We start from the raw sequence: 263,320 nt of genomic DNA, 5'->3' as shown, positions 1-263,320 counted from the left end.
TGGTAGTATAGTTCAACCCCAGAAACAGGCTTATGAGGTTTTTTTCGCGAAAAAAAAAATCAAAAATCGAAATTTTTTTTGGATTTTTTTTTAGGTTTTAGTTAAAAAACATAATTTTTCGATAATATGGCAACATAGGTATTAGATTAAATTTACAAGAAAGAAAATCCAGAAAAGATCTAGCGGTTCTCAAAATTTTAGTAAAAAATCATTTTTTGGAAATTTTCAAAGTAAAATAACTCCGTTATTTTGGGCTTATTTGAAAAACGATAAAGAGAAATGTTTCTCTTATCGAGATCTACCACCCCTTAAAATCCTTGCACTTATTTCTGGGACACTCTGTATAGTTAAATGATTAATTATTTTATTAACGTAAGTAATAATATTATTATTAATAACCACCTCTGGCGGTTTGAGAGACAAATAATATTCGAATTATGAAATTTTTTCACCAAAAATGATCTCGCGTTTCAGCACTGACATGCATGTCATTGGTTCACCATCTCTACTCTAGTTTAGAATTTAAATTACCTAGTTCAACTTTGATTACGCTCAGTGATGTGTAAATTTTTAAAATTTAAGACAATGCCAGTCTAAAAAGATATTTTATTTCAAATGTTTTTATAAATCATATAATTAAATTAATATTTTAAATAAAATTATTAATAATATTCCATAAGAATTTTGTACTAAATATCGTACATTAAATTAATAGAAACAACGCCAGGTCGAGCGGCGACAGGCAGCGCCTCCTGCATAGCAGGAATTAACTAGCTAGTTCTTTCACATTCGCACGCAGAGATTCTTATATCTGTCGGTCTTTGTCTTTACGCAGGAACAGGCGACTGCTTCGAATTCACTTGTCTACTCGCCAGAGGTGGTTCGAAAATGTTTAATTTATCAATAATATAAAAAAAAACGTTTGATGAGTTTGATGTAATATTTTATTTGGCTGTTTTTCTGTCCTAATTGAAAATATGTTGGTTAGTTTTGTTGTTATACGTGTATTTATTGGCTGCATACTTTTTAGTTTCTGATATGTAATAAGGTAAGTATTTGTAACGTTTTTTTAAATAGATTTATTTCACGTTTTAGATATTATTATTTTAGGCGATTTCAAAAATATTTTGATTATGTTTTTGATATTTTTTTAAAACGTCATATCTCAATTTCAACTACATAATTTCTTGTTAAATTTTAATGCAGTAGGTACCTATTAAATATAGTTACATGATTTTATTCACAATGTTATTTGTTTATATATTAATTTTATCTCTTTATCTATCATGACTACTTCAAGCTTCAAAATATAATATATGTAATGGCTGTACATGAACTTGAATATGATCGAAAAAAAATTGGCGTCGAGTTACTATCAAAAAACGTCAACATTATAAACGTGTCTATACATACTATTAAATAAATTATGTATGTGCTCTCAAAATAATTAGATTTAGATTAATTTTTTTTTGCTGCTGGCGACAGAATGAGATAAACCACTGAAACCATAGTTTAAGTTTGGTTTAAGTATTTTTCTTGATTTACAGGTAAAAAGACACTGAGAGTTTAAAAAAGACAATGGCACTTTACCTAAAATAATTTTTTTGATTTTTTAGATTTCTGTTTCAGTGGTGAAATACCCAGCTTTTTTCCAAAAATGAACTACATAAATAATAATTATAGACAATATTTTTTTATTTTTAAATATAAAATATTTTTTTATTAATAAGAAATTGTAGTGTTATATATTTTTGGTCAATCTATCAGCTTTTAAATTATAAACATACTGTATTCTTTAAATTAGTGGGATTATTATTAATTATCTCATATAATAATCATTCCAAGTTTGGACAATATCTTGACAAAAAATATTTTTACTATCTGTTTATATGGTAATCACAACCTATTCATTAGACAGCCAGTCGAATTCGCTAGTTTTTGAATATCCGCGCTTTTCTACTGTATGATTGAAAAAAAAGCATCAAAGACGGCTGGGGAATGACAATAGATGATACTTTTGGCGAGGTCATTCTCTAGACGTCATATACTAAAAATGGACATAAAACTGGTCAAAATTAACGCTAATTATAAAAAAAAGAATAGAATGTGTTAAGACACTCAAATCTATTTCCAAACAAAAATTAAACAACATCATTTAAAAATCATTTTTACTCAATATAAAAATACATTACAACCTCTTTAAGGCCAACTGGCTGTAAGCGCCATTAAAAAGTTAAGAAGACTACGGGCCAAATAATGACGTCTTGAGTAAGACTTGACCTCGCCAAAATTATCATTGATTGTCATTCCGCAGCCTTCTTTGATGCTGTTTTTTTTTTCTTGTAACATGAGATAAGCGAATATTCTAACACTTGATCAAACACACACAATTTCTACAAAATACCAATTAATATATTTTTTTAAATTACCGTTTGATCAAAAAGTTTCTCAATCAAATGAGCTGTGATTTTTACAGTTTCTAATCTAGTTTTCCATAAGAATATAATAATTACAAAAGTTTTTAGTTTTTCAAGATTTTTGTTTCGTTACGCCACTGTCAATGTTGGCAAGGAAACTAAACAAATTTGCTCTAGTTTCAAGCGCGCCGGTGGAAATCTTAAATTCGCTCTTTTTCGGCGATATTTTAGTGATCGAAAGAGTAAAGAAGCGTTTACTCTTTTTTATTCTTATTTCAGATTTCAACTCTGATACCCTGAGGCTATCGAATCGAAGAAAATGAAGAAAAAATCTACCATCGCAACCTGTTCCGGACATACATACATGGTGCTAAATTCAAACTTGCGGCAGCAACAGTCAGGACTAATGATAAGCGAAAATATCGATATATCAAAAGATCGATTGTGTACTATCGAAATATTTTATTTCTAATTTAAATATCAAAAAATATATCAATGACATGGTATTTTTGGAAGTGGAAGCACGTGCGCTGACTGAATTTTTAGTCGGCCGACTGTTTAGTTGCAGGTTTGTAACCAATGTATTCTTATTGAGTCTCGCATAAGAATACATTGGTTACAAACTTGCAGCTAAATAGTCGGCCGACTAAAAATTATGTCAGCGCACGAGCAAATATTATGACTAATCCAAGGAGCAAGAAAGACAGGTTAGATAAATACAAATATTTTCAGTCGTTCACCCCTATAACTTTTTTATTTTTTCAGATAAAACAACGAGATTTGGTACGTTAGTATATGACATAAATTAGGATTGATTGACAAATTCAATTGTTTTCGGTCACTTCCGGTTTCACCGGAAATGACTACAACTTTTGAATTTTAAATGGCACCCTCGGTATTTTTTTACTTTACTGACACTTACTGAAAATGACACTCTGAATAGACTGATATATCATATGTCCACTTTTGACATTTTCGCATATGGTTTATTTGAAACTGTAACATGCGGTTCATAACGACAATTTGACTCGAAGTACCAAGTGTGTGGTATCAAATTATTGGTAAAAAAAATCTTTTTCGAAATATGCTAATGAGCCACCCTCGTTCCATTTGAAAAAAATTGAGATATGATCAAAAATACGATTGGGCATCTTTTAACCGGCCAGGACAAGACACTAAAAACATTAGACGATCAAATCTATTTTTCCAAGGCTCCTTGATTAAAAATTAGTGTTTTTAACACAGCCATGGCACTCTAGATTGAAATTTAAAATACAATTTGTTTTTGAGCGAATATGTCAAAAGTTGACATATTATGATATGTCGTTCTATTTAGAATGTTTTTTTCTATTGAATAAAGTAAAAAAATACCGAGGGTGTCATCATTTAAAAATCAAAAATTGTAGTCATTTCCGGTGAAACAGGAAGTGACAGAAAACAACTGAATATGTCAATCAATCCTAATTTATGTCATATACTAACATACCAAATCTCATTTTTTTATCTAAAAAAATAAAAAAGTTATAGGGGTGAGCCACTTTTGAGACGCACCCGATATATACGGCATCGTATAAATTTGCTACCTGCAATGTATGTAGAAAATTCGCTCGGCTTTTTATCGAGTATGTCACATTAAAATCGGATTTCAATTTATTTCATTCTAGGATCGCTTGCGTTTTTCGCTTAGTACTTGTCACTTGCATCGCTCGTTCATAATCGAGCGATGGTTATTTCAATAATCGAGTACTCGAGTTTCAAGCGATTGCAATAATCGAGCGATCGCTCGAGCGAAATATCGCTCGTATTTAAAAATACGGGTTTTCGACCTCACTTGTTGTAAGTACTCGTTAACGCCAAGCGCCAAGCAGTAAGTTGCTTGCGCAGGAGACATATTCTTTCGGTGATGAATGGCAAGTAGCAAGCGATTCGCTTAATCGCTTCATTCAGTTTATATCAAAGCATTGTCGATGTAGGCTGTAAAATGTTGTCCCTCAGATACGCAACGGATAACGTCGTATAATTTTGCTACCTGCAATGTATGTAAAAAATTCGCTCGGCTTTTTATCGAGTATGTCACATTAAAATCGGATTTCAATTTATTTCATTTTAGGATCGCTTGCGTTCGTCGCTCGTAACTCGTCACTTGCATGGCTCGTTCATAATCGAGCGATGTCGGTTATTTCAATAATCGAGTACTCGAGCAAATTTTCGCTTGAGTTATCCCATCACTACTAACGTAGATAGATATTCTGTGCTACTAGTTATCATCCTGTATGTCGATATTATTTTGAACTAAAGTACATCTCTAGTAAAAACCGCATCGACTATACGTAGTTCCCGACCGTTCTGGCCACCATCGGTGGCAACGCCGCGCGGAATGTTAAAACACCAAGGTTGAGATAAAAATAGAAAATCTTTATTATAAATAAAACGATTTTTTCGTAACGATTTACAAATAGAGAGACGTGAAAAGCTGTGGTGCGGCGCGTTTCGAGGCTGGGCGAATGTGTGGCAGGTTGAGTTTTGGTCTTTTTCCGTTTGGGCCCAGTGTACGGCCCTAAATAGAATCCGCCAGTTTAAAATTAGACTCTATTCTCGACACAGGTTCCCCGGTATAAAAATAGCGCGGGACTTTGTCGCTCCACGGTTCATCTGTTGCGTCGCAGCGATGTGCGAATGCGCTTGGACCGCAGGACGCAATCGAAATTTACTCGAAATTTACTAATTCTTGATCAGAATTTCCTTGTATAAATAACCATCTTTCTCTGCGAGTATGATAGCAGACATTGGCGTAACTACAGTGGTGCCCGGGGGTGACGGGTCCCCCCAGGTACTGCTGGGCACCCCCCAGAGAAATCCTGAATTATGACTCTTGGCTATGTATTAATTTTTATTTGCTTGTGATGCAGTAAAAATGACGTTTTCTAGTTTTGTTTACTTAATATTATTTTGTTGTGTTCAAAAAACGTGTTAATTTTTATTTTTTAGAAAATTTGTAGGTATTTAAGCAATCTACGGGACCACGGTTTGATAACCAAGTCTATGAAATTTATTGATAGAAAATTTATGTCAACGTTTTATTCAAAAAATGTGTTTTTTTTAAATTATTTTTCATTTTTAAAAAAACAAAAGCCATAGGCCTCCCCTGGGCTCAACAACAGGCCCCCCCAGGCCCACCCCAGGACAAATTGCTAGTTACGCTAATGCCGAGTCTCATCTTTAAAATGAAGAAACGATTAATTTTTTTATCTAGCTTTTCATTTAATAACAATTATCAAATTATAATAATATAAAATTATTAACTAAATGAGAAAATTAACATAAACACAAACATGAACACAAATGAACAGAAGCCAAGAAAAAACGTAGGTAATTTAAAATTTGACGGGTCCAGGGGGAAAACTTGATAAGCGCCAATTTCTAATTTTTAGGATTTTACAATATTATAGAAGGTCTAAATGGTGCCTACAAAATGTATAAAATTGGAGAACAATAAATTGTTAAATCCCAGGATATATGCCTAGTAAAAATTAATATAGAATACACGGCAAAAACCTGATAACTTCCAGCCGTCTAGTGCTCCTGTAAAATCAGTGAAATGACAGTTATCATGTTTTTCCCCTGGACCGTTCATTATTACATTAAACAACATAAATCAACTTAACTAAACTTGAAAAAAAACACACATTTTCAGTTAAAAACGCAAATGCCTACAAAACATAACATAAAAAAATACAACTAATACATTTAGCAACAATTTGCCTGATTGCAATCAATGGACTTCAATCGCAAAAATATTTTTTTTAATTATTGTTACCGAGTCCCGAAAGTACCGAAAAAACGGGAATTAATAATTTCGAGTCCCGGTTCTTTAATGTCTCAGAAAAGCCCCACTCAAAACGTAGCGAAGTCGACTGGCTGTGTAGGAAACAGGCTGTGCTAATATCACAGATAACTCGTTACCTGTGCTAATAATATGCTTACACAAGAACTGAGAAAGGCTATAATTTAACAGTATTAAAATTTAATTTTTAATACATACCTGCAAGTTTCTTGTAGTGTTTACTAATTTCTGTAAATATATATTTTGTACTATTATTTTTAAATAATGAATGGTATGATGAAGTTTTGTTTCTGTATCTATTCTAGAGTTATGAGGCATATAGAGAATTTATTGCAATTTATATAGTTGTGATTGTTTAGAAATCTGTGTCAGCTGCCTCTAAATTTGCTGCACTGTAAAAGTTGTTTAATACATAGGTAGTCAGACATAGATTTTTCTAGTATTTTTACACAATTTTAGGCACAAAATTATGTATTTATTTAATATATTATAATAAATGAGGTAATGTACTGTTTAGAATTTTATTTTACTTATACCGATTTATTGTTCTTTTTAGACTTGGCTTACTAACAAAGAATCTATGACAAAAAGCATCTACAATTGGTAAGTTCTGTATTTTATGCTACTTAGCATGCACCCAGTAAAGAAATATCAAGAAAACAGCGTCCCGTCTATTCAAATTTTTCCTTTGGCGCGTTTAATTGATTACAGCGCCATTTTTATTAAGTGTGAATCTTTGGAACAATCTTCTAAACGATTATGGCGCCACCATACGGAAATCTATAAAAGTATGTAAATACAGGTTTCTGCTTTTACTATGTACGAATGGCGCCACCGTGGGATAAATATTTGAATTAATCATTTATAGATTTCTATAAGAAAAACACAGCTAATGCCACCTAACGTCAGGTAGTTGAACTTCAGTTAAAATTTTCTTAGAATTTTAAAGAAATCTATAATTTTTAATTTCCAAAAAGTGTTGAGTGGGGGCCATCTATGAATAAAATTTTATACTAATTTCAAATTTGAATTCTAACCTTAGAAAATTATTTTTTGTGATGTTTTTTTTGTATCTGCAGTTCTGTGCTGCAGTTTTATGTGGTTTTATGAAAGTATAGAACGTATGGAAAATCTGCTAGTTAAATTAAAATGTATGATCTATATAATATACTTTATAACTAATTTTTAATAGGTATTATCACAGATAACACTGTGGTATTATTTAGCTAACATTCGTATTTTTTAGTGCAATCTGTAAAGACAATAAAAAGTATATAGATGTAACATTTTTTATTGCAGATACAGATAAATGGAATAATACAGTCATAAAAGCTTCCTATGGAGATAAGAAAGGAGAATACACCAAGAAAAATGGAAAGAAATGAGATGAGATTTCCATTTGGGAAGATGTTTTCTTGCATAGAATTTCATAAGAAAACGTACCGGCGTGAAGATAGCCACGGTTTTCCATCCACGGTTTCAGAAAAGGCCCAACCATAGTAAACATATGGCAACGACGCTTTTCGTCTGATTTCAGCCACATCCACGGTTATCGGTGTCGAAACGCCTCAATTAAAATATATCTACAGCGACACTTTTCTGTTGTTACAAATATTATTAAAGATTTAGAAGAATTATATAATAAGTTAATAGAAATGGTCGAGTTTATATTTATATATAATGAACAATTATTTATGAGAGATATAGATTTAACTTTAAAAATCCTCTTAAAAATTTAAATTCTATCTAGTTTTAGCAAAATTCGATACTAATTTATTAAAGGTTGTGCCACAGCGAGACCCTTTGGAAAAGATGTATAGGTAACTAGGGTACACTACCCTATACTCAAAACCATTTGCCGGTCTTTAGGGAAAGGGCCAGATTCAAAAAATCGATATTTTACATAAAATTAGACTGCAAAAAAATCGCCACCAATTTGTTAAGGGTTTTGCCACAACGAGGCCATCTGGAAACGATGTACAGATGACAAGGGTACACCACCCCGTATTCAAAATCATTTGCCGGTCCGTAGGAAAAGGGCCAAGTTCAAAAAACCGCTGTTTCTCTTGAAAATTAACAGAAAAAAAATTGTAGCTCATTTATTAAGGGTTGTGCCGCAACGAGACCACCTGGAAACGATGTACAGATGACAAGGGTACACCACCCCATATTCAAAACCATTTGCCGGTCCGTAGGGAAAGGGCCAGAATCAAAAAACTGTCATTTTACCTAAAATTAGACAGAAAAAAAATTGCCAAAAAAAAAGGGTACACCACCCAGTATTCAAAATCATTTGCCGGCCCGTAGAAACAATATGTCTGGCTCAGATTTTGAATAAAAAGCGATTTTTCAATAGAATTCTGATCAAGATGGCTTGTGTCGCCATTGCAATTTTATAGTGACACTTAGTAGATATTTTCAAAATCGACATTAGTTTATTAGACTTATTTAAATTTATAACAGGTTATTTTTATTTAATTTATCTATAATAAGGTTAATAAGTAAGTGTTTATTATATTATCAAGAAAAATGAAGCAGTATCTGCTCTCGAAAGGAATGGATATGTTACTAGTGATTTTATTTTGTGAGGACAATTGCTTGTTGGCCTGAAGGATTTATGCTCAAAGATATCCAAATAGGGATTTTCCTCATAAGCGTTCCTTTCAAGTTCCTAACTACTTTTCCTATTTCGCAGAGGTGATAGTGTGGTTTATGAAAAACAGGCAGAAACCTGTCGTTGGAAGTAAAAAAAAATAAATAAATTTGCCTTCATTGGTTCTTTTATAGAAAATTCAATATATCTAAAAGTCATCATAATATATAAAAATATAAATCAAACAACTACTTCTTCATTTTTCGTGATAAAATAATAAATACTTACTTATTAAACTATTGTAGGTAAGTTAAATAAAAGTAAACTGTTATAAAGTTAAATAAACTAATGTCGATTTTGAAAAGAGCTACTAACTGTCACTAGTAAGTTGCCATGGCGACACCAGCCATCTTGATTCCCATTTTATTGAAAAATCGCTTTTTATTCAAAATCTGAGCTAGATAGGTATAGGAAACCCTAATATAGTTTGAAATAGCATTTAAATCTGCTCCGACTTATTTTAAAAAATACATAGTGTTGTATTTGAAATAACGAAGTTTTTATGTAAAATAAATATTTAAAATGGACCAGCAATTTTTGAGACCCCTGTATACATTTAAGGAACCAATAAAAAAAATTAGTTTGGTTTGGGTGTGACAATATTTTTTATTCTAGCATGCATATTTAAGTATCTCAAAAACCAAAGCATTTAAACATATTGAACCCTTTTAATAAATATCTTATTTCATGCCCACGAATCCAAAAATGAAATAAATTACCGGGTGTTTCATAAGAAAAAATATAACTTTGGTATGGATCTTAGTTCTGACACACCCTGTACATTTGAAAATAATTTTAAATTATGCACATTGCCTCTCTACATATACCCAAAAAAAATTGTTTCTACATCTTTTCGTTTTCGTATAATCAACCGAGGCGACTGAGGTGCGCCACCCTGTATTTATTTTTAAATTATAGGGAGATAGTTTAAATGTAACAATATTAATGAGATGTTATTTCTAAAATACTTTACATTATTGTTCTAATTTATTTACTTGTATGTCCCACTAAATACATATTAAAAATAGCTGCTAACCCTCATTATCGAAGATGATGCACTTAAAAATTCTTGTTTTAACAATTTTTTTACCTCGCGTAGACCACAGCTGGGAATACGCGAGGTAAAAGAAATTCGATTTGCAACCCTGATTTATAGGATTGCGGCTAGAGACATTGAAATATTTTGGGTTTTCTTTAAGATTAAAACAGCATGAGTAAAAATGTGTATATATTAAGTGTAACAGTAAAATAGCAAAATACAGATTATAAACAAATTGAGAAATGCCAACACTCGAGCATACAGAAGAGTACTTGTAAGATTAATTTGACCATCGCTGACTTTGTTTTCAACTATTATGACTTGGAGACTATCTTCAGAACTGACCGTTAACCCCGTATACTATCGACCTACCCGCGCTCTCTTCTGTATACTCTTTTTATTCAGTTTTCTCGCCTCTTGCTGGTCATCGTTAAACAGTTTACAATATTGTTATGTTAGGTATATTTTAATTAATACTGTTTATTTAAAACATTTATCTAGGTTATTCCCTGCAACCAACTGCTATACCTTGGGTTTACATCAAACTGGCTTACTGAAATTATATTTACAAACAGAAATGAAGAAATTACATGTTGGTCTTCCAAATTGATATAAACCCAAGTCGACTTAAATTGTAGTCTCGACACTTCCCCCTGAGCTGGTGATAAAAAAATCTATAGATAAAGGTAAGAAATCTATATGGAAAAAAGTATAAATATATCTAGTAAAAAATAGAAAATTAATTTGTATCAATAGATTCTAAAGTAACAAAATAAAATAATAGTTCACAATATCACAGTACACTTAACTTTTAAACACTGGACGCGTGTTTTATTAACCATGTTAGAATCATCAGCATATAATTAAAACTAAACTAACTTCTACAAATTGAGTGTTTATATAGGCGCTCGATTGGTACTGACCAAGCGTGACAAAATTAGCGAAGCGAGTCAAAACCAATTCAGCGTAACAATTAGTTACCGAGACTGGAGCAATCGGAACAAAGAACTGGAAGGAACTGGACCATTATCTTCGTTCATATTATCTTTACATTTGTTTATTTTGACGCTATCATAATCTAATAATTTATAAAAATGTTTGGAAACAGGTATATGTATAAACAATATATAATATTAACAGACATACAACATACTAAAAGTTATTTAAAGTTAACAATTATTTTGATCGTTTTCTAAAATAATTTGTAAGTATGTTTTGAAATAGATATATTTATAAACAATATATAATGTTGTTTATATGTATGATTCTAAAATATTATTCAAAATTAACAATTATTTTAATCGTTTCCTAAAATAATTTATAAGTACATATGTTTAGAACTAGGTATACCTATGTATAAACAATATACAATGTTGATTATATGTGAATAAATGTTAATACAGTAATTGAAGTAAAAATTAATGTAATACTATAAAACTAATAGAAAATCATATGATTTCGTCATTTACTCTTTAATCCTGTACAAAATTTTTTAAACGATACCAGCTCCATTATATAGACGTGCGTCGTCTTCGGTGCGTTGCGTCCATTTGATCCATTTCAAACAGCATAAATTTCAACCACTGCTCATATCAGTAAAGTAATGCACACGCTACCTTTATCTGCCTTATTATCCACTGCAATTTTTTGAAGTATTGCTTCGTGTAACTTCTATCCTTGTTTCTATTTTGCTGCCGCACTCGATGCCGATATTGCTTGGTCGATGGCCTTTTGAAATTGATGGATTAGAAGAACTTACTTTCGAACAAAACGTACTTTCGTAATTTTAGCATTTTATTAAAAGCGTTTTAGTTGTGATGTCGGTTTTCATTCGGGCCAAACCGGAAAATATTGTGATAACACTTCTACGTATTTTGACTTCTTTGATGAGTTTAGTGACTTGTTACTTTAATCATCCAAATACGTTTTTGCTCCAGGCTTTCCATTTATTTTGCTTTCCGTATTCACACATTTTTCATTATTGCTTTCCATATTCACACATTTTCATTCCATTATAATTCGAGGTAAAAAGGCGAGCGGCGTGTTTAACATTGACTCAGCTGAACAGAGCTTTCGATACTGGAAAGTTTGAACTCACTGGATGTAGTTGGTACGTGTTTCCAGATGGACAGCATCTGATTTCTTCCCAACTTCTTAATGTTATTTTGGTATCGGCAGATGTGATACAATAAATAATTATTAAAATTGATGAGGAATTAAAGAGTAAGTATTATAATTTTTATTTATACTTATATGTATATTTATTGCAAAAAAAACTCAAAATTTAAGTGAGTATGCAGTCAATAATCACCACACAGGCTAATAAAAGTACTTTTCAAATTTCTCAAGCTTTCGAGAATTTTATTCCCATCATCAGGGCAGTTTGACTGAGTCAATTAACAAAAAAAAACATCCTCTGAGCAAAAAAAAATTGAGCTTTTTTCTTAACTTAGTCAGTCACGACTAACCTGCTATATTTATTGTATGTATATCTATTTTTGGTTGTCTTAGGCTCCCTAATAATAATACTATTAATTAATTAATTATAAATTAATAATATTAATACTGTAACACAGAACTATTATATAGCGCCCCTCTTGAACCCGACCGCTTGGACGCACAGTGGAAAGACACAATATAAAATGTTGGACATTGACTTAAAAATAAAATTTTAAATTAAATACTTTTGGTAGAAGATTTTAATTACTTAAAGTCCAGACCGTTATATTTTATCCAACTCAAAAAAATATTTTTAATTATATGTCTGTTTGAAAAGTTTCAAATGAAGATATTACACTGACTTAATTATGGTATTCATTTCTTGTGAAACAACCTAGTTTTATAAAAAGTGGCAAAGACATTAATAATTTTTTTAACCATACATATATTAGTGCAAACGATTGTTTTCACTTTAAAATAAAAGATATATATATAGTCACAAAAGTTTGGGAGAACAATTATTGTATATAAGAGACACATAAACATTTTTTTGCTACTAAATACTAGATTTAGTAGCAAAAAAATATGTATGTAGAAAAATAAAAAAATGGCCAAAGTTGGCCAATACTTTATATATGTCACAAGGTAGATTAAGCCTTTCTAATAACGAAACTAATTTAATATCTTGCCCCAGCTTGCCCCCCTCTAAAAATTTCCATTTAATATATTACTAATACATGCTATACTAAAATCAAAAACCTTTTCAATTCCAATAAATCAAATTATCTTTATCAAGAGTCAAATTATCTTTATTTTCTTATAAATTTATTAATATTTAATTATTAATTGGATAAATACAAAATGACGCTTAAATCAAAAACAGATACAGGGTGCTACAAATATATGGAAAACTTATAAACTATTGGAAAAAGAAAAAGGGTTAAAGTGCAGCGTTGAGCTTTTTTGTTTGTGTTAAAAATATTCTAGTGCGTAGATTTACTGTTATATTCTTTGCTTATAATAAAGTTAGTGTACAGGGTGTCCCACTAAGAATAGCTCTCGGCTATATCTCGGAAAGTATTAGCCGTGAGGCCTGCGGAAAAAAATATTCATAACTAAAGAGGCTATGAGAAATTGCTGGAAATTATTTTCAAGTTTGTAGAATGGCCGCTAGAGGGTGCAACTGCTATAGAAAAATAAGAAAATGGAGTTTTTACACAATTTTGCCTAGATAAGTGGTACTATAAATAATAGCTTCATAATCTTCAGTAAATTCTGAATATTATTTGTTAGAACCATTTTCCCCTACCTACCAAAATAAAGTGGTGGGGGAAGGTTAGATCTGTTTTTATTTAAATATTAATAACTCCGGACTGAATGGACAGAATCCAACTAACGGGGGCTCGTTTAAAAGAGCGTTTCTTACTCTATATTATACCATATAAACAATAATAGTAAGCTTTTGAACGTAGACGCTAGGGGGCGCTGTCTTACAATTTAACAAACATTGCGCGTTTTTTCAAAAAAATTAAATGCGATGGTATATGTAATTTTAGCTGACAGTAAAGAGTAACGAAAGCTTAAAATCAGTGAAAACCGCATCTTGATATCTTCTTTCAAACCGAAGATATTAGCAAAATTATATTAAATAGGAAAATATAAGCAGTGTACCATATACACATAAATATACACATAAATATATGCGTCATATTTTTATAATACGGTATCAGTAGTCCTAGATTTCAGTGGTAAAATCTTAAGATATTTCTTTAAAAAGAATCAAAACTAAAACATTTCACGACAGTTTGGCAAAGTTTATTAGCATTTAAAAATTCTAAGATTTTTCCAAAACATACTATATTTTTAGGTCACCCTGTAGATGGTTTGTAATGAGTCAACCACTTTCTTTCATTAAAATTTAAAATTGTTCTGTTTATACATTATTACGGTATATAAAAATCATTTTTTCGTCCTTTGGATTAAAAGTGTTGAGAAGAAAACCTCATGTCCAACCGCTCCCATAAGCTCGTTCCACTGTGGGACGAGTCCATTATCAAGAGAGCAAGGGACAGTAGGAAGAAGAATAACATATGATTAGTATCTTAATTAGTTGTGAAAGTATTGTCACGTAAAGTTTATTAATAAAAGTGTTTGTTAAATTCTTCGAGTTTTGTCACAAAATTTATGGGTCGACACCCCACAAAATAATTGTAACGGAACCCCGTCACAATACTAAATTACTTGATATAAGGAATTTTCATTCCTATTAACATTTAAAATTAACTTTAAACTACATATTTATATGCTTTCCATACTCCCGTTCTCAAATTTACTTGCAAACCCGTACGAGGGTAGCTATAGGGTTGAATTTAAAAAATCTAATTACGTATTCTGACTTTAATTGAAAAGTGCAAACTCTAAATTTTGTAATATTTAAAGGGATTCGTGTGATTTTTAAAAACCCGTTTCCAATATACTTGCAAACCCTATATACTGGAGGGGTGAATTAGTATTATTTGATTCATCAAGTCCAGTAGTAAAAAATTCTTCGTTCTACAGATTCTTCAGGAAATATTACACCTATGATATTAGTATTATTTGATTCATTATATATCGATATGAAATATTTATTTTTTTATTCCAATTTGAAGAGGTGAAAAATCCTGGTACCTAAAATAGTTAAACAATAATTTTAATAAAGACAACATTGTTAAGTTTTAAAATAAATTAAGTATGCACATCTTTTATGTAAATATACTAAAAAATTGTTTTCAATTCGTACACAAATAAGAGAAGGGAGTGCACCTAAATGCATAACCATTTATATGTGTATAAAGTAATGTAATTAGTTTAAAAAATATTTTTGTTAAAAATTTGGACACCGAGCGATGCGTTATTATTTAATTATAGAATAGGACGGGTTTTGCTCGTTAAAAAGGAGCTTTTTTATTACTATGGTTTAGAAAAACCCAAAATCACGAAATTTTCAATTGTGCCACTCTTGACGGAAAGCAGCAAATTACAACAGTAGAAATAACACAAAATTAACAAATGACAAAAGAAATGTCACGTCTCCCACGCTAGATAAATCCGAACAAGCAAATAGTCGATATGTTTATATTAATACCATCCGCGCTATAGTCGTATGTTTGAAAAACAAGATTATTCAAAAAAAATGGCACCGGGAGGCATGTATAGCCGCCCATACTTGATATTTTTTTTATCTCAAAAACTGCGACTTTGACTGATTTTGATGTTATTACAAATTTTGTTGCAAATATTATTCCTAATCTTAAATAGAGAACCGCGTTTCGCTAGCTACTGTAATTTTGGAGTTACGATTTTTTATTTAATTTTTAAATTTTTAACCCCCGATGGTAATTTGATTGATTGGTAAGGGGGTATTCCCATACCCCCTTACCAACCCCCACCCCCACCAAAAACTAATGGCTAGATTCTCGGGTGCCACAGTATTTTTGTGCCAAATTTAGTTAAAATCGGTTTAGCCGTTTTCGAGTTATCGTGTTACAGACGGACAGACAGACACCATGAAAATATTTTGTATTTAGATCATTTGTGACCCAAATAACTCATTTTGAGTGAAATTAAAAAAACTTTTTTTGCCGATCTGATAATAGCCTACATACCTGTTGGTATGGTCGACTAAAAATAATAACATTAATTACTTAATAATTACTTATGTTATTTTAATTTTATTAATTTGCCAGTTTTTGCATTTATTTTCCAGTTTACCCTACAATATCCTGCTTTAAATTGCACTCACGCCACTGAAACTGATGTAACGTAGCACCACAAAATATTTGAAAATAAATAAAGTATTTACGGCTATTTATTTCTATTTTTGATATACATATTTAATTTTAATACATTTCACACAATTTACATTTGTCTTCGAACTTGTAACATTTTGTATGAAAATGTCTTTTACAAAGTTTACAATTGACCGAATCAGTAAAACTGCAATTATTGCCACAAATTAAACATTCCCGTTCCACTTTTTCTAAAGATTCCAGTAATCTGCATTCTTAATTATATCTGTACTGGTTAATATCTAGTTCTTCAGAAATTGATTCTTTTGCGAGTATCTTTTCAGCAAAATAAATTATATATACTCCACAGTTAAAAGTGTCTTTTTGTGTAATATGCTTTAAGACAACACTACTCCAATTTTTAAAATCAAGAGACGCCTCAGTAACTTTTATATATTTTTCTAAAAACCTTAAGAATCTCTTTTTATAATCCTCAGTTTTATTTAGACTACTAAACGATGGATCCAAATAAACAAATGTCTTTTCCTTGAAATTAGCTATCGCCAGGCACCAATGGTTTCGATTTGGATTTAGTGGTATGAATAAAATCGTGGAAGGTATTATTTTAGGGAAATCAAGGAAAAAATCTTTGTGAAGGTCTTCAAACATATAAAAAGCTGCATGTGCAGTAGAACAGGATAATGCAGATATGTTACCGGTGTTGTTTTTATTTACGTATAATAAACCTATATCTATCAAAGTGTCATTAACTCAATTTTTACATTGAAGAGATTGTAAGTCGTCAAAATGCACTTCTTTTCCGGGTCAAGTTTCGTTTAGCCGAAATCTGTTAAAAAAGAAAAAAACATTTTTTTGTCATTTAGGTACCTCAGGGAGTATATTACTGGAAAAAATTTGCAGCGGAAATACGTCACCATTTTTTGAATGCGGTTTAAAAGTAACGAAATGACATACATGAAAAATTAATGTTATTCCATATTTTAGACGTCTTTGTAAATACGAATACGAAAATGAACTTCCGCGGAAATGCGATGTTGCCATTTTTTGAATAGGGTTTAGAAGTAACGAAATGAGATATATATAAAAATTAATATTATTTTATAATGTAGACTTATTTTTAAGCACCGATACAAAAATGAAAATCCGCGGAAATGCCTTTTTTCACCACTATGCAGTGATCTTCTTCCCGACCTTTGACACAGATCAATGAATAATATCTATTCTTATCAACTTAATATCGCTATGGTCAATAAATGCAAAAATTTAAAAAAAATTGTCAATAAAGCAAAAAAACGACAACTAAACCAAACCAAATCCAATAAAAAAAACCAAATCAAACCAAGCCAACTAAACCCACTACAACCAAATCCAATAAAAACAACCAAACCAAACCAAACCGACAACTAAACCAAACCAAATCCAATAAAAAAAAACCAAATCAAACCAAGCCAACTAAACCCACTACAACCAAATCCAATAAAAACAACCAAACCAAACCAACTTCCCAATTATATAATTTTTATCTATAGACTTATAATAATTATTGGAACGTACAATTCCATTAGGAAAAAAATATAATATATTATCAATTTTAGGTAAGGAACTTCCTTTGAAATAACTGTAATTTACTTTTTGTTTTTTATTCCATTCCTCTGTTTCAGAAATGTAATCGGGTTCATGATCTTTGCTTATAAGGGCTTTTTCAGTCGCGCAACGTTCTTTGGAAATTTTTAATTGTTCTTCTTTTGCAATCATTAATACACGTCTTCTAATTTTTCTTACTACGCGGCTACATTTCTGCGGCCTAGATCCCTCTAAAACAATAGCTTTTATAAACGCAAACCAATTTTCTAACGGAGCGTTGCTAACTCGTTTTTGATTAGTCTCCATGATTATACAACTCCATAAAGGCAAAATTGCCATATACTTTTTTAGTATCAATTGTATAAAGTCAGCATTAAAATAATCATTATTTGGCATATTGTTGTTAACATTTTTGTCGATTTGGTGCTGAATTTCTTTCATTAATACGCTGAAATGTTGAAAAAACGGGCTTTTTTGATAGTTGGAGCCTTCAGTTATAAGTGAGCCTTCTAATTGATATCTACTAGAGTTGCTAAAATCAAAATCTTTTTCAATATCTTCGCTAAATTTGTTATTTAAGCATATTTTAGTTAATCCTGTTATTGCGTTTTCAGTTTGTACATTTACTTTTTCAGAACAAAGAATAACTGCGATGTATATGAACCATTTTGAAAATATATCTATATTGCTAAAATTTATTGATGCTGCCATGCATTCTTTTAAAAAAAGTTTTACAGTGTTATTATTATTCAGTTTTTTTATGTCATTGCACACAATTTTAAAAAAATGCGAACAGCAAATATTTAATTTGGTTATTCCGTTGTTTTGGAATATAGCGGAATCGTCATTACACGAATACTTATATGCATGGAACAAATAATAATTCAGTGTAATGTGGTTCCAAAACAGCATTGTAGCATGAATTAGCGCAAGACTATAATCTGTCACAACACGATCAAATAATGGCCATTTTTTGCCTTTAGATATGGCATACTGTTTAAAATAAGCCATCCAAGTACCTATTGAAATTGTGTCTTGTTTACAATTATACATCTCAAATATAAGGCATATTCGCGAATTAAATGAGGTAGAGATAACGGCAGCGTAGTAAAATATTCTTGTTCTAACATATGATGGTTTTCGTATGATATTACCTGTAGCATCTAAATGTATTGTTGGCTTTAGTTTGTTCATTATTAAACTCAATTGCTCTTCGCTAAAAATATAGACATGAAATGGCTCGCCTACACCCTTAAGATAACTGTTATTATTTCGCATCATCAGGCACATATCGTAAAAATCATCAGAGTGACGGTCATTTTTTCCGAAATGTTCCGATCTCATCTTTCGAAATGCAGTATCCGATTTAATTGATTGTAAATTACCTTCTTTTATTATTTTATGATTTGCGGTTAAAATTTTTTTTTCGCGAATTTTAGAGGCCTTTTGATTTTGTCTTTCAAAAGATTTATTTAACGATGCCGAGCTACACTGATTATTATTGAAACTTTCACAGCGAGGTTGAATTAAAGGTGGGTTGTTAATATTTTGTTCCGATTTATCATGAGTAGGAGATAATCTAACATTATTAGTGTCTGCATTTATATCAAAAATGTTTTTTGTTTGTATAGAGAGTTCGATTTTTTTCCATTTTCTATTTACAGAGATCCGCATTTTTTTGGAATTCTTTGAAGATTTCTTTAATTGAAATTCATCACATATTTTATAAAACATATTACTCCATTGTAGATTTAAATCATTTATTGTGAAGTCATTTTTTTTTAAATAATTAATAACATGTAATGTAATATCTGCAGTGTTATCTTCTGGGTCTTTGGCCAGTTTTGAGATTTTAGAAAATTTAGTCTTAATGTTTTTTGAATTCCGTCTTATGTTTCTAAGAATACCGTAACACGATTTTTCATTAGCATAACCAAATAAAATTATTGAGGCTTTTTTTAAAATATCACTACTTGCTGTAAGGCTACAAATCTCCTGATAACATAAATTTTTCGAATTGAAATATCCAACCAAGTCCAATATATTAGATTTTGCTTTTCGTCCCATTTTAAAGATAACTCGTCCTTATTTTTTAACTAAATAAAATTAACTTACCCCAAACTAAATTAGTATATCTTAGTGCATAAGATATAGAATTTAAAAACTAAATTACATACTAGTAAAATTTTGTAAAGGTAAAATCTATTTTTTATGATAAAATAAAACTTAAACTAAAACTTAAACCAAAAAAGTAAGCTTTAAACTATTTTCTTTAGAATTCGAACTAATTTTGAGCTTTTGACACAAGCACACAAAATACATCTAGGCATCGATCTATGCATAAGCAATACCAAAATCAAACTAAAAATATCAACTTACAATTGCAGTTTGCTTATATTAAAAAAAACAGAGAACCGACAAGTTTTTGTGCACACAAAAAAGAATATTCTTATTTCAAACATTTAATACTCAAATAGAATAAATCTTAACTTTGTATATACGCAAAGAAATATATATTTATACTAAGTATTTAGAATGATAAATTTAATGCTACAATATTCTCCTAATGAATGATTTATTTTTTAAAACAAGAATAAAAATTTTAGATTTAAATATTTATTATTACTATATCTAAGACACAAACGATTGTTGTTTTAAGATATCAAATCTTTTAAAGCGAAAATAAACTAATTCTACAATTGAAATTGCATTTACTCTGTTTGAAATGCCTCGAATTTGAAGTTATATAACGGTTTTCTTGATCAAAGTATATTCAATCTCCATTTGAGTAACTTATTTCTCAAAATGAATATTAGTAAAAGTTTGGTTTAAGATACGAACGAATTGAAGCAACAAAAGTTTTTACTTAGTCTGAATAAATATATTTTTAAATTTGAGACTTTTCAATTCTCCGAACAATTTTCTTTTTGTTTCATTTGAGTAAAATAAAATTCTTGAAGTAAGGCAAAAATATCTCTGTTAAAAGTTTATTTTTAGTATGTACAGCATAAACATTGGAAAATTTATAAACAGTATAAATCTTAAACTTTATATTATCAAAAGGGGTGAATACCAAAAAGTTTTGTTATGCTTATATGGCTTATCGAGGTTTTAATTTAAAATGTCATTATCTGCAAAACAATTAAAACCAAAGCCACTTACCAAGACTTTTTGCTTACACGTCTATTTAAACAAATGCTTAAAACAAACTAAGTTTCCCAAGTAGTAACAAAAAACATTTATAGCTAGGTATTATCCTACAAACATTAACAATTAATTAGAGAGCCAGACCAAAAAGTCTTTATACAATTTAACTGACTATGTAAATATGGCTAAATATGGCCCTAAGTAGTCACATACTGTTTGGAGACTTTTTGGTTTGAAAGTACAGGGTGTCCCACATTCATGAATTTTATAGGGTTTCTCGCTCACGAGTAGAGATAGAATTGCGGTTTTTACAATAGTTGCTAAATTTTTAGAAAAAAAAGATGCCATCATTGGATTAAGCATAGCTCTCTTAATTTTTAAGCTACAGAGTGATTTTGAAAACATGACATGTTTGGAAACCTACCTACTTCTTGTAATATAGAATTAACCCGTTTTAACCATTTTAATAAGATAGCTGAGTTACAAGAAGTACCTGAACATGTCAAATTTTTAAAATTACCCTGTAGTTCAGAAATTAAAAGAGTTATGCCTATTCCAATGATATAATTTTTCATAAAAAAGTAACATTCTATTGTTTAAACTACAACTTTGTGTCTATATTCGTAAGCGAAAAACCTTACAAGAAAATTAGACACCCTATATACATCTCACTTTTTTATGTAAGCCTAAGCCTAAAAACAAGTTAAATTTTAATAACATAACGTAACAGTCATAAATTCTCATGTACCAAATAAAAACAGATATCTCATAATACTTTTCGGTGTACCTTCTTATAAAATAGGTTTTTATAAAACAAGTTTTATATGCTGACGGTGCTGACGGTCGATGGTAAATGTTTGTGGAAAACATGACATTAAATTATTTTTAAAATCAGGCCACTAATAATTGCTTATTGTATAACCATTTAAAATAATTTCAGTGCTACTTACACCGTCGCCACTTTTATTTCCATATTTTAATGCATGTTTGGATTTTGCGTTTCACATATTTTTACTTTTTGTGCAAATCAAACGTGCACTAAAATATAGAATGTTTATTAGGGTAAAAAGAGTAATTATATCCATGTCTTGTTTTCCGTAAATGTATAAGGTGTGCTATCGACAATGACATACTCTAGGTAACAAAAAAACAACACTTATAAGTAAAAAAAAATCAGGTTTTAGATAATTCTGACTTACTAAATAACATTATCACTAAATAATTATTTGTGAATCATTTTTACCCAGCAATGCCTTTTAGAACTCTTCAGAAATAAATATGTGTCCCTGTATTTTACGAAAAATTGTTGGAACATTAAATTAAAAAATACTTGCCACACAGTTTACATTTCATTTTGATGTTATTAGGTAAAAAAAACTTTTTTAAAAATCAAAATTCGGGAACAAAGGCATTGCTGTATAAAAAGTCTAGCCTCTGTATAAAAACTTCTAGCCTCCATAATCATGGGCTAGACACTTCAGGCTATCTTCACGCCGGTAGAAAACGTCACCGATTGTACTCTGCTTTTCAGCCAAGTGTGTGCCAAAAAATAGTAAATCTGGAGCAACAAGTTTCGAATCCTATTGAAAAAACATATCCCTGAGATGGTTTCCGCTTTTAATTATTGCATTCAAATTAGTCCTGCAGTCCTCTTCAGAAAATTATACTGGCAAACATTCAAAACCATGGTCTCGATGCTGTACCTTCCAAATCTGCTTTTTTCTTCAATTTAAAACTTCATGGTTGTTCTACACTGTTAGAAATGTATTATTGTTATGAAGAGATGCTGTGTATAAGGTAAACAATTTTCTATAAAGTTAAAAGTGAAAAGACGTAAATGAAATACCCCCCTAATATGGTAGAAAAAACATATATCTTTTTGATCTTTTACCACAGTCTCTATATATTTTGTTATGAGATTTCAGTATAATAATAAAATTGTTACTTCATAATATTTTATAGAAAAATATTTTAACCTATATGTATTTTTTTGCATTTTTTTTAACTGACGTGTTTCTTTTTTTTTTAAATTATCATATTTTAGGTTTTCTATTGATGTCTTCACTCACATTATTTTATAAAACATGGAGACAATAACAGCATACATTTTAAAAATATTTTTAGAAACAGAAGGACCAGGTGAGTTAAATATATTTTACTTTAAAATTGTAGTTTTTAAATTGAATTCTGTATTTTTATGGAGGTGTCCTTTACTTTGCTTTAGAACAATAAATAAATTAAAACATCTTTTCTTTGTTAACTATCACAACATAATATACGGTCCCATAATTAAATTTGCACTTGAAATTGTTACAAAGAAGTTTTTAGTTTATACTGTGTTTTAAGCTTTTGGTTCAGAATCAATTTCAAGTGCAAATTTAAGGAGTCGGAGTAGAGGAATGGTGGAGTTTGCTGCTTTTCATATTAGACCCTTGCTTGATATATATTGTAAAAAATATTTGAGTTAAAATATCAAACTAAAATGAGGCGCTCTTTCGGAGCACTGGATTACCCTGTATAAATATAGTTTTATTTGTTTCAGAAATAAGTTCCTGGAAATATGAACATCCTGTATCCATCAGAAAGAAAATTCTATAGAAATATCAATGAGCAATCCAAGGACTTACTTATTATGCTACACAAGATTGCTATTTTCGCTGTATATGTCTAACAATAAATTTGTAATTAATTGTGTTAATAGTATTTATAAGGCTAATATTTTCCTAATAAATTTTATTAAAGTTTTAATCACAGGTTTTAATGTAGTTTCCTTTGAATCCTTTGGGTAGTCTTTAAATTTAAAACAACCAACATTAAATATTGGTGTATTACTGGTTGCCAAAACAAAACATCAAAATATTAAAATCTAATTTAAATATAAATCCATAGAGATAAATTCAATAAATATTAAAAGGATATTTATTGTTAATTTGATTTCTTTTACCTCAAGTCAAAACGGCCATATCTAGCACCAAAAATGTGCATTTTTAATTTTTTTTCTCCTGAATTAAATTTTGAAATCGTTGGCCAACGAGCTCGAACAGTTAGACTCGTTTAGAAAAACGTTAATTACGTAAGAACTAATTAACATATCGAAGCGCCCTTTATACCAATCGATAGGGAATTCAACCCTCTATCTGTACACAAATTTTCAACCCTCTAGGACAAACTTTATTTTTTGGAGCAAAAATGAGCAAAGGGGTGTTAACCTTTGAAAATTTTTGGCTCAAAAAATAAAGGGTGTCGTACGGGGTTGTAATTTTGTGTACAGATAGAGGGTTGAATTCCCTATCGATTGGCGCTAAGCGCGCCCCGATATCTCTTTTAATTACGGAGTTATTAGCGTTTTAATTTTGAAAACGAGGTCAAAGTCTTAGAGTCAACAAAATTCGGCATTTCTCTGTAGTGCGAAAAATCTGTTTGAGGTGTTGAAAAATTTCGCTCAGGGCAAACAAATCTTGAGCATTTTTGTCATCAAAAATTTAATTTTGAACAGAATGAAATATATTTTTCAGAATCATATTTCTTAACGTGTACAAGTATTTTATATAGCGATTATATTTTTAGTTTGCCATTATATATTTTAGGTTGCTATTTTATTTTGTAAAACGTTATGTGAAGACGGGACTTAACAAAGTAGAATATTAAAACAATATTCTATGCCGCTTTGTATTATATTGTTTGTGTTTATTATTCTTTAGAACTACTTATATCTTTGTTTTGATATAGGTTTTATACCCATTTTAATTTTTTCTTTTATTAACTTTCTTTAATAAAAAATGTCCTATGCTATATCCTACTGAGTAAACAGTCTGTCCAACGGGAGAATTCGACAGACGACATCCAAAAATTGACAGAAAAAACAATTCACCTCTGAATTAAAATGACAGATAACAACTATCACTGTCAGAATTCTATCGTTGGACTGACCACAACAAGGTATCAAATAAAAAGACAATAGATATTTGCTTAATAACTTTATTATTCTCACATACACGATCATCATTCATTTCATTAATCGGATGTCCGAAAAAAAGACAAAAAAATTACAACATAACTTAAATTCAAGGTGCTAAGATATTTCTCTCCAGTTTGATGCATAAAACTTACGCATTATTTGTGTGTGTTTAAAATCGATTCGATTGTTCGACGTCCAATTAAATTATTGTTAAAATAATCGAAAAGAAGTAACCAGTCATGGATGATTTGTACGTGTATAGATATTTACAGCGACTAGAAAAAACTTGGCTTTAAATTTGGTAGGATGTATTTTCACTGTCTTTTTTTTTAATCATACTCCTAATTAGATTTAAAAGTATAGAGATTCGTGGCACATTATTGAGTATTTTCTAGCTAACAAACTCCTACAATCATAAAGAGAAATTATACAGGGTGGCCCAGCGTTCAAAAAAAGCCTGGTATCACATTTCTGATTTGAGATTTTCAGTCCAATCGTTTTTAAAAATACGCGGGTAACGGTTAAAATAAACAGGGTGATTCAAGTATACGTCGCATATTTTTAAATGTAATGTTATACAGGGTGTCTTACACAAGTGCGAATATTTTTTGGACTCGTAGATCTCGATATATTTTCTCTTTTTTAGCGTCTTTCAAATAAGTCCAAAGTAACCGAGTTATTTTAATTTAAAAATTAAAAAAATATATATTTTTTGCTTAAATTTTGAGAACCACGTACTGGATCATTTCTGGGTTTTATTTCTTGTAAATATAATTTAGCTATGTTGCCATATTATCAAGGTATTATGTTTTTAACTAAAAACTGAGAATTTAAAGGCAAGTTCACTGATCTAAAAAAATATAACATTCCAGTTAATATTCTTGAATCACCTTTTATACTGACAAAAATATTTTTAAATTGCCTGAATATTTTCTAAAAATATTAGAGCTAAAATATTAAACCAAAAACATGATATCGAGGTTTTTCGAAATGCCGGGTCGCCCTGTATTAGAGAGCTTAACATTACTGAAATATGGAAATACATCCTAGAGATTAACTAAAGAAACTTCGTAAAATAAAATATACATTAATTAATCCAGATATATAATAGCTAATTATAAGAGAGAACATCCTCGATATGTTATGCAGGCATAATGTAGTTGCCTAAGAATCAACACAAGAGTATCAAAATATATAATTTAACAAAGGAATTACAGTTTCCATTGCACTTATAGATCAAAATGCATTTCAATATTGTTGATCCATATGATATACTATCAATATACAACTATCTCTCATAGCGACAACAAACATCGTGGATGGCCCACTTTACTTTAAAACAGTTAAAATTTTATTGTGGTGAAGCTAACAGTCACCTTCAAAATATTTTTCAAAACAATTTTTCCGCAATCATACCAATTTTGTCATAGTAGGAAAAAGCTTCTAAAAATTCGGAAATTTGAATCCCAAGTTTCTGTTTCACTAAAAGAGTTAGTTGACTATATTGAAGTATACTGTGATAAAAATAATATCAATCACATTAAAACATATTTCCTGTGATTATTGCTATTTAATTTATACATTTCTATCTGCTTTGTCACATTTACAAATTAATCTGTCAAAGAACAATATGTATACCTCTACAAAAAATTGAAAATTACATACTTATATATAAAGTAATTTCTAGCAGTCATAAAATGATATCATTTATCTTACAAGCTAAATTACTTAACTATTATGGGGAGAAGACACAAACCCACTACAAAATAAAAAGAAAAAATAACCAAAAAATAAATATTTACAACATTAAAGGATAAACCATAGAGAGATAATCGATTACAGAGAGCGTGTTCATTGTTAACACTGTAACAATATAAAAATTGCATTTCTTAGTAAATTTCTGAGTTGAAAATTTGACACAATCAAATTATATACACTAAAAATCGATTTTGTGGTTATCACAATAAGTATTTTCGTTAGAGAGACCAATTACAAAAACAAACTATAAAATTGTAAATTAATCTAACATCCTTTTTATACAGTAGTGTGTAAAAATAAAAAAAAACATATCACATAATATACCAGTTTCATAATTGTTACAATGCAACTTTACGTATTATAAAAAGATATTTTAAGAAAATTACAATTTACATGTTAATATCCTGAATAGAAATGGAAACAATATTTTAATCTGGCAAAAATAATAAATAAAAATTAAATCAACAAGAGAAAAAATAATATAAAATAAGAAAATAATGAAAATTAAGAAATAAATAACACACTGATCAACTGAAAATGTATAACGGAAAATAAAAAATCAAACATAATGAATAAAATGTGTATGTGTTGTGTATTTACAAATATTTTGTCACCTTACACATGACTGAACACGGTAAAATAAACTGTCTTTTATATTTGATGATTGTTCAGGATATTCTCAGTAAATAAACAATTACCTAAATCTATTGGGTGTCTCAATAATCCTGTTCCAATGAAATACCGATGCATCATTAAGCTTGAATTTCTGTGAAGATAGCAAATATACATAAAAATAAATTGTGGTGGTACAAAAACAAAACGCCTTACTTGTTCCTTACTTGTGGTATTAATACAACAACACGCTGTATATTTTATGGTATATTAATAAGCTTCTAAATCTTTCATTATTAAAATTGATTTTTTCATTTATTGATATATTATTACCAGAGGTACAAATGGTTCAAAAGACGGGGAAAAATTCCTAGGTATAGACTGATAAAATTGATAAAAAATATTTCACAAACTGTATGGTTGTATAAAATAAAAGGTTTTTAAATATTTTTGCTACCCGAAGACATTCAACATTCTAAATTTGTATTCAAATATGTTATTCCATTGGAACTTTGGTACTGAAACACTCAGTATTATAATATAACGAGTGATGCTTTTATAAGTGAATGGAAACGACATACTTAAAACATAACCTAACTAAGTTAGAGAGCTGGGTTAGATGAGCTATCACAAGGGCTTACATTAGTGTGAGTTACAGCTCTTTGGCTCCTGGTTTCTTCCTCATTTTTGTGCTTCTTTGTGCTACGTACACAAAAAACAAAGAACAATATTTTTTAAGTTGAGTATTTTTACGTTATTTTTTGTTGGTTTCTGTTCGGTAGGCCTTACGGAGCTGCGGATATGTTCAGTAGGGCGCAAAACGATTGTAACCGCTACGATAAACAGCTGCCTGAAAATTTACAAAAAAAATAGGGGTTAGTAAACTTATAATGCGGAAATAGGTACATATATCAACAACAAAAAATAACAAAAAATTAGATAGAGGTACTTGATACCTATTCTTCAAATAAATTGGGGTCAAAAGAGTCAATTAGTTTTAGCAGTATGTCCATGTCAATTTTGTTTGGAATATTCGAATTTTCACTCTGAAATTCATTTAAAAGTTTGATGTTATAGAAACGAAATAAAAATATAAAAAATAAAATAACACTCATTGAGTTGTGTTGGTAGAGAGGTTATACTGTATTTCTGAAACAATTATGAACTTTTCTGCTTTAAACCTTCAGAAAATTTGGAAAAAAAATGTACGCTCATGCGAGCTGGTGTTTTATTTTCGTGAATAACGCCAGTATCATCCAAAAGTATCCGTGATCAAGTGTGTACACTACAGACTAAAGCTTTTTAGGGCATAAATAGACATTTAACTTTTTTACTCATTTTTATCTATAGAATATGCCACCGAAGTCTCCCGAATACAATTCGGACCACCCGGTACAGGGTGTTTCAAAAACATGTGCCATCTCTCGTGGGGAAATTCCTCATGTAAAAATAAGATTCATTTTTCATATCAACATAGGTCCGATTCTTCTTTGTGTGGTAGCTACAGAGTGTTAAAGTGTTAATAATCTTTCAATTTATTAAAATTTGAGGGTAAAAGTTACTATAAGTGCTACATATTTTAATGCTAAAAAAGTGTCGATAAATTCATCAGGGACGTGCTGGAAGGGTTATCACTGAAATTTATCAAGAATAAAAACACGTGCGCCACTGACTTTTTTCTTTTTGATATTTATAAGAGACAACTTTTAATCGGCATTAAACTGCTTACACTATTTCGCTAACAAGAGAAAAAAAGTCAGTGGCGTGCATGCTTTTTTTAGAAAAATATTCTAGTGATAACCAATATGCACGTCCCTGGTGAATATGACTTTTTTAGCTTTAAAATATGTCGCATTTATAGTAACTTTTACCCTCAAAATTTCACTCAAAACGCTAAAAGCACTTTATTACACAAGAAAATTATAATAAATCGAAAAAATATTAATATTTTAAAACCCTGTAGCTACGAAACAAAGCAGAATCGGACCTATGTTGATAAGAAAAATAAATCTTATTTTACGTGAGGAATATACCCTGTATAATAATTACATATATACTATCTTCATTAATATTTTTTTATTAATAATATAGTGGCAACCTCGCACTTTCTGTTTACCTTTGGTTTGCATATCATGAGAACATTCGGTTTGTACGGTATTTGTCTGAGGTGTACAAGACTTTATAAATTTGTTTACGGTGTTGTGTAATACAGAGAGTAACACTAATCATCTTTAAAACTATTACAATCAATGAAGCTAGTCTCTCTCGAGGCCCAGCTCCTATACCTACCCCGTATCCGGCCATCGGTCCTATCCCGTGTCCCAGGTAGGGGTCCGCGTAGTCCCGGCCGTAGCCCGCCATCGTCGCATAGCCGGCCACTGGCTGCGCCGCCGCCGCCGCTGCGTTGTACCGCGCCGCCACTGCGGTGTAGGTGGCCGCCGCTGCGTAGCTGGCCTGCGGGGCAGTGGACAGTGGCGTTTTTAGTAAAGGCGAGGAGGCGGCTGCTGCTGCTGCTGCGGCCGCGGCCTAAAACAAGACAGGCCATGCACAGCCATGCACACATCGAAAGCATCGCAGCGCTAGGTTGTGTAGCGTTTGACGACCAGATATCGAGCGGTGTCATATGGTGCTAGTAAATTGTCATTGCGTCGGTAAAATATAGTAGTAGTTCAGTAGTTTTCACTACGGAGGATTATAATAATGATTCTAGTTTAGTAGAGAGAAATAATATACCTACTAATAAGTGACATTGAAAGTGCATCACCCAGACTAACTTATCACATCTTCTGCTTATTCAATCATTTCCAATAATGTTGTTAGGCTTCCGGAAAAACAAATAAATATCCCATATTTATGTTAACTCCTGTCGCAATGCTTAAACTTAAATGTGTATATTACAACGTACACAAATAAATACAGCTTGAAATAATTTATTTTATATTATACAGTATGATTTTATAAAAACCGACGTCATTGTAGGCATAGAAATATGTCTACCTTGACGTTATGTTATATTTATTTGATCACATAGGGTTTGGAAAGTAACACATCTAAAAGAAGTGACATCTATAACTTTGAATGTAGTGTTACGATGACATCTATTGAGTAATGGAGGTAATTAGAGATTAAAAATATTGAAACCATCAATGAGAAGTGTGATACTATGTACCATAATACATACAAGTTAAAACTAAACGGCAAGCGATAGTATTCTTCATCGCTACCGATCATTATTTAGTTACATTAGCCCACCCCTGGGATACATCCCAAGAAGAGATTAACCACTCTATCCATCGATACTTTTGAGTGTGTATCAGAGGTGCATCATCATATTAACATTAATGTAGAATATCTCAATTAAGTGATAGGCCAACAAGCTGTCAAACTATAGTGAACATTGAAGCACTCTCCATAGGCCATAGGTGTAGCATTTGCATTTTCAACGTCACTTAATATATATTAAATTTGTTTATAACATCGTTTTTTAGTAATTTTTGTACAATTTACTAGTACCGTATAACGCCACCTATAATATGAGAACAAGGCTGTGCGATTATGGGGTCGAAAAATAGGATGTTGTGATGATGTGTAGTTTTTGAGTTAATTAATACCTTTTAGTGTGTTTTCGATGATGCATTGTAGAATTAAAACTAAGACGGCATCAGATACAATTATTGTGGTTTTTGAATACAGAATTATTAAAAAACTTTTAAAATTTAAGTATTTTAAACATTTTTATGACAAAATTAATCAATATGCAATAATTAAACCCTTATAAATATACAAAAATGTATTTTTACGTACAGATTCATTAAAAAAGCTTTAGAAACAATATTTTTCATATTCATATTCCTTCTTATTTATATAAAAATTATGTATATATTTCCAAGACAGCAATTTTGTATAAAGGTAAAAAGAAAATATGGAACGGCATAGGCTCAAAACGTACGAGCGTTCCCTCTTTTCATTAATTCACAATAAGGCATCATGGAAAGGACACAAAAAGGCACTAAAAAACAAAGAAAAAAGAAAAAGGTAATAAACATGAACCCCTAAAGAAACATGAATAGAAAATAACGTTATCTGACAGTTCCATTTTCTTTTATAAAATATAAATTCAAAATTTTAAGAAAAATATATTTAGGGGGGAAATAATATGTTTCAAAAAGGTTTTCATCTCTAGATATTTGAAAAATAATGTCTCGTTGTTTATAAATATGTCTAACTGCTTGTTTATATCAACAAGAAACCAGATATGTGATGATTCGGAACTGATACTTCAATACAAATAATTTAAAACTGCTATTGTTAAAAAAGGGTAATACTCACTCCTGTAAAAATCTATATCTGACAGTGTTAAAATTCAATATAGAATAAATATGTATATTTATTATTATAATTACTGATTTCTACTAAGTTTAGTTTTATTAAAATTACTCTAGCAATGTTAATTTGCATCGAAGTATATTCTGCCTATTTACACCAAAAAATCAGATGATATGACATGTATATATAGAAAAAAGTGTAAATAGTGTTTCCTAGTACTATAAATAATACTAAAAACTACATAAAATGAGTTTTAATGAATAATCTAAGAAATTAGAACTAACAGCATAAATTTATTAAAACTCATTTTGTATAATTTCTGGAAAAGATGTAACAGATCATAGTTTAAAGTACTAAATAAAAACCAAAATTTTAAAAGTCTTTAAAAATACTTTAACGTATAAAAGTATTAAGGTTTGTAAATACTTGTTTCTTTATAGAAAACACAACAGTGCATAATAATAAATACCAGTGACATAATTTTATGATACCACGGTACTATGTGAACTATTACATCTTGCAATGTGGGAATAGAAAAATATTTACACTAGGAGAAAAACAAGTAAATATCCTCAACTCCTATCTCCATGCTTAAACTTAAATGTGTATATTACAACGTACACAAATAAATACAGCTTGAAATAAGTTATTTTATATTATACAGTATGATTGTATAAAAACCGACATCACTGTAGGCATAGAAATATGTCTACCTTGACGTTATTTTATATTTATTTGATCATACGCGGTTTGGATAGTAACACATCGAAAGAGAAGTGACATCTATAACTATGAATGTAGTGTTACGATGACATCTACTGAGTAATGGAGGTAATTAGAGATTAAAAATATTGAAAACATCAATGAGAAGTGTAATACTATGTACAATAATACATAAAAACAGGTATACATATAAGAAAGACATAAGATAGTAAGGGGAAAGAGATATTTACAGAAATATATTGGATAATTTGAAGGAAAAAAACGCCAATTTTAGTCTTATTAATAATAGAGCCACTGTTTAACAATAAATTTAAAGTCTAATAAAATAAAATTGCAAGAAACATCATGTGTGTACTCCAGATTGACACTAAATGTAACAAGACAGCAAAATCAAATTGCATTTTCCTTATAATATTTATTTTTACGATTTTTAATAATAATGTATTGCGTTTTGTATTTATTTTATTTTCTTGTGTTTTTGCTTTTTTTAATTATTAAATTAACCTGTAAAAAATAAATAGATAAAGAAAAAAAAATTAAAAAAACAATGTGAAATGTTAAATTAAAAAATAAAGTGGTGTAAGGAATTTCTAGTGTTTAAAAACTAATATTAGGAAACAACAATGAACTATATATAAAGTGGAACAAAGTTTGAGAATTAAAAATTAAAAACAACAAATAATGAACAAAATAAAGCATCAAAACACAATAAAAAAAATAATTAAGATTGTTTTATTACTTTATTTTATTTTAAGATTATCTAATTTGTTAAAAAAAAATTGGTAGTATCAAATAAGCGTTTTCAAGTATATTTGATACAGTCCCATTAAACAAACGAATAGAAGACGAATCTTAAGCGATGTTATATTATAATTCAATTAATTCAATAAAAGATAACAAAGAAATATATAATTTTTTTTATGGCAAACGAAAATTCCTTCAATCTGTCTTTAAGCTCAAATGTGGATCAAACAGCCTAATGAGTAATCGTTTGCGTTTTTTTCCTTCATACTAATTATCCTCTAACTCAACAAATAATTATACTTTAGTCATGGTTTCTTTTTCTGTGCTCGGGCATTAAGTTAGTTGCTCTAGCTCACGCCAGATGGCTCTGGCGGTAGTGAATTTAATACGCGCCAGCCCGATCGACTGGTTTAAACAGAAATCCCCTCCAAGCTTACCTGCAGCCTCGTGTAGTTGGGGTCGGCAGCATGGGCCGCCAGGAAAGGATCGTAGTAAACTCCGCCGTCTACTGGGAGAGTATTCAGGACAGGTGTGTAACCGTGCAAAGCTCCTTTAAAACAAAGAAAAATGTTAGTAGGTATTTTAAAATGTGAGGTTAATTACTAGTCCGTCAAAATGGAGAAGGTCCGACTTCGAAAGACGATTACCAAAAAATGATAAAAAATAACCTACAGGGTGGTCCGAACTGTATTCCGGAAACTTCGACAGCATATTCTGCAGATAAAAACATGTGAAAAAGTTCGTATAAATGTACGTCCGAAAATACTTAGTTTCGGAGATACAGGGTGTGCCAATATTTGATCGTTACGTCAATATTTTGATGAAAGTTGGTGTCTGGGAGTTTTTTGACATGAGAAATTTGATTTTGATGTCAATATGACTCATATTTGTAGGGGGCGCCAGTTTTATACAGGTTCGAACCAAAAGTTATTACTCTTCAAACCGGTTAAAAAATATGTAGGTGGCGCCCTCTACAAGTAGGAGTCATATTGACATCAAAATCCCAAATTTTTCATGTCAAAAAACTCCCATACACCAATTTTTATCAAAATATTTGTTACTTGAGAAATTATTTGGAAAAAATCGAAATAAAAATGAAACTTTTACACTCTGTATATCAGAAACTAAGCATTTTAACTTGTTTCTAGCACCAGCAGGCAACTATTAAGCCCGACCAATCACGTTAGAGTTTTTGACCAAACACAAATAAATTAACGCCCTCCAAATAACCACGCTAACCAACCTGATTGGTTAAGCTTAATAGTTGCCTGTTGGGGCTAGACACTTCTGCATTTTAGGACATACATTTATAAGAACTTTTTTACTTATTCTATCTGCAGAATATGCTGCCGAAGCTTCCGGAATACAGTTCGGACCACCCTGTATTTTAAAATAAATTTGACAGAACAGGGTTAGTATTTTTCAACAAAACATGTCTACTTATGGTTTAAAACAGTTTTTATTGATTTAAACATGATTTTAACTCCAAAGTTGGTATTATGTTTAAAATTTCTTTGAACCACTTGTTTTAAACTACAAAGTGTAGACGGCATTCAAAATTAAGAAGTAGGTTGGGTAATGATAAAGAGTCAAAACTTATTGATTTTTTAGATAGCTTAATGGTACTCCTCCGAGTTGTAGCTCAGAATAAGAGGTTGAAAGTAATTAAGTACAATGTTTTTATTAGTTCTCCTATCAAGTATTTTTTCTATTATAATGAGTAACGATTTTTTTCTAGAAAATATTAGACTAAGGTGATTACTTCTTTTGATCCCCTTTATATCAGTATCATAATATGAATCTCTTTTCATTGCAGGGTTGATCATTAATAAATGCCTCATTAAATAAATTTCCCTAGATGTTATAATCCCTAGATGTTATAATATTATTGGATATGATTCTCTATTTCTTCTAATTTTTACTATAACGTGTTTTTGAATATCATTTGTGGAATTCTTATTACAATACTTTTTATTACTAATTTGAAAGACAAAGTTTTTAAATATTAAAAATAAAACCTCCATGTCATCAACTATTGTAACATGTAAATAAGTGCTGGTTATAACACTACGGTACATGATTTTCTTCTTTTTTAACGTTTATTGTAATTTGTTTTTCCAAATATCAGTTAATAGTAAACGACTCTGTCTTGTTCCTACCGACGAAGTCCATTTTATACAAATTTTAATGTAATCAACTTAATCTGTAGAGAATATCAAGTGCCAAAAACATGTTAAATTGTAATTGAATATAAAAAACGATGTCCAAGTAATAATGTATACTGTAATAAATAACTTTTTAACATGATATTTGGCAACATTAAATCAATATTGTCTATAAGTCAGTTTTTCCCTTCCCCTTCATATTTCCTAACTCATATTTACGTAAAAAATCAATGAGATAAAACGCAGTCTACATTAAATTTTGATAAGGGATCATAAACTTGGCATTGGCAATTTCGCTGATGCGGTGTTTTCTTACCTGCCAAGGGTGTCGGATGCCTGGCGAAAGCTGCAGCGGCTGCGGCTGCAGCAGGATACGCTGCCCTCGCGCGCCCCCTCTGGATAGCTGCCACACCTGCACGGAGCGTCGCCGCGTCTGCTGGCCATTGGATTACCGGAACTAAAGAAAAAATCAATTGAAATTTAAATATATACATAGAAATGGTCATAAAACAGACATGAGATTGGTTAAATTGAAGCAAAGTTGCCCAATTTGGTGCTGATCAAAACGTCAACTTAAAAGTTTAAAAACTTCCGAAGATTTGTGGGAAAAAAGAAAATTCGCGATTTCATTTTTATGACTTTAATTGAATAGATAGAAGAAAATAAATTTCAGGTTGTTATTGCTATTTTTTGTTCTGCAATATACAGGGTGGTCCGAACTGTATTCCAGAAACATCGGCAGCACATCTTTAGAGTAAAAATAAGTAAAAAAGTTCGTATAAATATATGTCCTAAAATGCTTAGTTTCGGAGATACAGGTTGTAGAAATTTCATTTTTATTTCGATTTTTTCTAAATAATTTCAGAAGTAACGTCAATAATTGGATGAAAATTGGTGTTTGGTAGTTTTTTGACATCAGAAATTTGATTTTGATTCGAAGAATCGAACTCTATCGACAACAAAGTGTCTTGTCTCTGCGAAATAGGACAGAAACAGGACACTCAAAGATGGAAAATTCTATCGGGGGACCTCTACTCCAAATGAGATCGGACCAAATGACCCCTCTTTATCACTACCACAAACCATTCGAGCTGAACAAAATGGATCGAGGAATGTGGACAGATATAACATTCCTTCAGGATGCACTAACCTGGTATACAGACGGGTCAAAGACCGCTGAAGGAACAGGAGCTGGAGTATTTAGGGAAAACCAAGGGTAAGTTTATACTTTTCCTTGGGTAAACACTCAACTGTATAACAGACAGAAATCTTCGCCATTCCACAATGTGCAAGAGAAAACAATAGAAGAGCTTATTCAGATAAGCTCATCAATATATATGCTCAGACAGTCAGGCGGCACTTGGGGCGCTTATGAGCCCAAAGGTATCGTCGAGACTCGTCTGGGAATGCCTAAGTGAACTGGGAGCTCTGGCTCGAAGGAACAGAATTAAATTATTCCGGGAGCCGGGCCACAGCGGCATCCAAGGCAACGAAAAAGCCGATGAGCTAGCTAGGCAAGGATCATCGGCATCCTATCTTGGTTCAGAGCCAGTACTGGGAATACCCAAATGTACGGCCCGTAGTGCACTAAAACTCTGGATCAGGGACAAGCAGAATGTCCACTGGAGAAACAGACAGGGGCACAGGCACAGCAAGGCTTTTATCCAAGGACCTAGCTCTAAAACCGCAAAGGAACTGCTAATGCTTAGCAGGAATAAATTGCGGATTACAACAGGCCTCTTGACAGGACACATGGCTGTCAAGTGTTACATGAACAAGCTCAACCTGTATCAAGGAAGTCTTTGCGGCAGACTCTGCGATAAAGATCCTGAAACAGCGGAGCACATAATATATCACTGCGAGGCTCAGGATCGCAAGCAACACTTTTTATTTGGGAAAGCTATGCTAGAACCGGAGGAACTATGCTCCCATCCTATCAAGGACCTGCATAAGTTAGTGCAGGGCACAGAGATAGGATAGGGTGCAGATATAGAAAGGGGACAAACACAATAGGCCTCACAGATCGCAGTGTTTCCGGCAGAGGACGGCCCCTTATTGTGAAAAAAAAACTTCCAGACACCAATTTTCATCCAAATATTGACGTTACTAGAAATTATTTGGAAAAAAATCGAAATAAAAATGACACAACTTTTACACCCTGTATTTCCGAAACTAAGCATTTTAGGACATACATTTATACGAACTTTTTTACATATTTTAATCTGCAGAATATGCTGCCGAAGTTCCTCGAATACATTTCGGACCATCCTGCAGAATAACCTTATACAGAGTGAGCCTTAAATAAGTGCAAATATTTTCAGGACTGGCAGATCTCGATATTTCTCGAATATTTTCTCTTTACCGTTTTTCAAATAATTTCAAAATAAGGTAGATATTTTACTTTGATAATTAAAAAAAGAGAGAGATCACTGGATTTTTTCAGGGGTTTCTTTCTTGCAAATTTAATCTACTACCTATGTTACTATAATATGAAAATATTATGTTTTTAAGTAAAAATTTAAAAAAATCTAAAAAAGTTTTTAAAAAATTCCATATTTTCAAAAAATGTATTTCGCAAAAAAAATCTCATAATAACGTGTTTCTGGGGTCGAAATTTACTACCCCTAAAATATTTGCACTTATTTAAGACTCACCCTGTATAAACGTATTCTTAAACAGTATTAATGTAAAGTAATACTTATTAAACAAATAAAAAATACAAAGACAAATATACAAAAATAAAATAAAGATAATAAAAATGAACGAAACGATTCAACTCACCTGTTGGAAGTGCTGGTGGTTTCTTTGTTTGTACTCTAGCTGTTGCATTGTTTACCTAGACGACAGGAAAACGCAAACGATTAGTAATGGTACGCCGCTAATCTAATACAACCACTTGTTTCGAAAGCGTGTCTCGCGTTTTATGCGATTTTCGAAAGGCGTTCGCGCCAAAACAAGTGCTTGCATTAGACGACAAGCCTGTTTACACTTCACAGAAGCCAACAGGACCTGTCACTTGTCACTAAGGTTAATACAGAACGTCTAGTTGGATAGGCCTCGAAATCAGACAAGCTATTTGCATAAATAATGTTTCGTAAATGAGGAATTGATGGTTCTTTAAAGGAAGCATTGTAATTATAATAATGCTTATGACGTAACATCCACAATTTTTATTTTTATATGGAAGTTTTAATTTTAAATTAGAAGTACATTTACAGAAATATACAAAAGAGAGACTAACCGCATATATTCGATATCAATTAAACTTTTAGTTACGTAATAGAGGGCGCAATTTTTAAATTTATTGTTACCAACCATGGAGATATTCGGCGCCGGGTAGACTAACTGAAATTTAAATTTCCCGCTGGGGATTCAGGTGGTAACTCTGCTGTAAAAAATGCCAAGTTGCTACATATTTATTTATTTCCTGACACTGGCATTTGTTTTGACACTTTAGTTTTGTATTACGAGTTTTTGGTTTAAAAAAATTGTGTAATGCTACTTTAAGCTTAAAAGTTTTTTACCAGCAGATCTTGCAGTCGAACACTGTTCTTCTTAGAACCTCTTTTAGGGTGAAGTATACAAGATAGCTTAATAGCCGTAAAAAACTCATCGCAACTTTATTAAAATATTTTGAACGGAAAAGCGGTAGTAATGGCCCTTTATGTCCCTTAAGTGCTGTTAAGAAGGTGAGTTTTGTTGATGTACATAATAACTATTTATATATTTATAATTAATTTATTTTCGTTTAGAGAGAAATTAAACAAAATTAATTTTTAAATACCAAGCGATACAGATTTTGAATGTCTGCCAACTGGCTTTCACGAAACATTTCAATATTTTTTTCACACACTGAAAGATCAAAATACAAAACAAAAATGACTTTTAAATTGAACTGCACGACTTGTCTGATTTTAGTTCACAATAAATTATCTTAATCTAGTTTTTTTTCAAAATAAAATAACATTTCTTAATATATATGTAGCATATATCATCTGTTTAGAATTATTGTTAAGACACTAAATCAACATCTGTCAAGTAGAAAATCATAATTTATGTTCCTGCATTAAGAAATGTTTTTTTTTAATCCAAGCAGCATTCTAAAGAAAAATGGACATTAGTAGTTTACTAAACTATGTCAAATGGTAGATTTATCACATTGAAAATGTATTGACCCAGAATAACGAAGAAAGTGAGGCGAAAATATAAGATGAAAACGAAAGATATTGGCAGAGAGAAATTAATTTTAGTTAAGAAAATTATAGCAAAATATAAATTAAAATCAGCAAACTGAATATTGTTAAGTATAAAAAGTTTAAACGTAGATTTTTTAGCATTTATTCATTTACACCCTGTATATTATAACATTTTTAAATTATACATTAAATTCAAGACATATTTTATGTATGTCAGTAAATTCTATAATTAAATTTATCGATTTTCGAAATATTTTCAAATTAATGTAGAAAAATTTCATTTGTAACGATAGTTTTCAGTGACAATACATTTTCAATGAATTTATGTTGACAGTATTTCAAAAAAGATCTTAATTTACATTAAGTCTTGTAAAGCTTTGATAAATAATAACAGTGTTCTCAAAAAATGTGACCAAAAATTTGAAAATTAACCAGCTGTCGTTGATTTAAGAACTATGGTAAAATTATAATAAAAATAAAATTTCATATCATGAAAAAAATTGAGTTTTTCACCACTAAAAAAAATCTACAACATAAAAAAGTTATTTTTTCTAAACACCAAGGCGCTGATCCAACGGAAACAAACTTGACAATGATATTTTACTAGTAAAACAAATTTGCCTAACCGAAAAAAAAGCTTAACGTTTCAGGAGGTACATATATCTCATCCCATCATCAGAAGCAAAAAAAAAAACAAAGAACAAAGAAAAACTATTTAAAATATCTTATATTATGAAGCCAAACCTTAAACTAAAAACTAAAAATTACTTAGTGAAATAAAGCCAAAAAGCTTCAAAGTTTCTGTAGTTTTTCTGTTCGTCTTTTAGATTTTCTTTTAATGGCGAAAACCCTTTTCAAAAAATGAAATTGCCACATAGATATAGATAATATTTAAAATATTGGATATTCTTTCTTAACACAATTAAACCGATTTTTCAAAATAAAAAAATCGTTTCTGTCATTCTGTAAATGCAAGAATATATAAAAAACAACTTGACTGACGGATGCCATATACCATTACATCGATACGGCACCCTTAACATTTTATTGGAGACATTAAATCTTTAGAATGCTGCCTCTAAGGAACGTTCCAACAAACGGCATTCCATATATAGAAGGTAAAGCAATCGGAATTAGTATTTTACGAGCGTTCGTTGGCCAATTTAAGGAAAACCACCCGGTAAATTTTATTGGTTCGACTCTTTAGAAGGACCAGATACTGTATATACATTATAGATAATGAGAATTGCATAAAGAAGCTGGTAGTACTGTTACAGAATCAATTTGTATCAAAATAAAACGGGTCTTACTTCACTGAGAGAAGTGTCGTAATAATATATTGAGTGACAACAAAATTGTTGTGTAAACCTCTATTCGATTGATTTTTATCGAATAAATTGTTAACTTAGATAATACAGTTCGTCAAAGTTCATATAGATATCTCATTAAAAAAATAATTTATTATCAATTCAGTTTTTTTTAGAAGTGAATCTAAAATACGAAACCCAAAATTTTATGACACCCTGTACCCTTTTTTCATTGAATAAAAAAAAAACAAGCAAGGAGCCGACGAAATGGAATCAACGTCATGATACGCCATTTTTTGACAGTTTTGTTTGACGTTTCACCTGACATAAATTTGATGTTAATTTGTGCGAATTGATATTATTTTATTTTGTTTCTTGATTATTTTACAGTTCATCTTAAGCAATGTATACAAATTTGGAAAAGCATTGTGTCAAGACAGAGAGACAAAAAAAACATGAAAACTAATCCTGACACAATGTCTTTCAAGATTTGTACACTTTATAGAAAATAAATTAAAACATAAAATAACCTCAAAACAACCCAACAAAGACTCAAAAATTCAAATGTGACAAGTGGAACGTCAAACGAGGCTGTCAAAAATAGGCCTCTCATGACGTTGTTTCCCTCTCTAATGCATGAATAAAAAAATAAATCATTAGAATCCTTAAAATACTAGAAGCTAAATATTTTTAATTCCATAGAAAAACGATAAAAATTGGTAACAATACTAATTTTGCTAACAAACTAGGATTTTTAAAGCTAACTAAGATAGTCATGTATAATATTCTTAGAAGTACCAAAAAAATATAAAATTAATTTTTAAATTACAAAGAAAACACATCAAAACAATACAAAATGAAAATGTAAATTTGGGTAAACCAATGTATGATATTCTTAGAAGTACCAAAAAAATATAAAAATTTTTAAATTACAAAAAAAAATACATCAAAACAATACAAAATGAAAATGTAAATTTGGGTAAACCATAATTAGTAGAAGTTCTTTCGATATAAAGTTAACAAATCGTGGTTTGTACAACGATTTTGTTGTCACACAAATAATAAATAATACATTTTTAAAGACACAAAGAAAATAATGAATATCAAATTTATTTCAAATAATATAGCAGGAATCTAATATTTCAACAACATATATGCCGTTTGTTGTAACATTTCCTTTCTTAAAAACTACTTAAAACTGAAAAAACTAACTTAAAAAACCACGGAGTTTCGGAATAGCAATCAGTCGTCAAGCAGGCCCAACATTTTTAACAAAACCAGGAAAAAATCCGAAAATAACCATATTTCTTTGTTTAAAAAATCCTCTAATGTAATTACATATTGTAAAATAATATTTTAGAACATTAAAAACGCTTGAATGACTCTCAAAGCAGTAAAAGTATTAAAAAGAACAGCACTAAACTAACTGAGCAATATTTCAAAGTATTAAAACTTTTTCCAAATGTTTTTGAAATCGATCCAAAACAACAAATATATTTTATCGATGCTTCGTAGAATCTAGGAAGCACAATTTATTTTCACTATAACTTGCCGAAATATATATTAAAATATTTATAGATGTTTTTTTTTAAATTTCCTTCCAAAAAACTTTTTAATTTTTTTTTATCTTTATTGGGAATGCTTTTTAATTAATAATTATTATTTTTGACAAAATTAAATGAAAATGATGTCACTGTAAGCGTAGAAATAGAAATACACTTTAAACTTTATCATGTTTATCGTTCTTGACAGTATTAAAAACATACTTTGTAAAAAATAAGTATTAAACTCTCACTGTCATAAAATTAACTAATTTCGGCATGTTTCTGCATCTACTTGATCTACTACGAGGGTAAAATTAAATTTAAGAAATGAACAAATTAATAATGTAAAGAAAATGAATTAAAATTAAAATTCATAACTAAGAAATTAAAAACTTTTAGACACAATTTTAACTTTTTGTTATATTAAAATATCAAGAGATACTGACAAGCTGACAAACTTAGTTCATGATAAACGAAACATCCAGAAGTTTCTTAACAAAAAATGTTCTTGAGAAAAAAGTTTTTAACAAAGTGGTATATAAAAGTTGTTGAAGTTTACTTATTCTTTCAGAAAATAGATCTGATATTGAGGATAACACGTGTCTATTGGAAGGTTTTGATTTATTAAAGAAAACACAAAAAAATGTATCGTTTCATAAAAATCATAAATAATAATTAAACAACTCGATATTTTAGCACAAATTCATTTCGCAGCATATTCTGTTACAAGCAGCATGTCAATCAATGATAAAACGTTATGAAACAGTTACAGTTTATAATAAATTAATGCTTCTCTTCATTCGAGTGCAATAATGGATTCGGTAAATCTACTTAAATCACTGTCAAAATGATATATTAACGCTTAAAATGAACTGAGAGTTGAAATAACATTTAATTGTAAAGTTACGAGTAAAACAGACAGATTTTCATATCCGTATTTCACTTATTAACATGAAAATGGAACTGTATCGTTCTGTTATTTATAATTTAATATAATAAATTAACACTTTTTATTATGATTGACACATGAGTGAAGTATATAATGAAGTATATACATAGATAAAAGAAACAAGTTTAGATTAAAAAGTGCTCATAAGGACAATGTAAATACTATTTGGCGCTATTCTTACAACGGTCGTTCTCCAAAGCTTTTGATAATTTCGGAGCGGTTCGGCTTTATGTCGCCAAATATTATTTATTCAATTTTTTTTTTTTTAAATAAAATATAGTGTGTTGCATATAAGAAACTTTATTTTATATAAGGACATGTACGAAATATCTACCTATGTAACATTGGAAACCGACGTTATGTCACGATCCACGATGGTTTTTGCAGTTCTTTTTAAGTTTGTAATGCCACTTTTCACAAATATCACGGGTTTGAGTAAATAAAATTTAAATTAAACTCACAAGATAGCAATAACTACTTTGCAAATGGACGCTTTAAATACTTTTCTGTATTTTTTCAATGAGGGCCGTTTAAATTTTAAAAGATTTTATAATTTTTGAAGATTCTGCTTTGAAAAAAGAACATTATTTCTGTTCTTGTTTGAGGTTGTTCTTAGCAACCGCTACAGCAGCGCCCTGCAACGTATGCGCTCCAAAACAATTATAAGTTGTGACAACAAGCCGAGCATTCCAATCTAAACTTATTTCCTTTATGAGTACATATATAGTTGTCATAATTGCTTTAGATATGATACACCTTTCTTCTTTTTTTTAATAATTCGAAATACAAAATATATTAAATACGTTGTTATTATTATTCTTATAGAAAAAGTAGAAAAATACAATGACATCGTCTTAAAATACTTGATTTTCAGTAAGTGTTGGGGTGTTGACGACTGTGGGGACGATTCTCGAGACCCCGTGGCGTATTGGGGACGAGAGTGGGTATTGTGGCGCGGGGCGCCGTCACCGGCCCACGGCCGGCCTAGGGCCGGCGGCGGCGCCCCTCTGGCCTTATCCACTTACCTCCTCGGCGGCCCGTGAGCGGGAGGGAGGGGGATCGGAACTACAACTGTCGCGTCATCAGCGCAAGCCAATTTAAATGGCCGACACGGTCTAGAGACAACGTACAGACATTGGAGAACCGATACAAGAGTGAATTGTGACTTATGGCCCTCAACAGACACGTGTTTTTTCCTGTGAGTTTTGTTAGTACGAGTAAAGCTATACGTGGAAAACGAGTCAGTCTGGGGATAGGAAACCGTCGCGCGTCGTTTTTACTGTGGTAAAAAAATATTTCTTTTGGTGTTGAAAATAAAAACAATTTTTTTAGTTTTGACTGTTTCTGTACTATACCGATACAATTGACGTTGAAATCTTTGATGTTACAGCATTTCACTAATTGTAATTTGTATATTTTTTCACTATGTGTAATTGTGAAATTGTCAATCCCACTAATTGTAAATCTAAATGGGTCTAATAAAACAAATTTAATTTAATTTATAATAAAACACATCAAAAAACAGTAAACTCTTGATGCATGCTTTTCGTAGGTTAGCATTTTTAATGTCAGCATCATCAACAAATGATTGACGCTCAGTTTCAATCATTTGCTGATGATGTTAACATGGATAGCAAAACGTGCATCCAAAGTTCAAAATAGACTGTTTGGTTTGGTTTGGTTTGGTTTGGCAATACACCAATTGTCGTAAATTACTATTGTTTCTCTAACATATAACCAATTTTTAATATAAAAAACTATTGTTGTTGCAGTAATTGTATTCTTCTTCGAATAATAAGAAATCTTATTTTTATTAGGTATCTGTTAATGAAAGTGTATTGGCATTATCAGATTTATAGAATTAATTCGTTTAGACAACTTAACAAAGTTAAAATATAATATGGGACCAAATGATGATTTTAAAATTAAAAGAAGTAGATGAGTTGCTTACAAAAGAGGCAGTAAAAAGATGTCTACAATTTTTTTCTAATTTATAAAGTAAAAATGTGATAAAATTGATTCCCTTTATCTTCATTTTTATTAGTGATTCGTGTATGCCATTCAAATAAGACTGACTCAAGTTTTGTACAAAGAGTAGCCAAAATTTCACCCTTGGAACTGAGATCTCTTGGATCTGAGAAATCTTATTTTTATTAGATATCTGTTAACGAAAGTGTATTGACATTATCAGATTTTTGAAAATTAATTCGTTTAGACAACTTAACAAAGTTAAAATATAATATGGGACCAAATGATGATTTTGAAATTAAAAGAAGTAGATGAGTTGCTTACAAAAGAGGCAGTAAAAAGATGTCTACAATTTTTTTCTAATTATATAAGTAAAAATGTGATAAAATTGATTCCCTTTATCTTCATTTTTAATAGTGATTCGTGTATGCGATTCAAATAAGACTGACTCATGTTTTGTACAAAGAGTACCCAACATTTCACCTTTGGAACTGAGACCTCCCCACAAAGTATCTTGAAAATATTAAGACATTGAAATATGACAAAGATGCTCAATTTTCTGACCAATAAAATGCTGTTCTGGAATTTAAAAATAACCGTATACTTGTAAACACGTTTTTGTAAAATCGTTTTAATTTTTCTTGGCTTTATTTGAAGAGATCTTTGAATATATATGCCACTTCACCATCGTCACTTGTTTCTCTTTATAACGAGGCGTGCCTCACTTGGGTTAAAAATCTACATGTACTGTCAAAATATCATTTTACAGACTGCCAATGACTGCGAAGAAGACTATCTATGTCTGCTATATAATTATAGTCGACTGCTGTAAGACTGATGCCAAAGACTGCGAGCGACTGTGAAGAAAAGAGACACCCCTCGCTTTATAATATAGTGCCATTAAATTTCAAAACCATCATCAACTTATTTTTTTTTAAATATGGACCAGTATTTCTTATTTCATTTATAAAACGCCTATGACCACCCAAATACAATGACCTACCACGCTTGTCCAAAAATGTATTATCAAAGTTTACAGAATTAAAAAATTCTGTTAACTTTGATATAATAAAGAAAATTTCCATAAGGTTAAAACTTTCATTATGTACTATGTAAAAAACAAGTTAACTTTGTTAACATTTTTTGGGTTAGTGCGATACATCACTGCATTTTCAACAGTCTATAAAGAAGTTTCAAACAGACGTTAAATCGGTAATTATATAGAGAACAGAAACAGAATACCCATTGACAAAATACGCGACATTAACCGTACAATCGAGCGCACCGGTAGACTTGAAAACCCCGTTCAAAGACGGACTGCTCTTCCTAACAGTTTCACCCTTACTAATAAAACTGGCAGAAAAGAACACGTATCTGTGAGGACCATTACAGATTTCTTTATGTTTTTTTTGGTAGGTACTCGAATAAGTAAACTGATAGTGTGTGCGGCAAAAGAACGTCAAAACAACACGTGTGAAGCGGGGAGGTGCTACCGGTTAGTCACTAAAGCCAGCAAGCCAGCCACACGGGGGTTTTGACCTTGTTTTACCGGGGAGGGACGGGACAGGCCAGTGCTACACGTAGAGCTATAGTCATGCACACCTCTATTTTTCTTCCCTCAACCACGGTGCCGTGTAGTCGGTCTCGTGCGCGCTCCGCATCAGCACTATTTGCGAATGTTACAAAACCGAACCCCTGCATGCAGAGACAGACAAGACATGCATTATAAACAGCTCTTCAAACTCGTGCAATGACATGATGACGTTAGACATTAGACATGCCACTGTCTAGAAGCCTCATACTCATAGCACTCTTGCTCGTCGCTATTTCGGCTCTTTATCTTTTTATCGTTATCGGTTTCAGAGATTCGCACACCAATCCGATACGAGTTCGTAGTGTCTAACCAAATTTAAACACTAGTTCACCGCAAGATACTTCACTTTGAACTATAGACGCACGTTTTGTAAACCATGTTATTAGTATAATAAGCAGAATGATTAAAACTGTTAATATTAATCATCTCCTGGTGATAGTAACGTGGTTAGCAAAAATGCATCCAGAATACAAAATAAAATGTTTTCGTGTATTGTGTTGAACAAGCGTTTTATTTTGTAAACTTACAGTACTTATAGTATTATTTTTATTATATTGTGTTGTCTATGATAAAGGAACTAATTTGCCAAAAATAACTTTCTCATCTCGATCTTCTTATATCTTAATATCTTTAGTGTTTTTTTCCAGATAACCAGCACAAGGTACGACTTGAATAAACCACAAACCTCAATAATTTTCTAATATTTTTTTTAAATTTTGGCGCCTAACGTGGGGCGCCAATTTATTAGAATATATTAATTCGTCTATATCAAGGCTATTCTCAGCTAAAAGGTTATTTTGCTAAAAAAGTAAATAAGTAGCTTCTCGTGATAGTATGGGTACAATCAACAACACTACACATAATTGTTGATTGTATCCATACCATCAGGAGAAGCTACTTAATTACTTTTGACAAAAGAATCTTTTAGCTAAAAATAGCCTCGATAAAGAAGAAAATACACGTCGAAAGGTCGACAATTTTTTAAATAAAAAGTTATTTATTTCCTGGTCCTAAACCTGCGTAACATAAGGATGCAAATCTACCACATTATTTTATTATAACATAAACATAAGTTTGCTAACCATGTTATCATCATCAGAAAATGATTAGAACTGTTTTTTCAACTTTAATCATTTATTGATGATGCCTAACATGGTTATTGAAACATGTATCTATAGAATATCAATAAAATATTTTGATGTGTTTGTCAAAACTGTATGAAATTTTCGTTAACTATAACTTTAATAAGGCCCAAACAAAAGTGTTTCTATAAAATAGTTTTAAAAAATTATAGGAGAATATTACTAATATCAGTAATATCGTTACATGTTAAATGTCAATCATCATCCTCAGTATACCTCCTTCAGAGAACATTAAGGAGTTAAGTGGCAGGTAGTAAAAAGATAAGAAACAGATTGTTAATATAGTTTTATTAGGAGATAATTAAAAAGTTGTTCCTTGGCTGTAGAAGGAAATTTGATGTTTATTGGGATAAATTGAATTTTAGAAGATGAACGATACATTTCACAATCTTGATTGGATATAACACATTTAATAAAATGATTTTCAAAATTACAAATTTCATCAAAAAGTCTTCAACAAAAAAATCATAATCATCCATTGGCTTTTAGATTTATTTCATTTTATCTATATCAAGTTCAACAACTTTAAATCACTTTAAACTGACTAACAATAATTATTTGTATTCCCTGTTACATTCAGTAAAATTTAATCTGTATTTAGAATTTCATCAGCCAATTCAAAAAATAAGTTGCTTTTTTATGTAATATTTTTAGAACAAAAATAACAGAAAATACACAATTTTATTATACAATTCATCAATACATGATCTTTTAAACTATGGATGCACATTTTGCTATTCAAAATAGCATCATCAGGGGATGATTGAAATCAAAAGTTTTAATCATCTGCTGATGATGCTAACATGGTTAGCAAAACCACCGTCCATCCCTTAAAATAATTTGTTTTTGTGAATTGTGTTAGAATTCCAATTCTGCCAATAATAAATACTTGTTAATTTATTACTTATTATCATTCTAAAGTTCTCTTGTGTTATTACTCATGTACTGTTTCTCTGATCAGATTCTATGAACTTGTATCGAATTTTTATTGGTGTGCGAAGTTCTTCAGGGTTAGACTACGTTATACTGTTAAGCATGATTTTGGCGGCATTGCCAAATCAAATAAAAAATAAAATTTCGACCAAATATCCAAATTTAGAGTTTATTGTTTTAATATTTAGTAAGAAAATAATTAATAATGTTAAAAATTAAGTATTATTAATGATGTCGCCTATTCATATCCATCTACTGGCGTTAAGCCTCCCTCACACTAACATAACCTAGTCTACACCCAATTTTTTTGAAAATTTGAATCAATTCGCGTATTCTAGACTTCTAGGGGGCTTTCTTTTGTCGAAATCATAATAATAAATCAAAAAATCAAAGTATCATTTCAATTATTTCATTTCTGGCTGTATATAGTATATATAAATGGTATAAATCAATACGTATATGTATATATATCATCAACATCAAAAAACCAACAAATTTTAATCCTAACCTAAAACATATCTGTCACTATCTAGTCAAGAGTCAACTGAAACGTTTACAGAGCTGCGTTAAAAAGAAAGGATACAAAATTAGAAACAAAAATAATAATCAAAAGACCATCAAAAAAAGGAAAATAAAATTAAAACTAAAAAAGATAATTCTGCATATAAGTTTCGTTATGATCTATGGATTATATAAATTCGTTAGTTAATACTTATTGCTATCAACAAGGCATTTACATTAATAAAGGGATACTTTCCGTAGTATAGGTATGTTTTAGCAAGGTAAGCCTAGCCTGGTTTTAAACGGGTTGAGACGTGATACCTCACAAATACCTCGATAGTTTTTTATTCAACAATACAGATTCTAAAACATAGAAACATAATAGAATCTAAGACATCTCTTAACAGTAAAGAAATTGATAATTTTATATAATTTCAGTAAAAAATATTAATTAAATGATTTAATATTATAAGTACATCATTTGTAATTATTAAATGCAAGTTTATTCGGTTATATGCATGCATATTCTTCAAAATTTATAAAGACATACATAACAAAGAATATAAACGACTATGCGGTTTTGACATAAATAACTAGAAACAGAAAAGACCAAATTATTTTCTTTCAATAGGAATTAAAAGCTTTCAATTCTATTGATATAAAATGACTTGAAGTAGAAAACTGTCAATTCATTTTACTTCATGTATCTGTTTTAATATTCAATAATAAATATCGTATGATCGAAAAAAAAACGGCGTCAGCGATAGCTATGAAATGAAGATCGCTGTCATTTTATATGTAAATTTATATGGGAAATGTGATCGATCGTCATTTCCCAGCCAACTGGACGCCGTTTTTTTTTCGGTTTTGCGGTACCTAGAGCACTAATACGTGTCCTAGAATTTTTGTAGATTGACATGACACTATGATGACATACTACTGGCTGTATGCATATTACATCATATGTGTATTAAAGTGTGCAGTAGGCCTACCACGTATAGGCCTAGGTATGGCTTATTTACATGGCTTTTTTGACATATTTAACATTTTCTAAAAATAACAAATTATAAATTTCAATATGAACTATCTAAATTGAAATTTACCAGGTATAACCTAATATTTAGTTAAAATAACCATTGTATTTTAAATCAAATTAAAACTTGACTCGAAAAGTTCTACAGGATGACACAAAATTAATATTGTACATTGGTCACTTTGAAAAGCAAGTTACTTTTTTTTAAACGGCACACCCAGCATATTATTCCGATATCCAGTGGAGAATTCATATTTCTTCAAAATACTATTAAGTTTTCCCACCTCTCGGACAAAGGTTTTTCATTTTTATGATTTAGTGTAAGTAGATCTTTATTTGTTGATAAAATCTAGGCGGCTGTGATAGGTCTCACGTTACTTCAACACTGCTGTCAACTTAATTCAACTGTAACAACTAGTTATCATTTTGTCAGCTGAAAACGTAAAAAAATCTCAGAAATATGCCGAAAATGGAAACTTAACCTACAGCAGAGAAAATTGATGTGATTCTATTAATGGTGGAATGTAGTGTGCATCCATCAATTAATAAAATACCTTAAATGTTACTGATTTGTCTAGTCTCAACTTATTTTACGAAAATATATTTTAAAGACAGCGTTTACAAATATGTGAAATGACCTTTTAAAAATAGAATCATTTTATGCCGTGAACATGAGGGGAAGCATTTTGAGTAATTTTTATCATATTATACGTTTTCATATCGAGTTCTAATTCTGTAATAGTTCAAATATATTTTAAACGTGTACCTCCTTATTACAGTCTAATAATTTACTCTACATTATTTCATTTTTGTTATTAACGTTAGGTATATCACAGCCATCTAGATATTATCAAATAACAAAGATCTACTGACACTAAATCATATAAATGAAAATATCTAGGAAAATCTTTGTCTGAGGGGTAGGCAATCTTAATAGTATTTTGAAGAGGCATGCATTCTCAACTGAATATTGTAATAATATGCTGGCTGTTCCATTTAAAATAAAATGGTAGTTGAAAAAGTTCCCATTAAAATAGATCTAAACAAAATAAAATGTTATGTGCCATAAGCATAGGTCATTTTTTGTTTCACACTATATGTATGCCTCTATATACTCTGAAATGCAATCTATATACTTGAAAACAATAACAAGCTTCCTAATATCTAAATCAATTTTGAAAAACGATCAACTAATTTTATCCATAATATCTGAATTATTGGACTTTTTAAATTTTTTTTTCATCATTATGAAATTATAATGTTTTGTTATTATTTTTGTAATCCACATCATAATTTGATACCTTAATTATAGTAAATCTTAAAAAGAAATGTCTAGATTCTAAAATATTAATTTATCTGATTATATAACCTATATAATTCTACCAATAAGATAAAAATTTAATATACTCATTTAATCAAAAATTAAAAAAATATATTAAATTTACAGAAGTCTAAGTCAACAAGAACAAAAACAAAACAACAATGTTAGAAATCCCATGAGATCGGTAAAAGGACTTTGTTATAGAATGATAATTAATAATTAAACTGCATTAAAATTAAGGTTACGTCAACTAACTACGGGTGATATTTTATTATTTTGTGTAAATTTAGCGTGTATAATGGTAGGTAAATTAAGTAGAAGCTTTCTAAATCTAGAGCACACATCCCAAACACCGTTTAAAACCACACATAAACAAAATAACAGACAGTTTTTAAAAAGAAAATTCACAAGGCAGAAGATCTAATAGGGAAATAGCACTTTTGTTGAAAGCTAGACACTACGAAACGCGATAAAATATCTGTTCACTCTGTATTCTGTTTAAAATTGATATTTGACAGATGAATTTAATGTTCTCGTGTAAAAGAGGGCATATTTTCATAACAAAATAAATTTAAATCTATGAGTTCGTACCTACTTCGTATTTTGTATATTACTTCAAATAAATAAAATACAATCGAAAAAACAAGTTGTTTTTTGAAGAAATTATTTTTATTTAAAAAAAAATATTTTCAGATTTTTTCGTTAATTTTTTGAAAAATATTTGTTTTTTTGATGATTTTATTACTTTTCTGTTATTCATTTTTCTTTTAAGTTTTTAATTTGTGTTTAAGTATTTCTGTCTTTTTTTAATAACTCAGATCTAGGGGAGACCCGACAGAAATTGCTATTGATTGGCATGTCAAAGACCACAATGACACCATTTTTTTATCACCATTTTACATTTTGAGAACGCTAAATTTACTAATGGAGGAATGATTTTGTAATTAATTCATATTACTCAAATTAACTAATTTATATCATGCTTACTTAAACAAACTTATTTAAAAAAGAAAATCATTATACAGGATGAGTCTTAAATAAGTGAAAATATTTTAGGGGTAGTATATTTCGACCCAAGAAACACGTCTATCAGTTTTTTTGCGAAAAAAATGTTTTGAAAATTTGGAGTTTCTTGAAAAAAATTTGGAAATTTTTTAGTTTTTAGTTAAAACACATAATTTCTTGATAATATGACAAGATAGGCAGTACATTAAAGTTACAAGAAAGAAAACAAAAAAATAGTAAGACAAAAAAAAATAAAAAGTAAAATATGTAACTCGGTTATTTTGGACTTATTTGAAAAACGGCAAAGAGAAAATATGTTTCTTTTGTCGAGATCTACCAACCCTGAAAATATTTGCTCTTATTTAAGACTCGCCCTGTATAGCGCATGATGGAATAAAAACGACGTCACAATAACCATAGAAATAATTTAGTTTGAGCTTAGCTGTGTCTACCACTTGAAGCTCTCGAGAACGAAACAGTTACAGTTTATTTCAAACCATTGTAAATGACTTCCAATGTCACTGTCAAAAACTTCAAGCTAGACATAGTTATACTCAAAATAAAATTATATTTTTTATGTGACATTGTTTTTTATTAGAAATAAAATAAAAACAAAAATAACGAGTAGTGTCAGGCCTCAGTGCTAAAGTAAATGGATATGAAGTTGACAGTAATGTCATTTAAAAACAAAATTAAAGACGATTTGACAGCTGCTACAGCACAATCATATGAAAAACCAAAATCTCACTACGCCATCATATGTCATGTTTAGTATAAAGTCATAGTCGAATTGCACAATTGAACGATAAATATATGTATAAAGAATTATATATTTATAACAAATTTTTCAAAAAAAAAACTTATTTTTTCTTGAAAAATTTGTCATTTTATTTGTTGGTTTAATAGATTTAAATGAAGCCAAATAATGTAAAACATTTCAAGAACAAAGATATTGAAACAACTAAAAAAAGGAGATATTTTGGCAACTTGAAATAAATTATTATTATTGACCAACAAAAAGATCTATTAACGTGCCAACAAATTCAAATAAAATAGTAAATACATGCATCGTATAATAATAATTACACTGTATAAAATTCTCTGATAAAATGTTCGTGAAAAAAGATTTAAGAGAGCCTACTCAGCTTTGCTGCTATCAAATCTAAACGTGAAAGTTATACAACTTATGGTGTTATTCGCTAGATAAAAAGCCCATAGATAAGTAGTGCAACGTTGTCAAGTGCCTAGAGAACAATACATTTAGTTCTGTTTTCCAAAAAAATAAAAAAAACAAAATAACACTTACAAACTCGAATAACTCAACTTCCATGCAGATTAACAACTAGAAAATTCAATTCATCTCAAAAAATAGTAATGATCATGGTTTGTACAGTTATTTTTTTTCGAAATGCCTTTTTATTCGTATCATACAAAAGAAAAAAATAAACTGTTTATGGTTAAAGTATCAAGCTACATACTGTTGCTCTTTAATCACGATCCTATTTTGTTTATTAACGCCCATGGCTAAACAACACCTAAAACTAAAAAGGAGGTTAGGATTGGGCCAAGATGACAAAAATACACTTTCTTTAACGCATATAACGTGTGAAGTCGTCCAATCTAATTGAAGCACAAAAAGCTGTGTTTTAAATTCAATATAAATGCAATATATAAAACCACATTTTTTCATAAGCCATGCGATAAACTACAGATCTATATAATTCAAGTTTCTATCAACAATCTGTTAATAATGAGAATAATATTAGGAAATGTAAAAAATTGGTTCATTTTATGATATATGAATACATTATAACTTTTATTGTTTATACAGGGTGTCGTAATTTAGTGCTAAACCTTGTTCAGGGTAAGTTATTAGTTACAATCTTTGAATAAGAAGACTAAGAAAGGCGCATATCAAAAATCTTAGGTCCACCGCGATGGGCCTCAAATATGGCCGACTTAAATTCCGGTTTATCAGTGCCTTTCTAATTTTATTTAAAAAATGTAAAACTATGATGTAGGGTAGACGTGGGGTAGACTCTATAATATGTTGTATTTGACATTGTGAATAAATGTTGGTAGTTCTTAAAATTGTTACAAAAATATATAATTCTAATAAAAATAGATAAGTTTGATTTGGTTTGATTAATAATTATTTTTTAACACAAACATCCGATACGCTACTGAAGCAGGTAAATCTGGTAAATCAAATTGACGTATCTAAATGCTTTGACATCTAATATTTGATCTAATCTTTGACAAGTAGTAAATAAAAGCAAAAATGCAAGAAAAAATATATAATTAGTTAATTTAAGTGAATTTCATAAATGATCGGTTTACTACACGTATGTATAGTATATAGTCACTTACTAGCGAAAAGTTGTTCCATTATTTCACTCGATTTTTGCCGAGATCTACCGCACGCTACACAACCAACTATTTTAGAGTCTTTTTCGATAAATCGCGATAGTGTCACTGTTAATTTAAGTTCTGCCACAATTTCCATCTAGATTTACTACCTTTATACAACTATAAGTAATACAGTAAATAATAAATAACATAAAATAAGCTCCGTAAAGACTGACAAATCCATAAAATTTCAAATCAAATTCAAATGTGTCAAATGAATCGTCAAACAGAACTGTCAAGGATCCCCACCCTAGAGTGCTTTTTCCGCCCACCATGCATGAATACATGGATAGCATTATGCTCCTTCCTTAGTCTTCTTATTCAAAGGTTACAATAAAAATGTTATAGAACTTGTCAGTAACAACAATAAGGCATTATGTTGTTACAACGAGTCCGAAAAGATATGACACCAATAAAATGACAGAAAATACAATTTACCGCAGAATTAAAATGACAGGCTACAGTTTGTTTTTCGATCCTTGGTAGTTACGTCATTATTTTCGACACCATATTGATTTTCACTTATTTCCCGAATTGGTCAGCTGGTGAATTTTTCAGCTGGTTTTAGTTAAAAACATAATTTCTTGGTAATATGGCAACATAGGTAGTAGATTAAATTTCCAGATCCAATGTTCTCAAAATTTAAGCAAAAAATCATTTTTTGCAAATTTTCAAAGTAAAATAACTCGGTTATTTTGGAAAAAAAACGGTAAAGAAAAAATATGTTTCTTTTATCGAGATCTACCAGCCCTGAAAAAATATTTCCACTTATTTAAGACTCACCCTGTATAATATTTAAAACGTAAACCAATTATGAATAATTAGCAGTCAATTATGTTACACCCTGTATATACCTAAACGTAAAATACATAGACACGAAATGATTTTGTAAGATCCTAAAAAACTAATGTTTATTCAATATATATATTAATTATTTAATATAATTAAACATAATGTTTTATGTAAATTTGTATTTATATACACACACGTTGTAAATGAATAATCGTTTCGAGCATTTGAATTATTGCCATGGTATAATTGGTAAATGACCAATGCAGGTAATTAATATATTCCAAGCACATAACAAGAATACTTGGAATCGTAGACAATACAGAATATTAATTCAATTACTTAATTAATCAATTTCGATTAACGAAACACAATGTTGAAACTGATGCTGATTATTAAAGAAGTTATGAAATAAGACTTGAAAAACTGTTAACGCGTGTTGAAAATTAATTTTTTGGTGTTAATGAAGATAAAAAGTGAACGTGTGATAAGATTTCAGCAGTACCAAATCTACAGGCTTTCATTTAGGAATAATACCCTAAAAATACCGATGTTAACTTGCTACGAACTACCAGTTCTAGTCAAACAGCTTAAATATTAAATTACCACAATCTGATTTACTTGGAATTTTAATGATAGATTAGATCTAAACATTTGACAGGTGAAAAATGTCATAGTATAAAAAGGTTGATTAATTTTACAAAAATATCGATAGTAGGGATGTCCAAAATTATCGATATATCGAAGTATCGATATTTTCTCTATTGTCGATTTTTAAATTAAAATAAATTATTAAGCAAGTATTTAACAATATATTATTTTTTGGTTTGTGTTTTCTTTTAAACTGACGTTGATATATTGTAGCCCTAGGTCATGTTAATCACGAGTTGTATTTTTTTGCGATCAATAGAAATTGTTTATAGAAAATGGTATCACATAACAATACCTCACGTAATAAGTAGGCCATGATAGAGTAACAAATTTGTCTGACAGCCAAAAGGCTAGAGTAAGGTAAGTATAGTTTCATTACACTCAAACTTGATATATAACTTTGAATATTTTTTCTGTCATTAACTGTTTTTAAGATACAAGATACACCACCAAATATGAAATAAATAAAAAAAAAATAAGTATCGACATTTTTCTTAAACAGGACATCCCTAATCGATATTAAAAGGAGTTATGGAAAGCCCAAATCGCTTCTAATCTAGATACAGCACTGATATTTGCTTTTACTGATATTAAACCTAGATTATATAAAAATACTCGAAATTTTATTGACAAAATAAAAAAATCGCTGACCATTTAATCAAAATAATGATTTATTATGGCGATTTTCGAGTATTTTTCTACAATGTCATTCATTTATTAAGACTCAAAATTTAATAGCAACATAGCTGGCTCAAAAACTATTTCATTAAATTATTAATTTATATTGATTGTCAACATACCTTCGATCCTCTCTCGTTAAAAATTATTTCTACGTCTAGGATTGGTCCAAATTGCTGAAAAAAGTACAAAACAAAAATTAACCGTTTCATTTTGAACAAGTAATTAGGTTGTTTCTAAATACCGTTTTAAAGGTATTTTTCTTTAGATCTGAACATCATGAAGAAATACATAGCAACCAGCCAAAGAAGATTCTAAAAAAGCTGTAGGAAATATTCACAAAATTGAATAAAGTTGATAATAGCCTCTCATTCAAGAGTAATGTAGATGACACAATGGTGACAGCTGATAAACAGTGCTAAACGTTAAAGAGACACTTTAGACTAGTAAACAAGCTCTAAATAAAAATACAAATATTTTCAACAAAGGATGTAGGTACTTAATAATCACGTATAGTATTGTTGTTGTCAATTGTAATAACGTCATTTACATAATATGTTTTAAGACCAATTGTTCAATTATTGAATGCATACATAACCTTATTTTTTAAAGCGTTGTTCTCGAGTTTAAAATTATTGCAATTGTTCAAAAAACAAATAATTTTGGTGGAGGACAAAAATGTTCTCTTATCACCCAAATAGCTAAAAGTTACTAACCAGTTTCTTTAGACTGGAGTCCAGAAAAAAAAGAAGATCGGATGAAAACATAAGCTGATCATAGCTAGAAAACATAAGCAATATCAGAACGTAAGATATACAATATTTTGAGCAACAATGCCAAAAGACTGGCTACCACTAGCAAAATCCATCTGATTATGGTCAAAAAAAAATTGATTATAATAAAATAAAACAGCAATTCCCCATAAAATTCCATCATCCACAATTAAATTATATATCGCTGACCTGTAGAAAGGGCTGACATGTACAATCTCGCTGATTATCCAAAAATACTGTGAGTGATTATACTATAGTAAGCATAATACGAATAAGCCCTTAGGATACAATGGAGACATTAACCAGGTAATCTTAAAACTTGTATTTTCTTAACCATGCGATGCTTCTAAATAAAGAGTAAAACTGATACTTTACTTACACCAAACATGGCCCTAAGGTCGGGGTCTCTAAACCTAAATGGAATGTTGGAGACGTGCAGTCTCTTGGGCTGGTTGGCCAATTCGGTAGCTGCTTGCGTGCCTTGCGCCTGTTTTGTACTCTCCGATGCCTCTGAGGTAGGCGGTTGTGCTGTGCCGTTTTGTTGGTGTTCAGTCTCCTGAAAATGACAAAAAATCAACGTCAAAAACTTTTCACAAAGAGACCATTTTTAAATCCAATATGCTTTTCACCAATCTCGATAGTTTTTATAATATCAGCTTCAAAGAAGCTCAGTAGCTACCTTGCTACAATAACATAAGATAAGCCAATTTCTAGGTAGGTTCTTAATTAGTTAATAAATCATTTTTAAAAAAGAACATTTCATCATAAAATAGATATTTATTTCGCATGGCGCTGTTCCAAACTGGACAATTAATAACTTAATCACGCTTTCTATTTAAGTTGGAAACAAGTGAGAAAGGACACGAACTTAATTTAAAAGTTCCCTGCCATAACTGTTGCCGAAGTTATTCTCTCCCACTTGAAAAGGGAGCCAAACTGTTACACAACTTTTTTCTTTTCATTAAGTTTAGACCCGTACGTGACCTCGAGTTCTAGACTCTCGATAACTTGTTTTTCTCTTCTCCCTTTTGTATTCCTGTCAAGAATTAATAAACTCTTAGCTACAACGTAGAGAGAGATTTTCGATCTAATGATCATAGTTATCTGTTTGGAATGTATTATGCATGGTTTCAGTTAGTGAGGATTGGTTTTAAGGGGCGGATAGAGTTAAAAAGGTTTCATCAGTCTTGTAATTTTCATATTATTTTCGTTATGTACCGGGTGTCACAAATTCGAGTCTCATTATTGTAAACAAAAAGAAAATGTTGTCAAACTAGAAGATACAAGATCGGTTAAATGAAGGCAGAGTTGAGCAATTTGATACTGATCAAAATGTCACCTTAACAGGCTTAAAAATCTAAATACTTCCGATTTCATTTTTTCCAGATTATTTTTGTGATATTTGAATAGATGTAACAAAATAATAGAAGAAATCTTCCGTCACCTAGAATGGACCAATAAAGGATTAAAAATAGATGGAAAATATCTTAGCCATCTAAGATTCGCTGATGACACAGTCCTAATTGCCAATAATCCTGAAGAACTACAAACACAAATTAACGAACTAAATACCGCCAGCAATAAAGTGGGTCTCAAAATGAATCAGCCTGAATATCTGTTGGTAATTTACTTATTTCGTTTTGAGCCATTTCTGGCTCCAATTCAATCGGCAAAGGACACGAAGGAGAATTAAAAAATATTGACTCAAAACTGACAACTAAAGAGACAGCTTTATTTGTCAAATTACAAAGAAACCAACGCCCAACCCAGCACAATATTTTTTCTACTCCTAATAAATGCACTGAAATAATAATTACTGAATATTTTTTAAAAGGTAACTCGCTATGTAAAAAAAATATTGTTTTATACGCGACGATAAAATTGCATTATCGACTCCCGGAATTAATTCAATCGCGATTTCATCGCTCGTGAATTAATAATTTTCGGTCGACGATAAAATACCATTTTATCGTCTTGTATAAAAAATAACTATTATTTTTACTTATCCTCTATGGTTAAAAGTTTAAAACCATTTGTAAGTTTTAATAAAAAAAATCTCACATAAAATCGCAGTTAATAATTTAAAATCCAGCTTAATAATAATCTGTATTTAAATACAAAAGAAATCCTTTGTCCAGAAATCTCCAATTTTCTCCTAAATATGACAGACAATACAATCCCCGTTCTATCGATTTCCTGACTGGTCGTTATCCAGAAAAAGCGGATTTTCGAAAAACAAGAGAAAAAGTTTTAATGAAACTCGTCACTTTAATATACGGCAGCCGGTTTACATACTTCGTCATCGTTTATTTCGCGTTACAGGTGTCAGAATGGGGATTCTAGCGAATAATGAAGGTATTAAATTTAGACAGGAGCATTAGACCGATTTATATTAGGGCACTTGCGATAAAGAACTGAGAGAGAGTATAATCGAGATTTAATATTTTAATTTTTCAAAATATATTCGCCATAAATGTACTGCTGTAATTTATCATTTGAAATTTTCACTTAAAGCGCTTTTGTGTGATATTAACCTTATATTAACCGAGTTAAAAATTAATGTATACTTGAATACCAGGTTCGGTTACCAAGATATCGCAATTTTTCTGGCGAAAATAACGGCAATTCATTATTGTGTGGTAGAAATAGTAAGGTAGGAAGAACATACAGTCATCTTCACAGATAGCCTAGCTGCGTAGAAGCATTTATGGCACACGACATAAGCAAAGACAGAAAAACTGTCAAAATTGTAGTAAGTCTAACAAAAAGAGATAGAGGACATTGCCAGCTCAATAGGCATTTAGAGCTGATAGGATTGATGATGAAGACACGATGATTGAAGGATAAAGTACCGATAAACCATTTTATATCTAGTTCGGTTACTAAGATATAATAATAATAATAATAATAATGCCTTTATTTCCAAAAAAAAGTAAAATAAAATACAGTTAATTATTAATACATTAAAATAGTAAGAAATCATAGAAATTAAATAATTACACCATCACACCATATATAATATATATATATATATATATAAATATATCAAAACCCAATATTTATATATGGAGCGAAATTCAGAAGCATAATGCTTCTGCTCTTCCATTTAACTCCGAAGCATAATCCGAATGAAGTACAACAAAAAAAATAATAAAAGGTGAAAAAGATTAAAATATGTCATATGAAAAAAGAACAATAAAAAAAATAATAATAAGCAAATCAAATCAATAAAAAAAACAGTGAAAAAAAAACTCAATTTCAAAGAAGAAAAAAAGTTTCAGTCAGATAAAGAAAAAAAAAAAGACCTACTGATTTTCATAAAGCCATCGACGGGTATGCATCTTAAATGTATGAATATTTAGAGTTTTTAGGTTTGAAGGTAATTCATTATATAATTTCGCAATACACTAACTGAACGAACCTTCAAAAAGAGAGGTCTTATGGTAGGGAATTGTAAGAGTGTCCTTTGCTCTAATATTAACACTATGCGCATTCTCTCTAAGTTGAATCTTTTCAAACAGGTAAGTTGGTTCTTGGGTAGTAATAATAAAATGATACAGACTCAGTGTGCCCAAACGATGCCTATTCTTCATACTGAGCCACTCCAATTCTCGAAGTTTATGCGAAACATGGTGAAATTTTCTTAGATTAAAAATATATCTCAAACATGTATTCTGCACTTTTTGTATTCGATACACTTCATGAGTGTTTAAGGCTTGCGAATACAATGGAGCACAATGAGAAAAATGCGACAAAACTAGGGCATTACACAAGTTAGCCTTGAGCTTATGGCTCAGATAATAACGGTGAGGATACAGTTGTCTCAAACCAGCATATGATTTTTATATGAGATATCGCAATTTTTCTGGCGAAAATAACGGCAATTCATTATTGTGTGGTAGAAATAGTAAGGTAGGAAGAACATACAGTCATCTTCACAGATAGCCTAGCTGCGTAAAAGCATTTATGGCACACGATATAAACAAAGACAGAAAAACTGTCAAAATTGTAGTAAGTCTAACAAAAAGAGATAGAGGACATTGCCAGCTCAATAGGCATTTAGAGCTGATAGGATTGATGATGGGATTGATGATGAAGACACGATGATTGAAGGATAAAGTACCGATAAACCATTTTATATCTAAAATTTCAAATATTTTCAGAGATAAAATGGTTCAAGTCCAAAAAAGCATAAACAAACATTCGACAGTTGTATTTTGAGTTACCTACTTTAGTTTGCAATACAATTTAAAATATAATACAGCATTGTGTCAAGTTTTCTTCTTCTTAAGCTCTCATTTTCTTCATAACTATCTTCTAGGACTTGATCCAGTTCCTTCTGAACCCTTCAATTGTTGATATAAGAACCAAACAGTTGATATGGTACGGACATATAACAACTGCTAAATGGATGCATCAAGGGAGAATAAAGAACCGAGAACAAGCTGGAGAGAAGAGAGAAGGAATAAGGAAGGAAATGAAACAAAGATAGCTTGCTGATAACATGTAGCCAGATAGAGAAGAGTGGCAGTTAAGAATCGGAAAACCTCGTAGAACGCTGTAAACAGAATGTATATATATATCATCTCTTACCTGTGGTTCGCATTTATACTGCGCGTGGTTCTGCTGTTGTTGCTGCTGTTGCTGCGCCATGGCGGCAGCCGCGGCCGCAGCAGCTGCGGCTGCCGCCGGACTGCCCACCAGACCGGCGCCGGGCGGCTCGGGAGCGGGCGGACCTTGCGGGGGCGGCGGACTGAAGGGCGGCCCGGCGCCCGGTGCTGTCGCTGGAGGCGGTAGTAGTGGTAAGGCCGATTTGTCCTCGGCCGCTTTGACTTCGCCGTTTTGTGCGGCGGTGGGAAAACCCGCGGCAGGGGCGGCGGCGCCGAAGGGCGCCGTCATACCCGTCTGCACCATGTGCTGGAAAGAACAAAAAAATGTTAGTATACAGGGAGTTTCCTCATGTAAAAATAAGATTTGTAAGGAGTGCATACTCCCCAAGCATGGACTCCTTACAAAAAAATAACATAGGTTTATGATTCTTTAATAAGTCAGACCTCTACTCGTCGAATTCGCAGTTGTGATCAAACTATAATGTTTTTTATAAAACTCTTATAAATAAATAAACTTTGCATCTAAGCATGCACGCTTGACACTAATAAAATCAAAAATCGCAGAGCGTAGAGTATAATTTGTCAAATCAGCACTACGTTCAAGTTAGCTAGAGTTGTCGAAAAAAACCTCAATTTTTTAGGTAATCATTTTTATTCAAAACAGTGATTTTTTTAGGTAACCAAGTATTGAAGTACAAAGAGCTTACAAAAAAAAACTAAAGAAACCCAATGAAGAAGTCTACAATCTTAACGCGAAGTAGAGTTTTCATACAGTTGAATAACTACAACTTATCAATATAACTATCCGAAACGTCGTAGTAGTGTAAATTGAAAAAAAATAATGACAATGAATCTTCGACATCGTAGTTTTATTTCCAATACAAAATATGTCGTTCTGTGTTTTGCCTCAACTCGTACAAACATTAAACACATTAACCTGCATCGTTTATGTTTTTTTTTTCTTCGCCCTGAAGCAGAGAAATCTTGTTACCGTAAATGCGTTCTTTATACTTATATCTTCACTCCACTTATAAAACAGGTTCAAAAATACTTTATCGCTACCAATGGCTTCCGCTATCCGAAGATTTCATCTACTTAATGTCACAAAATGCTCGATATAATTTTTAATAGCACGGTTTATAACTGTTATTTACTAGATTATTAGTTGAGTTATTGTTGATTGTTAGATTTGATTCTTTTTACAGCTAAGAATCTCTGTGGTCATGTATAGCATCATTCAGAGCATGGTCGTTGCTTATCAACATACGGTTCACGATTTTTCATGGCGAGAACGAAATTTGCAAACGACCTCGAAGCGTCATTTACACGAATAAATATAAATAAATAAATATTTACTTATCGTGTTAGCTAGATTATAAAATAAATAAAATTAATTTTTTTATATCTAGATAATAATAATAATGACACTAAATTAATAATTAAATAGAGAGTAAATATTGTAATATTTTTGTTGATAAAATGTAAAAGGTGTTATAAATAGTATAAGCATTTGACTAAAATGTCAAGTTTTTGACATATTTAAAATTTTCTAAAGATAAAGAATATTTTAAATTTCAATAACAGCTACCTAAATTGTAATTTACCAGCAGTATCAAATGACTTAATCCTGCATCGTAAACATAACTGTAGTCTATGAATATCAAAAAAAAAACTTTTGCAAAATTGCAAACTGACATTAATGATAAACTATCCATCGATCAGTAGGTAATCAATCTTCATTTTTCCAGCTTCCCAACACAGAAACAGCGTCGGCGTCGTAACAAAAACAAATAAAAATTTGTCGGAGAAGAATCTTATTATTCCCTCCACTTTAGCAGGACCTTTCTCCCTTAATCTCCGCTCCCAAATCCTGTTCCTCGTGGCCAAATTGTTCCGATTGGCGTTGTTCGACCTTCGTTCAATCGACCAATAGGAATAAAGGAACGCGGATCGTTAAGAAAAGTTTATAATCATATCGCTAGTCATGGTATTGGGATGAGAAGTATATAGTGATAGATGACCTGATATTATCCCTTGACAGGTAGAAGGTAAAGTTTTTTGAAACGATTTTCGCACTGTTGCCAAATGTTTAAGACAGGTTATAATTATTACGGAGGTACATAATTACCATAGAATTGGCGTATTTTTTATTTATAAACATTTATTTAATTCTGTTTTTAGTATTTGTTCTTATAGCGGCAACATAGATACATTATCTGTAAAAATTTCAACTGTCTAGCTATAACGGTTCATAAGATAGAGCTTTGTGACAGACGGACGGACGGACAGCGAAGTCTTAGTAATAGGGTTTCCGTTTTTACCCTTTGGGTACGGAACCCTAGAAACGGCGTCAAAGACGACTTGGGAATGACAATCGATGATAATTTTCGGGAGGTCAATCTCTAGACCTCAATTATTACAATTTACATAAAAGTTGTCAAAAATTAACAGGAATTATAGAAAGATTAAAAAAGGATAGGATTTTACACACTATAAAACTAAATTACAAGCTTCTTAAGGTTTCTTAATAAATAAAGAAGAATACTGATCAAGTATATGACGTCTAGGGCTTAACCTCGAAAAAAAATTATCATCGATTGCCATTCCCTAACCCTCTTTGACACCGTTTTTTTTCGATCGGTATTTTTTATCTTCTCTAGCATCATCTTCTGTCTGGATGCCTCTGTCTTCCTATTTTGGGTTTAATTTTAAATCTCGCACCAAAAAGCACCCGACAGAACAATGGGCGACGTGGAATAATCCAGATTAACAAAGCGGTCGATGTGAAGTATAAATGAATAGGAATCAATTTCGGCATACATTTGACCAAATGGGAACAGCGGAAATTGACTATGGCCAGTGACGTACCTAAAGATTTTCACCCCGACAGGATTCATTAATAAATGTATCCCAGGATATATGTACATAAACTGCAAAAATACAAACCGAAGTATATTTGTTACTTTAAATTACTGTTTGATTTAATTCTGCTTTACAATCAAAACACTGAGTAAATTTTACTATATTACCTAGATCATACCCTCAAGTTTTGTACTAAATTTAATAAGAGTAGTTTGGTTTCACCAAGGGTTTCACTAATTTTTGAATTGTCGCAAAAAATTATTAGGCCAGAATTTTAAGATAGATTAGATGATTCTAATCTGGAAATCCCAAAAGTCCTCCGACCATAGTAGAAGGAAAAGAGTAGTTACACTCTCCCAAATATTCTCTGCCAGTTTTTACAATCTGTCGAATATCGGCAGATTGCAGAGCGTTTCAGTTGAGTTTCGTCCGTCGACCTGCGAGGTTCGAGAGTTGCGTCCCAGCACAGAGACGAATTGACAAAAAATGAGTGCCTCACTGTGTGCTGCTATTGATTATAGTAATAATTCTAAAAATTATGCTTTGAGTTTTTTTTAAGAGTCATTTATGATCATGTTTGAGTTTAGGTTAATTTTCTCATGACTGATTACTTGATTACTACTTAATAATTTGATATTATTTTCATTAAAACCTCAATTTTTTATCGATTTTACTTTTGACAACCATCACTTGCTTGCTGTTTAACGAACTGCACCATCATTGACAAAAATTTGCTAGTACCGAAAGTACCAAAAAAAAACTGTACCCAAAAAAATCCCGGCTCCTTACAGGCATGGTACCGAAATTACCGGTTCCGTAAAATAGCCCCGGTTCTGGAACGGTTACGTCAGTGCTCACGGGACGCGAGAACAAGGTCATATAAAGTGGCAGAAAAAGAACAAAGGATTTGACAAGGAGTAAAGCTACTAGTTTTCTTATACTATGCTCCTACGCTGGCTGCAAGTCTACCAAGAGATAGAAAGTAATGAAAAAGCAAACGATCTAGCTAGAAAAGGAGCGAACACTCTACTAACTGAACCAGAACCGTTCTGCTTCTCAAGTGGAAACCAACTTAGAGCAGAACTCAAGAACCTGGAAGACTCCCTCCGTAACCTGGAATGGGAATGCTCCATCGGTCTAAGACACTCGAAGAGATCTCTCAGGACTTATGACCGAATAATTTACGGATTGTCACGATGTTTTTACCAGGACACTGTGTCCTTAATGAACACCTTAGTAAAATGAAGCTAAAACCAAACCAAAACAAGGGTGAATGCAGATTTTGTGAGTGGAAAACCCTTTGGTAACATCTGTAAAATCTACAAACTACAACCTGGAAACCTATATCAACGCGTACGCCACTGAATGTAGCAAACTTTGTTCATACAAAGTCTACTTTTTATATCAATCTATAGCTTGCTTCTGTAGTTCTTATAAAGGACCATAACTTGATGTTTACCGTTTGTAATACCATATAAAGCCAGAATATATGTTAAAAACAGACTATATTTTTTCATATAAAGTTCATTTAATCAGCACCGCCAGACCATGAACCGAGTTCGAATCGATTGCATGGTACTAATTTTATTAAATTATTCGGCATAATTAATTCAATATGTAATATACATTCGGTTCATGTCGGTAATTAATTCTAATTATGTACAAAGAACGGCTGACTAAACATCTACAAAGCCCAACTATATGTAGGTATAGATATTTTAATTTAGATTTCATTCAATTCAATACATGTATCAATCACTTTACAAAAAATGTGTTAAAAACAGTCGTAAATGTTATAAAGTGCATATTCATTACAATATATTTAACATATTTCCCTTTGAATTTTCACATACACACATATGGTATTTAGAAATTACATAAATAGAATCTAATGACATGCTATCATAAAATATAATATTATGTATTTACAGAAAAAATAAAGAGTCAGTTTTCTAGACATTTTTCCGTTTTATCTGACACGTAAAACTGACAGGCAAAACGATATGTGCAGACAGGGCTTTAAAGAATTATTTATTACCATTCCTTCGAACTAATCGTAAGATAAAATATGGTAGGGTGTGGCAATAACATTCATATGTCCATCGTACTACATGCGGCGTCGAGTCTTCTACTGGTGTTATTGACCAGTAGGGTCAAGGCAAATAGTAAAGCTGACCGCTAAACGTAGAAGAGGAATCGTGTTATTACGAAATTAAACGCGGCAAGTTCGTTAAAGAAATAAAGAACCTCTCTTCATATAAAAAATATGCGAAAGAAGATTTTGGCTAATTATAACCTCGTTTTTTAATGAAAGATGTCTTGGAAAAAAACTCCATATACTAAATAATTTCATGCTTTTTTAAACACACTTAAAACACGATTAAATATACAGTGTGATACAGTTTCTCGTAGAACAGTCCCTAAAAAATTTTGTTTAAATATTTCCAAAAGAAATAATGCTATTTACTGTATATATTTCACATACTACAATAAATTCTAACAAACCCAACTAGACGTGTTATAAATTCTGTCCAAGATTCAGTATATTAGACGGTTTCTTTCGTACTTTACCCTTACATCCGTTCTTGGCTCCATTTCTATGCTGCGCCAAGCTTGCTCGTCGGATACAGTCGATGAATTCGGAATATTAATCAGATTTTTTAATAATTCGTAAACTCCCAACGAATCATTTGATATGCGAGTCAAGAGCCTGACGAATAGTGTGGTCTTTTCAGAATAACGAAGTTCGTTTGGATAAAAATTGTAAGATAGGAAGATATGAATGTCTAATAAGGGATTCAACCTACCTTTTCAAAAATTAAGATTGTATATTTATTATGAAAATTGTAAGAAAATATGAAAACAAAAGAAATACTTTAAATTATTCCGAAAATTATCATCATCATCATCAACATTTTCAGATAATCCAACCATTTCCTATTATGGCGTAGCGTTCCTCACATATTCTCTTTGTAGTTGCTTCCATTGTTATCTACTGTTGGCTATGCTGGCCCAAGTTATGTCTGCTAATTTCCTAATATCATGGTCCCATCTCAGGTTTGGTCTTCTTCTAGGTCTCTTAATTCCGCGTGGGTACCATGCTGTAATTTTGGGGTCCATCTGTTGTGCGTTCTTCTTGCCAGGTGTCCTGCTCATTGCCATTTGAGGGATTTGACTCTGTGGATGACATCTATTACCTGGATCTTTTGTCGTGTATCCACCCTATTCTTTTACGGTTATTCTCAGTATATTTGGTTCCCAGCATAATGTCCGTTAGATTTGAATATGATTGAGTTTCTTCAATAAGTACTCTATGCTAACTTAATTCTTCTGTTGATTTCTGGTAGTCGAGATCACGAGAGCTGTGTATTAGTTTTAAGTTCTAAGTTAGGACTAGGGCATAAAACATAAGCAGAAACAAAATTGCATAAAACAGCCTAATAACGAAACACATGAATGCAAAAAGTAAAATAAAAATCAATAAACTCTCTTAAAAATAGATTTTAATTTTCAAGTGTTTGTTTTAGTATAGTGGCGAAATTCTAACCTCCACTAAAATTCAAAAATACTATCAACTGTGGTATTTCTAAAGACACATTTAGCTGCTATTAGCTCAAGAGTATTGAGTTTTCGAGCTGTAATAGGAGTAGGTTCAGAGAGCTCTATTCTTGAAAGTAACTTCAGATAATGGGTGTTGGCTATTAACACATCAATAGGGTCTGAAACTTCCTTTCATAAAATATCTACATTAACGGCCATTTCATTTGAGGATTTGATGGACCTAGTAGCATCTAACATAAAATTTTTATTAACGGCATTAACAATACGAACTGAGGAGAAATGAGGTATTCTTCAAAATTTTATCTGGGATTAAAATAATTTTTAATAACACTAATGGAATGCAGAAACAAGAAATTTTAATGAAAGAAGAAGCTGAAATAGAACAACCCTTTTACAAAAACGTTTCTGGAATTATTAACAAGCTACAGACAAATTAAAATCTTCATGACTCGAAATATATTATTTTCTTGTTATACTTTTTTCTTGGTTATTTCTACTTTCTTTTAGTATTTTCTTTTTTAAGAAACACGAATTCGTGATTATTTTCCCTTTTTTAACAAGCCTTAAAGAAAAATTAGAACATACTTACAGCGTTTTTAGTCAGTTTCAATACATATTGACAATTACTTTACCGTGGAGGTCCCTCAATAAATGCACATGAACGTGGGAAATGCATTGGCAATAAAAACGAATTAAAATGTGATCATTCCTTCAATAAATTATTCTATTTATTCCAAAAACCATTCATCTACGACTTGAAATTAATTTCTTAACTGGCGTTAAGGCTTAAACCTGTCTATTACTTTCTAAACAAATTTTTCATTTAGTATACGCTCTCCCTCTCTCTCTCTATCTTTATTCCTACAAGAGGAATGTAGTGGTCAGATGATGTGTAAGGTTTGTCTCCATAATTCCCTGTCTTGTGCTTCATGTACAAGCGTGTGCAGTGGCTTATGGGTGATCTTTGATAGCTGATCTATCCATCGGAAGGGCGAGCGGCCTCTTGGTCTTCGTTACCGGAACCTTGCCCTGTATAATGAGTTTTTCCATACAGTCAGTATCACTCCTCATAACGTGACCAAAATATTTAAGTATACGTGACTGTATAGAAGTTGAGAGGCGGTCTGTGATGTTCAGTTCTTGGATTATGGATTCATTGGTTCGCCGGGCAGTCCAGGGAATTCTGAGCATTCGTCGCCAACAGTACATCTCAGTTGCGTCAATTTCTTTCATTTCTGACTGTCTCATCGTCCAGGACTCGGAGCCATACATTAATATAGGAAATATTAGGCAATGAACAAACCTTTTTTTAAGTGTTTAGATATGTTTTTGTCTCGCCATATCTTTGAGAGTTTTCGTACTGCCACTCTTGTCATTTCACATCTTCTTCTTATTTCCCCTTCTAACGATCCCGTGTTGTTTATAAGTGACCCAAGATATATATATTGACTTACAACCTCAAAACGACCAATGCTCATCGACCTACGCTCAATCGTATTCAAATCTAGAATGCTACTTTAAGTAAGGGTGCGTTTATGTTGGAGCGGCGATAAACGATAAGAGAAGCGATAGTAGCGAAGCAAAGAATATTATTATATTAATTTATATGTAGGTGGTTATCTTGGAGTAACGCGTCGAGACACGCTTGGCAGTTGAGCAACGATAAGAACAGCGCTAATTCACTGCTTTTATCGTTTATCGCAGCTCCAACATAAACATACCCTAAAGAAGAAGCCATTCGACCAATATGTGTATAATATCAGTCATGACCTATGCATGCGAAAGCTGGACACTTAGAACGGACATCATAAGGAAACTGCAAGTCGCACAACACTCAATGGAACGAAATATGCTGGGAATAACCAAGAGTAAATAAGTAAGAGTAAAATAATAGAGTGGAGACGACAAAAGACCCATATATATGTATAAATAAACACGTCCTCTCTAAGTTATTATAAAAATACGTTCATCGACATATTCTATAAAAACAATTCAATTGAATACAACGCACTAAAACCAGCTCTAATCATATTCAATCTTCCTTAAATCTTAAGAAACCAGTATTCCCGTAGCACGCGATGCAATATTTCCTTATTTCACCCAAAACGACCAATATAATAACACGATACAGTTCATTTTCTTCGTAATCCTTCGTTGTTCTCGAACGTTAAGGCGGGCATGAAATCCTTACTATATTTAGAAGGAAGAGCGTTAAAATACAGAAATAATCGGCCGGAGAGCCCCACCCAGAACCCCTGCTGTACACGCCATATCAGTCTGGGTGCATGCTGGAAGTTCAAGGACTCCGATGAGAATGTATACGACGATGGTCTTTGTGCGGAGCCCTACGTAAAGAATCCACGCCTAAAAATAAACAACCTGTACCTTTGTTTTAGGTTTCTTCGTTACTATCATCAATTTATAGTATTTTGATTAGTTAAATAATCAATATTTCGACAGAAGGCATCCAAAAAATGATGGAAAATACAATCCATCTGTCATTTTGAACATCTGTCAGTGTGTCAGCTTTTCTTTTAATTCTATAGATATACAATATACAATCCAATAAAACATTGTCACAATTGTCGTAAAAATCTTCTTAAAAATAGATGAAAATATACGCTATAAGAGGACATTCCCACATTGTAAAAGCTTTTCACTGTAGTTTTATTGTGGAGTCGTAATTTATACCATAAACCTCCTCCATCAAAATACGCTGGCTTTTGTATTTAATACTGATTTATTCCCAGTAGGTTTTATTGTGCAAGTTGTTTGATAACTTATGGAAGTTCTAATAGAATTTTTACATTTATCAATGTGATTTATTTAAATTTCTACGTCTTTTAGTTAAATAAAAATTCCAGAAAGAGTGTAGGTACAACTGGAAAAAAATTGTTCTATTTATTAAAAGTCTGTTGCTCGAATTTCTTATTAAACACTGTATATAATAAAATTTGTTTATAGCAACAAAAGCTGTTTACGCAACACTAGAAGAATCTTGCGCCAACTAGATTGAACCAACAAAGGATATAAAATAGATGGGAAATATCTTAATCATCTAAGATTCTCTGATGACATAGTCCTGATTGCCAATAATCCTAAAGACCTACAAGCACAAATTAAAGAACTAAACTGCTAAAGATCTATCTCCAGCAGATGCTAACATGGTTAGCGAAACGCGCGTCCCATGCCAAAGTAAAGTGTTTTGGTGTATTGTGGTGAACTTGTGTTTTATTTTGCTGTTGTTCAGCACTGTTCATTAAAATGTTGTATCCTATGTTATAGGGCTTGTTTCTCTCTACAATTTCCTGTCTCACAATGTACCGTTTGTGTCGGGGAAGGGATCATAGTTTCATAGTTGTCGATTTTCGAAAGAAATCAGTACATGTATATTATTTCGTATATTTTTCACTTTATTCATTTTATGGAAAGCACTGTTCATTAAAACGTTGTATCCTGTGTTATAGGGCTTGTTTCTCTCTACAATTTCCTGTTTCACAATGTACCGTTTGTGTCCAGGAAGGGTTCATAATTTCATAGTTGTCGATTTTCGAAAGAAATCAGTACTTGTATATTATTTCGTATATTTTTCATTTTATTCATTTTATGGAAAGCACTGTTCATTAAAATGTTGTATCCTGTGTTATAGGGCTTGTTTTTCTCTACAATTTCCTGTCTCACAATGTACCGTTTGTGTCGGGGAAGGGATCATAGTTTCATAGTTGTCGATTGTCGAAAGAAATCAGTACATGTATATTATTTCGTATGTTTTTCATTTTATTGATTTTATGGAAAGCACTGTTCATTAAAATGTTGTGTCCTATGTTATAGGGCTTGTTTCTCTCTACAATTTCCTGTTTCACAATGTACCGTTTGTGTCCGGGAAGGGTTCATAGTTTCATAGTTGTCGATTTTCGAAAGAAATCAGTACATGTATATTATTTCGTATATTTTTCACTTTATTCATTTTATGGAAAGCACTGTTCATTAAAATGTTGTATCCTTTGTTATAGGGCTTGTTTCTCTCTACAATTTCCTGTTTCACAATGTACCGTTTGTGTCCAGGAAGGGTTCATAGTTTCATAGTTGTCGATTTTCGAAAGAAATCAGTACATGTATATTATTTCGTATATTTTTCATTTTATTCATTTTATGGAAAGCACTGTTCATTAAAATGTTGTATCCTGTGTTATAGGGCTTGTTTCTCTTTACAATTTCCTGTCTCACAATGTATCGTTTGTGTCGGGGAAGGGATCATAGTTTCATAGTTGTCGATTTTCGAAAGAAATCAGTACATGTACATTATTTCGTATGTTTTTCATTTTATTGATTTTAGGGAAAGCACTGTTCATTAAAATGTTGTATCCTGTGTTATAGGGCTTGTTTTTCTCTACAATTTCCTGTCTCACAATGTACCGTTTGTGTCGGGGAAGGGATCATAGTTTCATAGTTGTCGATTTTCGAAAGAAATCAGTACATGTATATTATTTCGTATGTTTTTCATTTTATTGATTTTATGGAAAGCACTTTCATTAAAATGTTGTGTCCTATGTTATAGGGCTTGTTTCTCTCTACAATTTCCTGTTTCACAATGTACCGTTTGTGTCCGGGAAGGGTTCATAGTTTCATAGTTGTCGATTTTCGAAAGAAATCAGTACATGTATATTATTTCGTATATTTTTCATTTTATTGATTTTATGGAAAGCACCGTTTATTAAAATGTTGTATCATATGTTATAGGGCCTTGTTTCTCTCTACAATTTCCTGTCTCACAATGTACCGTTTGTGTGAATGAACACCAAAGGTTCCAACCCTTTAACTGCATAATCAAGTATTCGTAGAAAAACAGTTATGGTATAGGCATTTCTCAGCAAATATTTCTAGGGATGGTATATTTCGATTACAGCGGTATCTTTTGTATCTTATCTCTGGCAACTTTGCGTATACGCATTACATGCATTGTTATATGGCTTTCTCGGAGATGCGACTGATTTTTAAGATGAGATATTTTGGCGTGAAAAAAAATTGAAAAGTATATTTCGAAACTTTTTTAAATTTTCATTTAAAAAACATATCTGTATTGTGTTGACGATTGTTTATTTAATTTGAGAACTCGTATGAATTTTTAGATAAAAAAGCGACATTTTGACCTGTCTTCGTGGAAAATTCTATTCCAGAAATTTGGCAACACTGCACACAGATCTGTTACAAAAAAAAATTCTCGACTTTTAACTGCACCATTTAGAACCCATTTTTATTCAATATAAAAATAATTTACAAACCTTCTTATAAGGCCAACAGGCAGTAAGCGCCATTAAAAAAAATAAAAAGAAGAGTACGGGCTAAGTAATGACGTCTAGGGGTTGACCTCGCCAAAATTATCATAGATTGTGAGCCGTCTTTGACGCAGTTGTTTTTTCAATCGTCTGGTAATTTATGAATATCATTGACAAATTTATCGGCTAGTTAATATGAAAATCACACAATTTTAAGATTCTTGAAGTAAAAAAAAAATCAAAATAAAAGATCTTGAAATTGAATTCTAGTTAAAAACATCGTCTCTCTGTTAGGAACATGTTACATCGTTTAATGGCTGATTTTAATTAGCAATTATAGAGTTGGTTCGCTCGAACGAGCGACATATCAGCCAATTTAAGCAATTTAAAGTTTTTCGCAGATGTTGCCACGGAAACCCTAGATCATATGTGTGAGTGTATGTTAAAAGCTGACACGACGATGTCGTCATGGCAGATTATGCTCATAATCTGCCATTTTCTTCATCTAGAAGGCAGTTTACTAAAACTTTTGAAGTGTTTTTTATTAAATGAGCAATTTATTGTTTAAATATAAAAAAATCTAATAATAAATACCTGTATAAAGATATAAGTAATTAAATTTTTACGGTTAACAATTAAGGAAAAATATCGTTATTGCCATATCCAGCGAAATGAAATGATATAAACTCTGGGAAGATAAATTATATCTCATCTGTCCTTTTTACAGCTTTATCACCCAGCTTGAAGCTTTTTCAATTTCGCCAAAGATCTTTATTGCCAGCTGAGAGTTACGGATATCATTTATAACCTCTATATAATAAGAGGTCTTGATATGTTTTGATGGCGATTAATTCGACGGTAGATTCTATGAAACGAAGGTATAAAAATACGATAAAATTCTTTTTTTTGCTTTAGGTAGAAGCATCAATATAAGCTGATCTAACGTAGCCTTCCGAAAAAGCTCTATATCAAGTTTCTGATTTGATATTTTCTCTATAATCTGTTTTAATAAAATATGAGGACAGTAAAAAACACTGGACACATTTAAAAAATATTTTTGTTAATGTAGAGGATGATTCAAACACATTTTCACACTAAATTGATCGAGGACATACTGTATACTGTATACCGAGTAAAGAATCGTTAAAGAACAGAATTATGAGTCAGTTGATTTTAAACTAAATTTTTATATTTTAGACTCAGATATGATATTTACATATTAATAAAATGTTTTTGACACAAAATGGGAAACGTAATTTTATACATTAAACGGCTATGAATCTGAGCTGTGAACATACATTTAAAATATGTACATAACAAAACACTGACACTGATAGTTAAAAATAATGCCATATTAGTCATGTTTTTATGTTTTACATCAAGACACAAAGACTGTAAATTAACTATGCAGAAAATAAATCCCCGTTTTCCATTTTAAATTATCTGGAAAAATCTGCCAGAGCGTTGCGGAGAAAAGTGCCGTCCGTGCCAAATTTCAGGCATGAATGAAACATTTTTCTTGATTTACTGTTAGTTTTCACATACACACAAGCGATTTTGCGCGGGTATTAAACGATAAGAGGAGAGATATATTTGCGTGTTCCGCATTTTTTACATTTTCCTGCATATCATCAAAAACTTTTCATTTTTAAATGCAAAAAACAATTTGAAAATTATCTCCAGTTGAAGATGAGGATTTATTTTCTCTAATATTGAAACGCGCGTCCGGTGCAAAAGTAAAATGTTTTGGTGTATTGTGGTGAATCTGTGTTTTATTTTGTACTAGCGTGTACCAGCGACTTCGTTCGAGTCGAATAAATCATTTGTAATGGTGATGATAAAGCAAAGCAAGAATTTCCATTAACATATAAACTGGATAACATTTTCTCACATTTATGTCAGCCTGAGAAAAAACAATATGGCGATATTATTATATAACTTGGTAATATTTGAGGGGTAGTTTTATCTCGTTGGAATTTGACTTTTGAAAAATCCGTTTGCCAAAAATAAGCTTTTTACGTCAAGCAGTTTAAGCAGAATCGTGGTTAAGAAATTACCCAAGTTTTTGGAACACCCTGTATGATTTTTTTAAAAATTTCAAAATATGTAAAAAAACAAATAAATTATTCTTGTCCAAGCGTTTTCCCGAAAGACTAACCGTTTTTTAAATAACAAATATTGTAATATTTGAGGGGCGTTTTCACCCTCTTGGAATTTGAGATTCGAGAAACCCCTCCTGATCGAACCTCTAACCCCACAGTCAATCCGTTTACCAAAACTCAGCTTTAAACGTCAAGCAGTTTAAGCAGAATCGTGATTACTCAATAGTCATATTTTATGAAACACCCTATATACATTTATAAAAAATCTTAAAATATGTAAAACAACAAAATAAAATATACGTGTTTAAGAGTTTTTCCGAAAAACTCACCGGTTTTTAAATAAAAAATATTTTAATATTTGAGGGATAGTTTCACCCCCTTAGAATTCGAGTTTCGAAAATATCTCTTCTTATCGAACCTCTACACCCTAAAGTCAATCGGTTTTCCAAAATTCAGCTTTTTACGTCAAGCGCTTTAAGCAGGATCGTGAATAATCAGTGACCAGATTTTTCGAAACCAAATTTCCAAACCAAACCAAAACTGAGCTTCTTACGTTGAGTGGTTTGAGCAGGATCGTGATTAATCAGTATGTCAGTCACTTAAGGATTTTATATATTAGTATAGATTAATACATGAATTTAGAATCGGGAAATTACCCACGACTTGGCATCACTGTCTGTATATTTGGAAACATCTTTCTATAATTCGTGTTAATTTTTGACAAGATTTATGTCAATTTTTAGTAAATGGCGTCTAGAGACTGACATCGCCAAAATTATCGTCGATGGTCTTTTCCCAGCCATCTTTGACGCCGTTTTTTTTCGATCATTTGGTATTTAGTTTCATATTGTGGAAACGTATAGAGTACTTGTTGATGAGACAGTGCTACCTACAATGCACAGAGTCATTTGAAAAAAATCAAGACAATACGCATAGAAATATTCTCTTGAATTCAAGAGCCTGGAATTTGGGCCAGAAACGTTTATTCAATAAAAAATATATCTATAATCTCACTTTTTGGATTTAATATCAAGTTTATTTCATATTTCATACAAAGTAAACCCGCAACTGAAATTATTAATAACTTTCAAAATAGTATCGATCGTAAAGCTGAAGAAATTTATATTAGTTGTCGAGGCTGGCAGGCATCCAAATCGACTTTTTTCATCGTTCGTATTAAAGTATTAAATATTTACAAATTTCCGTGTTCAACTAGAACGCACAGTTGAAAACAACACTGTGGAACAATAATTTTATAAGTAACGTATAATACCTTTGTAGTGGATTCATTACAGCAATCTTCAAACAGTAACTCCAAACTCCACTAACATAAACATTTTTGTTTTAAAGAAAAGTTAAAGAAATGTATTATTAGTTTTTTTAATTGAAAAATCGAATAAATAACATTTGGCGACATAATTCCGGAAAAAGCCGAACCGATCCGAAATTATCAAAAGCTTTGGGTCGCGACCGTTGCAAGAATAGCGCCAAATAGTTGTCCTTATGGACCGGCGTGAAGATAGCCACGGTTTTCCATCCACGGTTTCAGAAAAATCCCAATCATAGTAAACATATGGCAACGACGCTTTTCGTCCGATTTCAGCCACATCCACGGTTTTCGGTGTCGAAACGCCTCAATTAAAATATATCTACAGCGACACTTTTCTGTTGTTTATTATTAATAAAGATTTAGAAGAATTACATAATAAGTTAATAGAAATGGTCGAGTTTATATTTATATATAATGAACAATTATTTATGAGAGATATAGATTTAACTTTAAAAATCCTCTTAAAAATTTAAATTCTATCTAGTTCTTAGCAAAATTCGATACTAATTTATTAAAGGTTGTACCACAGCGAGACCCTTTGGAAAAGATATATAAGTGACTAGGGTAAACTACCCTATACTCAAAACCATTTGCCGGTCTTTAGGGAAAGGGCCAGATTCAAAAAACCGACATTTTACATAAAATTAGACAACAACAAAAATCGCCACCAATTTGTTAAGGGTTGTGTCGCAACGAGGCCATCTGGAAACGATGTACAGATGACAAGGGTACACCACCCCGGATTCAAAATCATTTGCCGGTCCGTAGGAAAAGGGCCAAGTACAAAAAACCGCTGATTCTCCTAAAAATTAACAGAAAAAAAATTGTAGCTCATTTATTAAGGGTTGTGCCGCAACGAGACCGTATGGAAACGATGTACAGATGACAAGGGTACATCACCCCGTATTCAAAATCATTTGCCGGTCCGTAGGAAAAGGGCCAAGTTCAAAAAACCGCTGTTTCTCTTGAAAATTAACAGAAAAAAAATTGTAGCTTTTTTATTAAGGGTTGTGCCGCAACGAGATCACCTGGAAACGATGTACAGATGACAAGGGTACACCACCCCGTATTCAAAACCATTTGCCGGTCCGTAGGGAAAGGGCCAGAATCAAAAAACTGTCATTTTACCTAAAATTAGACAGAAAAAAAATCGCCGCCAATTTGTTAAGGGTTGTGCCGCAACGAGACCACCTGGAAACGATGTACAGATGACAAGGGTATACCACCCCATATTCAAAACCATTTGCCGGTCCGTAGGGAAAGGGCCAAAATCAAAAAACCGCTGTTTTTCTTGAAAATTAACAGAAAAAAAATTGTAGCTCATTTATTAAGGGTTGTGCCGCAACGAGACCACCTGGAAACGATGTACAGATGACAAGGGTACACCACCCCATATTCAAAACCATTTGCCGGTCCGTAGGAAAGGGCCAGAATCAAAAAACCGCTGTTTTTCTTGAAAATTAACAGAAAAAAAATTGTAGCTCATTTATTAAGGGTTGTGCCGCAACGAGACCACCTGGAAACGATATACAGATGACAAGGGTACACCACCCCGTATTCAAAACCATTTGCCGGTCCATAGGGAAAGGGCCAGAATCAAAAAACTGTCATTTTACCTAAAATTGGACAGAAAAAAAATCTCCGCCAATTTGTTAAGGGTTGTGCCGCAACGAGACCATCTGGAAACGATGTACAGATGACAAGGGTATACCACCCCGTATTCAAAATCATTTGCCGGTCCGTAGGAAAAGGGCCAAGTACAAAAAACCGCTGATTCTCCTAAAAATTAACAGAAAAAAATTGTAGCTCATTTATTAAGGGTTGTGCCGCAACGAGACCATCTGGAAACGGTGTACAGATGACAAGGGTATACCACCCCGTATTCAAAATCATTTGCCGGTCCGTAGGAAAAGGGCCAAGTTCAAAAAACCGCTGTTTCTCTTGAAAATTAACAGAAAAAAATTGTAGCTCATTTATTAAGGGTTGTGCCGCAACGAGTCCATCTGGAAACGATGTACAGATGACAAGGGTATACCACCCCGTATTCAAAATCATTTGCCGGTCCGTAGGAAAAGGGCCAAGTTCAAAAAACCGCTGTTTCTCTTGAAAATTAAAAGAAAAAAAATTGTAGCTCATTTATTAAGGGTTGTGCCGCAACGAGACCACCTGGAAACGATGTACAGATGACAAGGGTATACCACTCCGTATTCAAAATCATTTGCCGGTCCGTAGGAAAAGGGCCAAGTTCAAAAAACCGCTGTTTCTCTTGAAAATTAACAGAAAAAAAATTGTAGCTCATTTATTAAGGGTTGTGCCGCAACGAGACCACCTGGAAACGATGTACAGATGACAAGGATACACCACCCCATATTCAAAATCATTTGCCGGTCCGTAGGAAAAGGGCCAAGTTCAAAAAACCGCTGTTTCTCTTGAAAATTAACAGAAAAAAATTGTAGCTCATTTATTAAGGGTTGTGCCGCAACGAGTCCATCTGGAAACGATGTGCAGATGACAAGGGTATACCACCCCGTATTCAAAACCATTTGCCGGTCCGTAGGAAAAGGGCCAAATTCAAAAAACCGCTGTTTCACTTGAAAATTAACAGAAAAAAAAATGTAGCTAATTTATTAAGGGTTATGCCGCAACGAGACCGTCTGGAAACGATGTACAGATGACAAGGGTACACCACCCCGTATTCAAAATCATTTGCCGGTCCGTAGGAAAAGGGCCAAGTTCAAAAAACCGCTGTATCTCTTGAAAATTAACAGAAAAAAAATTGTAGGTCATTTATTAAGGGTTGTGCCGCAACGAGACCACCTGGAAACGATGTACGGTACACCACCCCATATTCAAAACCATTTGCCGGTCCGTAGGGAAAGGGCCAGAATCAAAAAACCGCTGTTTTTCTTGAAAATTAACAGAAAAAAAATTGTAGCTCATTTATTAAGGGTTGTGCCGCAACGAGACCACCTGGAAACGGTGTACAGATGACAAGGGTATACCACCCCGTATTCAAAATCATTTGCCGGTCCGTAGGAAAAGGGCCAAGTTCAAAAAACCGCTGTTTCTCTTGAAAATTAACAGAAAAAAAATTGTAGCTCATTTATTAAGGGTTGTGCCGCAACGAGACCATCTGGAAACGATGTACAGATGACAAGGGTATACCACCCCATATTCAAAACCATTTGCCGGTCCGTAGGGAAAGGGCCAGAATCAAAAAACCGCTGTTTTTCTTGAAAATTAACAGAAAAAATGTAGCTCATTTATTAAGGGTTGTGCCGCAACGAGATCACCTGGAAACGATGTACAGATGACAAGGGTATACCACCCCAAAACCGTTTGCCGGGGTGATCTCGTTGCGGCACAACCCTCAAAAAACAATGTTTTTCTGTTAATTTTCAAAAAAAAATGTAGCGGTTTATTGATTCTTGTGCTTTCCCTACGGACCGGCAAATGTTTTGAGATGACAAGTGGTATACCACACCCCATATTCTGTACATCGTTTCCAGGTGGACCGTTGCGGCACAACCCTTAATAAATGAGCTACAATGTTTTCTTGTTAATTTTCAAGAGAAACAGCGGCTTTTTTAAACTTGGCCCTTTCCTACGGACCGGCAAATGATTTACAATGACAAGGGTACACCACCCCCTTGTCATCTGGCACATCGTTTCCAGGTGGTCTCGTTGCGGCACAACCCTTAATAAATGAGCTACAATTTTTTGTGTTAATTTTCAAGAAAAACAGCGGTTTTTTGAACTCTGGCCCTTTCCTACAGACCGGCAAATGGTTTTGAATACAACCACCTGTCATCTGTACATCGTTTCCAGGTGGTCTCGTACCCTTTGTCATCTGTACATCGTTTCCAGGTGGTCTCGTTGCGGCACAACCCTTAATAAATGAGCTACAATTTTTTTCTGTTAATTTTCAAGAAAAACAGCGGTTTTTTGATTCTGGCCCTTTCCCTACGGACCGGCAAATGGTTTTGAATATGGGGTGGTGTACCCTTGTCATCTGTACATCGTTTCCAGGTGGTCTCGTTGCGGCACAACCCTTAATAAATGAGCTACAATTTTTTTCTGTTAATTTTCAAGAGAAACAGCGGTTTTTTGACCTTGGCCCTTTTCCTACGGACCGGCAAATGATTTTGAATACGGGGTGGTATACCCTTGTCATCTGTACACCGTTTCCAGATGGTCTCGTTGCGGCACAACCCTTAATAAATGAGCTACAATTTTTTTTCTGTTAATTTTTAGGAGAATCAGCGGTTTTTTGTACTTGGCCCTTTTCCTACGGACCGGCAAATGATTTTGAATACGGGGTGGTGTACCCTTGTCATCTGTACATCGTTTCCAGATGGCCTCGTTGTGGCAAAACCCCAACAAATTGGTGGCGATTTTTTGCTGTCTAATTTTGTAAAATATCGGTTTTTTGAATCTGGCCCTTTCCCTAAAGACCGGCAAATGGTTTTGAGTATAGGGTAGTGTACCCTAGTTACCTATACATCTTTTCCAAGGGTCTCGCTGTGGCACAACCTTTAATAAATTAGTATCGAATTTTGCTAAGAACTATATAGAATTTAAATTTTTAAGAGGATTTTTAAAGTTAAATCTATATCTCTCATAAATAATTGTTCATTATATATAAATATAAACTCGACCATTTCTATTAACTTATTATATAATTCTTCTAAATCTTTAATAATATTTGTAACAACAGAAAAGTGTCGCTGTAGATATATTTTAATTGAGGCGTTTCGACACCGAAAACCGTGGATGTGGCCGAAATCGGACGAAAAGCGTCGTTGCCATAGGTTTACTATGGTTGGGATTTTTTGAAACCGTCTTACTGATATTATTTTTTATCAAAAGATATTCCCGATTGCTAGTTTTCAAATTAGGTAGGAATTTAGTAGGACTGTATTAATATAATAAAATATTTTCCATAAATTTGAGCTCCAAATGATAATCTTAGAGATTTTTTAGGGAAATATTAAGAAATATTATTAATATAATAAAATTAAAGGAAAAAATATGGCTCTTTTTCGTCTAGAATTTGTCAACTTACAATTATACAGCTTTTATACAGGGTTTTGAAAATATCTTTAACTTTTTATGTAGTAAACAAAATACATAGGTTTATAGTAAAACCTAGAATGGACTCTTAACTTTTTTTTATTTTATGTAAAAAATATTAATCTAAATTAGAAAACTATTTAAATTTAATATCTACAAACAAAATGATTTAATTTGTTACAATTACAATACACTAGAGTTTTTATGATCCTTCTTAAAAAACATTGTTCCATCTAAAAATCTTTTTTTTATAAGTATCTGCCTACTTTATTCAGAACTTATAAACGTTATATTATACCAAAGTTATACCATACGATCGAAAAAAAAGGCGTCAAAGACGGCTGTGAAATGACAATCAAGGATACTTTTAGCGAGGTCAAGCCCTAGACGTGATTCACCTGGCTTATGCCCGTACTATTCTGTATTTTCTAATAGCGCTAACTGCCACTTGACCTTACGAAGGGTGTAGTTTATTTATATTTGAGAAAATAATTATTTTTAAAAGGTGTTGTTTAAAATTGGAAAAAAAATGTTTTTTAATTTTTTGGAAATAGATTTTGTATCTGGAAACGTTCTACTCTTCTTAACGTTTCTATAATTAGTGTTAATTTTTAACTAGTTTTGTGTTAATTTTTAGTAAATGACATCTACAGATTGACATCGCCGAAATTATCAACAATTATTGTCATTCCCCAACGGTATCTGACGCCTTTTTTTATCATACGATATAATTAATGATAATGAAGTTGTCAAATAAGTTTGGGGATTAGTTAAATTAACTTAATTTACATTATACAGGGCGAGTCTTAAATAAGTGCAAATATTTTCTGGGCTGGTAGACCTCGATAAAAGAAACATATTTTCTCTTTACCGTTTTTCAAGGAAGACCAAAATAACCGTGTTACGGGCGAGAATTAAGGGGCTCAGTTCATTAGGGTGAGTTAATGTATCAGGACTGTGGGCACTTACCTTTATTCCCGTTCTGGACTCGTACTTGTTGATTTTTTGCTTATAAAACACTTGAGGATAGCGCGCGCTTGGAGGTGTACACTGTGTACTCGGCCGATCTTGTCACTCTGCGTATTCGACTACGGCTACGTACCCACTCAGGTTTTTCGGGTAAAGGATGGGAGGAAGGGAGATAGAATCCAACAAACCGAGTTATTTTACTTTGAAAATTTACAAAAAAAAATATTTTTTGCTTAAATTTTGAGAACTACTGGATCTTTTCTTGTTGCCATATTATCAAGAAATTATGTTTTTAGCTAAAAATTAAAAAAGTTTCCAAACATTTTTTCCAAATTTTTATATTTTAAATTTTTATATAATAAAATAATGTATTAAAAAGTAAGTACATACAAAAAAAAGAAACAAGCCCGACACGGTGAAAAAAGGGAGTAGGCTTTTTGCTGCGATCGCACAAAAACTTGGGGACGCTCTGTCGGTTCTCTGTTTTTTTAATATAAGCAAACTGCAATTGTAAGTTGATATTTTTAGTTTGATTTTGGTATTGTTTATGCATAGATCGAGGCCTAGATGTATTTTGTGTGCTTGTGTCAAAAGCTCAAAATTAGTTCGAATTCTAAAGAAAATAGTTTAAAGCTTACTTTTTTGGTTTAAGTTTTAGTTTAAGTTTTATTTTATCATAAAAAATAGATTTTACCTTTACAAAATTTTACTAGTATGTAATTTAGTTTTTAAATTCTATATCTTATGCACTAAGATATACTAATTTAGTTTGGGGTAAGTTAATTTTATTTAGTTAAAAAATAAGGACGAGTTATCTTTAAAATGGGACGAAAAGCAAAATCTAATATATTGGACTTGGTTGGATATTTCAATTCGAAAAATTTATGTTATCAGGAGATTTGTAGCCTTACAGCAAGTAGTGATATTTTAAAAAAAGCCTCAATAATTTTATTTGGTTATGCTAATGAAAAATCGTGTTACGGTATTCTTAGAAACATAAGACGGAATTCAAAAAACATTAAGACTAAATTTTCTAAAATCTCAAAACTGGCCAAAGACCCAGAAGATAACACTGCAGATATTACATTACATGTTATTAATTATTTAAAAAAAAATGACTTCACAATAAATGATTTAAATCTACAATGGAGTAATATGTTTTATAAAATATGTGATGAATTTCAATTAAAGAAATCTTCAAAGAATTCCAAAAAAATGCGGATCTCAGTAAATAGAAAATGGAAAAAAATCGAACTCTCTATACAAACAAAAAACATTTTTGATATAAATGCAGACACTGATAATGTTAGATTATCTCCTACTCATGATAAATCGGAACAAAATATTAACAACCCACCTTTAATTCAACCTCGCTGTGAAAGTTTCAATAATAATCAGTGTAGCTCGGCATCGTTAAATAAATCTTTTGAAAGACAAAATCAAAATAGTTCAATACCGAAAGAAATATTTCCATCTAACTATGATAATTTTGATACTGATTTTGAAAATTTTGCAAATACATCTACGGAAAAAAAGAATATTTCATCCGACTTTGAAACCATAGATATCGACCAGAGATTAGATTTTATCCATGTTCAAAAATTCATATGGAAGAAATTAAATTATATTATTATATTAATGGAAGAAATTCAGCACCAAATCGACAAAAATGTTAACAACAATATGCCAAATAATGATTATTTTAATGCTGACTTTATACAATTGATACTAAAAAAGTATATGGCAATTTTGCCTTTATGGAGTTGTATAATCATGGAGACTAATCAAAAACGAGTTAGCAACGCTCCGGTAGAAAATTGGTTTGGGTTTATAAAAGCTATTGTATTAGAGGGATCTAGGCCGCAGAAATGTAGCCGCGTAGTAAGAAAAATTAGAAGACGTGTATTAATGATTGCAAATGAAGAACAATTAAAAATTCCCAAAGAACGTTGCGCGACTCAAAAAGCCCTTATAAGCAAAGATCATGAACCCGATTACATTTCTGAAACAGAGGAATATAATAATTAACTGAGAGAGAGAGAGAGAGAGAGAATTTTATTAGTATGTAGTTTAGTTTTTAAATTCTATATCTTATGCACTAAGATATACTAATTTAGTTTGGGGTAAGTTAATTTTATTTAGTTAAAAAATAAGGACGAGTTATCTTTAAAATGGGACGAAAAGCAAAATCTAATATATTGGACTTGGTTGGATATTTCAATTCGAAAAATGTATGTTATCAGGAGATTTGTAGCCTTACAGCAAGTAGTGATATTTTAAAAAAAGCCTCAACAATTTTATTTGGTTATGCTAATGAAAAATCGTGTTACGGTATTCTTAGAAACATAAGACGGAATCCAAAAAACATTAAGACTAAATTTTCTAAAATCTCAAAACTGGCCAAAGACCCAGAAGATAACACTGCAGATATTACATTACATGTTATTAATTATTTTAAAAAAAATGACCACAATAAATGATTTAAATCTACATAGGAGTAATATGTTTTATAAAATATGTGATGAATTTCAATTAAAGAAATCTTCAAAGAATTCCAAAAAAAATGCGGATCTCAGTAAATAGAAAATGGAAAAAAATCGAACTCTCTATACAAACAAAAAACATTTTTGATATAAATGCAGACACTGATAATGTTAGATTATCTCCTACTCATGATAAATCGGAACAAAATATTAACAACCCACCTTTAATTCAACCTCGCTGTGAAAGTTTCAATAATAATCAGTGTAGCTCGGCATCGTTAAATAAATCTTTTGAAAGACAAAATCAAAATAGTTCAATACCGAAAGAAATATTTCCATCTAACTATGATAATTTTGATACTGATTTTGAAAATTTTGCAAATACATCTACGGAAAAAAAGAATATTTCATCCGACTTTGAAACCATAGATATCGACCAGAGATTAGATTTTATCCATGTTCAAAAATTCTGCCAATTAACAGTATAAATTTAGAAGATGCAACTTTAGCGAAACGTCCGCCGTATGTTAATTGTAAATTCTTTGAAGGAGATTTTTTAATAATCAAGAAGGAATATAAACAAATGTTCAATAACCTAAAACCTATTCCTGAGCAGTGGACTTATTTGCTGTGCAGGAAATTTCAAAAAATAAATAATGTATGTATATTATGCGTCAAAGAAAAGCGTTATATATCAAGAAAAAATGTATTAAAAATTTATGGATACTGCAATCATAAATCTTGTAAAGTTTTCGTCATTTTTATTCATCAGTTCACTTGTAATGATGCAAATTATCACAAAGTAACAGTATACAGTTCTTCTCTGAATTATAACCATATAAAGCCACTTACTAAATATGTTAAAGGCGTTGAGAGAGATTGCAAGAAACGAATTAGGTATTATCAAGGCCTCTAAAATTCGCGAAAAAAAAATTCTAACCGCAAATCATAAAATAATAAAAGAAGGTAATTTACAATCAATTAAATCGGATACTGCATTTCGAAAGATGAGATCGGAACATTTCGGAAAAAATGACCGTCACTCTGATGATTTTTACGATATGTGCCTGATGATGCGAAATAATAACAGTTATCTTAAGGGTGTAGGCGAGCCATTTCTTATGTATATATTACTTATATATATATTCTATATTTTTATATTATATTTTTTTCATAATGGAATTGTACGTTCCAATAATTATTATAAGTCTATAGATAAAAATTATATAATTGGGAAGTTTAGGGGAAAAGAAGTGCATTTTGACGACTTACATTCTCTTCAATGTAAAAATTGGGTTAATGACACTTTGATAGATATAGGTTTATTATGCGTAAAAAAATTCTAACCGCAAATAATAAAAGAAGGTAATTTACAATCAATTAAATCGGATACTGCATTTCGAAAGATGAGATCGGAACATTTCGGAAAAAATGACCGTCACTCTGATGATTTTTACGATATGTGCCTGATGATGCGAAATAATAACAGTTATCTTAAGGGTGTAGGCGAGCCATTTCTTATGTATATATTACTTATATATATTCTATATTTTTATATTATATTTTTTTCATAATGGAATTGTACGTTCCAATAATTATTATAAGTCTATAGATAAAAATTATATAATTGGGAAGTTTAGGGGAAAAGAAGTGCATTTTGACGACTTACATTCTCTTCAATGTAAAAATTGGGTTAATGACACTTTGATAGATATAGGTTTATTATACGTAAAAAAAATTCTAACCGCAAATCATAAAATAATAAAAGAAGGTAATTTACAATCAATTAAATCGGATACTGCATTTCGAAAGATGAGATCGGAACATTTCGGAAAAAATGACCGTCACTCTGATGATTTTTACGATATGTGCCTGATGATGCGAAATAATAACAGTTATCTTAAGGGTGTAGGCGAGCCATTTCTTATGTATATATTACTTATATATATTCCTTATTTTTATATTATATTTTTTTCATAATGGAATTGTACGTTCCAATAATTATTATAAGTCTATAGATAAAAATTATATAATTGGGAAGTTTAGGGGAAAAGAAGTGCATTTTGACGACTTACATTCTCTTCAATGTAAAAATTGGGTTAATGACACTTTGATAGATATAGGTTTATTATACGTAAAAAAATTCTAACCGCAAATCATAAAATAATAAAGAAGGTAATTTACAATCAATTAAATCGGATACTGCATTTCGAAGATGAGATCGGAACATTTCGGAAAAATGACCGTCACTCTGATGATTTTTACGATATGTGCCTGATGATGCGAAATAATAACAGTTATCTTAAGGGTGTAGGCGAGCCATTTCTTATGTATATATTACTTATATATATTCTATATTTTATATATATATTTTTTTCATAATGGAATTGTACGTTCCAATAATTATTATAAGTCTATAGATAAAAAATTATATAATTGGGAAGTTTAGGGGAAAAGAAGTGCATTTTGACGACTTACATTCTCTTCAATGTAAAGTGGGTTAATGACACTTTGATAGATATAGGTTTATTATACGTAAAAAATTCTAACCGCAAATCATAAAATAATAAAAGAAGGTAATTTACAATTAATTAAATCGGATACTGCATTTCGAAAGATGAGATCGGAACATTTCGGAAAAAATGACCGTCACTCTGATGATTTTTACGATATGTGCCTGATGATGCGAAATAATAACACTTATCTTAAGGGTGTAGGCGAGCCATTTCTTATGTATATATTACTTATATATATTCTATATTTTTATATTATATTTTTTTTCATAATGGAAACGTTCCAATAATTATTATAAGTCTATAGATAAAAATTATATAATTGGGAAGTTTAGGGGAAAGAAGTGCATTTGACGACTTACATTCTCTTCAATGTAAAAATTAGGTTAATGACACTTTGATAGATATAGGTTTATTATAAGTAAAAAATTCTAACCAGTAAATCATAAAATAATAAAGAAGGTAATTTACAATTAATTAAATCGGATACTGCATTTTTTTTAAAAAGATGAGATCGGAACATTTCGGAAAAAATGACCGTCACTCTGATGATTTTTACGATATTTGCCTGATGATGCGAAATAATAACAGTTATCTTAAGGGTGTAGGCAAGCCATTTCTTATATATATATTACTTATATATATTCTATATTTTTATATTATATTTTTTTCATAATGGAATTTACGTTCTTACATAATTATTATAAGTCTATAGATAAAAAATTATATAATTGGGAAGTTTAGGGAAAAAAATTTTGACGACGGTATTCTCTTCAAACATAAGACGGAATTCAAAAACTATTAAGACTAAATTTTCTAAAAATCTCCAAAATTGGGTTAATGACACTTTGATAGATATAGGTTTATTATACGTAAAAAAATTCTAACCGCAAATCATAAAATAATACAAAAGAAGGTAATTTACAATCATATTAAATCGGATACTGCATTTCGAAAGATGAGATCGGAACATTTCGGAAAAAAAACCATCACTCTGATGATTTTTACGATATGTGCCTGATGATGCGAAATAATAACAAAGTTATCTTAAGGGTGGTAGGCGAGCCATTTCATGTCTATATTTTAGCCGAAAGAGCAATTGAGTTTAATAATGAACAAACTAAAGCCAACAATACATTTAGATGCTACAGGTAATATCAGTTTCGAAAACCATCATATGCTTAGAACAAGAATATTTACTACGCTGCCGTTATCTCTACCTAGTTTTAATTCGCAAGATATGCCCTATATTTGAGATGTATAATTGTAAACAAGACACAATTTCAATACAGGTACTTGGAAAAAACTATTTTATCCGACTTTATGCCATATCTAAAGGCAGAAAAATGGTTTTTATCCATGTTCAAGAAATTATAAATTTAGAAGATGCAACTTTAGCGAAACGTCCGCCATTGACAGATTATAGTCTTGCGCTAATTCATGCTACAATGCTGTTTTTGGAACCACACATTACACTGAATGATTATTTGTTCCATGCCTATAAGTATTCGTGTAATGACGATTCCGCTATATTCCAAAACAACGGAATAACCAAATTAAATATTTGCTGTTCGCATTTTTTAAAATTGTGTGCAATGACATAAAGAAATAAACCATTTAACTATTTACTGGATACTTTTTCAAAAAGAATGCATGGCAGCATCAATCAATTTAGCAATATAGATATATTTTCAAAATGGTTCATATACATCGCAGTTATTCTTTGTTCTGAAAAAAGTAAATGTTCAAACTGAATTATAACCAATAACAGGATTAACTGAAATATGTTAAATAACAAAATTTAGCGAAGATATTGCAAAAAAGATTTTTTGATTTTAGCAACTCTAGTAGATATCAATTAGAAGGCTCAATTATAAACTGAAGGCTCAAACTATCAAAAAAAGCCCGTTTTTCAACATTTTACGATATGTGCCTGATGATGCGAAATAATAACAAGAAGTTGTATTAATGGAAGAAATTCAGCACCAAATCGACAAAAATGTTAACAACATATATATGCCAAATAATGATTATTTTAATGCTGACTTTATACAATTGATACTAAAAAAGTATATGGCAATTTTGCCTTTATGGAGTTGTATAATCATGGAGACTAATCAAAAACGAGTTAGCAACGCTCTCTTCAAGAAAATTGGTTTGGGTTTATGAAAGCTATTGTTTTATAGAGGGATCTAGGCCGCAGAAATGTAGCCGCGTAGTCAGAAAAATTAGAAGACGTAATGTATTAATGAATTAAAGAAGAACAATTAAAAATTCCCAAAGAACGTTGCGCGGACTCGGAAAAAAGCCCTTATAAGCAAAGATCATTTACGATTACATTTCTGAAACAGAGGAATGGAATAAAAAAACAAAAAGTAAATTAACAGTTATTTCAAAGGATAGTTCCTTACCTAAAATTTGATAATATATTATATTATTTTTTTTCATAATGGAATTGTACGTTCCAATAATTATTATAAGTCTATAGATAAAAATTATATAATTGGGAAGTTTAGGGAAAAAAGTGCATTTTGACGACTTACAATCTCTTCAATGTAAAAGTGGGTTAATGACACTTTGATAGATATAGGTTTATTATACGTAAATAGAAACAACACCGGTAACATATAAAAAGCAGGTATCCTGTTCTACTGCACATGCAGCTTTTTAAATGTTTGAAGACCTTCGGAAAAGATTTTTTCACTCTGATTTTTAAAATATGTGCCTTGACGATTTTATTCATACCACTAAATCCAAAGGGAAACCATTGGTGCCTTTCGATATGTAATTTCACTTAAAGACATTTGTTTATTTGGATCCATCGTTTAGTAGTCTAAATAAAACTGAGGATTCCAAAAAGAGATTCTTAAGGTTTTTAGAAAAATATATAAAAGTTACTGGGCGTCTCTTGAGGGAAAAGAAGTGGACTTTTGTTGACTTCATACACAAAAAAATTGGGTTTGACACTGTGGAGTATATATAATTTATTTTGCTGAAAAGATACTCGCAAAGAATCAATTTCGGAAAAGAACTAGATTAACCAGTACAGATATAATTTAGACGATAGATTATTGGAATCTTTAGAAAAAGTGGAACAGGAATGTTTAATTTGTGGCGAATAATTGCAGTTTTACTGATTCAGTCAATATGTAAACTTTGTAAAGACATTTTCATACAAAATGTTACAAGTTCGAAGACAAATGTAATTATTATGAAATGTATTAAGATAAAATATGTATATCAAAAATAGAAATAATTAGCCGGAAAATACTTTATTTATTTTCAAATATTTTGTGGTGCTACGTTACATCAGTTTCAGTGGCGTGAGTGCAATTTAAAGCAGGATAGGTTTATTATAAACTGGAAAATAAATGCAAAAACTGGCAAATTTTAGCAAATTAATAATAACATAAGTAATTATTAAGTAATTAAATGTTATTATTTTAGTCGAAAGATACCAACAGAACATGTAGGCTATTATGATCGTCAAAAAAAGTTTTTTAATTTCACCTGATGATGCGAAATAATAACAGTTATCTTAAGAGTTTGTAGGCGAGCCATTTCTTATGTATATATTACTTATATATATTTATAGTTTTAAGAACTCTCGTGTGGAAGCTTTAGTGATTTGTCACACGGTGGCGCTTTTGAACATAATCGAATCTGAAAATGCTAATATTTTAAATTTTGAGGACTACGCGCGGCGATATTTCGTACGGTGTTGCCAAAACATATTTTATTTCTCGATATTTAAAAAGAAATATGTATTGATTATATTATATATTTCGTATTCGTTAGTACATGAGGCATCCTAAGGCTATAAAACGTAGCTATGAAAATAAAATTTTAGATTTTTAATTTTTTGTACCTTCTAATAAAAATTACTTCTATTCCAAAAAAAAATTAACTAGTATGATTATGTGTTATCTGTGCTATAATTAGGAAACTTTAGGTAAATACGGAGAATATTAATTCGTTCTCTAAGATGAGTACTAAGTATTTTTTAAAATTCGACCCATAAAGGTGGTATAATTAGATAAAAAAATTGTAATTATACAAAAAAATCTGTACCTACTAGGAGAAGGAAATTTACAATTAATTAAATCGGATACTGCATTTCAGAAAGATGAGATCGGAACATTTCAGGAAAAAAATGACCATCACTCTGATGATTTTTTACGATATGTGCCTGATGATACAGAAATAATAACAGTTATCTTAAGGGTGTAGGCGAGCCATTTCATGTCTATTTTTGGCGAAGAGCAATTGAGTTTAATAATGAACAAACTAAAGCCAACAATACATTTAGATGCTACAGGTAATATCATACGAAACCATTATTTGATCGTATTGTGACAGATTATAATCTTGCGCTAATTCATGCTACAATGCTGTTTGGAACCACATTACACTGAATGATTATTTGTTGAACATTGATAAAGTATTTTGGAAATGTATAGCCTATAGTAGTGAAACTGGGGGGTGAAATTTTGTACAAAAATGTTAGTTCTAGGAGTATGAAATTTTGTGCAGATGACATAAACGAAAGTGAGTAATAGAAGCTAATTTTGACACATCCCCTAGAAAGAATGGATGAAAATTTGTACAATAAATTTTACAATCGGTTTTAGAAGTATGAAATTCTGCACAGACGTTCCTTATGTTATAATTTGCACTGAAAAAGTAACTTTTGGAAATGAAAACCTCTAAGGGTGTGAAATGAAATGAACGTTCTGAAACAAATCTGTTGAAGGAATATGAAAATTTTGACAGAGGTGCCTTAGTAATTGAATAATTAGAGTGATTTTTGGAATTCATTAACTAAAGGAATGAACTATCAAAAAAAATGTATTCATGAACATTTCAGCGTATTAATGGAAGAAATTCAGCACCAAATCGACAAAAATGTTAACAACAATATGCCAAATAATGATTATTTTAATGCTGACTTTATACAATTGATACTAAAAAAGTATATGGCAATTTTGCCTTTATGGAGTTGTATAATCATGGAGACTAATCAAAAACGAGTTAGCAACGCTCCGGTAGAAAATTGGTTTGGGTTTATAAAAGCTATTGTTTTAGAGGGATCTAGGCCGCAGAAATGTAGCCGCGTAGTAAGAAAAATTAGAAGACGTGTATTAATGATTGCAAAAGAAGAACAATTAAAAATTCCCAAAGAACGTTGCGCGACTCAAAAAGCCCTTATAAGCAAAGATCATGAACCCGATTACATTTCTGAAACAGAGGAATGGAATAAAAAACAAAAAGTAAATTACAGTTATTTCAAAGGAAGTTTTCTGAAACAGTTTTACAATAAAATAAGTGATTCAAATATCTATAAAAGTGAGTTACATTTACCTAAAATTGATAATATATTATATTTTTTTCATAATGGAATTGTACGTTCCAATAATTATTATAAGTTTATAGATAAAAATTATATAATTGGGAAGTTTAGGGAAAAAGAAGTTCATTTTGACGACTTACATTCTCTTCAATGTAAAAATTGGGTTAATGACACTTGATAGATATAGGTTTATAATACGTAAAAAAAATTCTAACCGCAAATCATAAAATAATAAAAGAAGGTAATTTACAATCAATTAAATCGGATACTGCATTTCGAAAGATGAGATCGGAACATTTCGGAAAAATGACCGTCACTCTGATGATTTTTACGATATGTGCCTGATGATGCGAAATAATAGCAGTTATCTTAAGGGTGTAGGCGAGCCATTTCATGTCTATATTTTTAGCGAAGAGCAATTGAGTTTAATAATGAACAAACTAAAGCCAACAATACATTTAGATGCTACAGGTAATATCATACGAAAACCATCATATGTTAGAACAAGAATATTTTACTACGCTGCCGTTATCTCTACCTCATTTAATTCACGTGAATATGCCCTATATTTGAGATGTATAATTGGTAAACATGACACAATTTCAATAGGTACTTGGATGGCTTATTTTAAACAGTATGCCATATCTAAAGGCAAAAATGGCCATTATTTGATCGTATTCCTTACAGATTATAGTCTTGCGCTAATTCATGCTACAATGCTGTTTTGAAACCACATTACACTGAATGATTATTTGTTCCATGCATATAAGTATTCGTGTAATGACGCTTGATCCACTATATTCAAAACAACGGAATAACCAAATTAAATATTTGCTGTTCGCATTTTTTTAAAATTGTGTGCAATGACATAAAAAAACTGAATAATAATAACACTGTAAAACTTTTTTTAAAAGAATGCATGGCAGCATCAATAAATTTTAGCAATATAGATATATTTTCAAAATGGTTCATATACATCGCAGTTATTCTTTGTTCTGAAAAAGTAAATGTACAAACTGAAAACGCAATAACAGGATTAACTGAAATATGCTTAAATAACAAATTTAGCGAAGATATTGAAAAAGATTTTGATTTTAGCAACTCTAGTAGATATCAATTAGAAGGCTCAATTATAACTGAAGGCTCAAACTATCAAAAAAGCCCGTTTTTCAACATTTCAGCGTATTAATGGAAGAAATTCAGCACCAAATCGACAAAAATGTTAACAACAATATGCCAAATAATGATTATTTTAATGCTGACTTTATACAATTGATACTAAAAAAGTATATGGCAATTTTGCCTTTATGGAGTTGTATAATCATGGAGACTAATCAAAAACGAGTTAGCAACGCTCCGGTAGAAAATTGGTTTGGGTTTATAAAAGCTATTGTTTTAGAGGGATCTAGGCCGCAGAAATGTAGCCGCGTAGTAAGAAAAATTAGAAGACGTGTATTAATGATTGCAAAAGAAGAACAATTAAAAATTCCCAAAGAACGTTGCGCGACTCAAAAAGCCCTTATAAGCAAAGATCATGAACCCGATTACATTTCTGAAACAGAGGAATATAATAATTAACTGAGAGAGAGAGAGAGAGAGAGAGTAATTAGTTAAAAGAATAAGAGAGAAATAGAATAATTAACTGAGAGAGTGTATGTGCGTGTGTGTGTGTGTGAGAGAGAGAGAGAGAGAGAGAGAGAGAGTAAGAATGATATATTCTACAATAATATATGATATGAGAAAATAATTATTATTTTTACTAAGGTATTCGTATTAATTGAGTGTATTTATTAATTAAAATTTAAACTATTAAGAGAGAGAACAGCCTAGAGTTGAGACTAAATGCGTATCGATAAATTTGAGCGTAAAAAAGAAATATCCGGACCAGTATCGCAAAACAGCGCTAGATATCGCTTTTAACACCGGTACGGTAATTTAAAAATCGATCGGTCGATCGCAAATTCCTGGCCAGTGGAACCAGTGACAAAAAATGTACTACCTTTTTTTACTGCGTTAAAGAGAAGATAAATATAGATTTTGTTCGAGAATTTATTTTATTGAATATATTTAAAATAATATATTACAAAAATATTAATGATATTTAGATAATTTTGAGAAATTAATTATGATAATCAATTTAATTGAGTATAAGTAAAATATGTACGTAGTTCAGAAAGGGATCTGCGGCGGAAGGAACAATGTTACGGGCGAGAATTAAGGGGCTCAGTTCATTAGGGTGAGTTAATGTATCAGGACTGTGGGCACTCACCTTTATTCCCGTTCTGGACTCGTACTTGTTGATTTTTTGCTTATAAAACACTTGAGGATAGCGCGCGCTTGGAGGTGTACACTGTCATAGACAAACAGAAAAATTAAAAGACTGCCAGAAGACATACGACGCCCAGGCAAATGTACCTGTAGCGCACCGACGCAAGTGCCGAAATACGTCCATCTAGCTATCTGTGTTTCGACACTAGTCCGTTAGTCTTAGCATATTCAGAAAGAACACGCTAACCTCCAGCGTTGCCAATTTGTGGGGAATTCCCCAAATTTTGGGGAATCCGGAGCCGATTGGGAGTTTTGTGGGGATTTTAGCAATAGGGGGTGAAAATAAGGGGAGTTTCAACATTTTATTGCTGATTGAAAATGGCGTAAAATTTTTAGCTTTAAAAACGGAGCGGGACGATATATCTTTCCCAACTTAAAATTATAATCTGCTTTTTACTTGTGCTTCCCTTTGCAAATGCTTCAGTTGAAAGAAAATTTAGTGACCTCAAATTATTTAATGACTACTAGGGAAGGGATTAAAAAACAAGGAGGTAATTTACAGTTTAATCTCTCTAACATATATATAATAAATATTGTATTTTTATTAAAATTATTTTTTTTTTGTTAAAATAATCATATGGGGAATTTTTGGTGAATCGGGACATTTTTCTCCCCAAATTGGCGAATTTTATTTAGATTTTTGGGTAGTTTAGAAAATTGACATTGGCAACGCCTCTAACCTCATTCTTTGTTTGTTGTTTGTTCCAAAAGCGGCACGCGGCGTAGTACAAGGCTTGATCATTTTTTAAGAAATTTTTGATTGTTAATTTTATTTTTCTGCAAACTAAACAGTTGTTTTTTATTAAAAAATAGCAGACAAAGGTAAGAAAGGTAATGTCCATGCCTAAGTTTTTATTTCACTGGCTATTCTTTCTAGAAATTATACCATCCAGCCCTCCTAATTTAATTATTAAATGAAAGTGTGAAAGAGATATCAAGGGCTCTCCGACCAGTCTAGGCCCTGTTGTGAACCAGAAGGTCTGCTAAGTTGGATGTTGGATATAGAATGGAAGGAATATCATGGCCGAGAACAAGGCATAATTGTATGTTTACTATGGTTGGGATTTTTCTGAAACCGTGGATGGAAAACCGTGGCTATCTTCACGCCGGTTCCTTATGGCCACTTTCCAATCTAAACTTGTTGTATTTATCTATGGTCTAAAGTTAAAGCTTCATTCAGAACCTTGTAATTAGTGGAATAAAATAGTGCAATTATTGGGACCCTATTTTGTTTCAGCTTACATTTAGTACTACTTTTTAGACATATCTTTTTTTCCAGCGTGTTGTTGTACTAAAATCTAAAATTATGGCCAGAATCTGACGCCTTTAATTGATGACTCAAACCTTCAACATGGAAAACGTTGACTCATTCCCTCAGGATCATAGACCGATTTATTTGCGTTCCCGTTCTTTGTCTACGCGAGCCGACCGACCGACGAAGGAGTTCCTGCGGGATCTTCGGTTTCCATAAATAAAACGCATTTCGCTCTTTCATTGGCGTCGTTGGCATCGGCGGCATCCGTTGCCTGGGTTAACGTTTTTGCCATGGCTATTTTCGAAACGACCGTTTTAGGCACACATTCTCCTTTTTGTCGTTTTGCGTCTTTTCAAAGTCTTGTTCTTGCTCTGGCTAAAATAGATTTTGCTGTTGGTGATGAATCGGAGCTGGAATTTTTATTAGATTTTATTAGATGGTTGTTTAATACAGGATGGGTCTTGAATAAATGCAAATATTTTTAGGGGTAGAATATTTCGACTCCAGAAACACGTCTATAATTTTTTTTCGCTTAAAAAAAATTGATAGTTTTGAATTTTTTGAAAAAAAAGTGGATTTTTTTAGTTCATAGGCTAAAATTGGCAACACAGTAGTAGTAAATTAAATTTAGAAGAAAATGCAGAAAAGATCCAGTGGTTCTGAAAATTTAAGCAAAAAAACATTTTTTTTATTTTCAACGTTAAATAACTCGGTTATTTTGGACTTTGAAAAACGGTGAAGAGAAAATATGTCTCTTTTCTCGAGATCTACTAACCCTGACAATATTTGCACATATTTAAGGACTCACCCTGTATAATTAACACATCTAAAGCTTCAATTCAGTACCTCAAAATTAGTGGTTTCAGTTAGAAGTAGAAGAATGTAGTAGAGCGTCAAAATTAGTGGTAGTTATGTTTAATTAGTAAAAAAAGTTAAGAAACTATGAAGCTTCATTCAGAACCTCGCAAATAGTGGAACAAATTAGTGGTTTCAATTACACTTTATACTTTTTAGTTTGCGATCATTCACAATATTTAAAAAACATAATTAAAATTAATAGAATATCCTAGCAACAGCTTGCTAGTCAGTTGTATCCATAGGGTAATTGTAATTGAAACCACTAATTTATTCTACTAATTGCGAGGTTCTGAATGAAGCTGTATAGTCTCCCCGCGAATTGGTAAAATATTTCAACCAACTGGAAATAATCTTCCATCCATACTAATCCCATATGGGAAATAGGTATATCTCAACGAAAAAACAAAAAAAAAACACGTCACACAGACGGTGAAACAAAAGAGCGCCAAGCTTCTTTTCAAGGCACACTACAATCGGGTGGTGTATTTCCTTTTTGAAATTTCGAAGCCAACAAAGCGCGACACCGCTTAGCCCAGACCGAGAAAAATGGAAATGGAAGAAGGAAAAAAAATGAACAGCAGCGGCCGTGGAAAACCGAGTGAAAACAGGCAGTAAGCGCTTTTCAATCGTTTCATCATCAGGTTTAATTAAAAAAACGCCCTTTGAGAGCGCTGCCCTAACCGAATATAAATAAATTGGCGAACGATTATTTCTGCTCGTGTGTATTAATTAATGTAGCTCGGTTACAGGGCTAGCCTTTCATCTGGCTTTGAAATGCTTTGTCCAGCGTAGCTTGAAGCTAAAGTACAGTACAGAATGTCGATGAAATTTAACATGCAATTAAAATTGGAATTCATATAAAACTAAATAAAATTTATCGTAGTTAGGCACAGCTTCTTTAGTATCAGCCGGTCATCATCGCTTGTTTTTCCTCGTAAAGAGCCGTCCTATGCCAAAAGTACTGAGACGTGTAACGTCTATTGTGTATCTCCCCTTTCTATATATGCACTCAGTTCCCTAGAGATTCTCAAGTCCTAGCCTTGCTTTCCCAAATACAAAATGTCGCTTGCGATCCAGAGCCTCGCAGTGACATATTATGTGCTCTGTTGTTTCAGGATCTTTATCGCCGAGTCTGTAGAAAAAATTCCTTGATACAGGCTGAGCTTGTTCAAGTGGTACTTGACAGCCAAATGTCCTGTCAAGAGACTTGTTGTAGTTCGCACTTTATTTCTGCTGAGCATTACCAGTTCCTATAATTTAGAAATGGGTCATTGAATGATTCTGAAAGCCTTGTTATGTCTGTGTCCCTCTCTGTTTCTCCAGTGAACGGTTTGCTTCACCAGTCTCGATCGTTTTTAAAAAAGAGGGTTCAATGGAGCTCAGAACCAGACTTGTTACATAAGAGAAGAACCAGGTATCTAGGTAGGTATGCAAATTTTCATGCAAATTATAGTACCATAATAAGTCAGCAGGCTGGTTGTGGTTATAGTCTCTCCAAAAATATATACTAGCCCTGGTCACCTTATCTCCGTGGTCTGTATTTTAATGCATACGACAGAGATAAATATATACGACCAGTTGACAGACAGAGAGACAAAATACAAAACAGTGCTGCCGAGAAATACGAGAAATAAACTAATAAATGAAGATAATATATCTAAGCTATTGAATAATGCTCATTTCTGTTAGACAGTTGCTTAAGAATATATTACAGCTTTAGTAAAATGAGTAACTAATTGTGAAAAAGAATTCAACATTTTTCGTAAACGCTTACTTGTGCGGTTTGAAATTTTGATGCAAAATCCAGCAATACCGCATAGCAGAAAATGTATCAACCTAACTTTTATCTCTTTTTAATACATTTGATTTTTTATTTAAGCTGTCTACATAGCTGTCTTACACGTTAAAATCCAGACCACGCAGTTTCGATGACGAGATCGGTATAATATGTGTGTGTGTATGTATAATAAGTGGCAGTTGTCTGTCATTTTAACTGAAAAGTAGAAAGTTCTATTTGGCACTTTTTGGTATGTCGTATGTCGAAAAAGCCTCACTGGGGAAGCATAACAACCACCAAGTGCATGCACCATAATAGGATCCACAAAATAGGAGGATATCAAAAAAATCTAAGGATACTCCTTAATATTTCATGTAGATTTTTTGATCAAGAAAATAAATAACTAAAAATTACTGAAACACTAAATTCAGAGCCGAGAAATATCATAAAGAAGATGTAAAATGAAATCCAATTCATGTAACACAAGTTTTAACAGTGTTTGCTTAATCTATAACGCAGAATAAATATCCCTTTCAGATGTAACTAACTCCTGCTTAAAACAACTTTTGCTTCTATACTTAGTTTTTCGTTATAACGTTACGTGTTTGCTTTCAATTTTCTTAAGTAGTTTTTACTCGCAAAGCATATAATTTGATGTGAACTAAACTGAAATTACTCCGCCAGTTCTTACGAAATTTGAAATTAAAAATACGTTGCTCTGCAACACAGAAAACGGCCAGAACTCTAGCAAAACACAAACGAGGTCCTCAAATTTAATCTATACTAATATACTAAAAAACTTAAACACGTATATTTTATTTTGTTTTCTTAGATATTTTAAGATTTTTTAAAGATGTATACAGGGTGTTTCGAAAAAACTGATCATTGATTAATCACGATCCTGCTTAAAGCGCTTGACGTAAAAAGCTGATTTTTGGAAAACGGATTGACTTTAGAGTGTAGAGGTATTTTTCGAAACTCGAATTCTAAGGGGGTGAAACCACCCCTCAAATATTAGAATATTTTTTATTTAAAAACCGGTGAGTTTTTCGGAAAAACTCTTAAACACGTATATTTTATTTTGTTGTTTTACATATTTTAAGATTTTTTAAAATTTTATACAGGGTGTTTCATAAAATATGACCATTGCGTATTCACGATTCTGCTTAAACTGCTTGACGTTTAAAGCTCATTTTTGGCAAACGGATTGACTGTGGGGTGTAGAGGTTCGATAAGGAGGGGTTTCTAGAATCTCAAATTCCTAGAGGGTGAAAACGCCCCTCAAATATTACAATATTTATTATTTAAAAAACGGTTAGTATTTCGGAAAAACGCTTGGACACGCATAATTTTGTTTTTTTAATATTTTGAAATTTTTTAAAAAATCATACAGGGTGTTCCAAAAAGTTAGGTAATTGATTAACCACGATTCTGCTTAAACCGCTTGACGCAAAAAGCTTATTTTTGGCAAACATCACCATTACAAATGGTGAATTCGACGCGAACGAAGTCGCGGGTACGCACTAGTATTAATTAAAACTACTCCGAATATTATCTTTCTCGAGAGCGCGAGTCGATTTCGGAAATTAAACGTGGTTAACAAAGGCTTTAATTTTAGTAAAACACACACAAAACACCGGCTTTCTCTTTCTACCCGCCATTGGTAAAGGGCGTCACCGCAAGCTTGCTGCCCCTTCTGAATAAATAATGTCCTTTTGCACCCTTATATGGCCCGACAACGCCCTACGTTCCGTCACCTCTTTTGGACCGCTTCCAAAACAATTTGTGCAAATCACCTGTTTAAAATTCTATTTTCCCTTTAGGCTCGAATTATTTAACCCGTCAACCGTCAACCGTTCGCGAAAAAAAGGGTTAAATTATTTATTCAAGAGTGCGTGGACGGAAAGAAGTATCAGCATGGGCTTAAAGAACGCCCTTGTTTTGTAAAACACGGCAGTGAAAACATTTAATGAAATCTTATGCCGGGTCCAAACCAAGCAGACAAAACAACGACAAGACAGAAATATTCATGTTTTACGACAAAATTGCGACAAATATAAAACAATGCTGCGACACTTTTGTCTCATTTTTATTTTGTTTCAAAATTCGGAGACTTTTCAATGTCCCGTCTCGAGTCGGTAAAGATCAAAGTGTCTGTTTCGTTCGTATATTTTACGACAGTGTGGATGGCGTGTGCTGCCAACAGTAGGAGACCAGTGAAATCACACATGGTTAATAAAACTCAGTCGCAACAACTAAACTTTTGACTTTGTTGTACATTTGTCTTTGGACAATTTGTCTCAAGTTTGTCTTGGCAGAAGCCAGAATTCCCCATTTTTTGTCGCAAGTTTGTCTTGTTTTTTTCTCAAAATCGTGTTTACTTTTTATCGCCTTGGTCTGGACCCGGCATTATACTTCAATAGATTTTTTCGTTCACAGTGACAATTCTACATCGTCGTCATTCTCTCTGCCAGCCAATCAGAGGCCGACGCTACTGTTGTGCATCTGGTAAATTAAACTGGTTTAATTCCAGCCAATGAATAAGACCTTGAAGGCAAATTGGAAAATATGGTTCGGGATACGGCTATATTAGGATCTTTTGTCTAGCGCGTCAGTGCTGTATAGCTGGATAACGGCCAAAAAGCTTTTTATTTTATGTTCAGCAACAGTTCATACAAGGCGATAATTTTACAGGGTGATATATTCTCTAAATTCGCATAAATTTAGTAAACTAGAGATTTTTTTTTCAAAAAAATATGACATAATTCGCTTTGATAATATGGTAATAAACTTTAATAGTTTTTTTGCCAGTAAAATCAAAGTTAGAAAAAATCGTACATGCAACGCGTTGGGAAACATCTGTTTTGTGGAGTTCATAGACAAGCTATTGTTTACATCTTGCAATGATAACACATTTCACAAGAATACCTATACCCAAATTTTCAATAATACACTTACAAATTTGATTAAATCGTAATCACCATCACACAGTAACTGAGAATGTGAACTTACCTAGAACAAAAAAAAAATCAATTAATATAATATTCATGCGTTAATCTTTATAAAAATTATTAAATTATTTTTTTTTAAATCACAGTTCAATATAAAGTCTGTCCAGGATAGTCTGTCTGTGAGGATATATGACAGTAGTAGCAGTTATGTCTGTGTTAGGGGCACGCCAATGAATAGGGCCATATTTATAATAATCATTTCATAAATTGACAGATTATTAATAATATAATTTAATATTAACAGTCTGCCTTAATTTACAAGTAAATTGAATTGTTTGGATACCACCTGTCAAAATTTTTCCTGGCTTATACAGGGTGGGTCTTAAATAAGTGCAAATATTTTTAGGGGTAGTATATTTCGACCTCAGAAACACGGCTATGAGGGTTTTTTCGCAAAAAAATTTGGAATTTTTGGAAAAAATGTTTTTATTTTTTTTAATTTTTACTTACAGAACATATTTCATCACTCATTCATCATTCATTCACTTATAGAACATATTAATAATATGGCAACACAGATAGTAGATATATTAAATTTACAAGAAGAAAAACCCAGAAAAGATCCAGTTGTTCCTAAAATTTAAGCGAAAAATATTTTTTTTTAATTTTCAAAGTAAAATAAGTATCTCGGTTTTTTTGGACTTAAAAAAGGTAAAGAGATAATATGTATCTTTTATCAAGATCTACCCTGAAAATATTTGCCCTTATTTAAGACTCACCCTGTACAATTTGTTGATGACAATATCGCAGATTAACTACAAATCAATACAATTTAGGCTTGTATTATGTTAAGGCGCATCTATATCTACTTATTTCTCTGGGGATTGTACAAAAAAATCTGACATTAATTTGTTTTTAATTATTTATATTGTTGAACTTGATCCAATGCGTTTAAATAGTACGGTATAAATAAACAAACCTGTTAGTCAACAACAAAGAATGCTGCGAACTCAATTCCATTATAATATGATACAGAACCTTGAACTCAAAGAAGGTATGTATTTACGTCGCATTCAATAATAACGATATACAGTGTGATACATTAAAAATGACGTCATAGAAGGAATAGAAAAAATGTTACTTCTACACCTACTATGACACTATGACTTAAGAAGTAATAACCAAATTCACATGTATGTCGTTTGTGGATCAAATTTTTAAGATTTATTGATTCAGACTCATCAGTCATGAAATGGACCACTTTGATTTTTGACAGACACATTTTGACCACTACATACATACATACTGCCACTGCCATTACTCGCTGACGAGTATTTGACACGCATCAGAAAATGGTCACGCAAGACGTTTTCTTTCATGAGCTTTTCTGTGACTGAAAAGCTCGATACGTGATGTTATCTGTCTATCGCACTCCGGACATTCAAAAATCTCATTGCTTTGGTGCCTCTTTACTTTTTGGTTGTCGCTCTTAACTGACTTTACAATTCTTTTCCATTACGTTCTATTGTGAGCTGCCTCTTCCCACTCATTCTGCTTGTTAATATCCTTTAAGTTTTCGTGGAAAATATCCTTGTACTTGTATAAAATATACTTGTAGAAAATATCCTTGTATAAAATATACTTGTAGAAAACCCTGTCTTTTAATTTCCAGAATGCTCTTGAGGCGCTGCTAATCCTGTGCTGAATTTCAGAGTCGACATTGGCCTTTTCCGAAATCAAACTGCCGAGGTAATTGAATTCCGCTACATATTCCAATAGTTCTTCTCCGATTTTTATAGCATTGTTGTGATCTTCCGGAGGAGTGCACATGATTTTAGTTTTATCGATGTTCAGCTTAAGTCCCAAAGCCTCGTATGTCCAGATATATGTGTTCAACATTTCTTGCACTTGCTGTAACGTATTTGCAACTAGAGCAAAATCATCAGCGTATTGAAGTACTGTGATGACATTTTGACTACCAGATGAAAGACACCACCAAACATTTTTTTCGAAAAATTTCGCATAGGAAAAAAAATATAAACCAACAGAAAATGTTTCAACAAAAGTGTTTCAATAATTTCTCATTTTTGTCGCGTAGCTCCCAGCCTAATAGCTTCATGGACTATTTTGACGGTTCTTTCTTCAGCTATATTGCGAAAAGTTACAAATGACAAACTGTAGAACCAGTCAAACAAAGCTAACATCACGATGATTGGTAACATAGTTTTATAATACATCGTCCTCAACAAAAAAAATATTCTTGGGTCTGACGTACTGACAGACATGATGTATCAATTGATTTTTTATAAACGTCTTGCAGAACTTAACATATTATTATACGGAGATATTCACACGATGTAACTAGCGCTTTTCATACTGAAAAAAGCGATCCTTTGTTTTGAATTCAAAGAATAGCTCAATCAGCGATGCCATTATTATTTTTAAGTACCATCCTGACAGTACCAGGTGAAATATTATTGTTATAAGTTGATGTTCATGAAATTTGATTCCTGTAATTAAAAAGAATACTTCAAAAATTATTTTTTAGATAATATTAATAAAGACTTTGATATAATTTACAATCTCCTAAAAGCATCTCATTAAGGAAACTCCGTAATAATTTCAAACATAAAGGGGACAAAGTTCTTTTGAAGTCTTCTGTGAACCGTCTTTAAGAAAAGACAAAGACGAAGCAAGGCAAATCTTTTTCTTGATTAACTCTCAAATATTGAAAAATAATTCTCTTTCGAACCGATTTTTGTAAATCATTTTTAAATTTTACATTATCTTCATTCCTATTTATTAGCGTAGTCCTAAAATTATCAAAATATCAGTATTTGTAGAAAATTTTATTGTAGATTCAGAAGGTACGTCTCAAGAGTGGCTCACCCTTATAACTTTTTTATTTTTTCAGATAAAAGAAACGAGATTTGGTATGTTAATATATGACATAAATTAGGATTGATTGACGTATTCAATTGTTTTAGGCCACTTCCTGTTTCACCGGAAATGACTACAACTTTTAATTTTTAAATGGCACCCTCGGTATTTTTTTACTTTATTCGATAGAAAATGACTTTTTGAATAAAATGACATATCATATGTCGACTTTTGACATTCTCGCTTAATAAAAAATTGTATTTTAAAATTCTATCTAGAGTGCCATGGCTATGTTAAAAACACTAACTCTTAATCAAGGAGCCTTGGAAAAATAGATTTGATCGTCTAATGTTTTAAATGCCTTGTCCTGGCCAGTTAGAAAATGCTCAAATCGTATTTTTATCTCAATCTATTTTAATCATATCTCAATTTTTTTCAAATGGAACGATGGTGGCTCATTAGCATATTTGGAAAAAGCATATTTTTATGAATATTTTGATACCACACACTTGGCATTTCGAGTCAAATTTTCGTTACGAACCGCAAGTTATAATTTCAAATAAACCATATGCGAAAATGTCAAAAGTTGACATATGATATGTCATTCTATTCAGAGTGTTATTTTCTATCGAATAAAGTAAAAAAATACCGAGGGTGCCATTTAAAAATCAAAGGTTGTAGTCATTTCCGGTGAAACAGGAAGTGACCGAAAACAATTATTGAATACGTCAATCAATCCTAATTTATGTCATATACTAACATACCAAATCTCGTTTTCTTATCTAAAAAAAATAAAAAAGTTATAGGGGTGAGCCACTTTTGAGACGCACTCTTCGTATACACCTTTAAAGGCTTAGATACTTTGGTTTTGTGAGAAAATTAATTTCTTGAACTCTTGTTTTTGGGCTATTTTTGATGATGGTGTTAAAACATACTTTACATCCATTACTGTTCTCCTAAGACTGCAATGGCCTATATTTTTTTATAAAATCGGTGATATCCATGACTGTCCTCTACAGTGAATGTATGAATAATCTAAAACTGAATTATGTGGCTAAATATCAATTTTCCTTCAGAGTGAACAAAATATTAATTAAATTTAAATTCTCACTGACATTCAATTTTTAAACAAAGTTCCTGGAAAATATTTCATATTAAATTAAAATAACAATGTCCAAATGATAAAAATCATAAAATTCGAATATATACATTTATATAAAATAACAATTTGACGTTGATTTGATTTAAAGCTAAATTATTCCTGATGGACTTCAGCATAAATAAACAACATATTATTTTAAAATATATTCGAAAATTTGTTATTCGCATAGTACCAAAAATTTAGTTTCTAGCTATTTTAAAATAAACGATTTTGAAGAGTTTGTATAAAAGGTTACGAATAATAAACTTCATAACAAATTTCAGACATAAAATTTTAGTAAGTTACATACTTTGAAGCTACCTTGGACTAAAATTGTTTATTTTTCTTAAAAACTAGTGAAAGCCAAGAAAGAAATTTAATAAATTAAAAATATCAGAGTAACAGTTGGTAGTATGAAGATAATTAAAAAATAAAATAATAATTGGTAACGCATGATAGTAAAGAAATTATATTATCATCTAGTTAATTTATTAACGAGTTTCATAAAATCAAGTTCTATATTATACATATACTTTGTAAGCCTATCAACCAAGCGAATCAAAATCAAGTTTTTTTCTTGGCTTTATTATTTTTTAATGCGGTAAACGGAACAAGCCAAGGCCATTGATCGGCATTGGAGATGAGATGATGTTCAATTTTTTATGATTACGAAGTAACATAAAAAATTGAACAACAGTACGATTAGTATCATGATAGAAACATATTAGTTTGGGGGCTATAAACTTATATGAGTGGAATTATTGAAATACTTTTATAATTTTTGTGTTATAGCAAACATTTTCGAAAACGTTTTGGATTGTTTTTCTCTCATCTAAAGACTACACGGGAAAAAACAGCTTTGTCCATTTTAACTGGAGCCGAGAAAAAGGCAATTATACATCGACTACTCTATTTGTTCCATTGTACGGCCAAAAAGCTAAGCTGTAATATCGCTGGGACTAAGCGTATTAATGCTTTCTTTGAAAATTTGCCTATAAAGTTGTGTCGCTATCTTAATTTCTACGAAAATGTGACATATCTGGGGTTTTCCGTGTAGTCTTCATCTGGAGTCATGAAAAAGGGGAACTTTGATTAGTCCGACGGGGGAAATTGAAAAATTAATTTTGTCGGACAAAGGTCAGTATTTCAAATCCTTTGTCAGCAAATCCTGAGAAAATCAGTCAATAAACATAAAAATATCTATAACCTTTAAAGTTACCAAAATCGACATGTTGACTCACAAACGACATGTCATCTGTGGTTCTGCATTATACCATACGACTGAAAAAAAAACGGCGTTAAAGAGGACTGGGGAATGACAATCGATAATAATTTTGGTGATGTCAAACCCTAGACCTCATTTACTTAGTCTGTACTCTTTTTATGTTTTAATGGCGCTTACTGTCAGTTGACCTTAAGACAGTAATTTATTTTTATATTAAGTAAAAATTATTCTAAATGGTATAGTTTAACATTCAGGAAAATATTTTTTTGGAAATGTACAGGGTGTCTTAAATAAGTGCAAATATTTTTAGGGCTGGTAGATCTCGAAAAAAGAAACATTTTCTCTTTAGTGTTTCTTAAAGTCCAACTTTGAAAAGTCTACTTTTTGAACTTTGAACATTTGAAATGTTTTTTTGGGTTTTCTTTTTTGTAAATTTAATCTACTATGTACCAATGTTGCCATAATATCAAAAGATATGCTTTTCAATTAAAAATTAAAAACTCCAAAAAATGTCTGTATCCGCCCCTGATGGTGACGGCACTAAAAGGGATGCAAATACAGAAAAAATCCGGTGGCTCTAAATTTTTTTCCAAAAAAAATCATTTTTTTTTAATTTTCAAACTTAAATAGCTAGGTTGTTTTGGATTGGACTTATTTGAAAAATGATAAAAAGAAAATATGTTTCTTTTATCGAGATCTACCAGCTGTGAAAATATTTGCACTTATTTAAGACTCACCCTGTATAAAACAACAAAATTAAAATTAAAATACTTTAAAAGTTAAAGTATAAAGCACTAATATTTCGAACATCAGTAAGAAACTTATATATTATTTTAAATGAAGAGTTGAAAGTCAATTAACTTATTGTCATATGACGAAACGTTCTGAATAGCAAACATTTTCCTTGAAATCAATCAGATAAACACGTCATTATCGTCAACAGGCCATATTGAACACCGCATCGACGTTTCGCCGATACGTCATCTCATTGTCGAACGCAATCGTATTCAAACAGAATTCGGAAGAAAAAAGCACCAACAAAGGAACTCGCCTCTACAGCCAAACCACCTGTCCCGACGGCTCTAAATTTCAATATTCGAACATCAGACGAGCCAATTTAACTTCGCAATGAGGCCCCAAAACCCAGCCCAATAGCTCTCCAGGCGAGGGACCGCCATATTGCCAAAGTTTTCTCCCCTTCGTGAGAGAGTAGAAAATAGGGAGAAAGAAGAAACATTCCTAAAAAAAGATAAAAATCGTATCGACGTCAGGGTTGTTGCAAACATGTGTAGTTATTTTACGTAGAACAATTATAATGATCGTCTATTTCAAAGCTGCACCTCATTGGCCAAGATAATCGTTTATTAGTTTTTATAAACTGAAATATACACGGTGTAAATGAATAAGTGTGAACAAATTCAGGAAATAAAGAAATTTCCTAAAGATAAAGAGCTTTTTATTTTATTTTTATTATTAATTAAGTATACATTTTTGTGCCGTGATTGACAATATAAACAAGTCATTTTTTGGCTAGGCATGAAACGATGCAAATAAAGAACTTTTACGCCTAAGCACAAAAGTACGAAAACATTATTAAATTGAAATAAAGTGTCAAATTCAACGAGTCTAACCATAATTTCTCGATATGTGATTACTTACAAGATATTATTTTTAAATATTTTTATATTTGCGTTTGAAATTATTTAAAAATTATTTGTTACGTTTGAAAAAAAACACCATGTTCTATTCGGAGTAAAAATGACTTTTTGTGCCTCGCCTGTAATGGCTTGGACGAATTACAGGCCAAAAAAGTAGTTTTACTCCTAATAAAACAATATTGTTGCGGACCCGTGTGGACTCGACCTAACCCAACTATATGTCCCGCCCCCAGATGACCTTAACATCGCATTAAAGAATAGACACCGTAATGATTCATTCGAATGTTCGAGAAGAATCGAGTTCCACTGGAATGGAGTAATACATACGAAAACATTCGAAACCTTCTCTATGCACCTAACGATCTATGGATTATTCGAGAAATCTTTAGCTATGGTATAAAAGTCGGCGGCTGGGGCCTGAAGAGGACAGAAATAAATAGACGAGTACAGTAGTTGTCGCGCTAAATTCAAAATAAATTCTTTCTAGATAAATAGTTATAAATAGTTTGTATATAGTTCTTTAAGTCTTTTAATCGTTATTGTTTTTGTTAATTAGTGTTAAATAAATTGTGTTTAAATAAATTGTGACTTTCTATCCACACGGAACTGATTGATGAATTTGTTGATGGGTGTCATTGACCAAATGAGCATGTCATATACAGGGTATTCAAAACAGCTACTCCACGTAGAATATTTTATTGTATTTTTTTATCCCTTGACAAAAACGAAGCTATTTCAATTTACAATAAATCGTATTTAATAACTATGATTATCGATTTTAATACAATAGAAGCATTTCGGCGATGGAGCAAAAGCAGTAACAAAAATGGCTACAAACAGTCAGTGGCCAAGTAATCTGTAGAATGGTGGAAAAATTCACCAGGGCAACGACAGGCAAAATAGAACATTTGCTAAAATTTACGGCAAACCTAATAAGCAGAGACAGGAAACAGTCAAATCTGCAGTGGGTCTAGTAACAGAGTATTGCAAGATTAATGGGTATTTAGAACTGATGGGATTGGTTCGGTTGTTAACGGACGAAGCATTCTTATTAGGGTTTGGGTATATTAGACAATGATAACATTAGCCATTAGTTAAAAACTATATGGAGAAGATTCAGTCTCCAAGTTATTAGACTTTTTGAAAAGGATACAACTGGAGAATGTTACATCAACATCAGAAGAAAACCACAACAGATCTGTAAAGGTCACAGTGGAATATGCTAATAAGCTACCTCCAAAAATCCAATCTAATCTAAGACAGAGATAACTACTAGTTTTAGTTAAATCTACATATACATTATATGCATAGTAAATGATATCAAATCAACAAAACTAACGAGAATATATAATTAACTTGTTCGTGTACTCCAGTTTTCTCCTTTTTCTTTATCCCTATATTCATTCCAATTACATTAATAATTACCGGTGATTGTAAAGCCGGCAATAGATTACTCCATCATAAATATACGTTTCAACCGTATTGGGTTTTGAACTGTTCTATTATAAATGAAATAAAGTTAGTAAGAGTTCCATAAATTTAATGTTGTTTGTGTTTAATAATTACTTAAATGTAGCACAATATAATTTTATTTGACTTGTATCGTTGGTTGTTTATGACGTCGATGGTCCCTTCCATATTCTTTTTATTCAAAGATAGTAAACGTAATAGCATGAAACTATCATAGCAGTTTTTCTAAAATATTTAAGCTAAAGTTAACCCATGACTAACATAACTACAAAATGTATTCTCTGGAGCTACAAGTGTTTTAATTCAAAAAATCATCAGTAACAACCCTGGTTCTCGATTTCGAAGCGACAAAGATGGAAGATATCGTGTCGAGTGCCCGAAAGAGACTTTAATGGAAAAAACACGCTCTGCTAAGTGATGTTTCATATAGAAAGAGGCCATTTTTGAGGACGACGAAGTGTGGCAATAACTACTATTTCGAAGTTAAAGAAAAGCCGCCGGCGGTATACAAAAAAATATACCGTCTACCGGCGGTATAATATTTCTATATCTATAAATAACGGTGGCAAATTAAATTAATTTGTCATTAACGGCGGTATGCACTTAACCTGGTAGATAACCATACCGGCGGCATACTGTATTTTTAACATCAAATACCGTCGAAATCAACTATATTCTAGCCGCTGCCGTTAACTTACTATCCGGAAATTACAATCAAAGCCGATCTCTATACAGCAGCTGACTAAAAATTTGTTGTGAGACAATCAATTTTAAGATCAAGACATTGAAAGCAATCAAATTCATACTAAAATGAAAAAAAAAAACAAAAAATTGCAAAAAAGTTGAAACCCAAAGCAATCAAAACTCATTCGCGCAACTTTGTGTCGACTGTATAAAATTAAACCTATATAAAACTAAACTTACTTAAGTTTTTTTTCCACCAAAAATACACTCGAACGTCCCAAATAAAATAATAACGAAACCTTGAATTCCAAAATTATATAAACAGTCTGGAAAAAAGCACTTACAAACCACTTACACTAATGAAATAAAGTTGAGTCGCAAAAAAAAGCCATTCTGTATGAGAAAATATAAAAAATAACAGAATTACAAGCATCGCAGACGAATGCAGAAACACGACTGGTAACTGGAAATATTATGTAAAATCGTTGAGCACAGAAAACCGAATGGTTTGATTGTAAATTAATACACAGTTGTTTACGTTCATATTAGCATAATGGGCTTTTAATCTAGACTAGACGAACGTTAAATTTCATTTCAGGCTGGAATTGGAGTTTAACAAGATTTTTAACCTTTAGCTGGAATTTCCTAAGTGTGTCGGCAAAAAAATGTACTCTGTATATTGAACGGAATATGCATGGAACATAAATAATCGTAATAATAATGTTGTCTGTGTTTATATCCATATGAATATATACAGGGTGTTTCAAAAACATGTTCCATCAGTCGTGGAGAAATTCCTCACCTGAAAATAAGATTTCCTTTTTACATACAGACCTGGTCATTCAATTACTGTGTATAGGATTTTAACGTCTGACAGTGATGTAGACAGCTCAATGGCAAATCAAATGTATTAAAAAGAGAAAAAAGTTGGGTGGGTATGGGTGGGTACATTTCTTCTGAGCAGTATTGCCGGATTTTGAATCAAAATTTCAAACCGCATAAGTAGACGTTTCAAAAAAAAAATGTTGCATCTAGGGTTGGATCTGGATTTTCGACAATTAGTTACTCATTTTACTACAACTGTAATAGATTACATTTAGCTTAGATATATTATCTTCATTTCAGTAGCATACATGAAAATTTTTAACATAGTTTTTAATTTTAGTCGTCATTTACCTACATGTCTAGAAGTGAATCGCTATGGCAATCTTGTAAGTCGGGGAGAGAAAATTATTACCTTATCTTAATCTAAATTCTTGCTCTTTTCTCTTTGTTCATTTATACAATCACAGAGTCTATAGACTCTGTGCACGACAATCGGCACCCAAAGCCGTGTGTACATTATCGGTTATAACATTAAATAAACTAACCAAAAAATATGCTGTATTACATAGTCACGTACATCCGCAGTTATATAATGGGACAGATAATCAATTAATTACATAATGTAGTAAATAGCGCAAATACTATTGTCAACCGTTTTAATCAGTATTAATGTATATCAACATATTTTTTGAGAGCAAATGTAGGTTGTACCAGTAACTATTTTTGAAGTCATTAATATTCATAACAAGCTCACTGCAATTCAAATCCTAACATAAAACAGAAAAATCAAAACAAACTGACAAGAAACAAGCTGATCTCTATGAATATATAAATGATATAGTTATAGCATTTCTATTTGATCACACGAAAAATAAAAAATAAACATAAAGATAGTACTAAAAAACGGATTTGGGGCATAATGACCTTTACACAAGACAATTAAAAAAAAATCTAGGCCAAAAATAACAGTAAAAACATAAAATATATCGTTTTTTTATCTATTTGTTTATTAGATCGTTAATAATAACAAAATTTCGTAGGATTAAACTGTATTTTACATATTAATAAGAACATTTTTTACTGTATAATAAGCGTTATGGCTGTGAGATTTAAAAGAGAATGTGAGAACCAGAAATTTCTCAGGCTTTTGAGGTATTGGTTTCTTTTACCTGGTATACAAGGGCTCCCCCTTTTAGATCAATACAAAATTTATTGTTCGGTACCCTAAAGAAAATTCCCGAAGGCCCTTTGAACTACAACAATTAATTTAGAAGCTTTTTGTTTAATATTTATTAAAAAAAAATACCGAAAAGATTTTTGGTGTGTTGTTTATGTAGGTATTTATTTAGAAAATTTTGAGACGCACTTTTGAGACGCACCCGGTATATTATAAATATCAGATTTTTTCACATTTTACGAAACACACAGTCCCAATTTTACACACTACGCAATTTGTCTAAGTGAGTTATTCCTGATGACACTTTGGACGATTAAAATGACGAAAATTGCACTAAATAATGTTTAAATATGTTTTATGTTTCCTTCAAGAACAAAAAGAATAATTAAGTTATTAAATCAGCCTTGGACTTTATGTTATAAAATCCTTCATATAAAGATAGTAGAGATCACAGCTTATTCAGTACCAGCTGGTCATCTCTGCTTGTTTTTTTAGTATCCCCGTGTGACATACTGGACCTGTTCTCGTACACATGCCGCTCTCCATCTTTTTTTTATAAGAAGATTCGATGGAGCTCAGAACACGACTTGCTACATATAAGCGATAATATCTGGGTACGTACGCAAATTTCCATGCAAATGATCGTAAGTGAGCAGGCTGGTTTTGATCAGGCTGTGGTAGAGATTCTAGACCTTTGTAATTTTTATTAGAGCTATGACAAAAAATAATTTGAATTTCAATTATTTAATTTTAATAATATTAACAACTGTATTTCTGTTTCTTACATTCAGAAACCAAATAAAAATCATTTTAATAAGAAAAACTAGTGTAACATTTAGTTTTCGGTTTTTTCAGTTGTCCAGTCCAATTACTATAATTTAATCTTAATCGGTATATTATTTATGAAATACCAAGTACAACCATTAGTGAATTAATTTCAAATTCAAACACAACGGCTGCCAAATTATTATTCTAGACATCCAAACAAACCTTGAAGATACACGTTTAACGATATTTTTCGCCGGTATATCGATTATTTATGTGATTTTTTATGCATAGATCGACTGTGCTATTATTTTGATGATATAATAATAATATATTCCACTTCTGAGTGGTATAAAAAAAGGAATCACCTGTAGTTTCGCTACCACTCCCTGATTAGTATGGACTAGACCTTGAGAACACGCCTCATTATTTATTTCGATTGCGATACTATTGGCTTATTGTTTCACAAATTTGACTTCAATATATACGGGGTGGTCCTCTATCAATCTGGAACCAATCTTGGTGTAAATGTCAAAGATGTATTCTTGTTTGTTTGCCAAGAAAGACAGTATTTATTAGTTTTGCTTAGTTTTGGATGTTTTTTCGTTGATGATACCAAGGTCAGTCTTAAATACGTGCAAATATTTTTAGAGGTAGTATATATCGACCCTAAAAACACCCTGTATTTCTGGAACAAGAATATTTTAGGAGATAAATTTATACAGTATTTTCCTTTCAAAATCATCGAAGAAAATCACTCGAATCGTAAAATTTTAGTATAGAAATCATGTACTTCATCATGTACCTCAAATCATGTACCTCCTCTGTAGATAAATTTAAAAAAATATACAATAAATCGTCTGATATCAGACGGAAAATAAAGAAACGATTTGTATTTATTATTAATCATATTCCATCGATTTCATTTAATGGAATATTTGCTTTTTACCAAACGTCTGGTTTGAATAAAATTATTTTTAATGTTATTTCAATAATTTCTACTAGAGAAAATAGGGATACCGTAATAAGAATTTTTAACATTAACTACATAATTCTTAATCTTATTAATACAAAAAAAACCTTTACATTAAATGTATAAACATAACATAAATATATAGGATGATAGGATGAATTTTATGAAAATGTTTTTGGATTTTTTTTTTTATTTTTTTTTCATCAATATCGCAACATAGGTAGTAGATTAAATTTACAAGAAAAAAAAACGCAGAAAAGATCCAGTGGTTCAAAAAATTTAAGCGAAAAATAATATTTTTGTGAAATTTTTAAAATAGAATATCTCGGATATTTTGGACTTATTTGAAAAAAAAGAGAAAATATTTTTCTTTTATCGAGATCTACCAGCCCTGAAAGTATTTGAACTTATTTAAGACTCACCCTGTATAGTAAATATGTTTTACTACTGTGGAGCAGTCGGCGATTCCTTATTATAAGAAATCGCTTAATTTGGACATCCTGTATAGTTCAAATCATTTTACTAGGCCAGAGTAGGGTTGTATAATTATCTGTTTTAATTTAAAAAAAAATGTATTTTAGCATCTCGTCTGTTGAATATTCTAAATATGTATAAAATAACAGGGAAAGGATAAAACTCTAATTAGAATATTTTGCATGTTCAGAACACGTAAAGTAGCATGGCTGAATATGTTTATAATATATGGTAATAAAGGGTTTGGGCCTTATTCAAATTAACTCAATTGTTTTTTCTTTAAATTCCACGAAGAAAAAATACCTACAATAAGATATAAAGTAACAAAAGAAAAATAATTTGAACATTATCTGTGAAAATGGTGTTAAAGCGTTAATAAATATTGTTTTAAAAATGAAGAAACATTTATCTGAAATTTTTGAAAAAAAATGTTATTCTTCTATGTATCTTCTACTTTCTAATGCTCCAATATAATTAGATCAGACCAAATTTTAGATTTTTTTCGTACATTTCAATGATTCATCCTTTATCGTCAAATATAATATGAACTGTATTCCCATATTGAAAATAGAAATATTTATTTTAAATTATAACATATCACTCTAAACATTACTGAAATTGAAGATAAAATTCAAATACGTAGGGTAAAAAAATCTGCTTTTAGGGAAGACAAATCTTCCCCTTATATTATAAAATAAAAAAAAAATAACAAGAAATATTTACAAAAGAGGCAAATGTAAATATGAAAAATTCTTCAATTTCCTAACAAAATAAAGATATGTAAGGCATTTCGTAATGTCGTTCAAAAATGAAATTCTTTATACGCTGAACCTACAATCAAAGAAGATATTTTTCTAGATATCGAGAGCGAAGTATAGAAATATCATTTTTCTTTGAGATTTTTTCATATAACACCGGTTTTCGTACTCGATAAAATCAAAAAATCTTACGTTCCCGCCCACACTGAACGTGATCTGAATATGTAGATGAAAGATGAGAGGAAAAACAAGGTGTGAGTGTCTTGGTAGCTTCTTGGTAAGCACCTGATATCGTATCGGTTTTTTGCTTTATTGGGTTACAAAGGATAATTTTGAACATAAACAGAGCAAATGATAATTATCTGTTATAATATTAAAACGATGTCCGAATGAAGTTTTTAGTCAGATATGTTTCATCCAATGCTCAACACAAACAACTGGCAATGTGAAATTTATTTTGTTATAGGCCGCTTGGTGCATTTCAGTTGATTTTAAAAAATTCCGACGGCAGCGCTCCCTACGGCAGAAATCAGAAATTTTCGCTATGTATTTCACACAGTTCCGATGTTGATCATATGGAAATCGTGGCTTAGTCATAATATTTAAGTATTTTAGTTTTTTGCTAGTGCAGTTATTGAAACTATAAAACATTCACGTACGAGGTTTGTGTGATGTAACGTTGTTTCGGGTAGTAAAAATTAAGTGAAAAAGAACTCGAGCTGGACGTCGCGTTGTGTTCTGACAATTTCAAATGTTGTTATAATCCCGTCCTCATTTTAATCAAATTTGTAATATTAGTTTAGGAATGTCCCATCTCTAATAAAAACCTTCATACCTTTGAGGTCATAAACGACCCTACAATATAATTCTAATTGATAACTTTAACTATTACTGTTGGGAATTTTGATCATAAATTTATATAGCTTTCGCAGCAGTTCGACGAAACAAGTGAGTAAACAAAGTGAATGAAAAACAGAATCAAAAAATTAAGTAGACATATACTATGAGAAGATAAAATATAATTTGAAATGAATATCTTCTAAAATTAAAATTATATTTTTGTACCTTCAACGTAAGTTTTAAACTTTTAAGTTGGCCTTTTGATCAGCATCAAATTGGGTAACTTTGACCTCGTATATATCTCTTGTAGTTTCCGAGATCTCAATGATGAAGCGCAAATTTTAGACACCCTACACATTTTTTCTTATTTATTTTGATATTCACAAAACTACAAACTTTCGAAAAAACAATAAGTATCGTATCTGTTCTCGGTTCTATAGAGAAAATGCGTAAATATTTTTGCTTTAGTACTATTAATAAATATTTCTACTCTCATTTGTTCCAATCGATGCTCGCTAAAATATATGTTTACAAATAAACCAAACGGGTGTTATTTAAACCAATTCCTGCAAATATAGATGTTAACAACGGAGCAATAAATAACCTCATTGTTTTCCGAGAATACGGACATACATCGACGTCTCCTCTAATTAGCTTCAATTTAGAAAAATTAACTTTTATGGAAAAAATTATATTGATCGGGACATACAGGGTATATCTTAGGAATGTTAACAAATATCGATATTTTCTAACAAATATCGATATTTTTGATGCAGTTGCCTTGAATACAAATGATTTTTTTAAGATTTTTTAATGGAACTCCAATTTGAGACACCTTGTTTATCGATATTTTCTATATGAAACGGACGTCCCTATGGAGAAATTTAAATTGGTACGGCGGTGAAACGTCCTAATTGAGAATTACGGGCTGTCCGATTCGAGGGCATACCCGCGTACAAGCGCCCAATAGGAAATAGAGTTAAGTGAATACGCTGCCAACAATTTCGGTTCAACGAACCACCGTCACACAATTACTTCGCACGACTAACTATATCCGACGCTACGTTATTACAGAATGCGATATTCAATAAAAATATGGCCGAGGAACGTGCCAGCATGAGAACAATTTACTTTGGTGAAGAAAAAAACATCCCCGCATAGTGAAGCAAAAAAACTTTAGGATCAAATTATAGGATTTATGTTAACACTTATAAAATCTATATACTTACAATGTTTTTAATAATTGATTAACACCATCATACGGCAACTTAACAATGTGAACTTACCTAAAACAAAAAAAAACAATTACTATATTGTTTATATTTTATTAATGTTAAGAAAATGGCATTTTATATTATTCAACTACAAAATAAAACACTAAATCACCACAATACACCAAAACACTTTTACTTTTGCACTGGACATGTGTTTCGCTAACCATGTTTAAACTCAATGAATTAATAATGATGCTAATATCTTTAGCGAAACGCGCGTCCAGTAGAAAAGTAAAAGTGTTTTGGTGTATTGTGATGATTTAGATGTTTTATTTTGCTGTTGTAACACCAAAGATTCCAACCCCCAACTTACCCCCAAACCCCTAATTATTTAACTAGGTAAATAAAGAATGAAAGTAAAGGTTTTAATGAATTGTATGGTTGGCTCTTAGTAACATGTTTTGGTTTGATTAGCCCCCTTAATTCACTTAAACTCTTCTCTCTAAAAGAATAAAAAATTACACAAAAATGTTATGGACGCCGCTGTCGAATTAAAGTAAACAAATCTCGCGTGTTTACGCGGCGCTCAAGTAAAAATTTGTACTTGGCCGTTAATGCCTGTTGGTTTAGATTATTTCGGCACTAACTAAAATAAACAAATACAGAAGAGATTATTTTTACGAGCGTGTAAGCTCTAAAAATTGAATTAAGGCTTGTACTGACAGCCACTCTTGCCTTTCGGCCATTCAAAACAAACAGGAGAAAAGCATTCGTTAAATAACGGAGATTAGATATGGTATAATGCACATGTTTCTTCTCGGGCATTTGCTAAAAACATGAGCGTGCCAAGCAAGAAGGTAGGGGCGTATATACGGGAGCGATAATGGGGGTAATTACCCCTCCCAGGAAAAAAATTATAAAAAAATTAAAATGAGGTAAAAAATATAATTGCCACAAAAAAATTAATAATAGCAATCAAAATGGCACCACTATCATCGTAAACTGAATTTAAACCTAGTGCTTTACTTAAATTTTTGCCACTAGCCCTCCAAGACTCATGAGCTGCAAAGCGGTTGGATTTAAAAAAAAATCAACTAAAATTATTGGAAAAAATGGCTATTCCTTTGTGGCGGATTCATCTCTTCAAAAAAGTCTTTTTTCGAGCGAAAAAAATAAGTAAGATAGGTGAAACATCTAGATCCTTAAATGTTCGAATTAAAGAACAAAGATTATTTAAGAAAGGGCGAGTTTCACAAATCTAAGATTTGTCAGCATTCATGGGACACAGGGCACAGAATACATTTTTGTAACGCCAAAAGTATAATGAAAGAAGCGATAGCCTCTAAAAGAAAAATAAAACAGGCTTTTTTAATACAATCTAATAAAAATAAATGTATTGCTCATGCATCTGTAGAGGTTAGTAATGTATGGCAATCGCTTCTTTGATTTTAAAGGACATAACATAAATAAACATAAGTAAAAATTATAAACAAATTAAAAAATAATCATCAACCCTAGCTTAAACCCATTGGAACGTGGTTAAAAATACGTATAAATTGTTCTTTACCCTATGACTACGATTATGTTTAATAATAAAACAACAATTGGTGTTTAAATTATATCATAAATGGCTATCAATCAAGTTGCCTCGCGATAGTAATCCGTTCGATTTTTTTCTTGGCGATCAACTTCAAGGTCAAAAAAATCGTATACCGCCAATAACCGCTCCGTCGCTGTGTTTCGATCCGGTTTTCGTCGAAATAAGCGTTAAATATGCCATCCAGAACTCGTTTCGGTTGTGCCCTAAGGGCCCAGAAAGTGGCGTTTTTGTGCGGCAGCGCTAAGAGAACGGATTGTTCGACGTAATGAGCGAAAAAAGCTTAGCGCGAACGGAGGAAAATGAGGGAAAAACCGTAAATTGAAATTGGCTGCCAGCTCTACTGTTTTTGCTGTTATAGTAGAAAATTGCAACAGTTTTGTTTTTTTTTCTCCCATTTACATGCATAAACCATAAAATTGTTTTGTATTAACTGTATACAGAGTGACCCACGATAAGATAATGTTGCTGTAAATTATTTGTTGTGTATAATTAATATAGAAGAAATCTTCCGTCAACGGCGTCAACTAGACTGGACAACAAAGGATTAAAAGTGGATGGAGAATATCTTAACCACCATTCGCTGAAGACATAGTCTTAATAGCCAAGAGTCCTGAAGAAATACAAACACAAATTAACGAACTAAATACAGCCAGTAATAAAGTAGGTCTCAAAATGCATTTAGCAAAAACTAAAGTAATAGACGAACTAATAGACAGAAAAGACATTTTAATATACAGGATGGTCCGAACTATATTCCGGAAACTTCGGAGGCATATTCTACAGATAAAAATAAGTAAAAAAGTTCTTATAAATGTATGTCCAAAAATGCTTAGTCTCGTAGATACAGGGTGTAGAAGTTTCATTTTTATTTTTATTTTTTCCAAATAATTTCTGAAGCAACGTCAATATTTGGATAAAAATTGGTGTCTGGGAGTTTTTTGAAATGAGAAATTTGATTTTCATGTCAATATGACTCCTACTTATAGAGGGCGCCACCTACATATTCCTTAACTGGTTTGAATAGTTACCACTATTCGTCCATACCTGTATAAAACTACTGAGTAAAAAAATATACATTTACCACTCTTTTTACATAAAATAGGTCTTTTGGTAAAAATCGCTACGAGTAATGGTTCTCGAGATATTTGAAATTGATATTATTAATACCAGTCATCGTTGACATAAATTAAACATGTTGATTAAATAGTTATTAGACAGATCATAAATTTGAAATGTTTTTGTACCAAAACTTCAACAAAAACTATTTTATTATGATTTTTTTGCAGAAAAAATATGATTAATTTAAAAAAATACAAATTTCTCAAATTTATCATTTCAGTGAAATAACTATCTACTTAACGTGTTTATTTTGTGTCAATTATAACATGTATTGACTATTTCCATTCTAAATATTTTGAGAACTAAGAGACATTTTTTACGTAAAAAGTCACGAAAATGTATATTTTTTCACTCAGTAGTGTTATACAGGTACGGACGAAAAATTATTACTCTTCAAAATAGTTAAACCACATGTAGGTGGCGCCCCCTGCAAATAAGAGTCATATTGACCTCAAAATCCCCAAAATTCTTATGTCAAAAAACTCCCAGACACCAATTTTCATCCAAATATTGACGTTACTTTAAAAATTATTTGGAAAAAATCGAAATAAAAATAAAATTTCTACACCCTGTATCTCCGAAACTAAGCATTTAGGACATACATTTATACGAACTTTTTTACTTGTTTTTATCTGCAGAATATGCTGCCGAAGTTTCCGGAATACAATTCGGACCACCCTGTATATAGGTAACAGAAACCTGGAAATAGTAGAAGAATACATATACGTATTTGGGACAACTATTACACAGCTCGGGATCTCTACTACCAGAAATCAACCGAATTAAGTTAGCATGGAGCACTTATGCAAGAAATCCAACCATATTAAAATATAAAATGCCACTTTATCTCAAGAAGAAACCATTCGACCAATGTGTACAACCAGTCATGACCTGTGCATGCGAAACCTGGACACTTTAAATGGACATTATAAGGAAATTGCAAGAAACTGCACAACGCCCAATGGAACAAAATATGCTGGAAGCTGGAAGTAACCAAGGGAGACCGTAAAAAAATGAGTGGATACGACAAAAAATCCAAGTAATAGATGTCATCCACAGAATCAAATCCCTCAAATGGGAATTGCCAGGACACCTGGCAAGAAGGACCGACAACAGATGGACCCCAAAAATATCAGCATGGTACCTACGAGGAATTAAAAGATCTAGACGAAGACCAAAATCTGAGATGGGACCACGAGATTAGGGAATTAGCAGGGATAACTTGGGCTCACATAGCCAATAATAGACAACAATGGGCCCAACTACAGAGAGAGTATCTAAATATGTGAGGAAGGCTACACCATAATTAGAAATAGTTGAATAAGTTGAGAATGATGACGATGACTCAGAAATATAAAGTCTAATCAGAGAATTTTAAGATAATTTTCTTATAATAGTATTATTTTATATTCTGTATTAATAACCTAATCATTGTCATCAAAAATTAAAGCTTGTGAGGTAAATATAGTGTTAACAAAGCTTACAGAATAAAGTAGACTTTGGTGTTAACGGAATAATGAAGGTTGAATATGGTGATTTTATTCCAAATATTAGTTACGTCATACTCCCATAATATATTAAGAACTATTTGATACTATTTAAATATTGACAAGACGATAAGTAAAATGCATTATACAAGATAATAATTTGGCGTAGTAAGAATCTAATAATCGCTTACAGAAATAATGAGAACAAATTTTTCAAACTGAACGATTAATAAAAAACTACAGACAACTATAACAGCAATTTGCAATTGTAACTAACCATTATCGTGCAGCGCCATATTTCCGTAAAAATGAGTTTTCGATGGCTTTGTTACACGACTTGGGAAACTTCAGTCAAAGTAGGCTGTGATGTATTATGTGCCATTGATTGCTTTCCGAATAACGAAATGATGAATTGCTCGTTTATCTAGTCGATTATTCTCCGTTTTGTAATTTTTGGTTCGTCGGCAGTTAATAAATCTTAATGGTATAGGACGAAAACACGATCAGTTATTTTGTCCCGATCCTCGTTTCCAAAGTTAATTAGTGCTTGGAAAAAAACAAATGAAATATAGAGTTAATCGGGATATTTATGTCATTGCAGTGTCATAGATCATATAATATTTCAGCCGCATTTTTTATTATTAAAACCCGAACTGCGTTGATGAGAATTGTTGAAACGTCATAAATTTTTAAAACCATCCAGTCAAAATATTGAAATAAGCGTTCTGGTTGCTTTTGGGCGTGTAAGTGTGGAATTGTACTACATTTTTGCTTAAAATTTAGCAAGTTATGGCAAGAACTCTTGTTGATATTTAGTTTAATGGACACTATATTTGATACCAATTAAACTTTAGTTACGTAATCGAGGGCGCGATTTTTAAATTCATTGTTGCCAACCATGGACATATTCGACGCCGGGCTGACTAACTGGAATTTAAATTTCCCGCTGGCGATTCAGGTGGTAGCTCTGCTGTAAAAAATGTCAAGTTGCCACATTTATTTATTTATTTCCTGACATTGTCATTCGTTTTGACACTTTAGTTTCGTATTATAAGTTTTTAGTTTAAATAAATAGTGTTGTGATACTTTAAGCTTAAAAAGAGAACCTTTTTTAGTGTGAAGATAGTGTACAAGGTAGCTTAACAGCCGTAAAAACTGGCCCTTTATGTTCCTTAAGTGCTGTTAAGAAGGTGAGTATTTATACACCCTATAGATGGCTCAAAAAAGTGTAAGTGCATCTGGATGATTTTTTTTAAATGAAACACCCTGTATATTAGTGCATTTTTGACTTCCTTTCAAGATATGAGTAAATATATTTCGATAGTTTCAGAGATATTAATAAATAAATAAAAAATATTTTTTTTTCAGCGTTTCTTAATAATTTATCTCTTGTATTTTATCGTGGCGAAACCATTAAAAATTTTGAAATACTTTAAATGCAAAAAATTATCATTTTTTTATTCTCCATATAATAAAAAACAATATACAATATTGTTCGATTTAAAAAAAAAACAAAGAAAAATTGTTTTATATTTTAGAAAGTTTGGCGTAGAATTTTGAACATCCTGTATGATTTAAGAATACGATATTTGTAGCTAAGTAAGTATAGACCATCTAAAGTAAATACCTAATATAGTATTGATTTCAGAACAGTTCTTGTATTTGTAATAATTTTTTTTAGAAATGCTGAAAAATATATTTTTTTTATTTATTTATTATTATATCTCTGAAACTACCGAAATACATTCACTCATATATTAGGATTATTATTATGTAAAGTGATCTGGAAAAGAACCCAAAAATTCAATAATATACAGGGTGTTCCATTTAAAAAAAAATCATCCCAATCCACATACACACTTTTTTCAGCCACCCTATAGAAGTTAAAGTATTTTCCTGAAATACATCCTTGTACATATTTTAGCTTTACGCTTAAACAAAATTCCCAAGTTTTTTATTCTAGCAGCTACAGATGCCCGACGCATTATTGCCGGACCCTGTATATGATTTTTCAATATTTTACTGTCAAAATTTTTAATTAGATTTCCTAATTTCATCACAAAAAAATTTTTAGTACAGTAAACCCAAGTTTAATACTACTTAAATAAAAATACTGTTTAAGAAAAACTTCCGTTCTAAATTTTATTATTACAGTTGAACGTGGAATAAATTTAATAAGTTTCGCTGAAAGAGGCCATTTTTCAAATGGAGCAAAATAAATGTTTCTGCCATTCGGTGTGCCTTTTACGGTAGTTTTATTGCAGAAAGCGGAGGAGGTCCATCAGGATTAGGGCTCTTTAAATATTGACATTGCCCGGGATATACAATCAACGTAAATCAACAGCCATTATTTATACGGCTCTGTGGGGATTTATATAGGACGCTCTGAAAAGTCCAATTTCGTTGAAGACACGGTGAGCTATAAATAAAATCTAACAAGAAATGTAAATGTTCACTAAGAAGCATAATACAGAAACTAAAAAAATTTCGAACTTCCAATTTTTTTCAAATTGAACAAGGGTGGCTCCTTAGCATATTTGATATTTAGAGTCAAATTCCCTAGATTGAAATTTAAAATACAATTTTTTAAGCGAAAATCTCAAAATTTGACATATGATGTCAATCTGTTTAGAGTGTCATTTTCTATCAAATCAAGTAAAAAAATTGGCGCCGGGAGGCACGTATAGCCGCCCATACTAAAAGATGTTATATCTCGAAAACTGCGACTTTGACTGATTTTGATGTTATTACAAATTTTGTTGCAAATATTATTCCTAATCTTAATTTGAAAACCGCGTTTCGCTAGCTACTGTAATTTTGGAGTTACGATTTTTTTTACTTTTTAACCCCCTCCTAAACCTTAATTTAACCCCCTCCTAAACCTTTATTAAGAGGTCTATATAGCTAGCTAAAAAATGTATTAATAAAAAAATTAAATTAAATAAAAAAATAATTTAATAAAATAAAAAAAAATAATTTAATAAAATAAAAAAAAATAATTTAATAAAATAAAAAAAAATAATTTAATAAAATTAAAAAAAATAATTTAATAAAATTAAAAAAAATAATTTAATAAAATTAAAAAAAATAATTTAATAAAATTAAAATATGTAAAAATTAAAATGACAAACGGCAACTGTCGCAGTGGTATAAAAAATAAAATAAAATAATAAAATCTTATTTTTAAAATAGTTTTTCTCGAATATTAAGTCCCGCTACTAAAAAGTAAAACACCCTAAATTATAAAATTTTTATACTTGTTTACATTTTTTAAGCCAATCAACTGTTTCTTTTTTATTAATATACTGTTACAGTATTAGGCCCAAAACCGAATAGTAAGAAACCAACCAAACAAACAAAATCAGCTCAGTCATCTACTTCAATCATTGCTGATCGCTCTGTATAATTTTTATATTATGTTACGTATTTCGTTTAATATACTAAAAGTTCACTACAAAAAAACGAGAATGACATTATCTGCACGACTGAAACGATAGGCTAGCCAGAACTAAACCAAATTCATCCGGGGAAATTGTATTTCCAGGAATTCCCTGGAAACGTTCAACGTCCCGGCTTGCTGCTGCATTGCTGAGTCGCCCGGGGAAAGGGCGTGGCAGGTTTTTTAATTACGTAGGTTCTCGAGAGAGCAGCAGCTACCCTCGCTCGCTACCTCTGACTGAAGATGGCAACGAGAAAAGGGACGAAACGTCGTGTAACGAGGGAAACGGTAGAATGAGGGTTGACAGGGCATTTAGAAGACGTTTATTAGTTTTTTCTCGTTTCTGCGATGTCTTATGCAGAAGATAAAAGTGTTTAGATGGTTATTAGAACAAAATAGGTCTAGTTTTCTTTAACTAAATCATTATTTGAAAAATATTAACAATATTTTAATAGTATAGTCATACAGGTTAATGATTCACAATTGAAGGGGTGGTTAAGAAATGTTGCTCCCAGGACCTGCCCTGGTTTTTGCTGTAAACTGAAAGCAAGTTAGCTCCAAATAACGTTGTCATTTACTGACTGTTAAAATTGAGTTATTTGATTATTGCAGGAAACGGTTCGATTATTTTTTAAAGGGCCAATTCAGTAACAATCCCATTATCGTAAAAAAGTGGAGCTGCGTGATTATTGCAGCCACCCCTTGATTTTTTTTAAGAAACTTAATATTATTTCTTAATAAGTTCCTATGCACATATGCCCTAAAATGCTTTTCGAAGAATTTACAGCCCTCGACAGGGTAAAAAAATAATATTTTATATTTTAGTTAATTTTTAAGAATATTGGTAAATTGTTTTTCATGAAATTTGATACCCTTATACACATTTTAATGCCAAAGCGAATGGCGATAGTGTAAAATTCCGTAACAGACGTTAAAGGGTACTTTCCATTAGGGTAGAGGGTACTATGGTGGTACTTTTTTATCATTATAGATACAGTCATTTCAACAATGAATGCGACTTTTTTACGTAAGAAAGGTGCTAGGGCATATATTATGTTCATAGTTTATTTTTTTTTTGTTTTTTTAGTGTTTTATTTTTATCTGTAGAATCAGCCACCGAAGTTAAGTACACTATATTTTGACACCCTGTTCTTGCGTCGATAGACAGGGTCGATCGACAGTGTCGACTCAGTGAGGAAGCAGCTTAAGAATGGAACTGAAGAAAGAAAGGAAGATCTAGGCCTGGCACCACATGAGAAAACTCTACACAACTGTCTAACCATAGCACATGATCTTTGAAAATTGTAGAATTGTAGAAATGTTCTTCATAACACATTATATGTTTAAACGAGAGACTCCTGTAATTTAAATTTACCACAAAAAAAAACGATATTGTGGGCAATTAAGAGATCACCGACAAAACCATACATCACAGTGTCGAAATGAAAACGACCACAAGAATTATCGTGTTCACCATGTGGAATAAAATCGAATAAACCGCCGGTCGCGTCGCCAGACAGAAGAAGGAAGGCCTTTCGTGACATCCCTTCTGATGGCGGCAGCAACGGAAGTAATTACAAATACGGCCGCCGCGCCCAGCGAACAACTCTACAGGGACTCGGTGCTGAATGGGAATCATTAGTATTCCTGGGTGTGCAGCCAAAAAGAACGACCAGTCATATTCATTGTTGGTTTACGTATATATTCGTTTTTTAAATTGATATTTATTTCTTTTCACCAGTTTAATTTGGTGTGTATACGGGTTCAAACTATTCTGAACTAGTATGTTTTATGAGATGGTTATATTGGCCCTATTTTACTCCAATCTTCACAGATCTTTTCAAAAATTGACTTCGTCTGTCAATCCCATCAGCGCGTTAGTTTTTGTTTTGAAACAGATTAAAAATGGCATAATAATATGTTGCTCTCGGGTATCAGTGAAATTTGACATGGCTAAAAGTGCGTTTATTGGTAGAATTTTGAAAATCTTCATTTCAAAAAGTTGTCTATTTTTTAATTTTATATAAGTGTACCAATTTTCGTCATTTTTAACCAATAGCAGCCATTCTCGTTGCAAAACCAAAAATAACTGATAGTAGAATGTTTGTTAATCAAATATTTATATACCTAGTGGTTATACAGTTAATATCATATAAACTTTTGTCACATGATTAAGCTTGACCGGCACAGCGTTGCCACTTTTACATATTTTATTTTAATCAAAATATTTTAGGAAACAAAAATAAATTAGTTATAAATATATAAACATCTGTTATTTACATCATTACTTCATCGATTACGGCCTTTATCTCTTTTATCTCTTTAGTGACATAAAGGGTCATTACTACCGCTTTCCAGTTCAAAATACTCTAATAAAGTTGCGATGATTTTTACGGCTATTAAGCTATCTTGTACACTTCGCACTAAAAGAGGTTCTAAAAAGAACAATGTTCGACTGCAACGTCTGCTAGTAAACATTTTTAAGGTGGAAGTATCGCAACCCTATTTGTTTAAACCAAAAACACGTAATACAAAACTAAGATGTCAGATGTCATTTCAGTTAGTCAGCCCAAAATTGGGAACTGCTGAAAAATTTGCTTTGAATACAAACAGGAGTGGTCGCAAAAATTTCCTTATCTTCTTTCTTGAAATTTGATACCCTTATACACATTTTAATGCCAAAGCGAATGGCGATAGTGTAAAATTCCATAACAAACGTTAAAGGGTACTTTCCATTAGGGTAGAAGAACAATGTTCGACTGCAAGGTCTGCTAGTAAACATTTTTAAGGTGGAAGTATCGCAACCCTATTTGTTTAAACCAAAAACACGTAATACAAAACTAAGATGTCAGATGTCATTTCAGTTAGTCAGCCCAAAATTGGGAACTGCTGAAAAATTTGCTTTGAATACAAACAGGAGTGGTCGCAAAAATTTCCTTATTGTTTTTCGTACAATCCAACCACACATCATCATATTGTTTTCTCTCGGCATTTTTAAGAAACAATTAACAATTGTTAATTTTAGGTTAGTGCCAATCACAGCGTATCCACTACCAGCTGGCCATCTTCGTCTCGATTTTTCTTTTTTAAACGAAGCTTCGACGGAGAAAAATCAAACCGACTTGTTATAGTAATTCCAAAGTCAATTGGACTGATTGGGACTCCTAATTATTTTGTCTAGTCGATGGTGAAAATGGGGACGATAAAAGCAGAGCAGAAAGTAAGAGTCCCTAAACTGGTCCAAGTGACTTTAAAAAAACTATACATAACATTAGACAAACTACTACTTAAGCCGTAAGACAGAGTATACAAAAAAAAATAGAGAAATAGTAGGCATTTAAATAAATTTGTCTATAAAAGTCTTACTAAATCTACAGATATTTTCAATTTCATCAAATTGCCGACTGCAAAAAAATAACTTATAATTGTTTATAATTCCTGTGTTATAATCGGCAATTTAAGAAATATCTTTGAGAGACAAATTAATCGGCGAATTAATATTCTACTATCGTAAGACGTCTCTGCGTTTTAATTTATTTATTTCTTATAAGTAACATATCAGTCTGACACAAATACTCTACATTTTTTTCGATTTGCGTTGTACGTTACACAGACCATAAACAACTTTAACTGTTGTTGTAACTAGTTTAGTCGAGTCAAACCAAAAAAGAAGCTTCAAGCATGTAGTAATTAAGATTTTTTATGCCGGATTTCACAACTGAAACAGAAATCTTAAAAATAAAAATGTTATTTTTTTTGTAAAATGCAACAGCCTAGATCCAAACGGAAATTAGCTTGTTAAAAGTCTACTTTGTGGCCTGTGTCCCATGAATGTTGACAAATCTTTTTTAAATAACCCTTGTTCCTTAACACCAACATTTAGAAGTCTAGATACAAAATTTCTCACATTCCCATGATATTTTACTTTTTATATGGTAATAAACACACAAAATTTATATTTAAATAACCTACAGTACTTATATTAAAAATTTAGAAATATGAATCATTAAAACATAAATAAAGTAAATCTAAATATAGTACCAGGAATTATTATTACAAAAAAAAGTTGTTTTTATGATAAAAATAACAAAGATATTTGATGCAATGACAATTTAGAGGTACCATTGATTTAAATTAACATAATTACAAAAAATAATATTAATAAACGTAATTGCCAGAATTAATTTTAATAAGGCAATTAGGTTTTCGTATTAAAGTGCCCTTTAGAACAACCCTTTATACCAAGCCCCACTTATATAATCCTACAAATACCCTTTTAAATCCTGATATAAATACGCACCCTCATATTGCTATATTAAGAATTAATTTCGAAGGAAATTCGAATAAATTCTCATTTTATGTTAAAATACAGTACCTCTTAAGCCCAATTTACACTGGGAAATTAGGGTAAACGTCGGTTAGAAATTATGCCGTGTGTTAACAAAAACCCTCTTGTGTGAGGAAGCCTTGAAGAAGGCAAATTTAAAAAAATATTTTCGTATAGTACAGGGTTGTTCACCACATACGTCACGGAGTATTGTAGCTAAACCATTAGATTTTTACAAATTGTTAAGTTTTGGATTCGTTAAAGGACTATTATAGAGCTACAATTTAAAAATAATTTTACAAGATACAGAGTGTCCCAAATAAGTAAAAAATAGTATAGTTGTATTTTTTTTTTAATGGAACACCCTGTCTATTCTATGTCACCCTGTGTATAATTCTATTTTTCGATCCTGCGATTGAAATAAAGGTAAATTTGATTAAGATTTATCGTACTTAAACCTTACCGTTTTTGAAATACTTTCAATTTTGTGAAATTGTAGTAAAAAATTCTTCAATTCTCCAAGGGTATCAAAGTTTTTAATACTAAATATTTACTGAAGATTATTTATTGATCAGATATTGTGTTGTAATAATAAACAAAATACTACCTTATGCAGAGTGTCTAAAAATTTATATTATAAATAATACATACATTTCAAACATAAAATCAAATATTTTCCTCGTTACAAGAAAAAAAAGTTTTTTACATAAAAATATTTCAGTTTTTAAAATTTGGAGGTTCTGTACTGAAACTCCATAAATATAATTCCTAGAAATCTACTTAAACCAAACTGTATTCCATATTAGCATCAAAATTATAATTAAAAGAATGTATCCAGATATCAAAAGATCTAAAGTGGCTCGGATAAAAACAAACGCTGCAAGAGAAGGGAAATAAGTGGAACTAATTAAAAAACATCGTTGCCAACTTGAAACTCGCTAAAAGCGCGGTAAATTTAAATTCGAAATGAGGGAAATTAGATCTCTATTTGTTCGCTTTGCATATTCAAATACTTTTGTATGTGGAAGCGTGGAAGGTAGGAAAGGAATTAAATTAAAATAGGCCGTAACTTTCGGATCTAACGAGTTTTGCAAACTTTTTAATGAACGTCAGATGGGAAATTATTTTTATTAGTCTAACAGATTTAGCGGTTTAATATTACAAAGTAATATGGTTAAGCATGGTCTGTTTAGCGAGATATTATATTTCTTATTTGTACAAGAATATAATACGAACAAAAAAAATAAAGCAAAAAATAAGGCAAATTAAATTGGAAAGAAATCAAAACAATAATTGTAGAAAATAGTTATTTTTCAGATTCAAACAAGAAATTTTCAAACAACAATGAAAGAAGTCATCATCATCATTTTGAACTTATTCAACCATTTCCAATTATGGTATAGCATACTCTCTTTGTAGTCCATTGTTATCTATTGTTGGCTATGCGGGCCCAAGTTATCCCTGCTAATTTCCTAATATCATGGTCCCATCTCAGGTTCTTCTAGGTCTCTTAATTCCTCGTGGGTACCATGCGGTAATTTTTGTGCTCCATCTGTTGTCCGTACTTCTTGCCAAGTGTCGTGCCCGTTGCCAGGGCCGTCCTGAGGGGTGGAGCAGAGGAGCAGCTGCTCCAGGCGGCCAAATTTGAGGGTGGCCGTTTCGATACAATTGTAGTGAATTACAGTATAAACTTAATAAACAGTATAAATGCAACTAGTAAACTGCTTCAGAATGAGAAACTCAACACCATTGAGTCCACAAAAGCTCTAAAAGCTATCGACGACTATTTTGTCAAAATAAGGACTGACGACCATTTTAGAGAAATATTAGTGGATGCTGCAGAGCTGGCAGAAGAGCTGGAAATTGATGCAGTTTTTACTAATGACATTAGAGCTCGTCCCAGAAAAAAAAACTAGACAGTTTTTGTTTGAATCAGTGGATGAGCCAATTTTAGATCCACAGGAAAAGTTTAAAATCGATTTTTTCTTTGTTGTTCTGGATACAATCTATGAGGCTATCCAGGAAAAATTGTTAAAAGCTCACTCGGACTATTTTTCGTTTTTGTACGACTTCATAGTTCTCAGGAATATCAACGAGAGGAAATAACGAAGCATTGTATAGATCTTCATCTCTATTAACGGACGGAGACAAACATGATCTTAATGGCCTAGAGATTCGGGGCGAGATATTAGCTCTAATTGCTCTAATTCCAAGGGACAATAACGAAAACTTCAGCTGTCCAAAACAAACACTAAAATATTTAAAAATTCACGATCTAATTGGAAACTTTCCAAATATTTACATCTCCATAACAATCTTAGTAACGCTGGCGCACAGTGCTTCGTCCCATGGACAAAAATCGAAAAAAAGTTAAAATTTACTAATATCTGAACATGTAATTTTATACTTATAGCAATGTTCAACCATCCTGTATATTATTTTTCATAAACAGCGTTTTTTGTTAGCAAATATTTTCACTAAAAATACATTTTTCGATCATTATCTTATCAGTGAAAAGAATAACATTCATAGTAATTCTGTATATTATGGAGTTAAACGGTACGTACTTAATTGAAAGCCACTATGGATATTGTTAAACAAGGTATGTACTTTAAATGTATTTCTAAACAAGTTCGTGATTGTTTAGTTTTTATTTATTTTTTAAGATGATTCTTAAATGGGTATAAAAATTTTACGTTTTCAAACTTCAAAAAGGCATTTAAAAAAACATAAATCAAATATTTTCGTTACAAGAAAAAGTTTTTACATGTGCTTCAGTTTTTAAAATTTGGAGGTTCTGTACTGAAACTCCATAAATATAATTCCTAGAAATCTACTTAAACCAAACTGTATTCCATATTAGCATCAAAATTCAATTAAAAGAATGCATCCGATATCAAAAGATCTAAAGTGGCTGGGATAAAACAAACGCTGCAAGAGAAGGGAAATAAGTGAACTAATTAAAAAGCATCGTTGCAAGTTAACTTGAAACTCGCTAAAAGCGCGGTAAATTTAAATTGAAATGAGGGAAATTAGATCTCTATTTGTTCGCTTTGCATATTCAAATACTTTTGTATGTGGAAGCGTGGAAGGTAGGAAAGGAATTAAATTAAAATAGGCCGTAACTTTCGGATCTAACGAGTTTTGCAAACTTTTTAATGAACGTCAGATGGGAAATTATTTTTATTAGTCTAACAGATTTAGCGTTTTAATATCACAAAGTAATATGGTTAAGCATGGTCTGGTTAGCGAGATATTATATTTCTTATTTGTACAAGAATATAATACGAACAAAAAAAATAAAGCAAAAAATAAGGCAAATTAAATTGGAAAGAAATCAAAACAAAAATTGTAGAAAATTGTTATTTTTCAGATTCAAACAAGAAATTTTCAAACAACAATGAAAGAAGTCATCATCATCATTTTGAACTTATTCAACCATTTCCAATTATGGTATAGCATACTCTCTTTGTAGTCCATTGTTATCTATTGTTGGCTATGCGGGCCCAAGTTATCCCTGCTAATTTCCTAATATCATGGTCCCATCTCAGGTTCTTCTAGGTCTCTTAATGCCTCGTGGGTACCATGCTGTAATTTTTGTGGTCCATCTGTTGTCCATTCTTCTTGCCAAGTGTCGTGCCCGTTGCCAGGGCCGTCCTGAGGGGTGGAGCAGAGGAGCAGTTACTCCAGGCGGCCAAATTTTAGGGCGGCCGTTTCGGTACAATTGTACTGAATTACAGTATAAACTTAATAAACAGTATAAATGCAACTAGTAAACTGCTTCAGAATGAGAAACTCAACACCATTGAGTCCACAAAAGCTCTAAAAGCTATCGACGACTATTTTGTCAAAATAAGGACTGACGACCATTTTAGAGAAATATTAGTGGATGCCGAAAAACAGTTCCGGTTCCGGAAACCCTAATTGTAATGTAACGAATTCGCATTGGTATAAATTTTAAATTTAAATTAGATCAGTCACACCCCATTACCCCTTACGTAAGTTACGCCTCTGTCAACTGTAATTAAACCCGATCCTCGGATTTTTTCCAGCAGACTGGTTCTACATCTGCATCGTTCTCGAGAAGCATAAAGTATTTCCGTCTCTTTTATTTCGTCTCTTGGCTGTTCTCGGGTACGTTCTCGGCCTTTGATGTAGGTCTCGGAAAAAAGGCACCCATAGAAGTAATAATGGCCTTAATCCGTTACACAGAACTGCGTGTAGCTGCAGTAGCTGTTTGTCATTTTTACGTCGTTTGAAAGTCGAGTGGTTCAAAGAGGGCGCTTTTGTTCTTGTACGCTTTGATTCTATTGGGTGGTCTTAGAAAATTTCTCTCTGTGCTCTATATTACGTACGAAGTGTTCTCTATATTTCTCTGTTTAATTTGAAATAAAATATATTGAAATTAAAAATCTTGGTCTTCCTAAAATTTTAAGATTAACTGAAATGAGGGATAGACAATAATGATTTCCAATTTGCAATTGAGGGGCTTAGAATAAAAGGGGTATAAGTGACTTTTTGTTTTGAATGTCTAGTGAGCCACCCTGTCTATAGGGTGGCTCAAGAAAGTGTGAGTGTATCGGGACGGATATTATTATATAACTTGGTAATATTTGAGGGGTATAGTTTCATCTCGTTGGAATTTGACTTTCGAAAAATCCGTTTGCGAGAAATAAAGCTTTTTACGTCATGCAGTTTAAGCAAAATCGTGGTTAATCAATTACCCAACTTTTTGGAACACCCTGTATGAGATTTTAAAAAATTTCAAAATATGTAAAAAAAACAAAATAAATTATACCTGTCCAAGCGTTTTCCCGAGACTAACCGTTTTTTAAATAACAAATATTGTAATATGAGGGGCGTTTTCACCCTCTTGGAATTTGAGATTCGAGAAACCCCTCCTTATCGAACCTCTACCCCCACAGTCAATCCGTTTACCAAAAATCAGCTTTAAACGTCAAGCAGTTTAAGCAGAATCGTGATTACTCAATGTCATATTTTATGAAATACCATGTATAAATTTTTTAAAAATCTTAAAATATGTAAAACAACAAAATAAAATATTTTTTCCGAAAAACTCACCGTTTTTTAAATAAAAAATATTGTAATATTTGAGGGGTGGTTTCACCCCCTTGGAACTGGAATTTCCGAAAATCCCTTCTTATCGAACCTCTACACCCTAGAATCAACCTGTATGCCAAAATTGAGCTTCTTACGTTGAGTGGTTTGAGCAGGATCGTGATTAATCAGTGAGTCAGTCACTTAAGGATTTTATATATTAGTATAGATTATGTAAAATGACCTGAAAGGAAACCAAAAATGCAATAATATACAGGGTGTTCTATTTAAAAAATCATCCCCCTTCACTCACACTTTTTTGAGACCCTATAGAAGTTAAAATAGTTTCCTGAAATACATTCTCATACATACTTTACGTTTGTATTTAAACCAAATTCTCAAGTTTTTTATTCTGGGAGCTACAGATGCCCGACGCACTATTGCCGGACCCTGTATAAAAAATAATTTTGTTAAAATTATCTTTTTAATTACGTTATCAGCTCCCGTACTATAATAAAATATTCGAAGTAGCAGAAAAAACTGAAATTCTTTGGATTACAAATTGAAATAATATCAAAATATACTACTAAAATTACTGAATTAAGAAAGAATCGATAGTTATAAAAAATATATCCCAAAAAAACGTTGATATATACGTGTATATGTAGGTACCTACTTACGTAGATAATAAAATCTGTTTATTGCTAAAGTTAACGATACTAAAGGGTTTAAAGCTATATTTTATGGCGTTACAACCCTTTTAGCGTGTCACATACCCTCAAGATTTACGTTAATGGCAGGTAGTTGAACTTATAAAACTCTTTTCTTTAATAACCGATTTCTACAATAATTTTTGAAAGCGACTATTTCAAAATACTGTTTATTTCTACCAATAAAAAATAAATTTTAAAAATTATTTTAGTTTCTTCTCAGTTTTATCCTAATTTTCAAGAAGCATTTGTACGAAAGTCTACTCTGCTTTACATTGTTACAAGAGAAAACATCCATTATCAGCGAATATTACCTCGATGTTTGTTTTTCTTTGTACGATACGTACAACGCCTTCAAGAATTTGCGCTAATAGATTTTTAATGGCTCCAGAATGAAATTACGCAGATTAAGTATTTGTTTATTGTTCGACGTGTAGTCTGCCCGAGATGAGCCATTCTGTTATGGAATTGCTCGTTATGCTACCAGAAAAAAGTTAATTTCCTGGTTATTACTTGGTTTCTCTTTTGTTACGAAAAACTTAAATTAGGGGTTCACAAATATAATCTACTTTCACATTTATTATCCTTAAAAAAATTAAAAAAACTACACCATTAAAAGCGATCAACTCAGTAACCATCAATTTGAAGTTGGTCAAAGAATCCTAGAGAAGCTGAACAAATTAGACAAAGATAATAAAGTCCTCTTACTCTGGGTGCCAGTCCAACAAGGGATAGAAGGCAATGAAAAAGCAAACGATCTAGCTAGAAAAGGAGCGAACACCCCACTAACTGGACCAGGACTGTTCTGCTTCCCAAATGGAAACCAACTTGAAGCGGAACTCAAGAAACTAGAAGACTCCATCCGTAACCTGGAATGAGAATCCTCCAAGAAAGACAAAGATTTTCCTTGATTTAAGTAAGAACAATCTTCGGATTGTTAGAGTTCATAACAGGACACTGTCTCCTCAACAAACACCTCAATAGATTGAAGCTAAGAAACAACGGTGAATGCAGATTATGTAGGGAAATGGGGAAACACCAGAACACCTCATCACTGAGTGCGCAGAGAAGACAACCATTCGTGCCATGAACTTTGGTACCACTGATATTGGAGATGGAGGACTAACCTCTGTAAAACCGTCTCAGCTACTGGCTTTTGTCAAAGCCCTGAGACTGTTTGATTGATGAATTACGTAGGTTGCCTTTTAAGTTTTTACATCGCTTGTTTCTTCGGTTGTACTGGACACGTCGTCGCAACCATTCCATTAGAGGATCGAAGAACTGATAATGCCGATCGCGAGAATCGCATCATTCTTCATCACGACAATGCCACCTCCCATAAAGCACGTCAAACAACTGAATATTTGAAGGAGAAAAGCATCGAATTAATGTCTCATTGCCCGTATTCACCTGATTTATAGTCTATGACTTTTTCTTGTTCCCCACTGTCAAACAAAAGATGCGCGGATAGCACACAATGTGTGTTCGTCACTTCAAGAAGCTGTCGAAGACTTTCAAAACCATGTTTCTATTCTAGATCATGATATATACTTAACATGGATAAGTAAATCACTATGGAAACTGTCGCAAACATATCAACGACTTCCATTTATCTTCTTTTTTTGTTGCACACGCGGTGCTTCTACTCTGTCTATCCTGGTCGAGGACCTACCGTCCGGCGCCAAGTTTGACATTAATTTGTAAAATGCTTATATTTGAACAATAAATTGAATATTTACTGCCACAAAAATGAAATTATATAAAAAATACATTTAGCCACTCCGTACGAATATCAATATTCTTAGGAAATCTAACCAGAAAGTATGCATGTGGCTTAACATAAATAAAAGAACAACTGAATACATTACTTGCCTATGAAAAGATAATTCGGGGGCCTTTATATTAGAACTTTCACACACTAAATACTCTCCAGTCATTTTTACGAGTATTTAGAAAGTCCAACGAAAAAAAATAGAAATATAATTGCACATATTTAAAATTAACTGAATACACTTTGATAAAAGCGTAATTAATAAAATTTTTAAATTAAAAAACGCAAAAAACAAGCCTCGACACAATGGAAATAAGATTATGACATGACATATGAGTATGACATGAGTTTGACAATATGATGACAATGAAAAGTTGGTTTCCATAACAATGGGTAATTTGTACTTTCTAAAAGCTTGATTTTCGTGCATCCGTTGTCCGACGATACGTTGATACGATATTAATTTTATTGGTAGAATTTAAAGACTTTGATTGGTTAGAAAATAACGCAGTTTTTAAATTTATTGCATTTTCATGCCGGTGATTACCCCCCCCCCTCCTATACATTCTGCATTTTAACCATAAAATGAAATTAAAAATATAAAAATCAATAGTTCATAAAAATTAACTTTCATCGCCTTATATTGTATCATACATTAAATATATAATAGAACAAGTAGCTTTCGCCGCACGATGGCTTTTATGGCTGTTGCCACTAAAACTGGCAACAAATCAAACGAAATTATTGTTTTTATTAACTGGCACTGCAATGAATTGTAATTTCTAAACGTTCAATCCTATTACTCGAAACCGCATTCGAATCGCTTGATGTTTAACGCGCTAATAATATGCGGCTGCCTTACAATATCACACACTCATCTATATTTAAAAACATTGCGTTGAAAAGCGGTACTACGCCTTTATTGCATTATAAAATCGAAGCTTATCCTCAAACTTTATTTCGAGCAAACTAATATACAGGGTGAGCAATGCAGTGTTCTGAAAAAAAATCCACATCAGATTCCTGTTTTTCAATACCGTATGATCGAAAAAAAAACAGCGTCAAAGACGGCTGGAGAATGACAAACGATGATAATTTTGGCGAGGTCAATCTCTAGATTCATTTACTAAACATTGACATAAAACCCAAAACTAATTAGATAGAAAAGAAGATTAAAAAAGGATAGAACGTTTCCACGCACACAAATCGTTTTTAAAAAATATTTTTCTTCTTGAATTTTAAACTACACCACATTTAAAAATCATTTTTACTCAATATAATCACAAGATTAAACGAACTTACCTGAAGTGAAGTTCAATCTTGATTATATGAAGGTCTCGTCGAAATAAATAAGTTCCCTCCCACCCTCAACCTCATTTTACAACAACATAATAAGTATCTTTAAATTGACTAAATAAGAAATGATGCAAGGGCATATAATGAGGTAAGGGAGCAGGGAAGCGAGGGGCATGTTGAAATTTGTTTGTTTAGGCTTTAAAATGTGTGGTCGCAGCACGCAGAAAAGGGTACTACATTGTACTTATTTATGAGACGAGACCGCATATAAACATAAATTATACTCTCTTTTATTACTCAGATAAGATATCGACAGACGATGACAGAAAAAACGCAGATGACATCCATACCAATCCATTTATTTCACTAAAAAAAGTTTTTAATAATTTTTAGGTTAACTATGGATGGGTTTATTATAGATCCCAACCAGTTTTATTGGTTTATTTCAAAAATGACTGTTCATATTTCAATATTATTGGAGTTACGGAACGATGAACGATGCACGGACGCAGATGCGTATGAACTCTACTTAAGATTTTTGAGGCTTGTCAAACTTTTGCCAAATTATAGGTTATAATTTGTGTCAAATTATGTCAAATATTGTTGTTTTGTGTTTTTTGAACTTAATTGGAGGGAAAAATAGAGGGAAAATTAACTATAGCAAATAATTAACTGTTCAAACTAATAATACTGTCCTAAATTAACTGTCCACAGAGCCACCAATAAAATTTGTATACTATCTCGTATATGGTACTAAAAACCGGAGTAACTGTAAAATATCAGATTTTAGTACTCCGCAGAGAGATGTCAAAAGGTACTGATTTAAAAAAAATAAGATTAAAGTTAATTAATCAACTTTTAAGGTATAAAATCAGTAAATGTTAATATTAATAAAATATTTTGTTTTATTTATGTCCTGTTTTATTTATTCCTGTGCAATATTAAAAAAAATTATTTGTACAGAAGTTATATTAATAAATATAATAATTGTGGGAATTTTTTTGAAGTTTGAAAGTAAGAAATACATAGTTCTTTTGTTTAAAATACTCACTTGTTTGTTTTATATTAACATAGACCATAATTTTAAAAAAATGACTCGATTAATTTTTTTCAGTTTAATACAGTATTTTTAGAATATTGTGAAGTAATCACTAGACATTTTAAAATATATTAATTTCATTCTATGCGTTCCATTTGTACCAACTTATTTCTTTGTAAAATAAAATCTGTCAAGGATTTTGTCGTTGGACACACTATACAACCATCATCTAAGCCAAATTCAAACAGTGTGAAAATATATTTCAAACTTTTTTTATATTTCTCGAACACTGGATCACCCTGTAGTCTCTCCTTTCTTATAACAAACGTTGTAGAGATGAAAGAGCGTTATTTTTAGGTAGCAGATACAACGAACATTAAAAAATTTACTATTAGACTACAAAATTCCCAAAATATTGCCGTGTGTTTATTTTAAAATATATATGTTGGAAAATAACACGCTTTTAGTGCTAAAATACTTTAAGGCGTGACCTTTCAACATTCGTTCGATTCAATATCGATCCAAGAAATCATTTTTGAATCAATTCCAAGCACACGCAATAAATTCTAAAATAAATTGAGTATTAGATCAATTTTTTGACTAATTAGATTTAAATAAAAAAATACTATTATTTATTTTATTCCTTTTTTACCCTTCTAAATAAGGGATGTGGACAACATAATTTCTAATTTTAGTTAAATAAATCTTCCATCTAGTCGAAATCCTACAGAGTACCACAGAAATATGCTTTAATTTACATAGAGTAATTATGTTAAACAGTGCTGTTATACCAGCCGCAACAGATAGTGTTAATGCGTTTTCTATGTACGAGAGAAATGTATGCTCTAGAGACGACATACCAAACATTTTGATCGATCTATTCATACCCGTCGGATTATTGTCGATGCTTTTGAAACCAGTTTCTGTTAACCAGATAAACCAACAAAAAGAAAATGAACTGTTTTTTTTTAATACCGAACGAAATGAAGAAAGAAAAAAGTTTTCAAAAAATAACCTCGCCCCAAAGGTAGGTACAGACATTCTAGTACAGGGTGTCCCAAAGAGAGATCAAATTACAAAACGTTTAGAAAACATTTGCCATAATATTTGACCTGCTTCGTATATCTTACGATTGGGACACCCTGTAAAGATATTGTTATTACTACAACAAACTAAATAAATAATATTTAACTTTTTAATTATTATTTCGCCATTAACTAATTTATTGAAAAGCTAACACTTATCGTGTCCTTTTTCTGACCCCTAGAATCGTTTTAAAATTATTAAAATCTGTGATTTCTTTGTAATAATTATTTCAACTAAATATTAATTTTAAATTAATAACGTAACTATATATATTTAATTAAAAATCGAGAGTCATTTTAAAGACTACGTTCATTAATATAATATTTGTTCATTAAATAAAATAAATTTCCTGTTTGAGGAGTTAATGATAAAATTATCAATAATTATTAATTTCAATAGAGAGAGATATTTCATATACAATTTATATTCTATGTTTTAATTATATTTTTTGAATATACACTATTCTGAAAGGTATGTTAAAAACAACAAATTTGTTTAGTAGGTCTGGTATTATAAAATCTATATACTTACAAGGTTTAGTAATTTATTAACACCAACACACAGTCAACTAACAAGGTGAACTTACCTAAAACAAAAAAGAAATTATTAATACAATATCTATATAAACTCTTACAAAAAGTTGTTTTATATTATACAGGGTGGCAAACGATGTTATAAAATCGCTTTTGTTTATTATATTAATGAAGAAATTTTATACATGATAGTGCATCTTTATCACTAGATGGGCCTATATTTTAAATAGCAAATCTGACGTTTCGTTTTCGAGCCATTGTCGGTATCATCTGGACAAACGAATTAAGAGTGCCAGTACTTCCAATTTACTTCAAAAATTCAATAATATATCTAGTATTTGGAACTTAAAAGCGTCAGATTTGTAACTTAATTGCACCATTCTTATAAAAGAAAAAAAGTGACACAATAACGAATTGGTATTTATTTTAAAATATGTCTTCAAGTAACCCAAAGAAATATTAATGATTTTACAATATTTAGTTTTTTTTTCGAATATCCTGGAAAGTATTCGGATATCTTTAATTTGCAAAATGGCATTGCATCGGCGATAAAAACGCGCAACTTTACCATAATTTGGCCTTTTTAGTATCTCTTATGGTATTGTCTATCATCCCCGACTTTGGTCCCTCTACATCTAGATTTAAGAAATAAACCCAGAGAACCAATATCATGATATTTACAGATATGTTTTGCCTCTAGCTTAAATTTCTTTGATGTATTTTCTACATACTCATTACTTCCAAATTATGTTTCATATTCAATCGTCAAATTTTTCTTCATTAACTTAGATGAGTTTTTGCCTTATACAAATAGATTTACATAAAAAAATAACGAGTTCAAGATCCTATCAGGACAGATAAACCGAATCGATGTCTAAACAAACAACTGCCTTATCGAAAAGAAATGTTTCACTTTGACTCGATCGAGGTTAGAGATCAATAATATCGTTATTGATACAACAATCGAAGACTTTTGAAGAAAAACAAAAGCCTTCTTGGGATATCAGGGTAGAAAATACAATGTGTACGTTGAAACGAGGCATTGTTAAAGTTAATTAGTACAAGATTGTGGTGTTTGTCGTTAAATAGTAAATAAGCTTAATTAATTTGAACCAACATTGATACTAAGAAGGTTTAAAGATTAATAAGGCTTCTTGTTATCAAATAGTAAACTCTACAGATACCAAGAAATCTAAAGATAAAGAGCGATTAGTGTATTAAACAGAAAATATATCAACTAAAATTGGCAATTCATAGTCTTTTAAGAATTGTTCATTACTGTCAAAAGTGCTTCACAAAGAAGATGTAGAATGTAGGATGTTTAGGAGAGGGGTTAATCACCTTACAGATCTATTGTACGTTCCCCTTACTTGACAGACGACATTCAACAAATGACAGAAATTACAATTTGCCTGTAAAATAAAATGACAGACACAACTGTCACTGTCAGAGATCCTCCGGTTGGACAGACTATATTAAGAAAATTACAAATTTCTGGATATTATTCCACTAAAACCAACCATCTAAAAATGAAAATATATTTTCTCATTTTGCAACTTCCTGGTGATACAAATTTACTTTTTCTTTCACTTAAGCTCTTTGTTCAACGAAGACGTTTAAATTCATTAATTTTTAAGTGATCCATCCTTTCATCTTCTGTTGATGCAGCTTATTAGAATCGTTTGCTTCTTTTCTACGAGTCTATTTGATAAAAGAGAGAACCAAATACAAAGTTAATTTTCTATTAAACGGTCTAAAGATCTGTTTAAACAAACCAGGGCGGCGCGGCTATTTATGTGGCTGGGTTTTGTTTACCTTGTCAACTTATTTGTTTGCTTCATCTTCTTTGGATATCGATAAATAACGAGAGGACATTCGAGAAGCGATATTGTAACGATCTTGACGGTTGAATCATTATGAGTTTTTAATGATAAAAGTAAACAAATTGATTGGTACTTGAAACGGAGCGAATCAACAATGATTAACGAAACAGTTATGATTTTGTTATTTGTAAAATCGACATATTTTTCAATGAAAAAATATTACTATTTTTCAATACAACTATACTGTCCAGTGTTCAATAACGGCTTATTTTTATCCACACTGAAAAAAATGATCTCTCAGTCGAAATGAATATGACTTTGATCTAAAATATTGGCGCTTTTCAATAGGGCCAAGAACGACGTTTCTTTGCCCAAAGCATTAACTATCTTTTCATAAGCTTTAAAAAATTACTTTAGAGAATAGAAGAATCTATCTGTCCAAAGTATTTCACTCTTGACCCAAAATTAATATGCAAAGAAGTTCTTGCTACAAGAACAATAGTCTCTTTGATTCATGCAAAAATTCTTGATTGAAAAGGGACATTTCTTGATTAAAGAGACACTTTTCTTAAACCAATAGCGAATACCATTGACTCAACTAAAGTTTATTTTAATCTAAGAGAAGTCTATACATCATATACAAACATATTACGAGGTATATTATTTTCTGATAAATTTAGGTTTTCCTGGTCTGTAGCCAGTAAAGTGATATTGTTTTCCTCGATAGTAGTTATTTCTGTTAAAATTCCATGGACAGCCCATATCACAAATATCGAAGTCTACAACAAAATAGGCAGAGAAAGAGAATTTCTCAATATAATAAAAATAAGAAAAACATCAAACTTAGGGCATATATTGAGAAATGAAAAATACCACGTCTTACAATTGATAGTTAAGGGTAAGATTGAAGGAAAGAGAGGTCTCGGCAGGAAGAAACTATCTTGGTTGAGAAACATCAGAAACTGGACTCACCTAACTTTTGAAGAACTCATAAGGAAAGCCGAGAATCGTGAAGGCTTTGCCAATGTGATCGCCAACCTCCACGAAAGAGACGGCACGTAAAGAAGAAGAAGAATAGTCGTAATTTCCAAGCCAACTAAACGACTTTTTCGATCAATTTTTATTTTTGTTGTTTATTCTATGTTTAACACGAATACACTTTCAATACATAAACGCGGATTTTTCATCCAAAGATATTTTCGTCAAGCGTATTACAGATATAACGCATTTTAATATGGCAACACTGTCGCTTTCAGTTCCACACAGTCTTCGATATGCCTTTGCTAGCCGAATTAGAAAAAATGAGTGTTTTATGCGTTGGCCGCAGAACGAGTAGAGGCTCCACCGTACAGCACTTGAGACGTAAGGGAAAATCAAATCAGCCTTGTCACGAATTTGTCCATTAGGTTATGTATCTTAAGAAACAGCCGGGATGATCCCCAAAAAGATGGAAAACCATCAACTATTTCAATCATTATTGGTTGCTCCATACAACGTTGCAAACAAAGTAAAATAAATCCGTACGGTTCAATATTAAATAAATAAAAACAAACAGTAAACAAGTAAAATCGGTTTAAAAGTGAACAAGAACCTTGACTCTTGCAGACATCTGTGTTCTGATGTCACCTGAATACAATAATTTGCATCGACAATCAGACGCATTGTCTGCAGCTTAAAAATTATATATTTCCATTATTCATGACAAAAGAGGATGGTCGCCAAGCGTAATGGCTAAGTTATTTCAAGTTCGTAATTATAGTATTTATTGAAAATCGCGCATGGCTTACTCCATAAATGCGGACATTCGAAAGTTAAAAACAAGCATATTATGTCCTCTATATTAGTGAAAAAAAACCGTGTATTCAACTAATAATAAAATATAGGCCTGACTGTAAAGCGCCTCTACTTTTACTTATTTTTCTGAGATATGTGTACGTTGTCCTTTATATTATTTTCTTTATATTATGTAAAACAAGAAATAGTCATCTTCAAGCAGCCTTAAGAGGGATCAACTCAGTAAACATCAATTCGAGGTTAGTCGAAGAATGCCTAGGGAAGATGAACAAGCAAGCCTACCAAGAGAGAGAAGGCAATGAAAAATCAAACGAACTATCTAGAAAAGGAGCGAACACTCCACTAACTGAACCAGAACCATTCTGCTTCCCAAATGGAAACCAACTTAGAGCAGAACTCAAGAACCTGGAAGACTCCATCCTGGAAGACTACCGGTCTAAGACACTCGAAGCAATTTCTCAGAACTTACGGCCGAGAAAAATCAAAGATTTTCTTTGATTTAAGTAAGAACAATCTTCCGATTGTCACGTGGTTCTTAACAGTTAAAATTGCGCAAGAGTGCTATCGTTTAACAATAAAATAAAATCAGGTGATAAATTTTGCTTGTTAATCAGATAATTCTTTTCTCTAAAACAGAAGTTTTATGTAGAAGAATACCTATCTATAGTGTCATAAAAACACCGTAAAAATCGTTAAAACACCATGTATGTCTTTAGAAACAGAAACGAGAACATCTCACCAAATATCGACACACAAGGACAAGAGAACAATTTTGTGTTTATTTCAAATTAAATTGATGACAAACACATGTTTGATTTGAAAAAAATATGGTAAAATGAAGAAAACACTATAGAGCACATCTGTGTAGTTTTACACATAACAATGTAATTAATACTCTATAATATATCTATATAAAACCAATGAACAAACAAGTACCTATATCTTTACATTTTATTAATTTATAGAAATTTTAAATATTTTTTTTGAAAATGTTACATCCCCAGTTAAATCAAATTTTATCTTGATTAATTTTTATGAACCATAACTTTTTTTATAAAGAAAAACATATATTTGCATGCAATGGTTTCATTTCAAAATCAGCCATAATTATGATGGTACAACATATACGATTTAGAATAGATTCTAGATACTAATGTAACTGGTTGGTGTGGAGATACGGTTTATAACACAGACAGGTCAACGTTCTTCAGGAAGGAAATTTTTCAACAAGAAAAAATTACTCACATTAAAAAAAGGAACCTGAAATGTGTATCATTTGGCAAAGAAACAACGTGTGAAAATAATTATTACAATTATGTCGAGGATATAGCAGAAAAAAAAACTAGATTCAATTTAAAATAACTGGAGCATTACCGTATAATGAAATAAAACATGAACTTAAGTTATGAATACACGCAAAAAAATTATAGAGTTCAATCATAATAATACAAAAGTAAAAAAGTCTTTAGGACTTAGGTCGGGACTGTATGGAGGATGGTCCAATAATTCGATGTTTTCTTGCTTTAAAAACTCAATTGTTTTTCGAGCTGTGTGGGAACTTGAATTGTCTTGGTGGAAGATCATTCGTCTTTAAGGGTTGGTTTTTCGACACTCAGCAAATACTTCCGGCAAACAAATAGATATGTACTAATCAGCACTAACAGTTCTTTGATATCCCAGAGGAATTGTTGCTACATCACCCGTTTTTGAGACAAATGTTGCCACCATTTTTTGTAAACACTTCGAGAATGGATAACTTTGGTCGGTTTTGGTTAATCTCATTCAATAAAATCTCATTTCAATAAATGGCCAAAAAATAAATAATCTACTATCTTTGCAGATGATACAGCACTACTCGCTAGCAGTCAAGATGAGCTAATCAATTTAGTAAATAGGGTAGAAAACGAAAGCAATCGGCTCCGTCTGGAACTAAATACACAAAAAAAAAACAAAATCATGATAGTTGATAGGCAACATAACAACCATCCAAATATAAGTCATATCGACCGCTTTGAAGTCGTTAAGTCATACGTATACCTGGGATCACTATTGACAAATACAGGCACATCGGAAGAAGAGGTGAAGCGTTGGTGCAACATGGCAAAGGTAGCTGTTGGGAGACTGACCAAGATCTGGAAAGACCGTCAGAATTCAAGAGCCATCAAAAACCAGCGAGTCAACTGTTTGGTACTCCCAATATTGACGTATGGCTGCGAACCGTATCCCATCATGGGATACTCATCATGGGATCCCCATGGACTGAACGCCGTACAAACGTTTCCATTATAAATGAACTTAATATTACCAACAGGCTTTCCTGTAAAATCCGACTAAAACAATTAAAATATTTTGGACATATAATGAGGAAAAGTCCGGACAATATGGAAAGACCCATAATTCAAGGCAAGGTGGAGGGACGTAGACCACGTGGCCGCTCTCCGACTCGATGGATAGACCAGATCACGACTAGATGTAGCAAGCCAATGCACGATGTCATCGAGATGACAAAAGACAGAGGCGCATGGAGAAAAATCATCCATGATGTTACGCTGACCACTACACTCCCTAATGGGAGTCAGGACTGAAGAGAGAGAAATGGCTATAATTGCTTTCTGTTCTTCTGTCAACAGATGCGGTATCCAACAAAACTTTTTTTTTTGAATTGAGGTCTCTAAAATGCCCAATAATGCTTCAACTTCACGATATGTGGCATGTCAATCTTCTTGGATCAGCTTACGTATAGTATCTACGTTTTCCTGGGTTGCTGCCGTTGTTGGTGGACCTGTTCTTGGATTGACGCTAAGACCAACCTGTCCACGTTTAAATTCTCCATAGCAACGAGAAATTGTCGACTAATATGGTGTTTCATTGCCGAAAACAGAAGCCAACTCGGCAAAGCATTCTTGTTAAGATCTGCGAGTAAAAGGTTGAGGCAACTGTCTTCGAAGTTTGTAAAAAATGATTGCCCGAAAATTTTCATATTCTTTATGTGATAAATTCAGAAAGAATGATAATCAATTTCTAACTACATCATTATTTGAAAAACATGTATTCAAATACAATTCAATTAAATAAAATCCTCGATATTCTCTGTAAGCTGTACGTCAGCACAACGTTACATATAAACATTGTTCGTCAGAGAAGACGACAAGAAACACTACGATTCCCGATGTTTTGTTTATTTGTGCAAGGCAGAACTGAGTAGAACCATATGTCCGCCTTATGCATCCGTTTGTACGAAGAATTTTATGGTTGTCATGGAATTTTCAAAGAATCGACTATATGGGGGGTTTGCTTTTTTAAAAAATTTGAAACCTGAGCTATACTTGGATATACGGACTGATAGAGATACAGTCTACCCTATGAATAAAAATATTAAAGAAAGGAGAGCATATCTACAAAGTTAGGTGAGCACAAAGTGGGATTAAAATGGCTGAATTAAATTCAGGTTCGCCAGTGGCGTCCTAATTTTAGTTAAAACGTGTTAAAAAGTAGTTTGTTTTGTTTTACGTTGTTAATAAATGTTTTTAGTTGGTAAAAAATTGTTAAAAATACATGTTTCTTATTAAAACAGATAAGTTATAATAATTATTTAACAAATAGATAATAATATCAATAATAATTAATATATAAAAATATCAGATACGCTACTGAAACACCAAAATCACATTGACGTACCCTAATTATTTTTAATTTAAGGAAGTTAATTCTAAGGGAATTTTATAATTGATTGATTTACACTGCACAACTATTTTACAGTCTTTTTTCTGAAATTCGCAATATTGTCATTTTAAATTCTGACAGAATATCCGTCTACATTTACTATCTCTAAACAAAACCAATTGTAAAGTAAATAATAAACAACATAAAATAAGCTCAGAAAAACCAATCCGGAAAATTTCAAATCAAATTGAAATGTGTCAATTGAAACGTCAAACGGAACTGTCAAAAATGGATCGTCGATTCTTTTTGTTCAAAGAATCGACCTTATAATGTGACGTTGTATACCTAATTTGGTTGTTGTTTATTAGCAATTCGATTGGCAAGAAAGAATATATTTACTCCTCGCAGGGTATAGTATCTATTTGAAAGATTCATCTTGTTAACGTCTCTATTTTCTTGGCTCTGGTGCACAATAGGTCCCCACGCATTTAACACTTTTTTGGGATTTTTTTGCAAGATTATCTTAAACTGAATATTTTTAAACATAAAAATTGTTGGATGAATGTGTTTTATCTTTAAAAAGCGGCAAAAAAACGTATTTTAGGTACAGGCGACGGACAGTAAATATGTTAAATTTTCTACACGGATTCAGTAAAAACATCACATATTAGTACTTTATTACCTTATATAGACGTGGAATGATCTAATTTAAGCACAAAAATGTAACGAATCTTCTTTGTAAGCATAAAAATAAGAAAATATATTTATTTACATCAGCTCAAGCTAGCAATTTTATGACTTTTTCGATTGACAGTTAATCGATCATCGGTATGTCATCTATGGCCTTCGCATAGAATTTGCGACGTTGTCAATAAAATTACTTTATATGATTTTCTTCTGAAATAAAGTTGTTGTGGAGGGACTTAAAACGGTAAGTTATCACTTTAGTGCAACAAAAATTGAACTGTCTAGTAGCTTATTCGTTAGTGTGGATTATTTTAAAGCAATTTCTGAAATAAAATTTGCGGATTTTTCAGGTTCTACGAAAATATAAGTTTTTTTAATATATACTGTTTTTCGACGCGTAATCAATGAAGTTTTGTCATTAGGCTCAATTAGGTTAGCCTGGTTATTTGGAAGGTGGTAATGCATTGGTTAGCCTGGTTATTTGGAGGGTGTTAATGCAATGGTTAGCCTGGTTATTTGGAGGGTGGTAATGCATTGGTTAGCCTGGTTATTTGGAGGGTGTTAATGCATTGGTTAGCCTGGTTATTTGGGGGTGTTAATGCATTGGTTAGCCTGGTTATTTGGAGGGTGGTAATGCATTGGTTAGCATGGTTATTTGGAGGGTGTTAATGCATTGGTTAGCCTGGTTATTTGGGGGTGTTAATGCATTGGTTAGGTTAGGTTAGATAGGCTGGTTATTTGGAGGGTGGTAATGCATTGGTTAGCCTGATTATTTGGAGGGTGTTAATGCATTGGTTAGCCTGGTGATTTGGAGGGTGTTAATGCATTGGTTAGCCTGGTTATTTGGGGGTGTTAATGCATTGGTTAGGTTAGGTTAGATATTCTGGTTATTTGGAGGGTGGTAATGCATTGGTTAGTCTGGTTATTTGGAGGGTGTTAATGCATGGTTAGCCTGGTTATTTGGGGGTGTTAATGCATTGGTTAGGTTAGGTTGGTGGGGAGTGTTTGGAAGTACGCAGATCACATCCATTTCGGAATCTTACTGAACAAATCCGGGAAAAATATATTTTTAAACAATTGTGCTAAATACTGTGTAATGATTTTATTGTCCATTTATTTTTATAGTGTTTTTGTTTTGCCTCGTTTATTATATTTTTAATTTTTCGTGTTCTTAAAGTGCGTACTAAATGTAAAAAAAATGAATATAAAGTAGAACGTTTTCGTCGATTTTACACAGGATGAGTATGGCAACACTGTGCATAACCTTGTATTTTACTGTCTTTATGAAGGTTATAATAGGGAGTTTTCGCATTGAAATGTAGTGAAAATTTGGAATTCTCAATTATTTTTTTTCGTAGAAAAAGTGGTTCATCCAACAATTTTTTTTCTTTTAAACCATTCCATTAACTATGGGATCCACATTAAAAATTAAAAAAACCACGATTTCGTGGGGACCTGTTCTGCACAAGACCCTATTTTCTTTTTTGTTTAAGTTATTTTGCGTAAAACTCGTTGATATTTGCAATTTTCCTCCGAAAACCCCATCAGAGTTTACGATAAACTTAGAACTTTACGACTTTCCTGCACCAAGTTGAAAGACCTTATTCGTTTTTCGCATCAAACTTAAACGAGTTTACGATTTAAATTTAGTTGAGAATATCGAACGAAAGCAAAATGGCCGAAAAGCAGGACCGGGCTGAAACGTATAAGAATTTTTTGGTAAAAAAAGCACACTTTCTTTGGTGCAAACTATTTTATATGAAAATTAGACGTTATGTTTAAGTTCAATATTCATTACAAGTGATCAGACGTACTTCATTATGTAAATTGTATGGGAGGAAGGAAGTTAATCACCACGACCTTATAGATCTATTGTATCCCCCTTTCTTGAGTTATCACTCAGCATACAGTCTCAGGGCTTTGACAAAAGCCAGTATCCGACACGGTTTTACAGAGGTTAGTTCTCCATCTCCGATATCACTCTTACCAAAGTAATGTCTTCTAGGTGATGAGGAAGATGATGACTCAGAACCAGTCTCTTCATTTTTCCTATTACCCACTGACACACGGGAAATGTTTTCTACTATAAAAAATTTAAAAAATAAGAGAGCAGTGGGAGATGACGAAGTTCCTATTTTTGTCCTAAAAGAAGTAGCAAATAGTATCTCAGAGCCATTAGCGTATATTATAAATCTATGTTTTATGACAGGGACATTTCCAAATAGCCTAAAAAATGCATATATTCGGGCAATATTTAAGAAAGGTGCAAAAGATGATGAGAGAAATTATAGGCCGATATCTTTATTACCAAACATCAGTAAAATTTTTGAGCAGGTCTTACATAAGCGTTTGATAGATTTTGTTGAGAAATACGAAATTATATCGGATAAACAAAACGGTTTCATGAAAGGAAGATCAACAATACGAGCTTTATACCAAGCATTATCTTTTGTAATAGAGTCCTTAAATAATGGAAAACAAACTTTAATAATGTGTTTAGACCTTTCTAAGGCATTCGATAGTGTCGAACACAAATTTTTATTAATGAAATTGGAGCGATTTGGAATTAGGGGAACTGCATTAAAATTATTCGAATCATATCTAAGCAATAGAACTCAGCAAATCGTAGAATATGATGATTATGGCAAAAGAGTTATCCCAAATAAAATAGTGCTAAAAAAAGGAGTATGGCATAATATTTTGGGGAAACTCGAGCGATATCGGGAGAATTTTGCTTTTGCAAAAGAAATGCATACGTTCAATATTTAGAATGAAACCCACGGAGAGCTGTAAAAATTATTTTATTGAACAAAAAATACTAACAATAACAAGTATATATGTTGTAGAGTGTATAATGTTTGTTTATGATAACTGGCAATTTTTCAAAAATTTGAAACTAACTCACAATTACCCTACGCGAAATAAGTCCTATTTAGTCGGAGATAAATATAATTTTAGCTACCTACAAAAAAATGTTGATTTCTCATTAATAAAAATGTACAATTTCCTTCCCGAATGTGTTCGAGGTTTGGCAAGAAACAAGTTAAAAGCCACATTAAAAATCTTTCTAGCAAAGAAAGCCTTTTATTCATTAGAAGAATTTTACAGATCCGATAAAGCTGTGTTTATAAGTCTGATATCTAATGTGTAATATTTGTTGTTTGTATATATTAATTCTATCGTTTTTTATTTCTTCTATGTATTTGCTTATTTTACTTAGTTAAGATCTTAGTTTAATTGTAGTATTATCTTAACTGTAATTATATTATTTTGGTGTGAAATATTCTTATTTGACAATGTTTCCATGCCTGTTTGGGCTATTTTATGTGTTTTTATTGTAAACATTGGAAATAAATAAAGAGGTGTTCTGGTGATTCCCCATTTTCCCCACAGAATCTACATTGGCCGTCGTTGCTTAGCTTCAATCTAATGAGGTGTTCATTGAGGAGAAGGTGTCCTGTTAAAAACTCGGTGACAATCCCAAGAATTTTCTTACTCAAATCAAGAAAAATCTTCGATTTTTCTCGGTCGTAACGTTAAGTCCTGGGAAATTTCTTTTAGTGTCTTAGACTGTTGGAGGATTCCCATTCCAGGTTACGGATGGAGTCCAGTTTTCACTTGTTGGTTTTCCCTTGGGAAGCAGAACGGTTCTGGCCCAGTTAGCGCAGTGTTCGCTCTTCTACGTAGATTGTTTGCTTTTTCATTACCTTCTATCCCTTGGTGAGCTCGCACCCACAGTAGGAGGACTTTATTTTCCTTTTCCAATTTGTTCAGATTCTCTAGGCATTCTTTGACCAACTTCGAATTGATGGTTAATGAGTTTTCGTCATTATAACGTACAGTCCATTATTCAGACCCGATGTCCGTCCCCAAAATTCATCCGCCATTAAACATACCCGTAAATTGAATAAAATAAATTAAAAATTATGTTCCCTTAGAAAAAATTAACGAGTGGAAACAAAAATTATACTAAAATAGATATAAAATGGGTGAAGGTTTTTCAGCATTTTTCTTTGGAAGATATTTCCTACTTTTTAGCCGACCATACCAATAGGTATGGTAGGCTATTAAGATCGGCAAAGAATTTTTTTTTTAATTTCACTCAAAAAGAGTTATTTGGGTCATAAATGACATAAATACAAAATATTTTCATGGTGTCTGTCTGTCTGTCCGTCTGTAACACGATAACGCAAAAACCGCTGAACCGATTTTAACTAAATTTGGCACAAAAATACTGTGGCACCCGAGAATCTGGCCATTAGTTTTTGGTGGGGGTGGGGTGTTGGTAAGGGGGTTAAAAATTTTAAAAAATTGTAACCCCAAAATTACAGTAGCTAGCGAAACGCGGTTTTCAAATTAAGATTAGGAATAATATTTGCAACAAAATTTGTAATAACATCAAAATTAATTAGTGTAGATATATTACTAATATTAAACATATTTTAGTATGGGCGGCTATACGTGCCTCCCGGCGCCAATTTTTTTGTTTGTTTTTGCGATGACTAATGCCGCTCATAAAGAAAGGGTATTTACAACGGTCAATAAGTTTTAGAGAGGTACAGAAAAGATACAATTACCTCTACCTACTTTAAAATGCATGGTACCTAATTACAAAATGCAGAATGGAGGGGTTCTGAGAATATTTTGTCAAAAGAGATATTCTATTCATAAAAAAGATTCATTCCTCCGAAAATTATACAAGCGTTTTCGACAGAATGAAAATTTTTGTAGTTTCCATCATATTTTTTAAGGTTTTAGTTTTGTTTTTGTATTTTCTTAAATATATAAATAATAATAATAATAATAATAATTTTATTTTGAGAAGTTAAAAAAAGTTTAGCCCAATTATTTTTTTTTGAAGCTAGTCAGTACTATTCTTGTATCCGCCATTGGTTTACTCCAAATCTAATCACTTTAACCATAATGTAGCATTAAAACATTCTAAAATTTATAGATGAATTTAAATCCATTACAATCTAGTATTTTTAAAATGGTTTTGTCGTTTTTTTACTGTTTATAGACGTGTCCCTTGTTTAATTCATTATGAATTTTAATTCCTAAATAATAAACTTCAGATATATATTTTATTTGTTGTATCTTTACAGATATTTATAGTTAATAAAAAAATATTAAAACACAACAAATTACTTTAAATTTTATCATACAAAAAAAAACTAAAACCCAAAACATGACTAAATAAAATAATAGACACAAAATCAATTGTTTACTGTAGGAAAATCAGAAACCTAACAACAAATAATTTAAGAAAATTCTTTTGTTTCTTACTTCCTGCCAAAACCACACTGAAACACCATAACAATATACCGTAATTATGTCAGGATTGATTATTCATAACTTAGATCATATCGTATCCTCTAACGCAACAAAGTAAAGAAACAAAAAAAAATGGCTTTGGAACACGTGTGGGAATAACACGTTGTTTTCACCAAACAAAAGAAGCAAAACTTTACATTTATCCAACCAAGAATGTTGTTTGGACAAAAATGTAAACAAAACGTCTGGTAGATTTAAACCGGCAACGAGGGAACAGAAAAAAACGGACACGCCACTGTCGCAGGGCAAAACTATTGAGAAAGGTCGTCGAAAAACCGCTCTACCTCTGTCTGACTCACATCTGGACCGATCCAAAAACCTATCTCCATCTCGGACGGGACAAAATTAAAAATACATCGCTTTTGCCGTCGTGTGTCTGTCTCGGTAGCTTTTTCGATGAATTTTAACCTCAACCTCAAACCCAATCGAAGGTTAAAAACAGACATTGCCAAAACAACGTCCGAGTTTATTCACGTTTTCGTTCTTTCTCACACACAAAACTTACCGGGTAGTACATTCCCTGGGGAGGAAGAAAAAAAGCTCCGGCGCCCCACAGTTTGGCTGCTTTTCTGTAACGACAGTCTCGAAAAAAAAACACTCCGCACAAAGGCAAAATAAAACTGTTTGAAAAATTGGCACTGGCCTTCTTCTCGCTGCTGGTCTTGCTTCTTTTCACTTAATTTGTGTGTGTTGAGGGCCCCAAAACATGCGGATAACCAACGCCCGTACGGGGTTGAGCTGCTTCTCAAACTATACGGCGAACTACCCTGGCAACTAACAACATGGGGCACGCTTGTGTTCAAGCGGCGACTGTGTAGTGGGGTCAATCAATGAAACGGCAGATCGCGCGCATCCCATCCGAGTATCGTCTAGGCTACGAGACGCACATTGGAGAAGGACGTAGGTCAACTGGACCTGGTTTTTCTTCGTCGAAATAAATGTACAGGGTGTTTCAAAAAAAGTGCCGTCTCTCGTGGGGAGATTCCCCACGTAAAAATATGATTTATTTTTTTATATCAACATAGGTCCGATTCGGCTTTGTTTCGTAGTTACAGGGTGTTAAAATCTTCATTTTTTCGATTTATTATAATTTTACTCCAAATGTTTTTAGCGATTCAAATGAAAATTTGAGGGTTAGGTTAGGTATGGGTTATTACTGAAATGTGTTTTTTTTTTGCGCCACTGACTTTTGCGCCACTGACTTTTTTCTCTTAGCAAAATTGTGTAAGCCGTTTAATGCCGATTAAAAGTTGTATCTTAATATTTTGTAATTTTCGACCTCCTTGATAATCACAATTAGGTTACAATAAAAATAAAATTAATAAATTATTTATTTTATTATTAAATTTTATTAAAAATTATAACACTATACCGGGTGCGTCTCAAAAGTGACTCCCCCCTATACCTTTTTTATTTCTTCAGATAAAAAACGAGATTTCATATGTTAGTATATGACATAAATTGGGATTGATTGACACATTCAATTGTTTTTGGTCACTTCCTGTTTCACCGGAAATGACTACAACTTTTGATTTTTAAATGGCATCCCCGGTATATTTTTACTTTATTCGATAGAAAATGATATTCTGAATAGAATGCCGTATCATATGTCAACTTTTGACATTCTCGCTTAATAAAAAAATGTATTTTAAATTTCAATCTAGAGTGCCATGGCTATGTTAAAAACATTAATTCTTAATCAAGGAGCCTTGGAAAAATAGATTTGATCGTCTAATGTGTTAATTGTTTGTATTACACATATCGTTACAGTGTAAAAGTAAAAGTGTTTTGGTGTATTGTGGTGATTTAGTGTTTTTATTTTGCTGTGTAACACCAAAGGTTCCAACCCTCAACTGTAATAATAATTGAGATATCCTCGGTGTTCAGTTCTGTTTTCTGCTCATACACAGATAAAATTATTAAAAAATCCTAATTTTCTTGAATATGGACCATTGTGTTGATGAGGCTCAAACCAACATCTTTTTTTTATTTCAACACGCTGTATTTTTAAAACAAATCATTTTTAACCCTATGTTGATATGAAATTTTCTTGCTAAGCTCTGATAAATTTTAAGGCAAAATAAAAATTGCTATAACAAAAAAAAACAGTTTCTCTGAACTAGGTAGTAGCCTATAGTAGCTAGGAAGAACTTCCAAAACATTTTTATTTCGAGTTACGAAATCGATAGGTAGATGTAAAAGCAGTAAAAGTAAAAACTTTTTTTGTTGTAAAAAAGTCTAATAGCAAAAAATTGTTTAAAAAATCTTCTACTTTATTTTAAAACTGTAAAAATTACCTTAAAAAGATATTTACTTACCTATATAAACCAGACTTATAAATAATGTATATTTTACATGCGTATAAGCACAGAATATCTAGCTAGTATAAGTAATACATATAACTATAATTTATAGTATTTGTTGCCATTAATAGGTAGGTATCTAATAAGGTAATTTCAGAATTCAGAAATGTATATTTTCCTCTAATCAGAACCAGGTCAATGACCCCACAGCATGCAGTTTCTAACAACTGTAGCTGCATTAAGTTATTATGATTAATTACAGAGATAGTTGTTTCTTGGTGCATTCAACGTATGAATACCAGATAAAATCAACGATAAGTTTGATACTATCTCATCTAAATTACCATGTTCCTTCGTCATTTTACTTGGATGAAAAATTTTAAAAAAAAATTGAAAAGAATCTTTATCATACCCAAATGTTCGAGTTGAGCGTTTCCCATTCTTTGTTCAGCTGTACGTTCATTAGTTCTTTGAAACTTTTCACCCGTCTAGCCATAATTTTTTTATTTTATTAACTCCAATTTAATGGAAAACTAAATAATTTGTTTATTTATACTTACGCTACTATTTTTGGGTAAAATACAAATCCACCGCTCACTACGATCCACAATTAACACTTGCGTGCTAACCCAACACAAACACCATCAACAATGCCGCTCATAGAATATCTTAAAAAGTCGTATTTGATGCCGACTGTGATGTCTAATTATAAGCTCAGACTTGATATTTTACATAGTCCCATAAAATTTGAATTCGTTGAATTGTTGTTCGAAATGCGTAGGTGTATAGGTATAAGGATTAAATGTTAATATGGAATATTTGGTTTAAAACTCGTAGAAAATTATATAAATAACATAAAAGGGGATAATCTACATGCGACGTACTAATAACAAATACATGTTTTTATACGCCAAGTACCGATTGGATTTAATCTCATTTTTAACACCGCCTGTTGCATTCAACGTATTCTAGACCGGTTTCAAAGAAACTCGTTTAAATTATTTACATCAAAAACTTACCCAGAGCATTCAGAATGCTTATCTTATTACGAAATAAGTTAAAAGGTATTTATCGTTTAAAGTTCTGCCGAATTATCACTGCATTCGCATGGTTTAAGAGAGAAAATGCAAATTTATTACATAGAATTAACTAAAGGAACTACTTACAGTGTAAAATATGTGTTTGGGTAAAGATTTCCACTGAAAATCGGCGATTTTTCACAGAGAATCCGCAAGTGGTTGGGAGATACAACAGATGACAAATAATACTACAAAAGGAATTTGTTTATAGTAGAAAGAAACGAAAGGTCGTTGAAAAGAAAAGCAAAACGAGCTAGGAACGTGTCTAGTGCTTCGAACAAAGATAGGTGCAAAATGAACGTCGCGCGCATACAGATTTCCATTTCGAATATTGATCATGTTCGGTTTTCTGGTGAAAATTGGATGTTCCGGAAGAAAAAAATACTGTATTTATTATGCCTCATTATCTAATTTTTCTGTTTAGTTATATATTAACAATCAAATCAGGTTTAAGTGATAAAATTACGTATACATTTCCAGAATTTCCATATAAAGAGACGAATAAAAATGTGCGTTTATTGAAGTTATTTTTTTCTATATTAAAAATCGAATCTTTATTGTGTTCCATAGGAAGCCACCTTCAGGGAAGTAGAAGCTGCATGTGAAAAGGGCTGTCTAGGAAAAAGTGGTTTGCCAAAAGTGACATGTATCAGACAATGCGTCTCGCCTTCTTGTTACAGAGATTTATATCAGCAAGACTTAGTAAGTTCATTAAGCTTAAACATAGGAATTCACAAAAAAACATTTTAAAATTTCTATTAGTAATTTAAATCAGTACTAGCGTCATCATTAAAATATATACAGTACGACTAGTACGACCCAGTATTCCGAAAATTAATAGCTCCATATCACATACCTATTTCTGTTTGGGATTTTTACCTCAATTATTTTGTAAAAATGCGGGCAATAGAGCAGCGCACATTTTAAAAATATTTTTTACACTAAATGTAATATACAGGGTGATCCGAACTGTATTCCGGACACTTCGGCAGCATATTTTGCAGATAAAAATAAGTAAAAAAGTTCATATAAATGTATGTCCTTAAATGTTTAGTTTCGGAGATACAGGGTGTAGAAGTTTCATTTTTATTTCGATTTTTTCCAAAAAAATTCTTAAGAAGTAACGTCAATATTTAGATGAAATTGGTGCCTGGGAGTTTTTTGACATGAGAAATTTGATTTTGATGTCAATATGACTCCTATTTGTAGAGGACGCCACCTGCATATTTTTTAACTGATTTGAAGAGTAATACCTTTTTGTCTGAAGAAAATGAATTAATATATTGAATATTTTCTTTTTCCAGTTGGAAGAGGGAGAAGTAGATGTAAGACTCAATTCATTCAAAGGATGTTTTATTCAAAGATACAACAAGTCCCGCCTGTAAACTGGCCATCCACGTCGACTCTGTTAGTTCAACAATAACTCATGAATTACACCTAGACTAATAATTAATAAATATATTTATTATTCGGAATTACAATGGAAAACATCTTTCACTTTTAGAATTAGTTAAAAACAGCGGATTAGATTTCAAGATATATGCGCAAGAAACGCCAAACATATTTTTTTAAGTATAACATCCGGAATTTAAAAAATAATAATACAAAGTATTATTTCCCTGTAACAGTGAGTTCCAAAAATAAATTATAGATATTTTCTCATAATCTCATATTTACATCATATTTTACAACCTAACCAAATTTCTGTATCTCTATATAGTTTAAAAAGTGGTCAAAATGCAAAAAGAATCTTTGGTAGTCACTGTCACTACGAAAATAATTAAAAATCTCAAAGCCACAGTTAGAAAAATAATACACAAAAAATATAAACACATTTGTAAATGCAATGATGTACAAATAAAAATAATATCAATAAAAAAAACAACCGCATCCGACCTTAACGTATAACGCATAACCATTTTCAACATACCACCGTACCTTGTACTGGTATTAATAAAAAATCAACTAACTATATACTAAAATCTTTACATATCACAATTAAATAATCATTTTCGACTATAGAGAAACTATATACAGTTGTAACTGAAATGTTTAACAAGTGAGTTCGCTACTGTTGCCGATATACAGGGTGTCCCACTTAAGATAGATACAAGCCATTATCTTGGTTGTTTGTTGAGCGATCTTTTTCATTTTTGGCAGGAGGCTGTATGGCTATAGGGTAGTTTACTCTTGGCTCGAAAAATATCAAACCCCATTAAAACGTACGTCTATGAGGTATCGCATTTCTTACCCTGGGCAAAATGTACGCCTTATAGCCATACAGCCTCCTGCCAAAAATTAAAAAGATATTGGCTTGTATCCATCTTAAGTGGGACACCCTGTATATCGAGGATACATCAAAATGACATTCATAGCACTCTGTATGTTCTGAAGATACAAAAATATATTTAATTTCTCAAAGGTATATGGCTATTTTCATTCTAAAATATATGTGCATTATTCAGACAAATATAAAAGATCATAAAATGCAAAAAATATTTTTAGAGTTTGTTAGTAAAATTATGAATCAGGTACTATAAAATATTTTTCTATTCATATATTACTTCTTGCCTTGAAGGTGATTAAATATAAAATGTCATAATAAATTTCTAAGGTTTAAATGATCATCAGGAAGACTGTATCACAAAATTCCTTAGACATACAGTGTCCCTAAGTGTTATCTGTAGGTATAGTGTCACTTCTGTAGTTAGGTAATTTTGTGTATATTGATCTGGTCAGCAAAACTGCGTGGTCTGGATTTTAATGTGTAAGATTAGTGATGTAGACAACTTAAGTGAAAAATCAAATGTATTAAAGAGATAAAAGTTAGGTTGATACATTTCTTCTATGCGGTATGCCGGATTTTTCATCAACGTTTCAAACCGCACAAGTAAGTGTTTACGAAAAATGTTGCATCTAGGGTTGGAACTTTATTTTTCAAAATTAGTTACTCGTTTTACTACAGCTGTAATAGATTCTTAAACAACTGCCTAACAGAAATGAGCATTATTGAATAGCTTAGATATATTATCTTCGTTTATTATTTTATTTCTCGTACGAACCGGCAACACTGTATGCCGCTCTTTATTTTGTCTCTCTCTCTGTCAAGAGGTCGTATATATTTATCTCTGTCATATGCATTAAAATACAGACCACGGAGATAAAGTGACCAAAGCTAGTATATTGACACAAAAATGTGCATACAAAATTTAAGAATATGTTGATAAAAACAACTCTTTAAATTTGACCGCCCTATACATTTTTTTTGTATAAATACAGTCCTGTGTTTCATTATCTTTCCTTGCTGAAATCTACCCTCGGCAAATCCTGTATGTAAAATGAATATTACAGTAAATTCTAACTTGAGATTCATAATTGTCTGAATATTATGAAAAAAATCAACAAATCTATGTATTTGTATGTGGTATTTCTAAATAGAATAATCATATCTATTAATCTTCTTATACTCAAATTTTCATAGATAATCCTACATTTAATATAATGCATATTGCCTATTTATACTGATTCTTTTTTTAAAATATAACCTGAATAGAAATCTATACATTTATAGAGAGTGAGGCCTTATGACGTATTTATAGTAGTATCTATTCATTTCTTTTATATTTATTACCTACTAATAGAAATATATTTGTATTAGTATACCCACTTTTTCATAATCTAAAAAGGAAGTTATCGCTACACTCTTGGATTTTACACATGCACAATATCTTTTACATACAATTAATAAAGTAAAATTTTGAATATTCATAAAATGCCCTAAAGAATTTTGTAAATTTCACACGAAGTTTGTTCTCACTACAGTAATAATCCCTTTAATATAACAAAAAGTTTTGTTTTAATCAGAGTGGCTATAACTACTGCAAGAACAAACCTATTATGTAATGTATTTGATGCATATTTTTATGATTAGGGTTAAAATAACTTTGTTAAATACTTATCAAACAGAAAAAAGTATGGCGCTCATTTAGTAGATTCCTCTCAAACAGCACTAACGTGAACAGCATTATAATTATTATCATTGCAAGAACTATCAACAGCATCAACCGTTGACGTCATCTCCACGTTTTGATCTCCTTGTAAATTGTTTTTCACTTTTTCTTTGTGCTTTTTCGTTAAACCTGGCAACTTTGGTAAGTGTTTCAACACTGTTTTATTTTTTGATTTGTCACCCTCTTCTTGCTCCTCTGTTATAGAATCTAACGGTACATCTGATTGTTGTTGCTCATTTTGAATTGGAATATCATCTAAAAATAATTTGACATATAAATGAAAGTTCTCTCAGAAATAATTTAAATATAAAACATGCCTGGTAATTTCTTAGTTCTAAATGAAGCATTTGTTATCATTGATTTTGATACACTGTGAACATGAGAAGGTCTGGATGTTATTGATACTGATGGAGAATTCTGTAGCAGATTTTTTACAGCACTTGCAGCCAAAAGTACATCTAAAATAAAAGTAATAATAAAATGTTTCAAATCATTAAATTGTTTGTACATGCCTGAGTATGTCTCATATGTAGCTCTTTGAATAATATCGTGTAAAGCTTGAATAGCCCCATTTGCACACCTCTCAGCACCATGGTAAACTATATGTAACAGTTCTATAAGTAATGGGCCCGAAACTTGAACACGTGGCAAAATGCTGATTGGTAATTGGTAACTACTGTCACTTGCGATAGAGCTTCTTGTACTATCAGAATTTAGATTGAAACCCTGAGTAACCAACCTACATTTCAACAGTAAACAATTTTATTATTTACTTATAGATATATTAATATCACCTTGATATACTCCTGCAAGTATACTCAATGCCTTGGATTAGAACATTAGCTAATTGTTGATTATATAAAAACATAAGCGCTGTTACAACCCTTTGCCGGTTCTGGGCATTCAAGCTTTCAACTTGAGGTAAAGGACCCCAACTAACCAACTTTGTATTACACTCTTCCCATCTACGTAATGAGCTCTCAGCAATAAAAGTTGGTTCCAGTGTATGCGAATCATGATATATAGAGGATTGAGCTATACTTGGAATTCTAAACGATAATGTAAGTGGCTGGCCCTTTGAATCAACAACCTATTTTCAAAAAAACATGTAAATGCAGAGAACACAAAAATGTGTATTTTATTAATTACTAAATAACAATACAGCCTTGGACGTTGTAATGTAATTTTAATATTACTTACCTCAAGGTTATATAGACTGACTAATAAAGTTTGTACGGCTGTAAATGATTTGTCAGATAAATGTAAAAACACAAGTGATGGTATATACTGAACAGTAAACTTCCTTAATTCTGGTTCACCTGATCTATAGAAATTTAAGAGTTGTTGGCATATTCCATCAATTAACTAAAAAATAAGATATATAAAACTAAGGATCATATCATAACATGTTGGACATACATTATCAGACTTGTACTTGTGTGGTTCAGCTAAAATATTATAAAGGGCTAATATAACTTCGTGATTATGTTCTTGTTCTGCTGCATATGTATGAATTTCACTTTCAGTTAGCGATTCAAATTCATCCATCCACTCAAAAACCATAGTATAAGCCATTATTGTCTCCTGTGACCAAAATAAACAGAATTAAATAACCCACTTATATAGTGTGCATTTTGAATATTAATAACGTACCTTGCAACTTAAAAGTTATCTTTAGATAAACTGTGCCGTAATAAAGCTTGAAATTATAGATTGCAATTAAATGTTTTTAAAAATTGCACGAAATCATTATGAAGTGACAAAATAAATTTGACATGCCAAACAGAGACGTATATGATTTTCGACCATAGATCATTTATTTGTAGAACTAATAGACACGTTGAATATGGTTTGACTCTGTGGGATATATAAAAAAGAAGAAGTCATATCACTTTTTGACAGCCGTATAATCTTGGCAGCTAAGGCCGTAAAACCAATCAGGAAAAAATCACTTTTAGTCATATATAAAAATTAAAAATACAGCAATTTAAAATTAATTCTGTAACCTGCATATTCCTGCCCTTTTCTATACATATTAGTAATAAACTAAACCAGTCTAAACCCCTAAAATTTAGACAGTTTGGTTTTTTCTTACATGTAGAAAATTAGATTTTTAATTTTTAAGTGAAAGTTATATACTCGCTCATCCCTGACATAAATTAACTACCTACATCCACAGAATAGATATATGCGTATAGCCCTATCTGTGGTTTTATTTTCAAATTTTAAAATATGTTAAATTTAAAAAAAAAATTATTCCATGAAATTTGATGAAATTAGTAACGTAAAAAGTATAAATAATTCGATAAGTATGTTATGTTTAAAATTCTTTTATTTAGTAAAAGATCTCATAAATCGAATTATGTCTAAAATTTTGGAATTGATACACAATTTATAGATAAAAATAAGTAGATATATTTTTTTATTTCTTTAAATTTGGTATTGCTTTTTAAGTAACTTTATTAGTTGTGCAGAGTAATATTTAATACTAATATACGAGATTAAACAGTAAGGTTTATAATTTCTTCTAACTGTGCTTTTTGAATAAAAATATATCTGTACTTACAATGGTTGGAAAGAAATGAGTATTTTTAAAATAATTCTTTAATAAATCTTCTTTCATCTTGGTACAATACTAACAAAATCTGACACAATAAAACAACAAATCTGATTATAAACCATCATTTAATTATTTAGAGTTGATTGATTACAATAAAATCAATATATAACATCTGTTGTTTCACAATCATACTAGACATAGAATAAAATAAAAATATCGTATAAGATTTAAAATATAAATATGTATATACCACCAGTCAATTGTACCATTTTCACTAATAACGTTACATACTTTATCTTGAAGGTCTGTTCCTACCAAAGCATAATGTAGTAAAAATAAAAATATATTTTTAATTTTACATAAATTGCATTTCAGCTAAAAAAAAAGAAAAAAAAATCAAATTTTTGCCACGCGTTCTTGCCATTCATACAATCAAATTTATACTGTATACATTTAGAAATACAATAATAATGTACCATTAAGCATATACAGAGTAACAAAGAAACATTGAATTACAGTTTGACAACACATTATGCTTAGCCATATAAATTACCGGGAAATTCTTGATCGGACAGACTATCCTCATGGTCCGATTCAGGATCTTTCCTTTTTCTACCATAAGCCCTTTTACTGGTTGTGGGAAATGCATCCGTTTCTCCATGTAATAATGAATTTCTGTATAAAACCAAAGGTTGCCAATCTTCTCCTCTACTACTTGGCATTCCTAAAATTTTAAACAAGATTAAAAATCAAAAATAGTACTCTAATTCATAATGTTGAATAAAGGATCGAATTTTAACAGTTAAGCCTATGACAGAAGCATTGATAAATAATTTGAAGTAATTATACCGGGTGCGTCTCAAAAGTGGCTCCCCACTATAATTTTTTTTTATTTTTTTAGATAAAAAAAACAAGATTTGGTATATTAGTACCGTATGATCGAATAAAAACGGCGTCAACGATGGCTATGAAATGACGATCGATGACATTTCCCATATAATTTTACATATAAAATGACAGCGATCTTCATTTCATAGCCATCGCTGACGCCGTTTTTATTCGAAAAAAATTATATTCAATAAATTATATTATTATATTCATTATTATATAATTATATTCTTATTCAATTGTTTTTGGCCCCTTCGGTTTTTACCGGAAATGACTACAACTTGAATAGAATGACATCAACTTTTGACATTTTCTCATATGGTTGATTTGAAATTGTAACATGCGGTGCATAACGATAATTTGACTCGAAATACTAAGCGTGTGGTACCAAATTATTTGTAAAAAAATTCCTTTTCCAAATACGTTAATGAGCCACCCTCGTTCCGTTTGAAAAAATTGAGATATGATTAAAAATACGATTTGGGCATCTTTTAACTGGTCAGGGCAAGACCTAAAAAATATTAGACGATCAAATCTATTTTTCCAAGGCTCCTTGATTAAAAATTAGTGTTTTTAACACAGCCATGGCACTCTAGATTGAAATTTAAAATACGATTTTTTTTAAGCGAAAATGTCAAAAGTTGGCATATGTATGATATGTTATTCTATTCAGAGTCTCATTTTCTATTGAATAAAGTAAAAAATAAAGTGGGTACCATTTAAAAATCAAAAATTGTAGTCAATTCCGGCGAAACAGGAAGTGACCAAAAACAATTGAATATGTCAATCAATCCTAATTTATGTCATATACTAACATACCAAATCTGTTTTTTTATCTGAAAAAATAAAAAAGTTATATGGATGAGCCACTTTTGAGACGCACCCGGTATAATAAAATAAAATAATGTTCATTTTTATACCGTATAATCCAAAAAAAAACGGCGTCCAGTTGGCTGGAAAATGACAACCAATGACATTTCCCATATAAATTTACGTATAAAACGACAGCGATCTTCATTTCATAACAATCGCTGACGCCGTATTTTTTTCGGTCATACAGTATCCTAGCAAAATATATTTTATTTTAGGAATAATACAATAAGATCGAAAAAAAAAGAGCGTCAGGGATGGCTATGAAATGAAGATCGCGGTTATTTTATATGTAAAATTCTATGGGAAATGCAATCGATATTCATTTCCTAGCCAGCTGGACGCCGTTTTTTTTCGATCATACTGTACAATATAAGAAACAACAAAATTTGTATATCATATGATTTAGATTGTGAAAAAAAAACGCATCACAGAGGTCTTTCAAATGACAAAAGTAGGAGGTCTTCCAAAAAGAAAAATGTTATACGGAAATATCCGCTTATTTAAAGAAAAACATTCATTTACAACGTGTATATTATGGATATAAATTTCTAGGCAATAACGGTTATTTTTTTAAAATACAATTATGATACTTTTTAAAAATATCACAAATATTTAATTGGTCATTTATTGCCCCTTATTATATTGCCTAACAGGTAGGTTGTCCCTGAATTTCCAGTACCAATTCTTAAATATTATAGTGAATAATTTTTTTTTTAAACCATAACAACTGTCCTTTTTCTTATTTAACCATAATAATGATCTATTTTAACCTGTAATATCAATTTCATAGACTACCCTAATATATTTCTTTTATAAAACCACAAAACAGAAAGGCTATATAATAACACTTTAGATTGCAGGTAACAAGGTTTAAATTTTATATTCAATGGTAAATGAACTATAAACACAATAAAATATTTCTTATACAACGTGAAAATAATTTATTGCTTTATTAAGAGTAAAAATGATACTTTTTGTGGCGTGGCTGTACGTTTGACATTACATTTGAGGCACATAAAGTATATTTTTACTCCCAATAGAACATACTATTTTTTTCCAAACGTCATAAATCATTTTTTAAACAATTTCCAACGTCGCGAATAATAATAAATATTACCTTGCAGTAAATATATATTTGAATTTGACACTTAATGTTAGTTTAATAATATATTTTTGTACTTGCTTATACGTGCTTATAACACTTAACACTTTTGTGAGGTTCGAAAAAAGTTACCTGTGTGTATCCTCCTATCTAGAAAAGTCATAACGACTTTCTTATCTTGTTTCAGTAGTTTGTTGGTAAATTCGGTTAATATTTCTAAAAATGGTAAATTGGGAGGAGGTCCTGTAGGATCTTCCGAATTTTCAGCTCCCGTAACGGCAAACAGAATGCCCGCCCTATGCAATGCCGTTATGGCCTCCCTATTTTTCAACGCGTCCAATCCAAACGACAGGGCAAATCTTTTGGCCAACTCCTAAAATAAAAAAAATAAAAATGATTTGCAAAATTCAAACTAAATTTTTTTCATTATTTGGCATAATAAGTGTTAAATTTAGTAAATATTTGGCACATTTCATATTAACTGTACCTTTAATGCAAAGAATTCTTCATGCTGTCTGGTGTTTCTGCCCCCGCTGGCTCTCTGAACCTCATTAAACATCATATTCAAACTGAGGCACATAGTTAGGGCACAGTTCACTTTATTAATTTCCCTTGCTTTCCCTAACGTAGTTTTTATTATATCTCCGTATTCGTTATAACATTTCACATAATTTTTAAACACATCAGCACCTAAAAGATGTTATATTACTCCCAGAAATCCATGAAATGTATTAATTTTTACCAGCTTTTGTAGGCATTATGTTGTATACAATCAGTTTACAATAAGCAGCTAGGAAGTTTCTCTTTTTGTGAAGTTCTTCAATTTGGGGCTCATCACTATCGTTATCTGTCTCCAATATAAATACAAAAGTTTGAACAAATTCGTTTAATAATTGTTGAAGTTCCTTGCCAGGAACACAGGCTAATTCCCCCAAATATTCATGTCCAGATTTTAGTTGATCGCTAAAAATAAGAAACATCAATCATAAATTAAATGGGACAGCAAAACTTTAATTTTAATGTTCCGAATTTTGTTCCTTTTTCCACTAAATGTGTTTTCTTGTTATGTTTTAAGTTAAATCATTGTGTTATATCACTTTTCTTGTATTGTTTTGTGGAAAATAAAGACAATACATACCTAAACACAATTAACAAGTCACACAGTCCTATATAAGCCTCCTCCTTAATGAGAGTGTGAGGTGAAGACCTAATTAGAGTTTGAGATGCTTCAATAAACTCATTTAATTTATCTCTCAACTCCTGAACTTCTGAATGTTGCAAACCGCCAGATTCTTGAGAAGACTCCAGATCTCTCAAACCCCATAAAAGATAGTAATAGCACGAACTCAAACAATATTTTAAAGCTTCTGGAACTAATTTACTCTCTATATCCTGAAAGTTATTGCAAAAAATTTATTATATTATGTATGTAACTGCTATTTTTATGTATTATACCTTAAAATCTTGAAATAAGGTATCCCATAGATCCCACTGGTTTAAATTGTGACAAGCGTAAAACATTGAAACCTTTTTTAAGGAACTAATAACAGTGAAAACTTCATCTGCATTTGGAGTTTCTTCTCCTAACAAGAGATTTCTCCAGTCATCTATAGCATCCTTGTATGTAGATACAATAACATCAATTATAGTAGATCTTGCAACGTCACATTTTGTGAATATAGAATGACCTTCAGTACAAAGAATTTCAAGAGTTTTTGCAAGTGTTTCTAACACCTATTAAAATAAATAAAAAATAATGATCCTTCAGTAGATTTTAATAATATTTACCTCTGCTTCATGATGAACTTGTACTATATATTTTAATTTATTCAGAAGGGCTTGTAAAGATCCTTCTTGTCTTCCACTTGTATATAAGTCAAGATCAAAATACTGTGGTATACTTAAGAGATTTACCAATTTCTCTGGATCTGCTGAAAATTTGTCCAACAAATGTGGAAGTGTTACAATATAATGTTCAGTCAATTTCTGCTTATCTTCACCAGTCTGAAAAGCAATACCAATAATTAAAAAACAAATAAAAAAGAATGCTACTACAGAATCACCTGTTTGATTTCTCTTAAAGAAGAAACTTTTCTGTTAGGCCCTCTTCCTACAGGTGGCTCACCTGTAGCAGCCTGTTTCACACAACAAACCATTATTTCTATTAAACTCGTCTCCTGCCTGTAAAAAAAATCATTAACACTGTATAAAAATAAAGCATCTAAATGATACCTATTATCAAGAGGTTCTTCTTGTGGTCCTGGTTCTTCTAGCAACAAATCTGTCATGCACTCCCAATCCTTCATCATTATATTTGATTCAATTAAAGAATCTACTAAATATGCTGCATGCTCGTGTAACTCTGACTCAATAAAGAACTGAACCAGATCCCTTATAAAAGGGGTATTGGGAAGGCGTCGTTTTCCTCTTTTTGTCTTCCCTGCATCCATATCACCCGGCTGGAACAACCGTTCGTTCAAAAACTCACCTGCTGCCTGTGCTACTGCTCTGTGTGATGAATAAACCTGTAAAGCAGTTCCAAAAGTATGTTAAATTCTTTTTATTTTTACTCAATTATATTATTTACCAATTCATAGACATGTTCACAGTCTTTATCTGTCAAAATTTCATGATGGTGTTTCAAAATTGAAATCACTAATCTGACTGCTTGCACTGCAACATCATACTCTTTATCTAAGGTCATAGCAACAATCCTATCTTTGAATTTGTTGGTAAAAAGTTCCAACTTCCCTTTCAACTCTTCGCTAGCGTACAAAGGCTGTAAAGCCTGAAGACATCTCAGTCTTACTTCACCAACTTTATCATGAAGAGTCCAACCAATATATTTTAAATACGAATCGTCCAAAAAATTAGCATGAAACTTATGCATCCAGACACCAATTTCTGTCATAGCTATGGCCCTAATTTCTGGCAAAGTGTCACGGTAACGGTGCACAAAAACTGATTTGAACATGTAGGTTAACATATTCTTGATCTCATCCATGTTTTCTTCTAATTCTTGACGTTTTCCGAGAAGAGCTTCTAACCTGTCACTTGCCCTTTTCTCTCTTGATTTTTGCCTTTCTGCCTCATACTGTCGCTGGGTATTGTCCAAATTTATGGAAACTGTAAGAGCTACGTCAACCAAAGCTGTCATTAGCTTCATTGCACCTAATGTAGCCGTATGCCTAAAGGCTCTTACTTGGGAATCTGACAATCCAGTTAAAAGTGAAATCACATTGTCCATTAAAAACTGGTCATAGATAATTGTGTACTGACATTGTTTTACTAGAGTTTGTACAAAATCACAAAAGTTTTGTCTAAATTTCTTCCAAATTTGCCCAGCCATAATTAATGGATATTCTCCAGATTCTTCATCAAATTCTTCAGTCATTTTTCTGATAATTGCAGCATGTTCCATTTGCGCCTGCATTTCTTGAGTAATATGACCTTTACAACCGGCAGCATTAATAAAAAACTGCATAAGTGAAATTAATGCATTTTCACGATTTGCCTTAAAAATAATATTATAAATTATTGTATATCAAGAAAATTAAAAATTTTACTTTATAACTTTCAATCCAGTCATCTACAATATTGGTTAGAGAAACTCTTCCGTTTTTGATAATGCTATAAAGTGATGCATCTTCATCACTATCATGTCTAAGAAGTTCCACTGTAACATTATTCTTTCGTCCTGGAGGTCTACCTCGACCTCTACCCCTTCCTGGTCTTTCAGGTGGTGGAGAATAAGACGGCGGTGGCGGGGGAGGATTCGTTATACCTCTTGCTCTAGCCCTATTTAACAAAATAACAAATGTAGAGCATACTTCTAGAAAAAAAGTAAAAAAAACAAATAAAATGTTTTAAACCTGGTAATGCGTCTCATTCCAGGAGTTGGAGGTGATTCAAACATTGTGTCCGAAGCAGGGGCTTGCTCCTGGTAGGCCTCCCCATACATCCCCGAATGTCCATAGTTACCCCCGTAATTTTCTTGCTCAACTTGAGGGGTCATCGGATTTTCGTATTCTGGTGGTGGATCGTCGAGACGAATTCTTTTACCTCCTCGTCGATGCATATTTAAAATTATAAATTAAATTATTATTCTAATTCACTTAATCTGTTACATCCAAAAAATTAGAAAAAATGTAAACAAAGTAATAGACGCTTGTCATATTATGTTGACTTGTCAATTGTCATATGTATAAAAGATCATAGATAAAAAAATCTTATGAATCACGCCTGTTAACATTATATATGATCCAGGGTCATACCTAATATTTTTATTACAAATTTTATGACATAATTAGAGATATGAAAGTGGAAGTGTATAAAATATACAGCCATATATCTCTGTATAAAATTAACTTTTCTGCTTATATGGCGGAAAATTTGAATATACTTTATTACTCATTCATAATACTTTTTTATAGTTTATTATTAATTTACTTAAAGCTCGTTTGTGAAATAAACCTTAAACTATTCTAGGCTAAAAAAAAGACATTAAACTGAAAGAAAATAAGGTGAAACTGATTTTTTATTCTTTCTATGTTATGTTAAAGATTTCATAATTAATTAGATTATAATTTCATTGCAATTATAGAAAAGGTATATATTCATCAAAAAATTAAAAACAACGCCTAATATAGGTATAATATAACATATAAACAAGAAATAGAATATTTATATTTATTTACTTACAAACTATATTACATATTATATAAATGAGGTCTTATACAAGTGAAAATAAAAAAAAGCAAAGTACAATAGATTAATCTCTACGCTTCTTCTTATCTCTGTCATCTCTTTTCTCAGGTTCCTTCCGTTTACTGGCCCTTTTAGCTTGCGACAAGAACTGATCTAAACCGAATGGATCTTCCTCCTTTTCAAACTGCACAGGTCCACTGCGAGCTGCTCCTGACCTATCGGTACCGCCAAATTCCTTATCTGGTACAAATCGGTTTGTTTTTATTGCCTGCTCTAGTTCTTCTCCACCATACGCCTCCTTGTCAATATTTTTGTTAGGCCTGTACAAATGATTTGCCATTGAACCTCCATCTCGCCATGGTTTATCGTAAACGTTATAAGCTTCATCGTCGCCATATCCTTGACCCAAACCTTTGGCTTGACCAAACAAACGGGAATCAAATTGAGTTTCATTTGAAGAAACGCCTCTTGCTGGCATTCCAAGAGCAACTTGTTCAGATATATCTCTTTCTCTTTCGCGCTGTAATTTACTTCTCTTGTCGGGAGCCGCTCTAGCTAGATTTCTCTCCCTGGCTCTCTCTTTGTGTCTATCCTGCCTAAGCAATTCTCTCTCTTGTTCTTCATCGTCCATGTTCTTAGAATGACCTGCTCCTGGTACTTTAATGCCGGCCCTTTCATCACGCGCTTTTTGGGCCAGTTGCCTTAAATGCTCTTCTTTGGCTTCTTTTTCTTTCTGCGCCAATTTCTTCTCCAGTTGTGCTCTTGTTTCAACAGCTTCACGAGCTTTTCTGTCAGCAATATACAAAGCTTCTGCCAGTTTTGCAAAATTTTCATTGATATGTAACTGTTGTAAACCTCTTCCATCTGCTGCTAATCTTTTATCTAAAGGCACTGTGTATCCCTTGGCGTTTTTCCAGTTCGATATGCACGGTGGAATTTTCCATTCTTTCTGTTCCTTCACTGTTACTCTTCTAGTAGGACTATGTAACACAGGTGCAGGGGGAGATGGTGGCCCTCTTGGAATTTTCTTGTTGATTTTAAATCTCGGCGGCTCCATAGGGTCAACTTGAGCTTCAACTAATCTGATAATCCTCTGCTTGGCGCCAGAATTAAAGGCAGCTCCTTGTTGGGAAGGAGTGTAACGAATAAACTGTGCAGGGCCTAATTTCTCTGCAGCACGAACTGGCATAGCGGCAGCTATTTTGGAATTAGTAAGCCTCATCAAAGCCTGTCTCGTTTTTTCAGTGGTATCTTCTACCTCTTCTTGAGATGGTTTTTCTAATGAGGGGTCGTTTTCAGCAACTACTTCGACTGGCAAAAGATCAGAGAGTTTAGAATATACAATCTTGTCTTTGGAATGTCCTTGTCTCGCCAAAACGTCATATTTAACTTTTCCATCCGCATCTAACTGTACAGCCAGAGCATTAGAAGATGAGTTTTTCTTGCGCCCCATTTCCAACGGATATTGGGCAACATGAATCTCTGGAAATGCACCTCCATCGCCATAATCGGTAACATTTCGGGGGACCCAGCCTCGTCTTTGTCCGTATGGCGGGGCTATTGCTTGTGCGGAAACTAGTTCCATGTAAGGCTTTAAAGCGGCTCTCTTTCTTCTTTCATCGTCCCTATCCCAAACGGGTTGCACTGGGGCAGGTAATATAGTTGAAAGTTCCATTGTATATTATATGGAAACTAATAAACACTTTACTACACTATCTTAAAACTGAAGTTAAAGTAAAATTTCAAAATTTGTTAAACTACAAAACTTAACAATTCCAAGACCAACGACTGGCAAATGGTAAATGGAAATTGAAAACTGAAAACTGAAAACGTCAAGGAAAAATCGCTGCCTTTTAAAGCCGAAAACTTAAAATGGCGTCCTGTCATGGTGTCATGGCGTCATCAAACTGTCAAATTATTTTCAAGAGATGCGCCACAGATCAGTTTGATTAATAATTTTCTTATGTGTGAGGCAAGGATATATAGAATAATGAGGGTTGTATGTTGTAAATAATAATTTGATGTCTTTCGTAAAAATATTTTTTTACTACCTACTTATTTTTTACACAATACTGTGTCCATAAAGAAGATAAATATTATTTGATTGGACACCTATATGTTTTGTTTCAATAATTCATATAAATTTATATGATCTACGCAACTAATAGAGTCGGGTAGTCCTAGCAGCTTAGGCCATCAAATTAATAAAAGAGAGGTAGATTTCTGTTTATAGCCTTAAAAATTGACACGCTAATTTTATAAAAACAATAAACATGCAGTCCTCTAAAGAGAGTCAATTACAAATTAGATTGATAACAACTCAAGAAATGTATGTCTGTTTTTTGTATGTTGAACCAATTTTAATATATTTTTATTCTAGCTATGCTGTACCAGACGTACCGCTTACTGTACCTTCCACTATAGATATTAAAGCATTAAACCAACTGTTAAATGAATTGATAAAAGAGAGCAATCCTGATTTTTTAAAACCAAAGGAATATGATTTTCTAGCTGTAGGCGAAATAATAAGACTTCCTTTAGCAGAGCATTTACAGGAGCATAATGTTTCAACAGAGTCCACTATCGACATTGAATACATCGAAAGAATCCCAGCTCCCGAACCAGAAGATAGTATTTTACACGATGACTGGGTCTCTTCTATTGAAACTACTGACAAATGGTAATAAGAGGTATTTTTTCCAAACTAAAGCTATAATGGTAATTTTTTTAGGATACTATCTGGAAGTTATGATCATTCAGTAAGCATATGGACTTCCCATGGAAAACCTGTAGCATTTGTAAAAAATCACACTGAAATGGTTAAAGGTGTAACTTGGATTAGTAAATCTGATATAACTAAAGGATTTGTAAGTGTATCTCATGATCAGTCCGGTATAATATGGGAATGGAAAGAAGGTACTAAAGAAGTTACACCAAAAATTCATTTAAGGGGTCATGAAAGGGGAATAGATAGTGTCGGTGTAAGTCCTGATAGCACGAAATTAGCAACTGGAGGGTCAGTAATTAAAAAAGTACAGTTGCAAGATTTTTTAATATTTTCATTATAGATGGGACACAAATTTAAAGTTATGGTCAGCTTCATTAGAAGTGGATGATTCTGGGGAACCTAGCACTAAAAAGTTAAGAGGTCTAGGAAAAGGAATTTATACCAGAGTTCCACTGCACACATTAAATGGTCATAAAGAAACAATTTCTGCGATAAATTGGATTGATAATCACACAGTTTGCACAGCCTCAATGGACCACACCATTAAATTCTGGGATTGTGAAGTATGATAGGGGTTTTTAATAAATCTTGATGGTTTATACTAATTTTATTTTTTTAGCTGTATGGAATTAAAAATGAAATTATTGACCAGAAGGCTTTTTTAAGTGCCTCATGGTCTCCACTATCAAACACATTGCTAGCCACATCTGCAGACAGGCATATACGCCTCTATGATCCTAGATCTAATGAAGGTTCCATTTGTAAATCGATGTTTACTTCTCACGTCTTATGGGTAAGAAAATTATAGTATTCATAGAGCGACCCAAAAAGAATCTTTTTACAGGGATCTTAAAAAAACATGAAAGATATTAAGATCATTTTTTTAGTGTTTATAGAGTACTAAAAGGATCTTAAAAAATACAAGACCTTAGGATGAATAATTTTCTTTAGTATTTGTACAAGGATTTTTAAAGAACTAAAAAAGAATTAGATCCTTAAATGAAAGAAAGTTTTGAATCCCTATTTTTAAATTAGAAAATTTATATTATTTATATCTGTTAAATGTATGTCAAAATAACTTTTTTATTGGTGTGCTATTGTATTGAAACATTTTTGACACCCTTATTGTATATAAAAGTTTCTCATATTTTTTTTAGGTGAGCTGTGTCACGTGGTCAAAATATGATGAACATCTCTTTTTATCTGGAAGTTATGATTCAACAGTTAAACTGTGGGATACAAGAAGCCCGAAAGCTCCCTTGTACAACTTACAAGGACACGAAGGACAAGTTCTGGCAGTGGATTGGTCAAATAATAAGTATATTTTATCTGGTGGCACTGACAATAGTATTCATATATTTAAAAACAATGTATTACATTAATTTATTACATAACATTGAAAATAATCATAGTTTCTTTTCTTCCTTATTTATTAAAAATTATAAAAATCTCTTTAGATGATGTAGAAACAGTTCATCGCCAAGTTGAAAATGATGAGCCTCTGTAAAGGTAATTGTTAAATGTTAACATTTTTATTTTATACCACTGATTCATGACATTTCTTACCCTGAAAATGGCATGGAAGTTGGTGTATTGGCTTGTTGAGCCAAATTACCAAAACCTATGGTATTCTGAGAAGACATATTTCCAAATCCGGTATTTGGCTGTGCTGTAGCCATAGACCCAAATCCTGTAAAAAATTTAGTATAAAATATGAAATATAGAATAGCCTATGATCGAAAAAAATAACGGCGTCAAGATACTTTAGAAAAGACAATTGATGATATTTTCCTAAGACATAAAATGACCTTTACTTCCAAGCTGACTCTGATACCGTTTTTTTTTCTATCATCAACCAATCTCTACTCACCAGTAGGTTGTTGTGAAGACCCAAAAACCTTATCTGGAGAACCAAAAGTAGGTGCCGCTCCAAACGCAGGCGTGCCTCCAAAACTTGGTGCCGCTCCAAAGGCAGGAACAGCAGCTGGAGAACCTCCGAATACAGGCGGGCTTCCAAAGCCGGTAGGTTTCTGGAAAGAGCTTGGAGATCCGAATCCAGACTGTGCCACGGAACCACCACCGCCTGCACTAAAAGCGCCAGCGGTTTGAGATGCGCCGAAGCCTGGAGACCCAAATGTCGCAGTTTGTCCGAAAACTGACTTCTGGCCAAAACTGGGACTGGCAAATGTATTTTGAGAACCAAAATTTCCATCTTAAAGCAAAAAAACTATTCAGTACATTTCTATAACAGTGAAATGATGTGAATGTTAAATTTTTCTTATTCACTCTCAATTATTCTCACTATTTCTGTAGAAATTATCTCACGGAATCTGTGACAATATTATAATTACCTGAACTTCCAAAAGCTGAGCCAGTATTTGAACCAAATATAGAAGTGGTAGTTGCAGGAGTACCAAAAATACTTGTAGATCCAATGGCGCTAGTGGTTGCTGGACTACCAAAAATGTTTGTAGAACCAATGGAGCTAGTGGTTGCTGGACTACCAAAAATGCTTGTAGATCCAATGGAGGTCGTTGTTGCCGGACTACCAAAAACATTTGTAGACCCGATCGAACTTGTTGTCGCTGGACTACCGAAAATACTTGCAGACCCGGTATTTGAAGGAGCGCCAGCAAATATACTTGTACTGCTCGAACCGAAAGCCGGTTTCACTTCAACTTTGCCAAACGGATTTTCATTGGGTGCTTGTCCAAACCCAGTGCTCGTTCCTCCAAAGATACTTCCAGATGGAGTGGTACTTCCAACATTAAGTCCTCCGAATCCAAAAGTACCCGTCGAAGCGCTCGATGTGGGAAAACTATTTGAAGTGGTAGTTGTTGAGCCGAATCCCAAAACATTTGTCGTTGATTGGCCAAATACGGAGGTAGTAGTCGCCTGAGGCTGCGTCGTATTAAAAGGTGAACTTCCAAAAACTGGCGATTGACCAAAAATACTGGGCGGACTTTTTGCAGCTGACACAAATATTGAATTATTTTGCGAACCAAAAGACGCAGTTGTGGCAGGGCTACCAAAAATACTTGAAGAACTAGAAATAGGTGCTGTTGTACTTTTACCAAATATACTTGGAGTTGAAGTGGTAGGAGAATTAAAAATACTATTTTGTGTTGTGCCTCCGAATATATTAGAGGCGCTCGATGTGGCTGCATTACTAAAAATATTTTCTGGAGGCGTATTAAACACAGTTGAAGATGTTATTGCAGGAGGTGAAAACACCGGTGCGGAACTACCAAAAAAATTCGAGGATTCCGTAGCAGTGACTGTTATACTTGGTGAACCACCGAAAACAGACGCACTCGTTTTTGGTGTGTTAAATATGCTGGTTGTTGTAACTGGTTCGACCTTTCCAAACAAAGACGCAGTGGTCACCGTTGCAGTACTCTCAGGCTGTGTAGATGTTGCCACACCACCAAACACTGTTGCTGTTGTAACTGGTTGTTCTGGAGTTGTTTTAGCTATTACTGTAGATCCAAATATAGAGCTAGATACGCTACTTGGTTGAAAGAGAGAAGGTTTCTCTGAACTGCTTTGAAAGATTGATGGTGTACTAGTTGTTAGACCTCCAGGTACTGAAGATGGAGCTGCTGATGTTAATGTAAAGTTTCCAAATAAGGGGGATGCTGCCGTAGAAGTTCCAGAATTTTCAGTGGATAATGGCGACGTGGCTGTACTACCTAATACGTTACCGAACGTACTTTTTGGCACATTACTACTTGAAGTTGAAAAACTGAAAGGCGCCGATGTTGTTCCTTGCGGTGTTGTACTTATAACTATAGGTTTTGTATTAAAAATGGACGACTGAGTCACAGTAGTCGTGTTTTCAGCAGATTTACTGACGGCAGCGAACAAACTTGAACCACTAACAGCTGTAGGTTTTCCAGATGAACCAAAAATATTTAAACCGGAATTTGTCACATCTGTGACTGTGGGCTTGGCACTTTCTGAAGACTGTGACGTCAAATTAATGGGAACTGTATTTGCGGGTTTGAAAAGGGCCTCAGAATTTGAAGTTACTGAAGATGTACTAGTAGTAGAAACTGCGGATGATATACTGGGGATAGAAAATGAAGGAGGGGTAGAGGCAGCGGGGAACCCAAAACTAAGGGCTGGCTTGGGAGCTTCGCTTTGATTGAAACTAATAGGAGTACGTGTTTCCCCTATAAATGGAGTGGCGCTAGTGGACTTTAGACTAATTGGTTGGGTAATTGAAGCCGATACTGTTGTGATAGGCGTGGTCGCTATAGTAGATGACTTAGAAGTACCAAAAGAAAACAATTGAGAACCAAAAGCGCCTTCACTTGCTGTTGTGGTGGGTGGCGTCTGTATAGGTTTGACCAAATGTGATGAAGCATTTGAATTAGAAGTCTTGCTATCCGGTATGTGCATTTGGGAAGGTTCAGTTTTTGTAAGCATAAAAGTACTAGATGGAGTTGAGGAAAATAAACTTGTAGCCACTGTTTTTGTTGTAACAGGAGTACTTCCTTGTCCAAATGAAAAACCAAAGCTTGGGGTTCCTTGGGAAGCAATCGTTTCTTTTGGAACTTTTGGCTGGAGTTTCATTGCTGTATTGCTTACTACAGGCTTAGCTACGAAAGCACTGCTATCTCCTGAAGCAAAAGTCGACGTTTTGGGTACATTAAAAGAGACAGTTGAAGATGCACTACTACCTATGATGCTTGATTGACTTTTTGCAATATCAACTCCCTGTATAGACCCAGTAGGTGCAAATGCACTGCCTGGAGTACTAATGATGCCTGAACCTGTTTTTGCAAGAGAAATAAATCCTGTTGTTGAAGTTACTGAAGAAGATTTAAACATAAAACTCGACTTTTGAGTAGTATTATCTCCTAAAGATGACACTTTTGAATCTAATGGTATTGATGGTGTGGCATCTTTTATTCCCTTTTGGGAAGCCAATTGAGTAAAATCTAAATTTCTGGCTACAGCAGCTCTAGAAACTGGTGTAATGTTTACCCCCAACTTTGCAATTGACTCTTTTAATTTACTTGCAGATGAGTTCACAGGAGCAGATGGTAACTGAGGCTTAATAACTGTTACCCCTCTCTGCTTTACAAGTTCTTTTAGTTTGTTGATTTTAGTACCGGTTAAACAATTGGTGTAATGGCGTATTTTCTCATATTGCAGCTCTGTCACATCGCGGGTACTGAGATGAAGATCTTTCAAATTATCAGCTAATTCGTTAGCTTTATCAAGAGACAGTAATAAAGAAGTTGATTCGGAAGGTTTTTTTCTAAGACGCATTGCTATATCTTTTAAAACATATGTTTGTTTCTGAAGAACAGCACTATGATTAACCATAGTTTGAAAGATTGTTTCCATTGTAGGCATTTGCACCCGATATTTTTTTTTGGCAAAATTCTGAAAGTTATCCCATTGCTCATCTAAGGTTTTACTGGCTTGTGATAACTGTGATTCAAGATAGTAGATCAGCTGTTTTATGTCTTTTAATTTTTTCTCAGCTACTGAATCAAGAGGTTGTAATTTTATAAGGAGAGCAACAGTCTCATTTTTTGAAGCATGATAATGAGATCTGGCCTCTTCAAGCCATGCCCAAGATTGCAGCAAACTTTGTTTCAAGGCGTGTATTTCGCTACTTTGTCCGATGCTAATATCAATAGCTTCCTTAACAAATTTCTCCAAATTATCAATTTGAAGCACCATATCAACCTTTTCTTGTTCAGTCCCACAATCTACCTTTACCTTAAGACATTGCTTCAGTAAAACTTTTAGTTCTGTGTCCATAATAAGCCATTCGTCTTTTATCATTTGATTGAACATGGCAGATGATTCAAATTTCAAATCAGGATCGACCACTTCTGTCTCTTGTTTGGGTATCAACTTGTTAAAAGTATCTTGTTTAGGTACAATTTCTGGTGTAGGTTTCTCTTTGACTTCTGTCTTAGGCTGTGTAAAAGCATTAATTACAATTGGCTTCACTGGTGCAGCGGCAGCAGGTACTTGTGGAGCTATAGACGCACCCAATGAAGAAAAAATTGAAGAATATTTTTCATTTGCTGGTAAAGTTTTTTCAACTGAAGTTGCAGTAGTAGCCTGAACTGGTACTTGAGCTAAGCTAGTAGTTACAGTAGGTTTTGTTACAGGTGTAATTAAAGTTTGGCCTCCAAATAATGTAGAACCTTTTATAGGAGTTAAAGTTGTTTGATCAGGAAATGGAGCAGATGTTTCTGACAGTGTCATTCCAGAATTAAGAGGAGTACTTTGAACTGGAGCTGTAAAAGAAAATACTGGCTTTGGAGTAGAGGCAACAGAACTTCTAACAGGTTGGGTATCAAAGATTGGCTTAACAGGAGTGGCTTGACTTATAACACTTTGTCCTGAATTTGAAGACGTAACAAATTTAGATAACCCACTTTGATCTGCTACAGAATCTGGTGGAGTACACACCGATGGAATACCATCTTTTAAATATACAACATTGAAACAAGACAAAACACCTTGATGAGAAAGGACACAAAGCAAAGGACATGGTGGTATACTAGATTCACCCCATGGTAATGGAGTTGTAGAGCTAATATCTAATGACAAGCCAACTGGCAATGTTTCTTGGTAATCTAAACTTAAGGGTAATTCTGCTCTTGCAAAATCAGGCATAATCCATTGTCTCCAAGATTCCCCATTGTTTCCTAATACTCCTACTTCAGTGCCATTTGCTGATGCTACCATAAGAAAGTTCCTAGAATGTAATAATCATTAAAATTCAGTATATTGTAATATAAAAATTTACTTACCAATTTTGTTGAAAATTAAGGTAAAATTGAGGTGGCCGTGAAGAACCACTGTAACAGACATCATCGTAATTTGTGTAAGAAGGCTCACCAGCTTTTGGAGCATCAACTACTACTAGACGGGAACCACCTTCAGGTACCTCTTGATAGACCCCGATAAACTGGTAATTTGAAACCCATTGTAAACTAATGAGAGAATGTGGGTTTCCAAATTTTGGTTCACCAATAACTTTAACAGCTTTCAAGTCTGGTTTATACTGTGTTATTTTACCATCCCTAGAGCCAACAGCAATTTGTTTGCCTTTAGGACTCCAACAAAAACATGTTGCACCTGCTGCTGATGGAAGCTCATTAATATCTACTGATTCGCCTTTAAGTTCATATACACCCAAAGATCCATCACTTTTGCATGCTGTAAATATTCCCGGTATAGATGGGTTCCAGTTAACTTCCTTGACATACACATTTGGAGTTGATGATAAGCGAACCTCTCTTAAAACTTTAATATCGTTTTTGAGAAAAGACAAAACATCATAGAATAAGACGACAGGGCACTGGTCTTTTTCAATCACCACTGCTAAAACTGTACTATCACAATTAATGCAAACATGTTTTGGTAAGGATGGAATATTAACAATTCTTCTTGGATAAGTCTTTATCTCTTTATCCTTGGGAGAATATTCCTGAAGATTTTTAGTTTGTAAAACTACAAAATGATCTTTAGAATAATTAAACCTTTCAAGTTCCAAAACATACCTTCAAAATTATTATCAGTGCGTCCTACAAATAATAGACCATATCGGCTCGCACAAGAAACTAAACTAACAGGATTGAAGAATAATGAAATATCATTATTGTGAAAAATTTGCAATCTACATTGTAATTTAAATTGTAGGTCCTACAAATAATTCGGGTTTTATTAAGGAAATAGGATATATATTATATTCAAATAATTCCACTTACGGTAACATCTGTAGAACCTGGGCACGATTTAATCATATTTCTATTATTTTTAAACTAATTATAAGTACAATAAGCTAGAACAATAAATTTCTGTAACATTGAGAAATAAACAAGACAAAAATAACATAACCCATAACCTATTTTTTTGGCTACCACCTACCACAGATTATGCACAGATTCACAAACAGATTTATTTATTTACTTTCTGGTTTACTTGTTTTAAGCATGTTTTAAGGTCTTTTTAAAGATCTCTGGGACATAAACAATCAAATATTTATGAATTAAATCCATTTAATAGGTAAATGCGGTATATGGCTATGGTTATATGGGCATGATCAAGAATAAAACCTTATTTTTTATGGATAAAACCTTTGTTTATAAAATACATTATACAATAAAATGAATAAAAACATAAAACTGCCGGCTGCTGTACGAAATGAAAATTCTCTTTTTTATAAAACTGAGATACAATTAAGTGTATAGAGTGTATAATTAAAAATATTTTCCGACTAAGCAAAACACCTCATCTTCAGGGACAAGTGATCTTGCTTTATTATGGGATGGGATCAACTCCAGTAATATCTGATGGTTGATAAAAATGCCTTGTCTTTCATAAGCTTTTTTCGTTTTCCTTTTATTACCGATTTTGAATCGTCCTAGAACTGTGATGCGTATGTGCCAGAGAAATAGAAGGGATAGAGAATGAGCGTCAACATGCGCAGAAGGTCTAATCAAGTTGGGCGCCATATTCCAGGTCTTCCTGTCATTTTGTATATAGGTGATAATCTATAAGTAATCAAATATCAATTTGCTGTTTTCAACCATACGGGGGTCAATTTAAATTTAGTGAAATTCTATCATTCATTATGGTTAGTTAACATTAATATGATTTATTTAATTATCAGTTTCAAAACTGCGTACAATATTGGTATATAATACACTAAATATACGAATATTCTGACAAAAGACGCTACGGACAGATGACCTTTTCGTCGTAAAACACTCGAAATGATATTAAATAAGTATTTACAATATTTCATGTTTACTTGTACTGAATTACGCGTTTCAATTTAAAATTTTTGCAAATTTGGTAAAAATTGTTCTAAACAACTTTTTGTTCAAGTTGTATATTCATAAAAAACATTTGGTTCATAATTATTTTTGATGATTATCTACCTTGTATTTTTAATATAAACCTAGAAAAAATATGTTTTTGTTTTATTTTTTTTATTCGTCCCTTCAAATTATGTTTCAAAAACTGTTACATAACATGTCCTCTAACAAATATTTTCATAATACATAAACATCATTGATTTTATTAAGGGTATTATTATTAGTATTTATCCTGGTTTTTGTCGACAATAAAAACTCAATCTTGTAATAGAACATCAATTTTATATTTCGTAAAATTATTTTGATACAAATTCGATTTGTCAAAATTCAAGTCATTAATATATTGATAAACAACCCAAATTATTCCTAAATATTTTATTATAAACAAAAACTGTTACCGGTAAGTTTGTAAAACACATTATGGTTTGTCGTAATACTAGAAAAAATCATTTATTTTTTGCACAAAAGAAGCTTGTCGATCCTTATTTGTCCATAACAAAATTCTGTATGTACATATACCTAATTTATTATTAAGAAAATTAGATTATATGATCTCAGAATTTTAAGAAATTTTTTTTTAAGATAAAATAGTTTCTTCTCAACTGTAATATTGTCAACTTTGGCCTGTATTTTATCTATTTAAAAACATGGGATTGACAATCCCCTTACTAAAATACATACTGGAAGGTACCGATTAAGTTTCATTGCATCAAATACCTTTACTATAAATCCTGGCTCACAACTCACAATTTAAGGCCATTGCAAAATGCTTTTGAACTTCATCATAGATTTTACAAGAATAAAAGTGTAATATTGAAACAAAGTAACACGGTAAGCTTCATGACTAATAGTCTCATTTTTAACACTCTTTAAATATCATTTCGTTAACAATTATGAATATTATATGATTTTTCTCAGTGATTTGTGGTACAGATACAAATTAATATATGCCCCATAACAGTTTTTAAATAAGAAACTTCTGCCTACAGATTTAATTTTCTTATTGGCACACCCTTTCTTCCTATATAAATCTTGCCATTTTTTCAGTCCAATGTTCCTTGTTTTTACAGTTGTAGGAATACTAAAAATGTTGACTATAGAACTTGATACTATGTTTGAAAAAGCCTTCATACCTGTAACTGTGCATAAATCTAATTAACTGAATTCTCCTCCTCTTGACACTCTGAACACTGCTGCTGCTAATGTTAGAAATATTTAGCATAAAACTACAACTACCTACAACAAACTTTACAATAAAAATGTTCAATTTTCGCTGTTCGATTAAAATACCCTATCTTATGTTTTCTTTTCCTCCAAATAATCTTCTTGTCAAGTAAGGACCAATCTGTTTGCCTGAGTGATACAATATTTGACATATTTCTGGTACACTTGAACTTGTGCTTTCATGGACACTATAAGAGTGCACTGTTTTACAGAAGCACGAACATTGATTCCAAGTATCTTCTTCCTCCACACGTAATAAAAACATCCTCTTTAAATGGCCACATCATATACTTATTTTTGACCATTCCCAATTACAATCACGATTTTTTTGCAAATCGCCTTTAGGAAAACTAAAATAAACAGTTTTGGATCATCTGTAAACACGATTATGTTGTATAAACTTACACATGAAAACTAATCATTTTTCCCGGCGTATTAGCTTTCTTAGAATGACTATGACAATATACAACAAGCCTTTTTGAATTAGTGTTTAGAATAATTCAGATAATAATAAATTTTAACTAGATAACAACACAAACGAAAAAAAAACAAAACAAACAGATGTCAATTAAAAAGGGGAAGTGACAGCGAGACCTGGAAGATGTCTGCCATCTTGCCGTCGACAAAAATTTGGATGCGCACTCGTCGAAGCTCATTCTCCCACTTCCATATCTCTGGTATGTGCAGAAGGAAATATGAAAACATTATTTCATTTGCGTATGCGCTGCAGAGTTCTAGGACGATTCAGAATCGGTAATAACAGGAAAACGAAAGCTTTGATTAATATCTGCAAATATTAACAAACAGAACAATTTGTTCAACGCCAACGCATCAGATAAAAATCTTATCCACAGCAAAAGGAGGTGTGAATAAAATAGAGATTAAGTATCATTAAGTTTAGGAACAGAAATATGTTTTAAAACACTGTAGATGTTAAAAAAGCATATATTTCTAATAATAGTTTAATTAAAAATAGAATACTAATTTTTTTTAAGATCACATACAATTCTTATAATTATGGACTAATAAATATGCACTTACAAATTTTTTTATAAGTTAAATAACATTACTTTAAATAATATTTAATCACTTAAGAGAGATACAATTCTTAAAGCTATTATAAGAGCCTCCCGCAACTTTAAAAGCATACAGTCCTGTAAGAACTACAATAGCATATAAAGGTATTAACGAGGCTGAATATACATGGTACCTATTTAATAATGTTAAACAGGAAGCCAACAAATGCGATACAAGTACATATCCTATTTGTAATTTATTTTTCGTATCAAATCCATTAAAAAAGATTACACCCCAAAATGTATGCAGTAATATAAAACACAAAGTTGTAGCTGAACTGGTCAAAAAGAACATTTCATTTCCAGCTTTTAAACCCATAGTTGCAGGTCCTACTGCATCCGCAAGGATATTTACCAAGGAGAATGCTCCACTTATTATGGCAAAGCCTAATCCACTCACATAAGCCAAAATATGCTTATTGTCAATAAGGGTAGCACTATCATCAGTTATTTTCTTCAAACCATTTTCAGCTTTGCGTAATATTTTATAAATAATGTAACGAAATACTTCCTGAAATATCACTGAGAATATAAGTCCAAAAATTAGATACTGTCGTAAAGGGACAACGGCAAACCACAATAATGAGGATAAAAGTAATGAGAGAAGCCAGAAGAACGACGCTGCTATCAGAATTATGACTCGTACAGGATCTTGAGCTATTGTAAATATAAACATAGCAAATGGGGGTCCAAAAGCTAAAAAGGCGCATCCAAAAAATTCAGTTACAGTCATTTTTCACTTCAGAAATGGTACTTGAACATACAATAAACAAATACAAACATCTATTTCTCTTCCTCGAATACAAAATTGTGAAAATAGTGAAAATTATGGGAAAATGAAAATAGTCGGTGACACTTAATAGACAATAATGACAAATGACAATTGACACTGACTACCACATATCTTCTTTTTCTAAAGGTGGCCATCAAACAGCCCAAAAATCATGATATATAAAAAGCAACGGCCCAGCTACGTCGAAACACCGGTTCCCATTAGAACACCGAAGTTAAGCGACGTAAGGCGATGCTAGTGGATGGACGGGTGACCGGTTCGAAACTTTGCATCGTGCTGTTGTCCAAAAAGGGAAAAGTGTAAAATCTATTGATACACACTGCTCATTCACGGCCGGTTCAAGGCCGGATGAGATCGGATATCTCGTGAGTAAGAGTTAATTTAGACACTTCCTAAGTCGGTAGGCCATTGACCATGATATGGCCGAGGACCGCGGTTCGGATTCCGCGTAAACAAGTAGGTCCCGTCCAGTTTAGCCATTGCAGCAGAAAGGAGACGTTAACTTGAACCTCTATCTCTATCTATGATATATAAAATTTATATATGATTGTAAACTATACCATAGATCAGAAAATTATTGTTTAATTCTATCTTCGTAGTAATTTATAATCTAAGTTTATAATCATAGATAAAATTTAATTCTGTGATTGTGATTCAATTTCAACCCAAACGTGAATGATTAATAAAAAATTGTTATTAATATGGTAAAAATAAAATAAATAATTCAACACAGGTATTCTTATATGTCATTTACTTTTGTTTTAGTCAGGAAACGTAAATATATGTGAAATAACAGCTGATGTAAAGGAAGCTCTAAAAAAGTTTAGATTTAGAAAAGAGCAAGACACTTCCGCCCTCGTTTGTAAGATAAATTTAGTTAAATCCATTTTTCTTAATAAGTAATATATTATTTTAGTAAAAGTTGATCGCGAGAAACAGCAGATTATTATAGATGAGGAATTTGAAAATATTTCTATTGAAGACTTGCAGGAGAACTTACCAGGCCACCAACCCCGTTTCATAATACTCTCTTACAAACAAGAACATAAAGACGGCAGAACATCTTTTCCCTTATGTTTTATCTTTTTTACTCCACGGGATAGCCACGCTGAACTCCAAATTATGTACGCAGGTTCGAAGATCTCTTTGCAGAAAGAGGCTGACGTAAATAGAGCTTTTGAGATTAGGGAACTAGAGGATCTAACTGAAGATTGGTTATTATCAAAATTGGGTAAATAAGAACAATGTTGCCACTTTTTTTTACCCAAGTAGATTTATTATATATAAGTTGGTCATTTTATTGGTCAAAAATTTAGTTTAACAGTTATTGTTTAAATATTAAAAATAGTCTTTTTCCACTTTTATGTGCAAACTGAACTATGTGTCAAACGCTTTGATCTCCAGTGTTTATGAACTCTATCCTTTATATTGAATATTGACCTACTATTTTGTAAAAAATTATGATTCATGTATGACTCATAAAATTAATGAAATTTTATTCCTAATATACATATTTATATTATTTTACTTTTATGTATGAAATATTAGTTATACACTGATGAGAGTATTAATATAACCAAATGAAATGTATAGATATATCATTCCAAAGAAATTCCAAAATAATAATTGTCATTTTATATATATTTTCTGTAATTTTTTCTATATTTAATATATGTTATACTAAAATGTAATTTTATTGTCCGCCCCATTTCAGTATATGTATTTAACTCTGAAAATTATTAAATATATAGGACTGGTTTTTTAAAAAACAAAAAATGCTTAGTACACATTTGTTATAAATATTTATTTACAAAATAAGCCTAATAATTAATGAAATTTATATGCCTGAAACATCTAAAATTAGATATACAAAATATTCAAATGTAAATTTTCTACTACTGACACAACTCAAAACATAAAAAAAATATTAATACAACAAATCTATTTGAAGGTATATCAGTTCTAAAACTTATGCATCACTAAAAATTTAAGTTGAAATAATGAAAGGCATAAATTTTTAGAACCGAAACCTTAACAACTCATCTTTTTGCTGCTTATTTCACCTTCAGGTTTGTTCTGTTTCCCAAGACTGCACTAAGACGAAATTAATGAGTAAATCATTCTGCAACAAACAGATAAAATACAGATTTCGGTTCTAAAAAACTTCTAATGAATGATGAATTAAAAATTTTATTAGTCTTATGGCGTTGAACTCTTTTACGCTGAATATATTATAATGAGATATGAAAGAAACATGCAATGCCTAAGTTTAGATTTAACAAATGTCATGAGAGCCGATTTTATCGAAATAATATTGCTTTATAAAAAATCTCACAGCCATATCACAAAAAATAAAAACCTCAATCAACACCATAAGTTAGTAAATTAATAAATTTTCAAAATTTATTAAAATTAACAGGTTTAACTATCTAATTAATAGTTGAGTTTAAAGTTACTTATAATAATAAATTTGTATAGCTTAAAATTTAAGTTTGTTCTAAGTGCTCTCTTTCTAATGCTATTACGTACCCATATAAATAATAGAAAAAGGAGAGTAAATAAAAAGCTAGCTTAATCCAACCTTCCCGCTGACATCTCGTTAGCTGATCGGCGTTCATAATACTTGTTGGATCATAGATACCATAACCAGACATCACCGGTCTGGTTCGATATCTATTGATGTGATAAGCTATGAGAGGCAAGTTGAAAAATAGTGACAACCATTCTCCAGAGGCAGCAAAAAGGACGTTAAACACTATATGTAGAATATATTCTGGGAGTACGAGCTAAAATAAAAACATTTTATTTACAAAATTTTTCTTATCATGTATAAAGTATAGAGATGTGTTTGTAAAATGCAAATATTGACTGTTCAGTAAAATGCTTCAGGGTTTTATTTGCATTACTTATTTTTCAAGTCTAATGTCATTTTCAGTTATTCCTATTATTAATATTGAAATTCTTAATTACAAATATAAATACATACCGGATTTAAACTGTTACATTGCTCCACTGGGTTTTTATAATCGGTTTTCAGTTCGTCGAAGGCTATAACGTGAAATAGGGAGAAGAATATTAAGAAAGCATCAACAATTAACGCGATTATATACGAAAATGCTGAAAAGTTAAAAGCCATTATTTAGATTTTTGTATTATATCGAAAAATTTAGATTCGATTAAATATTAAATGGACGAGCGAGAATAATGAATAATGACAGATAAGTTGTTTAAATGAGGTTAGGTTTGATTTGTTGGCGTCAAAATGGCATTGTTTATGTTCTATGGTTAACAGAGATTTGAATTTTTATTATTTCGGACATATGAATTTTATTTCCGCGAACTATAAATGGTTTCTGTAAGATGGCGCTGCCTGTACTAAAAAAATTATAAAAAATTATATTAAATATATTTTAAATTGCTGTTTAGTTTTGACTATATATTAGGAATTAATTAATAAATATACAAGGTAAGTCTTAAATAAATGCAAATATTTTCAGGGCTGGTAGATCTCAATTAGGTAATCTCTATAATGATTTGTAAGTTTAAGATCTAAACGATAGATTTAAGCCGGCAGGCCAAATCTGCAGACCAAAATACAAGAGATTTTTGTACATGACAGGCCAAGTCTGCCTACTAAACTTGCAGACCAAGTCTGCAGGCCAAATCTTCTAGTGTATGGAGAGCTATTAACTGAACAAGAAAAAATAATCACTGCATATTCACGGGTAGGTGATGTGAAGTTGTTTTTAGATGAAGAAAGAGACCAACACGTTACTAAACCTTCTAGAAAAACGACTTTAATAAATACGAGCGTTGTCTAACGACAGATAACGATAATTAAGAAGCGGAGACGTTGGGAAGGCGATAAAAATCGTGGAAAAAAGTCAAAATAAGCTGCGGCGCGGCCGGAAAAGTTAACGACACACGCGGGCACATACGCGCGGGCATTTGTAGAGACGCAGACGGCGCATTCCAGACTATTAAAAGAGAGATTTACGGCCGAAAAAAGTTTCGCTCCTAAATGTCTACAAATTGTCGAGCCGGTAAATGAGCGCCATTTGTCACGGGCGCTAATACACTGCCGAGTTAATTTCGTGAACGCGTCACCCACTAAATCCACACTCACACAGCAGCGCGACTCAGAGTAACAAAAAAATGTCTCATCAAAATAAGTATACAGAAAGGGATCTTAACGTAGAATAAATAGCCTAAATATTACAAATATTCTGTTTTTTGCCTTTTTTGAACGAAACAATTGTATCGTAGATACTTAAAAAAATTGTAAATGTTCTACGCTCAGTGATGGTTGAATATACCCTTTGGGTAAATTTCCCATGGGTATATGAATAAAATCTGGGTATATATCTGTGCATTTAGATGGACAACCTAATTTTATTAAAGGATTTTCCAACGACCACATTGTAAATACTCAGCATAATACCAGGAATATACCAGTATATATCAGGAATATTGTAGATATACTCTATATTACAACTAATATACCGGGTGTTTCTCAAAAGTGGCTCACTTCTCACTTCTATAACTTTTTTATTTTTTTTCAGATAAAAAAAACGAGATTTGGTATGTCAATATATGACATAAATTAGGATTGATTGACGTATTCAACTGTTTTCGGTTCCTTCCTGTTTCACCGGAAATGACTTCACCGTCGGTACTCTTTTACTTTATTCTATAGAAAAAGACACTCTGAATAGAATGACATAGCACATGTCAACTTTTGACATTTTCGCTTAAAAAATCGTGTTTTAAATTTCAATTTAGAGTGCCCTGGCTGTGTTAAAAACACGAATTTATAATCAAGGAGCCTTGGAAACATAGATTTGATCGCGGATTTTTATCATATCTCAATTTTTTTTAAATGAAACGAGGATGGCTTATTGGCATATATGGAAAAGCATTTTTTTACGAATAATTTAGTACCACACACTTTTGTTATTTCGAGTCAAAATGTCGTTATAATTTGCATGTTACAATTTCAAATAAACCTTATGCGAAAATGTCAAAAGTTGACATATTATATATGTCATTGTATTCAGAGTGTCGTTTTTTATCGAATAAAGTAAAAAAATATTGTGGGTGTTATTTAATGTCGTCGATTTATGTCGTATACTAAACCTACCAAATTTCGTTTCTTTATCTAAAAAAAAAGTTGTAGGGGTAATTTATTTTTGATAATCACCCGGTATTGGTAACTACTAATATCTTTTTTATAATAGGATATACGTTTTTATCTATAATTTTATTTTAGAATTTATCACTCTGTAGTGAATTCTAATGTGTTGCTTTTAATCCTTTGCATTTTTGAGGTTTTCACGAGTTCTTTAAAATTGGCAATTGCAATTTAGTTCATGCACACCAAAAATTTATATTTTTATCATGAGATTAAAGAAAATAATTCCTAATGAATGATATATTTTTCCACTATTTTGTATGGATAATGTTAAAAAATGTTACATGTTAAAAAACACCCTGGCACCAATTTTTATCCAAATATAGACTATAGTTCATAAATTACTTGGAAAAATCCGAAATAAAAATTAAAATTCTACACTCTGTATCTCCGAAACGAATAATTTTACGACATATATTTATACGAACTTTTTTAACAGAATATGCTGCCGAAGTTTCCTGAATACAATTCGGACCACTCTGTATAATAATGATGATATTAAAAACCATGTTCTGAATTTTTTTGTAGCAAATATCGACACAAAAATATCATTCATCAAATACAAAAAAAAAATCCATTTTCCAGTATTTAAAACTATAGATTTTCAAACAAAATAAGCTCGTTAACGGGAACGATCCAGACCTGACAGAATATTATTGTTGTCAAGTCGTAAAACTTAATAGAGGAGATAAAGCTGTCGAAATCGGGCCACATTAATGTCCCCAATGATTAACTGGGAAAGAGAACGGTCTCCTTTATTTTCGATCATCTCGTTTTTCCAGATTATACGATATTTAAATAGTGTTCGACCACTTCTTTTGCTTTAAGGAACTTCCCATACACTTCGGTTATTTTGCACGGTTTTAACCGAACGGGTAGGACTGTTCAGTTAAAAACGTCAAAGTTAGAACCGCGTAAAATTTCCGAAGTATATAGGGCCTTTAAGTGGTGTAAAACTCTCAAGTAATTTGTTTTGTCTTACGGTTTTTATTTTTAATCCGTTTTTACCTGACAGGAAATGTCAACTTTTGACATTTTCGCGTAATATGGTTTATTTGAAATTGTAACATGCGGTTCATAACGATAATTTGACTCAAAATACTAAAACGTATGGTACCAAATTGTTCATAAAAAATGCTTTTTCCATATATGCTAATTCCGTTTGAAAAAATTGAGATATGATTAAAAAATTCGATTTTGGGTATATTTTAACCAGTCAGGACAAGACACTAAAAACATTAGACGATCAAATCTATTTTTCCAAGGCTTCTGAATTAAAAATTAGTGTTTTTAACACGGCCATGGCACTCTAGATCAAAATTTAAAATACGATTTCTTAAGAGAAAATGTCTAATGTTGACGTATGATATGTCATTCTATTAAAGTGCCATTTTCTATCTAATAAAGAAAAAAATATCGAGGGTGCCATTTAAAAATCAAAAGTTGCAGTTTCGGTGAAACAGCAAGTGACCGAAAACAACTGAATACGTCAATCAATCCTAATTTATGTCATATAGGTACTAACATACCAAATCTCATTTTTTTATGTGAAAAAAAGTTATAAGGTGAGTCACTTTTGAGACGCACCCGGTACTCAATCGAAAAATTATTAAACAACCGTCGAAAAGAAATATACATATTACAGGGTGCTCATAAAAAGGCGAAAAAAAAAATAGAAAAAAATGTATAAAATTCGATGATTTTTAAATGGAAACTCCCATTTTTCTTCCTCTTGTTTGTTTTTTCCACAAAATATAGGCAAATTTCTATAAACGACAATAATTTTTGGAAAGTATAAATCGAGTGTTAACATCATACCACAGATTATAAACTTTGTTTTTTCTTTATTGTTCTTCGTGGTTCCAATTTTCGGAATCGGGCACTAGTTAGGTGACTAGTTTGCGCACATAGCACGCCCACTTATGGCCTGTAAAATTGTGCACAGCGCCTGACCGGCATAGTTATTAGAGAGATATCGGAAAACCGAATAGCGTCATGCAGTATTTACGCGTACCTTATCATGGTTACGATATGCGCGAGTCAATTTTTAACGCAACACCCGTTAATAACGTTACCGCCTGACGTAATTTGCGGATCAATTACACCAAGCGCTATTTCTAAAAACGTTTAAAAATTGCTTAAATGGGCATGTGCGGGTATTTGACAACCGGGGCCGGCCGGCGAGATCTTTTATTTTAGGTTATGTTTGAATTGTTTTGAATTATTACTTTAGTTTTATTAGGTAATTTTTAAGTAGCTGGGATTAGTTTTAATTAAATAAATATGGCCCAAAATATGGATTCCACCTCTTCCAATATTAAAGAACCTATAAAGAGGCTTAGGTTTACAGCAGATGACGACTTAGCCCTTCTAAGAGAATTTGTTGCTTGTTGCCCGGCCTAAACCCATTGGCAGACGTTGGACAATAAAGCACTGGAAATAAGCACTTTAGCCCTTTAGTTTTAAAATACCTAGTAAACAAAACAATTTCAAAGTTTTAAATTCGAAGTTAGGTTAAGTTTAAATAGCGGACGCGATGCGAACAGAATTCTTTCCGATCCGATAGCTATAAATGAACAGAGTTAATACCACCTCACGCAAAGGAAATAACACCTGGCCTTATTAACGTCCATGCACGCTATTCGGTTTAGCGATATCTCTCTATTACGCTGTTTATTGTTATTTTAGGCGAGTTTATTTTTGCGCACAGGAAATTTTACTCGTTTGCACATCGTCATAAAAAACAATTTTCGTACCACGAATTAGGGACAAGATTTTTATCTGTATACTTATAGGATACCTAATCTGTGATCATACTGTACGATTTATTTAAAAAAACTTTTAATAACAAAAACAAACAGTTTTTATATTGTTTGGTTGGACGATTGGACTTAACTCTAAATAATAAATATTATGATATACATAAATAATATCACCCTAAAATCTTGTATAATGGCAAGTTCAAACCGAGTTGTAAGTTGTAATATGCTCAAGTGGCTCCACTTAGTTGGTACGCTTTCGTATTTTGAAAAGTGTCATCCGAAATCTTTATGTTTTGTAAACTCTCGTTCGGTATTTTCAACAAACAGCTATCCGTGTATTACAAACATATCGTTGTTGGGTGTAAATCTCATTTTTAAGAGCACATCGCAAGTGGAAAAGCTTATAAACTTTGTTCAAATCTATGACACTAATATCCTCTAATATAAAATAAACCAACTGATTTAAAATAAAACAACGTAAACTGGTGACTTCAGAGTCTTGAGGCCAATAATAATGTTAAAAAAAATAGTATAGTATTGTTTTATTATTTTTTTACTGTTTTTTAGGCTGCACGTTTGACGTTACAGGTGACTCGCAAAATGTACATTTTTACTCCGAATAGAACATGCTATTTTTTTCAAACGCCACAAATGATTTCCAAATCAAACTATTTCAAACGTTGCAAATGATATTAAAAATAATACATTGTAGTAATTATACATTATGATCGAAAAAAACGGCGTCAGTAATGGCCAAATGAAAATCGCTGGCATTTTTTATGTAAAATTGTATAGGGAATGATAGCAATGTTCATTTCCAAGTCAACTGGACGCTCTTTTTTGATCATACGATACATCCAGAAACTATGGTTACACTCGTTGAATTAGACACTTAAAGTCAGTTTAATAATATATTTTTGTACTATTTATGCCTAGGCCTTTGGTCTAGGCGTAAAAGAGCTTTACTTTTATGCCTAGGCGTTAAAATTACATTTTTATTGTCAATCACGTCGCAAAAAGTTAATACTGTTGTGATGTTTGAATATAGTTATTTCTGTATCTATTAGTGCGCTAAGTGCTACTTTGGTGATCGATACTTGCAAAATTAGTCGAGATCACCAAAGTAGTTCGCGCACGAGTTGCAAACAACATTTTTTCTACAAACATTAAAATCGGCATATCCATAAAAATTATTATTATTATATATTGCACATTGCTATCAATTCGCGAACCTTGTCATTTTTTGACGTTTGTAGAAAAAATATATTTATATGATTTTTATATGATTTTTTTTAAAGTTTAAAAATAATACAATATAAATATATAAAGTATATATTTATTAAAGAGGGGTTATTTTATACATAGTTTAATACATTTCAAATTAAAATCTACTCAATTCATACGTTAGGGCGTTCGATTGGTCCATTTCTGTCTCTCATGGCGGGGATGAAATAGACAGTGACAAATGGAAAGCTCAGCACACAAAAGCCCATAAAGGCCGCATAGGCGAGTCTTTTGGGGCCACTTATTCTTACCTTGGGCGCAGCGGCAACGATATGAGCGGAATGTGGGTTCGTCATATTTCAGTACAGCCAAAACTGAAAGAAATAGTTATTAATATCTGAAATTCTGCTCTGACAGGGTTAAAGTAGCTTACCTTCAAAGTTCCTCCTACTTCCTTAAATTATTTGCAGAATTATTTGTGTTTAAAAGAGGTAAATTACAGAACGTTCTTGAATAAGAACCACGATCTGAACTGATTGTTTGATTGACGAAAAGTTATGACAGTTGTCATGAGAATTTGAGACAAAATTGATTTTAGCCAACTAACAAACTAACACAAAAATTAAAATAGCGTTTTTGATTTAAGTCACAAGAAGTAATTTTTACTCCGAAGAGAACATATTTTTTTCTAACATCGCAAATAATTTTTTAAACAATTTCAAACGTTGCAAATAATATAAAAAGATTTAAAAGTAATACCTTGTAATAATATATCGAGAAACTATGGTTACACTCGTTGAATTTGACACTTTATGTCAGTTTAATAATATATTTTCGTACTTTTGTTGCTTAGGCGTAAGTGCTTTACTTTTAAGCGTTAAAATGACCTTTATCCAACAGCCACTACTTATACAGACATTACTCACATGTATACATGCATATAAAATAAAAATAATAACACACGCGTGAGTTATAACTTCAAAGCCACACCATTTTATAGAAATTATTAAGCTTTATTCATAAATTACTAATTTAATTATTTATTTAAATTAACATTAACAACAAATGAAAATGATTTTTTTTGTAGATTCAGAAATTCAACTATTCTTTAAGCCGCGTCCAAGCTACTCGAACATACATAATTCACACTATATACTCGTAGCAGCAGGTCGTAAACGACGACACAGCCCATCGCATCGGTCCCGAGGACTGAGGTGCGGGGAAGAATGCGACAACCAGTTTGCTCTATAGATCTAGGATGCGTTTAGATAGTCGCTGTTTTTTCGAGTGCGCGGATTTCGAGGGCAAGCATTTTATTAAATAAATTAACCGGTAAACAGTTTAAGAACTTTTGTCGTTGAAGAATCAATATTTAGCAGGCGGAGGGTTACAGGGGTCTTTTGATAGATTATTCGTTATAGTGTATTTTTAAGACCTGTATTCATTTTCAGCCGATTCTACCAGGTGTTTCTCAAAAGGAGCTCACTTTTTTATTTTTTCAGATAATACAACGAAATTTGGTTTGTTAGTATATGACATAAATCGGGATTGATTGACGTATTCAATAACCTTCGGTCGCTTCCTGTTTCACCGGAAATGACTACAACTTTGTATTTTTAGATTGTATCCTAAGTACTTTTTTACTTTATTTGATAGAAAACGACATTCTGAATAGAATGACATACCATACGTCAATTTTAGACGATTCCAATTAAATAAAAATAGCATTTTAAATTTCAATCTAGAGTGCCAAGACTGAGTTAAAACTATTAATTTGTAATTAAAGAACTTTGGAAACATATATTTGATCGTGTAATTTTTTTTCGTATCCTTTCATGGCCGCTTAAAAGATGCCCAAATCGTATTTTTAATGATAACTCAAATTTTTCAAATGGTACGAGGCTGGCTCAGTATATTTGGAAAAAGCATTTTTTACGAATAATTTGGTACCACATACTTGGTACTTAGTTGACATTTGGACTTGGTTGACTTGCCACTTGGTTGACATATAATATATCATTCTATTTAGAATGTCATTTTATATCATATATGGTAAAAAAGTACCGAGGGTACCATTTAAATCAAAAGTTGTTGTAGTTTCCACGTCGCAAAAATTAATGCATTTGTGACGTTTGAAAAAAAAATATTTATAAGATTTTAAGTACCTAAAGGCAATAATAAAATATAAATCTATGATGAATATTATATTAAAGAACGGTTATTTTATACACAATACATTACAAATTAAGATCTATTCAATTCATACGTTAGGGCGTTCGACTGGTCCATTTCTGTCTCTCATGGCGGGGATGAAAAAGACGGTGGCAAATGGAAAGCTCAGCATACAAAAGCCCATAAAGGCCCCATAGGCGAGTCGTTTGGGGCCACTTATCCTCACCTTGGGCGCACCGGCAACGACATGAGCGGAATGTGTGTTTAACATATTTCAGTACGGTCAAAACTGAAAGAAATAAGAAATAGTTATTAATCTGAAATTCTAGATTTTAGTGACAGAGGGTAAAGTATCTTACCTTCAAAGTTATCCTTAAAATATTTGCAGAGCTATTTGTATTTAAATAATGTAGATTAGAGAACGTTTACATTCAAACATCAAGATCTGAAATGATTATTTGATTGACGACAGGTTATGACAGTTGTCATGAAAATTTGATACAAAATTGATTTTAGCCAACTAACAAACGAAAGCTTGATTTTCATGCATCGGTTGTCCGACGATACGATGATACGATATTAATTTTATTGGTTGAATTTAAAGACATTGGTTAGAAAATTACGCAGTTTTTAAATACTGTAAGAGTCAGATATTTTTCAATTAACATTTTAAACCCCAATTAAATAATAATTCATTAAAAACCTAAGAACAGAATAAATTCATTCATTTATGCTGCTTGGTGACCGTTAAGGGTCGTTTACGGCGGCATAAATGAATGAATTTATTCTGTTCTTAGGTTTTTAATGAATTCTTATTTAATTAGGGTTTAAAATGTTAATTGAAAAATATCTGACTCTTACACTTATTATAGTTTAAAGAAAGCAACGTTATGGAGAGAGAATTTTAAGAAAGCTAGTTCTTTAATATATCTTTTGCTATGCTCTCCTGAACAGAGTGCGGACCGTCTGGCTGCCGGTAGACGTTGCGTTCACTACTGCGCATCATATCTGTATTCAACATTTGTTCACTACTGCGCATCACAAATTCGCTCTGTAAATCAGGAACTAAGAAATCTGGACAAAACTATGTTTAGTTTTGTTTAGGTTAGGTTCATAGGTCGTAGTTTAGTTTCATAAAAAAGTAGCAAAGTAATGGCATCATTGTATCTCTACTCATAAACGAGAAATCCCCAAAAACACATGGGGATGGCTATACCCTGTACAGATGTGATGCGCTATGCGATATGGATACCCTGTACAGATGTGATGCGCAGACGGCCCGCACTTTGGCCGGGAGAGTAAGACTCAGAAGAGCATAACAAAAGAGATATTAAAGAACCAGCTTCTTATTAGATATTTTTACTCTAATTTTTTTAGACTTCTAAAGATGAGTTTTTAATCAGCAAATCGTACCAAGTAGGGTTGAAAGGGACCGACTCCTCCCCCTTTTTCACCCTAGGCCGCGTTTCTGCGTCCCTGTTGTCATCCTCAATTTGACGCGTGATTTACGACGACACGATCCCATAGGCGGCACATGTTTGAAGAGCCGCGCTTGTTTTGTAAATAGGGCTTTAGGTATCTGTAAATACTTAGGGGTGGCAAAAAAGACCGGCTCAGTGCTAGAACGAGGGTGGAAGTCATTAATTTGGGAAGGTATTCGGTGGTGTATCCGGTCTATTAAAGGCTTTTTCAGATACTTTACTTTAGGTGGCACTTTTAAGTATCTAATATATTAATGGTTTTGTAATTGAAGAGTGGAAGTACCAAAGGAGGTAACTGTCAAAAAAATCGGAGGACCTACTGTATAGGCAGGTATTTGATTGTCTAAAAGTTTTACAAAAATAATTTGTTAATGAATTTTTATCAAATTTAAGTATAGATATTTGTTCCTCCCCCTGTATGTTTCTTATTAATGATTTGTCTCGCTTCGCCCTATATAATAAAAATTCTTGCAAGACTGTCACGATCCGTTACATAATTTGAGGTCAACATTTATCAACAATATACACACACATACATATAATTCGAACTCATAAAAAAATCGTAATCAGCATATTTTAATGATGTTAGTGCGTTAGAAACAATAAACTGGGACATGGTCATTATACTGTGATCGTGTCAATTTGTTCAATTTGTTCATTACAACTTACTTTGGTTTTTGGATGGAGTGGCTATTTTTAAAACGAACTTTTCATATATTATCGCATATTTACTTTTATGGGACTGGAATGTTTCGTGGAATGTTTCTTTTTGGCTATTCAAATTTTATTTTTATCTTTACATTTCCTCCAACTAGTGAGTAAATTTTTCTTCAAAATTTCTTGTCGTCGATCGTCTTGGAAATAACGATCGATGACCGTTCCCCATATAACTTTACATATAAAATGACAGCGACCTTTATTTCGTAGCCATCGCTGACGCCGTTTTTTTTTATCATACAGTATGTATGTACAGGGTGACGCCTCTCATATGACGCGGAGGCTCCAAAGGGAACGACAGTTTGTATTGAAATGAAATTTTGTGAGCATATGTAGGTTAATTCAGAGCACTTTTTAAAAATATAGAGAGTTCTACAGGCTGTCCCTAAAAAAAGTTACACATCAAAGTTTTGTTTTTTGTAATAAAACACTCTATATATTAATTGATTTTTGGATTCTAGGAGAAAAATAAAGGTGTGTTTTGTTAGGAAAGTATATGACTGAAATGTAAGGTTTTTGACTTATTTAACGTTTTCTAAAAATGAAGAACAATTTTCTCTGTTTTTTTTCTCAGGTAAGATTTCGACAGATGATGACAGAAGAAAAGCAGATGACGTCCCATACCAATCTATTTATTTTACTAAAAAAAGTTTCTAATATTTTTTAAGTTAACTATGGATGGGTTTAACTATGGATGGGTCATGCGTCGTCTCTTGTTGTTTTTAACGAGTTTTATTGGTTTATTTCAAAAGTGACAGTTCATATTTCAATTTTATTGGTTTGACGGAACGATGAACGGCAAACGGACGCCGATGCGTATGAACTCGCCTTTAGATTTTTGGGAATTATAGGTTATAATTTTGTGTCAATTTATGTCAAATATCTGCGTTTTGGAAGATGATGCATTTTGATTCGTGTTATTACGTGTGTTTTGTGTCTTTTGAAGTCAAGTGGAGGAAAAATCGAGGGAAAATTAACTGTAGACCCCAGAGCACAGTTTATATATTTAATACTTGCAGCCCAGGCAGAAAGCCTTACACACCAATAAAGTTACCATCAATAAGGTTTGTATACCATCTCGTCATAGATAAGTGCATCTCGTATATGGTACAAGGATCGTACTAAACCTATACTACTGGAGTAGCTGCAAAATATCGATCGATACATATAATTCACACGATATGTAAATAATGGATTTTAGTACTGCAGAAAAATAATGTCGAAAGGTACTGATTTAAAAAAAAATAGATTAAAGTTAATTAATCAACCTTTAAGGTATAAAATTTGGTAAGTGTTATTATTAATAAAATAGTTTGTTTTATTTAGGTATTCTTGTAAGTTAAGTCCTGTAAGTTTCTTGAAGTTTGAAAATAAGAAATAGTTCTTTTTCATATTTTTTGGTATGTGGTGAACTAACTAACCTACACATACCGTTTTTTTAATAAAATAACTCGATTACATTTTTTCATTTTTATACAGTTTTTTTCACAATATTTTGAAATAATCACTTATCAGCTAAATTTTAAATATATTAATTCCCTGCTATATGCTTTCCAGTTGTACCAACTTATTTCTTTGTAAAATAAAATAAACTACTTTGAAATTCAAATGGCAGACACATCTATCACTGTCAAGGATCTTGTCATTGGACAGACTATACTCCTACTACAGTCGCTATAAAACTATATCATTCAGTATAAACCGGATAAACAAAGAAAATTTACTAGGACTTTTGATGCTGCTCCCCTATTACAGTCTCTAAATCAAACCGCGATTGACGCTTACTTAAGATCTACATTAGCGTAAATTAAATTTTTCTATCAAAGAGCGGGGAAACGTTCTTTTCGAAGGACAGGAAGTACGACGTTTAAAGCTACGCGCGGGTGTTGGCTGGGAAGATATAGAGCCGACAGCTGAAAGAGAAATTCCCTCGATCCACAACTTATTTGTCGGAGACAGCCAGCCAGGCGGCCAGGCAGAATGCCTGTCAACGAAAAAATTTAACGTTTTTATTTTTAGAGATGCCTTTTCTATAATTACAATGCACCGGAGACTATTAAAATGCTTCGGTATTGAATTATGATTCGATTTCACTGATCACCTATTTCTTTTTTTTCTATGTAGGTATTTTTAAACAAAAAATTATTTTTGGCGTAATTTTTTAGTTATTTTTAACTTTATAATCTTGCATAAACCATACTGTTTATACGGCGAAACAATATTAATATTCATATATATATATATATATATATATAGGGTGATTCTTAAAAAAATCCAAAATAACCCAGTTATATTACTTTGAAAATAAAAAAAAATATATTTTTTGGTTAAATTTTGAGTACCACTGGTTTTTTTCTGGGTTTTCTTTCTTGTAAATTTAGTGCACTACCTATGTTGCCATATTCCATATTCTAGGGTTGCCAACCGTCCTCTACTCCAGAGACAGTCCTCTTTTTGATCTCACTCACCCTCTCTCAATTCTAGACATTTGGGCAAGGTTTCAAAAAATGTTTCACCTCTGCCTCTTTTTTACCCTCTCGTGCTCTATTTTTTATTTTGAAAGTTGGCAACCCTACCATATTCACAAGAAATTATGATTTTTAACTAAAAACTAAAATAATTCCCAAAATTTTTTTCAAAAAATTCTAAATTTTTAAAAATTTGCAAATTTGTCGAATTTTTATTGATGGGACGCGTCCTCTAATTTTTTACGAAAAATATCGAGAGAATATCGTTTCCCCTCTCACGGATACCCCGTAGCTACAGAACGGACAGACGTACTGTACCTTACTTTGAATCTGGTAGACAATGATTCAGTATTAAAACTAAAAGAGTTTCGGACTTCCATTGTCTTTATTTATTTTGCTTACACAACGTTTCGGTCAGAAGTATCACTGACAGTTATCAAGAATCTACTAAATCATCTACTGGCGGAAGGTACCATATGATCGACAAAAAAACGGCGTTAGAGTTGGCTTGGAAATAAAGATCGCTGTCATTTTATATTTAAAATTACATGGGAAATTGATCATCATTTCCAAGCCAACATTTTTGATCATATTGTACTTAAATAAATATTTTTATTATTACCCCTAGTTTTATATTTTCTGATGATGAGACTCAACCTCGAAAAACAGAACAAATTTTGACGGCTCTGTCGTTTTTTCACTCAGTTCTTTTTCTAACTGTATTAAAAGTGCTGCATGGTTACTTAGGTACAAGAATAAAGTCCAGAACGAGATACGAGACATGCTGATGTATATCAATATCAAGACAACATCCATAGATTAGGTAATTAAAAAAATAAGGGTGTATTGTTGAAAGTACCAAATTTTTGATTAATTGATAGAATTCCTTAAAAGTAATATAATACCCGCCTGTGGATGTAACCAAACAGGTGTAAACGCGATGTTGCAATTTTCTCCGCCCTGAGACAAAGACAGGTTTTATTTTTTGTCGCATCCACTGATACCAGCAACATTGCATGATTGCAATATTCGGAATATGTTATTTAGAGGTTTTATGAACTAGATATAAAATCTGTCTATGTTTTAAGTCTATGTTAAGTGTAATGTGCGCGTATATTCAGCATATTTTCTAATGAATAAAACCAAATCAACAGTATTTTTGACTGGATTTTCCATCCCATATGAAGGGTCCAGAGGAAACACATGATAAGCGCCATTTTACTAAATTTACAGGAGAGCACTGGACGGCTGGTGGTTATCAGGTTCTTTCCGTGTATTCTATTTTTTTACTAGGCATATATCATAGGATTTAACAACTTATTGCCCTGCAGGGTTTATACGTTTTGTAGAGACCAGTTAGACCTACTATAAAATTATAAAGTCCTAAAATTAAGAAAATGGCGCTTATCAAGTTTATCCCTTGCTTGGACCCTTCATAAATTTACGATGCAGACTTTTATCAGTCACACTGTATATTTGGTACATGGGAGAATATAATAATTTCATTAATTTAGAAACAAAAAAACTGCAAATCAAGTCTTTAATTTATCAATTTTTCACGGTTCAAGATTTTCAAGTTCATGGCGATCTTGATCTATATTGACCATTCGTTTTACAGCTGACAATTGTTTATACGCCAAATAACATAAACTATTTTACATTTAATCATCTCTATTAAAATATTTTGAAAATGTCACAAGGGCAGAAAAGATAAATTTGATTTTAAACGTCGTTTACAATAAATACATTAAAAATATAGTACACTCAGTCTTGACACTCTCGAGTTTTAAGGACTGCCGTACTTTTCAAATATCAACGTGATAAATATAAAAGAAAACAAAAACAATTCCGTATTTTATAATAATATATGAATGATCGATAATATAACATAAACAAAGCGAGAGAGATGCTGATTTAAAGTTTTATAGAATGATGGTATTAGGTCAGCAAAATATGAAAGGAGACGTGATTTATCCTTTTTATTTTCAAGATTAGCCAGATTTGCTGATTTAGAAGAGTTAAAAATACACGTCCTCATTGTCGAAAAGATTCTTAAATTACAGATATTTTCAGTAGCGTTACCATAAAAAATCCAAAAATTAAAACACCCAAGTCAAGTTTTTTTTCGGTCACTTTTTTTTCAAAATCGGTATTTTGTAAATATCTCGAAAACTATGCGTTTTTTGCAAAAATTTCACGAGAGCAAAATTAAAGAGACTAAAAATGAAAATTTTCGCTAAAGTCAACCGTCTAGGCACAAAATCCCTGGAAATTTTACAATTTTGCGTAAAGTATGATATATGTATAATGTATAGTCGATTTTCCGAAACCAAATGTCGATTAGGGTTCACTAAAACTCTCATTAATTTATGAATAATTAATTGCCGTACTGGACAGCATTCATTGCGAACTTACCACCAGGTTTAGCATTGGTCTGGTTGTACCAAAGATGCCGAAGAATGGGGTTGGAAGAAAACAAAAACAGGCATTACTCCAGTCACAACGTTGACAGATCCAGCTCCAAAACCCCTATTGGCATTTTTATCTTGTAAATGTAAAATGCAAAACCGACAACTGTGGTAAAACCTGCGGATGCGGAAAAGCGGGATTAAAATGTTCAATGATTTGTGCATACTGCAATGGGAAATCCTGTGACAACGTCACTCAAGTGTCACTCGACGAATCCGATGAAGAGGAGTTGGACTTGCCTGTAGATATCCCTCTGGCGGCTGAAGATGAAGAGTTGGACGAATTGAGAGACCGCCCTGATGAGCCCAGCACAGCAGAGACGATCGACTTTGACATCAATGAGCCAGGTCCGTCGGGCTTGTGCAGATAAGTTAAAGTTTTTAATTTACCTATTGGGGTAGGCCTCCGGGGAGACCACGTTAAAATAAACGAGCCATGTACTTTACCTCTTGGGTGGTGTGGAAACAAGTACACATTTTCAATAATTAAAATTAATTATTCATAAATTAATGAGCGAATTAATGATACGCCACTGTTTCATGACAACATTGAAGAAACTAAACTAAAACTAACTAGTTTTAGTGAACCCTAATCGACATTTGATTTCGGAAAATCGACTATACATATAGGTATCATATTTTACGCAAAATTGTAAAATTTCAAGGGATTTTGTGCCTAAACGGTTGATTTTATCGAAAATTTTTATAGAACCTTTTTTATAGGAAATTTTATTTCCTTTAATTTTGTCCTCTTCATATTTTTGCGAAAAACGCATAGTTTTCGAGATATTTACAAAATACCGATTTTGGGCGCCATGTTGACAAGATGACGGCGCCGCGCCGGCGGCAAGTCTGGAAATGTGCATTTTATGGATTTTAGTTAGGGACCCCACAAAACCTATAAACCTGCAAAGATTCAAAACTTCCGGACTTTTTTCCAAGCCAAAATCCCCAATGACTGAACTATATAGTTTTATTAAAAAAGTGATAAGTACGCCTCTGGATTTTTTTCTAAATCGCTAATTTATTATACTGTTTGCCATCTATTTTATTGATATCCGATTGCTCAAGGCGAGGAGAGATATATCTTGAATTTATTCTCGACATCGGATATTTAATCTTTGGTAACACCTACAGAAAAAATCTTTCGCCAGATTGTATCGACTTTTTTTCGGTTATGTGAAAACATGTCAGGGAAAATTAAAAATAACACTTTTTTACTTACTTACGAACAGGCTAATTTATTTCTTTCGAACATTTTAGACCTACAAAATGTACACTATAAATACAGACATAAAATAAAAACAAAACAAAAATCAAATTTTTCTTTTTATACAATATTCGGACGGAATATAAACAACAAAATGGTAAAAATAAAAAAGAAACTTCTAGATGTTTAAACAAATAGAGGGTCTACAGTTATTTACGAACACATTCTCAGTTTTTATAATAATAAAGTCTTCGAAAACTCACTATCGGGAATATAGGAAGAATAAAAATTAATAATAATTAAACACATTTTTTAACAATAAAGAATTAAAAAAAAACAAATTTGTGAAATTTGAATAAATAAGCTTCGACACTGAAGAATATAACGTTTTTACTGTCAAATAAGACGGACGAAAAACTAGCATTCACATCTTAAGATTCACCTGCAGTTTTATCAGTTATAGCCTTGTGTTTAGTGAAATTGGAAAAATTGAATTTGTGAAAATAATATATAAAATTTTTTGTAAAATTACATTATTTTGTAAAACTATGCGAAAATATTCTTTATAGGGTTTTTAAAAAAAAAATGTTTCCTTACGTAAAAATAACATTTATTTTGCATATCTACATCTCCGATTCTGCTTTTTATAGCTATAGGAGGTTAGTCTTAATTTTTTTTTTCGACTTATTATAATTTTCTTCCAAGTGCTTTTAGCGATTCGAATGAGATTTGGAGGGTAAAAGCTACTATGAGTGCATACATAGTTTAATGCTAAAAAAGGGCCCACAGATTCACCAGCGACGTGCATATGGTTTATCACTGGAATATATTTCTAACAAAAAAAACATGTGCGCCACTGACATTTTTCCCTTTTATTACCAAAAGTGTGTGGGCCATTTAATGCCGATTAAAAGTTGTATCTTGGTATTTTGTCCATTTCGATCTTCTCGATGAGATAAACGCAATTTTATTAACGACAATTAATAAAATAAAAATAAAATCAATAAATTATCTATTTAATGTAATTTATTACCAAATTTTATTAAGATTTAAAACACTATAATTATTTTTTAGAAAAATATTCCAGTGATAACCCCTATGCACGGCCCTGGTGAATATGTCGACACTTTTTTTAACATCAAAATATGTCGCACAGTAACTTTTATCCTCAAAATTTCATTCGAATCGCTAAAAGCACTGGGAAGAAAATTATAATAAATCGAAAACAGATAAGTCTTTATTTAATCCCCTGTAGCTACGAAGCAACGCAGAATCGGACCTATGTTAATATGAAAAAAAATCTTATTTTTACGAGAGCAATCGCTACGAGAGATGTAACACCCTGTATAACCGGTTATCAATTACTATACAGGGTGGTCCGAACTGTATTCTGGAAAGTTCGGCAGCATATTCTGCAGATAAAAATAAGTAAAAAAGTTCGTATAAATGTATGTCCTAAATTGCTTAATTTTGTAGATACAGGGTGTAGAAGTTTCATTTTTATTTTGATTTTTTCCAAATAATTTCTGAAGTAACGTCAATATTTGGATGAGAATTGGTGTCTGGGAGTTTCTTGACATGAGGAATTTGATTTTGATGTCAATATGACTCCTTTTAGGGGGCGCCACCTACATGTGTTTTAACTGTTTTGAAGAGTAATAACTTTTCGTCCGTACCTGTATAAAACTATGGAGTGAAAAATATACATACACCCTCTACAAGTAGGAGTCATATTGACATCAAAATTAAATTTGTCATGTCAAAAAACTCCCAGACACCAATTTTCATTCAAATATTGACGTTACTTCATAGATTATTTGAAAAAATCGAAATAAAAATGAAACTTCTACACCCTGTATCTCTGAAACTAAGCATTTTAGGACATACATTTATACGAACTTTTTTACTTATTTTTATCTGCAAAATATGCTACCGAGGTTTACGGAATACAGTTCGGAACACCCTGTATAATACGGTTCCTACGAGAGCATAGTTATTTGTTTAATTGTAATAAAAAACATCAATCATATCAATTACTAGCTTTGTCGTTAGCATAAATTCTTATTCTTCTATAAATAAGTTCACTTAAATTACAGAAAAAAAACCTGTAAAAATGTGTGATTTTTCTATTTTAAGTCGAGTTTTGTTCCAGTCAGCATAAAGGCTATTTGAAGCTCTTCTTCGAAAGTTAGTAGACATTTTTTGTTATTAATGTGATTTTTACAAGTTCAACGACATACAGATCTTACTTTAACATATGGTAGGTATATGGTATACGCGTATTACTATTAAGTCTTATAAATTAATCATTTAAAATAAAAGAGGTACGAAATAAAATAAATATTATAGTTTTTACTTTGGTTTTAAATTAACAATTCGTTTGTATGTATGTATCATAAAAATCAAATTTATTCTATTTAAGCTGGAATAAAATATTTTTTGATTAATAAATACCGCGTATAATAAAAAAAACAAGTCCAGTTGGCTTAGAAACGACGATTGATGACATTTCCTATATAATACATATAAAATAACATCTTCATTTCCAAGCCATCTCTGATGCCCTTTTTTTTCCCATTATATGGTACTGTATCTTCGAAATATTATTTTTTAAATCGATTGAAAATTGTTATTTAAAACCATTATAAAACAAAACAGGTAAGTAGTGAAGAAATATATTATGTAAAATATTTGGACGGTATAGTTGAAAATAAATACGAAGATAAAAAAAATTAGGTCCCCAAATAGCTTGAATCAAAATTATTTTCACATACACTATGTATATGTATTCAAAAAATTGTGTACCTTATCGGGTGATATTTTTTGAGATATAGATATAGAGAAAAAGCTACTTCTAGCAGTTATTCACTTGCACCCTGTATATCCTTGTTTGTTAAATCTAAGCTTCTGTTTTTAAATAATATGAAAAAAGTTTTAGATTAATTTATTTATTTTGCTGTAGCTTTTTACAGAACTAGCGTTTGTTAGTTGTAGCTTCTGAATAACGGTCTAGGTAAAGCATTTAGCTCATTTTGCTAGCTCAGACAACGTAAAACAAAACCAACAAATTTCTCACGTTATTTTATTTTATATTTTAAAATATTTAAAAGAATAGAACGGCACTAATTTTATTATATCTCTTTCGTTAGTCTCTTTATTCAATGATCTAGTTCATATAATTTGACGCACCCTCTATTTTACACAGTGGGCCAATATCCCTAATAGTAGGACAAAAACTATTTTCCTTAGTCCGTAAAAATTGAGGCACCCTGTATTTCATACAGTGGGACAAAATCCTCAATAACAGGACAAAAATCTTATTCGATATCTCAAAAAACAACACCATATACAGGTATATTCAATCATATTACAAGTTCCTCGTCTTCAAAAAACGTCTCGACCAATCGAACAAACCTCGTTGTTGCCACCTTGACCCTGACCCCTCTCCCCCATCGTCGAGTTTCTTTTTGTGGTCACCACCAGGAAGCGCCGCTCACGGGAAGTACGGAGCCACGAACATGGAATTGTCCGGAACGGTTGCTGCGGAGGCGGGCGGCTCGCTCTTGATGGTTGTCACCACTGGAACAGGAGCTGAGAGTCAGTTGGGGGGGAACTATGGGACACGGGGGTGTACTCACTGTCAGAGGGGGGCCAGTAGGGATAGCGGGTGGCTGCCTCTTGCCGCACGCTGCACGGACTGAAGGTGGCTGGCGGGGGGTAACTAAAAAAAAGGAAAATGTGTTAGTTATTGGACCGAAACAATAACTATCAATAACAATCTATCAACGAATAAAAACGAAATTATATTACCATAAAAACACATTTTTAGGACTTTCAAATATATTTTCATGTTTCATTTTTAATTTTCTCTAAAACGGTACGGAAATTTGGAAAAAAATAAATGGGATTAACCATTTTGAAACAAGCAATTTTTTTTTATAAAGAATATTTTTTCTCAAGAACTAATATACAGGGTGCTTCAAAAAACATGTTCCATCTCTCATCCTGAGATTCCGCACGTAGAAATAAGATTTATTTTTCATATGAACATAGACCCGATTCTGCTTTGTGTCGTAGCTACAGGGTGTTAAAGTTTTATAATCTTTCGATTTATGCATTATAATTTTCTTCCAAGTACTTTTAGTGATTCGAATGCAATTTTCAGGATAAAGGTTACTATAAGTGCTACATATTTTAATGCTAAAAAACTGTCGATAAATTCATCATAGACGTGCATATGGGTTTACACTGGAATATTTAAAAAAAAAAGCATGTGCGCCAGTGAATTTTTTCTTTTGATATCAGAATTGTGTAGGCCGTTTAATGCCAATTAAAACTTATCTCCCAATATTTTGTCGAATTCAGCGTCCTTCTTGAGATAAACGCAATTTTATTAATCACAATTAATAAAATTAAAATTAATAAATTATATATTTTACCTAATTTATTATTAAATATTATTACTATTAGTTATTGTTACTATAAGTCCAACCTGGAGCAATTTCAAATAAAAAAATTATGGTTTTTAAGATGATTACAAAAAAACTAATTTTAAACAGATTTAACATCCTGTAACTATAAAACTATGCATTTCCATACTCATATGTTTAATAGGAACTTTTTTTCATATTTTTTGATGAGGAATCAATGAGTACTTATTTAAAACTATCGCAAGTTAATGATATTAAACATTTTTAAAGGTTGCTCTAATAGCTGGTCTAAACTTGGATCCAGGCAAATTAATAAAACTGCTTTTGTCTCATCAAGGAGGCCGTAATTACACTATTTCGCTAACAAGAGAAAAAAAGTCAGAGGCGTACATGCTTTTTTTTAGAAAACTATTCCAGTGATAACCCATATGCACGTCCCTGGTGAATATCTCGACACTTTTTTAGCTTTAATATACTAACTGTTACTTTCAAAATTTCATTCGAAATGCTAAAAGTACTTAGAAAATTATAATAAATCCAAAAAATATTAAAACTTTAACACCCTGTAGCTACGAAACAAAGCAGAATCGTAGCTATGTTGATATGTAAAAATGTGTTAAAATTAATCTTATTTTTACGCGAGGAATCTCCCCAGTAGAGATGGTACACGTTTTTTGAAACACCCTGTATAGTTAAGTATTAAGCAACAAATACCTAAATATCTGCCACTACCATTAAATAAATGTAAAAATCTCCTAAACTACTCAAAATTAAAAACGATTTTGATTCGGCATTAAAAGAAGACTCCATTTTGTCAGAAAAGATAAGGCCTTACCCTTGCTGCGGATATCCCGTCGTATTACAGGTACTATACGACGCCAGCTGATGACTCTGCCCCAACCAGGTAGGATCGTACCTCGAGTATGGCGGCGGATAGGTGGGCGGAGTGGTGAAGATGTTCCTCGTGAGCGGCGCCAAGCTCTGATGACCCAACGCCTCTCCAAAGAACGCCTTGGGGTACGGCTGACCCGCCCGGTACGGCCGCTTCATCCTCCTGCGCCTCCGGTAGTTCCCGTTCTCGAACATATCCTGAAACTGCGGGTCCAACGTCCAGAAATTCCCCTTCTTTTCACCACCACCCTCTCTCGGTACTTTAACGAAACACTCGTTCAAACTGAGGTTGTGCCTGATCGAGTTCTGCCACCCTTTTTTGTTCTTCTCGTAGAACGAGAACTTGGAGGTTATGTACGAGTATATTTCCGATAGGGTGGCGCGCTTCATGTGGGACGAGTTGATGGCCATGGCTATCAGGGCCACATAGGAGTAAGGAGGCTTGGTTAGGGAATTGCTCGAAGTGGTGGATGTGGTCGAAGACGAGGGCTGGGGTTGGGGAGAGTGGCCGGAGCTGGTGCTGGCGGCTCGGACTTCCTCTTCCGCTGCTTCGGTGGAAGAGTGGGAAGCGTTGCTGTGCTGGCTGAGGACGCTGACGTGGCCGTTGCTCAGGCTGTAGTTGGGAGACGGAGATAGAGCTGGAACAAAGAATACAATAGTTAGAAGGATGTGATTAAAGCGTTATTTGATTTTTTCGCGTACTATAAACTTGAAGTGAAATAAAATATTGACTTGGAATTAGAGATGAGAAGGTCCGAATGGATATGTCGCAGTGCATAGAATAATCCGGCTTTTTGCAAAAAGACTAGGCATATTATAAAACGCCGACTTTTTAAACAAAAGAAGGAATTTTTACAAAAAGCCTATCTATTTTCAATCACTTTGCAAAAAGCCTAATCTGAATTAGGCATGACGATATTTTCTGCACACTTCTGCAAAATGAATGCCCGTTTTCAGTCGTTTTACAAAATGCCAAATCGTGATCAAAGTTTAGTCAGCTATATTGAATAATTTACGCTTTAATAAAAATACCCCATAGTATCTTATACAAAATCAATAATTTAAATTTATGTCAAAATTTTATTTTGTTTAGACGAAAACAACTTGAACCCTATTTCATAAATTATAATTATAAGTAACATAATTTTAAATACAAAATATATTAAAACCTTAATATTAATATCTCATTTAATTATTATACTCTGTAATTCGATTCTGTGTACAGGGCTGCTTCTTTGTGGAACTTTGCTTTCTTTTTTTGGAAATTTTATTTTTTAAGAATAAAATGAATTTAGAGCTTTATAATAATTGTCCAACGATACTCTATATTTAACAGAATTATCACTTTTTGTGCCATTATTTCCTAATTTTGAAAGAGAAGAAATGTCATTGGAATTTAGGTTAGTTATACCAATCCCGAGTAAAATGTTTTGTGCAATCTGACTAGTTTTAGTTCATTAGGCATTTTGTAAAGGGACTGAAAACAGATAGGCTCTTTGTAAAATATCCTTCTATTGTTAAATGCTGGCGTTTTATAATATGCCTAGACTTTTTGCAAAATGCTGAGATTATTCGATCGCTTCCCTTTCTAAAAATTTCAGCGCACGCTACTGAAAAGCATATTTTTTAAGAATAATTTCACTAATAAAATCAGAACTGATAGGTATTTTTTAATCTGCGGCAAAAATAAATGGTACTCTGTTACGGAGATTAAAGACTCTTAAAAGCCGTACCTCGTCGTCTTAATATAGCGTTTCCTCCCACCCAACTGCCACCCCTAATTGCCAAAACAGATCGGTCCGTTAACACCCGACGATTTACGGCTCCCGCTCGCGTTACGGCTCTTTGAGACGCGACCGCGCCTTTTCTCTATTTTTAATTCGAGAGCGCGTACCACCTATCACTAATTTCGTGGTCGCTAGTTCCTAAAGGACTTAATAATTCTCGAATATTTATAGTTTCCTCGACGATATTAGCCGTCGTTTTGTATTCGGACGGATCCTTTTAAATTAATGCGTCTAGCGAGGGCTATTAATATAATCAAACATCGGAAAGGTGTATTAAAGGCAGGTGAAATTTATTCATTCAAATAGAAGTTAATACTCCAGTGCAGTTATGACATTCTCTCTCTCTCTTTGGTCCGTTTCCCTGAAGAGGGATTAGTGACTATGATGTTCCTGTAGCGGTTTTTATCGTATTGTGCCAGTCCGCTCTGTTTTGAGCCATGCTGACGGTTTCATAAAGGCCTTGGCCGATTAGGTCTTTAGTTTGATCAACCCATCTCTTGGGTGATTTTCCTCGTGGTCGCTTTCCCTCTACCTTTCCCTCGACTATTAGCAGCTGCAGTGAGTCCGTTCTTCTAGCAATGTGACCAATATATGTCAGAAAACATCGGTTTATTTTTTTTGAGAGACTGAGTTGTGAGTTTAGTTCTTGGAGAACTGACTCATTCGTACGATGGGCTGTCCAAGGTATACGTAGCAGACGTCTATATGCCCACATTTCAAAAGCATCTATTCGCCTGGTATCGCTTTTCTTCAGCGTCCATGTTTCCGCCCCATACGTAGCAATCGGGAAAACAAGCGAGTTCAGCAGTCTTAGTTTGGTATTCTTAGTGATGGCTGTATCTTCCATATCTTAGTTAATTTAGTTACGGCTGTTCTAGCCAGCGCAATTCTACGTCTTATTTCGCCTTCGCATGAGCCGCTGTTGTCGATTAGCGATCCCAGATATAAGTATTTATTAACCACCTTAAATCCAGCTATGTTTCCCACGTGAGGTTGGTTGTTGTTTTGTCGGTCCACAATCATGACAGTAGTTTTGTTAGGATTAAGTTTTAGCCCAAATTCTGTACTAGTTTCTTGGAGACGTTGCATAATAAATTCCATTTCTTCCACACTTGATGTTATGATTAGTGTATCGTCGGCATATCTTAGATTATTGATTTTCCTTCCCCCCACAGATACTCCACCTTGCCAGTTATCGAGAATATCACGCATTATGTACTCGGTATAAATATTGAACAATAGGGGTGAGAGAACACACCCCTGCCTGACACCCTTCATTGCTTGAAATCTATTTGATGTGACATCATTAATTCTTATAAGTCCGTAATTATGTTGGTATAGTTGTCGGATAAGTAGAATAAGGTGATCAGGAACCCCCATTTCCTTGAGTATTTGCCAAAGTTTTTGCCACTTGACTAGATCGAAGGCCTTAGAATAGTCGATAAAACAGAGATACATTTCTATGTTGAATTCTCGCGCTTTTTCTATTAACTGTCGTACGTTCCCTATCTGTTCTCTGGTACCCTTACCAGGCATAAAGCCAGTTTGTTCTTCTGCAATCTGTGGTAGTAGATATGGCCTGAGTCTGTTGTTAATAATCTGCAGGAGAATTTTGCATGCATGAGGAATTAAAGCAATCATTCGATAGTTATTGCAGTCTGCCGGATTACCCTTTTTATATAGTGGTATATATAGCGAGCTGCACCAGTCGTCTGGCCAAATTCCCGTCTTCCAAATCAGATTGCATATGAAATGAATAACATCAATTACCGGTTGCCCTATTGACTTTAATATCTCAGCAGCTACACCATCTATACCTGGGGCTTTATTTTTTTTGAGACGATTTAGGGCGTGTTCAACTTCTGATTTAAGGATCTCCGGTTCATGTTCGAATTGGTTGGGACGATTAATATTATTTATGACATTCACCATGTTGAAATTGCAAAAATTTTTAGAAAGCTGCGACCATTGAAAATAGTTAGCCTTAGTAACCCTTATTAACATACTAAAAGTCCCCATTTGTCCGATGTGTGCGTCATCAACCAAGACTACTTATTAGACTGTAGAATTTTGGTCTTGATCTGAAATTTTCGTTCAAAAGGAAAGATTCTGGAGAAGTGAAGAAGAAATAAGAAATTAGCAATTACTATCGAATGACAGTTACATCTATCATTTACCTTTTAACCATTTTTAGAAATGAAGATTAGTTTTTACAGTGGGTTTCTCAGGACTTATGACCAAGATTTTCTTGATTTAAGTAAGAACAATCTTCGGATTGTTACGGGGTTTTTAACAGGACACTGTCCCAACGAACACTTCAGTAGGTTAAAGGTAAGAAACAAGGGCAAATGCAGATTCTGTGGGGAAAATGGGGAAACCCCAGAACACTTCATCACTGAGCGCGCTGAAACGACAACCATTCGTGTTATAAACTTTGGAACGACTGATATCGTTGCTGCAGGACTAACCTCTGTCCGAAGAGGCGAAGAGAGAACTCCAGTAGGTTAATTTTGAATATCAGATCCTTAAACAATAACTAGCGAAGTAAATAACCAGAGGACCCCTTTTTCTTCGAATAAATTAAATGGCAATGGATCGTAGAACGTGCCGTAGCGCCTACTGTCCGTACTCCTGCGAACCAGCTGCTCCGTCTACGTGTCTCGAGGGGGCCGTTTGGCCGGCGCCCGGCTCTGTTTACGCCGTTTGCTCGCCAAACGGCCCCAAACAATGTACGGCACCGGTTTATGGGCGCGCTGGCTCGCGTTCCAATTTTAGTACCACCGACCGTAGAGAGATCACCCCAGCAAAAATGACCGACCGACGGACGTTCGGGTGTATAAATAGGTCGGAGAGAAGAGAACAATGAGTCAGTTTAGTTCTCTACACATTTAAAAGTTATTTTCTTAAAAAAAGCGATTTAGAATGTCATACATTGATTCCATTGGTTCAAGAGGAAAATTTACAATATTTCTTCCATCCAAGGATTTTTGAAGTGAAACTTATTTACGCCCGTTGGGAGTAAAAATTCAAGGCCGTGACACTCGGCCTTGAATGACCAATAGGTTTGTAGCTTCAGAATGGTAAAGTATCTAGCCCATTTGCCAGCTCAGAATTAGAATTTAGAGTTAGTAACTCGCATTTTCATTAGAGGAATGTAAAATGTTTAGGAGTGGAGCTAATCACCGCGACCTTATAGATCTATTGTGTGTTCCCCTTTCTCGAGTTATAACGAGTTATAACTCATCATACAGTCTCAGGGCTCTCTTTGACAAGAGCCAGTATCTGAGACGGCTCCACAGAAGCCAGCTCTCCATCCTCGACATCAGCCGTACCAAATATTATGGCAGGTCGTCGTCTCGGCGCACTCAGTGATAAGGTGTTCTGGTGTTTCCCCATTTTCCCCACAGAATCTGCATTCGCCGTTGTTTCTCAGCTTCGGCCTACTGATGAGGTGTTCGTTGAGGAGACAGTGTCCTGTTAGTAACCCCGTGAGAATCCGAAGATTGTTTTTACTTAAATCAAGGAAAACCTTTTATTTTTCTCGGTCGTAAGTTCTGAGGTACTTTTTCGAGTGTCTTAGACCGTTGGAGGACACCCATTCCAAGTTACGGATGGAGTCTTCCAGATTCTTCAGTTCCGCTTTCAGTTGGTTCCCGTTTGGAAAACAGAACGGTTCTGGTTCAGTTAGTGGAGTGTTCGCTCCTTTCCTAGCTAGATCATTTGCTTTGTCATTGCCTTCTATCCTCCTTGGTGAGCAAGCACCGAGTAGGAGGACTTTATTTTCTTTGTTTAATTTGTTGAGCTTCTCTAGGCTGATCGCGTTAAGTGCTGCTTGACTATCGGATAGAATGGCAATTTCCCGTTTTCGATAGTTCCTATCTTTCATTGTTCATTAGAGGACACTGTCATATTTATTTCAAACCAATAATCAGCGAGAATATTCGTATAATTTAATAAAATTACTGTAAAAATGAATTGTTTGTAACTGAGCTGTAATTTCTGTACCTATTATTACTTATTAATCCGGTAAAAATGATGGAAATAAATAATTGTGATTGATTAAAATTTAATTTTAAGATGAAACTTTTGTTAACAACGTTCTGAGAATTCGAATAACGAATTGAATAATGAAAAGACAAGTGACATCTGTCTAAAAAAGACAGCGATTTAGAGTGAAAAGGTAGCATTTGACAGCCATATGTTCTGTCAAAAGACCTGTTTTTTACCTATAAATATTTGTTTTTCTTTAAGTTCTATCATTTCCCGTACGAAGAAATTTCTGAGAACTTACCACCGAGAAAAATCTTCCTTAATTTAAATAAGAACAATCTTCGGGTTGTCACAGGTTTCTTAATAGGACACTGTCTCCTCAACGAACACCTCAGTAGATTGAAGCTAAGAAACAACGGCGAATGCAGATTCTGTGGGGAAAATGGGGAAACACCTTATCGCTGAGTGCGCCGAGACGACAACCATTCATGCCATAAACTGTGGAACGACTGATATCGGAGATGGAGAACTAGCCTCTGCAAAGTCGTCTCAGATACTGGCTTCTATCAAAGCCCTGAGACTGTATGATGAGTTATAACTCGTTATAACTCAAGAAAGGGTGCACACAAAGGATCTGTAAGGTCGCAGTGATTAACCCCCAAACATTGTGCATTATACATCATTTCCCGTATACGTTTCCCGTATAATAGCCGACATCCTCCATTATTTGACCACCCAGTACAAATTAAGGTTTTTTTCAAGGGCATATTATCGTCTTGAGCCCAGCCCTGTTGGCACCTCCCACCTCAAAACGCAGACAATATAAATCGGACTTAATGCAACGGTTTATAAATACGTCGCCACATCAAAACCTAACCGTCCGCGATATTTTGCAAATATCTTTCAAAACACACAATAAAATAACACAAATTATTCGCGGCCGTGTCTTGTCGTACGGTGAAAAATAGACTCGAGAATTTCACCGTCGGAGATTATCCTTGCATTTCGTTTACGTGGAAACGCGATATTTTATACATTCATTTCTACTGTTCGTGTGTTAGAGTGAAACCAATTACTATAACTATCATATTAACAAGTATTTTTAACTATTCATCAAAACTTAGATTTTCTTATAATATGACCAGCCTCTAGCTCAGGGATCAGAAGCTAGTGTCTTACTACCAAAGATGATTTTCTATATGTAAATTGGATTAATGAATATTCTTGTTCCTTTTGAATAAATTCATATTGAAACTAAAAGAAAAATAAAACACTAAATCACCACAATAAACCAAAACACTTTTACTTTTACACTGGATGCGTCAGCAGATGATTATAAACTGAGTTTATCATCATCAGCAGAGAATTTTCGCATTATCTACATCAAAAATGTAAAGGTGTTTATGTACAAATGGTCTCGTCAGTTCAAAATTTATATGGCTGTCTTATGATAAGACTTCTTAAAAAACAACATACAAATGCACACTCCAATTTGCTTATTACCCCTATAAAATATTAAAAATCTGTAAAAATATCCAAGTAAATAATACAGTTGGGTTAGGTTAGTTAGCCTTTCATCCCAAATAGCAGAATAACTATTAAAATGTCGGAAAAATTCACGAAAAAGTTTTTTGAGAATAATAAATGATAAATAGTTAGGTAGAATGTACTAAAATCATGTCCATCATGTTGGATTGGGTTAAAAGATGTATAATGTAAAGAAACAAAAAAACTTCAGCGATAATAGTATATTAAACAACGAGTTTCGAAAACGACGTTTTGCACACGAGTTCGACAGTTTGTTGGCTTGAGCCGCAGGCAAGAGCCACAAATCGAACGAGTGTACAAAGAAGTTTTCGAACGAGTTTTTACGCTATTTTTTCTACTACTACAAATTAGCAGCAGACTCACTCAGTTTTTGTGAGTTCTGTGGAATAATTTGCGATGTAATGATGACACTTTTCTGACGGCTGCGTTGCGTTTGGGGTTTCAGCTAAACATTGGAAGTTAAAAATGTTAAAATTGACACATGTAGTCTGCACTAAGACACATGTCGTGCCCTAAATACTTAGCACACGACAGTTTGCAAAACGCCAATTTCAGATCGAGTTTTCCGTGTGTCAAAATGCATTTTCTAGGCTAGTCGTAGAAAAAATCAAAGACAACTTCAAAATCAAAAAACAAAGATAAAAAAAAAGAATTACTAAGATGAAACAATACAATTATTAACTGTATTTCTAAAGGAAACACTGCGGAATCAACTGATACCTTCACAAAATGAAGCTAAGTGACACACAAATATGCAGGAAATCTAAACAGGACAATGAGACAATGTCCTACAAATTCCCTTAAAATCCACTGACTTGTAACTTTTTCTAATCGCTCAATATACACGGTTAAATATAGAATCAAAAATAGCTATTTATCTATTATAGTGTTTTTTTCCTTAACTAGAACATCGAAGAAAATTGACCAAACCACCCAAAAAAACAGAGACACGCGCCTCTCGATTTATCGGAGAAATTTCGGATTTCGAGAAAAATGACGTCCCATTTACGTCATCCGTTTTCATTTTGTTTGTCCCGGTGATCCCGCGACCTCTTCCAAGCTGATAAGCGACGGTTTAAGTGCGACCTTGTGTTTGACACGTCTTTCTCGGATCGTTGTATTCCAAGTGACATACTGCGATCAAAAATCGAAGAGCACAAATGTAGAGAGACTAACTTTTATATTTTATGATTACGGGTGGAAACTATTACAATAATAAATAAATCATTAGGGTAAAAGTCTCCTACTAGCCTACTGCTGACGCCATCTTCCCGTTTCCCGTCATCCAATGTTGTTGAGTTGTCGAGCATCATCATGGATTCATGGATGACTCCAGGCAGCACAAAGTTCTATAGGGTGATCGAGGAGGCGATTTTACTAAATAAATTATTGCAACGGATACACACACAGATATCTACTGACATTAACACAAAATTAATCAGCAATTAATTCTATATATAATATTTTTAATCTTCTAAAAATTAATATTACACGGGCATTAAAATATCGGATTTTGCGTATGTCTCAGCCCAAAGATTAAAGTTTAACATGCCAAAATGTAAATAACGGAATTCTTTCGAAAACCTTGGACAATAGTAAATTCAACAAAATATTATTGGGTTCAACCACATAAATAATTGATTGACAATATATTGACTTCTCACTTCCCATTAGAAATATGTAAACACGTATTTATTTTGTTTTTAATTAGATAGCTTCTAAATTCTTCAATAAAAGATAAACTAATTTGTTTTAAAACAATGTGGTTCCTACACTCTTAATGCTATTTATATAATACAATTATATAAATAGTATGTTAAAGAAGAATGTATGAGCTTGTATGAGCTATTATCATACAATTGGAGATCGTTATCTATCAGCAGAAGATAATAGTTTATTACCAGAATAACTAATCAAAATAATTTTAAAAAACACAAATAGGTCGATCAATTCCCTGTCTACCTTTGCTAAGTCTCGTCTAGATGTATGAATCCTCTCACGAAGAAAATTTTTCTCCATCCTGGTGTAAAGGCGATTTGCCTGAGTAGATGAGAATACCCTCTTCATTTTGAGAAATCCTGGTGTTACGTTTTGGTCTCGGCAGCGGCACAGAAATGGCTGATTTAATTACTTAAATACCTACAAATTTTCTAAAAAAATAAAAAAAAATTTTTGAACACAACAAAATAATGTTAACTAAACAAAACTAGAAAACGTCATTTTTATTGCATCAAAAGCAAATAAAAATTAATACGTAGCCAAGAGTCATGAATCAGGATTTCTCTGGGGGGTGCCCAGTAGCACCTGGGGTGGGGGGCCCGGCACCCCCGGGCACCCCTGTTGTTACGCCAATGTATACAAGTCAAAATCTGTAGAATTTCAATATTAAAGGCAGTAACATATTTGCCTACAAATGAGACATTATTTACCACCTTTACACGAACATTATGTTACTGGATATTTTTTATATGTTCTTTTTAAGAAATATATTACACCGTAATGTCGCATGTACCCCTCCCCCCATCCAAACTATACCGTAACGCAATATCAGATTACCCCAAGTGATCCCCTCCCCCGCGCGCCCTTGTGCACACGAAATCGATCCCCGTGTTTCGCGAATCGCTGACTGGAGCGCCGATCGCTCTTGCTCATTGCCCTGTGCCCCCTCGGGGCAACGTCACTCGATACGGCACTGGTGGAAACAAAGGCAGGGAGGGAGAGGGAGAAACCAGTAGGGATGTGCTTGTAAAGAAAAATATATCGATATAGCTGTGATACTGCTTTAATGGCTTTCACTCATATACGTGTGCTTTCCTTGTTCCTTGCAATTACTCAACGGAGAAAACTGATTCACTGTTTTATTTTCAATATTAAGGGGCCATCGTGTGCCGGAATCACTACGACTAGTGGGATGATTTTGATAATTTTTTAAGTAATATCTAAATTATTTAATTTTTTAGTATCTCTTTCTAAATTCTAAATGAGTTGACATCTGTCAATTATACGAGGGGAAACAAAATGTTGATATTTTGGTAAAAGTTTGCAATACCCTGTGGACTACGTTACCAAAGCAAGAAATTTAGAAATTACTTTATCATCTAGGTGTATCTTTCCTCAATAGGTTGTTTTTTGATTGTTATCAATATCAATAGCTTTATTTTTTTTGGATATATTCGCTTTTGAAGGAGACACTAACATATTTTCGTATTTTTCCAATTAAAACAATGCCCTTGTTTCTTGTCCTGATCAACAAGCCTATAAAATAGTGTAATGATTTATGTAATGTCACTGTTTTTGAAAAATCATATTATATTATTGCCTGTAAGGCAGTTGCTCTGGCAGATATGGTTTTAAGTTCAAAAATTGATCTCTGTCATGATGAATTAAAGCAGCAATCATGCAGCAATAGCCGATACTTCAGAACCTGAAACCATCTCTACTAGAGTAAACGTATAACGTAAATAAACAATAATAATATGACTTTTCAATGACAGTGACATTAGAAAAAAAATAAACACTGTTTTATATGTGTGATGATGAGATCCAAAAACAATGCCAAAATTGCTGTAAATCGTTACTGTCTTATTGAAAAGCGAATATCTCCAATAAAAATAAAGCTATTGCGACAAATTAAAAAACAGACTCTTGAGAAAAAACGTACCTATATGATAAAATGATTTTTAAAATCCTTGCTTTGTTAACATATTCCACAAGGTGTTTCAAACTTTCACCAAAATATCAAAATTTTGTTTTCCCTCGTATTATTGACAGATGGAAACTTTCATTTTTAATTTTGAAAAGTCAAATAATTTAGCTACAAAATGCTTAAAAAATCATCAAAATCGGCCCATTAGAACAAAATATATTAATCTTTAAAATACATGAAAATTTTAAGGTGCCCGTTTTTTGTGCCGGTGCGTGTATGTCTGCACCTACACTCCTACCCCTGTACCCTGCACCAACTTGTGCAGGTCCTTGATAGGATGGGAGTATTCTTCCGGTTCTAGTCTTGATTCCCAAAATAGAATGTGTAGCTTGCGATACAGAGCCTTGCAGTGACAAATTATGTGCTCCGCTGTTTCAGGATCTTTATCGCAGAGTCTGCAGCAAAGACTTTTTTGGTACAGGTTGAGCTTGCTTAGGTAGTATGTCTTGTGTATGATATTGTAAGACCTGTTGTAATCCACAATTTATTCTCGCTAAGAATTATCAGTTCAGCTGTCTGTTTCTCCAGTGGACTTTCTGCTTTTCACTGAGTCAGAGTTTTACTGCACTACGAGTCAAACATACAATATTAATTGTCGATTTATCGATATTTTGACTTATCGATATAGCTTCGACGGCCCTAAAAATCGGAGCGTTGTTCCTGTTGCTGCTGCTGATACTGCTACCGATGTTGTTGTTGCTGTTTACGCGCTAAAGGCACGCTCCTGTCAAATTAGGCGGAACGAAATCCGGCACCATTAGTGCCTAATTACTAATAATTATCAGAGAGGGACGGTTGTTGCGAACGCTGCGAGGGGGTGATTACACGGGATGGAAACAGGTAGAATAATTAGGGGATGGAAAAGGAAATTATCAAAAATTGTGCTGAATAATACGAAGGATTATGGGTGTCTATTATAATTTAATAAAATACTACAATGTTACACACACGTTATATGATAATCATATACAGGGTCGCTGTTATAAATGGAAACGGTCTATTATTAGGTAAAATATAGGAGGTGCCGTACCTTAAAAGTTATAGGATTTACAAATATCTAATAGCGAGTAATAAATTTAAATATACAGGGTCGGTCATAAAGTTATGGCACGACATCAAACTTAATTTTTTGAATGAAACCCCCTGTATATTATTGCATATTTCAATTCTTCCTTCAATTTTAAGCAATAATCGTAATACACAATGTACATAAATTGAAAAATTGAAATGTTAAACGAAAATTTTGTAATTTCCAGACTTGATATAATCTCATTGTATACATCGATAAATGCTAACTTGATAACTAAACATACAAAATGTAGAAATTGTACTTAACGGATTAATAAACCACCTGTCTGATTTAATTTCATTACTTCTAACCAAGAAATCAAGCGATATAATTTTGAGTAATCTGTTTTTTGTCCTTCATCCAAAAACGACCGCGGAGAAAATGTGCATCCCATACAAACATGACATAATACATAATGTTTATAATGTTTTCGAGTTTCGTATATGTTTTGAGTTTGGCGTATATATCGCAACCGACGCATGATTATCTTGTTTACTAAAATCTCACTAATTTCCATCGGAAAAAAGTCTTTCTGTAAAGCGTATTTTGGGCTATCGAACGTTAAAAAGATTCTTGTCCGTTCTAAAATAAGAACGGAGATATTAAAAAATAGAACGTGTTAGCGATAAGAGATTGACCTTTTATCTCAGTGGGTTTTAGTTATTAATTTACTCGTAATGGAGTTTTGCATATCGTATTAGAAACTAGAAACGCTTAGATCCTTCTCTTTCAATCTTCAGAAAAATTGTTTTGTCAATAATGTTTAGGCTACGACATACATATAAATATTTATAGTATTGTTTGTTGAAAAATACTGAATAGTTGAAGATTTTTGTTTTATATACAAATAGAAATTATTTAGAAACATCAATGATAAGCTAGTAGTATTTGATATATTATGTCCATAAAAGCTTAAAATTATATAAATAAACATGCGTAAAAATTATTTACATTTGAAAGATGAATTGAATGAAGAATTATTTGTAAAATCAGTTGAATTTCGCTTCCTCTAGGTACATAATATATGAAGAGCAGACTTATTAAATGCATTTTGTCAATTTTTTCAGATTTTCAACCAAAGATGGCATTGCGAACTACATACACAGAGTTACAATATGATGCCAGAAACGACGTGATGTATGTCCATTGCCGGTAGACAAACAAACAGAAGTATGTCCTTTTGTGCTGTGGAGGCAGTTCTTTTAGTTTCAAAGTAAAGGAATTTTTCCAATTTTGATCCGCGGTTATTTCCCCTATACGCCACCTGGGGTCGCGTCATCCGATGGGAGTTTGGAGTTCTCGACACGGATTTTCTCAAAAACGGACTAAGAAAACACGGAATATCTTAAAAACTGCGACTTCGACTGATTTTGATGTTATTACAAATTTTGTTGCAAATATTATTCCTAATCTTAAATTGAAAACGGCGTTTCGCTAGCTACTTTAATTTTGGAGTAACGATTTTTTAAAATTTTTAACCCCCTCCCATACTCCCTTACCAACCCCCCACCCCCACCAAAAACTAATAGCCAGGTTCTCGGGTGCCAAAGTATTTTTGTACCAAATTTGGTTAAAATCGGTTTAGCGGTTTTTGAGTTATCGTGTTAGAGACAGACGGACAGACACCATGAAAATATTTTGTATTTAGGTCATTTATGACCCAAATAATTCATTTTGGGTGAAATTAAAAAAACTTTTTTTTTGCCGATTTTAATAATAAGCCTACCATACCTGTTGGTATGGTTAGTAGGCTAAAAAACCGTTCACAGTCCTTTATACGTGAAATTTCTCTTTATAAGCCTAAATAGAAAATACTTTCATGGTGTCTGTCTGTCTGTCTGTCCGTCCGTCTGTCTGTAACAAGATAACTCAAAAACCGCTAAACTCATTTTAACCAAATTTGACACAAAAATACTGAGAACCTGGCCATTAGTTTTTGGTGGGGGTGGGGGTTGGTAAGGGGGTGTGGGAGGGTTAAAATTTTTAAAAAATCGTAACTCCAAAATTACAGTAGCTAGCAAAACGCGGTTTTCAATTTAAGATTAGGATTAATATTTGCAAGAAAATTTGTAATAACATCAAAATCAGTCAAAGTCGCAGTTTTTGAGATATTCCGTGTATCCGTAGTCCGTTTTTGAGAAAGTCCGTGTTGAGAACTCCAAACTCCCATAGGACGCGACCCCAGATGACGGATAAATTCCTTTACTTTGGAACTAAATAAACTGCCTACCAACTTTTTATTAACATATTTTAGTATGGGCGGCTATACGTGCCTCCCGGCGCCAATTTTTTTTCAATTTTTTCAGATATCATCAAAACTAGATTTTTCCCATGTAGGTGTACTATTTTTGTTTGGTGTATAATTTTTTTATCCATTTTTCAAGTATGCTAGTCAAGTTCTGTCTAAGTTTCTTGCAAAAAGCGTGGCAGTTTTTCGTTATTTGTCAAAATTTGAAAAAATAGACAAAATGCATCTAGAAAGTTTAGAAAAACAAAACGGACAACCGAGGGTTTCGTACAAAAAATATGTTTTTATTAACAACTCAGTAGATTGAAACTAAAAATTAACGGAGAATGCAGATACTGTGGGGAAAATGGAGAAACACCAGAACACCTAATCGCTGTCATTGCGCCGAGAAAACCATTCATGCCATAAACTTTGGTACCTACGACTGATATCGGAGATGGAGAACTAATCTCTGTAAACCCGTCTCAGATACTGGCTCTTGTCAAAGCCGTGAGACTGTATGATGACATAACTTATAGGGGAAAACCGCTATGAAGTGGACATATTATTAAAAGGAGTTATATTAATTATTAATCGATAATGAAATGAATTAAAAACTACATAGGTTGAAAGCTTCATCAATATGCTTTTAAAATATATTACTAAATTTATTTTGGAAATATTGTAATTGGGAGTAATATCTAAGTTTGAAAAAAGTTGCTTTTGTCCATTTCAAAACATCGATGTATTGGAATGGACAGTAGTGGTTATGAAAAGGACATTTATGTTAAAAGAAATTAATTGCTTCAAAAATAACTTTAAGTTAAACAAACTATATCTTAAGAGCAGTATTACAATAAAAATTTCGAATACCCTGAATACCACATGTTTCATGTGCCCAAGAAGAACATAAGAAACACTTTAACCAGTCTGTCTTGCTACATTGATACGCTTCCTTGCAACAGACACAATTATCTTGATTTATTACGTTATTGTTTTCGTTAGGTTGAATGTTGGGTTCTCTGTTTTCTCTTGGTATAAATTGGCATAGAGGAACTTTCTTACTTGACTGTTCACTATCATTAAGTTTCTTCCGGTGGAAGTAATTCACATCCAAAAATCCTTCTTCCGTCATTCAACCACTTGGATTGGAAATTCCTTTTGCGACACTAGGCCCTTCTTTCAGCATAATTTCCTTAAAGTGCACTCTGGGAAATATAAAAACGGGAGGAATTGTTCCTCCAGAGGCATTAGTAAATCCAAGCATCGTAACTAAATTACCTCTTTCGACTGAAGTCACTTGCTCGACCTGTTTAGAATCTCTAGTTGCTAAAACTTTTGGAGGATTTGTAACCGTGAGACAGCCAGTTTCGTCTAAATTCCAAATCATATGGGGCTTAAATTTATGTTTTTCCAGAGCTTGCTCCAAATTGCTATAAAAATTACTGACATTCGTTGGATTGAATGAAGTCGCTCTAGAGAGAGAAGTGTTTTCTGGGTTTTCTTAAATTTAATGTTGAATTTCTTTTCATAAAACCAAGTAGCCAGTCTTTTGATGTCATCTTCTTTTCTTTGCAAGATTTCGGTAAAATTCCCTGAGCCTTTGCATACTGGTAGGCAAGTTCCTTGACTTGCACGGTTGTGAGACCGTAACACATCTTTGATGATGTTTTCAGATAATCAACCAATAATTTTTCCTGTTCAAGGGAGAAAATACGTTTATTAACTATGTTAGGTCGATGACGATAATCTTCCTTCTGAGTTCTAGCTCTTTTACAAATTGAAGCTAAGTAAGGTTTGGAAAAGTTATGGGCTGCCGCTACCGACCGGATAGATTGATTTTTATAACTTCTCTTACGGCGGTTTCGATTACATCAATGGCTGGTCGTAACCTTTTCTTTCGTGTAGAAATATTGATCTGAAAAATATACAACTAATTTTAATGAAAAGTTTAAAAATTATCTACTATTCCTTAACAAACTGGTCACAAAGCCTTGAAAAGGACATGTAGTATTGAAACGGACACGTCCATTTCAATACGGCGTCTTGTGTCCATTTCAAGACAACACCCACTTAACCACTAAATGACAATATAAAGTGTAAATAGAGAAATATTTTATACGGTCTAAACCTTCATTTGTGTACTATAATAACTTAGTTTTAAACTTATTAATCTGAATTTGACAAAATTTCAATAGTTTACCTGTGACATAGTTCGATATTTTCACAAAGAAAAATAGTTTTTTAACACCTAATATTAAAATTCTTGCCGCCGAGACACGATCAGCCAGTTCAGCCCGCAATTTTGGTGGTAATGGAAGCGGCGCGCGGGGTTGCCAAATGTAACCGTAAAAGTTTCGGCTATTCAATCAAATAGGACATAGGACATAGGAACAAATGTCCGTTTCAACACCCGTCCGTTTCATAGCGGTTTTCCCCTAACTCAAGAAAGAGGGACACAATAGATCTACAAGGTTGCAGTGATTAACCTCCTCCCTCACTAATCGAAAAAAAATCAAAATATTTTGTATTTTTGCATGTAGAAGGTTACTGCATAACACTTCTTGGATGAATCACCAATAAAAACTCAAACAAGACGTATTATTTATACATAAATGTACTTAATTAATAACATGAATAATAACATCGATAAACAACATTTAAATCTCTTTCTCTCTCTCACTCTCACTCTCTTTCCGAGTAAATTCAACATTAAAAGTATTACATGTCACATAAAACGCATAAAGATAAGGTTTTGCAATTAATATGCAGTTTTAAACAACTAACACAAGTCGTTTGATTCTTTTTAAATACCTACGTGTTTTTTACGCACGTGTAAAGCTTGATTTTCATGCATCCGTTATACGACGATATGATGTTACGATATTAATTTTATTGGTTGAATTTAAAGACTTCGATTGGTTAGAAACGGGTAACCAATCGAAGCCATTAGATTCAACCAATAAAATTAATATCGTATCATCGTATCGTCGGACAACGGATGCATGAAAATCAAGTTTTAAGCTTGTTAAGTCCGCACTCTATGGGTTGTATAGGAATATATGAATGCCACCAGGATATTTGTACCACCGTATGTGCACTACTGAAGTCATTTGTTTAAACCTAAATTTGGTTTAAAATTATTTGATTCAACAAATTTAATAAAAAAACATAATAAAGTTCTCAAAATTCTACCCCAAAACGCAGCATTCATTTCCAATTATGGTGTAGACTCTATCACATATTTATATATAAGAATAACTTTAGATATTTTTGATTAGCTCGTTTACGAGTTATCGCCGATTTCTTTGTAAATATTTCTCCTTTCTTATGGCCCTGTATTTACTTATGAGCACCAGTCAAGGTAAAAGATAACTGTCAAATGAAGTTATCATTTCAGAAATTTACCTATTTAATGCTTTATTATTATTGAAAACTCATTCCGACATCGGAAATCTTGAAAGATGTATTTATAAATACAAATTATTATGAATTAAATTAAAATAAAGTAATCAATTACAAGGTTAATTATAGTATTATTACAATTTTCAATAACTTATTAATTTAGGTACTATTAAATTGTTAGAACTTTAGGATTTAAGATGTTCAAATATTCCTCCATCGACTGCTAGACAATAACCCAGGCGATCATAAAATTCTCTTCTTCTAGTTGGTAAACTGAAATTCTATTGCATTCGGCAGAAATAGCATTTTTTAACTCGTCTAGATTTGGGTATTTTTTATCCTTGTATATCCTGTTTTTTAAATGGGCCCAGAGAAAGAAATCATTTGGCGAAATATCAGGAGACCTTGCTGGCCAATTTACTGTATGATTTAGGACAATAACGTTTCCGTTAAAACTATTGTCTAAATATTCCCGAACAGCCAGGGTACTATGTGCCGGGCAGCCATCCATTTGGTACCAAACTTCCTGATTTTCCCTAGCGGCATCATGTAAAGCAGGTAAAATATGATTTTCGAGTAGGTAGTTCCAAATAATATTCTGCATTTAAATTTCGCGTAAGAAATAATGGCCCGATAATATTGTATCCCTGCCCAAACATTTACTTTCTGTGGATATTGCGTCCTTGTTTCGACAAACCTGTGTTGGTTTTCTTTGTTCCAATATCGATAATTTTGAATATTGGGTTCATTATTTAAGGTAAACGTGCATTCTTCAGTGAAACATATGTTTTTTTAAAAATTCCCTATCCGTGTTTGCTCTTTCCATCATATCAAAACAAAACTCCTGCGGCCGTATTTCGTCCCCATCTCGTAGCTCTTGGTGCTTTTCATATTTGAAGGAATAGTATTTATGTCGTTTTAAAATTCGAAACGCTGTAATGTGATCTATTCCTATTTCATCCTCAAGTTTCCTTGTGCAGATCTTTCCATCGTTCTCTTCCACGCACAATAAAACTTCCAAGTCGGTATCATTTCTTGCATCTTCTCTTGGTTCCTGCCTTGCTTCACATCTGCAGTTATTTATTAGGGTACCTTTGGTCTCAAATCTCTGGATATTCCTTGCGATTGTAGATTTTCCAGGTATCAGTCTATTCGGATACAGAGCAGCAAACATGTCCGACAACTTTTGATAACTATTTCCTTGATAATACCATTTAATCATCAATACTTTTTCTTCGGTAGTGTAATTCATGGCTAATATTTTCGATGTAGGTATGAGTTTTTAATAATAATAATAAAGCACTAAATAGATAAATTTCTGAAATGACAACTTTATTTGACAGTTATCTTTTACCTTGACTGGTGCTCATAAGTAAAAACAGGGCCATAAGAAAGGAGAAATATTTAAAAATAAATCGGCGATAACTCGTAAACGGGCTAATCAATAATATCTAAAGTTATTCTTTTGAATGTGGGTTTTAGTGCTCTTCAATAAACATAAATATAATTATTCTCTAAAATAATTAGGGAAGCCAATCATTGACCCCATTAAAATTTACATGGGATTTCCTATGTCCCGCACGACTATGCACACCCGGTATACTCTCTTTGTAGTTGGGTCTATTGGTTGTCTATTGTTAATTTCCCTGCTAATTTTCTAATATCATGGTCCCATCTCAGGTCTGGTCTTCTTCTAGGTCTCTTAATTCCTCTTGGGTACCATGCTATAATTTTTGTGGTTCATCTGTTGTTCCAGGTGTCCTGCCCATTGGCACTTGTGGGATTTGATTTTGTGGATGGCATATACTATTACCTGGATCTTTTGTCGTGTTCACACTATTCATCAGACTGAGACTTTCAGAGTCTTTCTTGGTTATTCCCAGCATATTTCGTTCCATTGAGCGTTGTGCGACCTGCAGTTTTCTTATAATGTCCATTTTAAGTGTCCAGATTCGCATGCATAGGTCGTGACTGGTAGTACGCCAAATGTAGCATTATTGTTCTAAATTGTCAATTTTTTCAATTTGAGAGACACTCAAAAGCAATAAGTTAATAAAAATATCCATATGGTGCTGGTTTTATCTGCAGCGCTGTAAATGCATGTAGGTAGCCAAAACAACCAGTGAGTCAATAAGAACCATTTAACTAAAAAAACTTAAAACCTTTAAATTACTTGTTTTGTACAATTACAATTAGGTACTACTAATTATTTTTCAACTAGTTCGCCCAGGTTTCTGTACGTATGTACCAAAGGTATGTACCGATTATTAACAAATGCAGATAAGAGTGAATTATGACTTACAGTTCAAGTGGACGCGAATATTCGTTCTGTCACTTTAAAGCAAGTTTACCAGAAATTAATGTTTTGTTGTAAGAAGACGAAAGTTATAGGTCGTTATTATGACTTTAGTACCTCATAAAAGTATTTTATTTGTCAAATTAAGTGATTTAGTGTTAAAAAGCAGTAATTTTAGACTTACAAACCAACCGGATGGTTTTTAGACTTTATTACACATACTATAAAAAAGAAAACAGAACGATTTTCGTCTTTTTATTTGAAACTTTATTGACAGTGACAGTTGTCTTTTATTTTAATTCAGTTCATACCTTTGAATAAGAAGACTAAGGAAGGAGCATATCAAAAATCTTAGGTACACCGCGATGGGCCTCAAATATGGCCGACTTAAATTCTGGTTTATCAGTGCCGTTCTAATTTTATTTAGAAAATGTAAAACTATGATGTAGGGTAGACGTGGGGTAGACTCAATAATTTGTTATTTTATTTTACGTTGTGAATAAATGTTGGTAGTTATTAAAATTGTTATAAAAATATATAATTCTAATAAAAATAGATAAGTTATAATAAGTATTTATTAACACAAACATCCGATACGCTACTGAAGCAGGTAAGTCAAATTAACGTATCAAAATTCTTTGACATCTGATCTTTGACAAGTAGCAAATAAAAGCTAAAATGCAAGAAAATATATAATTAATTTAAGTGAATTTCATAAATGATCGGTTTACTACACGTATGTATATTATATAGTCACTTACTAGCGAAAAGTTGTTCCATTATTTCACTCAATTTTTGTCGAGATCTACCGCACGCTACACAACCAACTATTTTAGATTCTTTTTCGATAAATCGCTATAATGTCACTGTTAATTTAAGTTCTGCCACAATTTCCATCTAGATTTACTACCTTTATACAACTATCAGTAGTAGAATAAATAATAAATAACATAAAATAAAGTAGCTCCGTAAAGACTGACAAATCCACAAAATTTCAAATCAAATTCAAATATGTCAAATGAATCGTCAAACAGAACTGTCAAGGATCCCCACCCTAGATAGCTTTTTCTGCCCACCATGCATGAATACATGGATATAGGGTATGATGTAGGTGGACTTGGTCTTCTTATTCAAAGGTTCATACCCTTTGAATAAGAAGACTAAGGAAGGAGCATAATGCTATCCATGTAATGATCCATGTATTCATGCATGGTGGGCGGAAAAAGCGCCATAAAAGCACTCTAGGGTGGGGATCCTTGACAGTTCTGTTTGACGATTCATTTCTTAACAGCACTTAATTTGATTTGATGTCCTGTTCACGGCTTTCTTGAGCTAATTTATTTTATGTTATTTATTATTATTCGCTATTTTGATAGTTGATAAAATAGTAAATCTAGATGGAAATTGTGGCAGATTTTAAATTAACAGTGACACTATCAGGAAGATTTATCGAAAAAAACTCTAAAATAGTTGGGCTAGCGTGCGACAGATCTCGGCAGAAAAGTTTGAGTGAAATGATAGGAACAACTTTTCGAAGTAATGACTATATAATGTACATACGTGTAGTAAACCGATCATTTATGAAATTCACTTAAATCAACTAAATTATATATTTTTCTTGCAATTTTAGTTATTTTCGTTTACTACTGTTAAAGATCACAATGTCAAAGAATTTTGATACGAATTTGACTTACCTGCTTAAGTAGCGTATCGGATGTTTGTGTTTAAATACTTATTATAACTTATCTATTTATATTAGAATTATATTTTTATAACAATTTTAATAACTAGCAACATTTATTCACAACGTAAAAAATTATTGAGTGATAAATGAGGTCTACCCTACATCATAGTTTTAATTTTTACGAAAACTTAGAAGAGACTGGTAAAACCGGAATTTAATCGGCCAATTTTTGAGGCCCATTACATTGTACCTAATTCACGATATGTTCCTTCCTTAGTCTTCTTATTCAAAGTTCATACCAAATAAACTTTTAGTCACGTGACCGACACAGCGTCGTCCACTTTTACATATTTTCTTTTAATCAAAATATTTTAGGAAATAAAAATAAATTAATTATAAATATATAAACAGTTATTATTTACATCAACAAAACTCGCCTTCTTAACAGCACTTAAGGGACATAAAAGGCCTTTACTACCGCTTTCCCGTTCAAAATATTCTAATAAAGTTGCGATGAGTTTTTTACGGCTATTAAGCTATCCTTTACACTTCGTTGTCCTGTTCACGGCTATCTTGTACACTTCTTAAGACATCCTTTAGATAAATCGCGATTTTTAAACGATAAAATAGTGAATTATCAACCAGCAAGTCAGATTTTAAAGAAAAAATAATTCAGGAAGATCTTCCGCAAGAAATTATTAACCAGGCTAGGCGGCTACAGCACAAATACTGTCAGAAAAGTTTCGTAGCGGTATGATAGGTGTGACTTTGAAGTTATAACACACTAGTTTGTTATACAGGGTTGTTCACTATATACGACACGGAGTATTGTAGCTAAACGATTAGATTTTCACAAATTGTAAGTTTTGGGTTCGTTGAAGGTCAATTAGAGCCACAATTTAAAATAATTTTTACAAGATACAGAGTGTCCCAAATAAGTAAAAAATATTATAATTGTATTTTTTTAAATAGAACAGCCTGTATATTATCCTATTTTTGGATTCTACGATTGAAATAAAGGTAAATTTGATTAAGGTTTATCACACTTAAAACTTACCGTTTTTGAAATATTTTCAATTTTATGAAATTGCAGAAAAAAATTTAAGGCTTTATTTCTCCAAAGGGTATAAAAGTTTTTTAATACTAAATATTTACTGAAGATTATTTATTGGTCATATATTGTGTTGCAATAATAAAAATGTTACGACCTAATACAGAGTGTCCAAAATTTTTTATTAAATAATTACTAGCTTTAAACGGCAATAACTTGTTTAATTTAAATGGAACACCCTATATATGTGAATCAGATACATAATGTAATTGTCTATCAAATTGTATTGTTCCATTTTTTACCCATCTCTTCAAGTTTTCATAGAAAATGCATTTTCTTATAGTTTAGACCTCATTTATCACTATACCCATGGAATATTGACATTTTAGCTTATTTTTAAAGATGTAACAAATTTTCAAAGGGTGCATATACTAATATTGTTGATATAGTTCGCTTATTTAATTAAAAAATAAAAAAAAACTGTTTAAATATTTTTTGTTAAAGAGGACCAATTAATATGATCCCAGTATTCAAACTACATTAATTGACTGTTTACGTTGTGGTAATAATTGTTCCAAATACTAAAAAACTGAATTTTGTGTGTGTATTACACAGTGTGGTAAAAAGTAACACCTTATAAATTTTATTTCATTTATTGACGAATGCTTATTTATAAAAACAGAGACATTCATTTTTATAACTTGATTGATTTCTGAGCCAAATCCACATTTATTTAGAATAATTTATTAATTAAAACAATTTAAAAGTATGCAATTAACTAATTTTTGGTGTTTTTGGTAGGAAATAATGGTGGTATATTTAATTGGTATACTCTTTTACAAAGATTTAAATAGTTTTTTTGTATGCCAATGGGCATGCAATATTTACCACCTGTACATTTTGTACATATTATGGTGCTATAAAAAATCTGAAATGTCAATATTCCATGGGTATAGTGATAAATGAGGTCTAAATTATAACAAAATGCAATTTCTACGAAAACTTGAAGAGATGGGTAAAAAATGGTATAATACAATTTGATAGACAATTACATTGTGCATCTGATTCACGTAAAATATATAGGGTGTTCCATTTAAATGAAACAAGTTATTGCCGTTTAAAGCTAGTAATTATTTAATATAAATTTTTGGACACTCTGTATAAAGGTAGTAAATTTTATTATTGCAACACAATATCTGATCAATAAATAATCTTCAAGAAGATATTTAGTATTAAAAACTTTGATTTCTAGGAGAAATAAAGCCTTTTTTTTTACTGCAATTTCATAAAATTAAAATATTTCAAAAACGGTAAGGTTTAAGTGTGATAAACCTTAATAAAATTTACCTTTATTTCAATCGTAGAATCCAAAAATAGAATAATATACAGGGTGTTCCATTTAAAAAAATACAACTATAATATTTTTTACTTATTTGGGACACTCTGTATCTTGTAAAAATATTTTTAAATTGTAGCTCTAATAGACCTTCAACAAACCCAAAACTTACAATTTGTAAAAATCTAATCGTTTAGCTACAATACTCCGTGTCGTATGTGGTGAACAACTCTGTATAAGTTCAAAAACTCACGCGTGTGTTATTATTTATTTTATATGCATGTATAATGAGGGAGTAATGTCTGTATAAAAGTAGTGGCTGTTGGATAAAAACCTTTATCCAAATGTCTGGTAAACTTTATAGCAATATTTAAGCCTACAATATAACATGACTGCTGCACTAATTTCAGTAAGAGTAATCTCAGCTTTACAAGTATCTAGTAAACCAGGAAAACTACTGACTGCAGCAATTTCCATTAGCTTAATCCTTTCAAGCACTCGAACACCTCGTAAATCAACCGTTTCCTATACAAAGTGGAAAGTTATGATCCGTTAGGTTGACGTTAATCTCTCGTAAAACTATTTTATTCGTAAAATTAACCGTGTTTGACCTCAAAAAGCGATAATTCCGACCGTAAATCAGCGCCGGCCGGCTCGCAACACTTCACTTACCGTGTGTGTGTAGAGACAATTTGGTGGAAAGGGACGGCAACGGATAGTTTCCAACATCTGGTTCCAATTTGATTTTGTGCAGATCGCCGTTCAGCAAATCCTGAAAAAATCATAAATTCTCACTCTCGCTGACAGCCTACTTAAGCTCTACAGTTTTATTTATATATTTAAGTGTGTACAGGGTGGCACATGAAACAAAACCGTGCCATTTTCCAGTTTTTCGGTTGTTATAAAATGTTAAACTTAATTAAAATGGGAGTTTAAATAATTTGTACTTTGTAGTGTCACTTTTTCTTTTCTGCAAAACGGCAAGATTAATTTTTCGGTTCAGAATGGTGATGAGGAAGACTGCTCTTGGTCTTGGTCTTGCAATAAAAATAAGGTCAAGAACGAGACTAGCGTTTGATCTGTAAGATTAAGACCAATCTGTTAAAATTGCCTTATATCTATCAAAAATAGTAGATAAAATAGTACTTTAACCGCAAGAGTAGATTAAATGATACTTTAACAGCGACGATAGATTAAAAATTTTATTTCTTCTCGAACGTTTTTTAATTGCTTCCATTTTTGAAAATTTTTGTATTCCTTTTAATAAGTTATTCGGGATTTAAATGGAAGTAGTTTGGATATGGCGTTTGTCGCCTCAGCCTGAATATCTGTTGGTAATTTACTTATTTCGTTTTGAGCCATTTCTGGCTCCAATTCAATCAGCAATCGACACGAAAGACAATTAAAAAATATTGACTCAAAACTGACAACTAAAGAGCAGCTTTATTTATTTGTCAAACTACATAGAAACCAATGCCAACCCAGTACAATATTTTTTCTACTCGTAATAAATTCCTTGAAATAATAATTTCTGAATATTTTTTAAAGCGTAAACTTTAAAGCTTTATTTGCATTAAATTATTAAAAAAATACTATTTATTTAAAAAAAAATTATGTAGAAAGTGCATCTAGTAGAATGTAAGGAAGTACCCCCTTTCTTGAGTTATAACTCATCATACAGTCTCAAGGCTTTGATAATCATACAGTCTCAAGGCTTTGATAAAAGCCAGTATCTGAGACGGTTTTACATAGGTTAGTTCTACATCTCCGATACCAGTCGTAACAAAGTGTATGTATTCTGGTGTTTTCCCATTTTCCTCACAGAATCTGCATTCGCCATTGTTTCTTAGCTTCAAACTACTGTGTTTATGAGGAGATAGTGTCCTGATAAAAACCCCGTGACAATCCGAAGATTGTTCTTACTTAAATCAAGGAAAATCTTTGATTTTTCTCGGTCGTAATTTCTGAGAAATTTCTTCGAGTGTCTTAGACCGTTGGAGGATTCCCATTCCAGCTTATGGATGGAGTCTTCCAGATTCTTGAGTCCCACTTTAAGTTGGTTTCTAGTTGGGAAACAGAACAGTTCTGGTCCAGTTAGTGGAGTATTTGCTCCATTTCTATCTAGATCGTTTGCTTTTACCCAACCTAAAGTAGGAAGACTTTATTTTCTTTGTCTATTTTTTTCAGCTTGTCTAGGCATTCTTTGACCCACTTGGAATTGATGGTTACTGAATTGATCATTTTTAGTGCTGCCTGACTATCGGATAAGTCTTGACTATACCAAAAGTTGCGGGGAAACCCAAAATTTCTAGTGACGACACTGTCTAGAGGGTTAAAGAGTAAAGAACATTTACTATACTAGGAATTCATTTATTAGGAGAACATATACTAAAAGAATAGAGTGGATACGACAATACCAGACCAGGTAATAGATTTCATCCACAGAGTCAACTCCCTCAAATGCAATGGGCGGGACACCTGGCAAGAAGAACAGACAACAGATGGACCACAAAAATTACAGCATAGTACCCACAAGGAATTAAGAGATCTATAAGAAGACCGAACCTGAGATGGGACCATGATCAATGGGGGCCCAACTACAAAGAGAATATGTGAGGGAGGCTACACCATAATTGGAAATGGTTGAATAAGCTGAAAATGATGGTGATGATGAGGACTATACTAGGAATTATACTATGTATCTAAAAATTATTGAATTACTAAAAATATTGTGTTTAACGCTGCCCGAAATGCCCGATATTTGTTAAGTTGCATCACCCTGTATATATCTGTTTCAGTTTTAAAGGTAGAGTTCAAGATTTCGCTAAACGATCTATTTCTGTCCGAATTTTCTGGCCTGACACTTCGAATGTCAAAATAAAAATGTCGCCTGATAAATGGCCGAATTATCGCGAACCATTTTATACATTAATAATTTAGAATTAATGCAACTGAAAATATTGTTACTCGTTTTCTGCATTAAACGTACAATTTTATATACATTGTTTTTCGACACTAAAAATAATTTTAAATCTGCTACAAGGGACAATCAAATATTGTTTTTTATTGTGATTATCAGTCGAGAGATGCATTATATTATTAATTGAAACGCTTAGCGTCGAAATTAGCTAAAGGTGAGAGTAGGTTAGCTAAAGAGTCGTTAATTAGCTAGAAATCCGATATAAATAGAAAATTGATTATAATAAAAAAATCGATTAAAACAAAAAAAAATCTAATTAAAATAAAAAAATCAAATTTTAATTTTTTTAAAAAAAATTCAAGATTTTTTTGCACCCTGTTCTGGACAAAGGCGTTATAGAACCACATACCTCAGTCAATAAAAATATATTTTTATCGTGTATTAATAAAGTCTGAGCTGTTAATTGTGGTAGAACAAAAGGCATTGTTATTTTGACAGGGCTATTTTTTCTCTTTTCCGAAATTTATGTTAAGCGATCGAGCTGTAGTGCCGCGTTCCGTTCGGATTTTCGTCCGTCGATAATAAATCGACTTTTATTGATGGAATTCGATATCCGTTCGTTGCGAGGTTGGTTCGAACCAACGCGCTCGCTGGCGCTGACCGAGGCAAAAATTTATATTTATTGTCATATCGGGTTTCGTTTGTGTTCACGAGGAAAAACGGTCCATAACGGTTGGAAATTATTGGCAAATGGATATATACCGACCAGTTCTATATATCTTTTCGCTATTTTTAATAATTTCGTATTTAATACCGGATGTTTCTTAAATCGGGCGAAAATTTAATTGGTATGGAGTAACTAATGCCGGAAGTTTCCGTTATTTCGATATTTGACATCGTGTATAAACAATTATGCGTTTATATCAGTGGCAGTTCCTCAACAGGTGCATATGCATACGTGAACCTTCAAATTTAATGGCTCTTTAAAAAAAAAGCTTAAACTAAGGGTTTTTAAAAAAAGGAAATTAATATATTTAAAATTTGACATGAATTTGACTGACAAGTGATTACTTCAAAATGTTGTGAAAAAAAACTGTATAAAACTGAAAAAATATAATCGAGTTATTTTATTTAAAAAAATACGGTATGTGTTAATACAAAACAAACAAGAACAAAACACCACATACCAAAAAAATATAAAAAAGAACTACCTATTTCTTACTTTCAAGCTTCAAGAAACTTCCCGCATTTATTTATCAATATAACTTATGTACAAATACAAATTTGTAATATTCCACAGGAATAAATTAAACAACATAAATAAAACAAACTATTTTATTAATAATAACACTTACCAAATTTTATACCTTAAAGGTTGATTAATTATTAACTAATCTTAATTTTTTTTTGAACCAATACCTTTTGACGTTATTTTTCTGCAGTACTAAAATCCATTATTTCGCTATTGTGTGATATCGATATTTTACAGCTACTCAAATTTTTAGTATATGTTTAGTACGATCCTAGTACCATATACGAGATGCACTTATCTACGACGAGATGGTATACACACTTTATTGATGGTAACACTATTGGTGTATAAGATTTTCTGCCTGGGCAGCGAATATTAACTATAAACTGTGTTCTGGGTCTACAGTTAATTTTCTCTCGATTTTTCCTCCACTTGACTTCAAAAGACACAAATCACACGTAATAACACGAATCAAAATGCATCATCTTCCAAAACGCAGGGTATTTGACATAAGTTGACACAAAATTATAACCTATAATTTGGCAAGACTTTGACAAGCCTCAAAAATCTAAAGGCGAGTTCATACCCATAGGCGTCCGTTTGTCGTTCATCGTTCCGTCAAACCAATAAAATTGAAATATGATCTGTCATTTTTGAAATAAACCAATAAAACTGGTGAAAAACAACAAGAGACGACGCATGACGGATTTATATTTATACTCATCCATAGTTAACTTAAAAAATATTAGAAACTTTTTTTAGTAAAATAAATAGATTGGTATGGGACGTCATCTGCTTTTCTTCTGTCATCGTCTGTCGAAATCTTCCCTGAGAAAAAAAAACAGAGAAACAAGCTCTCGCAACAATCATTGCAAAACCGAATGGAAACGTTGTAGCAAGTACCTAGTACTACAAAAAGTTGTAGTAAAATCTGCTTATGGTTGGCGTAGTAATTGAAACCGTTGTCGGGCAGGTTGTGACAATTTTATAAAGTCATCAGGGAGAAAGAAAATATAGCGGACTGGGAATTTGTAATCGTGTTGTAAAGGCAAATCAAACATCAATTGAGTGCGCTATATGTTATGCTTGGGTCCACAAGGGATGTTCCGGTCTCGAAAAAATGGAGTATGACAAAATTGTTGACGAATTTCGGAAAAATAAGTATCATAAGTGGGACTGTAAACAGTATAAGAAAACTGAGGTTAGGAAACTATCATTTGGAGTTGTCTGCGTCGATTTCTAAATGCGAAAATTTTCTCTGCAATATGTGGTATTGGTTAAGAGCGTATTGTAGTAATTATGACTACAAAAGTATTTAAGAATTGCCGATAAACAATTGAAGGGGTGACTGCAATAACCAGGCAGCTCCATTTTAATAAATTTGTGGGAAATTGAAAAGAGCTGCTCGGTTCTTGCTGCAAACCCAAAGCAAGGCAGCTCCAACTAACATCGCCAGTCGCCATTTATGTACTGTTATAATGTGTTACATTGGGAGAACTGATTGTTGCAGGAAACGATCGACCAATTTTTTTTAAAGAGTAATTCATTAAAAATCTCATTTTCGAAAAAAAGTGTAGAGCTGCCTGGTTATTGCAGCCACCCCTTCAATTTAGATTTGGCTACAATTTTTTGTTTTGGTTGAGATCGAAGATGTAAAACTTTTCCTACAATGGAACGGAAATATTGCTGACATGCAGATTACATTTTACTACAATCTTTGAGGAATTATTACTTTTCAAGACGTCATCAAGACGGTACAGATTTTACCAAAGCCAAATTTTTGAACTACACAAACTAACGATTTCTGGCTTATCTTACCGTATAACATAAAGCTAAAATTACAGTATATGTAAACGTAAATAAATGCAATTCAATAATATATTTTATTCATTCAATTATAAAGAGAATAAAAGCAAATTATGTCTGTTAATATCATAATTTAGTTTTTGTTGTCGACATTCTGGATTAAAAATTCATATAACCTTTTCGACAGAGCCCAAAAATTTATCAATTCCTTCGGAATTGACGTAGTCCGATACAAAAAATTCATATTTACGAAAACAACTTATCAAAACAAATTAAACCACAATCAATCGTAACAGTCACGCACAACTTAGCAAGTCCGATGATAATAGTACTCTCGATATTTTCAATGAATTTAGCATTTTTGAAAATTATCTCGTTTAATTTAAATGATTCCAAAACAAACATTTATTTCGAATTTCGGTATAAAAATACTCTTCCAAACTGGTTTTTGCCATATACACTTACCGGCACGAAAAACGGGCACCTTAAAATTTTTTATGTATTTTAAAGTTTTGTACTGGGTGACAATTTGAAAACGAACAGTATTTAATATTGCCTCTACCCATGATAGTATGAAAATTTGGCGAGAAACACATCAATTTACATATCAAAGGGGACAATTTTTGAGACATTTATTGTCGTGTTACTTTCAACCCCTTGACCCCCAGGGTACCTACCAACTATTCCTAACCTACCTAACAAATTCCTTGCTGTCTTAACATATTCCGAGGGGTGTTTCAAACTTTCACCAAAAGATCAACATTTTGTTTTCCCTCGTACAAAATTGTCAGATGGAAACCTTCATTTTTAATTTAGAAAGAAATACTAAAAAGTCAAATAATTGAGCTACATTTTGCTTAAGAAATCATCAAAATCGGCTCACTAGAACAAAATATATTAACTTTAATACTTCTTCTTCAGATGCCTATCCATTCACTGGATGTTAGCGACCACATGTTGAAACCTGTCTCTATCTCTTCCGGTGTTTATGAGCTTTCCTATAGTCTTCAGACCGGTCCACTGTCTGATGATTCTCGCCCATGACAGCTGTTTTTTACCTATTCCTATATTTAGGCGGGTACACATGTCTTGTAACTCATTCATATTGTTTGTTGGCAACACGGAGTCATCTGCGTATCTTAGGTTTGATATTGGGATTCCATTAACCTTTATTCCCTGCTCCGAGTCCTCAAAAGCCTCACTGAAGATCTCCTCCGAGTACATATTGAATAAAAGTGGAGAGATAAATTTTCGATGCACCTGATGTCCTTTTTTCTCCCCGTCTGTTTTCCGTAGTATCTCAATGAGTTTACCGTGGCGCACTGGCAGTTAACGTCTAGGCAGTTTTGTACCAGCACTTGTATGCTGAACAGCGCTTCTCTGGCATCTCACATTACGCTCGCATTTTTTGTATATTCTATTGTGTAATATTTTCAAGAATATCTTGAGCGTGTGATTCATTAGACTTATTAGTCTGTGGTCATTGCAGTGGCGTGCATTGCCTTTCTTAGGAAGTGGGATAAAGGTCGAACTCAGCTAACTGAAGGAATTTGCCCCGTGTCATAAATATGATTGAATACTCTTTGTAGGAGGGAAATGCTTTCATCGTCCAATAATTTCAGTATTTCCATTGGTATGCCGTCTGGACCTGGCGCCTTGTTGTTCTTAGCTAATTTAATTGGTCTCTTTATTTGTTCGTTAGTTATGGACGGACCTGATGGTATCGAATCTGTTGGATATTCTTTTAGATCCTCCCGAAGAACTTTAATTAAAATACATCAAAATTTTAAGGTGCCCATTTTTCGTGCCGGTGAGTGTATTATGATATCGTGCCAACTGAACGCGTAGATCTTCCTTTACTTGATAAAGAATTCTTATAAAAATTCCACTCTACTTAAATGATTTATAAGAAAACTATTTCAAAACAGCTCAGTAAAATTGAGTACTTCGATATAGTAAAGAAACAGATATACCAAGCGTAGACGATGACAAGAATTAAAAATTTATACTGGAATCAGTCAACTACAGAGAAAATAATACTGAAAAAAAAATACTCCGATAGTGAGAGAAATAAGACATGGATGGTGTTTTCTGTTTTTTTTTCCAGAACCATTAACATCAATTATTTAGTAAATCTTTTCCAAATGAAACAGTTGAGCCAAAGCAAAATGTTGTTCGATAGATTCGAGATTTTTTCTCAAAATTAAAAATCCGTTAATAAGAACCTCATAATCAAATCGCAATTACTGATAATCCTACGCTAACCGATTCGATTATTTGAATCAAATTCAAAACAACGCTGATAAAGCGGCAACTCGTCGACGGCTTATTTTTTTATGTCTATGTGTAAATTTAAATTATCAGTTTTCATAACTATTTTTAGTATCCTCTGATATAACTTGGTTTTATATTATTTTATTAATATTACAAAACTCGATAATAGGAATAATTTGGCTTATAAAGATTTTGGATTTTTTTATGTAATAGAAGCTATTCGGAGAAAGGAAAATTCAGAATTATTTAGAATAAGATGTTACATGGATCTCTCAGTAAACTTATAGTTTACAGTGAAACTAACAAACTATCTTCTTTAAAACAAAAATTACAGGCATACCTAATACACATCACAATGAAGACCACTACTATTTCCGGAAATCAACAAAAGAATTAATTTATGGAAAAAAGAGAGTATTTGGTCGAAACTTCATTGTTTTTATCTTGAACTCTGCAATGTCTAAAGAAAACTTTCAATACAACCAGTCATAAGGGTGAAAAACTTGAAATTGAAACAAGAATTAATTAGGAAACTCTTTTAAGATAAAGAGAGACCAAAAGACAATGTTACGGGTACAATGTTAAGGGTATGTTATTAATTGATTTTTATAGATTTATTGGTCGAGATGAGTCATAAAAATTATATATAAACATCTATAATTAATATAAGTAAATTAATAAATACTAACGTAAATAAAAAGACTAAAAAAAGATTTAAAAAGCGAATAACGTCACTTATTGAACAATATACACCAAAACAAATTATAAAAAAAGAATATTGTTGATTCGAAAATTACATATCAGGTCAGCGGGTTTATCACGTAGCAGGCAAAAAGCAGTTTGAATTAATAAAAACGGTGCAGAAGATATGAAAATACATAAAGTACGTACATATTACATATTAAAACTGAAGAAATACTTTATTTCGATATTATTATTTGTAAATAATATTTGCGTATAACACAACAACACAATTAATTGTCGATTAAGTGCATCAGTATCAAAACCATTCCTTCGTTTAATGATGGTTCGATTTTTTTAAAATTCAATCTATTTTTTTGGATATCGATATGAAAGAAGCTGTTAAATATTAAACTTCATGAAACAATCGGTCATCAAACAGCCATCAAATATCTTTTGATATTACTGTGATATTATCTGATATAATTTCTGCTTCATCTTATGTGATTGTATACATTCGACCAATATCATGACCTATGCATGCGAAACCTGGACAATGGAAACCTGCACAACGATCAATGGAAAGAAATATGCTGGGAATAACCAAGAGAGACCGTAAAAGAATAGTGGGGATACGACAAAAGATCCAGGTGTTATCCACAGAATCAAATCCCTCAAGTGGTGAAGGACGGACAACAGATGGACCACAAAATTTACATGGTACCCACGAGGAGTCAGGAGACCTAGAGGAAGACCAAACTTGAGATGGGACCATGATATTAGGAAATTAGCATTGATAACTTGGGCCCGCATAGCCAACAATAGACAAAAAATAGGTCTAATTGCAAAGAGCATTTCTAAATATATGTGAGGGAGGCTGTACCCTAGTTGGAAATGGTTGAATACGGTGAAAATGATGTGGTTGTAGGGGTAGATTAGATTAGATGAGTTCTTTGAGATATCTTTTTCACAGCGTTCAGTGTTCCACAGCGAAATTTACTTTTTTTTAAGTATTGTGAAGGTCAAAGTTAAAAATAAATTTTCTTCTAAGTTCCTATTATACAGTTTATAGTTTATTATTCTGAACTTAATACTTATCAAACGTTATTTTTATATGTTACATGAGTAACTCTATCATTTTCAATATAAGACTGACGTTGCAGTATTTTCTAGTAAAATTGCGACACCCCGGCCGGTTTTCTATGTCCCACTTCTCAAAACGTGTTAGAATAACACGTATTGTCACCTCAGCAATAATAACGCACGTTCCGTATTTGAAACATTCTTATTTACACCTATTTTTGTCTAATTTTGTTATTAATAGATGAAAAAGAATATTAAATAATCATAATTTATTTTAAAAATAATTAAAATGCATAGGGATGAGGAGGCATCAAGCAGTAGGATGCTGTATTACGTAAAAAGGGCAGATGAAATGGCCAAACAAGGCTCAGCAATGCCCTTCGTAGGCCCAGATTCAGAACCCTTCTGCGGCGTTGCAAAGTCACACACGCAGTGACGAGAATGGCAACAAAGCAGTAGGTAGCCATAACAAATATCTAGAATAGTGGAGACATTCACCAGGGCAGAGAAAAGCGAAAAAGTTCATAGTAGAACATTGGCCAAAAATCACGTCAGATCTGATAAGCAAAGGCAGAAAGACAGTCAAGGTCTACTAACAGGGAACAGTGTTTTAAAGAAAATAAAATCTGAAAATATGAAAAAGACTGCAAAATTAAAAAAACTGCTTTTACATACAATACCAAAATACCACGCGATTGTGGTGTAAGTTATATCGGCTTGTTGCGAAACTAATACGAATATTACAAAGTCAGAAAAATGTAGCAAGAAGCGACATCACAAAATATGGAGCAATCAACATATAATATAGTGTCGAAAACTAAAATAATCGTAAAGTTCGTAAGGAGTAATAGATACTCATTTAGAAGGAAATCCATAGAAGCAGTTTATATGGAAAACAAACCAAACACTTTTGTCAGCTCAGAACTCAGAATTAACTCAGAAGAACACCTAGAAGCCCCTCATCCGCCGTCTAAATGAGTTCATACAACAGTGATTTCTTTAATTTATTTCACATATTTCATTAATCTCGATTAGTATTTAAAGAACAACTATACATACATACTGCCATTACTCGCTGACGAGTATTTGACACGCATCAGAAGATGGTCACGCAAGGCGTTTTCTTTCATGAGCTTTTCTGTGACTGAAAAGCCCGATACGTGATATCTGTCTACCGCACTCCGGACATTCAAAAATCTCATTGCTTTCTTGCCGCTTTACTTTTGGTTGTCGCTGTTAATTGAGTTTACAATTGTTCTCCAATGAGTTCTATTGTGAGCTGCTTCTTCCCACTCATTCTGCATTTTAAGTTTTCGTGGCAAATGTCTTTGTACCTTTTGAGTTGTCCACCCGGCCTCCTCTTACTACCTCCGTCTACAAGCTCACCGTAAAGCAGAGATTTTGGTATGCGGTTTTCTTGCATTCTGCATACGTGACCAGTCCATCTTAAGCGGGATTTTGTAATCATGACTCCAATACTCTCGCAGTTAGCTTTTTCAAGGACCGATACGTTTGAGACATGATGAAACCATTTGATTCTTAAGAGTTGTCTAAGGTGTCTCTGTTCCAACTTATTTAATGCATTCATGTGTCTGCGGTACGGCATGCGGCACCCAGGTTTCGCGTTTATTAAGAACAACTATACTGATAACAGGTTGGTCTTTACTTAAAACCTGGCAATCCAAGAAGATCAATATAAAAAAAAAACACTCAAAAAAAATCTAAATCAAAATCATATTTTTTAATGAAAATTGCTAATTGCTATTTAAAATAAAAGTATAATTTTATGAACTGTTTAGATAAGTATATTATTTTTTATCATACGTCTAATTTGGTATGTCTATAGCTGCATGTAGGTATCATAAAAATTACTACACAAGCAGAAAAAAAGTAGTACAACCTAATAATCGATTTCTTCACTTGGACTAGATATTTTGTTGTATGTCTAGAAACTGACGTTTACTTTGAAAAGCGTGCTAATTTTTAAAGACTTGTGTAATCCATTAGGTAAGAAATATTAAGATATTAATACCGTATGAAAGAAAAAAAATGGCGTCAAAGACGGCTGGGGAATAAAATCGATGATAATTTTGGCGAGACTGACCTAGTCTCTAGAGGTCATTTATTAAAATTGACATAAAACTTATTAAAAAATGAACACTAATTAGGATAGAAAGATTGAAAAAGATAGACGGTTTCTAGGCACACAAATCTATTTCCAAAAAATATAGTATATTGTTTTATTAGGACTAAAAATGACACTTTTTGTGTCGATGCTATATGTTTGACATATACAGACGAGGCACAAAAAGTCATTTTTACTCCGAATAGAACATGATATTTTTTTTCAAACGCCACAAATAATTTTTAAATAATTTCAAGCGTTCGTTTAATAATATAAAAATATTTAAAAGTAATACCACAGATAATACCTTGTATGTAATTATATATCGAGAAACTATGGTTACGCTCGTTGAATTTAACACTTTATGTCAGTTTAATAATATATTTTCGTACTTTTGTGCTTAGGCGTGACTTTTTTATGATGTCAATCACGTCGCAAAAATTAATATTTTTTGACGTTTGAAAAAAAATATTTTTTTCCTGAATTTTAAACTACACCAATTAAAAATCATTTTTACTCAATATAAAAATAAATTACAACCTTCTTAAGGCCAAACGCAGTAAGCGCCATTAAAAAATAAAGAAGAATACGGACTAAATAAATAACATCTAGGGCTTGACCCCGCCAAAATTATCTTCGATAGTCATTCTCCAGCCGTCTTTGACGCTGTTTTTTTTGTTAATAATAAATCAGAAGGTTGTTTTAAAGCTACAGGGTGTCGCAGAAATAAGTGCAAGTGTTTCAACTGGTAGTATAGTTCAACCCCAGAAACACGCTTTTGAGGTTTTTTTCGCGAAATTTTTTTTTTGAAAATTCGATTTTTTTTTTAGTTTTTTGGAATTTTTTTTAGTTTTTAGTTAAAAAATATAATTTCCTGATAATATAGCAAGATAGGCATAGAAATTAGATTACATTTACAAGAAAGAAAATCCAGAAAAGATGCAGTCAGTGGTTCACAAAATTTTAACAAAAAATTATTTTTTTTTGGAAATTTTCAAAGTAAAATAACTCCGTTATTTTGGCCTTATTTGAAAAACGATAAAGAGAAAATATGTTTCTTTTATCGAGATCTACCACCACTTAAAATACTTGCATTTATTTCTACGACACCCTGTATATAAAAAGTATCTTTTTATATTCTATTACCATCGGCATCGTCTACAGGTAAGGATATACCTATTTGTAAGTTTAAATTATAGAATATCTGTTGATATCTGTAAGTATACAGATAAATTTAGAATAGCTGTAAAAGGTGTGACTATTATAGAAATTCTTTCTACTTCCTACTTTTACTTTTGTTGAAAAAAAAATAATAATTTTAGTTAATAAAAAAAATTAAATAAATTTCTGAAACTCATATATTTAATCGATTTTTATTACGAATGGCGTTTCTTTCTCGCTGTAAACAGCCGAAAACCAATAATTTAAATAATGTATAATTTTAAATTATAAATATTTAGTATTTCAACTGAAAACAAACAAACTATCTCGTTTCCCCTTGTTTTGAGTTTTATTGGAAATTAATTACTAAGTTTATAAAATAAGCTAGCCGGCTGCCTGATGTTTTAAAATAAAAACAATAAACAAAAAATAGTAAATAAAATAGATGTGTTTCCTCATAAAAATAAAAGTATTGTTTTCCAAAATAATATTTTATTACTCTAAACATACGTTTCGCTAACCGTGTTAGCATCATCAGGAGATAATTGAAACGCATTTTAATGTTCAATCATATTATGTTGAATAGTTGTTGAACTAAGTTAAAAGCCAGTATTTGAGACGGTTTTATAGAGGTTAGTTCTCCATCTTCGATATCCATCGTACCAAAGTTTATGGTTGTGGTCTCGGCGCACTCAGTGGGGAGGTGTTCTGGTGTTTCCCCATTTTTCTTACAGAATCTGCATTCGCCGTTGTTTCTGAGCTTGAATCTACTGAGGGGTTCATTGAGGAGATAGTGCTCTGTTGTTATACAGATATAAACCGGATTTGGTGTAAGTATTAGATACTTATTTCCAACTAACGCCTATTGCTGCCTTCCCGTTACCCTCCTACGCCACACGCCTCGATTTAGTGCGTCATTATCAGCTTCTAGGTTACGAGCTTCCATTGCTTCCTTAACCGTTCCGGGATTTTCTAGGTTGCCTCTCTTTTTCCTACCCTGGGGAACTCATTGAAAAACTTTATTTGGCCACCTGTTCTCCGGCATACGCAGAACATGTCCAAACCATTCGATTCGATTTTTCGATTCGATATAGTACAGTTTATAACGTTTCCTCCGATCAATTCATGATACGCCTGACCTCGATGTTTGTCTTTTTTTTTCATCCTAGATATACCTGCGCTTCTTCTAAGGTAGTCCATTTCAACAACTTGGATTTTGCGCTTCGTATCTGCATTCAGAGTCCATAGCTTGATAGCTCTGAACCATAGCAAAGAACTGACTCCACCAATGTTCGTCCAAGTCGCTTTTTATTTGTGCAGACCAGTTTCGGTCCCACCAGAGACTATTAAGACATCCAATAACTTGTTTGCTCTTCTGAATTCGGGTTTGAATTTTCTTCTTTGCCCAAACCCCGAGGGGTAAACCGCTGCTCGAATCGTGTACACCAAATGGAATTTTTTCTCAAAAATTCCAAAAAATTCCAAAAAATCCCAAAAATTCCCAAAAATTCCAAAAAATTCCAACTCCGTGTACACCAAATTCCATAGCGAATTACCCCTCGCCAAACCCTCGTTGTTGATTGTTGATAGTAGCATCCAGGTATTTAAATTGTGTACTTGTTGAATCTGGACGTTATCATCATTGAAGACTTCAAAACAAGCGTTGGAATTGACAGCTAAATATTCCATTTTTTTAGACTAACTTGAAGTCCCCTTAGATTCTTCCTTAAATCAAGAAAAACTTTGTTTTTGCTCGGTGGTAAGTCTTAAGAAATGTCTTCGAGTATCTTAGACCGTTGCAGGTTGCAGGTTACGGATGGAGACTTCCAGGTAGTTCTGCTTTAAGCTGGTTTCCACTTGGGAAGCAGAACGGTTCTGATCCAGTTAGTGGAATATTCGCTCCTTTTCTAGCTTGAGCGTTTGCTTTTTCATAACCGTCTATACTTTGGTGTACTGAGATGGCACCCAGAGTAGAACAACTTTATTTTTGGCCTAATTGAGAGTTACCTGTTACCTGCTATCTGATAATATTTTCTTTATTCTCTATGTTTTTGCTTCTGACGAAGAAGTTTAAGAAGTATAAGAGATATACCTTCTGAAAGGTTAACCATTATTTCATTCTTTAAGCAAATTTGTCTTACAAGAAGTAAAAATCCACTGACAAATTGCTTTTTTGTAATTAGCCCCCATGATGGTAGTCACAGTATAAACATGATGCATATAAACGATTCTTTCTATTAACCATGATAATAGATTCCTTTTAAAAAAGCGTTCTTTTAGATAATAAAAATATTATATGGAATATTCTTTCCTAGAATTTCAAATTGCTAAAGTGCCGTATAGAAATACTTTCTAGAATTTTTGCAAGGCGGCACTAAGCTAGGTACTATTTTTAATAGAACACCTGATGGGAAAACGTTGAAGATGTACTTTGGGTTGTTGAACTTCTGCATAAGCATTTTTTTTCATTTGATTCGCGTAAATTAGTTAGTGAACTGAAATGACCCCAGCTGGTCGTGAATTCATTAAATATAATGAGTACACAATGGGTAATTTTTGGCGTTTTAATATAGAAAATGCATATTACAGAAAAATATAAGTAAAAATAATTAGAATTTTAATTTTAATTAGATTTATTTCTAAATAAAAATTTTCCGAATATAATTTAAATAATTTTTATTTTATGATAGTCATAATATACATATAGAATCTATGTTCTATATGTAATGGGTCAAGTTTCAAGTTGCGTTTACACCTGTTCCCGTTAAGTTAAGTTAAGCGACGGTGGGTGAGTTAAGAGTTCGGAAGGGTGGTGAAAACTCCGTCGTACCATTATATTTGTACCATATTATTATACTGGATTGATATATCTTTTAGTTATTTAATCTAAAGTAAAATTTATTATTTATTCAGAATTCAGTAGAAGCGAGATATCTCACTTGCTTTGTCTGACCAACGAGTCAGAGAATACCAAAGAATATAGCAAGGAGTAAGGAGGAAACTTGTATAGACGATATCCTAAAAATGAGACAAAATACAATTTACCAGTGAAGTAAAGTGACAGGAAAACTGTCATTGTCGTGGAACCTCTCGATGGACAAACTTTACTTGATAATGCTAGAAAATGCCAAGGTATTTTTTTATGGCTAAATTTGAAAAATAAAGTAGTAAACTTTTTAGACTTTTCACAATTCATTTCTTTTAAAAAAATCATCTTACAACAGAATTATCAACTCTCTTCTATTTTCCAAGTTTTTCAAATTCATTTTTATGCAGTTCGTTTTACATTATCTATATCTATATAGTGAGAAAGTATGTCCAACGAGACGACCCATGAAAGCCATGACAGTGTCTGCCATTTTAATTCACAGGTGAATTGTACAATACGATCGAGAAAAAGCGCCAGAGATGGCTCGGAAATGAAGGTCGCTATCATTTTATATGGAAAATTGTATAGGAAAGTGTATTTCCAAGCCAACTGTACGCCGTTTTTTCGATCATACGGTATTTTTATCATCTTTTGAATGCCACCTGTTGAAATCTGTTCTGGCTAGTTGGACAGACTAATTACTGTCATTGATTACAAATTAAAAATATTAGTTAGAGCTTCTATTCTCTATGTTGACTTATTGGTCAGAGCATTAAACAATACTTGATGTAAAATAAATTTAGAAAAGAAAAAAATGCGTTTGTAAACGTGCCCTTTCCATATTAATAAACATTTTTTTGGGCATTATTTTATTAGATAGGAGGGCAACGGCTCAGCTACGTCGAAACACCGGTTCCCATTAGAACACCGAAGTTAAGCGACGTAAGGCGATACTAGTGGATGGACGGGTGACCGGTTCGAAACTCTGTATCGTGCTGTTGTCCAATAAAAGGCAAAAGTGTAAAATCTTTTGACACACACTGCTCATTCCCGCCGGTTCGAGGCCGGATGAGATCGGATATCTCGTGAGTAAGAGTCGATTTAGGCAAGTCGGTAGGCTATTGATCATGATATGGCCGAGGACCGCGGTTCGGATTCCGCGTAAACAAAGTAGGCCCCGTCAAATCTTTTTACTTTATTAGATAGGTACATTGATTGCTATCTATTTTTTAAATGGGTGCGTAAATACTAAATAGCTCATTACGATATGGTTGAAACCAAGGTGGTAAAGTTTTAAATCAACTGATGCTGCGTTAAGGTATCCAAAACAAAAAAAAGTATAAAGTGTGGCATATCATTGTATTCAGGAGAGCGAGTTCTTTCAAAACCTGAAATAAAAAATGCAGGTCCGTATTTAAAAAAATTAAGTTGGTCTCTGTATCTCACAAATTGTCAGCTAATTTGAAAATCTAAAAATACTATTAGATAGTCCTAATAAAGTGGCTATGAGAATGTGTAATTAGTTTTTTGATTTTCTATAAAATAACGACAGGAATAAATAAAATTAATTTTCAAAAAAATCAGTTTTTCCAAAAACTCAGCAATCCTTGAAATTTTTAAATCTTTTTTGATGGCATCTTGGTGAAGATCCCAATACGGCAGCTTTGTCCCAATTTAACCAGGTTCGTATCTATTACGGTTACCGAGATACCAATGCTCGTACCTCGATACCTAATTTGTAGCACCCTGTATAGGTATTGATGTTTTTAAAAAATCAATATTTTTCAACCGTACTTGACGAGACAATATGTATTTATTGTAGGTACATGCGAAAATAAAATTCAACTGAAAATGGTCACTTGACTTTGTCAAAATCAAAACTTACCCAGTTTTTCCTTGTTAAATTTATATGCATCTATATATCTATTTAAGATAAAACGATGACATTTCATTCAAAATGTTTTTTGAAATAATCTCAACAATTGGATCACTTTTAGACAATATCTACCAAATTAATTAACAACTTACCGATGTCAGAATGTGTGGATGGATATTATTGTTATCAGGACGGTCGGTAAAGTTCAGCGCCACCGGTAATTCGTTCATTTTGACTCGTCGAAACTCAAAACAATCTCGGAAATTTTGAAAAATCACTGTCACCACAACCGACAACGACTCACATAAATCACGCCCGCCTCAAAACCACGGAAAAAATGATAAAACAAATTGTTTATTTACGCGTCGTCGCCAACTTCGATCCTTTCGAAACAAAACAAAAATACAATTATTACTATTCCCGCTTGATTTATACGACGACGGCACACTATGATGGCGAGGTGGCAAAGCTGTCACCGTGTTTACATAGTGAAGCTTTTTCCAAGTCTAAACACAGTCAGCCAGCCAATTTTTTCCTTTGCCTCGCGTATCGTTTTCTTTTCTTCTCTCTTTTTCGAACGGTTTCGGTTAGCGAATTGACGTTGCGAGCGCCGAGCGCCAGATTAGCTACGGCACGGCGGGACGCCGCTCGCGTTCGTTACGCCACGGTCACGTGACGACGGGGACGGGTTTAGCGCGACGTTCGGCGTCGGTGGAGTCCAAAGTCCCGCCTTTGGCGCCGCCTATCGGGGATTTTATCCCGCCAAGTGGCGGGCGCGCGCGGATCTGGCGGAGGGTCGAGCGGGCTGTTAAGGTAAGCGCGCATTTGTTCGCACCGGACGCAGCGGACGCATCGGACGAATCGCAATATATTTGTTATCATCGCATATTATATTCGGATTTTCTTGCCGCATTTTCATTTTAGTGCAATCCTCGAAGCGGGCTAATACGAAATTTCTGTTTTTCACGTTCGCTTCCGAAATTTAAAATGAGTAGTAGTTCTGATGAAGAATTATTTGCAATTGCATGTGCATTTGAAGAGGAAGAGCAAAGGAACAAGAAAAAAAAACGAATTTGGGTCCATATGTATGAAGAGGAAATTGTTTGGAGAATTTCATACCTTGTTTGATGACTTGATATGAGATGAAGCAAAATGTTTCCAATAGAAACATTTAGAGACGACAATCACATTCTGCAAGTCGATTCCTGTTTACATCGCGCATTTGATCGAATTTACAAATGACGTCATCCGCACGCATCGTATATACGGATTTAATTCTTTTCTAATTATTCTGAACGGATTTCCGTGTCTACGATGCGTCCGATACGTATGTATATGCGTTATGTCATTTAAAATAAAGCAAATAATAATTTTCATCCGTTCCGTGTGTCCGATACGTCCGTCCGATGCGAATAAATGTGCGCTTACCTTTAGGGGACAGCGGCGGCGTTAATTAGTTTGGTATCCTTATAAAAATCTCTTCAAAAATGCCCATTTTAAATACACAAACAGTTATTATACTTTCCCTGTTCAACAAGAGGATCGTATGGGATCACCGCGACCTTATAGATCTATAGGCTTGGTGCCTTAGTGCATTCCAGTTGATTTCAACAAATTCCGACCGCACCGCTTCAACGGCAAAAATTAGAAGTTATCAGTACTTATTTCACGCCGCCGCGCCGTTATGTTGATCGCATTAAAATAATATTGAAATCGTGACTTTGTGATAATATTTAGGTATTTTAGTGTTTTGCTAGTACAGTTATTGATACTATCATACTATAAAACACTCATCAGGTACGAGGTTTGTGTGATGTAACGCTGTTTCGGGTAGCAAAAAATAAGGGAAAAAGAATTCGACCTAGGCGTCGTGTTGTGTTGTGACAATTTCAAATGTTAATAAAATTGCCGAAAAAATGTTAACGCGTAATCAGGGCGTTGATGGGTGCAATAACATTCAATAATTCAACTTACCCGGATATTCAACTCTCCCGAAACAACATTTTATAGCTTCATAGTTTCTCACACCGATTTGATCAAAGGCAAAAATGAATTCAAGCGGTTCGACGAAACAAGTGAGTAAACAAATTGCTCGTTACATAATCAAAAGTTTAAATAGACATATACTATGATGAGAGGGTAAAATATAATTTGCAATATTAATGGTATACTTTTTTTAATCAACTAGTGATTAAATGTTTTATGAACATCTTTTAAAATAATAATTACAATTATGTACCTTTAAAAAATTTTGTTATAGCCGGAATAGCCCCAATTATGCCCCACTAGCAAAACCGGTGATTAAAACTATGCTCGCTACCGTAAGTTGAACTCATCTAAAAAGTTTTTTTTAACTGGAATAATAAATTAAAAAGTAAGTTAGACCTTCTGAAGATATCAAAACAGGATTTACTTTTTTATTTTTATTTTTAGAATTTTCACAAATTATACTACCTAACACTTTTAGAATAATTAAATAATAAATTTTTCGTATACCCGCTATTTAAACCCGTGTATTTGTAAGTACTAGTTGTTTACAATATTCTCCGATGGTGGCAGCACCGGCGGAGAATGCACCGAGCCTATTGTGGCTGTTTTCCCTTTCTTGAGTTAAAAGTTATCATACAGTCTCAGGGCTTTCAAAAAGCCAGTATCTGAGACGGTTTTACAGAGGTTAGTTCTCCATCTCCGATATCAGTCGTACCAAAGTTTATTGCAGGAATGGTTGCCGTCTCCGCGCACTCATTGAGGTTGTGAGAATTTTTTTTTGTATTAATAAAAATAAATAATTTTGTAATTAATATAAAAATTTAAATATATTCCGAATAGGAAGGCATTTTTAAATGATGTGAAACAAAAAGATGGCTAACGTCTATACTCGTTCTATATAGACGAATCATGCCAAACCAAACTTCCAAAACGATCCAAACCAAACCAAACCAAACCTGTAGCACCTTTATAAAATAAAAGGCTCAAAAGGTTTGTTACCTGCGGATTGGTGTTCTGCTCTCTGATTCGTTTAGAATGAAGAAAACTGATACTTATCTTTCTTCAGCGTATTATTACCATTCTGATCATTTTATAATATCTCCCTAATCATTTGTAATAGCCTCACAAAGACCCTTGGCCATCGCCATCCCTTATGATATCCAGGACTGATGTCAACGCTGCCAATCGATTTTTTAGAAAAGAAATTATAACACAGATGTTTTCAAAAAATTACATAAATTTATGTGAGAACTAGGTATATTATTGTAAAGGACTTAGGATATTTTTATGTCTTACCCTTCTGTAAATATCAAAAATAGATGCAGCAACACAAAATATACACAAAAACAACGCTTCAGTTGCAGTTAGAATAAAATTACTTTAACATGAATAGTATGCTACATGCGAATATGAAATCGATGAATGGCTTATTAATGATTTTGCAAAAAAATAGAATAAAGGACAAATTGTTCCCACGGGAGAACTTGCACAATCCAAATATTTTATAGATATTGAGTGAAAAAAATAAGGAGCATGGTCAGCTATAAAATTATCATAAAGCACCTAAAAAGCTTCCTTATTATATTATATCTATTCACTTATGTAAAATTGACTGTTACCTGATATGCGTACTTCGATACTTATCAGATAACTGTATATTACAAACTTGCCAACACTATAGTACAACAAAATTAGATCCAAATAAACATAAATTGATCTCATTTTAAACTAATTATTTTATTTTGTCCTATCCGTCACATTTTGTTTGTTACAGTTTTTATAAAACATATCTATAAGGTTCGACACGTGTCGACATTTTGAATATAGTGTGTTGTCTACAACTTCCCGATTTGATAATAATATTTTGTATCAATATGAAACCTTGAGTTGATTTTTAAAATTTATCTAGGACCTATTTTGATCAAGAAAATTGTCAAAAACATATTTTTTGGTGAAATTATATATTTATCATCACGACAGTGCTAGTAAGAAAGATGCCATTGCAAGAAAAAATTCTTCAGAAATTAAAATTAGAGTTTTACAAACAAAAATATATTTTTCTCTTTGAGCGAAGAAATTATTTCGATAAAAAATATTTCAGTACCTAACACAGTAGCTGTTTGTTGTTTTAATTTAAAAGTACCTGTATTGTTTTTTTTTCTGTAATTTTTAGATAGGTATCCATCTGTCAAAATAATTTATATTCTCCTATTTAATACTATAGAATGACTTTGGCAATATTATATTTTTTATTTTAGGTTTTTCAATATTCCAGGGATAAATAATTTTTTAACAAACACTTTTTAAAGAACAGCCAATGATATTGGCTGTTTAAAAATTGTAAAATATATTGATTTTACAATGTTACGATATGGGACGCTACTGGATTAGGGCATCAAGGCATACGTGATTATTAACGTAAACATAGAACGTTTTTCATTGTAAATTTTCGATCGGGCAATTGTATTTTATAATAACTCTTATTAGTTTTGTTTATTATTGATACGTCTATTAAATACTTGAAATAAGTAAGTAGCACAGGTATATAGCACTGAAATTTAGCAAAATTGACAAAAGATTTATTCCATAATCAATAAAATTCCAAAAGTCACGATTAGTCATGGTTTATTACTCTTGACAATATCGCAATAAAAACACACTTGTAAATTACAGTATCTGTTGAGTTTTTTTTTGCAAAAAGGTGCAAATATCGAAAACTGTCAAAGCTACTTGCTTTTTTAAGCCCAAAAAATAGTTTATTACATATAAGGTAGGTTTATATAAGATGATTTTTAAATGGTGTAGGTATATTTTCTCCATTTTTAGCAACAACAATTTGCAATATATAAAAATACAGACATATATCTCTAAATATAAAATTTAGATCTTTCAATAATTTTAAGAATCTATTACTAGTCTAGAGGTACAAGTTGATAATTCGTATTGACCGTCTTTTATTCCTACCCGTATTTCTCAGTGATGTTACTGTGCAGTAATTAATTCGTTGCAGCTAAAATAGCCACACGTTAGTGAGTACACCGAATACGCCAATACGTAGAGATAAACCCACCTCTGTATTAATCTCTGGGCGGATACGTTAATGAAAGTTCCGCCTTTTAGGATAATCCATAACCTGTTTCAGTTTTCATGAGTAATGCCGAGATTACTGATAAAATTGGTAAAAGATAAACCGGCCTCGAATTTTCAATCTTATAACTTATAAAATTTTGAGTCAGCTAGCTTACAAGAAGTCCTTAAATGAAATATTTTAAAAAATCCCATTATAAACGTGAGCGACAATTCGAAAATATAAAAATACTCGGGACTTTGGCGCCATCTGTTGACTAGTAGCTTGATCATGAAGTACGGTTTATGTGTTTATAGCTATATTTATATAATCGAAATACTGAATTAGAAAATATAGGAGTTATTTGCGTAATCTGTGGTCTAAGTAAATATTTTCTGCTTCTGTAACCTCAAACCCAAAACCTCAATTTTTATTTTTTTATAATGAGAATAAAATCAACAAATTCGATTCAAAAATGGTATATTTAACTCGTATAATACTCGAAAAAATAAAGAAACGTACAAGAAGATATTTGAAAGAAGGCTTTAGAGATTCTCTACGCATTTTCGTGTCCGGAGGTGCCGGTGGAAATGGGCTTCCCAAGTAGTATTTTTTTTTAGAAAATTGTTTATATTTTGTTAATTTTTAATTGTTAGATTTGGAGGGGCCGGCGGAAAAGGTGGCGACGTTATTGTAGAAGCCAAAGAGGGTATCACTTTAGATACAGTTTTCAAATCCAATGTCTCAAAAAGATTTCTGGCCAAACCAGGAAAACACGCTTCACATAACTTTATCCTTGGACCACCAGGAGAAGACGTAACATTTGATGTGCCTGTCGGTGTTACTGTATACACAGAACTTGGAAAGAAATTAGGTATAATTAAGGCTTTCTTACTATATCACTGGTATTAGAATAATTGTTATTTGTAGGTGAATTAAATCAAGAAGGTGAAAAGTTAGTTATTGCCAAAGGTGGAACAGGAGGACATGCAAAAAATGGTTTCTTAGGAACCAGAGGTCAGGTGTATCACATTAGACTGGATCTTAAATTAATTGCTGATGTTGGTTTAGTGGGATTTCCTAATGCTGGAAAGAGTACACTATTAAAAGCTATTTCAGATGCCAAACCTAAAATTGCAAGTTATCCATGTATGCTTATACTTACATATTTATTTTTGATTTTTAATTCTTAATATTTTTTTATCAGTTACTACAATAAAACCAAATCTTGGTGTCATAAATTATAATGATCTTAGGCAAATATCGATAGCAGATTTGCCTGGTTTAATTGAGGGAGCTTATAGAAACAGAGGCATGGGACATGAGTTTTTAAAACACGTAGAAAGGACAAAATTACTGCTTATGATTGTTGATATAAATGGTTTTCAGTTAAATCATCAGTATCCACATAGAAGTTGTTTAGAAACCATAATGCTCTTAACAAAGGTATGTTGGAATTAAATTTTATACAGACTATTGTCAGTTATTAATATCTTTAGGAATTGGAATTGTATAATGAGGAACTCCTAGATAAACCTTCTATGTTATTAATTAATAAGATGGATTCTGAGGGTGCAGAACATTTGTTTAACAACATTAAAGGGCAATTAAAAGAATTAAATAGTCAGTATCTATTTTTTCATTATTAATTATATTCTTAAAGTCCCATATTTTAGATTTCATATCCCAATATGAAGAAAATATGAGACCCTCTAGGTTATTAACATTCTCACACATAATCCCAATATCAGCTAAAGAAGATCGAAGTGATATTGAGCTTGTTAAGAATAAGTTAAGGACTTTGTTAGATGTAGTAAGTGAAAATGAACAGTTAGAAAATAACGAAAGTTATGATTTATATGGAGAAGTTACCAAACCACTTAAGGAAAGAGGGCCTAAGTTAATTTGAAAAAATAAAACTTGTATATATTCTATTTTTTATTTATAATAATAAAATCTATTTAATTTTTTATTAAAACATTTTCTTCTTCGTCTATATTTAATTTTGATTTATATAATTTAGAAAGTCTCACCCAGTTACAACTTATATTTTCATTAACAACATCTTCTATTAATCTTTTTCCCAAAGGAGAAGATTTTTCTATTTCAATGTTGTCAAATTCAGTATAAATGCCTATGCCAGCCTTCCACCTATAATTTAAAATGTAGTTGACATGCAAACATACTTTACAAAAAAGATTTACCTTTCTACTCCATTCCAAGCAATCATAATACCATTGTCTGTACATAATTTTGGGGGTGGCCTAACTAATTTATAATTCAAATTATCGCATACAATTTTCAGTGCTTCAGCTATAAAATTATTACATGCTACACCACCTGAGACAACCTTAAAAATATATAGAATGTATTATTTTCTTAAATTATATTGTTGTATATAAATTACCAGAGTTTGTTTATCAGGAGGAATAAGATTCTTTTTAGCTACGTATTCTATCCCTCTTTGTACTCTGTGACATAAATGTCTGGTAGTAACCAAAAGAAACGATGCACATAGATTTTTGTAATCAGGTAGAACAGCATCAGGTGGTAAATCTGTAAATATAAAATTGATTTAGATTAAAAACTTTATATTTTTTAACACTTTACCATATTTTCTTTCTTCTCTAAAGAGATGGTGTAGACAAACATTTTTTACACCAGAAAAACTAAAATTGCAATCTTTATATTTTATCATCGGAATGTTAAATCTAAATTGTAAAGGATTAGTTGCTTGAGATGCTGCTAACTCTATTGCT

At 32.3% G+C, this 263,320-nt stretch overlaps 14 protein-coding genes and 3 long non-coding RNA genes across 25 annotated transcripts in view; 6 read left to right on the top strand and 11 right to left on the bottom strand.

The window, feature by feature from the left end:
- The first annotated feature begins 21,455 nt into the window (after positions 1-21,455).
- LOC115887852 lies at positions 21,456-23,662 on the top strand. Its single transcript, XR_004051167.1, has 3 exons — positions 21,456-22,711; positions 22,959-23,053; positions 23,457-23,662. It is a non-coding gene; the product is annotated as an uncharacterized LOC115887852 (long non-coding RNA).
- A 1,216-nt stretch (positions 23,663-24,878) lies between these two features.
- Positions 24,879-159,697, bottom strand: LOC115887793 (RNA binding protein fox-1 homolog 2). 4 transcript variants are annotated; one of them, XM_030907305.1, is made up of 10 exons: positions 159,611-159,697; positions 62,587-62,910; positions 58,373-58,549; positions 57,343-57,396; positions 46,767-46,859; positions 37,982-38,036; positions 35,517-35,657; positions 33,473-33,585; positions 29,532-29,768; positions 24,879-28,092 (listed from the first exon to the last, which is right to left on the bottom strand). In XM_030907305.1, exons 2-10 carry the CDS (start codon positions 62,905-62,907, stop codon positions 28,048-28,050), a joined length of 1,236 nt encoding a protein of 411 aa, XP_030763165.1. In that variant the 5' UTR covers positions 62,908-62,910; positions 159,611-159,697; the 3' UTR covers positions 24,879-28,047. The 4 variants fall into 4 exon arrangements, with proteins under 4 accessions (XP_030763165.1, XP_030763152.1, XP_030763156.1 ...); XM_030907292.1 differs by lacking the exon at positions 159,611-159,697 and adding an exon at positions 156,647-156,972; XM_030907296.1 differs by lacking the exon at positions 159,611-159,697 and adding an exon at positions 83,777-84,035.
- LOC115887818 lies at positions 84,108-91,401 on the top strand. Of its 3 annotated transcripts, XM_030907341.1 has the most exons (3): positions 84,108-87,225; positions 87,625-88,382; positions 91,363-91,401. In XM_030907341.1, exon 1 carries the CDS (start codon positions 84,599-84,601, stop codon positions 85,802-85,804), a length of 1,206 nt encoding a protein of 401 aa, XP_030763201.1. In that variant the 5' UTR covers positions 84,108-84,598; the 3' UTR covers positions 85,805-87,225; positions 87,625-88,382; positions 91,363-91,401. The 3 variants fall into 3 exon arrangements, with proteins under 3 accessions (XP_030763201.1, XP_030763195.1, XP_030763209.1); XM_030907335.1 differs by lacking the exon at positions 91,363-91,401 and having other exon boundaries at positions 87,625-88,394; XM_030907349.1 differs by lacking the exon at positions 91,363-91,401 and having other exon boundaries at positions 84,108-87,579; positions 87,977-88,394.
- Positions 159,698-159,856: 159 nt separating the features above from the next.
- Positions 159,857-161,705, top strand: LOC115887841. The gene is made up of 3 exons (XM_030907359.1): positions 159,857-160,032; positions 160,094-160,225; positions 160,828-161,705. The coding sequence occupies exons 1-3, from the start codon at positions 159,919-159,921 to the stop codon at positions 160,906-160,908; spliced, it is 327 nt and encodes a 108-aa protein (XP_030763219.1). The 5' UTR covers positions 159,857-159,918; the 3' UTR covers positions 160,909-161,705.
- Positions 161,706-162,357: 652 nt separating this feature from the next.
- On the bottom strand, positions 162,358-165,309 carry LOC115887811 (hyccin). The gene is made up of 7 exons (XM_030907324.1): positions 165,187-165,309; positions 164,953-165,117; positions 164,734-164,898; positions 164,328-164,623; positions 164,046-164,272; positions 163,851-163,991; positions 162,358-163,788 (listed from the first exon to the last, which is right to left on the bottom strand). The coding sequence occupies exons 2-7, from the start codon at positions 165,106-165,108 to the stop codon at positions 163,523-163,525; spliced, it is 1,251 nt and encodes a 416-aa protein (XP_030763184.1). The 5' UTR covers positions 165,109-165,117; positions 165,187-165,309; the 3' UTR covers positions 162,358-163,522.
- Positions 165,310-166,199: 890 nt separating this feature from the next.
- Positions 166,200-173,134, bottom strand: LOC115887786 (cohesin subunit SA-1). Its single transcript, XM_030907285.1, has 13 exons — positions 172,829-173,134; positions 172,523-172,754; positions 171,544-172,470; positions 171,189-171,481; positions 171,020-171,137; positions 170,745-170,960; positions 170,412-170,690; positions 170,095-170,348; positions 169,699-169,919; positions 169,444-169,646; positions 169,089-169,329; positions 166,647-166,817; positions 166,200-166,468 (listed from the first exon to the last, which is right to left on the bottom strand). The coding sequence occupies exons 1-13, from the start codon at positions 173,032-173,034 to the stop codon at positions 166,449-166,451; spliced, it is 3,381 nt and encodes a 1,126-aa protein (XP_030763145.1). The 5' UTR covers positions 173,035-173,134; the 3' UTR covers positions 166,200-166,448.
- Positions 173,135-173,633: 499 nt separating this feature from the next.
- LOC115887780 (puff-specific protein Bx42) lies at positions 173,634-175,542 on the bottom strand. Its single transcript, XM_030907279.1, has one exon. It carries the CDS (start codon positions 175,336-175,338, stop codon positions 173,728-173,730), a length of 1,611 nt encoding a protein of 536 aa, XP_030763139.1. The 5' UTR covers positions 175,339-175,542; the 3' UTR covers positions 173,634-173,727.
- A 351-nt stretch (positions 175,543-175,893) lies between these two features.
- Positions 175,894-177,797, top strand: LOC115887774 (ribosome biogenesis protein WDR12 homolog). Its single transcript, XM_030907273.1, has 6 exons — positions 175,894-175,992; positions 176,044-176,343; positions 176,395-176,679; positions 176,732-176,954; positions 177,011-177,184; positions 177,549-177,797. Exons 1-6 carry the CDS (start codon positions 175,937-175,939, stop codon positions 177,771-177,773), a joined length of 1,263 nt encoding a protein of 420 aa, XP_030763133.1. The 5' UTR covers positions 175,894-175,936; the 3' UTR covers positions 177,774-177,797.
- On the bottom strand, positions 177,725-184,302 carry LOC115887768 (nuclear pore complex protein Nup214-like). Its single transcript, XM_030907268.1, has 7 exons — positions 184,140-184,302; positions 183,933-184,074; positions 183,180-183,882; positions 178,743-183,124; positions 178,262-178,603; positions 177,958-178,081; positions 177,725-177,892 (listed from the first exon to the last, which is right to left on the bottom strand). The coding sequence occupies exons 1-7, from the start codon at positions 184,173-184,175 to the stop codon at positions 177,865-177,867; spliced, it is 5,757 nt and encodes a 1,918-aa protein (XP_030763128.1). The 5' UTR covers positions 184,176-184,302; the 3' UTR covers positions 177,725-177,864.
- Positions 184,303-187,412: 3,110 nt separating this feature from the next.
- Positions 187,413-188,428, bottom strand: LOC115887761 (gamma-secretase subunit Aph-1). Its single transcript, XM_030907260.1, has one exon. The coding sequence runs from the start codon at positions 188,283-188,285 to the stop codon at positions 187,563-187,565; it is 723 nt and encodes a 240-aa protein (XP_030763120.1). The 5' UTR covers positions 188,286-188,428; the 3' UTR covers positions 187,413-187,562.
- A 540-nt stretch (positions 188,429-188,968) lies between these two features.
- LOC115887609 (glia maturation factor gamma) lies at positions 188,969-189,978 on the top strand. The gene is made up of 3 exons (XM_030907078.1): positions 188,969-189,049; positions 189,111-189,207; positions 189,262-189,978. The coding sequence occupies exons 1-3, from the start codon at positions 189,047-189,049 to the stop codon at positions 189,582-189,584; spliced, it is 423 nt and encodes a 140-aa protein (XP_030762938.1). The 5' UTR covers positions 188,969-189,046; the 3' UTR covers positions 189,585-189,978.
- Positions 189,979-190,154: 176 nt separating this feature from the next.
- LOC115887750 (protein cornichon) lies at positions 190,155-191,582 on the bottom strand. Of its 2 annotated transcripts, XM_030907247.1 has the most exons (3): positions 191,332-191,581; positions 190,875-191,131; positions 190,156-190,467 (listed from the first exon to the last, which is right to left on the bottom strand). In XM_030907247.1, exons 1-3 carry the CDS (start codon positions 191,479-191,481, stop codon positions 190,440-190,442), a joined length of 435 nt encoding a protein of 144 aa, XP_030763107.1. In that variant the 5' UTR covers positions 191,482-191,581; the 3' UTR covers positions 190,156-190,439. The 2 variants fall into 2 exon arrangements, with proteins under 2 accessions (XP_030763098.1, XP_030763107.1); XM_030907238.1 differs by having other exon boundaries at positions 190,155-191,131; positions 191,332-191,582.
- Positions 191,583-197,616: 6,034 nt separating this feature from the next.
- LOC115887603 lies at positions 197,617-198,113 on the bottom strand. Its single transcript, XR_004051119.1, has 2 exons — positions 197,956-198,113; positions 197,617-197,896 (listed from the first exon to the last, which is right to left on the bottom strand). It is a non-coding gene; the product is annotated as an uncharacterized LOC115887603 (long non-coding RNA).
- A 1,598-nt stretch (positions 198,114-199,711) lies between these two features.
- LOC115887599 lies at positions 199,712-200,193 on the bottom strand. Its single transcript, XR_004051118.1, has 2 exons — positions 200,054-200,193; positions 199,712-199,983 (listed from the first exon to the last, which is right to left on the bottom strand). It is a non-coding gene; the product is annotated as an uncharacterized LOC115887599 (long non-coding RNA).
- A 10,324-nt stretch (positions 200,194-210,517) lies between these two features.
- On the bottom strand, positions 210,518-255,825 carry LOC115887733 (forkhead box protein S1-like). Of its 3 annotated transcripts, none has more exons than XM_030907211.1 (5): positions 255,658-255,825; positions 238,131-238,230; positions 213,304-213,997; positions 211,677-211,759; positions 210,518-211,629 (listed from the first exon to the last, which is right to left on the bottom strand). In XM_030907211.1, exons 1-5 carry the CDS (start codon positions 255,733-255,735, stop codon positions 211,532-211,534), a joined length of 1,053 nt encoding a protein of 350 aa, XP_030763071.1. In that variant the 5' UTR covers positions 255,736-255,825; the 3' UTR covers positions 210,518-211,531. The 3 variants fall into 3 exon arrangements, with proteins under 3 accessions (XP_030763071.1, XP_030763076.1, XP_030763084.1); XM_030907216.1 differs by having other exon boundaries at positions 210,518-211,617; XM_030907224.1 differs by having other exon boundaries at positions 210,518-211,759.
- A 5,126-nt stretch (positions 255,826-260,951) lies between these two features.
- Positions 260,952-262,479, top strand: LOC115887726 (GTP-binding protein 10 homolog). Its single transcript, XM_030907204.1, has 6 exons — positions 260,952-261,164; positions 261,218-261,435; positions 261,492-261,710; positions 261,769-262,007; positions 262,061-262,184; positions 262,238-262,479. Exons 1-6 carry the CDS (start codon positions 261,037-261,039, stop codon positions 262,468-262,470), a joined length of 1,161 nt encoding a protein of 386 aa, XP_030763064.1. The 5' UTR covers positions 260,952-261,036; the 3' UTR covers positions 262,471-262,479.
- A 2-nt stretch (positions 262,480-262,481) lies between these two features.
- Positions 262,482-263,320, bottom strand: part of LOC115887718 (probable tRNA N6-adenosine threonylcarbamoyltransferase, mitochondrial) — a 1,679-nt gene continuing 840 nt past the window's right edge. Inside the window, exons 4-7 of the mRNA XM_030907194.1 lie at positions 263,172-263,320; positions 262,969-263,117; positions 262,766-262,911; positions 262,482-262,712 (exon numbers count right to left, since the gene is read on the bottom strand). The exon at positions 263,172-263,320 is cut by the window's right edge and continues 59 nt beyond it. Of these exons, the coding sequence (XP_030763054.1) occupies positions 262,523-262,712; positions 262,766-262,911; positions 262,969-263,117; positions 263,172-263,320 (634 nt within the window). The 3' untranslated portion in view covers positions 262,482-262,522. The remainder of the gene's footprint in view (positions 262,713-262,765; positions 262,912-262,968; positions 263,118-263,171) is intronic.

Source organism: Sitophilus oryzae, unplaced genomic scaffold, assembly GCF_002938485.1.
Source record: "Sitophilus oryzae breed Bouriz unplaced genomic scaffold, Soryzae_2.0 scaffold_1165_pilon_pilon, whole genome shotgun sequence".
In the NCBI taxonomy this organism is placed as follows: domain Eukaryota; kingdom Metazoa; phylum Arthropoda; class Insecta; order Coleoptera; family Curculionidae; genus Sitophilus; species Sitophilus oryzae.
The sequence above is the reverse complement of the archived record's forward strand: the minus strand, read 5'-3'. Positions and strand labels throughout refer to the sequence as shown.

Bases quoted from the DNA above. Each gene is read 5' to 3' on its own strand.
- LOC115887818 (XM_030907341.1), top strand. From the start codon at position 84,599: ATGGGACGAAAAGCAAAATCTAATATATTGGACTTGGTTGGATATTTC.
- LOC115887793 (XM_030907292.1), bottom strand. The intron at 35,658-37,981 runs GTGAGTTGAATC...TTTTTTCTTTAG, and splicing joins ACCACCAGCACTTCCAACAG to TTCCGGTAATCCAATGGCCA. The intron at 33,586-35,516 runs GTAAGAAAACAC...TTTGTTTTAAAG, and splicing joins GCATCCGACACCCTTGGCAG to GAGCTTTGCACGGTTACACA.
- LOC115887841 (XM_030907359.1), top strand. From the start codon at position 159,919: ATGCCTCATTATCTAATTTTTCTGTTTAGTTATATATTAACAATCAAA. The intron at 160,033-160,093 runs GTGCGTTTATTG...TGTGTTCCATAG, and splicing joins ATAAAGAGACGAATAAAAAT to GAAGCCACCTTCAGGGAAGT. The intron at 160,226-160,827 runs GTAAGTTCATTA...TTCTTTTTCCAG, and splicing joins ATTTATATCAGCAAGACTTA to TTGGAAGAGGGAGAAGTAGA.
- LOC115887811 (XM_030907324.1), bottom strand. From the start codon at position 165,108: ATGGCTTATACTATGGTTTTTGAGTGGATGGATGAATTTGAATCGCTA. The intron at 164,624-164,733 runs GTAAGTAATATT...TTTTGAAAATAG, and splicing joins TCAGTCTATATAACCTTGAG to GTTGTTGATTCAAAGGGCCA. The intron at 164,273-164,327 runs GTGATATTAATA...GTTGAAATGTAG, and splicing joins ACTTGCAGGAGTATATCAAG to GTTGGTTACTCAGGGTTTCA.
- LOC115887786 (XM_030907285.1), bottom strand. From the start codon at position 173,034: ATGCATCGACGAGGAGGTAAAAGAATTCGTCTCGACGATCCACCACCA. The intron at 171,138-171,188 runs GTATCATTTAGA...TTTTTTTTACAG, and splicing joins GAAGAACCTCTTGATAATAG to GCAGGAGACGAGTTTAATAG. The intron at 169,330-169,443 runs GTACAGTTAATA...TTTTTATTTTAG, and splicing joins AAGAATTCTTTGCATTAAAG to GAGTTGGCCAAAAGATTTGC.
- LOC115887780 (XM_030907279.1), bottom strand. From the start codon at position 175,338: ATGGAACTTTCAACTATATTACCTGCCCCAGTGCAACCCGTTTGGGAT.
- LOC115887774 (XM_030907273.1), top strand. From the start codon at position 175,937: ATGCAGTCCTCTAAAGAGAGTCAATTACAAATTAGATTGATAACAACT. The intron at 175,993-176,043 runs GTATGTCTGTTT...TTTTTATTCTAG, and splicing joins TTGATAACAACTCAAGAAAT to CTATGCTGTACCAGACGTAC. The intron at 176,955-177,010 runs GTATGATAGGGG...TTATTTTTTTAG, and splicing joins TTAAATTCTGGGATTGTGAA to CTGTATGGAATTAAAAATGA.
- LOC115887768 (XM_030907268.1), bottom strand. From the start codon at position 184,175: ATGATTAAATCGTGCCCAGGTTCTACAGATGTTACC. The intron at 178,604-178,742 runs GTAATTATAATA...TTTTGCTTTAAG, and splicing joins CTCAGCTTTTGGAAGTTCAG to ATGGAAATTTTGGTTCTCAA. The intron at 177,893-177,957 runs GTAAGAAATGTC...TTACCTTTACAG, and splicing joins ACTTCCATGCCATTTTCAGG to AGGCTCATCATTTTCAACTT.
- LOC115887761 (XM_030907260.1), bottom strand. From the start codon at position 188,285: ATGACTGTAACTGAATTTTTTGGATGCGCCTTTTTAGCTTTTGGACCC.
- LOC115887609 (XM_030907078.1), top strand. The intron at 189,208-189,261 runs GTAAGATAAATT...ATATTATTTTAG, and splicing joins AGACACTTCCGCCCTCGTTT to TAAAAGTTGATCGCGAGAAA.
- LOC115887750 (XM_030907238.1), bottom strand. From the start codon at position 191,481: ATGGCTTTTAACTTTTCAGCATTTTCGTATATAATCGCGTTAATTGTT. The intron at 191,132-191,331 runs GTATGTATTTAT...TTTTTATTTTAG, and splicing joins AATGTAACAGTTTAAATCCG to CTCGTACTCCCAGAATATAT.
- LOC115887733 (XM_030907211.1), bottom strand. From the start codon at position 255,735: ATGAACGAATTACCGGTGGCGCTGAACTTTACCGACCGTCCTGATAAC. The intron at 211,760-213,303 runs GTAAGGCCTTAT...CCTTTTTTTTAG, and splicing joins ACGGGATATCCGCAGCAAGG to TTACCCCCCGCCAGCCACCT. The intron at 211,630-211,676 runs GTGAGTACACCC...ACTGACTCTCAG, and splicing joins CTACTGGCCCCCCTCTGACA to CTCCTGTTCCAGTGGTGACA.
- LOC115887726 (XM_030907204.1), top strand. From the start codon at position 261,037: ATGGTATATTTAACTCGTATAATACTCGAAAAAATAAAGAAACGTACA. The intron at 261,165-261,217 runs GTAGTATTTTTT...TTTAATTGTTAG, and splicing joins GGTGGAAATGGGCTTCCCAA to ATTTGGAGGGGCCGGCGGAA. The intron at 262,008-262,060 runs GTATGTTGGAAT...TAATATCTTTAG, and splicing joins CCATAATGCTCTTAACAAAG to GAATTGGAATTGTATAATGA.